This window comes from Oncorhynchus mykiss, chromosome 25, assembly GCF_057628025.1.
Source record: "Oncorhynchus mykiss isolate SJ-2025 chromosome 25, ASM5762802v1, whole genome shotgun sequence".
Classification (NCBI taxonomy): domain Eukaryota; kingdom Metazoa; phylum Chordata; class Actinopteri; order Salmoniformes; family Salmonidae; genus Oncorhynchus; species Oncorhynchus mykiss.
In genome coordinates, this window is record NC_143046.1 from 41,195,176 (window position 1) to 41,456,339 (window position 261,164).

Consider the following 261,164-nt stretch of genomic DNA (forward strand, 5'->3'; position numbering starts at 1 on the left):
TGATACAAGGCAGCCCTTAACAAATCCTGTTTGATCCCCTTGCATTAGTTTGTAAAATACTTTTTAATCTGAATTAATAAGCAACATATTACAATAACTAGAACATAACACAGGAGTTGTATCCTTTTTCAATAACAGTGAAAGATGTGAGCTGTGTTTACAGATATTCTGAAGGAACCCTTTTGAATCGAAGTATTGATCATGTTCATCAGCAGAGGGCCCACTTCTTTCCAGAAAAACAAATAAGGACTCCATCTGGCCCTGGTAAAAAAAAAAATAATGTATATTTTACAGCTTCCCATAATTCATTGAAATTTAGGCCAAAATAATGGAAACGCTTAAGTAAATGAGGAATACAAAGTACAGTCATGGCCAAACGTTTTGAGAATGACACAATTCTGCTGCCTCAGTTTGTATGATGGCAATTTGCATATACTCCAGAATGTTATGAAGAGTGATCAGATTAATGTAAATTAATTGCAAAGTCCCTCTTTGCCATGCAAATGAACTGGATAAGGCTGGAGATCACTCGGTCATGCTGATTGAGTTTGAATAAGAGACTGGAAGCTTCAAAAGGAGGGAGGTGCTTGGAATCATTGTCCTTCCTCTGTCAACCATGGTTACCTGCAAGGAAACACGTGCCATCATCATTGCTTTGCACAAAAGGGCTTCACAGGCAAGCATATTGCTGCCAGTTAGATTGCACCTAAATCAACCATTTATCGGATCATCAAGAACTTGTTGCGGCGTAAGAATTGTGCTCCAGTTCTTGAGGTCTTAGTTTGATGCTGGCATGGCTGCATCCACACTTAAGGTATGCAGCCATTTCAGCATGTCATAATGAAGAGCGAGATAGTCTGCTTGGCAGTTACCCGCTCATGGCAAGGTTTTATTTAGGGCAGGGGTGGGCAGCACCAATCAGTCCTCGAGGGCCTGATTGGTGTCAAACTTTTTCTCTATCCATAGCAAACACAGCTAATTAATCAAATTGCATTCTTAACTGAAGATCATGATTAGGTGATTATTGGAGTCAGGTGTGTTAGCTGGAGCTGGGGCAAAACTGTGACACCAATCAGGCCCTCGAGGACTGGAATTGCCCACCCCTGCTTTAGGGAGTCCATCGATTTCACCCCTCAATAGCCCCATCAGTTCCCAAATGGGATTTGGATCTGGTTATTGGAGTACTATCCAGACCTCTCTTTGAACCGTTAGACGCTAAGACAGCGTTTCTGGTGGCCATTGCCTCTACGAAGAAGGTTGGCGAGCTCCATGCTCTGTCTGTTAGTGATAAGTGTTATCGGCTAGGCCCGGGTTAGGCCAGTGTTACTCTGCGGCCTAATCCTGCCTTCCTACTAAAGGCCCTGCCCCTAGGTCACGTGAACAGGGAAATGGTGTTAAGAGCCTCATCCACCTCTATGCCTCCTGGGGCTCATGATGATGATGTACGCACTCTGTGTCCTGTGAGATCCCTAAGCGCATATGTGGAAAGGACTCGGTCGATCCGTCGCTCTGATCAGCTGTTTGCGTGCTTGAGAAATACAGGGTAAACCTCTCTCAAAAGAACTGTTTGTCACATTGGATTGTAGACACTATCCTGCAAACATATAGCCTAGCTGGCCTCCCAGCACCATCCTCTGTGGTGGCGCACTTCACCAGGGGAGTCGCCACCTACTGGGCGCTGATTAAGGCAATCCCCTTCTCTAATATGTGTGGTTGCAAGCTGGGCTTCCCCCAGTCCCTTTGCAAGGTTTTACTGAGTGAATGTGTCTTTCCCTCACAGTGTCTCACGTTTTTCTCACACTCTTTACCCTTTGTGGTGTGTGAAACTACACAATGTCTTGTGGGAACCTGGACAATGTTATAACAATACATTATTTTGATACATTTAAAAAACAAAATCTGTATTTTCCCCCACTCTAACCCAGCCAGGTGCAAATTGGGGAGGGACACAACAAATATATATCAAATCTAACTTTATTTACAACAAGTGTAGACCTTACCGTGAAATTCTTACTTACAGCCCCTTAACCAACAGTGCAGTTCAAGAAGAGTTAAGAAAATATTTACCAAAGAAACTAAAGTAACACAATAACGAGGCTATATACAGGGGGTACCGGTACCGAGTCAGTGTGCAGGGGTACAGGTTAGTTGAGGTAATTTGTACATGTAGGTAGGGGTGAAGTGACTATGCATAGAAAACAAACAGCGAGTAGCAGCAGTGTACAAAACAAATGGAGGGGGAGGGGGGTGTCAAAGTAAATAGTCCGGTGGCCATTTGATTAATTGTTCAGTCTTATGGCTTGGGGGTAGAAGCTGTTTTGGTCCTAGACTTGGCGCTCCGACACCGCTTGCCGTGCAGTAGCAGAGAAAACAGTCTAAGACTTGGGTGACTGGAGTCTCTGACAATTTTACGGGCTTTCCTCTGACACCGCCTATTATATAGGCCCTGGATGGCAGGAAGCTTGGTCCAGTGATGTACTGGGTCGTACGCACTACCCTCTGTAGAGCCTTACGGTCAGAAGCCGAGCAGTTCTCATACCAGGATGTGATGCAACCGGTCAGGATGCTCTCGGCATTGCAGTTGTAGGACTTTTTGATGATTTGGGGACCCATGCCAAATCTTTTCAGTCTCCTGAGGGGGAAAAGGTTTGTTGTGCACTCTTCACAATGCTAATGGGGGACTGTTCGGCCACCTTTTCCTGTAGTCCATGATCAGCTCCTTTGTCTTGCTCACATTGAGGGAAAGGTTGTTGTCCTGGCTCCACACTGTCAGTTCTCTGACCACCTCCTTATAGGCTGACTCATCGTTGTCCGTGATCAGGCCTACCACTGTTGTGTCGTCAGCAAACTTATTGATGGTTTTGGAGTCAGGTTTGGCCACACAGTCGTGGGTGAAAAGGGATTATAGGATGGGACTAAGTACACACCCCTGAGGAGCCCCAGTGTTGAGGATCAGCATGGCAGACGTGTTGTTGCCTACCCTTAACACCTGGGGGGCGGCCCGTATGGAAGTCCAGGATCTAGTTACAGAGGGAGGTGTTAAGTCCCAGGGTCCTTAGCTTAGTGATGAGCTTCGTGGACACTATGGTGTTGAACGCTGAGCTGTAGTCAATGAACAGCATTCTCACATAGGTGTTCCTTTTGTCCAGGTGGGGAAAGGTTAGTCTGAAGTGTGAATGAGATCACGTCATCTGTGGATCTATTAGGGCAGTATGTAAATTGGAGTGGTTCTAGGGTATCCGGGAGGATGCTGTTGATGTGAGCCATGACCAGCCTTTCAAAGCACTTCATAGCTACCGACGTGAGTGCTACGGGACAGTAATAATTTAGGCAGGTTACCTTTGCTTCTTTGGGCACAGGGACTATGTTGGTCTGGTTGAAACTTGTAGATATTACAGACTCGGTCAGGGAGAGGTTGAAAATGTCAGTAAAGAAAATGTCAGTAAAGACACTTGCCAGTTCGTCCGTGCATGCTTTGAGTACATGTCCTGGTTATGGTTATCCGTCTGGCCCCACAGCTTTGTGAATGTTGACCTACTTAAAGGTCTTGCTCACATCATCTACCGAGAGCGCTATCACACAGTCATCCAGAACAGCTGGTGCTCTCGTGCATGCTTCAGTGTTTCTTGCCTCGAAGCGAGCATAAAAGGCATTTAGCTCGTCTGGTAGGCTCGCGTCACTGGGAAACTCTTGTCTGGGTTTCCCTTTGTAGTCCGTAGTAGTTTTTCAGCACTGCCACATTCGACAAGCGTCAGAGGCAGTGTAGTAGGATTCAATCTTAGTCCTGTATTGACACTTTGCCTGTTTGATGGTTCGTTCCTTCCAATTTGTTCAGTTTTATCAACAAAAAAACAAATACCGCTTTCATTGATAAATGTGATCTAGCAGAGGAAAATGGCAAATATTAACCATGTATGCTGTCTATATTGCTTGTAATTGATATAAGTCAACGTCTAAGTATTAAGTATTTTTACGTAAATTGTTATGGCTGTATTGTATTAAAAACCCAATAATGTTGTGGGTCCATCAGACCCGCGAACATTGGGTGAATAACAAAAACATGAACACCACACAAGGATTAAATTACACAACAAATATTAAACTACCATTTATCAATTGCTCATTCAATAGCTAAACCAAGCATGCTGAAAAGTAAATAGACCGGCAGCCTTGACGGTATGTAGCCTAGCCTATTTAAATTCAGAGTCTATGCCAAGGCAAGAGAAAGAAACACAATAACATATTGCTAAACACAATACTGAACAACAATTAATATTTTGAATAGAATGGTTGGCTGTAGAGTTTACTTTTAAATTGTTTGAAAGGGCAGTCGATCTTGCAGAATGCGCTGGCAGTGTTTGGCAATCGCTAAGCTGCATGCATTTTTAGTTTGGAAAAGTCACTGAAACATTTTGCCCACACTTCTACAGAAATGTGATCACATTTGCCAATGAGCTTTCTTTTAGGAACTACCATGGTCCAGTTCCAACATCATCAAATCATACAGCAAATGACTGTGTTTTTGTTACCTTAAAAGTTGAATGGAAGGCGTTTTCCAGGCGTGGTTGTAACGCTTGTTCAAGACCGCACAAATATAATATGGCTCAGATTTATATGTCGCGTGCATGTATATGTTGCATGCGACCGATAAATCCCAATCATTTGTGGGGCACGCAAATCCTAGAATCTCCATTTACGGCAGAATTTTTGTACGAAATTTAAACAGGGTTGATAAATGAGGCCCCTGGTCTGAAATTAATCAACCATGCTGCAAGGTCAATCAAGATGCAAAGTTAAATGATCTCGTCCCGTTTAGGGGGCTCACGTACTAATGGCGGAATCAAGATCACTAGCTAACAGGGAAGAAATCTAAGGGGGAGCAAAGAGCGTGACTGGGTCAAGCTAGAAGAGCTTAGGAAGTAGGCTTAGAGCCGTTCGCAATCCACACGACCAACTTCAAACTGACAGCCATTCGCTGTCTGATGTGGTGCCGTGTCTTCTCAACCTTGAGGCACACTTGCAGTCAACTACTGTTGCAAAACAGTTGGTACGGGTCCTCCTGAAGCTGCTGCGTGAGCGCTTCGCATGCATACGGAATCCTCTGGCAGTCATCTTTGATGCAACACCTACAGCAGTTTGCCATCAGTAAATACAAATAAAATTGTTAACTAACGAGCATAGTTGGTTTTATCACAGAAAAAAAGGCAGGAACCTTCCCACGAGCCATTATTTGGCTGAGATAATGGATGAGCTGAACATGCCGGGAGATGAATTTGGATTGGTCTGCCATGTAGCATGCTTGTCTATAACGTGAGTTGGTCAGAATGTGTTGATGATAATCCTTTCTACCGCAGATTTAAAAATATATATATATTGTTAACCATGGAGAATTGCAAAAGTTTTGCTACTTTTCTCAACAACATTGATGCCCTGAATTTAGCAGGGGCGATCAACAGATCAGTTGGAAAAAGTTGTGATGGGCTACTTTCTGCACATGCCACTGTAAGTGTGAACCGGAGTGACTTGACACAATGCTGGCCAAACAAGATGTACACAACTGGTCCAAAAGTTTTAGAACACCTACTCATTCAAGGGTTTTTCTTTATTTGTACTATTTTCTACATCGTAGAATAATAGTGAAGACATAAACTATGAAATAACACATATTGAATATGTAGTAAGCAACATTTTTTTTAACAAAACAAAATATATTTGAGATTCTTCAAATAGCCACCCTTTGCCTTGATGACAGCTTTGAACACTCTTGGCATTCTCTCAACCAGCTTCACCTGGAATGCTTTTCCAATAGTCTTGAAGAAGTTCCCACATTTGGTGAACACTTGTTGGCTGCTTTTCCTTCACTCAGCGATCTGACTCATTCCAAACCATCTCAATTTGGTTGAGGTCGGGGGATTCTGGAGGCCAGGTCATTTGATGCAGCATCACTCTCCTTGGTAAAATATCCCTTACACAGCCTGGAGGTGTGTTGGGTCATTGTCCTGTTGAAAAACAAATGATAGTCCCACTAAGCCCAAACCAGATGGGATGGCGTATCGCTGCAGAATGCTGTGGTAGTCATGCTGGTTAAGTGCACCAGTCACATTTGGAGTTATTTATATATAATTTAAACCTAACCAAACCTAGACTATATATGCAAAAGTATGTGGATACCCCTTTAAATGAGTGGATTTGGCAATTTTAGCCACACCCATTGCTGACAGGTGTATAAAATCGAGCACACAGCCATACAATCTCCATAGACACATTCACAGTAGAATAGTATCACTGAAGAGCTCAGTGACTTTCAATGTGGCACCGTCATGGGATGCCATCTTCTCAACAATCAGTTCGGCAAATTTCTGCCCTGCTAGAGCTGCCCCAGTCAACTGTAGGTGCTGTTATTGTAAAGTGGAAACGTCTAGGGGCAGCAACGGCTCAGCCCTGTAGCACGTAAAAATAGCCTGACCTCAACCCCATCGAACACAAAACTGTAATAACCTTGGGTGGAATCTTAAACCCAGGGGTGTGTACAGTTAAACTTCTGTATGTTACAGATAGTTGTGTTTATATAGTGTGTAATTGGGTAAAAGTAAATGGTTCCATTTTTCAGTGAGTAGATTGAAATTCCTGGTTGTCCTTTTCTGGCCATTTGTTTGACAAAGAGTTGCCATTCATGACAACTAAGCTTTGTATTAATTTGACTTTGCATGTATGGATAATGCCCTGAAGACAAATCTACCATGACTAGTTCACCTCTCTTATGAGGTATGATATAGTTTTTCTGCCAACAGGAAGTCTCATCAAAGCCTTGTTGCTGTTATACAACACCCCCCGATATTAATACATGAATTCAAATACAGGGAGAATTAGTAGCAACTACCAAGGAAGTAGTGGCACATTATTGGACAAACCTTTTTCAGTACTACATTCCCACCCCAGTGAGTACTGTATAAGGCTTATTAGGGGTTTCTGTACACAGTTATGTAATACAAGTTTGTGAATCACTGCTAGATCCCTATAGCTGAGTACAAAAGTGCTGAATTGTTATTGTCTACTTGGGGAGAGCTTGTGGGGCTTTGTGCCTGGCTGGCTGCCTTGTGTCCTGATGGTCTTATTGCACATCAGACCTGGCAGCCCCTGCTAGTTGGATGTACAATAAGTCTTGACTCTTTGTCAGCCATGATAGACGCAACACTGATGCAGGAGAGGAGATGAAAGCAGCAGAGCAGCACTTATAAAGCAAGGTGGAGGAAACAGACAGATGGAACAATAGCACATTTTCCCTCAAGGACTGGGGTGGACCATATTATTAGGGGTTCTTAAAGAATGTTTTTCTTGACATGGTCAAATAACTCAAGCATACATTGGTAACTTTTTTTCTAATTTGGCACACAGAAACTAAAGGCCATGAGTAACTTGGTCTAAAAGAATGGCACCAATTGGCCTATTGGTGGAACTGTTATAAGCAGTCTCACTTAAACACTCAAATCCTTCCCCCATTTGACCTAGAGACTTGAAACGATGTGTCTTTCGTCAAGCTGAACCCATTTGCCTAAAGGACCCATAAGGTCTATCAGGACAGCTTTTTCTCCATCTTTACATTTTGAAAAACCTTTTGAAAAACTACTTCTCATGAACCATAAGTCCAAATAACACCACCGTTCAGTATGTATGCACATGGTACATCTCATCTCTTAAAAGATAAGGGATTGGTTAATAAGAGATGGCTGAGGGACTGATGAATCAGGAAATCAGATGCTGTGTCTCCATGTATAAATCCACTCCAGAATGGGCTATCAACTTGAAACTTTTTAAGGCCATCAAAGACATTACCATGATGATCCATGCTAGTTTGGCATTAATATCTTAAAAAAGTAAGGACACTATTAACCATGCACTTTTCTTAGAATAATTATTCTCAACATGCTGGGTTATCGCTAAGTCATTCATATCCGTCGGGTGATTGGTTGAGGCTTCTTGGGTGTATGATGTCTCTCCGAGCCGTTACCAAAACATGGCAGTAGTCTCTCGCCTCAGATCTAAAACCAGTATTTGCCACCAACTTCAAGTACCAGTATCACTGCCATCATTATTGATATTGTTCTTGTACATATTATATATTATTGTGTTCTTTCTGTACTAGCATTGATACTTTTAGATTTACAAATTTTCTATTTTTGATATTTTTGTGGCAATGTATTTCACTGAGCCGTTTACACTTGCTGTATCCTGTGCATGTGAAAAATAAACGTTTATCAGATTTTATTTGGTTTGATGTAGTGTGTGTTTACCAGAGACAATAATTTGAAGACGAACATGACCTGCACCAAAGTCAGGTTAGGCCGCAGGGGTGGACAACTCCAGTCCTCGAGGGCCTGATTGGTCTTACACTTTTTCTCCATCCCTAGCAAACACAGCTGATTAATCAGATGTCATTCTAAACTGAAGATCATGATTAGGTGATTATTGGAGTCAGGTGTGTTCGCTGGGGCTGGGGCAAAACTGTGACACCAATCAGGCCCTCGAGGACTGGAATTGGCCACCCCTGCTTAGGGTATAAGCCAAGGACTAGGTAAAGTGTATTTTTACCTGGAGTTATTCCTTATTGTAGGCTGCTTTCACCCTCACTCGGTTTAGCACAAGGCCATAGACAGACATGTGTCCGCATGTGACTCCTTAAAGAGGTGGGTGGGACTAAGGCCTAAAAGGGTGTGAATGGTGCTGAATGGGCGTAAAGAAAAAAAGAGCTCTCTGGCAAGGGTTAAAAACGTTTCCTCAAAACTGGGTTTTCAAGGTTATAAATTGTTAAAGCAGCATAGCTTTCTCCAACTGTAGGCCCTGAGTGTATTTGTTTGACTTCTTCTTCTTTTTTTAAAGCAAATCACTACATTTGGCATAAGCCCCCATAGAGAAATTCAGACATATGTTCAACTCATAGCTAGTTTATGACTGAAAAGTAGCTAGACTCGGGAGCTCATGGGCACACAGGCTACATTAGTAATATGGTTAGACATCATTACACCACGTTCAACAATAATTGGCGACTAGTTAATTTTCAGATACTAATCATCCTCTGACCACCATATTTAGACTCATTACCTCAGTCTTTAATGGTAGAGTTTTTTTGTTGTTGCTGCATTCAAATATGGCCGCACTGTACCTTTGTCACCATTCATTGCTACTCGCAGATATATTTATTATATCGCTTTTTCTACATGAGATGTTCAGCCAACCGCAATTTAGGATTTTTTTTAATGATCTCTGCAACCTACAGTTCTCTACACTAGAGGTTTTCACAAAATGAATACAAACAAAATATATATTTCTTGCTTATTAACTATTGCAAATGTAACTTAGTTCAGTTAGTGCAACAAGTCAATCAGTCACTCAACTTGAATGGCCACCATGCACAATAATAATGATTCAGAAGAGATTTCTCAATAAACACGTCCGTCTCTGTGTGGTCCTTCAATAAACTGTCAAACTGAACATTAAATATATTTTGCTGTATTCCTTATGTCTAGCAACAGCAATAGAGAACCGTATTAAACTTCCGTAGAAACAAGTTTGTTGTGCTGTGCTCTGGCCAATAAGAACGAAGCTAAGAGGCTCCTTCTGTGGCTTTTAACAAAGACTGCAAGGACATACACTGTTATTGTCTTTCATGAACGTTATTATATTTAACCTTTATTAAACTAGGCAAGTCAGTTAAGGACAAATTCTTATTTACAATGACGGCCTATCAAAAGGCAAAAGGCCTCCTGCGGGGACAGGGGCAGGGATTAAAAATAAAAAAACGAAATAAAAATGTAGGACAAAACACACATCAGGACGAGAGACACCACAACACTACATAAAGAGAGACCTAAGACAACATATCATGGCATCAACACATGACAACACAGCATGACAACAACATGGTAGCAACACAACATGGTAGCAACACATGGCAGCAGCACATGGTAGCAGCACAAAACACGGTTCAAAGATTATTGGGCAAAGACAACAGCACAAAGGGCAGGAAGGTAGAAACAACAATACATCAGGCAAAGCAGCCACAACTGTCAGTAAGAGTGTCCATGATTTAGTCTTTGAATGAAGAGATGGAGATAAAACTGGCCAGTTTGAGTGTATTTTGCAGCTCGTTCCAGTCGCTAGCTGCAGTAAACCGAAAAGAGGAGTGACCCAGGGATGTGTGTGCTTTGGGGACCATTAACAGAATGTGACTGGCAGAACAGGTGTTGTATGTGGAGTATGAGGGCTGTATCTCAGATAGGGAGGAGTGAGGCCTAAGAGGGTTTTATAAATAAGCATCAACCAGTGGGTCTTTTTTTAACCTTTATTTAACTAGGCAAGTCAGTTAAGAACAAATTCTTATTTTCAATGACGGCCTAGGAACAGTGGGTTAACTTGATTTGTACCTTGTCAGCTCTGGTGTTTTGAACTTGCAACCTTCCGGTCCAACACTCTAACCACTAGGCTACCCTGACTCCCCATCTTGTGACAGGTATACAGAGATGACCGGTTTACAGAGGAGTATAGAATGCAGTGATGTGCCCTATAAGGAGCATTGGTGGCAAATCTGATGGCCAAATTGTAAAGAACATCTAGCCGCTTGAGAGCATACTTACCTGCTGATCTATAAATTATGTCACCGTAATCTAGCATGGGTAGGATGGTCATCTGAATCAGGGTTAGTTTGGCAGTTGGGGTGAAATAGGAGCGATTACCATAGAGGAAACCAAGTCTAGATTTAACCTTATCCTGCAGCTTTGATATGTGGTGAGAGAAGGATAGTGTACCGTCTAGCCATACTCCCAAGGACCTGTATGATTTTTTTTGTTGTTGTTATTTAGCTAGGCATGTCAATTAAGAACAAATTATTATTTACAATGACGTTCTACCCCGGTCAAACCCTAACCCGGACGACGCTGGGCCAATTGTACACCTCCCTATGGGCCTCCCAATCACAGCCGGTTGTGATACAGCCTTTAATCGAACCAGGATCTGTAGTGACGCCTCTAGCACTGAGATGCAGTGCCTTAGATTGCTGTGCCACTCTGGAGCCCTTGAGGTGACTACCTCAAGCTCTAAACCCTCACAGGTAGTAATCACACCGGTGGGGAGAGGGGTATTCTTCTAACCAAACCACATGACCTTTGTTTTGGAGGTGTTCAGAACAAGGCAGAGAAAGCTTGTTGGACACTAAGAAAGCTTTGTTGCAGAGCGTTTAACACAACATCCGGGGAGGGGCCAGCTAAGTATAAGAATGTATCATCTGCATACTGTATAAATGGATGAGAGAGCTTCTTACTGCCTGAGCTATGTTGTTGATGTATATTGAGAAGGGCGCGGGGCCTAGGATAGAGCCTTGGGGTGCTCCCTTGGTGACAGGGAGGGGCTGATACATCAGATGTTCTGACTTTATACACTGCACTCTGTGAGAAAGGTAGTTATCAAACCAGACACACCAATACTCCTTCACCGGTGCACAAGAATGGAATGGTCTACCATATCAAAAGCTTTGGCCAAGTCAATAAAAATAGCAGCACAACATTGCTTAGAATCAAGGGAAATGGTGACATCATTTAGGACCATAAAGGTTGCAGTGACGCATTCATAACCTGAGCGGAAACCAGATTGCATACCAGAGAGAATACTATAGAAAGCCAGTCAGTTGATTATTGACAAGTTTTTCCAACACTTTTGATAAACAGGGCAACATTGAAATTGGCCTATAACAATTACGATCAGCTTAATCTGCACATTTCCATATCATCAGCAGTAACACAATCAAGGCACGGCAGAGGACAGGGGGAGCTCTATTATTACAGTTAAATTGTGTATTAGATGGCAACAAGATAATGTACAGCAATTTCATCAGGCAACATGAATACAAAGCCGGCGAGAGGTGGTTAGAATAGGATGGGAGAACAAGAGTCCGAGTAACCGATAGAGTCAGAGTTCCAGGTGTGGGAACAAACATAGTCTGTCCCAATGTTGGGTAAACAAGCAAGTTCATGGTCAACAAAGCCTGTAGGAGTGATGAGGCATAAAGCACAAGAAAACAATATAAATGCTTGGGACTAGCCATTGTAAGTTTAGAGTCACTTTCACTCACTGCTGGAGGTGAGTGAAAGCTCGGGAGAGAGGGGGGAGTGTGGTGGGAGTTCCTGTACCATACAGGGGGAGACAGGCCAGAAAGTGAACAGATCGCCAGGTGGAATCCAAGCAGCAGTAAAGCAGGCAACGGAAGTAGGTGTCACACCCACTTGGGAGAAGCTTTTTTTCGGGAGGCAGATTCCTTTTAGAAAATCCCAGCTAGCCAGCAGGTCTCTGTCCATTGTCTTTTTCCACGTGGAAAAAGCTATAGCTACATCTCTTCAGTTTCGGCAAATGGTCCTTTACAACGTCCAAACAAAGTTGTCCTGTGGCTTGTATTTTGGAGATTGCGAGGAGGATATATTCTGTGATCAAGTCAACAATAGTGTTTCTTATTGCGGTAATTTACAATTGAAGTGTCCTGGCGGTATACCAGTTCAAAATAGAGATGAATCCAGGGGGTACTGTATTGTAATGGCCTCTGCACAGATCCAGAGGATTTTAAAGGCTCCTGCCATTGTTGGGCTCGGGGGCTTTGACACCTCTCACTTCGCACCTTATAAAGTATAATATATATCATTGTGATTTATTTTTAAAAGTAACTTCAGACTAAACATTACTCACTCAGTTCCAGGTTGGATGGTGTTTTCAGGTTTCTTGTGCCTCTTTTGCTGGTCGTTGGTTTGCCAGAGCATTTGCTGTATAGACCTTGAAAATAAAAATCTTTGGTAGTAGGAATCCTTCCAGGTAAATTTCCAAAATCAGGTTGGTAGGTCTAAAGTTTTGATTTGGAGTGAAGTTTATGTCGTGGAGGGTAGTATCCTGTATATGTCCTGTAAAAATCTAAGTTTATCTAACTCTAAAACTATATTTTTGTAAAAACATGCTGAAAAATGCGGGAGCCCATTTGCTCTCGCATATATATATATATATATATATATATATATATATATATATATATATATATATATATATATATATATATATGACCTATCAACTTAGCCAAGTGTGTCTGGGTAAGCCTGCAGCCTGGTGTTGTTGTCACCAAGGAGTGTTCAGACTCAGAGACAGATTTCAGTTGCTGCGCAATGCTGACGTCCTTCCTCCAAGAGATGGCCTGCCTGTACAAACATCATCCGGACTGGACACAGCTCGACAAACATATACTTTTGAGAAGATCAGGGTGTTTTTGGATGAAGAGGCCAAGGACATCACATGCCCTGCATCAAAGTCGAGGGCAGGACAGAAACAGGCTCTCAGAATGTAGATTCCCTTGTTGATGAATGATGCAGACGACCCAGTCCATCACCACAGTAAGACTGCTGAACAGCTAATCAATGGCTGTCTACCTGCACCCTCAGACTATCTGCACTGATTATGCAGACTCACATGACTCTTATTATAAATGTATCCTCCTGCTCAGACACTCCAACCCTGATTATATGCATATACTATAACTACCTCATCTATCACCAGTATCACTGCCATCATTATTGATATTGTTCTTGTACATAGTATATATTATTGTGTTCTTTCTGTACTAGCATTGATACTTTTAAATTTACAAATTTTCTATTTTTGATATTTTTGTGGCAAAGTATTTCACTGAGCCGTTTACACTTGCTGTATCCTCTGCATGTGAAAAATAAACTTTTATCAGATTTTATTTGGGTTGATATAGTGTGTGTTTACCAGAGACAATAATTTGAAGACGAACATGACCTGCACCAAAGTCAGGTTAGGCCGCAGGGGTGGACAACTCCAGTCCTCGAGGGCCTGATTGGTCTTACACTTTTTCTCCATCCCTAGCAAACACAGCTGATTAATCAGATGTCATTCTAAACTGAAGATCATGATTAGGTGATTATTGGAGTCAGGTGTGTTCGCTGGGGCTGGGGCAAAACTGTGACACCAATCAGGCCCTCGAGGACTGGAATTGGCCACCCCTGCTTAGGGTATAAGCCAAGGACTAGGTAAAGTGTATTTTTACCTGGAGTTATTCCTTATTGTAGGCTGCTTTCACCCTCACTCGGTTTAGCACAAGGCCATAGACAGACATGTGTCCGCATGTGACTCCTTAAAGAGGTGGGTGGGACTAAGGCCTAAAAGGGTGTGAATGGTGCTGAATGGGCGTAAAGAAAAAGGAGCTCTCTGGCAAGGGTTAAAAACTTTTCCTCAAAACTGGGTTTTCAAGGTTATAAATTGTTAAAGCAGCATAGCTTTCTCCAACTGTAGGCCCTGAGTGTATTTGTTTGACTTCTTCTTCTTTTTTTAAAGCAAATCACTACATTTGGCATAAGCCCCCATAGAGAAATTCAGACATATGTTCAACTCATAGCTAGTTTATGACTGAAAAGTAGCTAGACTCGGGAGCTCATGGGCACACAGGCTACATTAGTAATATGGTTAGACATCATTACACCACGTTCAACAATAATTGGCAACTAGTTAATTTTCAGATACTAATCATCCTCTGACCACCATATTTAGACTCATTACCTCAGTCTTTAATGGTAGAGTTTTTTTGTTGTTGCTGCATTCAAATATGGCCGCACTGTACCTTTGTCACCATTCATTGCTACTCGCAGATATATTTATTATATCGCTTTTTCTACATGAGATGTTCAGCCAACCACAATTTAGGATTTTTTTAATGATCTCTGCAACCTACAGTTCTCTACACTAGAGGTTTTCACAAAATGAATACAAACAAAATATATATTTCTTGCTTATTAACTATTGCAAATGAAACTTAGTTCAGTTAGTGCAACAAGTCAATCAGTCACTCAACTTGAATGGCCACCATGCACAATAATAATGATTCAGAAGAGATTTCTCAATAAACACGTCCGTCTCTGTGTGGTCCTTCAATAAACTGTCAAACTGAACATTAAATATATTTTGCTGTATTCCTTATGTCTAGCAACAGCAATAGAGAACCGTATTAAACTTCCGTAGAAACAAGTTTGTTGTGCTGTGCTCTGGCCAATAAGAACGAAGCTAAGAGGCTCCTTCTGTGGCTTTTAACAAAGACTGCAAGGACATACACTGTTATTGTCTTTCATGAACGATTCAATATTTTATGATATTTCTGGCAGCGCTAGTATTGTCCCACATGAAACAGAACTTTGTCTGTTCTGTAATTGTAAATTCCTCCTAGCACTATATAAGCAAACAAACAAACAAACAAGAACAGCCAGTCTACATCCGCCCCATGTTTCCAATGGTTTGTTCCTCACTGTCTATGACGTGTTTTCATGAGTCTGAAACAGTGTCCCAAATGGCACCCTATTCCCTATATAGTGTACTACTTTTGACCAGAGCCCTATTGGTTCTGTACAGTGAACAGAATTGTGTACAGCATTGTATACATACTGCTAATCTTAAGATAGCGATGCAATGACAGTTCAGGAGGTGGCTAGAATGCAATGTGGATTGTTTGGTAAGGACATAAATGATGTCATTTCAATTATATTCCCACAAAGCATTGGAATGTTTCACAACACACATCTGTTGCCTGGTCCTAATTTAATACTTATGTTAGGTCTTATGGTGCCTTGAATTGTTGCTTGGAAGAAGGAAATGCGAGCTTCCGACTAGATACCTTTTACGACCCTCCAATGTGGGATTTGGATATGATACCCGAGTTGAAAATTCAAAAGCACTTGAACACAATCATGTTGGATGACTACATAATTGAAATAATTCCCAGTTCCTATGAGCAAGTGAATGCAGCATAGTTTGAGGACATTCTCTGCCATCTGAATTGTGTCTCCTCTGTCACTCAAAATAACTGCAGATGCAGAAATGATGGTTAGATTAGTTAGCTATATCGCCATATGCCAGAGGTATCTAACGCCATAAACTTTCTTTGATGGTCTTCACACACACCGTTCTGATTTCTTATTCATCCTGGGACATGGGCATTCAAACAAAAGTTTATTTTAATGAGACTGAAGGGAAAGTTTTCAATTACATTTGCCAGTTTAATTACTGTGGACATTCTGTGGAGGCCATTCAGCTGGGGAAGGATAAAAGGGTTGTTTACTCCTGGCTGATCCATATAACACAGCTTCAGCCACATGCATGAAATGTACCTGTCCAGAGATCCAGCAGGCAATATGATAGGTTGACGGGTAAGGTCAAAGTGGTTGCTTGCTTGGAGAATCAACATGGTCTCATTAGAATGTCAAAACAAGAACCACATTAGAAGTGTTTTTAGAAGTGTTTTTATCGCTTTAATAGGTCCTCCTCTAGGGATATATGTACTTTTATATAGTTTTTAACTGTACAAATTGTTTGCCCAAAAATCTATCAAAAAAACATTGTATACCAAACAAAACTATAAAATGCAACAATTTCAAAGATTTTACTGAGTTACAGTTCATATAAGGAAATCGGTCAATTGAAATACATTAATTAGACGCTAATCTATTGATTTCACATGACTGGGAATACAGATATGCATCTGTTGGTCACAGATACATATAAAAAAAGTAGGGGTGTGGATCAGAAAACCAGTCAGTGTCTGGTGTGACCACCATTTGCCTCATGCAGTGTGACACATCTCCTTCGCATAGAGTTGATCAGGCTGTTGATTGTGGCCTGTGGAATGTTTTCCCACTCCTGTTCAATGGCTGTGCCAAGTTGTTGGATATTGGTGGGAACTGGAACACACTGTCTTACACGTCCATCCACAGCATCCCAAACATGCTCAATGGGTGACATGTCTGGTGAGTATGTAGGCCATGGAAAAACTGGGGCAGTTTCAGCTTCCAGGAATTGTGTGCAGATCCTTGCGACATGGAGCCGTGCATTATCATGCTGAAACATGAGGTGATGGCGCCGGATGAATGGCACACCAATGGGCCTCAGGATCTCATCACGGTATCTCTGTGCATTCAAATTACCATCGATAAAATGTAATTGTGTTCATTGTCCGGAGCTTATGCCTGCCCATAACATAACCCAACCACCACCATGGGGCACTCTGTTCACAACGCTGACATCAGCAAACCACTTGCCCACACAATGCCATATACGTGGTCTGCGGTGGTGAGGCCAGTTTGATGTACTGCCAAATTCTCTAAAACGACGTTGGAGGTGTCTTATGATAGAGAAATTAATACTCTGGCAACAGCTCTGGTGGACATTCTGCAGTCAGCATGCCAATTGTAGACTCCCTGAAAATTTGAGACATCTGTGGAATTGTGTTGTGTGACAAAACATTTTGGCCTTTTAAGGTCCCCAGCACAAGGTGCGCCTGCGTAATGATCATGCTGTTTAATCAGCATTTTGATATGCCACACCTGTCAGGTGGATGGATTATCTTGGCAAAGTAGAAACGCTCACTAACAGGGATGTAAACACATTTGTCCACACAATTTGAAAGAAAGAAAGTTTTTGTGCTTATGGTTTTTGTGCATACAGTATAACCTCATGATACATGGGACGAACACTTTACATGTTGCGTTTATACTTTTGTTAAGTGTAGTTATGCAGTTTGTCACCCAAACTAACTTAATTAACAATCATGTTAAAATTTGAAATGAGAAAGTTGAAGAATGTGGCATATTGTTTCGAGATATGTTGGTCAGTTCGTAGTGGCTCAAAACATTTAGCCATCTAATAACATCCATCGTGATAAAGTTGTATATAATCGTTAGCATAAATTAGTATGCTGTCAGTGTGGGCTAAAGGGAAGCAGGTATCCTGGTGTGCCCTCGAAATAAAAGATCTGAACCGGTCAGGCGTCAGTGAAATCCTCCAATATGTCGAGTCAGCTGAATAGCGTGTAGTGGGAACGTCTCAGATTCAATTAGGAAGGATAATTGAAAAGGCAGACATTAGCAGTCTTTTTGGGGCGGCAGGTAGCCTAGAGGTTAGAGCGTTGGGCTAGTAACCAAAAGGTTGCTAGATTGAATCCCTGAGCTGACAAGGTATAAATCTGTCGTTTTGCCCCTGAACATGGCAGTTAACTCACTGTTTCTAGGCCATCATTGTAAATATGAATTTGTTCTTAATGGACTTGCCTTGTTAAAACATTTTTTTTGCAAGTCTCCGGTCAGGAAAGCAGTATTTCTAATGAGCTTAAGATTGAGGTTGTGTTCCTCTGCTCAGACCTATCTGACCCTTATAGATCGTACAACGCCTGGATAGGTATTTTACATATCAGCAAACCATATCATATTTTATAGCAATCTGGTGCCCAGGGGCTCAGTCGAGGACGTGGCACGCAAACATTGGTTGATGCTTGCAATGTCTGAGCAGAGGAATGCAACCTGAGTGAAGAGCTCTGGCACAGGTGAATGAGTTATCGACTGCCTCTTGAGGCCATTTTGGAGTGATTTGTTTGTTTACTGTACCCTGAATTGTACTCATATCAAATTGGGAGAAAACACTAGCATCTTTTCATAACAAGTACTCTATGGTATGTTCGCTACTGTTTAGTATTCTAATCCTGGGTTGAAATACTATTTGAAATCGTTAAACTACATTGAGTATTTGCTCTGTACTGCCAGATGGGCAGGGTTTGAGGTTGTTAATAAAAATATTTGAACCTAAATCTGGCAGGGTGTGAACTGAAGCCATGTGTGGCATATTTGGAGAGAAAAAAATCCTGAAGCAGCAGCACATTGTACACAATAACCCTCTCAGCTGCCATCCAAACAGCATGGTTTCTGTTTGCTACGTTTTCTAATGTATTCCACGTTTCTATCCCCCTGGATTTGTGTTTTACCTCTCGATATAGTCACATTTGTGAATGCAGGTGAATGAACACAGGTAATCAGAAAAGCTGAGGGGATATTTAGTAAATGAACAAAGAACCTTGACATACACCATATTGTGCTGTTGATACATTATCTGCATATTTCCCAGTGTGCCTTTGAGTTTAAAGGCCCAGTGCAGTCAAAATATTTTTTCTGTGTTTTATCATATTGTACAACAGCTGATGAAATGAACACTTGTTACGAACCAGCTTGTAGACCGTAACGAAAAAGGGGACAACGCAGAGATAAAGAAATAACAAACATTTATTAAATAAAGTAAACTGTATCCAAGTAGCAATGGTGTGTGTAGTCAGTAGTGTCAGTGAGTGAGTAGACACGCTCATCGACGTGATAATGAGGGGTGCCAAAACAAATGAACACAAAGAAGCCCCAAACTGCCACAACCAAAAACAACAGTGTGTCCACGTGAAGAGAGTCTCCTCGATATATGGGGGGAAAGGTGTATTTATCCCCAGGACACACCCGAGCCAAGGTGTGTCTCATTTCGCTTACGACCCACCCAGCTCCGCCCACCGACAGCCTATTAGGGAAAACAAGAGCAAAGAGAATGAATTCGGCAGACAGAGTGGGAGGGTCGTCACACACTGTAAAAGTGTTAAAACATTTGATCGGTGTTATTTCCTGATAGTTGCTGGTTGAAAATACAATCTACACAGGACCTTCTAAAATCAGTAGGGCGGGAGTGGGTGGGAGTTTATGCTTCCATGATGACATCACCATGCAGTAAATTGTTTAATAAACCAATAATAAATAGTCCCATACCTCTCTGCCAATAACAGCTAGTTTTCCATTTCCCCCTCTCCTCACTCAACCCACTCCCAGACAGTCCTAGCAAAATTCTTGCTTGAGAAATCGTTTTTTCCCCTAAAGCTATAGTTTCCCATTTTAATGGAAATATGTTAAAGATTTAAAAAAAATAAAGAAATTATTTCATGTTGATATAAAAATGGCTGCCTTTAACGTTAGAGTTTACCTCCCATGACTGAGACAGTTGGTTGTACTCTTCCTTTGACAACATTTGTGCCACCAGAACAGCTTCATTGTGCCTTGGCATAGATTGTCCAAGTGTCTGGAACTATTGGAGGGGTATGACACCATTCTTCTACGAGAATTTGGTGTTTTGTTGATGGTGGTGGAAAACATTGTCTCTGGCGCCGCTCCAGAATCTCCCATAAGTGTGCAGTTGGGTTGAGATCTGGTGGCCATGGCATATCGTGAAACATCAGCAAGTTGAGTAGTCTTCTTCACTGAATATCCTGCCAAACGTGCCCCAACAATCACCCCTCTTTCAAAGTCACTAAGATCTCTAGCCATGGCAGCCAAAATAATGGGCAGCTGGGCCTGCCCAGAATTTTTCTACATAACCCCAAAGACGATGGGATGTTAATTCCACACCTTTGTGGAAGCACCTGCTTTCAATATACATTACATGACCAAAGGTATGTGGACACTTCTTCGAAAATCTAATTGGGGCCTCTAGCCCCAACCTTGAAAAACAACCCCAGACCATTATTCCTCCACCACCAAACTTTACTGTTGGCACTATGCATTGGGGCAGGGAGCGTGAGAGCCGGAGTTCTTACTGGTTGGTAGGTGATCAGATGCTTATGTCATGCAATAAAATGCAAATGAATTACTTAAAAACCATACAATGTGATTTTCTGGATTTTTGTTTTAGATTCCGTCTCTCACAGTTGAAGTGTACCCATGATAAAAATTACAGACCTCTACATGCTTTGTAAGTAGGTAAACCTGCAAAATCGGCAGTGTATCAAATACTTGTTCGCACTAAGCAAAGAACAACCAGGGACCCTCACTGGATAAAAACCACCACAAACATTTCATCCTTACATTGTTTGTCTTGTAATAGCCTTGCTATGCTTACAGTGCATTTGGAAAGTCTTCAGACCCCTTGACTTTTTTCACATTTTGTTACGTTACAGCCTTATTCTAAAATGGATTAAATTAAAATTTTCCCCTCAATCTACACAAAATAACCCATGATGACAAAGCAAAAACAGGTTGCAAATGTATTAAAAATATAAAACAAATACATTACTTTCAATTTAGAATAAGGCTGTAACATAACAACATGTTGGGAAAAAAATCAAGGGGTCTGAATACTTTCCGAATGCACTGTATATGATTATGGCCAGCACTTCTGTGTCTGTTTTGGCTTTGATGTATGACTCCTGCAGCTTCTGAAGACTGTAAGAGAGTGAGGGGGCTTTTATTGAAGCCAGACTGCTTTAATCCCCTGGCAAAACAATGGCTCAGTAAAAACTGATAAAAGTGGACAGGTGAACATGGAGGTCTTGAGATAGTATCAAATATAGATTCGTAGAGCTTAGAGGTAGCTGCAGGGTGTAATATCAGGGCACCCTCTAACGTTCACATTTTATTTAAAGACACATTTACATAGGTGGTAGGAGTCTTGCTTTCAAGTCGTTTTCAAGACCAACCCAAGCACAATTACATATCAAATCTAAATTGCCTATATCATAAGAATCTATGAAAACAAAAATTTGCTTTTTGGTCTTAATTTAAGGTTAGAGTTAGGCATAAGGGTTAGCAGTGAAGTTAGGGTTATGGTTAGGTTTAAAATCAGATTTTATGACTTTATGGCTGTGCCAGCTAGTGACCATTTTGCAGAGCTGCCTCCAGGGCAAGATTTATGACAATAAATGCCAACCTGCTCTGGTATAAAGGGGGAGTAAAAAGCAGTAGTGTTACATTTAACAATGTAATTCAATGCAAGATGGTGGCTGGTAAGTGGATTGCGAGATGCAGACAGAACGTCTCTGTGTGTCATCGCAGCTTGTGTCCCCTGTGACCTCTGGGCGTTTCCCGGTGGCGATGACAGAGGCTGAATGATTTTATGGACGACATCCCCCCCCTCCCTCCTACGCCACCCTGCTTCCTGGCCATCTGACCATGACTAACTGTGGAGAAACTCTTAGGAGCCCTTTCACCTTCAGTAAAAGAAGGTTCACGATGGTAGCTGAATTCCCTTCATTGATATTTATTGCTGGCATGTTTCGGACCAAGCACCTTTGTCAACACACTTTTGCAACACAAAAAAACGATCATTTTGAAAAAAATCCCATTATTATTCTAGAGAGCAAAAACGACCGTTATGGATGTTACATCCTCCGTTATGGATGTTACAGAGTCTGAATAGACATTCAAATCGTGGCGATGTCTTGATCAAAATCTAGCATAACGCGTTTGTTATAGTTAGGAATGTTTTTAAAATGTCAACAGAAGGCATAGTAGCCTGAATAGTATACACGGAAGAAGCATTGCCTGATGTGAACCATGCCTCGAACAAAAAAGATCTCAGAAGAACTAAGATTAAGAAATGTTGACTTGCATGAAGCTGGAAAGGGTTACAAAAGTATCTCTAAAAGCCTTGATGTTCATCAGTCCACGGTAAGACACATGGTCTATAAATGGAGAAAGTTCAGCACTGTTGCTATTCCCCCTAGGAGTGGCCGTCCTGCAAAGATGACTGCAAGAGCACAGCGTAAAATGTTCAATGAGGTTAAGAATCCTACAGAGTCCGCTAAAGACTTACAGAAATCTCTGGAACATACTAACATCTCTGTCGACGAGTCTATGATACGTAAAACCCTAAACAAGAATGGTGTTCATGGGAGGACACCACGGAAGAAGCCACTGCTGTCCAAAAAAAACATTGCTGCATGTCTGAAGTTTGCAAAAGTGCACCTTGATGTTCCACAGCGCTACTGGCAAAATATTCTGTGGACAGATGAAACTAGAGTTGAGATGTTTGGAAGGAACACACAACACTATGTGTGGAGAAAATGGCACAGCACACCAATATCAAAATCTCATCCCAACTGTAAAGTATGGTGGAAGGAGCATCATGGTTTGGGGCTGCTTCGCTGCCTCAGGGCCTGGACAGCTTGCTATCATCGACGGAAGAATAAATTCCCAAGTTTATCAAGACATTTAGCCTAACATTCTCCTGCTATCTGTCTGCCAATTGAAGCTCAACAGAAGTTGGGTGATGCACAGGACAACGACCCAAAATACAGAAGTAAATCAAGAACAGAATGGCTTCAACAGAAGAAAATACGCCTTCTGGAGTTGCCCAGTCAGAGTCCTGACCTCTACCCAATTGAGATGCTGTGTCATGACTTCAAGAGAGCAGTTCACACCAGACATCCCAAGAATATTACTGAACTGAAATAGTTTTGTAAAGAGGAATGGTCCAAAATACCTCTTGACCATTGTGAAGGTCTGATCCGCAACTACAGAAAACATTTGTTTGAGGTTATTGCTGCCAAAGGAGGGTCAACCAGTTATTCAATCCAAGGGTTCACATACTGCACTGAATGTTTAGACGGTGTGTTCAATAAAGACATGAAAACGTATAATTGTTTATTTGTTTAAGCAGACTGTTTGTCTATTGTTGTGACCTAGATGAAGATCAGATCTAATTTTATGACCAATTCATGCAGAAATCCCGGTATTTCCAAAGGGTTCACATACTTTCTCTTGCCACTGTATATACACTACTGTTCAAAAGTTTGGGGTCACTTAGAAATGTCCTTGTTTTTGAAAGAAAGCAAATTTTTTGTCCATTAAAATAACATCAAATTGATCATAAATACAGTGTAGACATTGTTAATGTTGTAAATGACTATTGTAGCTGGAAACGGCAGTTTTTTTAATGGAATATCTACATTGGTGTACAGAGGCCCATTATCAGCAACCATTACTCCTGTGTTCCAATGGCACGTTGCATTAGCTAATCCAAGTTTATCATTTTAAAAGGCTAATTGATCATTAGAAAACCCTTTTGCAATTATGTTACCACAGCTGAAAACTGTTGCACTGATTAAAGAAGCAATAAAACTGGCCTTCATCAGACTAGTTGAGTATCTGGAGCATCAGCGGGTTCGATTACAGGCTCAAAATGGCCAGAAACAAATAACTTTCTTCTGAAACTTGTCATTCTATTCTTCTTCTGAGAAATGAAGGCTATTCCATGCAAGAAATTGCCAAGAAACTGAAGATCTGGTACAATGCTGTGCACTACTCCTGTCACGCCCTGATCTGTTTCACCTGTCTTTGTGATTGTCTCCACCCACCTCCAGGTGTCAACTGTTTTCCTCATTAGTCCCTGGGTACTTATTCCTGTGTTCCCTGTTTGTCTGTTGCCAATTCATCTTGTTTTATCAAGTCAACCAGCCTGTTTTTCCGTGCGCCTGCTTTTGCCTTGTTTCTGCTAGTCCCCCCGGTTTTGATCCTTGCCTGCCTTGACTCTGACCCCGCCTGCCTGACCATACTGTCTGCCCTGACCTCGAGCCTGCCTGCCACCCTGTACCTCCTGGACTCTGACCTTGTTATGATATTTTGCCTGTCCACGACCATTCTCCTGCCTGCCCCTTGGATTATAATAAATATCAGAGACTCAAACCATCTGCCTCTCGTGTCTGCATCTGGGTCTCGCTCTGTGCCCAGATAACTCCCTTCACAGAACAGCGCAAACGGTCTCTAAGCAGAACAGAACGAGTGGGAGGTCCCGGTGCACAACTGAGCAAGAGGACAAGTACATTCGAGTGTCTAGTTTGAGAAACAGATGCCTCACAAGTCTTCAACTGGCAGCTTCATTAAATAGTACCCACATAGTATCCAGTTTGCACAGTGCAGCTTAGCTCTCAGTAATGTATAACAAAGAAGAAGCACAAAATACTAGTGTACTCTCCGGCCTCTAGGTCATCAGGCTGCTCGTTATGGCGCGCACCTGGCACCTACGTCATCAGACTCACCTGGACTCCATCACCTCCCTGATTACCTTCCCTATACATGTCACTCCCTTTGGTTCCTTCCCCAGGTGTTACTGTTTCTGTTCCAGTGTCATGTCTGTGTGTTGTTTGTATTTCTTATTACGTTTATTTATTAAAACACTCACTCCCTGAACTTGCTTCCTGACTCTCAGTGCACTCGTTACAGTGTATTGTATTTTTGGTCAAATCTTTTCTTTTGTCCAGCTGTCTAGTTAAGAAATGTGCCATGGGACACATTAGCATTGTCCAGCAGCATTGTTGATGACGGGAATGAACATATTGACCCATCCAACTAATCTTTTAACATCCTCTGCAATGTTATTCACTCCAAAACCAGCCTCCCTTGGGCAGCCACTTGAGACAAATTCACATTAGAATTCACAAATAATAATAATCTCCCACAACTCTTATCACGTTTTGCAGAGAGTTTCAGATGGATACACTACATTACTCAACACCAAGAGAGTGAATGCATGGATAGAGAGGGTGAGGTTTGCAATCTTTCCCTGCCTTCCTTCCAATATAGTTCCTAGCTCATAAATATGCCGGGCATTAGTGAGGAGAGGAAGCTGTCTGACCATCCACTATTAGTATTCTCTCCCTCACTCGACTCTCCCACCACACCCTGCTACTTCCCATTTCCCCATGAGAACAACCTCCTGTTCCTCTAAAATTGGGGCAATGATGAGGAACCTGAAAACCAGTGGGTCATAGTGGTGGATTTTGTGATGGTGTGAAAATTGGGTGTCAGAGATTTGTTAGAAGTTGTAATTGCCAACAATAAAGGCATGAGAATGGAGGAGTTGATAAGCTGATCTTGTGTGTCAGTTCATTTAAATATTAAACAGACCCAGTACGGAGTTGCTCCCTGGAAAGCAAACAGTCTCCCAATGAGCGCGCTGGGACTGGGAGTCAGGCCTAAAATGATCAATTTTCAGGCCTAAAATGATCAATTTGTCTTTCGTTCCTTCCTACTGTGTAAATGTTGTACGGGCTCTTGAGTCATATCTCATCCCTTTTGAAATATAGACCCCTTTCCCCCCTTCCCTTTCTCATCTGTATGTGAGTGACTAGAGAAGAGAGGCCCGGCCAGTGATTGGTCTTTGCCCTGCTGTGTGTTTTATCTCCAGTGCTTCATCCTGGCAGTAAATTTGAGAGTTTTGTGGGATGAGGTTGAGCGGAGGAGAGGTTGGATATAAAAGGCTAATATAATTTAGAGCTCTGGAAAGCTTTGTGCTAGATAGTCAGTGTGAGTGCATGCTGCAGTGTGTGTGTGTGTGTTTTGAAGATTTAATGATCACAATACATCAACGTCTGTATTACAAATTGAAAAATATGCGCTCCACTGTTGTCGGTAGCTCTAATTATGTCCTGTTACGAAACCGGTTAGCAGCCCCATCTAACCTCCTACTCTTGCTCAATCTTTGGAAGCTCGGATAAGCTAAACCCTGTAACTTCTGAGTGGTTGCACTTAACATGAGAAGTCAGGTAAGGGATTGGGGTGTTGTATTTTATATGGGCAAGGATACAGCTGGCTTACTCACCAGGGCCCAGGACTAGCTACATGTAGTCTGAGACACTGTATTCGGCCCACGCAAGCAGGTCAGATTGGTGATGCAAATAATAATATACAAAAGGCATGCCAAATGAACGGGATTCAAACCAAAACTGGGAAAAGTATGCCAGGTATGGAGGCTACTCTCCAGCAAGTTCTCAGATCCACAACAAAATATTTTGCAAGTTAGTCTAGACAGCTATCTAAACTTGTAGAAAGTCATGGCCGAAAACTGACGTGGGCATGCAGGGCATGTGCCCATGGGCCCTGGCATTTTTTTTATTTTGTTAGTCACTCTCCCTCAGATATCATATTAACATGCTAAGTCATGGCAATATGTGTAGAATTGCAGGAAATTTGCTTTAAAACTGCAAACATGTTTATCCAACCCATGGCAAAATGAGTAGAATTGCATGAAATAAAATGTCAACATTTTCTCTAAGCCCCATGGCAAAATGTGTAGAATTGAACTTCAAGAGGTAAATGTTTTTCTCCACCTTCAAGACAAGAGGGGACCCAAAATGTACACACGACCAAATCTCGCTTAGGTCCCTGCCTGAAGGTTCAGTCTGGCCCTGCCTGTGAGCAATCACTCCATTATCAAGCTTTCCAGTACACCAAGCATCTCGCCATGGAAGCTGATGCCCCTTGTGGATGGAATGTGTATAGAGAAAATAGACTGAGGCCAAACCACTAAACTATCTCAAAACCTAACACTGTAGGCTATATTGAATTTAAGGACAAATCTATGATTGATGATAAAGCCCAAACTGCACCTGCTCCAAATATATTCTCTTCAAATCTAATAGACTTTATTCCGTTCTCGATTTTTTTTTCAGAATGGCTTGATAAATGCCTGTGGTCATTTAATCACTATAATCTTGCCTTAATTGGGTCCATCTTTAGCAGCCAGAGCAGGAGTTTGCTGACTGTAGACAGTTAGGTCTCTGATCTTGTAATTATGAGTCATCTAATGAATATTAATGAAGAGAAGCGTTTCTCCTTGCACAAAAATGACCTTCTATGTCCAAGGAGATCTCCAGAATGTAGGTTATATTCTCTCATCTTTCTTGACTCCTGATAACATTTATGAAGATGAACATAATTTCTTCATAGGATAGATAGATACTAGTGTTCAGCCATGTGTATATACTGTACAGCTGAACATATACACACACACATACATAGACAAACACACACACAGTTGAAGTCGGAAGTTTACATATACCTTAGCCAACTACCTTTAAACTCAGTTTTTCACAATTCCTGACATTTAATCAGAGTAAAAATTCCTTGTCTTAGGTCAGTTAGGATCACCACTTTATTTTAAGAATGTGAAATGTCAGAATAATAGTAGAGAGAATGATTTAATACAGCTTTTATTTCTTTCATCACAATTCCAGTGGATCAGAAGTCTACATACACTCAATTAGTATTTGGTAGCATTGCCTTTAAATTGTTTAAATTGGGTCAAGCGTTTCAGGTAGCCTTCCACAAGCTTCCCACAATAAGTTGGGTGAATTTTGGCCCATTCCTCATGACTCGTGTGACTGAGTCAGGTTTGTAGGCCTCCTTGCTCGCACACGCTTTCTCAGTTCTGTCCACACATAATTCTATAGGATTGAGGTCAGGGCTTTGTGATGGCCACTCCAATACCATGACTTTGTGGTCCTAAAGCCATTTTGCCACAACTTTGGAAGTATGCTTGGGGTCATTGTCCATTTGGAAGACCTATTTGCGACCAAGCTTCAACTGATACCTTGAGATGTTGCTTCAATGTATTCACATAATTTTCCTGCCTCATGATGGCATCTATTTTGTGAAGTGCACTAGTCCCTCCTGCAGCAAAGCACCCCCACAACATGATGCTGCCACCCCCATGCTTCACGGTTGGGATGGTGTTCTTCAGCTTGCAAGCCTCCCCTTTTTCCTCCAAACATGACGATGGTCATTATGGCCAAACAGTTCTATTTTTGTTTCATCAGACTAGAGGACATTTCTCCAAAAAGTTCGATCTTTGTCCCCATGTGCAGTTGCAAACAATAGTGTGGCTTTTTATGGTGGGTTTGGAGCAGTGGCTTCTTCCTTGTGAGCGGCCTTTCAGGTTGTGTCGATATAGGACTCGTTTTACTGTGGATATGGATACTTTTGTGCCTGTTTCCTCCAGCATTTTCACAAGGTCCTTTGCTGTTGTTCTGTGATTGATTTGTACTTTTAGCACCAAAGTACGTTCACCTTTAGGAGACAGAACACTTCTCATTCCTGAGCGGTATGACGGCTGCGTGGTCCCATGGTGTTTATACTTGTGTATATTGTTTGTACAGATGAACGTGGTACCTTCAGGAGTTTGGAAATTGCTCCCAAGGATGAACCAGACTTGTGGAGGTCTACAATTGTTTTCTGAGGTCTTGGCTGATTTCTTTTGATTTTCCCATGATGTCAAGCAAAGAGGCACTGAGTTTGAAGGTAGGCCTTGAAATACATCCACAAGTACACCTCCAATTGACTCAAATGATGTCAATTAGCCTATCAGAAGCTTCTAAAGCCATGACATCATTTTCTGGAATTTCCCAAGCTGTTTAAGGCACAGTCAACTTAGTGTATGTCAATTCTGACCCAATAGAATTGTGATACAGTGAATTATAAGTGAAATAATCTGTCTGTAAACAATTGTTGGATAAATTACTTGTGTCATGCACAAAGTAGACGTCCTAACCGACTTGCCAAAACTAGTTTGCTAACAAGAAATTTGTGGAGTGGTTGAAAAACGAGTTTTAACGAATCCAAATTAATTGTATGTACCAGATTCTTCAAAGTAGCCACCCGCATTGATGACAGCTTTGCACACTCTCATTCAGCTTCATGAGGTAGTCACCTGGAATGCATTTCAATTAACAGGTGTGCCTTGTTAAAAGTTCATTTGTGGAATGTCTATCAGTTTTGTTGTGATAAGGTAGGGGTGGTATTCAGAAGAGAGTCCTATTTGGTAGAAGACCAAGTCCATATTCAGGCAAGAACAGCTCAAATAAGAAAAAAGAAACGACAGTTCATCATTACTTTAAGACATGAAGGTCAGTCAATACGGAACATTTCAAGAACTTTGAAAGTTTCTTCAGGTGCAGTCACAAAAACCATCAAGCGCTATGATGAAACTGGCTTTCATGAGGACCACCAGAGGAGAGGAAGACCCAAAGTTACCTCTGCTGCAGAGGATACGTTCATTAGAGTTACCAGTCTCACAAATTGCAGCCCAAATAAATGCTTCACAGAGTTCAAGTAACAGACACATCTCAACTGTTCAGAGGAGACTGCGTGAATCAGACCTTCATGGTTGAATTGCTGCAAAGAAACCACTACTAAAGGACACCAATAATAAGAAGAGATTTGCTTGGGCCAAGAAACATGAGCAATGGACATTAGACTGGTAGAAATCTGTTCTTTGGTCTAATGAGTCCAAATGTGCAATTTTTGGTTCCAACCGCCGTGTCTCAACATCCTCACAGCATGATGTTGCCGCCAGCATGCTTCACCGTAGGGATGGTGCCAGGTTTCCTCCCTGACCAAGGCCCTTCTACTCCGATTGCTCAGTTTGCTGGGCGGCCAGCTCTAGGAAGAGTCTTGGTGGTTACAAAATTCTTCCATTTAAGAATGATGGAGGCCACTGTTTTCTTGGGGGCCTTCAATACGGTATCCATTTTTTGGTACCCTTCTCGAGATCAGTGCCTCGACACAATCCTGTCTCAGCGCTTTACGGACAATTCCTTCGACCTTATGACTTGGTGTAGATGGGATGAAAAAGGCTTTAGAAAAGGCTGTAAATTAACAAAATATGGAAAAAGTCAAGGGGTCTGAATACTTTCCGAAGTAAATGTATGTGTGAGGCCGGGTTGGACGTACTGTCAAATTCTCCAAAACGGCGTTGGTAGAGAAATTAACATTCAATTCTCTGGCAACAGACAATACATTTTAGAGTATTTTTTATAGATATTTTTTTAAATATATAATTTCGTTTTTGGAACTCAGATGGCGTCTCAATTTATTGTTAGTCTAACCAGCTATCATACTATCATACTATCATACTAACCGGGCACACAGGGCACGTGCCCAGGGGGCCCCCATTGATTTTGTTAGTCACTCTCACTCAGATATCATATGAACATGACATGAGTCATGGCATTAGCTTGTGTAATCTGTAAACATTCCTCCCCACCACATGGCAAAATGTGTAGAATTGCAGGAAATTAGCTATATAACGGCACACAACAAAAATCTGTAAAGCAAACACATTTGTTTACTTTTTTGTTAATAAAATAGTTTATTTCCTACACTGATCACTCTGTACGTATCAAGTTATTGTTTTTGATCTCAGGGCTAAATGAATGTGAGTTCATGTGTAGCGGCTAATTGTATATAGCTAATAGGCAATGTGTTTGTCGATCGACTGAGGTTAATGAAGCTATAGCTACCAATGTGATAATGACTGGGGTCATTTTACCTTGGTTTTGCTGTTCTCCAAATATCATTTTAGGTCCGTCCGGACCTCACTAAAACTCAGATCCTGGTCACGACCCTGACAGGGTCCACGAACACACTCCCCTTCTCTTTCCCTCACAGCCTAGTCAGCAGCGTCAAGGCCACCAGTCCAAATCCCACAAGGTCTCCCTCTCTCTTGCCTCACAGCGGTGGGATATCGCTCATCAGCATTGACATGTGTTGGCAGACAGACTGCTGGCAAGAGACCCAGATGACAGAAGGAGAAGGGGGGGAGGGGTGGAGAGATTATTGGACTTGTGACAGGACAGGTTTATTGGACAGCAGAGGTGGGTGACAACCTTCCACCCTGTCCCACACAGACCGGCCAAGCGGGAGATCTGCAGCCACCATGGCCTCATCTCCAGCCTTTAATAAAAATGTCAAGAATTCATTATTTCATGTTCATATCTATGCTGTCCTCTGTTATTAGGGTTTATCTTAGCTGTATGCATGCATATGCCCACTTCTCTAAACATTTTAAGCCTATTCAGATGGATCGAGCTACTCACAAACGTAAACCGTTTTGACCACCTGTTTTGTAAAAATGTTCATTGTATTTCAATGGTGCTTATGTGGTGGATACCCAGAATGTCAACCATTAGAGCAGGGTTTCCCCAAACTTGGTCCTGGGGTCCGTTTTGGGTTTTGTCCGAGCACAGCTGATTCAAATAACAGGCTCATCATCAAGAAATTGTAAGGGGACAAATCATTCCATATTTGTTATTGAATAGACCAACAACTTTTGAAAGGTTAGTTCACAGTCTCATCGGTTACTGGAAGCCATGTCCCAAATGACCCATTCACTTAGTATAAATATTGTGTGTGTGTGTGTATAGACAGTATCAGTGCAGTTTGTGTCCACTTATCTGTTTCTTGCTGTCTGTATTGCAGGGCATAGAGGGATGCCATTGAATTTCAACTAGATTTCTAACCGTCGTGACATAACTGCAGTCTACGTACACGGACTCAGTTGTAAATAACATTTAAAAAAAATAATGGTTGTCAAAAATGGCTGTTGTAGAACACAGTTCGTGTGGACAACTTTTCTGCACTGATCCAGCACTAACACAGGCATAGGTTGCATCCCAAGTGGCTCCCTATTCCCTATGGAGCCTAGTGAAAAGTCGTGCACTATAGGGAATAAGGCACCATTTGAGACAACCATTATTTTCCATTTTATTTTTCAGCTCCAACTAAGTTATCATCATGCAGTTTGGTTGTGGCAAGGATTCTCACACTCGAGCTCATAGCCGCCATCCAGAAATAGCAACCTTTCATCAGCTAAATCAGCATTTCTTACACAGGAGGCTGCTGAGGGGAGAATGGCTCATCATAAATGGCCGGAACGGTGCAAATGGAATGGCATCAAACACCTAGAAACCATGTAATTGCTGTATTTGATGCCATTCTACTGATTCCGCTCCAGCCATTACCACGAGCCCGTCCTCCCCAATTAAGGTGCAACCAACCTCCTGTGATTTCTTATGCCGTTTTTATACTGGGTAATTACAGTATCGATCACTTGATAACATCAAGCAGTACATTATTTCCATAAAATCATCAAATAATATAGATGAAGCTCTTTAAAACAGGCTTGAGGGCTGGTTGTCTGGAAGGTAAGTAGATATTGTTTTTTTAAATTGTGCTGTTTTCCTAGTGAAAAGCTGAAGCGTTTCAACAGAGCTCTTTTTCAAAGCTTGTGAAACACCTTCTAGTGTGGGAGCACAATGCCTGCATTCACTGGGTGAGCAGTATCAGGGATGTGTTCATTAGCCACCAAACAGAAGAAAACTGACTGCAACATGGAGGTACTACTTTGACTCATTTTTGTTTTCCGTTGCAAAACATTTTGCTACAGTGTGCCCTAATGAACACGACCCAGGTGTGCATCTGCGTAACAAAAAATAGTGCAGAGGGAGTAGACCACAGGAGGTTGGTGGCACCTTAATTGGAGAGGACAGGCTCGTGGTACTGGCTGGAGCGGTGTTAGTGGAATGGTATCAAATACAGCAAACATGGTTTCCAGGTATTTGATGCCATTCCATTTGTTCCGTTCCGGACATTATAAGCCGTCCTTCCCTCAGCAGCCTCCTGTGGCGTAAACACAGGGCTGTCATCTGAAATTGACAGGACAAGCACACAAGTTGACAAGTCAATTGTCAAAATCTGACTGAATAACAAAAATAATTGGACAGGCCCTGAACTGAGTAAGCCACAGAGATAATATAAACCTTTTCACTTTGCCATAAGTATAAAAGCACTCTAGAGACATCTAGTGGCCAAAGTGAAGCATGTTTCCAGAAGTCATTGAACGAATGCCAAAGATGTAGGACGGAGAACCAATTTCTCTCAGCTCTTTGGTTTGTCAATACACACAATAAAGTATGAATTTTGACATATATTGCTACGTTGTGATCTTTAGCTAATTACTATCAACATAGATGTCATAAAACACTGCCTGAAGATAGTCAGTTCTAGAGATAAGAAACAGAAAAGAGAGAGCGTTATGATCGGGTCCACGTTCACTTTTGCAATGCGTTAAAAAAATGCAGTGAGCTTCATGAGATGCTACGTTACTCATTCATGTATTAATCGTTCCGAGATTCATGTATTCATGTATTAATCGGCCCATAAATCAACGCAAGTATTTTTGAAAGCATACGAACAAAAGTCATAGCGCCATTTTTGTTGTCAAATATTTTCTGCAAGAAATACACTGAGTATACAAAACATTAAGAACATCTGCTCTTTCCATGACATAGACTGACCTGGTGAATTCATGTGAAAGCTATGATCCCTTATTGATAGGCACTTGTTAAATCCACTTCAATCAGTGTATATCAATGGGAGGAGACAGGTTAAGCAAGGATTTTTAAACCTTGAGACAATTGAGACATGGACTGTGTATGTGTGCCATTCAGAGGGTGAATGGGCAAGACAACTGGGTATGGTAGTAGGTGGCAGGTGCATCAGTTTGTGTCAAGAATGGCAACGCTGCTGGATTTTTGACACTCAACAGTTTCCTGTGTGTATCAAGAATGGTCCACCACTCAAAGGACATCCAGCCAACTTGACCCAACTGTAGGAAGCATTGGAGTCAACATGGGCCAGCATCCTTGTGGAATATTCATGAAGGTGTTCCTAATGTTTGGTATACTCTGTGTATAGCCTATTACTTTTGTCTCAGTGATCTATGTTGTTTTTGTCACGCCTGCTCCCGGGCGCCAGGCTCCCCAGTATCACACACTCCTGCCACCATCATTACGCACACCTGCCTTCCCCCGTCATGCGCATCAGCAACTTTTGGACTCACCTCAATCACCTGTGTCATTACCTCCCCTATATCTGTCTGTTCCCCAGCTCTGTTCCCCGCTTCAGGATGAATTGTCGTATGTCGTTGTGTTACCCGTGTGCTGACACTGTCTCGTTCTATGTCTGTTCCTTATTAAACGTTGACTCCCCAGTTTTCCTTCATTGGGTCCTGGTTTTTGTCTTTTTGATCATAGACCCCAGTGAGCTCTGTAGCATTGTTTGTTAGATACAGTTGTGCATGTGCTGAATGCTAAATATGGATTCTATGCACAAAGGCACAAATGAAGATTAGCTGGGTGCTGTTTGACAAATCCAGATTACCATCTCACACAGAGATACTAATTTCAGATTACATGCATACAGTATGTTATTTCAGTACAATTCTGCCACCTACTATAAAAATGATTAACCAAAACACATCTGTAGGCCTACACATAATACAGCCTGGTCTCAAAGACTAGACCTAACATAGTAAATGTAAATCTGAAACACTCAAATGAGTATGATATGTTACGTTTGGTATAGTTAGAGAGCCACAACACATTGTAATTTGTAACATATCATACAAAATGGATGATGGACATCCACGATTAAGACATACCATACGAAACATAAAATATAATTCTAATTTGAGTGTTTTATGTACATTTAATATGTGATGTCTACCCCTGAGTCCATGTTGCATAATAACATAACAATGTGCACAATCAATTCAAAATAACATCATAGCTCCTAATTCATATAGCCCATCGCCCTCCTGTAGTCTAAATCTTAGAAGATCTATAGATTTAAGAAATGTAATTGAGTCACAATACCTTCTGATCGGTTGGATGGAATTGTTTTGACATATTGGTAAGATGTAAGTTGAGGAGAGACTGCTGACCAAAACGCAATGATTTATCTTCGTTTCCAGACGGAGAGATCGCCATTTGCAGACAGAATCAATCCGCCCATTGAGTTCAATTTGATCATAATTGACCTACATTACAGAACTGACTAGCCAGCCTACTGATGAACCTAATTTCACTGTCTGTGGGTCCTAGTTAGGCCTGTCCGTTTTTAGCATGAAAGTAAGAGTCAGCGGACCGGTATGCCTACATGTACTGTAGGCTAATTCAGAGACAGAGTAGGCCTCCTTAATGGGGTCCAACTTGAGCGCTGTTCTGACTCCTGTGTCGCCAAGCCCAAGCAAGTTAGATTATGTTCAGTTGATGGTGACAAATAATATTATACCAATATGAATACACAAATAGGCATGCCAAAGGAAAGGGTTCAAATGGACACGGGCCAACCCCAGGCATGTCAAGAGGCTAGGCTACTCAATCCATCTCTCACTCTCATTTAACTGATTTCCCACCAATCCCCCACACTTGAGTAATCTGGCACCTGGCACCCAGCTTCTGCTGCCCATAGGGATGGGATACTTTAAAGACTTTAAAACCTTCCTGTAACACATACAATGCATTAAGAATTATTACATGCAATGTTAACCAGCATATAAACCCACCAGTCTTCCAACTGCAGTTCAGTGAGGCTATCCTGAGCTTCCCTGTGATGTTACCATCAGAGAACCAGGACTTAGTCACATGAAACTCAAACCTGAAAGAAAATCCTAACATTTTAAGATAATTTAGACAAGAAATGTGTATGTTAAATTGTTTTTTTTTCTTCTGGGTCCTGAATTGTTATAATTATGTCTAACCACTAGAGGGAGCCACCTGACAAGGCCACACAAGCGCTAGACACTTTTAGACATAGTTGCCTCCCACAGGTCAAAATTGGAAACGCACGTCATCAGATTCCAGCCTCACACCCACACACATGGGAAAATCTCAATTGTTTTTGATCGCCTTCTGCCTCCTCTCCTCCGTCCTCTCGAGGAGAGGCGGCAAGGAGAGGGGAAAGGAGAAACAAATGCGCTTTTATAAAGAATTATTCTCCACTACTGCTGCATCAGGCAAATTACATTTATAGGGGTGGAATCCCAAAATAAATGTGTAAATTGATCAAAACGAATGTAACTAGGTGTGGCAGACATTTGATAGATACAAGGATAAGTAGTGTATCGCTTTTAAATGTGTGCATGCTTTTCTCCTTTGAGAAAACAACAGCTAAGTGGGTGTGGTGGATGTTAAAACACTTATGCGCTAGGCGCCGGGAGGATGCTCTTGTGCATCCTGTGGTGAAGTAGGTAATAGAGAAGAGGAGGACACTCCTCTTGTTCGCCTACTCACGAATTTACACTCTCCTCAACAACTTGACCACTTATCGGCTTTAGGGTCACGGAGGAAAGGAGGACGTAGGAGTCGAGGAGAGGACCGATTTTTCCCCATTTAAGAATCTCCCATAGTTAAAGACAGTACAATGGTACATCCAAGGGTGAAAAGGTTCTACCTGGAACCAAAAGGGGTTCTCCTACAGGGACAGCCGAAGAACCATTATGGTTCTTGGTAGCCTAGAGTGTAGCCTATGGTGACATCATTGTCGTTACAGAGGTCTACCCAATTAAATGGATATGTTGGCATCCTATGTGAGGTAACATCTTCAACAGACAGGTTAAGGGGTATATAAATAACCAACAGTATCATTGATATGTCCCAGGAAATTGAGTTGAGTTGTTTTATGTAAATTGTAGTTCAGTAATCAGACACAAAATTATTGAACGTACAAAGAATATGCACTGAGTGTACAAAACATTAGGAACACCGTACTAATGTTTAATGGCACCCCCTTATGCACTCAGGACAGCTTCATTCAATTCGTCGGGGCGTGGACTCTACAAAGTGTTGAAAGCGTTCCACAGGGATGCTGGCCCATGTTGACTCCAATGCTTCCCATAGTTGTGTGAAGTTGGCTGGATGTCGTTTCGGGCCGTTCTTGATACACACGGGAAGCTGTTGAGCGTTAAAAACCCAGCAGCGTTGCAGTTTTTGACACACTCAAACCGGTGTGCCTGGCACCTACTACCCCATTCAAAGGCACTTACATCCGCCCTCTGAATGGCACACATACACAATCCATGTGTCAGTTGTCTCAAGGCTTAAAAATCCTTCTTTAGCTTGTCTCCTCCCCTTCATCTACACCAGGTATTCCCAAACCAGGGGTACGTGCAATGCCGTCGGGGGTACGGCAAATAAAAATGTGATTCGCTAGAAGCGTCATATATGGTGAGCTACTGAGTGGCTAGGACAGGAAAGCCCCATACTATTGTGGAGGACTTAATTATTCCTGCTGCCACGGATATGGCTGGGACAATGTTGGGGGAAAAGGCCCAAAAAACTATACAGACAATGACTTCATCAAACACTGTTTCACGAAGCATCAGTGACATGGCAGGAGATGTCTTGAAACAATTACTGCTTGCATACAAGCCAGTGAATTCTATGCGTTACAGCTGGATGAGTCAACAGACGTGGCGGGCCTGGCACAGCTCCTGGTATATGTCCATTACGTTTATGGGGGGTCAATTAAGGAAGACATCCTCTTCTGCAAACCAGGGCAACATGAGAGGATATTTTTTAAGTACTGGACAGCTTTGTGACATCAAATGGACTTTGGTGGTCAAGATGTGTTGGTATCTGTACTGATGGCGCAAAAGCCATGACAGGGAGACATAGTGGAGTGGTAAATCGTGTGCTAGCAGTTGCTCCCGACACCACTTGGGTACACTGCAGCATCCACCGAGAGGCTCTTTCTGCCAAAGGAAGACAGTCCAAAATGGACAGTACAGTGAAAATGGTTAACTTTGTTAAAGCAAGGCCCCTTGAACTCTCGTGTATTTTCTGCATTATGCAATGATATGGGCAGAGACCATGTAACGCTTTTACAACATACAGAAGTGCACTGGTTATCAAGGGGCAAAGTATTGACACGTTTTTTTTTCATTGAGAGACGAGCTTAAAGTTTTCTTTACTGACCATAATTTTCACTTATCTGATCACTTGCATGATGACGAGTTTCTCACACGACTGGCCTATCTGGGTGATGTTTTTTCTCGCCTGAATGATCTGAATCTAGGATTACAGGGACTCTACGCAACTATATTTGATGTGCGGAAAAAAATTGAGGCTATGATTAAGTTGGAGCTCTTTTCTGGACAATGCACAGGTCTTTCCATCATTGTATGATTTTTTTGTGTGCAAATGAACTCAAGCTTACGGACAATGCCAAATGTGATATAGCGAAGCACCTGAGTGAGCTGGGTGCGCAATTACGCAGTTATTTTCCCAAAACGGATGACACAAACAACTGCATTTGTTATCCCTTTCATGCCCTGCCTCCTGTCCACTTACCGATATCTAAACAAGCGGTTCTGTGAAAATGGAATTTAAACAGAAGCCACTGACAAATTTCTGGATATGGTTGCTCTCAGAGTACCTTGCCTTGGCAAATTGCGCTGTTAAGATGCCCTTTGCAACCACGTACCTATGTGAGAGTGGATTCTCGGCCCTCACTAGCATGAAACCTAAATACAGGCACAGACTGTGTGTGGAAAATGATTTAAGACCGAGACTCTCTCCAATACAACCCAACATTGCAGAGGTATGAGCATCCTTTCAAGCACACCCTTCTTATTAACCTGTGGTGAGTTATTTACAATTTTTTTATGAACAAATAAGGTTTTATGTGTAAGATGGCTAAATAAAGAGCGAAGTTATTGATTATTATATTATTATTTGTGCCCTGGTCCAATAAGAGCTCTTTGTCACTTCCCACGAGCCGGGTTGTGACAAAACCTCACACTCATTCTTATGTTTAACAATTGTATTGTATAATGTGTGTGTGGCAGGCTTACAATGATGGCAAAAAACAACTTTGAGAGTGCGCTGACCCTAGTGCTAGATGGGGGTACGCAGCTGGAGGTTGAATGTTTGAAGGGGTGCGGGACTATAAAAAGTTTGGGAACCTCTGGTCTACACTGATTGAAGTGAATGTAACAGGTGACATACACACAGGATCATAGCTTTCACCTGGATTCACCTGGTCAGCCTATCTCATGGAAAGAGCAGATGTTCCTAATGTTTTGTACACTCAGTGAATGTGGCATAACCTATTCCAGAGTACGTTATGTGTATATATTCATGCCTCTTTTCACCACACTGTTTGGAGAGGGTAAAACAAAAGCGACAGATTATGAATCATGTGTATGATGATATCGTAGTAAACATTTAACCTGAGTTGTATACCGCTCATCCATGGCATCCTCTGACAAGTCATATATTACCCATGATCCTCTTGTGTGGATTGAAATAGACAGATTCCTGGTGGTGATGGTGGAGACAGAGAGGTTCTGGTTCTACTTGTTTACTACCTCCGGAGGAAGGGGGTGGGGGGGGTCTGCCCAACCCCCTCCCTCCCATCTCTTCCTCTACTTCCTTTACAACCCTCTCATCCTCACTGGTGTTGCTCCTGATGCTCTTTAAGCATGCATTATGTCCTGCACAGTGGATCTCCGGAAGTGCTGCAAGGATTTCCTCATTGGCCCAACTTGTGAAAATGGGGACTTTAAACCAATGCTGATCAATAATAATTTTCCCCTAATTTTTGACCTTTGATACTATGTTTCCATTGACTAATTGTACTGTAAAGGATATAGATGTTCTACCTATTATATTATGTTCATGTGTAGGGCTAACACATGTGTGCTTTGCTCTCTATGGAGAATATATATTACAGTCAAAATTGCCTGAAATTGTTTTTTTTTCAATGATTGACAATGATAAAAGATACTCTAGTCTAGAAAATAAACTAGATAACAGAATAGAACACATTAGAAAACGATAGAATGGAGTGGAGTATAATACAATAGAATAGAAAATAATAGATTATTTCTGGAAGACAAAACTTGCTAATAATTTGTGTCTGGGAATATTTCCATCATTACTTAATTCGAACATTAAGGATGTTTTAACGCTATACCGTAGCCTAACGCCAATGTTTCAGGGCACTCACGCTCCTTTGTTCCTTTCTATTTCACTGTACATGTACTGCCCCTTTAAGAGAAAACATTTCAGTCTAGGCGTGTTCTCTGCTCCCATTGATTAAGTACGAGCCAAACTCGCGTCCTGCGGTAAAGCACAGCGAACACACCTTCTTTTTAGGCTACGATTATTTATATGCTATTTCAGATAGGCCTGTTGTGGTTATTTATTTTTTGATTAATAGTGAGACTTATTGAATAGCAACCGTCATAAACCAAACCTGTGTGGTGTGCGCGTATGATCAGTATTATCGAGATGGTATGAACGTCACTCGGTCAAGGTCCACTCCCGATGCGAGTACCAAGATTGGATTGCTTTCCTAAGGGCCGAGAAAATCTGCCTCCAGAATTTTGATCAAATTCAAACAAATTCCATTATTAAAGGGATAATTTGGGAACCTGATTAGTGTTCTATTCTACAATGGAAGCCCTCTGGCACTGGAAGGTGGCCACACTGAAAAGAGAACTTTCATTGCCGAAAATATGGATGCATGGATTTTGTGCAAATGTATGAAACAAACGACAAGTGATTCATAATCATCTCTCATTTCGGAGCAATTAACGCGGATTGCCGAAAAAAGAAATTCGTCGCATCAGACTGCATGGACTGTAGGTTTATTGATGGCGCTTGACTAGGCTACCAGATTTAAATCAACAAAAGTTTATTTTTATCATAGACATATTTGTCGCCCGTTTCAGATGTAATTTTTTTTTTACCATCTCGCTCGCGGATGTTGTGATTCTGCCTGTTTACAAGGCAATTGACTTTACCGTATCATTGTCGTTTTGAAAGGCAAGGAAATATTGTCATTTGGGCTACATACTGTGGCCTTTACACATCACATGTCACTATACTGAGTTGAACGTAATCTGTCAGTATGTCGGCGGTAATGATTGCAAGGAAGGTACGAAAATGGGAAAAGCTCCCGGGGAAAAACTCTTTCTGCTGCGACGGACGCGTAATGATGGCCCGGCAGAAAGGCGTCTTCTATCTAACCGTATTTCTCATCGTCGGCACCTGCTCCCTGTTCTTCGCATTCGAGTAAGTATAGTTTCATCTCCAATATTCATTTGGGCGATGATCAAACAATATGTACATAATTAGGGCGTGCTTTCTCAAGAAATCCTGACCATGCACCATCAGTGCAAGTGTCATAAAAGGTTTTCTAGGATGAGGTGCAGGGCCTGCTCTAGCCGTTTAGGGGCCCTAAACTACATTTGGTTGACCCCCCCCCCCCCCCCCCAAAAAAAAAATATATCCTTCAAAAGTGCATTTCCTGCAATTCTACACATTTTTCCATGGGGAGGGAAGCAATATTTGCAATTTTATTACACTTTTTTAAAAATCAGTTACACAGTTACTTCCCTGCAATTCTACCCATTTTGCCATTATTAATGCCATGTCAATGATATCTGATTGAGAGTGACTGGCAAAATCAATAGAGGCCCCATGGAGTTCAGGGCCTGGTCTGTATTTGTCCATGATTACTATAAATTTAGATAACTGGCTTGGCTAATTTAGGGACTGTCAGTGACTGACATAACAAATTGCTGATGCACAACCAAATTTCCGACTTGCACCTTGTGTATTCTACAATTCTTATTCTCAACAGTAAGTTGAGACCCCGACTGAGTAAAGGGGGGGAAAAAGACAGTTTATGCCTGGAGCCTAGATGAGGCGCTTTTCCTATAGGCCGGAAAGTCAGATGCAAATAATAACCTGTAGTAGGCCTAAAATGTAGGTTATATTTACGCTGTACCAAGTTATGGTTGAATAATACATGATTATTATAATAATTTTATTTGGTGCTTATTTGTCCTCTTTCACACATGTACAAGTGTGTATTAATATGCGTCTGTGAAATTGATTTGAGAAAATGTGCATATCCCAACTCCACCCTCAGTGAGTCGGGTCACGGCCAGGGCCTGACATTATCAATGGAGACGCTGAAGCAATTAGGATTCAAACTAGCGACATTTAGGTTACTGGCCCAACGCTTGCTTAAAGCAGACTGTTGCCATGGTTAGCCCATGGATATTCAGTCTGAAAGAAGTTTGTTGTTTTGCATTCTCGCTGAAACCACAATACATTTTCCTCCATGAAATGTATGGCATGAAATGTATGACCGCGCACCTTGTGGATTGATACCATTCTCTTTTACGTTTAACTTTGTGGAAAGAAGCTGTTATGGGACTGTTTGATTTACTATAACGCAAACTATGCCGGCCCACTGAATGAATGACGAATTGGCGATAATTGTGCAAGTTACTTCACAATTGAATTTTAAATTGGGCCTAACTGAATGATGATGGTGAAGAGGTTGATTTTTAATTTAGAACAACAATAGTGTAATGATGAGTTTGTTATGTCTATTTGTCAGCGTTGGTGCTCATGTTAATAATTTGACCTTGCGCCCAAGTTGATACCATTCTCTTTAACTTTGTAAAAAGCAGCTGTTACAAGACTGTTTTATCGACTGTAACTCTATTACTAATAAAAATGTATTGTAAGGGAAACGAAAACATGCTATGTGTTGCCGTAGGCCTTTAAGATAATGCAAAATATACCTTTGACTCTAACCATGATGATGAGCGGGGGAACAAACGATGCCAGTCAGCTTGCACAGCCGGCCCATAGAAACTATACCGAAACTAATTTCACACGAATTAGCCCATAGACACGATTACATTGGCAATCTGATGAGTGACAATATTAGCCCTATCAGTTGTCAAATTATACATGAAGAGTTGGGTGCATCTTGTAATTGACAGATGCAAGGAAAGGAGTGTCACTTTATCAGATCCTCCTTCAGAGTCACATGCAGGTAAAACATTTAGATTTCTAATAAAGTATCAGAAATGGCATATTCTGCAGTGTCCATGACACCTTTTGTAAAAAAAAACCAAAACAACAATATAATATAAAAACACCTCGAGGTGCAGCTCTATTTCCACATTTCGAGAATATCTGTGCTTCCATGCATTCAGCACATGACCAGATCGATCCTCCTTCAGAGGAGGCAGCATTTCTCTGGCTACTAAGCAAAAACTAGTAACATAATACACTTAAAATTCAAATATTTTGTTCTGGCTGAATGTGCGATTTAGAAACTGATAATGGTGCATGTGACTTCAAAGAACTGAATGATGAAGAGGGTGATTTGAATTTGATTGATCTGAATGATGAGGGTGAAAAGGATGATTGAATTTAGAACAATAGTGTAATGATGATGAATTTTGGGTGTTTTTTGTGGTCTATTTTATTATGAAAGACTGGAAATGGTATAATTTCGGAGAGTCAAATCAGACACGGAGTACAACCATAACATGTGTGTAGTTCACAATGGCAAGCCTAGAGACCCTGCCACGCGACGGCTTGAGCGAGACCCTGCCACGCGACGGCTTGAGCGAGACCCTGCCACGCGACGGCTTGAGCGAGACCCTGCCACGCGACGGCTTGAGCGAGACCCTGCCACGCGACGGCTTGAGCGAGACCCTGCCACGCGACGGCTTGAGCGAGACCCTGCCACGCGACGGCTTGAGCGAGACCCTGCCACGCGACGGCTTGAGCGAGACCCTGCCACGCGACGGCTTGAGCGAGACCCTGCCACGCGACGGCTTGAGCGAGACCCTGCCACGCGACGGCTTGAGCGAGACCCTGCCACGCGACGGCTTGAGCGAGACCCTGCCACGCGACGGCTTGAGCGAGACCCTGCCACGCGACGGCTTGAGCGAGACCCTGCCACGCGACGGCTTGAGCGAGACCCTGCCACGCGACGGCTTGAGCGAGACCCTGCCACGCGACGGCTTGAGCGAGACCCTGCCACGCGACGGCTTGAGCGAGACCCTGCCACGCGACGGCTTGAGCGAGACCCTGCCACGCGACGGCTTGAGCGAGACCCTGCCACGCGACGGCTTGAGCGAGACCCTGCCACGCGACGGCTTGAGCGAGACCCTGCCACGCGACGGCTTGAGCGAGACCCTGCCACGCGACGGCTTGAGCGAGACCCTGCCACGCGACGGCTTGAGCGAGACCCTGCCACGCGACGGCTTGAGCGAGACCCTGCCACGCGACGGCTTGAGCGAGACCCTGCCACGCGACGGCTTGAGCGAGACCCTGCCACGCGACGGCTTGAGCGAGACCCTGCCACGCGACGGCTTGAGCGAGACCCTGCCACGCGACGGCTTGAGCGAGACCCTGCCACGCGACGGCTTGAGCGAGACCCTGCCACGCGACGGCTTGAGCGAGACCCTGCCACGCGACGGCTTGAGCGAGACCCTGCCACGCGACGGCTTGAGCGAGACCCTGCCACGCGACGGCTTGAGCGAGACCCTGCCACGCGACGGCTTGAGCGAGACCCTGCCACGCGACGGCTTGAGCGAGACCCTGCCACGCGACGGCTTGAGCGAGACCCTGCCACGCGACGGCTTGAGCGAGACCCTGCCACGCGACGGCTTGAGCGAGACCCTGCCACGCGACGGCTTGAGCGAGACCCTGCCACGCGACGGCTTGAGCGAGACCCTGCCACGCGACGGCTTGAGCGAGACCCTGCCACGCGACGGCTTGAGCGAGACCCTGCCACGCGACGGCTTGAGCGAGACCCTGCCACGCGACGGCTTGAGCGAGACCCTGCCACGCGACGGCTTGAGCGAGACCCTGCCACGCGACGGCTTGAGCGAGACCCTGCCACGCGACGGCTTGAGCGAGACCCTGCCACGCGACGGCTTGAGCGAGACCCTGCCACGCGACGGCTTGAGCGAGACCCTGCCACGCGACGGCTTGAGCGAGACCCTGCCACGCGACGGCTTGAGCGAGACCCTGCCACGCGACGGCTTGAGCGAGACCCTGCCACGCGACGGCTTGAGCGAGACCCTGCCACGCGACGGCTTGAGCGAGACCCTGCCACGCGACGGCTTGAGCGAGACCCTGCCACGCGACGGCTTGAGCGAGACCCTGCCACGCGACGGCTTGAGCGAGACCCTGCCACGCGACGGCTTGAGCGAGACCCTGCCACGCGACGGCTTGAGCGAGACCCTGCCACGCGACGGCTTGAGCGAGACCCTGCCACGCGACGGCTTGAGCGAGACCCTGCCACGCGACGGCTTGAGCGAGACCCTGCCACGCGACGGCTTGAGCGAGACCCTGCCACGCGACGGCTTGAGGAGAGACCCTGCCACGCGACGGCTTGAGGAGAGACCCTGCCACGCGACGGCTTGAGCGAGACCCTGCCACGCGACGGCTTGAGCGAGACCCTGCCACGCGACGGCTTGAGCGAGACCCTGCCACGCGACGGCTTGAGCGAGACCCTGCCACGCGACGGCTTGAGCGAGACCCTGCCACGCGACGGCTTGAGCGAGACCCTGCCACGCGACGGCTTGAGCGAGACCCTGCCACGCGACGGCTTGAGCGAGACCCTGCCACGCGACGGCTTGAGGGAGACCCTGCCACGCGACGGCTTGAGGGAGACCCTGCCACGCGACGGCTTGAGGGAGACCCTGCCACGCGACGGCTTGAGGGAGACCCTGCCACGCGACGGCTTGAGGGAGACCCTGCCACGCGACGGCTTGAGGGAGACGACGACGCCACGCAAGAGCATGAAGACAATATTGATTAATGCGTATAAGGGCACAAAACAGTGTCCGACACAATCAACAATTGACTGTTTTTATATCTTGTAATTCATTTTTCCCACATCTTATTTATGCAATTCATCCTTTTGTAGTTCATGCACTGGTGCTTTTAATTTCACTTGTGCACTTACATTTATATATTTCCACTTTCTTCATGCAATTTATCCTTTACAATAGCAATATTTATCAAGAGTTGGTGCTCATGTTTGTGCACCTTGTGGGTTGATATGCATCTGATGCATATGCTAAATAGAGGGGACTTCCGGCAATGTTCTCTAGCAGGTACTTATAGGCTGAAAGGCCAGGCGGTTCTAGTGTTAACAGCTAATGCTAAGAAAGTATTGAGTTTTTGCTAGCCTGAGTTAGAATACCTCATGATAAGCTGCCGACCATAATATTTACCAAGATACTTTATCACGATGCTGTAGATAGAAAGGGGGCAAAAAGTAATTTGCACATTTTTGGTATTGAATGTTATCAGATCTTCATCCAAAACCTAATATTAAAGGTTGTTGCATATTCACTTTACCCCTACCTATATTAGGGCCAGGACGATACCAGTATCAAGGTACTCGTTAGTATCGTGGCAAAGAAAGAGAACACGAAGCGGAATTAACTGCTTTAGGAAAACAGCCCTTACTGTTGGAAACAAAAATCGTAATGTTGTCATCGAGTCACATTTATTTTCCAAGCTATAACACACTATGTTACATAAAGCAGGTTTTTAAAGGACCAAAGAGTTTGTTCTGATTCACGTTTTTATTTTTGCCATGAAAAAAATATTGCGATATGTGACCGACCAGCTCAAATAGGTCTTATGTAGCAAAATTCTAAATTTAGTTTTTTTTACACTGGATAGAATTAGAGACTCAGAGCTACAAAATGGTATATCATACACTACAGATTTGCTACATTTTGCTTTTAAAGTTGATAAACTTACTTTTGAGAAAATGGCCTTTGAATGTTTTGGTACTACTACTGGAGAGTATGATAGACAAAGTATGTATTCCCCTTATTTGTTGGACATGTAACAGTTATTTATGTAACAAACAGGAAGAAATTTCTGTCCTGCTAATGCTGTGTTTTATGGTCTCCACTCTAGCGCCCTGCAGCTAATCTGGGTGTATGGTTTACTAGACATAGCTTGAGCTGACAACGACTTGGTGATACAAACCTAAAAGCTGGCATTCCATAGACAAGATGTGGTGTGTGTGACCCGAGAGAGAGAGAGAGCCTGGAAGAGTTTAGAACAATGCCTCGTCTCATCTTCCTGGCATCTGGGAAACTTAGCCGGGTTGGGGGTAAAACACCAATCTGTGTAGATAACCAAGGTGGCTTATGGGAGATGGAACCATTGTGACTAAGCATTTTTAGGTCTTATATAATATCAGTTTTTTTCAGTTACTCTCAGTCCAGCTGTCAAGACTGTTGGGCTGACAGTTTCATTATTGCAATAATTATTCAATATTAAATATAGATGATTGTTTGAAGAAATTACCAAGTCTCTCTCACTACTGCATTTCCACGACAAGAGCCCTTTGTCTACATCCATTCAGTGTCGTTCACTCCCGTATACGCTTTAGCCCCATCTATTTAACGGTCGACCCGAGCGTTCTGTACTAACAGCAGTCAAGCACCCCTCTAAAGACCTTTTATTATACACAGATCCAAAATAGCCATTGATAGCAAATGTGTATTTTGAGGTTGTAACCGAGATTCTTGACCATTTATTTTGGGACTGTTCTTATGTCAGAAGATTTGGAGTGAGTTAGATTTTATTTTAAAATAAACTACTATTAATGTTAATTTGAAAGACTCTGATATTATGTTTTATTTTGATCCACATTATATGGACCTTATATGAACCTTACATTGTTTATTTTTCATGGCAGATTCTTTATCAATAAAATAAAGTGGGCGGAGAACAAACCCCTCTGAATTGTTTGAGAGAATTTAAATATTATTTAGAAATTATCAGTAAGTGTAAAAACAAAAAAGCAATACGTACCATAACTTTTTGACAATTTGAAAATATATCTCTATGTAATACCCTTGTCTGTTAGGTTCATTTATAGGTTTAACATTTAAAAAAGCAGTCAGGCACCTAAGCAAACTTGCTAGCTCCTTCCAGCCCCAAATGAAAGAACAGCTCACTGAACATTACTCGCCCTAGCAGAGCTGGTTGGGTTATGTTATCCAGAGCGTTGGTGACAGATTGTTCGTAAATTCAGAGCGTTTCGCTCTCAAAGCGTTCAAGTGTACAGGTTGATCTGAGCATTCTGACCTCACAACGGCAGTCAAGCACCCAAGCTAATTGGCTAGTTTGCTAGCTACTTCCGGACACATAATGAGACAACACCCCACTGACCATTTTACTCACCCTAGCAGAGCTGGTTAAGCTGTTATGTTAGAGTTGGTGACTAACTGTGCTGCTGGCAACAATTTAATTTTATGATTTTTTTTGTTGACGTTTACTGACACCGGCCATATTCAATGGGTGTTGAGCGTTCGTAAATTCATCAGTTATTCTGCGCTCTAGCACACTCAGACGAGAGTCTTTTGTTAAGACATATGTAGCTAGGGCCTCCCGGGTGGCGCAGGGGTCTAGGGCACTGCATCGCAGTGTTAGCTGTGCCACCAGAGACTCTTACTCCCTGTAAGAGTTTGTAATACCAACATGTTTCAAGCAGACCACCATAATCCCTGTGCCCAAGAACACAAAGGTAACCTCCCTAAATGACTACTGACTCATAGCACTGACTTCTGTAGCCATGAAGTGCTTTGAAAGGTTGGTCATGGCTCATATCAACACCAATATCCCAGAAACCCTAGACCCACTCCAATTTGCATACTGCCCCAACAAATCCACAGATGATGCAATCTCTATTGCACTCCACACTGCCCTTTCACACCTGGACAAAAGGAACACGTGTGAGAATGCTATTCATTGACTACAGCTCAGCGTTCAACACCATAGTGCCCTCAAAGCTCATTACTAAGCTAAGGACCCTGGGACTAAACACCTCCCCTGCAACTGGATCCTGGACATCTTGATGGGCTACCCCTAGGTGTTAAAGGTAGCCACGCTGATCCTCACGCTGATCCTCAACATGGGACCCCTCAAGTGTGTGCTCAGCCCCCTCATGTACTCCCTGTTCACTCATGACTGCACAGGCAGGCACGACTCCCAACACCATCATTAAGTTTGCCAATGACAACAGTGGTAGGCCAGATCACCAACAATGTTGGCAGCCTATAGGGAGGTCAGAGACATGACCATTGGAGGACAACAACCTCTCCCTCAACATGATCAAGACAAAGGAGATGATTGTGGACTACAGGAAAAGGAGGACGGAGCATGTCTATATTCTCATCGACGGAACTGTAGTGGAGCAGGTTGAGAGCTTCAAGTTCCTTGGCGTCCACATGACCAACAAACTACCATGGTCCAAGCACACCAAGACAGTCGTGAAGAGGGCACGACATAACCTATTCCCCCTCAGGAGACTGAAAAGATTTGGCATACCTCCAAAAGTTATACAGCTCGAGAGCATCCTGACGGGTTGCATCACTGCCTGGTATGGCAACTGCTCGGCCTCCGAATGTAAGGCACTACAGAGGGTAGTGCGAACAGCCCAGTACATCACCGGGCCAAGCTTCCTGCCATCCAGGACCATTATACTAGGCGGTGTCAGAGGAAGGCCCTAAAAATTGTCTGACACCAGCCACCCTAGTCATAGACTGTTCTCTCTGCTACCGCACGGCAAGCGGTACATGAGGGCCAAGTCTAGATCCAAGAGGCTTCTAAACAGCTTCTACCACCAAGCCATAAGACTCCTGAACATCTAATCAAACCCAGACTGTTTGCATTCCCCCCCTTCTACACTACTGCTACTCTTTTATCTATGCATAGTCACTTCAACTGTAAATGTAGGTAGAGTTTAAGGCGGAATTTGCAGACACCTTAGCCAAATACATTTAAACTTTTTCACAATTTTCACAATTCCTGACATTTTATCCTAGTAACAATATCCTTTCGTCAGTTAGGATCAGCACTTTTTTTAAGAATGTGAAATGTCAGAATAATAGTAGATTGATTTCAGCTTTTATTTCTTTCATCACATTCCCAGTGGGTCGGAATTTTACATACACTCAATTAGTATTTGGTAGCATTGCCTTTTTTTAAATTATTTAACTTGGCTCAAGCGTTTCGGGTAGCCTTCCACAAGCTTACCACAATAAGTTGGGTGAATCTTGGCCCATTGCTCCTGACAGAGCTGGTGTAACTGAGACAGATTTGTAGGCCTCCTTGCTATGATTGAGGTCAGAGTGTTGTGATGGCCACTCCCATACCTTGACTTTGATGTCCTAAAGCCATTTTGCCACAACTTTGGAAGTTGTTAGAGGTCATTGTCCATTTGGAAGACCCATTTGTGACCAAGCTTTAACTTCCTGACTGTCTTGAGATGTTGCTTCAATATATCCACATAATTGTCCCTACTCATGATGCCATCTATTTTGTGAAGTGCACCAGTCCCTCCCGCTGCAAAGCACCCCCACAACATGATGTTTCCACCCCCGTGCTTCACGGTTGGGATAGTGTTCTTCGGCTTGCAAGCCTCCCCTTTTTTCCTCCAAACGTAACGATGGTCATTATGGTCCAAACAGTTCTATTTTTGTTTCATCAGACCAGAAGACATTTCTCCAAAAAGTATGATCTTTGACCCCATGTACAGTTGCAAACCGTAGTTTGGCTTTTTTATTGCGGTTTAGGAGCAGTGGATTCTTCCTTGCTGAGCGGCCTTTCAGGTTATGTTGATATAGGATTCGTTTTACTGTGGATATAGATACTTGTGTACCTGTTTCCTCCAGCATCTTCACAAGATCCTTTGCTGTTCTGGGTTTGATTTGCACTTTTCGCACCAAAGTATGTTCATCTCTAGGAGACTAAATGTGTCTCCGTCCTGAGCGGTATGACGGCTGCGTGGTCCCATGGTGTTTATACTTGCGTGCTATTGTTTGTACAGATGAACGTGGTACCTTCAGGCGTTTGGAAATTGCTCCCAAGGATGAACCAGACTTGTGGAGGTCTACAATTGTTTTCATGAGGTCTTTTGATTTTCCCATGTCAACAAAGAGGCACTGAGTTTGAAGGTAGGCCTCGAAATACATCCACAGGTACACCTCCAATTGACTCAAATGATGTCAATTAGCCTAACAGAAGCTTCTAAAGCCATGACATCACATTTTCTGGAATTTTCCAAGCTGTTTAACAGCACAGTCAACTTTAGTGTATGTAAACATCTGACCCACTGCAATTGTGATACAGTTAATTGTAAGTGAAATCTGTCTGTAAACAATTGTTTGATAAATTACTTGTGTCATGCACACAGATGTCCTAACCAACTTGCCAAAACTATAGTTTGTTAACAAGAAATTTGTGGAGTGGTTGTAAAACAAGTTTTTAATGACTCCAACCTAAGTGTGTGTAATCTTCCGACTTCAACTGTACATATTACCTCGGGGCGGCAGGGTAGCCTAGTGGTTAGAGCGTTGGACTAGTAACCGGAAGGTTGCAAGTTCAGAACCCCCAAGCTGACAAGGTACAAATCTGTCGTTCTGCCTCTGAACGGGCAGTTAACTGTTAACTGTTCCTAGGCCGTCATTGAAAATAAGAATTTGTTCTTAACTGACTTGCCTAGTTAAATAAAGGTAAAATAAAACAATTACCTCAAACACCGGTGCCTCCGCACATTGACTCTGTACTGGTACGTATGTTCACTTGTTGCCTCACTTGTTGCTGCTCCTTAATTATTTATTACTTTTATCTCTTTTTGGGGGTATTTTCTTAACTGCATTGTTGGTGAAGTGCTTGTGAGTAAGCATTACGGCGCATGTGACAAATACAATTTGATTTTGATTATTCTAAAATTGTTTAAAGAATTGTTTTTACTCCGCAGTCTACACATAATACCCCATAACGACTAAGCGAAAACAGGTAAAAAAAAACATACCTTATTTACGTAAGTATTCAGACCCTTTGCTATGAGACTCGAAATTGAGCTCAGTTGCATCCTGTTTCCATTAAGCATCATTGATGTTTCTACAACTTGACTGGAGTCCACCTGTGGTAAATTGATTAGACATGATTTGAAATGGCGCACACCTGTGTCAGAGCTACGGTGAAGCATGGTGGTGGCAGTATCATGCTGTGGGGATGTTTTTCAGTGTCAGGTACTAAGAGACTAGCCGGGATCGAGGCAAAGATGAACGTAACAAAGTACAGTGAGATCCTTGATGAAAACCTGCTCAGGACTTCCGACTGGGGCGACGGTTTTAGAATAAGGCTGTAACGTAACAAATTGTGGAAAAAGTCTAGGTCTGAATACTGTACGTATGCACTGTACATATCTACCTCAATTTCCTCGTACCCCTGCACAGCGACTCTGTACTGGTACCCCGTGTATATAGCCAAGTTATCGTTACTCATTGTGTATTTATTCCTCGTTATTCTTCTTCTCTCTGCATTGTTGGGAAGTGCCTGTAAGTAAGCATTTCACTGTTAGTCTACGCCTGTTTACGAAGAAAGGGACAAATAACTTTTGGGATTTTGATGATATTCTAGCTGATGGACTCAAGTTTCACTATGTAATTCCACTAGACGGGGACCATTACTGCTAAGCTACTAGACCTAATGTAATCATCTAGTGGACTGCTGAGGAGCTACGGTAGTGGCTGCAGACTGCAGCTTCCTGTAGCCTCTGGGCCTACTGTGAGTGCCAAGCCCTTTCCATCTCTGTGTGCACTCACTGGGAGTTTGGGTTGTGTTAATTAGGCACCGCATGGAAGAAAACGGACTGAAACTGGGAGGGACTTTCTGGACTCCAATCAATAATCTATTTTACGTTGCAAAGCGTTGTAAAACATTTTGCCCTAATGAACATACCAAGTTCTCAGCTGAGTCCCCACAGAGGGAACTGTTGTCCGCCCCCAGGGCCGGAGTTGAGACTGATACCAATTCCACTAGGTTAGTGCCTGAGGTTGGACCAGGCCCAACAATGACTAATGGCGAGAGGGTTGTTAGCGTTTAGCACGCTACTTTCATATTACAATTGTCCCTCATGGGGGGGGACGCCTGAATATTAACATGGATATTGCGCTGGGGAACAGGGGCTGTAATTCAAAACTCCATTACGGAGCAATTTGAGACGTATCTAATCTAGCCCTGTGATGGGCTAATGGAAATTTGCTGATGAGAGAGGCACAGTGGTTTTGATGCTTTTCAAGAGTCATGTTTGATAGATTTGCTTACTACCACGAACCAACAGCTACAGGCACTCTATTAGAAACTGAGAAGTGATACCTGGGATTTTTCACTTGCACTATACTATATATTTTAAGAGATTAAGAGATGTCTGACATGGATGTCTAAATCTTTTAAAATGGCATCGATCATGGGTCCAAAAAAAGTCCATCTTCACCTAAAGAGATGTCTCTACTTAGATTCCCATGGATCTAGTGTTGTCCCATGTGCTGTATGTGCATGACAATAGCGGAGTTGGCGACAGCACATTGTGGAGCAAGTCTGCCATGGATTATCTGTGGGATAGATTCTTCAGCTGGAAACAGGGTGCGTCTCTGTGATTCTGGTTGGTGTCTGGCGAAGGTTTGACATTCCTCATTTAGCAAGAATGTTACTAAACTAGTCTAACGGGAGTAGAGTGTTCACGGAAACTGCTTTTGGTGGCTGTGCTTTTATGGTTTTTCACCAATAAGAGACTGGTCAGTATAATCATCATTGGGGCGGCAGGGTAGCCGAGTGTTTATAGAGCGTTGGACTAGTAACCGGAAGGTTGCAAGTTCAAATCCCCAAGCTGACAAGGTACAAATCTGTCGTTCTGCCCCTGAACAGGCAGTTAATCCACTGTTCCGAGGCTGTCATTAAAAATAAGATTTTGTTCTTAGTAGTAGTCCTAATGAACTTGCCTGACCGCTCATCCTGAATTTAATTCCTCTGCTCTATCGATCACGCCATTGTCTGAAATTGCCATCCTAGAAGTTGTTTGCGCAGACCTCCCAAAATGAGCGGCAATATTCAAAACAAATGAATCAGCGATTTGGAGAGTCTCTAAACAGTCTAACCATTTCAGAATATCAAAGTTCTGTTTCGAGGACCAATCAGAACGGTCGATTTGTGTTTTGCATTCTAGAAAATGTCAGGGAGGAAAGCCAGACTCATCGTGGAGAAGAAAACGCTAGTTTGGCTGGAGCAATGTGGATGGGTAGTTAAGTTACTAATAAACACAAACTACTTCTGACAGCTCAAGGCCAACAACTTCAGTGGAATTCTATGATTGCATTACTCTCTGACCTCCCATCTTCGTTCTCCACCCACTAACTTTCCTTCCCTTGGGAATGAATTCACTGCTTTAAGGCCCTTCCTTTTTAATGTGGATTTAGGATTAGAAAGAAGCAACAAGGCATAGATAGGGGAACAGAGGAGCAGTGTCCTCGCGAGCGGGCTGGACCCAGTCCAACAACAACAACAACCAACCAACCGGTAGCCCTCTTATTACTAATCTCCAACCATCAGCAGTCCGGCGAGAGAGGCGCTCCCCTTGAAGAGTAGCTGTGCTAAATTGCGGAAATGAGCAACAAGTACACAACAGATGAGCCAAATTGGTAGAAACCATTGGTAGGATGAAGCAGTCTTTTCCCAGCGTTGATTCATATAATAGGATTCACAGCTTGTGTGGTCTTTGTACGTGGGCTTACTATTTCCTCAGTGCCCCTGCTCAGTAACATTTCACCATTTTGTTTATAATAGAATTTCAGACATCAAATCAAATGTATTTATATAGCCCTTCGTACATCAGCTGATATCTCAAAGTGCTGTACAGAAACACAGCCCAAAACCCCAAACAGCAAGCAATGCAGGTGTAGAAGCACGGTGGCTAGGAAAAACTCCCTAGAAAGGCCAAAACCTAGGAAGAAACCTAGAGAGGAACCAGGCTATGTGGGGTGGCCAGTCCTCTTCTGGCTGTGCCGGGTGGAGATTGTAACAGAACATGGCCAAGATGCTCAAATGTTCATAAATTACCAGCATGGTCAAATAATAATAATCACAGGCAGAACAGTTGAAACTGGAGCAGCAGCACGGCCAGGTGGACTGGGGACAGCAAGGAGTCATCATGTCAGATAGTCCTATGATCCTAGGCCTCAGGTCCTCCGAGAGAGAGAAAGAAAGAGAATTAGAGAGAGCATACTTAAACTCACACGGGACACCGGATAGGACAGAAGTACTCCAGATATAACAAACTGACCCTAGCCCCCCGACACATAAACTACTGCAGCATAAATACTGGAGGCTGAGACAGGAGGGGTCAGGAGACACTGTGGCCCCATCCGATGACACCCCCGGACAGAGCCAAACAGGAAGGATATAACCCCACCCACTTTGCCAAAGCACAGCCCCCACACCACTAGAGGGATATCTTCAACCAAAAACGTACCATCCTGAGACGAGGCCGAGTATAGCCCACAAAGATCTCCGCCACGGCACAACCCAAGGGGGGGGGCGCCAACCCAGACATGCATTTCAGTGGCGTTTGTGCTTTGAATGGGAGCTTACCTCTGTGGCAGAGAGCAGGGTTGTGTTTTTTAGGGCATGTTTTAAAACAGAAAATGGAAATGAACGTTTCTTATTGGACTAGGTTCCTCAGTTTGTCTGTTTTCTTCCATTTGGTACCAAATGAACAGGCTCAGGCTTTGATAGCAGTAGTGATGTGTGAGTAAATTCACTGGGGGAAGCCAATCCAGGCAAAAAAAAAGCCATATTACAACCTATGTGTTGTGATGATAATTGAGTTGTTTGCTCTATAATCTGTTAGTACATATGTCTTGACACCGTGATGCACGACATGACTATATTTCTGTATCGACCTCGCTTTGTGCACGAGGGCATTGCCATGCAGAAACAGGAAAGGGCCTTCCCCAAACTGTTGCCACAAAGTTGGAAGCACAGAATCATCTAGAATGTTCTATGCTATAGCGTTAAGATTTCCCTTCACTGGAACTAAGGGGCCTAGCCCGAACCACGAAAAAACAGCCCCAGACCTATATTCCTCCTTAACCAAACTTCACAGTTGGCACTTTGCATTATGGCAGATAGCGTTCTCCTGGCATCCGCCAAACACAGATTCGTCCGTCGGACTGCCAGATGAAGCATTATTCATCCCTCCAGAGAACGTTTCCACTGCTCCAGACTCCAATGGCGGCAGGCATTTACACCACTCCTGCCGACGCTTGGCATCGCACATGGTGGTCTTAGGCTTGTGTACGGCTGCTCGGCCATGGAAACCCGTTTCATGAAGCTCCCGACTAACAGTTATTGTGCTGAAGTTGCCTCCAAATGCAGTTTGGAATGAGATGTTTGACTTTTTGGTGCATTTTTTGGGTAAGCCTGGCTTCCCTTGGCATCCATGAATACACTGCAGTTTTTTAGTCATTTAGCTCTCTGAACTGAAGGGCCTGGCTGTGTGTATCCTCATGGACCTGCTTACTGTGCCTGTGATGTTCCACGGCTCAGCTCTCCAGAGGGGGGGTGTATGTGTGAGTGATGAAGTAGGAGCATGGCACACACGGGCAGTGTATCATCTGTGTTTGCCCATGTAACTGAGAGCGAGAGCGTGTGTGTGTGTCCTGTGTAGGGGGGGGTGTATGGCGTCCGGGGTGTGTACCTAGCCTAGCAGAGCGGTGCTTGTCAGCTCCCTCATATATTTTGTGTGTGTGACGAGGAAGGAGGGTGAGAGAGAAGCGCACTGCCAAGTGCTGACCTTGCAGTCTGACTCTGGCCAGAGGATCTAGTAACAGGCCCCAAGGTCTCCCAGGCATCCATTTCTTTCTTTCTCTCTCTTTCTCCTGCCTGCGTGCTTGCTCATATATGCTTGCTTGTTTTAACATCCTTGTGGGGACCAAAACATTTATTCCCGTTCAAAAACTTTTTTTCCCCCCCTTAAGCCCTAAAACTAAATCTAACCTCATTGTAACACTCTCCCTAATTGTTACCCTTCTGGATTTTCCCTCCGTTTGGCTGTTTTCATTCATTTGTCTGTTTCCCTGCCTAATAAACACGAGCCATGCAGTAAAATCCCTAATTTATATTCAGCTTCTTGGAAACCATTCTGTATCTAGCTCCCATAACAATGAGCACGGTTGTGTTCAGTAGGGCACAATGTCACACCATTTCTAAAACGGGAAATGAAAATGATTCGTCAAGGTTTTTGTGCCCAATGAACATAACCCAGTCAATGCGCTTATTTATTTATTTTATTCAGCTGGGAAAACCTACTGTATCTACTTCCAATAACAATGGAGTCTTTGTTGACTAAAAGCTTGCTTGTTAAAGATTGTGTTTTTATGTGAATTTAAGTGAAATGATCCTGTTCGTATCTGTACTTCAATACAAGCAGGCGAGCTAGGGACGCACACTTAATACATATTTGCCTCCTCATCAAAGTGCTGTGTAATGGATGACAGCTGCCACTATTCTCCCAAGAGATGTCTTCTGTCTGATGTCAAATTTTAAAGGCCTGGACTCAGGTGCGCGTACCGCCTCGTAGCCACTTTGGCAGCATTTTGGGTCTTACGGTTTCAGTCCCTTCCCAATTTGCAGATCAATGTGTATTACATCCCAAATGGTCAGAAGTAGTGCACTGTCGGGGATAGGGTGCTATTTGGGACACAACCAATGTATTGCAGTTGCTTGTTGGGCCCTTTTAGTATTGTGGAAAATCTGTTCCTTTTTCCTCTCTCTGTCGGAGGTCACTGGTGTAGTATTTCATGTTTCTGGAATCAAATTGTTATTACCTGATTAATTCAACACTTTGTTCTGCTCCACTGTGTTACAACTTTTTGTTGCTGATTCAACTTTTTTCTGACTAAGATCAGACCGTTTTCAATTCCAAACGCACATAAATTAAGATTGTCCTTAAGTTTACTAAACAATTGTGGTGTCTTAAGTTCATTATTCAGCTTTAATGTAATTTCATGCCACTAAAATGCACCTTTTACTGTAGGTTGGGATTATTTCTTATTGTTTTAAAGGGGTGTTTCCAGCCAGCACTTTGTCTTGTGGCCATAGCTGAAAGTCTCAAGCAAATATGTCAGGAGGATAACTGGGCACACGCATTGTGGAAAGTTCATGTAGAAATATACTATCTAGAACAAACATCTAGAACAAACATGAAGGAATCGTGTACTACTGAACGTGTTGAGATGACTGAATGAGATCACTGGGGCCTCTATTATGGAACTATTTCCTGTGGGCATCTGAAAGAGAGAAGCAGCTAATGTAATTTGTGGGCTCTCTGTTTCTCGCCAGTGCCCAAGAAAGAGTGAGTGAGACAGAGGGAGAAAGTTGTGGGCAGACATCCTTACAAAATATGTCAGTTTCACAGCTGTCCCACTGCAGATCTGCTAGCGCAGCATTACGGTACACAATTCAATGGTATTGTGATTTCACTTCCGCTCTCCGACGGACGGCTAACGCCGACGTAAAGTTAAGACTGGGTAGGAAGTACTTAGGCATGACATATCCCTCTGATGCTCAGGCACGGTGGTGTTGCTCAGCATGAGGACTACTAATATTTGAAGTCTGCAACATCTCTACTTTAGAGAGAGTTCCACTTGCGAAGTACATGATGGACCAGTTTCCCAGACACAGATTTAGCCTAGTCCTGGGTTAAAATGCATGCCCAATGGAGATAAATAGTTGTTTTGTCCAGGAGTGGGTGTAATCTATGTTCAGGAAATGGGGCAGATACAGTTGGAAGTTTACATACACTTAGGTTGGAGTCATTAAAATTAGTCTTTCAACCACTCCACAAATGTCTTGTTAACAAACTATGGTTTGGCAAGTCGGTTAGGACATCTACTTTGTTGCATGACACAAGTAATTTATCAAACAATTGTTTACAGACAGATTATTTCACTTATAATTCACTGTATTACAATTCCAGTGGGTCAGAAGTTTACATACACTAAATTGACTGTGCCTTTTTAAATAGCTTGGAAAATTCCAGAAAATGTGATGTCATGGCTTTAGAAGCTTCTGATAGGCTAATTTACATAATTTGAGTCAATTGGTGTACCTGTGGATGTATTTCAAGGTCTACCTTCAAACTCAGTGCCTCTTCGCTTTAAATCATGGGAAAATCAAAAGAAATCAGCCAAGACCTCAGAAAAACAATTGTAGACCTCCAAGTCTGGTTCATCCTTGGGAGCAATTTCCAAAAGCCTAAAGGTACCACGTTCGTCTGTACAAACAAGAGTACACATCTATAAACACCATGGGACCACGCAGCCGTCATACTGCTCAGGAAGGACACTCGTTCTGTCTCCTAGAGATGAATGTACTTTGGTGCGAAAAGTGCAAATCAAACCCAAAACAACAGCAAAGGACCTTGTGAAGATGCTGGAGGAAACGAGTACATAAGTATCTATATCCACAGTAAAACTAGTCCTATATCGACATAACCTGAAACCATAACCTCCAAAACCGCCATTAAAAAAAGCCAGACTACGGTTTGCAACTGCACATGGGGACAAAGATCGTAATTTTTGGAGAAATGTCCTGATCTGATCTGGTCTGATGAAACAAAAATAGAACTGTTTGGCCATAATGACCATCATTATGTTTCGAGGACAAAGAGGGAGGCTTGCAAGTCGAACACTATCCCAAACGTGAAGCACGGGGGTGGCAGCATCATGTTGTGGGGGTGCTTTGCTGCAGGGAGGGACTGGTTCACTTCACAAAATACATGGCATCATAAGGTAGGAAAATGATGTGGATATATTGAAGCAACATCTCAAGACATCAGTCAGGAAGTTAAAGCTTGGTCGCAAATGGGTCTTCCAAGTGGACAATGACCCCAGGCATACTTCCAAATTTGTGGCAAAATGGCTTAAGAACAACAAACGTCAAGCTATTAGTGGCCATCACAAAGCCCTGCTCTCAATCCCGTAGAACATTTATGGGAAGAACTGAAAAAGTGTGTGCGAGAAAGGAGGCCTACAAACCTGACTCAGTCACACCAGCTCTGTCATGAGGAATGGGCCAAAAATCACCAACTTATTGTGGGAACCTTGTGGAAGGCTACCCGAAACGTTTGACAAGTTAAGCAATTTAAAGGCAATTCTACCAAATACTAATTGAGTGTATGTAAACTTCTGACCCACTTTGAATGTGATGAAAGAAATAAAGCTGAAATGAATAATTCTCTCTACTATTATTCTGACATTTCACATTCTTTAAAATAAAGTAGTGATCCTAACTGACCTAAGACAGGGAATTTTTACTAGGATTAAATGTCAGGAAATGTATTTGGCTAAGGCGTATGTAAACGTCCAACTTTGATAATTGAGCCCGTTTCATCGACACCTCAACACGAAGGGAACAGTTCTTGTTACTTAACGAGTCCTGTACATATCCTCTCCCGTGTGTGTGTGTGTGTGTGTGTGTGAAGTTCAATGGTTCAAAGTCTAGATTAGAGAGCCCTCATGCAAATGTCCCTTCCCCTCCAGTAGTTAAGTTGGAAGTGAACTTCTCACTCTGCATCAGTTAGCTATTCTAATTGGTACCAGGTAAGGGTGGTGCCTTTGCATTGCAAACATTTCCAGGGGTGATATGTTATCTCTGCTTCCAAGAATTGGCTGTTACAAGCTCAGCCTCATGTGTTAGGAAAGTGTGCGATACCTTTTACAGGGTCCATAGCATGCATGATGGGCTCTTGGTCCAATTCTAAAGGGATAGAGCAGCGAAATTACAGATTTAGATACCGGTATCTTAAATGAATTGTGTTGCTCAATGACTCGATTCATTCAAATGTATGTATTAGAGGCATTTGGAACGTCGCACTATCGCAAGAATCAAGGATTTTAGATATTTTTGGGGTCCCAGTGAGGGAGAGAACAAACAAAAAAATGTATTAAGAGAATATATTAAGAATTACATTAAATAATCTTGAGATATTTCCCAGAGGCAAATAATACTGAACTCCAAATCTGATCATGAGTGTTGAGTCTGAACGTGAGTTGACTACGCTGTTGACGTAATAAATATACATGGCCATGCTTAAATTTGACTGGTTTATCGCATCGTTTAAAAAAAAAACTAGGAAAAATAACCACTAGAGCCCGGCCGATATGGGATTTTTGGATCTGGTTTTTAGAGTGGAAATATTTACCGATGACCGTTATATCTGTCGATTTTATTATTCTAGCTGGAATGGGGGAACTATGGATTGTGCTTAAAACAGCCGTACAAAGATAAGCAGACATGAGGAAAGAACATTTTAATGTAAGCACCACAAAACACATTCGGAGCGCCAGAAATATTTTTTTCTTTTTTGAAAAACTGTTACTCCAGTGAAAGGAGGATAAACCGCATCGATTCCAGCAACAACAAAAAAAAGATGCTTGGGCTCTGAAGACTGAGCTGCCTCATGCTAGCCAGCTGGAAAAACAACAACAACGGGACACATTTTCAATGTTTTGGTGTTTTAATCAATAGTAGGGCTGTAGCCACTGAATTAGTTCACTCTCTTCTCCGACTCGTGTAGTTATGTTGGGGGGTTATGTCCGGTCTTTTTTTTTTTTTTTTGCTTTTCTCCACATTTTATATCTGTCCTTTTCGGTGGATTAAACGTTGATACAAATATTATCGGTTTATATCGGTCAACCGATAAGAGCCACCCAAAGCCAAATGTATGGCTCTGGTACCACCCTGGTTTTGGCTACTGGTAATGTCCAGGAATTCCAAGTGATGACAGTGTGACTAGAATGCTCAACCAGTCATCAGTGCTGGAATTATACATAATTGACACTGCGAGAGGGCTGAGACCAAGCTTCCTTTTCCTGCCTCCCTCTCCGTTCTCTTAATTCACTTCCTGTCTGACTCTGCAGTAATTGAGCAAGCTCTAGGCAACTGTCTCAGGGCTTGAACCAGTGGAAATCTATATTGATTGTATGGATCTCTCCCTTATAATTTTTTTCCATTTAGTGTAGAAAAGGTAGCCTGATCCCAGATCTGTTTGTGCAGTCTTGTCAACTCATATGGTCGTTGTCAAGGCAAAGGAGTTGAACACACCGCAAAAACAGATCTGGAACCAGGTACTGGGGGAAACTTATCGGACCTGTCCTGCAAGTATGGCACCAGTTTGCAAACGTACCCGTCTAATCTACATAGTGCCTTTTGCTCTACTAAGAGTTAAAAGGAATACGTCCTGAAATCAAGTCAATTTGCATAATGTGAAAGGAACTGAAAGGAACATTGTTACCCTGTATTTTGTTGGCTCACTCTTGTACACTGTCCCCTTAACCTCTTCCTCCCTCTTACAGTATGTTTCCACTGTGGTGTAGGACAGTGTTTGAGTCAGCATAAAATGGCACCCAAACAAAAAGAGGAAATTGAACATTTTAAATGGGAACTGGAAATGACAGTCGGTGTCTTGGGGCTTACATCACAACAGCATTTGTACCAGACTGAGTTGGGAGAATGTTTGTTTTTGAACTAGAAAGAATCTTCTTGGATTGATAGTGTTTGGGGATTTTGTCAGGAGATCCAGTCTTTATACATCTGGATGCACTAGAAATCTGGTGTTTTGAAAAAATTATTTCCTTTATACATACCTCTTGCATAATCAAACCTATATCCTGTTACACCAGGGTTTCGCAAACTCGGTCCTCCCAACCTCAAGGTGTGCACATTTTTGTTTTTTGCTCTACCACTACACAGCTGATTTTTCAACTAATCATCAAGTAGTGCAAATATTATCGGTTTATATCGGTCAACCGATAAGAGCCACCCAAAGCCAAATGTATGGCTCTGGTACCACCCTGGTTTTGGCTACTGGTAATGTCCAGGAATTCCAAGTGATGACAGTGTGACTAGAATGCTCAACCAGTCATCAGTGCTGGAATTATACATAATTGACACTGCGAGAGGGCTGAGACCAAGCTTCCTTTTCCTGCCTCCCTCTCCGTTCTCTTAATTCACTTCCTGTCTGACTCTGCAGTAATTGAGCAAGCTCTAGGCAACTGTCTCAGGGCTTGAACCAGTGGAAATCTATATTGATTGTATGGATCTCTCCCTTATAATTTTTTTCCATTTAGTGTAGAAAAGGTAGCCTGATCCCAGATCTGTTTGTGCAGTCTTGTCAACTCATATGGTCGTTGTCAAGGCAAAGGAGTTGAACACACCGCAAAAACAGATCTGGAACCAGGTACTGGGGGAAACTTATCGGACCTGTCCTGCAAGTATGGCACCAGTTTGCAAACGTACCCGTCTAATCTACATAGTGCCTTTTGCTCTACTAAGAGTTAAAAGGAATACGTCCTGAAATCAAGTCAATTTGCATAATGTGAAAGGAACTGAAAGGAACATTGTTACCCTGTATTTTGTTGGCTCACTCTTGTACACTGTCCCCTTAACCTCTTCCTCCCTCTTACAGTATGTTTCCACTGTGGTGTAGGACAGTGTTTGAGTCAGCATAAAATGGCACCCAAACAAAAAGAGGAAATTGAACATTTTAAATGGGAACTGGAAATGACAGTCGGTGTCTTGGGGCTTACATCACAACAGCATTTGTACCAGACTGAGTTGGGAGAATGTTTGTTTTTGAACTAGAAAGAATCTTCTTGGATTGATAGTGTTTGGGGATTTTGTCAGGAGATCCAGTCTTTATACATCTGGATCCACTAGAAATCTGGTGTTTTGAAATTGCATAATCAAACCTATATCCTGTTACACCAGGGTTTCGCAAACTCGGTCCTCCCAACCTCAAGGTGTGCACATTTTTGTTTTTTGCTCTACCACTACACAGCTGATTTTTCAACTAATCATCAAGTAGTGTTATGGCAAAGAAACATAACGTGCCCTTTGGGGATCCCGAGGACCGAGTTTGGGAAACTCTGCATTACACCATTTTGCTCACGGGCACTGTGAAAAACACTCATGATGACTCATCACCCATGCGCTGTCTAACATGCAATACTCAGGATTTCTGCCCTGTCTGACCCCCTCTTCTTTCCAATGCTCCCTTCACAATGAATTCCATGTGGCATGTATAGCTCACAGGGTATTATACATGTGCTGCTAATTCATTATGAAGAGGGAAATGTTACCATAATATATTACCCTTACATTATGGATGTGTGATCTCTTCGCATGGGGAAGGAGGAGAGAAGTGCAGCTTTTCTATTAATAGCTCAATGCAGTGGCCTGCGGCGCTTACCAAACTGCCGCAGCACTTTACAGACCACCTTCGCCCCCGTGAAGGGGAAAAAGGGCCTTTTTTAGAAGGGCATCCTGACTGCAGAATGGTATCCCTACTCTATTGTAAGTTTACGGGTGCCAACTGGTTTTATGTTAATGCAGCACCCCCTCCCCTTACAGTGTGTGAGCATTCGGAAGAGTAAACACGGTCTCCGGGCTGTTGTTGATTCTTGAGCCGTAGCTGCAATGCGCGCGCGTGTGTGGCCCTAAGGGAAGGGTTGCAGACCAGACGGCCCTAACAGCACAGTTGCAACAGTGACCTTCTGAGCACGGCTCTACAAGAATGTGTACAGGCTTGTTTCTCAGTGCCGACTGTGCAGCGCTTTTGTTGACAATGATTGGACGCTAATACCCTCTCGTGTATAAGCAGAGGGATTCTTCCACCCCCGATGAAGTTGTTATCTTCGCAGCCATATTGTTGTGCTGCCATAAAGGGAAAAATAGATTAGCTCCTGGGTCATGTAAATACATATTTTATATCAGATGAGGAGCATTAGTTTTGGTATGAAATTGTAATTTTCCACTAAATTCATGAGAATTTTGCATCAACATAACTAAACAGAATTATCACCATGGCATGAACTATCCTGCTTTAGCTTAATGTTTTATGGGTCAATCGCATTTAATCACTCAGTAAGGAGTATTATTAAGAGACAACATTGTGTGGTACATTGTTTGCTTGAATATTGCTATTAACCTATGGTCCTCTTATCACATCTGCAGATGCCCATACCTGGCAACCCACCTGTCCCCTGCCATCCCGGTCTTCGCTATTGTCCTCTTCCTCTTTGTCATGGCCATGCTGCTAAGGACCAGCTTCAGTGACCCGGGGGTGTTGCCGCGCGCCCTCCCCGAGGAGGCCACCTTCATTGAGATGGAAATTGGTGAGTAGTTGACCCATACCTGTGTCATCATAATAATAATTCACACCCATGCCTCCCTCATTCTTCCATAAGCCCTGTCTAGAAAATAAACCTTAGGTGAGGCTGAATTTGAACGGCGGGAGATTTTATTTATTTTTATTTATTGCAAAAACACTAGCAAATCAGTTCCAAGTGGTTGTCATTTTGGGAATCTGTCCCAAAGTATCCTTCCGCGTAATAGAGAGACATGTGATCGTATACGTAAGCAAGGTTTGACATGATTATGTTTTGGTCAAATATAATATCTGTTTGGGCTTCTTGCAATCAAATTGCAGTCTACAAAATATTCACAACTATGTTATTCTTCTGAATCTGGTTGATCAAATCAAAGTTTATTTGTCACGTGCGCCGAATACAACAGGTGTAGTAGACCTTACAGTAAAATGCTTACTTACAGGCTCTAACCAAAAGTGCAAAAAAAGGTATTAGGTGAACAATAGGTAGGTAAAGAAATAAAACAAAAGTACAAAGACTGGAAAATAACAGTAGCGAGGCTATAAAAGTAGCGAGGCTATAAAAGTAGCGATGCTATAAAAGTAGCGAGGCTACATACAGACACTGGTTAGTCAGGCTGATGATCCCTGCCCTAGTCCAACCCCCCTAAATGTTTATATTCGAAACCTAAACTGGATCAACGTAGTGTGACACTTCTGTAGTTCTGAAAGAGTTCCATCTAGCTATCTAGCTAATCGGAGAACAAGGTGGAGCTACTATCATGCTGCCCATTCCGATCTAATCCTTTGTTGTACATGAAATGCCTAAGGGTTAAAGGCTAGTGAGGTCACTTCCGGATATGGAACAAATGTCACCGGGTGGCCGGGGGAGGACTGTGAATTAGGAATCAAGCGAGGTCTAAAGCCTTCTAGGTGCATGAATAAAGTGTGTGTGTCAAGCAGCAGTGTGTGTCAAGCAGCAATGTGGAGACTAGAGGTCGATCGATTAATCGGAATGGCCGATTAATTAGTGGCGATTAAATAGTGCCGATTTCAAGTTTTCACAACAATAGGTAATCTGCATTTTTGGACATCGATTGTGACCGATTACATTGCACTCCATGAGGAGACTGTGTGGCAGGCTGACTACCTGTTATGCGAGTGCAGCAAGGAGCCAAGGTAAGTTGCTAGCTAGCATTAAATGTTATCTTGTAAAAAACAATCAATCTTAACATGATCACTAGTTAACTACACATGGTTGATGATATTACTAGTTTATCTAGCTTGTGCATGTTCATTTGTCATTGAATCACAGCCTACGGGTGATTTTAACAAGCGCATTTGTGAAAAAAGCACCGTCTTGCACCAATGTGTACCAAACCATAAACATCAATGCCTTTCTTAAAGTCAAAACACAAGTATATATTTTTAAACCTGCATATTTAGTTAATATTGCCTGCTGACATTAATTATTTTTAATGAGGGAAATTGTCACTTCTTGCTTTCTGTGCAAGCGGAGTCAGGGTATATGCAGCAGTTTGGGCCGCCTGGCTCGTTGCGAACTGTTTGAAGGCCATTTTTTCCTAACAAAGACCGTAATTCATTTCCCAGAATTGTACATAATTATGACATAACATTGAAGTTTGTGCAATGTAACAGCAATATTTAGATTTATGGATGCCACCCATTAGATAAAATACGGAATGGTTCCGTATTTTACTGAACGAATACGAATTCCTGAACGAATTGACCATATTAATGACCTTAGGCTCGTATTTCTGTGTGTTATATTATAATTAAGTATATGATTTGATAGAGCAGTCTGACTGTGCGGTGGTAGGCAGCAGTAGATTTGTAAGCATTCATTCAAACAGCACTTTCGTGCATTTGCCAGCAGCTCTTCGCTGTGCTTCAAGCATTGCGCCGTTTATGACTTCAAGCCTATCAACTCCCGAGATTAGGCTGGCAATACTAAAGTACCTATTAGAACATCCAATAGTCAAGGGTATATGAAATACAAATGGTATAGAGAAATAGTCCTATATTAACTACAACCTAAAACTTCTTACCTGGGAATATTGACGATTCATGTTAAAAGGAACCACCAGCTTTCATATGTTCTGAGCAAGGAACTTAAACATTAGCTTTTTTACATGGCACATATTGCACTTTTACTTTCTTCTCCAACACTTTGTTTTTGCATTATTTAAACCAAATTGAACATGTTTCATTATTTATTTGAGACTAAATTGATTTTATTGATATATTAAGTTAAAATACGTGTTCATTCAGTATTGTTGTAATTGTCGTCATTATATATAAATCGACCGATTTTAATCGGTATCGTCTTTTTTTTTGTCCTCCAATAATCGGTATCGGCGTTGAAAAATCAGTCGGTCGACATCTAGTAGAGACCAGAGCTTCAGCCTGTTGTTTTAATTCGTGTTTGTTATGCTTTATATCGCTAAAGGTTCATCATCCATGCTGTTCTGAGCTCATCCCCTAGTCAGATTTCTTTTCTCCAATCTGAAGTGTACTGTTTCAAGCCTTGACGTAGTTTGAATTCATTGGTTTGGCCCTAGAGCGAAGCATTGTGACGTTCTCATTATCTAAACAACATTAGCATAGGCACTAATTATGAAGGCACAACCAAATAGGAATATTTTGCAGACAATCTTCCTATGTTACTTTGTATAACCTAGCCAGATGTGGGTCTGAATGAACTTGCTGCACATGCCAGTAATGGCTTTTGTTTTGATTACCTGACCACTCCCTAGTGGACTATCCACAATTTTTTCCATTATTTCAGCCAGCTTCTCTTTTCTATCTCTTGGGGAAAAAGCCTGTCTGCTCTGCAATAGCCATGCCACAGCCCAACCCTCCCTCCCTCTCTAGCTGTTCAGTGTGCAGCCTCTCTGTCTGGGCGGTGAAGATTCACATTGCCCTCCATGTGTCCCTATTCTCTCTCGTTACGGTCTAGAGGCGTGGGTGGGGGGGACTGGTAAGAGGTCCTCTCCAGATGACAGAACAAGGCTGTAAATGATTGCCGCTGCTGCAGGTTGTCCACTGGAAGTGCCTGGGCTGGCAGCACTCCCTTTGTCACGGCTTTGACTCGAGCGTTCCAGAAAACACTGAGATGCATGCTAACAGCTTTTGGGCAAACATGCTATTGCCTATTGGGACGATATGCTCCCTTTGTGACTGCTCTGACACAGGCCTTCCAGTCTGACTCCATAGAGATACATGCTAATGGTTTTTTAGCTAACATGTTAGCCCAACTTACTGTTGGGCTAACATGCTATTTACTGTTGGGCTAACATGCTAATGAATTTGGGATAACGTTCTCATGTTTGGGCTAACAATGGCCGCAATGGCACTACTTAGAACAGCACGGCCGTTCAGTTTGTGACATTACCTTGTTTAGCAGATGGAGTATGTTGAGGCACAGATTGCTTTGTTGGTGTGCATCGATCCTTCCCTGATAACAGATTTTTCTCTCCTCCCAAACGCGTCTTCCTCAGTGTAAACTAGCACAGAGCCCACACGCATACCACACCTTCGCATAAAATGACAAATGCCAAATGCCAAAAATAAGTCACATCCTCATCAAGCTGTTCAAACGTGTTTGTACGAGAAAAAGAAACCATCAACTTCAATTCAGCTTGCCTTTTTAATTAACAAATCAAATCTTATTTGTCACATGCGCCGAATACAACAGGTGTAGACTTCACCATGAAATGCTTACTTACGAACACCTTTCCCAACAATGCGGAGTTATAAATTAGAAAGATTTTGGACACAATAAAATGAGGCTATGTTTTCATGCACACTAATAATAATATTAAACGGATTATGGCAGTAGGCAGAGAAAGGAAATCGTCATGTAAAACCCTTACCCTGTTTATCTTAAAATTGAAGTAAGCATACGCTGATTTAAAACACCTGGTTTTCTGAGCAATCTTTTGAATTATTAGGACATGTAAACAGCTTAATCACCGTTCCAGTCGTATATTTGATCTGCACGTGTGCCAGCAGTGGTAGCCTCTATCTTATGTGCGAGTGAAGTGGGTTCAGAAAAACTGAAAGAATGCATCTTGGAAATAGTTTTCACATCCAAAATGTACAGTGCCTTGCGAAAGTATTCGGCCCCCTTGAACTTTGCGACCTTTTGCCACGTTTCAGGCTTCAAACATAAAGATATAAAGCTGTATTTTTTTGTGAAGAATCAACAACAAGTGGGACACAATCATGAAGTGGAACAACATTTATTGGATATTTCAAACTTTTTAAACATTTAAAAACTGAAAAATTGGGCGTGCAAAATTATTCAGCCCCTTTACTTTCAGTGCAGCAAACTCTCTCCAGAAGTTCAGTGAGGATCTCTGAATGATCCAATGTTGACCTAAATGACTAATGATGATAAATACAATCCACCTGTGTGTAATCAAGTCTCTGTATAAATGCACCTGCACTGTGATAGTCTAAATCTGGCCTTTATGGAAGAGTGGCAAGAAGAAAGCCATTTCTTAAAGATATCCATAAAAAGTGTCGTTTAAAGTTTGCCACAAGCCACCTGGGAGACACACCAAACATGTGGAAGAAGGTGCTCTGGTCAGATGAAACCAAAATTCAACTTTTTGGCAACAATGCAAAACGTTATGTTTGGCGTAAAAGCAACACAGCTCATCACCCTGAACACACCATCCCCACTGTCAAACATGGTGGTGGCAGCATCATGGTTTGGGCCTGCTTTTCTTCAGCAGGGACAGGGAAGATGGTTAAAATTGATGGGAAGATGTATGGAGCCAAATACAGGACCATTCTGGAAGAAAACCTGATGGAGTCTGCAAAAGACCTGAGACTGGGACGGAGATTTGTCTTCCAACAAGACAATGATCCAAAACATAAAGCAACATCTACAATGGAATGGTCCATAATAAACATATCCAGGTGTTAGAATGGCCAAGTCAAAGTCCAGACCTGAATCCAATCGAGAATCTGTGGAAAGAACTGAAAACTGCTGTTCACAAATGCTCTCCATCCAACCTCACTGAGCTCGAGCTGTTTTGCAAGGAGGAATGGGAAAAAATGTCAGTCTCTCGATGTGCAAAACTGATAGACATACCCCAAGCGACTTACAGCTGTAATCGCAGCAAAAGGTGGCACTACAAAGTATTAACTTAAGGGGGCTGAATAATTTTGCACGCCCAATTTTTCAGTTTTTGATTTGTTAAAAAAGTTTGAAATATCCAATAAATGTCGTTCCACTTCATGATTGTGTCCCACTTGTTGTTGATTCTTCACAAAAAAATACAGTTTTATATCTTTATGTTTCAAGCCTGAAATGTGGCAAAAGGTCGCAAAGTTCAAGGGGGCCGAATACTTTCGCAAGACACTGTACATGTCCGAACTCCGAGTCAAATAACTTGGCAATAATATGGTCACTGTAGTAGAACGTTTATTTTCTTCTGTGATTTTCTGCATTTATCAAAAGTCCCGTCAAGTTGTCTGATTTTGATGTGTCCATGTAAACAGGATTATTAGGGGAAATTGTTCATCTTCCAAAGCATGTAAATATTTTAAACTATTGCGTTAATCTGACTATCCACCATAATCGTATTATTGTGTGCATGTAACTGTGCTCACTGGGTGTACAAAACATTAGGAACGCCTTCCTAATATTGAGTTGCACCCCCTTTTACCCTCAGAAAAGCCTCAATTTGTTGAGGCATGGCCTCTACAAGCTTTTCGAAAGCATTCCACAGGGACGCTGGCCCATGTTGACTCCAATGCTTCCCATAGTTGTCAAGTTGGCTGGATGTCCTTTGACCATTATTGTGACACACTGTTGAGCGTGAAAAACCTGGCAGTATTGCAGTTCTTGACACACTCAAACCGGTGTCCCTGGCACATACTACCATAGCCCGTTCAAAGGCGCTTAAATATTTTGTCATGCCCATTCACCCTCTGAATGGCACAAATATACACAATCGATGTCTCCTCCCCTTCATCTACACTGATATGAAGTGGATTTAACAGGTGACATCAATAAGGGATCATAGCTTTCAACTGGATTCACATGGTCAGTCTGTCATGGAAAGAACAGGTGTTCCTAATGTTTTGTACACTCAGTGTACAAGGATTACTGGTACCGGATACGAGGTAGTTGAGGAAATATGTACATGTAGGTAGGGGTAAAAGTGACTAGTCAATCAGGATGGATAACAGAGTAGCAGCAGTTTGTATGTGGTGTCAATATACGTGTGTGGTGTCAATATACGTGTGTGTTGGAGTGTGTGGGCAGAATCCAGTGAGTGTGCATAAAAAGGGGGTCAATGCTTGCGCTCCAGTACCACTGTAGCAGAGTGGCTTGGGTGGCTGTAGTCTTTGACAATTTTTAGGGCCTTCCTCTGACACTGTCTAGTATTGAGGTCCTGGATGTCAGGGACTGTCCCCAGTGATGTACTGGGCTGTACAGTTGGATGCCAAGCAGTTTCCATACCAAGCGGTGATGCAGATAGGCAAGATGCTCTCAATGGTGCAGCTGTAGAACTTGAAGAGGATCTGAGGGCCCATGCCAAATCTCTTCAGCCTCTTTAGGGGGAAAGAGCCCTCTGCCCTTCTTTTCCTGTAGTCCACGATCCGCTCCTTTGTCTTGCTCATGTTGTGAGAGAGGTTGTTGTCCTGGTGCCACACTGCCAGATCTCTGACCTCCCTATAGGCGGTCTCGTCGTTGTCGGTGATCAGGCCTACCATCGTGTCATCGGCAAGCTTTTTTTATAATGATGGCGTTAGAGTCGTGCGCGACAACGCTGTCGTGGATGAACAGGGACTATGCACACACCCCTGAGGGGCCCACGTGTTGAGGGTCAGCGTGGCGGGTGTGTTGTTGCCTACCCTCACCACCTAGGAGCAGTCCATGAGGAAGTATAGGGTCCAGTTGCAGAGGGAGGTGTTCAGTCCCAGGGTCCTTAGTTTAATGATGAGCTTGGAAATCACTGTGGTGTTGAACACTGAGCTTTAGTCCATGAACAGCATTCTCACAAAGGTGTTCCTTTTGTCCAGGTGGGAAAGGTCAGTGTGGAGTGCAATAGAGATTGCGTCACCCCCCCCCCCCCAGAATGTGTGCGGTTTTAATGTGCCATCTTTCGCTAGTGTGGCAGGTGGTGGCATTTGTGATGGAACGTGGGGGTGTGTTAGTGGGAGGCAGATGGGCACGGATGTTTTGAGCCCAACGACGTGTATAAAACCCTGTATGACTGACAGGTGGCGCTGTAAGATGACTACACCCCACTGTGTAGCCATCTTGGTGGTACTCCTCCATTGTAAAATAAAAAATTGATTTTGGAAGCTGTCAATGCATTTTTATGTCTACATTTGTTTTTGTTTTTCTCATGTTTATTCTATTACAGACACCTTAATGTATACTTCTAAATTAAATTATGTGAGCAAAAATAAATACAAATGTGCCTTTATAAACTATTCACACCCTGTGAGTTTTTCCACATTTTGTTGTTAAAGTGGGATTCAAATTATTTTGACATTTTTTGTCAACGATCTACACAAAATACTCTAATATCAAAGTGGAGGAAAATGTTGTACATTTGTAAAAATATTATGTTAAATAAACCACTAATATACAGTATTTAGGCTTGCCATAACAAAGGGGTTGAATACTTATTGACTCGAGACATTTCATATTTTTATTTGAAATACATTTTTAGAAATGTATAAAAACATTGACATTGTGGGTATTATATGTAGGCCAATGACAAAAAAGTATATTAAATCCATTTTAAATTTAGGCTGTAACACCAAAAAATGTGGTTGTGAATACAGTGAAGGCACTGTTTATATACAATACATTTTTGGAGAGTACTAATGTTACTGTCCCCACTACAACAATAAAATACTTAAAGACATGTAATTTTGTCCTTGAAACATTTAATTGAAATACTGTAGAATTCCATAGAGGACTGTGCCATGTGGCGCAGCAGTCTAAGGCACCGCATCTCAGTGCTACAGGTCACTACAGACCCTGGTTCGATTCCGGGTTGTATCACAACCGGCCGTGATTGGGAGTCCTATAGGGCAGCACACAGCTGCGGTGCTGTCACTTGGCCCATTTAGTGGCTAGTTCCTAGAGGAATGATTACAGTATAAGATCCTCCTGAAATACTTAATGAAATTGGGCCGATGAAGACCGGCTTTTCCCAAGGGACTGCTGGTGTAACCGATGTGAAATGGCTAGCTAGTTAGCGGGGTGCACGCTAATAGCATTTCAATCGGTGAGACCTTGAAGTAGTTGTGCCCCGGGCCACGGCTTTTGTTGAGCGCTGGGTAACGATGCTTCGAGAGTGGCAGTTGTCGGTTTGTGCAGAGTTCGAGCCCTGGTAGGGGCGAGGAGAGGGACGGAAGCTATACCGTTACACTAGCTAGCTACATTAATCCACAAAGCAATGGTTTAAGTAGAAAGTGGTTTTGATTCACATGTGATTCGATTTATTAAAAGCCTGGTGTTTCTTTAAGTGTTTGTTCACTAAGTGAAGAAGACATTTGACCTGCCATCTTGTGTGTTGTACACTATTGATTTGGCCTGTTCAGTGTTGACTTTTTTTTCATCAATGGCGGTAGCAAAATCCTTAATATATCCTGCTTTAACCATGCAAAGACTGTTATGAGGTGGTATGGCCTCAATGCTTTCGAACTGTAAATGTTCGATTTTGGGTCAAGTTGTGCTGTCTTCACCTGTCCTAGCAGGTATTCCTACTGGCAGTATTCAGTCATGTTATTCCCTTTATTCAAATGAACCATACAGGAAAGGTTCAACCATTTTGAATGTTTTATAATGTTATATTTTCTGATTTGATCTATCGATTCCCTGGATCATTTCATGTTTTCATGTGTATCTGAGTGGACGTAGCAACGTGATAAAGTCGCTCAGACTGGATGTTAACAGGAATACGACTTTTAGATCGGAAACGTCTATTAAATGTCAGATTTCAGTACTGGCCCGATTTTTCATAACTCTGGAGGATGTCTTCTCTCGAATGAGCAATTTATCATATTTTTGTGATATTCTTACCTCGATACATTTTTTTATTTAACGTAGGGTATAGAATATTTTTCCTATTTTTCTCTTTTAGTCTAGTGACTTGCATGGTGCCTTTGCCCAGAGATATTATAGAAAGGAGATGGGAATCCAATGAACAGAGGAAGGTGTTACACCCCACCAGGCATGACTGACAAATCGCGTTCCCGTTGTCATGCTGCGTCTCGCAAGTTCATTATTTCACATCGCACATCTGTTTTATACTTATTGTTGACAAAATTCATGTTAATGTTGGGGTTTTGAGCTAGCGCCTAATAGACTCACATTGAAGGGGGAGAGCTCCTTGTCCCAGAATCGTCCAGAATGCACCAAACGGCCCATTGACGTAGCATGACAACGTTTTCCCATCTCCTCAAAAGTATATAAATTATGCCGTTGAGCATGTTCGACTCCACTCTGAGGCACATCGATATTCAGGTTGAACACGGTGAGATTGTCGACTCCTAAATTGATTAGTCCAGTTTGTTTAGGCGATGTTAGTTAACCAGCCATGTTACATGCGGATATTGTCTTTGGTGTTATTGGCTAGCCAGCCAGCCCATAGAGAGAGCATTGCAACAGATTCCCACAGCTATTTCCCATGTTGCTACCAACGTCATAACCCCACAATGAAACATTTGTTCACAAAAAACAAGTGGTATTTAACACTGTAAATTCTAAAGGAAGAAGTGGATTTTTCCTTTTAAGCGATTCATGTTACTGTAAACAGGACTACATACCCTGGCACAACAAGACCCATCGTCCCAAGTCCAGGTTAATACGTTTAAAAAAAAAAATAACAGTCCTGCTATGCTTAAACATCATGGTAAATAACTGACTGGTGTGTGTGTGTGGAACCTTGGGCTGAAGCGACATTCTCAAGGTTCGACGATTCACATTTGTGTGTGCTTCCAAAAGCCCTTCATTTTTAACCGCCGTTGTGGCTCTAAACTCACGGCCTCACTGTGTAGATATTAAACCCGATTGGAAGCTCGATTTCCACCAGCTTTGAATACAATACTTTGAAGTGTGGCGATGGAGCTAGCAACAGGCAATGCAATAGAATTGATGCTCTACTATATGATTATGTGTGTGGTAGAGGCACTCTGGGTCAATTGTTTGAATTCTGGTTAAGTCTGGTATATTAAGTTGACTTAAGGTAATTTGCCTGTGGTCGATCTATGACTTCTAACTTGTAAAATGCGGATTATCATCCATGATTAAGACATGTCTGAAGCCAAATTATAATTATTCTTGATTTAAAGGCAATTTAGGCTTAACCTGCGTGTGAACTTGCCCTACACAGTATGAACATGAATAGATATGACTCCATTTGTTAACTGAGTATAATCCCAAATGGCCACCTTTTTTGTTGTCTCAGAGGCGGCTAATGGGAACGTCCCGGCTGGGCAGCGGCCTCCACCTCGGATCCGCAACGTCCAAATCAACGGGCAGATCGTCAAACTGAAGTATTGCCACACCTGCAAGATCTTCCGACCGCCTCGCGCCTCACACTGCAGTATCTGTGACAACTGTGTGGGTAAGAGAGAGCACTCTTCTCCCTTCAGTCAATTCATCTTGTTCTTATCATGAAAGAAGACTCAGTCTGAAAATAACATTTTCAATTCATTCAGAGACTGGGTATTGTGTGAAAACTAGCTGCTTTTTTTTTATCAGCGTGTGAAGGACACATTCTGCTGATGCAAGTTTTTATTTGTTTGCCCAAGCCTTGAACTTACCTACATTTATTTGTCAGTGTTTTAGAACATTTTTATTGGAAATAGTTTGAATCTAAAGCTCTATTGATAATTTCCATATCCGGAGATGGGACATTCTATAGCTGAATGGGTTTCCAGTGGGGATTTGGAATGCTGGCATGGAATGCTGGCATATTCATTCTCCCCAGATCTCTACAAAACACTCTTTGGAATGTTTCTTGAGGATAGTTTTTCATGTGTGTGCATGAACATATCAAGCTTTGCAGAATAACAGTATTTTGGCTAGTCTTGATTGAACCATGCATTTGGTCTTTAAACATCAGTTATTGTGTATGACCCCCCCCAAATCCGTGTGCTGTGTCATGCTGGTCACACACAACCAGCATGACACAGCAGCCTGGGACAGCCAGCCAGCCTCCTTATGGCTCAGGACCCTTCACTCTGCAGTAAGGGATCAATATGATCAATGAATCAATAAAGGCTGTGGGTTTAATGATCATCTGTCTTTGCACAGGAGTTGGACAAAACAAAAGACGTGACCTTTCTTCAATGCAATCAAGTCTGTTGCGGTATTGTAGTGATTAAAATCATAGATTTTTCACACATTTGAGTAAAACTAGTGGGTGTGGTTAATAGCTGGAAGGAAGGTGTTTTCCATGAACCTGTCGTACAATATTTAGTAGTTGATTATACACACTGGGCTCCTTTCTATATGCAGTACATCAACAAATCATATTTATGGTTTTTCCTCATTCCAGATATGCTTCAATGCAGAAGTGCCCCACCTGCATGCTGCCATCATATATGTTTTAATGTGTACGTGTTGTCTGCCACAGGGAGAAAAGTGTAAAGCTGTCTGACCCTGGATAGCTTCACTCTGGCTCTGGTCCTAGTGTAATGAAGAAACAGGGGTCACTATATTTAGATCAGAGAAAAAGGCATTATAGGGAAATGGCTCTTATTTCCTGTCAACTGCGTGCTTGTGTTTGAGGGATTGGGACCTATTGTAAGCAGAGGACATTGGCAAATAGCTACTTTACCTTTGTTGAACTTGGTTGTTATTGTCAGAATGAGTTTTCAATGACTACCCAGCTAAATCATTTTTTAATTTAATTTATTCTCATTTTTGTTCAACCTTTAACCAGCAGAACTTTCGGGGTCTATCCAACGCACTCATTGACACCTCCACAAGTTAAATTGAACTTAGTTTATTTTTGTGTGTGTGTTGAACTGTACATTTTGATCCTGTGGCCACAGAACCTCTTCCCTCTCCTCTCCATCTTTGACCGCCTCCCGCTCCTCTTTTCCACAGATCGTTTTGACCATCACTGCCCCTGGGTGGGCAACTGTGTGGGCAAGAGGAACTACCGCTACTTCTACCTGTTCACTCTGTCCCTGTCCCTGCTTACCATCTACATCTTCACCTTCGCCATCGTACACGTGGTGATGCGTGAGTGCTGTTGTTCCTTCATAGTTTCGCTACATAGGTGTCAGTCGAGACCAGAGCAGAATAGAATAACAAAAGCAAATGTAGATTCAGGTCAGTTTCAGACCATGGCAGTACTTTAAGGCTGTGTTTACAGATTTGGGCGATTCACAGGTGTGCGGGGGAAACCGTGACTCTTGACAGTTGAGAGAGTGTATTCGATCGGGAAGGGTCAGTGAGAGAGTGAGGGATGCGGACTAAATATGATGAAAAAGAGACCTAGTGTCATGTATTGTCATGTTGTGTCTTGTTTCTGTCCTTTCCCTTCACCCTGTCTCCCTCTGCTGGTCGTTATTAGGTTACCTTTTCTCCCCCTCTTTCCCCCAGCTGTTCCTTGTCTCCTCCTAACTACCTCGTCACCCCTTTTCCCACCTGTTCCCTTTTTCCCTCTGATTAGTCCTCTATATCTCTCTCTGTTTTTGCTCCTGTCTTTGTCGGATTCTTGTTTGTGTTATTCATGCCTGAACCAGACTATCGTCATGTTTGCTGCAACCTTGTCCTGTCCTGTCGGAATCTGCCGGTCCATCTGAGCCTACCTATGTTTTGTCATTAAAGAAGCTCTGTTTACGTTAATTCGCTTTTGGGTCCTCATTCACGCACCGTAACAGAAGAATCCGACCAAGAATGGACCCAGCGACTTCGGATCCTCTCCACTCAGCCGTCGAGATCCAGGGAGCGATGCTAGGCAGACACGAGCAGGAATTGTCTGCTGCTCGACATGCCGTTGAGACCCTGGCCACCCAAGTCTCCAACCTCACAGAACAGGTTCACCATCTCCGCCTCGATCCACCGGCCACTTCCAGGGCTTTCGAATCTCCGGAGCCCAGAATCAATAACCCGCCGTGTTACTCTGGGGAGCCCACTGAATGCCGCTCGTTCCTCACCCAGTGTGATATTGTGTTTTCTCTCCAGCCCAACACTTACTCCAGGAGCACTGCTCGTGTCGCCTACGTCATATCTCTCCTTACTGGACGGGCTCGTGAGTGGGGCACGGCAATCTGGGAGGCAAGGGCTGAGTGTACTAACCAGTATCAGGACTTTAAGGAGGAGATGATACGGGTTTTTGATCGATCTGTTTTTGGGGAGGAGGCTTCCAGGGCCCTGTCTTCCCTATGTCAAGGTAATCGATCCATAACAGACTACTCTATTGAGTTTCGCACTCTTGCTGCCTCCAGTGGCTGGAACGAGCCGGCTTTGCTCGCTCGTTTTCTGGAGGGTCTCCGCGCAGAGGTAAAGGATGAGATTCTCTCCCGGGAGGTTCCTTCCAGCGTGGATTCCTTGATTGAACTCGCTATTCGCATTGAGCGACGGGTTGATCTTCGTCACCGAGCTCGTGGAAAGGAGCTCGCGTTCTCCGTTGCCCCCCTCTCCGCATCACTACCATCTTCCTCTGCCGGCTCGGGTGCTGAGCCTATGCAGCTGGGAGGTATCCGCATCTCGACTAAGGAGAGGGAACGGAGAATCACCAACCGCCTCTGTCTCTATTGCGGTTCTGCTGGTCATTTTGTCACTTCATGTCCAGTAAAAGCCAGAGCTCATCAGTAAGCGGAGGGCTACTGGTGAGCGCTACTACTCCTGTCTCTCCTTCAAGATCCTGCACTACCTTGTCGGTCCATCTACGCTGGACCGGTTCGTCAGCTTCCTGCAGTGCCTTAATAGACTCTGGGGCGGAGGGCTGTTTTATGGACGAGACCTGGGCTCGGGAACATGACATTCCTCTCAGACAGTTAAGGGAGTCCACGGCCTTGTTCGCCCTGGATGGTAGTCCTCTCCCCAGGATTCAGCGTGAGACGCTACCTTTAACCCTCACTGTTTCTGGTAATCATAGCGAAACCATTTCTTTTTTAATTTTTCGTTCACCTTTTACACCTGTTGTTTTGGGCCATCCCTGGCTAGTTTGTCATAATCCTTCCATTAATTGGTCTAGTAATTCTATCCTCTCCTGGAACGTCTCTTGTCATGTGAAATGTTTAATGTCTGCTATCCCTCCTGTTTCCTCTGTCTCTTCTTCACAGGAGGAGCCTGGTGATTTGACAGGGGTGCCGGAGGAATATCACGATCTGCGCACGGTGTTCAGTCGGTCCAGGGCCACCTCTCTTCCTCCACACCGGTCGTATGATTGTAGTATTGATCTCCTTCCGGGAACCACTCCCCCCCCGGGGTAGACTATACTCTCTGTCGGCTCCCGAACGTAAGGCTCTCGAAGATTATTTGTCTGTAGCTCTTGCCGCCGGTACCATAGTCCCCTCCTCCTCTCCCGCCGGAGCGGGGTTTTTTTTTGTTAAGAAGAAGGACGGGTCCCTGCGCCCCTGCATAGATTATCGAGGGCTGAATGACATAACAGTGAAGAATCGTTATCCGCTTCCTCTTATGTCTTCAGCCTTCGAGATCCTGCAGGGAGCCAGGTTTTTCACTAAGTTGGACCTTCGTAACGCTTACCATCTCGTGCGCATCAGGGAGGGGGACGAGTGGAAGACGGCGTTTAACACTCCGTTAGGGCACTTTGAATACCGGGTTCTTCCTTTCGGCCTCGCTAACGCTCCAGCTGTCTTTCAGGCATTAGTCAATGATGTCCTGAGAGACATGCTGAACATCTTTGTTTTCGTTTACCTTGACGATATCCTGATTTTTTCACCGTCACTCCAGATTCATGTTCAGCACGTTCGACGTGTCCTCCAGCGCCTTTTAGAGAATTGTCTTTTTGTGAAGGCTGAGAAGTGCTCTTTTCATGCCTCCTCCGTCACATTTCTCGGTTCTGTTATTTCCGCTGAAGGCATTAAGATGGATCCCGCTAAGGTCCAAGCTGTCATTGATTGGCCCGTCCCTAAGTCACGCGTCGAGCTGCAGCGCTTTCTCGGCTTCGCGAACTTCTATCGTCATTTCATCCGTAATTTCGGTCAGGTGGCAGCTCCTCTCACAGCCCTTACTTCTGTCAAGACGTGCTTTAAGTGGTCCGTTTCCGCCCAGGGAGCTTTTGATCTCCTCAAGAATCGTTTTACATCCGCACCTATCCTTGTTACACCTGACGTCACTAGACAGTTCGTTGTCGAGGTTGACGCGTCAGAGGTGGGCGTGGGAGCCATTCTTTCTCAGCGCTCCCTCTCTGACGACAAGGTCCACCCTTGCGCGTATTTTTCTCATCGCCTGTCGCCGTCGGAACGTAACTATGATGTGGGAAACCGCGAACTGCTCGCCATCCGCTTAGCCCTAGGCGAATGGCGACAGTGGTTGGAGGGGGCGACCGTTCCTTTTGTCGTTTGGACTGACCATAGGAACCTTGAGTACATCCGTTCTGCCAAACGACTTAATGCGCGTCAGGCGCGCTGGGCGCTGTTTTTCGCTCGTTTCGAGTTCGTGATTTCTTATCGTCCGTGCTCTAAGAACACCAAGCCTGATGCTTTATCTCGTCTCTTCAGTTCTTCAGTAGCCTCCACTGACCCCGAGGGGATTCTCCCTGAGGGGCGTGTTGTCGGGTTGACTGTCTGGGGAATTGAGAGGCAGGTAAAGCAAGCACTCACTCAAACTCCGTCGCCGCGCGCTTGTCCTAGGAACCTTCTTTTCGTTCCCGTTCCTACTCGTCTGGCCATTCTTCAGTGGGCTCACTCTGCCAAGTTAGCCGGCCACCCTGGCGTTCGGGGTACGCTTGCTTCCATTCGCCAGCGTTTTTGGTGGCCCACCCGGGAGCATGACACGCGTCGCTTCGTGGCTGCTTGTTCGGTCTGCGCGCAGACTAAGTCCGGTAACTCCCCTCCTGCCGGCCGTCTCAGGCCGCTTCCCATTCCCTCTCGACCGTGGTCTCACATCGCCTTAGATTTTGTCACCGGACTGCCTTCGTCAGCGGGGAAGACTGTTATTCTTACGGTTGTCGACAGGTTCTCTAAGGCGGCTCATTTTATTCCCCTTGCTAAGCTTCCTTCTGCTAAAGAGACGGCACAAATCATCATCGAGAATGTTTTCAGAATTCATGGCCTTCCGTCAGACGTCGTTTCGGACAGAGGTCCGCAATTCACGTCTCAATTTTGGAGGGAGTTTTGCCGTTTGATTGGGGCTTCCGTCAGTCTCTCTTCCGGCTTTCACCCCCAGTCTAACGGTCAAGCAGAACGGGCCAATCAGACTATTGGTCGCATCTTACGCAGTCTTTCTTTTCGCAACCCTGCGTCTTGGTCAGAACAGCTCCCCTGGGCAGAATACGCCCACAACTCGCTTCCTTCGTCTGCGACCGGGCTATCTCCTTTTCAGAGTAGCCTCGGGTACCAGCCTCCGCTGTTCTCATCTCAGTTCGCCGAGTCCAGCGTCCCCTCCGCTCAGGCTTTTGTCCAACGTTGCGAGCGCACCTGGAAGAGGGTCAGGTCTGCACTTTGCCGTTATAGGGCGCAGACTGTGAGAGCTGCTAATAAGCGTAGAACTAAGAGTCCTAGATATTGTCGCGGTCAGAGAGTTTGGCTCTCCACTCAGAACCTTCCCCTTAAGACCGCTTCTCGCAAGTTGACCCCGCGGTTCATTGGTCCGTTCCGTATTTCTCAGATCATTAATCCTGTCGCAGTTCGACTTCTTCTTCCGCGATATCTTCGTCGCGTCCACCCGGTCTTCCATGTCTCCTGTATCAAGCCCGTTCTTCGCGCCCCCGCTCGTCTTCCCCCCCCCCCCCATCCTTGTCGAGGGCGCACCCATCTACAGGGTCCGTAGGATTTTGGACATGCGTCCTCGGGGCCGTGGTCATCAGTACCTAGTAGATTGGGAGGGGTACGGTCCTGAGGAGAGGAGTTGGGTTCCCTCTCGGGACGTGCTGGACCGTGCGCTGATCGAGGATTTCCTCCGTTGCCGCCAGGTTTCCTCCTCGAGTGCGCCAGGAGGCGCTCGGTGAGTGGGGGGGTACTGTCATGTATTGTCATGTTGTGTCTTGTTTCTGTCCTTTCCCTTCTCCTTGTCTCCCTCTGCTGGTCGTTATTAGGTTACCTTTTCTCCCCCTCTTTCCCCCAGCTGTTCCTTGTCTCCTCCTAACTACCTCGTCACCCCTTTTCCCACCTGTTCCCTTTTTCCCTCTGATTAGTCCTCTATATCTCTCTCTGTTTTTGCTCCTGTCTTTGTCGGATTCTTGTTTGTGTTATTCATGCCTGAACCAGACTATCGTCATGTTTGCTGCAACCTTGTCCTGTCCTGTCGGAATCTGCCGGTCCATCTGAGCCTACCTATGTTTTGTCATTACGTTAATTCGCTTTTGGGTCCTCATTCACGCACCGTAACACCTAGTTCAGCTGAGGCTTGACTGGAGCGTGAAGTGACATGCAACAGTAACTGCCTGGATGACCCACTCACTCACACACTTCCCTTTGATCTGTTCCTATACGTGGGACTTTACAGGACAGCGAGATGGCAGGGAAAAGCAGAGGGCATTTACAGTCAGGATAATTGGCTCCAGGCTTGTGATCTTAATTCAAGCCACAGCCTGCGCACTGTCAATGTTATCCCTAATTTGAATGAATAGTTTTGTTTTTTTAATGGTCGCGTGAGTGAGGGGAATATGTAAGTGTACGTCTTGGCACTTATTAGGTGTGTGTGTGTGTTTCACCGTGCCTTTTGGAAAGTATTCAGACCCCTTGACTTTTTCACATTTTGTTTCGTTATTCTAAAATGAAATAAATAAAAAATAAATCCTAAGCAATATTACACTCAATACCCCATAATGACAAAGCAAAAACAGGTTTTTTAGACATTTTTGCTAATTTATAAAAAATGAAAAAATCCTTTTCATAACTATTCAGACCCTTTGCTATGAGACTTGAAATTGAGCTTCGGTCCATCCGGTTTTCAATGATCATCCTTGAGATGTTTCTACAACTTGTTTTGGAGTCCAACTGTGGTAAATTCAATTGATTGGACATGATGTGGAAAGGCACACACCTGTCTATATAAGGTCCCACATTTGACAGTGCATGTCAGAGAACAGATCTTGGGAAGGGTATCAAAATGTTTCTGCAGCATTGAAGGTCCCCAAGAACGCAATGGCCTCCATTCTTAAATTGAAGAAAATCGGAACCATCAAGACTCTTCCTAGAGCTGGCCGCCCGGCCAAACTGACCAATCGGGGGAGAAGGACCTTGGTCAGGGAGGTGATCAAGAAATCAATGGTAACTCTGCCAGAGCTCCGGAGTTCCACTGTGGAGATGGGAGAACCTTCCAGAAGCACAACGATCTCTGCAGGTTTCCACCAATTAGGCCTTTATGGTAAAGTGGCCAGACGGAAGACACTCCTCAGTGAAAGGCACATGACAGCAGACTTGGAGTTTGGCAAAAGGCACCTAAAGATTCTCAGACCATGAGAAACAAGATGCTCTGGTCTGATGAAACCAAGATTGAACTCTTTGGCCTGATTACCAAGCGTCACGTCAGGAGGAAACCTGTCACCATCCCTACTGTGCAGCATGTTGGTGGCAGCATCATGCTGTGTGGATGTTTTTCAGCGGCAGGTACTGGGAGACTAGTCAGGATCGAGGCAAAGATGAAAGGAGTAAAGTACATAGAGATCCTTGATGAAAACCGTCTCCAGAGCACTCAGGACCTCAGACTGGGGAGAAGGTTTACCTTCCAACAGGACAACGACCCTAAGCACTCACCCTAAGCACTCAGCTAAGAACAAATCCCTGAATGTCTGAGTGGCCCTGCCAGAGACTTGAACCTGATCGAATATCTCTGGAGAGACCTGAAAATAGCTGTGCAGCGACGCTCCCCATCGAGCCTGACAGAGCTTGAGAGGATCTGCAGAGAAGATTGGGAGAAACTCCCCAAATACAGGTGTGCCAAGCTTGTAATCTCAGACCCAAAAGACTTGAGGCTGTAATCGCTGCAAAAGGTGCTTCAAAAAGTACTGAGTAAAATGTCTAATTTTAATAAATTTGCAAAAATGCCTAAACAGATTTTTGTCATTATGGAGTATTGTGTGTAGATTTATGGGGGGGAAAAAACTAACAATTTTAATCAATTTGAAAATAAGGCTAACTATCACAGTGGAAAAAGTCAAGGGTCTGAATACTTTCCGAATGCACTGTATATGCTCCACAGAACATTCTTTAACTATGTGCTCCTCTCTACAGGCTCGGTGGACTCTGGGTTTGTGAAGACACTACAAGACACACCTGGAACATATCCTTTCAGTTCCACATAAATCTACAGTTCACAATACCATCTGGTTATTGACCCATAGGGCCACTGTGGTTTACTTTTTAAACCTAAAAGAATAAGACATTCATAATAATCGTAAGATAGACAAGTTTGAGTCAAATCATGTTATATGAAGTTATAAAATGAATCATCCCTGGGGCATTTAACATAAAATTATCTAAATCAGTAGTGATTGCAGTAACCGCATGTTCGACAAAGACCTATCCTTGACCTGTGGACTTAGCGCTTGTAGTACTGTTACTGTTTCTGTCCTGTTTCTTTAACCCCTTTCTACTGTGCTGGAAGTGTTGGTGTGCTTCTTCACCTTGTGGTCAGTAGTGGGACTGACAGGCTTCCATTCTTATCTTATCTCCCTCAACCAGACCACCAATGAGGATGTGAGTATATCTATTCTCTACCATTCACTACTCCTATTACAGGGGCTGTGTCTCAACAGTTTAAACTGTCTGCCTCTCCTCTTTTTATCCAGCACGGGTGATTATGGAGATGAGGAAGGAAGGATGTTTTAGATTATTGACACAGCTGGTAGTCTCAGAAATCATGAGGGATTCTCTTGGTAACTTCGAAAAGGGAAAAATAAATCCAGGAAGGGTCCTCCTCAGACAACTCTCCCAACAAATCATGAGATTTGGTAGGCGGGGCTTAAAATGCAGACAGGAATTGTGCATATGAAAAAGTCTTACCATAGCTTGTAGGCAGACATGACAGAACGTTGCAATTTGAAGCCAAAGTTTGCAGGCCAAACCTTTGCAGTAGTTTTTATTCAAGGTTGACACAAACTAGCCACTTGCGAAATGCACTTATTCAAAATATTCTAGATGCTATTTTGTGTCTGAGGGGTGTTTACACTAGGGCAACAAGCGGATTAGGCAGTGACGTAAGAAAGCCGGACGTCCCACCTTTCCTCTATGCTAAACTGATGTTGTCTAAGTACAGGCGTGCCTGCTGGAACATTGGCACGTTGTAGGAGGCAACTCGTCTAATGTAGCGACTACACAGTCGGGACTCGAGTTAAAGTTTTTACATTACCACAGATCTGGGATCAGATTAACGCTATCCCTAATCCTAACCATAACCATAATGCAATAAGACCTGACCCTGTGTCAGTTGATAGGAGCTGCTTCACTCCAGGGTTCTGTTTTAAATGCTCAAAGTGGAGTGCTAACATGGCATGGCTGGAAAGATAAATATACACTCAGGGTGGGTGATGTAAACACTCAAGTTCTCCAGTCAGCTATCACCTTGGCAACCACACACCCTTTTTTTTTCTTTGTAGCCTTGGTGAGGGGGGGGGGGGGGGGGGCTAGAATTCAATCAAATAGACCATGGCAATATTTACTCTGCCTTTGTTTTCAAATGCAGGCAAAGACTTCTTATTCTGATGAATGCAAGGCTTGTGAGGGAAGTCTACCTTTACTGGTCGTAGGTTTTTATACAGTACCCAAGACCGGTGTGATTTCATGACCATGGTGGGGACAAAGCTTTACTGCCTGACTATGGCAATGCAGAAGTGATTTAATTCTAATTTCAAGTTTGATTAATAACTACATAGCAGTCTTAGACACTCACATCCATTGGCATTACATAAACAATAAATCATCAACAAGTTTACAAAAGCCTATTGAATAGTGAGGACAATTCCATGGTAACATAATGACAAAACCATGAAACAAAAGTTTAACAAACCGTACAAGTCTATATGCAGAACGACTACTTTCAACCATTTCCAATGAAAATGGTACAAAAACACATTTTACTTGAACAACTGTGCAGATGTACATTTCTGTAACAGAATGATGGTAAAAAAAAAAAACATTTTAAAAGCCCTTCATTTGTGACCAAGTTTTCGAAAAAAAACTCAGTTAACTATCTCTCATCTGAATTCAATTTCAAACATGTCTGCAAAAATAATGGCTATGATATGACACCTTGAGTTTGGTAAGTGAAGTGGATTAACACCTGATAACAGAATGACTGTAGCCGAATAGGTCCTGATTTGTACTACACAGAAATGCATCGTGATGGATATGTGATGCGTTCGTTGATGTGTCCTGTATAGGTACACAAAGGTCGAAAAATGTCATTTCCTCCTTTGCATGTTTGGGTATATTTCCACACATTAGTTATTGAAGGTAATTGTATCGTTTTGTACAGTCAGTGTATATCTGAGGTCTAACCTCCTGAAAGAACCGGTCTAGTATATTTCTGAACACCCTGTGGAATTTCTGTTTCCATTACATTCACCAGCAGGTAGGGTTTCAAAGGGACGGTATATTACTGGAAACCTCCTAAGTTTACCAGTAAACAACCAGAATTTTGGTAACTTATGTGTTTTGAGGGAATTTTATCAATGACATCTAGTGGCCTTTTTGGGTACTTCAGGTTATCACAGCAGTCTGTAATTATCTCTGTCCCCCTGTGTGGCCTTATCACCTGTAAAATATATAAAATAAGAGGACTTTAAAATAAAAATATATATATAACAAAGCTGTAAAACATCATCCTAAATATAAACCGTAAACATAGTAAAAACTATTGATGTCTAATATGAGGGTTTCAGCATGAAATCTTCTTTTTTTTTTTACACACATTTATTTTATTTTGTCAATAGGCCATGTTGAAAAATGTTTTGGTGCCAATCTGGTTGCAGTTGTGAAAAAATTCAATAGCTAGAAGAGTTGCAGAGTTCATTGAAATGAATGCAATTGTTGATTAGATGCTTTTTGTCATTAATTACGCAATTTTCTCTTGAACCATATGGTCTGTCCACTAGAAACTCCTGGACAATATGTGCGCTACATGACCAAAAGTATGTGGACACCGCCTCCACTTTCTGGGAAGGCTTTCCGCTAGATGTTGGAAAATTGCTGTGGGGACTTGATCTTACGCTTACTGACAATGTTTGTCTATGGAGATTGCATGGCGATGTGCTCAATTTTATAAAACTGTCAGAAACGGTGTGGCTGAAATAGCCGAATCCACTCATTTTGAAAGGGTGTCTACATACTTTTGTATGTATTTTGTGTGCGTTTGTCTTGTTTTTGTTCAAGTATAAATTACTAAATTACTGATTACCTGTTAATTACCGAAGATTCCGCTAACTTTGGTACATTTTGGGTAGCTTTGCAACCCTACCAGCTGGATACTTCATGCATTGATAACTCTTTGTGTGAAGAATTATTTGCATTTTGGAGAAATATATCCTAGTGTCACTACCCGTCAACACAGAATTGTGTTAAAGAATTTGGTCATTTTAATGACAATATGCCCTGTATACATGCATATTAACATACCTATCTTATACTTTGATCAGGAATTTATTAAATCCCTCACCAGATATTTTTTGTAGGCCAAGTGTAACCCTGTGGGATTACAATCTAAAAATGGAACTGTACATTTGAATAAGGTATAACTAAAGGGAAATTATTTTAGTAATTTTTTAAAATGGTAACCGGACAGGCAGTGTCAGATCTATCTGTAAGGGTGTTTGCTTTTGGCAGAAGTAGGGTTGGGGTCTATTCCATTCCAATTCAGTCAATTACAGAACTGAAATTACAATATACCTAATTGAAAAGAAATGAATGGACTTGGATTTCAGTTCACCGAATTGAAATGGAATTTACCCTGTGTGGAAGAGATGGCACGAGAAATATATTCCTTGCTACAGTGCCTTCAGAAAGTATTCACACCCTTTGCCTTTTTCCACATTTTGTTAAAGCCTGAATTTAAAATGGATTACATTTAGATTTTGTGCCACTGATCTACACACAATGTCAAAGTGTCATTTTGTTTTTAGACATTTTTACAAATTAATTTTAAAAAATGAATCTGAAATGTCTTGAGTCAAGGATGCAACCCCTTTTATGGCATGCCTAAATACGTTCAGGAGTAAAAATGTGCTTAACAAGTCTCATAATAACTTGCATGGACTCAACATAAATTGCTATTAACCCATCTCTGTACCCTACACATAATTGTGTCTGTAAGGTCCACCACTAGAGCAGTGCATTTAGAGCACAAAGACCAGGGAGGTTTTCCAATGCCTCACAAAGAACGGTACTTTATTTTAATTTTTATTTCACCTTTATTTAACCAGGTAGGCTAGTTGAAAACAAGTTCTCATTTACAACTGCGACCTGGCCAAGATAAAGCAAAGCAGTGCGACACAACACAGTTACACATGAAATAAACAAGTGTACAGTCAATAACACAATAGAAAAAAGTATATATACAGTGTGGGCAAATGGCGTGAGGAGGTAAGGCAATAAATAGGCCATAGTAGCGAAGTAATTACAATTTAGCAAATTAACACGAGTGATAGATGAGCAGATGATGTGCAAGTAGAAATACTGGTGAGCAAAAGAGCAGAAAAAGTAAATAAAAACAATATTGGGATGAGGTAGGTAGATTGGATGGACTATTTACAGATGTGCTAGGTACAGCTGCAGCGACGTAGTTACAGTGCCTTGCGAAAGTATTCGGCCCCCTTGAACTTTGCGACCTTTTGCCACATTTCAGGCTTCAAACATAAAGATATAAAACTGTATTTTTTTTGTGAAGAATCAACAACAAGTGGGACACAATCATGAAGTGGAACAACATTTCTTGGATATTTCAAACTTTTTTAACAAATCAAAAACTGAAAAATTGGGCGTGCAAAATTATTCAGCCCCCTTAAGTTAATACTTTGTAGCGCCACCTTTTGCTGCGATTACAGCTGTAAGTCGCTTGGGGTATGTCTCTATCAGTGTTGCACATCGAGAGACTGACATTTTTTCCCATTCCTCCTTGCAAAACAGCTCGAGCTCAGTGAGGTTGGATGGAGAGCATTTGTGAACAGCAGTTTTCAGTTCTTTCCACAGATTCTCGATTGGATTCAGGTCTGGACTTTGACTTGGCCATTCTAACACCTGGATATGTTTATTTTTGAACCATTCCATTGTAGATTTTGCTTTATGTTTTGGATCATTGTCTTGTAGGAAGACAAATCTCCGTCCCAGTCTCAGGTCTTTTGCAGACTCCATCAGGTTTTCTTCCAGAATGGTCCTGTATTTGGCTCCATCCATCTTCCCATCAATTTTAACCATCTTCCCTGTCCCTGCTGAAGAAAAGCAGGCCCAAACCATGATGCTGCCACCACCATGTTTGACAGTGGGGATGGTGTGTTCAGCTGTGTTGCTTTTACGCCAAACATAACGTTTTGCATTGTTGCCAAAAAGTTAAATTTTGGTTTCCTCTGACCAGAGCACCTTCTTCCACATGTTTGGTGTGTCTCCCAGGTGGCTTGTGGCAAACTTTAAACTACACTTTTTATGGATATCTTTAAGAAATGGCTTTCTTCTTGCCACTCTTCCATAAAGGCCAGATTTGTGCAATATACGACTGATTGTTGTCCTATGGACAGAGTCTCCCACCTCAGCTGTAGATCTCTGCAGTTCATCCAGAATGATCATGGGCCTCTTGGCTGCATCTCTGATCAGTCTTCTCCTTGTATGAGCTGAAAGTTTAGAGGGACGGCCAGGTCTTGGTAGATTTGCAGTGGTCTGATACTCCTTCCATTTCAATATTATCGCTTGCACAGTGCTCCTTGGGATGTTTAAAGCTTGGAAAATATTTTTGTATCCAAATCCGGCTTTAAACTTCTTCACAACAGTATCTCGGACCTGCCTGGTGTGTTCCTTGTTCTTCATGATGCTCTCTGCGCTTTTAACGGACCTCTGAGACTACCACAGTGCAGGTGCATTTATACGGAGACTTGATTACACACAGGTGGATTGTATTTATCATCATTAGTCATTTAGGTCAACATTGGATCATTCAGAGATCCTCACTGAACTTCTGGAGAGAGTTTGCTGCACTGAAAGTAAAGGGGCTGAATAATTTTGCACGCCCAATTTTTCAGTTTTTGATTTGTTAAAAAAGTTTGAAATATCCAATAAATGTCGTTCCACGTCATGATTGTGTCCCACTTGTTGTTGATTCTTCACAAAAAAATACAGTTTTATATCTTTATGTTTGAAGCCTGAAATGTGGCAAAAGGTCGCAAAGTTCAAGGGGGCCGAATACTTTCGCAAGGCACTGTAGCTGCTCAGATAGCTGATGATTAAAGTTAGTGAGGGAAATAAGTCTTCAGCTTCAGCGACTTTTTTTACAATTTGTGTCAGTCATTGGCAGCAGAGAACTGGAAGGAAAGGCGGCCAAATGAGGTGTTGGCATTGGGGATGACCAGTGAGATATACCTGCTGGAGCGCGTGCTACGAGTGGGTGTTATCGTGACCAGTGAGCTGAGATAAGGCGGAGCTTTACCTAGCATAGACTTATAGATGACCTGGAGCCAGTGAGTCTGGAGATGAATATGTAGCGAGGGCCAGCCGACTAGAGCATACAGGTCGCAGTGGTGGTTGGTATATGGGGCTTTTGTGACAAAACAGATGCCACTGTGATAGACTGCATCCAGTTTGCTGAGTAGAGTGTTGGAGACTATTTTGTAAATGAAGTCGCCGAAGTCGATCGGTAGGATAGTCAGTTTTACGAGGGTATGTTTGGTGGCATGAGTGAAGGAGGCTTTGTTGCGAAATAGGAAGCCGATTCTAGATTTCATTTTGGATTGGAGATGTTTAATATGAGTCTGGAAGGAGAGTATACAGTCTAGCCAGACACCTAGGTATTTGTAGTCCACATATTCTAAGTCCGAACCGTCCAGAGTAGTGAGGCTAGTCGGGCAGGCGGGTGTGGGCTGCGAACAGTTGAAGAGCATGCATTTAGTTTTACTAGCGTTTAAGAGCAGTTGGAGGCCACGAAGGAGTGTTGTAATGGCATTGAAGCTTGTTTGGAGGTTTGTTAACACATTGTCCAAAGAAGACACCATTATGTATACATCTGGCCCGTCTGAGTAGAGGTGGAATAGGGAATCACCCTCAACAAGAGCGACATCGTTGACATATACAGAGAAAAGAGTCATTCCGAGAATTGAACCCTGTGGCACCCCCATAGAGACTGCCAGAGGTCCGGACAACAGGCCCTCCGATTTGACACACTGAACTCAATTGGTAAAGGAGACACTGAACATCCCATTGAGCATGGTGAAGCTATTCATTAATCTTTGGATGGTGTATCAATTCACCCAATCAATACAAAGATACAGGTGTCCTTTCTAACTCAGTTGCCAGAGAGGAAGGAAACCTCTCAGGGATTTTAAAACATAGTTTAATGGCTGTGATAGGAGACAAATGAGGAGTGAAAAGGACGTTTGTACGTTTTGTATAAAAAAATATTCCAAAACATGCATCATGTTTGCAATAAGGCACTAAAGTGTTACTGCAAAGCAATTCAATTTTGTCCTGAATATGGCAAGAATGGCAGTCTAGTAATTATCAACAATCAACTTGACAGAGCTTGAAGAGTTTAAAAATAATAATGTGTAAATGTTGTACAATCCAGGAGTGCAAAGCTCCTTGGAAACTTACCCAGAAAGACTCTCAGCTGTAATCACTGCCAAAGGGGATTGACTCAGGGGTTTCAGTACTGATCTAATCAAGATATATTAGTTTTTTTTTTACGGGTGGCTGTATTTTGTGTTTTACAGATCAAAGGCTCATGGTCGGGAAAGAACCGTCTGCAAAACCCCTACAGCCACAAGAACATTGTCAAGAACTGCTGTGAAGTGTTATGTGGGCCTGCATACCCCAGGTACTGTACAGAAGGAGCACTATCTGTGCTCATAGGATTAACTAGTGTAGAAAATACTCTGCTGGTGTGGTTTTCATTGTTTTACCCTCTCATGGTCTCTTTCTCTCTTGCTTCTTTCTTTATCTTCCTCTTGCTAACTTCCCTCTACTATTCTTCTTCTCTATAGCCACCCTCTGGTCCTCCCGCCCTTTCCGACCCTGCCTCCCTCCCTCATCTCACTCTCACTACTTTCTTGTTTGCTTAGTCTCTAATATTATTCCTCTCTCTCATCCTATAGCCTCCCTTACCTCCCTCCTTTGTCTTTCTCTCATTTCTCTCTCGCTCTCTCATTTCTGTTCAGGGGTGAATAGGGTGTTGTTGATAACTGTTTGTCTCCCCTTGGCAGTGTCTTGGACAGAAGAGGGCTGACGCAGGATGATTTGCCTGTTCCTGCGTCCACTGCCGCCCAGAGCAATCCAGTGCCACAGACCACAGTAAGCCCACGCACGCACATACGCACGCACACAAATTTACTGTCTGGCACTTAAATGATTTCTGCTTGCCAGACACGAAGCATTAGTACAGTGAACGTGCATACAATATAGCCTAAATCAATTGCATAGAGGGAGGAGAGCAAAGGGGGTGAACAATGTACTGTAGAGCAGAAACCATTTTCCTTTTTTTTTATAAAGATACTATTAATGTACTCGGCAGCTCACAGTTCTGTAGACATTTTGTGTCTGTACAGATGCCATTTTGTACTGGTGTCTAGTCTATCCTACTATAGCCATTTTGTACATTGCAATGTCTACAGTTGCCATCTACTGTAGCCATTTTGTGCCTCACTTTGTCCGTATTTTTTTACTGGTGCAATATCTTGCATTTTCACATCCCCTGAATTCAAATACAGGGCAGCTATCAATAGTTTACAGTCTTTGGCTACTATTAGTATCCTTATTGTTTCATGTTCCCTCTGTAGAAAACTACAGCTCCACTCATCCCCAACGAGCACACCCCTGACGACGCCAAGTCCAGCATCGCAGACTCGGCCATCTCCCACGCAGAGAAAGGAAGCCCCTCCCCCAAGAAGGAGAAGCCGCCCACTCCCGCCAAAGTCCCGCCCCTGGCCTCACCTGAAACTGACGTGGAGGCCTCCATCATTATCGCCAAGGAGAAGGCGCTCTAGCTGCGTGGTGGGGGTGGAGACTCCTTCCTTGCCCCGCCCAAAGTCAGTTTATCACTAAAACGCTCTGTCTGGACCTGTGAGGAGACACTTTATTCAACCTCTATATGAGTGAAAAGCATCTATCTGCCTGTAATGAGTGGGAAATGACTGCAGGGCTCTGACTCCCTGCTCATTCCACCTGATATGTAGAGTTGGTGCCCAACACCAAACCCAGCCTCTCCCCTAACTCAGTGACTGCAGGACTGCTTGATAGACATTCACACTTCAGAAAGGTGGGGTTGGGTATTAGAGGCTGGTGGCTCAGCACCTTTCTCGTTCCCCTGAACATTGCGTGGATAAACACAGAGAATGGTGAAACTGGGACGAACTGCGATATCACTGGATGCAGAGGACTATATTCCCCGGGTAGTGTGAGGCTGAGGGTGTCCTAAAATGTGCACCCGTACCCAGGCGCCTCTGGCTTATGGCTACCTGTGGACTCGCTCTGATTTTGTTAATTCTACTTTTTCTGTCTTTTTTTGTTTGTTTTATAGCCGTGATGATGACTTTTTAAAATGTGAAAAGGCCAGTTCCAACATACTAGCTTTTGTGTTGTAAACCCTCTTAACATATACACACTATTAGACCGTTCTCATCTTCTCGACTGAACCACACGAACAGCCCCCTATGCAAATTAATGGGAAAGTTGGCCGTTTGGATAATGAGAATATAAGGCCTGACAACTTGTTTTAGGGTGTGTTTTAACTGGCAAAAAGAAACACTTACCATGGGAGGCAATATCTCAGCCACCATGTTGTCTCTTCCGGGAACTCAAACAACAGTACCTGATTTCCACTGATATTGCTGCGTCGAGTTCTATCCTAATTAGCATCTCTGACTAGATTTGTTGAGATGAAGGTGCCGCCTCGGGCTACCGTCCTTCCATTTTTATACTGTTATAGCAAAAGGTCCAGTTATTCTGGAATAGTTAAACATCCACATTTGCGCTGACCGTTTGCAAGGGGTACGCTCAGAGTTCCTGTATCTAGCATTAGAAATGGACACTTTGCCACTGTCCCCGGAGTGTGTCTGGGTAGGCGTGTGTGTCAGTGTTGGGGGCATTTCAATTCAGTCAATTCAAGAAAGTAAAATGAAATAAATGTTCCAAGAAACAAACAAACAAAAAAGTTTACCCTCTGAATTGACTGCATTTGTATTGTAAACCCCAACCTGTGTGTGTGTGTGTGTGTGTGTGTGTGTGTGTGTGTGACAGAGAAGGCCTGATTGCTGCTGACAGTAGACACTAGTTACAGTGCCTTATCGAGAAGCTGCGCTATCACATGCGACTATAACTGTAAGGTTGTCTATCTACAGAGAAGACCCTCAGACTCCAGTTCACGACTCGGCACTCCAAATCGTACACGCAAGACTGTCCAACGAGAAACAACGTCGCTTTTTATAGTTTCCAATGAGACTGCAAAAAAAAAAAATGAAGTAAAGCCATTGTTTAAATGTACATACCCGTATGTAGGTGTTAAAAAAAAACTAAAAAAAACTAACTTGGATCTATTTCTGATGAAAAGAGAAGTGACCCAGGTTGTGTCTGTTTTTGGAAAGTGCATGTGTCCAGTGTTAGATATTTGCCTGTGTATGAAGGCCTGCCCTGCTTCTTGCAAGTCATGCAACTCCTGAATTGGTCCTCCTAGCGTTCACTGTCAACTTGGTGTCCTTGCTCCATGTCATGATCCATTGATGAGGAAAGCTTTTATTGTTTCCACTCCTCCATGCCTCACTCTTTCGCCTCCTTTCTTCCACTCCATCTTTCCCAGGTAAGATATTCAGTTCCCCAGGCAACAGAGTCACGGCCAAAGCCATCCGTGACGGGCTCATTATCAGACCGAAAAAAATCAAGATTGAAGCTGCTTTCTCTCTCTTTCTCCTGTCAACACATTCTGTTAATTTCACACCAAATGGAGCAAAGGATTATGGGGGTTTGTGAGAGGTGGGGCAAGGAGGTTGAGAATTGCAGGTGCTTCAGTTCAAGACAACTCGAAGGGACAGGATTCACAAAGGGATAAGTCGGTGAGACTGGCTTGCCTGACTGTTGGGTGATGTGTTAATCTGATAGTGGTTGGAGAGAGTTTGTATTACGCTTTGTGTTGTATGCAAGGCAGAGTAGTTGTGATGTATACTTGTATAGAAACAGTATAACCACATTGACAGTGTCGTTCAGCCTTTTCATATGCCCAAGATAATTGTACCCCACGATGAAGAGGGGACTGTAGATCTGTGTCCGTCCTTTCATTCATACGTTAGTCAGACGCAATATCTCAGACTGCCACTGGCCCTGAATTGATGAAACTTGGGTGAATGATGTATCTTGCATAGAAGATCCAGTATTTACTAAATTATACTGATTGGCCCAAAGCGAAAATGTGTTTAGTCACACGCATTATCTCAATTGGCCCAAATGAGGGCAGTGCATCATGTTTACTATTGCCTTATTTATATATGAACAGAATGATACTGAAATAATCAGATGTAATGAATGGAAAGGATTGCAGAGCTACTGTATAGGGCCAAACAGTGTGTTTTATACTTTTGTTGATTTCATTTCACAAAGAGTCTCTTTTCCGGTGAAAATGTGTATTTGTATTGGAAATGTGAGTAGGGGAGTTACTAGTTGTTTCCATCTAGGCCCTTGCAGTGTTTTTCTCACTTAGTCTACTCCAGATGTAAAAAACGATCAAACAATCCGGTGAAGGTCATGGAAGGGATTACTTTAGGGAAGGAAAGATGAAAGCCAAATCCATATTCACTTGCGTAGTCTACAGATTCTGGAAGGATACTTGTGCTGTTGCCCCTAGACGCCGGTCAGGGTCAGTTTAGAATTTTTCCCACCAATGGTCTCTGCGTCCAGTATGAACGAAGTTGGAGGTAGTTTCGCTAGGAAATGTTAATTCGAGTTAGCAACTTCCTTCAAACTGCACGCAGAGCCACACAAATGCTATCCTTGAGTTCATCTGACTCTGGGGAAGTAGATAAAAGTTCCCATTGACAAAATCCCAAAGTATCCCTTTAAGGTTAGGATTGGGGGAGGGGAAGCCGATCCTACTATAGATTTGTACCTAGGGGAAGTTTTACCCCAGAACTGCTGAGAATGTAGGCTGCCTTCTGAAATGGACAACAAATGGATGTTTTAATCAAATAGTGGTGTACAGTATGTCCTGAATGTGTGTGTATTGAGAAGGCCTTTCAGGAAATGTATAAAAAAAAAAAAATGTTGATCTATTTTCGTCTTTCGGAGCAGTTATTAGGTCTACCCTCAAACCAATCCTATCAATTTAAGTTGATTCGTTTTTTTCCCCCCTCTGAATACTATTCTGTTCTAGCCAGTTGTAAAAATTCTCTCTCCGTAGATAACTGTGCTGCTGCATTGCTGTCAATGGAAAGTGTGACCGTATTGCTGATTGTGATTTAACAAATGAAAAAGGGAATGTTCATGTTAAAGTTTAAGCTGGTTGAAAGATAATTGAAGGAATTGGACCCTTGTACTATTAATGTTATCGTTATGGGCATATAGTAATTGTCGATACAATGACTTGGGAAGTTTGGACTTTTTTCTCTCAATGTTTGGATGTATGATTTTTGTTTTATAATGTGAAAAGTATGTGACGAGGGTCTCCGATCTGAATGCTCTGATCTACATAACACCGTACATAATGCAGTAGATACAATACCACGGATGGACTAATATTTATGTTCACATTGTTTAGTAATAACATTGTGACTACGTATATTTCATGATATTTCTCACTTCTTTTTACATGATTGATTGACATGTCTGGTAATTGAATGATGTTGTCATTATTATTAATCATCTTGTCTCTGAATTATTGCATGGAAAGGATTTTGACCGCTGGCTGCCAAATAATATCTGTCAAATAATTTGCATACATGGAGGGACCAGGAAATCTGGTCACAATACACACAGTGGAAGGATAAGAGACATTTAAAAAACCATGAGTAGACACAGAACCTTGAACAGATTGAATTGGATCATCTTGATCAGATCGTGAAAACCACATGTTAATGCAAGGTGCAACCAGGGCTATAAATAGACATTCTTTGACATCAGGACATCAGCGAGATTGACCCTCTGGTCCCCATCTCAGTGACTATTCACCCGCTATTTGTTTGGAGTGGATATCTCAGAAATGAAGGTGTAGCGAAGGTATGGCTACAGCTACGCCATATTCTGACCTGGACTTAATTCCCTTATAATTCCACCACCTTTATGCGTGAGAGAACCAGGAATATGGGGCTCTATTCAATGCGCATTGCAAAAGTTCAGCTTTACAGCGAGACTGAAATTTTATGGCAATGTTCCTGCTTTAGCAGAGACTGCATTCACGGTAAATGCTGCATATGTCGGCTCAATCGGAAATTCACTTTACATTTCTATCGTGGAATCTGTAAGCAGCTTTACAGATTGAATAGAGCCCAAGGTCGAGCGAACCTGACGGCTCCAAGTGGACAAAGCATCTACTTTTATATTTTCTGATCGAATATCCATGAACTGTAATTTATAAATTGATAAGCGCTAGGTAAATGAGCAATCCTTTTGGAGAAGGGGATTGTAAATAAACATAGCAATTGTTTTCAATGATTTTTCCTTATGATCCTGGGAGAAGAATGCAAAAACCAGTCATGGAAGGAAGCAAACTGAAAATCATAACAGGACACGTATTGTGGCCCTTTTTCCACAGTGAAGTAGGCTATACATCAGTGGTGACTGGTGGGAGGATTTATAGCAGGACGGGATGGTTGGAATGGAATGGATAGAACGGAGTCAAAAATGGTTTCTATATGTTTGTTTGATACTTCCATTTATTCCGTTCCAGCCATTACAATGAGCCCGTCCTCCTATTCATGGGTTGCATGTTTGGTCACAATATTGTTTTGAACGTTCTGTCGTGGAAATTCTTCCATATGGGACACTTGAAGTCAATCTTAAATTCTACATTAACAGTTAACTGGAGCGGTTCCAACAAACTTGATGCACCATTGTGAACGTCTGTCAGAAGCTCTACTGGGGCAGTCCCTTTAGTTCCTGTCCCTATTCTGCAGACATGTTATATTTGTATGATTTAACTTATTCATCATTTATGATTCATTCATCATTAACGTTTGCGTCATTCATGTGACCGACCAATACTAGTTCATGCATGTGACAGACCAATACCACACGAGGCTTCGTCTCCCTAAGCTGAGCCCTTGAAACAGGTCTTTCGTTCTCAAAACAAGGGTCTGGGCGTACTGCCAAAATGAACGAATCCACACCATCAATATCTGCAATCAGAAACTTGCATGAGCACAGAAATTGGTTATTAGAAAAGCACAAACATTTTAAAAAATGTATCACTCAATCTCTGATAATTATCATTACATTTTCATTTGAACATTAGATTATAGCTTCTATCAAAAGGTTCTGTACTCCTATTAAAGTAAGGGAAATCGACACAAAACCAGACACTTCATTGTTTCAAACCCTTCATTCTGGGTTCTTCAATCCTTGTAAAACCATGGCTTTAGACCTTTGCTTCATACAGTTACACATACGTTTCATTACACAATTTCATTTATGGATTCTGGCAATGACATTTCAGCTGGAGCTTTTGTCGCGAGTGGCATGTTAATGAAAGATCGGTATCTCAATGTATTTCTAGTTGAAAGTAATATACATTTCGCAGTGTGCAGACCTCCACAATTAACCTGATACCTCAAATGAACAATTTTGGATAAGCCTAAATTAATTACGGGCATGGTTGACCACCCTCCTCCCTCCCAGCATTCATTCTTCTGGCGTTTCAGTTCGTCCTCCCAGTGGCACATGTTCAAAGTGGATGGCCCTTGATAATGTCTCGATTTCTCTCGCCTGAGCCACAACTGTTTTACAGTCCATTATGTATTTTCCTACCAGTACACCTGCAGCATGAGAGAAGTTTGGATGGGATCTCTCTCCATGCTCACTCCAGATGGACCCATGTCGCACTCCTGAGAGAAAAGGCAGTTGATAGCTTCGACTGGATGCCGTGTACAGATTGCTGGCTCGGATTCAGATCTCACGGTAGAAGTGTAGAAGGACCATAGTGAACGCCATTGTCGCCATTACTTCAGACGGTTAGAGGGGATGAGGTTTACACTGTTCTCAGTCAAATTATCCCTTCCATGCATCTAGATACCATCTATGGTCACCTTCGCCATAACCTTGAGAGAGGATAGATCAGAACAACAGTTTAGGGCATTTCTGATTTCAGGAAATCCAGACAATTTATTTATGACAAATTATTCACTGTATGACAAATTAGTACTACTGCCAATATTCTTAATACAAATGTCAAAGAGAATAATACACAGTTGAAACCATTTTTTCCCCCCCCAAATTGGCTTATACTCCCCTATCATCTTGGCGATCTCACCACAGAGTTACAGGGTCGGGGAGTCGGAGGGCTAATTCTTAGGGAGAAATCCCGGCCATCCAGCAAACCCAATCTGATGAGATTTGTATTGAAGCAAGACAAAAACAAAACGACAGCAATGCACTTCATTATATATCACTCGAGGTGGGGAAAACTTCAATAAATTTGGAGTAACTGTCAATCATTAACAACATACCTTTTTTCCTTTTACAGGGAGGCATGGGAAGAAAATATATTTGTATATTTAGCAAAGATCTCCAGGGAATTGGTAATTCCCCCTTTTGGACACGACTCACATAGTGATTCATGCACCCCCCAAAAAACAACACTGCCTGTTAATTAAAATAACAAATAAAATTAGAATTGCAACCCTTGATGACTCTATCTTAACTTAACTCTCTCCCAAAAGGTAATGGTAGAGTAGACGAGACAGGTGTCCCTCATTCAGGGTCAGCGCTCTCTCTCTCTCTCCGTCTTGTGTTTCAAATTACACATAGGACTGTTGATGATTAAATTATAAACTTCTTCCTAATTACTAGTGTTTACATAACCCATTAAATCTCACCCAATGTCTATAGTCTTTCTAGTGATATTGATCAGGCCTCACCAGAAAGTCAGAACAGATGTCAAAGGTCATTCATCCCCATTGAGTGTTTATTTCCCTGTACCTCACATTATTTAACGATATTTCAAACATAGTGTATCAGGTTTAGATTGGGTTGTTCAGTACATTTCTTATCAAGAGAATTGACATGTGTGCAAACAAAACTCTGACAATAGATACTTCAGAAAAATTCATTTGTGTGCCCTTTAAGGTGCATCCTTTCTAACCTGTGAAAAACCCACAAAAATAAAAAGACCCCACGCAATAAATAAGTATCAACACCACTAACAAATATAAACTAAACAAACAAAATGACCTTACTTTATTTGGGGCTCCTTTACCAGCCGGATTCAGTTACCTTCATACTAACTCCAAGGCACCAAAAACTTGGTAGAGGACATTCCATGAGCCCTTGAAGAAAGAAAATAAGCATGTAGTTAGTTTTCACTATGCTACAGTTTAATCAGTCCTAAACCTTCTTAATCATTAATCGAGTTTACTGCATCTTGGGCAGGAAGTCTTGATAAAACCATGCGTATACAGATTTAAACTTCAGACACATCAGCTGATATGATGTCCCGTAAAGATGAATAGGTACCTTCTTTTTTAACTGTTGCGTTGACATACAGTCCTGTGCTAACTGTCCCTGGGACATAAACTAGTCAAAATATGAAACCTGTTCTTTAACAAATCTGCTAAGATCTTCAAAAAGTCAGTAGTTGGTACTAAAAACATTTACTTGAGTATACTACTTGAGTATTCAATAATAATAATAATACTTGAGTATTCAATTCGGGACACAGTTCCACGTAATGTTTGTAGATGATATTTCCTTCATACTTATATAAGTTGTGCTACCCAACTATAGAATTTTAGTAATAATAATTGTAACTTGTCAAATACGTGTCTTTATCAATTATTCATACCTCAATCTCAAATGTCCCACTATAACCTTGTTTGAGTTCAGTGAGTACTGGCGGCTGGCTATCTATTGTTCCACAGGAAACTTATCTCTAACCCAAACACCAGATGGCGGCCTCTAATTTAATATCAGTCCCAATGTTCCATCCCTCTGTTCATCATGTGACCCTTTCTATAATGAAACAATTACAAAGATTTTGCATTATTAGAGTGCTATCTGAAAGCCACTAATATTACCATTCACTTTGTTGCTTTCACTAGTCTTTATGTTTCCTTCAACTAGGACTACCTTCTTTCCCAATAGGAAGCCCTTCTCAATCTCTACTGCGAATACACTAATTTCACTCTCAAACAATGTTCTGCTTTTCCCCCTATTGCAAGGTTTAAAAACGTAACTTTGTCAGTCTTGGAAGCCATTGTTTTTCATTTTAGTCTACCTTAACAATGTTACTCTATATAATTATTTCTGTAGTGCATTAACTTTCTGCTTCACATTTATTACATGTCTATTATGTATGTAATGTAATGCGCTGAATTTTTATAAAATACTGACATTTCAGAGGGGAAGAGAAACTTTGGAGGGAGCGTCCTTTTTAAAATTTGCTCTCGAGACTAGTCTCTTTCTAGGATCAACTTTCACTATAATTGTGCTGGCACTGTAGATCAGTCCCCTATATATGGCGTGCTCTGTCCATACTAAGTCTCTACCTAGCAAGTTAACCTCCAGTAACCCATTATACATTCATGCATTGTTACTTTATCAAATCTAGTATCCTATTAATTTATCGTAATACATTTTACACCACTTACGTACGTCTACGTGTGGGTGTGCAAGTTGTGACCGGCTCAAATCGGTCTTATGGAGCAAAATATGTAATTGTGTTTTTTACATTGGATAAAAGTAGAGACTCTGAGCTAGAAAACAGTATTTCATACACTACAGTTGAGGAACAATGGGAAAGTCATTCTGCTTTGAAAGTTGATAAACTTGTTACCTCACTTTTGAGAAAATGGCCTTTGAATGTTTTGGTACACCCACTGGAGAGCTCTTCTTTGTCTACACCCATTCAGCATTGTTCACACCCTCTAAAGCCTTAGCCCCACCCATCTCTTTAAGGATTCACATGTGAGGCCATGTTATAAACAACCAAGGATTTAAAGACTAACACGGAACCCAAACCGGCTGCGCGCGTGCGGCATCGTGCATACATGTATTTTGTCCCCACACCAAACGCGATCACGACACACAGGTTAAAATATTAAAACAAACTCAGAACCAATTACATTCATTTGGGAACAGGTCGAAAAGCATTAAACATTTGTGGCAATTTAGCTAGCTAACTTGCACTTGCTAGCTAATTTGTCCTATTTAGCTATTTTGCTGTTGCTAGCTAATTTGTCCTGGGATATAAACATTGAGTTTTATTTATATTATAACTGAAATGCACAAGGTCCTCTACTCCGACAATTAATCCACACATAAAGCGGTCAACTGAATAGTTTAGTCATCTCTCCTCTTTCCAGGCTTTTTCTTCTTTTAACTTATATTGTGATTGGCATCTAAACATTCATAGTATTACCACGATGACCGACAACACCATTCGTCTTTCAATCACCCACGAGGGTATAACCAATGAGGAGATGGCACGTGGGTATCTGCTTCTATAAACCAATGAGGAGATGGGAGAGGCAGGACTTGCAGCATGATCTGCGTCACAAATGAAACTCACTTCTAATTTAGCCCTTGGCAACTCACACATTCGTTGACATGCGCAAGCAGTGTGGGTGCAATAATTGAACAATATAGATTTCTACATTTATTTTGCAATGCACGTGCACGTTACGCGAGCGGTGTAGTCAGGGTGTTAAGGCTGGTTTATACTACAGGTGTGTTCGTAAATTTAATCTGGAGTGCTCAGAGTGTATGTTGATGGAGGGGAAGAGGTGACTGGTTTTCCCTTCGCCTTAATTTTACCAAGCCCAAGTTTTTAAAAAACGATAGAATAGCACAGTTGGGTCAGAGCTTGTAAAACGGCAGCCATCCAGTACGGCGCAATCTATACTGTGCAGTCGTGTTTTTTTTTTTTACTGTTGAGATTACAGAAAAGTCTTACAGTCAAGGGCATTTTTTAATATTTTCATAATTAATTGGCTGACAGAATATTTCACCACCATGTGTTTCCATCTCCTCTATTCCTTTCTCAAACGTGCAGAGGGGCTGTCAACAGTTTAATTCCACGTTTTGTTGTGAAAATGTTACTATCACTTGGTTTCCCAAATTAAGCACTGGGAAGCTACAGGAACAGGGTTGGAGAGCCAATGGCATACAGAGTTTGGGCAGAAAATCATCTGTCGCGCAGATGATATGGGTTGATGGGTGGAGAGAAATAACTGGAGTATCCTACCTGGCATGATTGAAAAACGAACTGGTGGTAGATGACTTGAAGATTGATGACATGTATTTTTACCCCTGCCCTTGTTCCTGACTGGCTGATGTCATGATCGCCATAGCCTATCCAACCAATCAAGTCCTCCTTTCGGAGGTGGTCAGGAAGATATGGTCACAATCAGTTCTTTTAATAATCTAAACTGGTATAAAAACATTTTTATTTCAAATTGAATACAGAAAAGTCAACCTAACAACTTTGACAGACATACAGTTGTTAACTTTGATCAACACAACAAAAAGGTAAAAGCAAATATACAGTAACTCTGAACACATGAGATGTGACTTTGGTGCTGTCAAATGTCTAAAACGCTATATACAGTCCACATACTATAGAAACATTCATTCAAAGGTCATATTCAAGAATTGGTTGTCTATTTCCAAAATAACGGTTGAAAATTACAAAAAACATTCAAGCAAAAGCATAACACATTGAAAACATTTTCAAAAGTAATAGATTGAAGATGACAGAATAAAGGATTAAAAAAAAGACACCGGAAAGTAATTTCTTAACTGTCCATTGATGGAATAGGAATTACGTGACTATATCAAGTCTGAAACGCACAGAAGAATATTACCATTTTTAGTATATATAAAATCCACTCAGAACTGCTCAAATGCCGTGGTATCATGGAAAAGGATAACACTTGTATTTACATCCTGGCCACACCAAGCTTTCAACAAAAAAATAGATGATTTCAAAGGTCTTGCATTCTTCCAAAACATTTTCAATAGTTACTGGTGGAGCGCATGCTACGGTTGCAGTCCCTGTGGCTCTTTGTTACAAAAGTATGGGGGCAACAAATGAAAAGACACTCCCTTGCAGTATATATGGCTTAATCCTGATTATCACTATTCTGATGGTTTGAATAAATCAACCAATTGTCGTGGGCTTTTGAATAATGTCCATTAGTAAAGTCAACCAACCAAGGTTCTCTTCAATTCCAGAGCTTCGATTCTCTTCAGTTCTCAGGAGATCTCCTCATCCACCGTAAACTCTTGCAGTTGCTCCTCAACAGAACTCAGCTGATCCTCCTCGCTCTGTTGCTGCTCTGGCTCCTGGTTAGACTTCTGCTTCATACCAGGCTCTCCCTCTGGTTCATGGCGCCCGTTCTCCATGTTCTCTGTGCTCTCGAAGCAGCCAGAGTCCCTGGGTACGTCACCCTTCTCCTCAGTGCTACTTCCCTCCTCCTCCTCTGGCTCAGACTCGTCATCCGCTGAGGGGGACAAAGACCAAAACAATCATCAGCATCAATATAGCGTAGAGAACTATCCCATCAATTTCAGTTTTGGTCCAAATGCATTATTTCAGTATGCATGTGCCTCTAACGCCAGGGAAATTGCCTTTGAAGTCAAGTGCAGTGCGACATCAGCGCAGTGTGGTTTGTTTGAATCCCAGTCGTGATGTACGTAATTTAAAACAGGGAAGCGCGTTGAAGCCTGAGGGGGCTAGCAGCCAACCAAGCAGTTATGTTCAGAACAGAGGAAACAGCCATAATGATATGGATCATAACTGGTCGGAAACAGGTGTTTTTAAATGAGGGCTAATTATCTGACTCGAGGGAAGAGAGCTCCCATATCAAAGTGTTTATGAGGGCCAAATGGGGTTTCCTACAGGCCAATGCAGTAACTTGTGAGCGGAATGTTGTACCTTTTTACTGTACAGTTTGGCTCATGAAATTAAGCTAATTAGGTAGCAGTTTCCCAAGAAAGGAGGGAAAGCTGAAGATGGCACTGTACAGAGAACAGTTATACACTTATTAGGCTTTGCTGAAAATGTCCTGCATTACATTACATCTTGAAGTACCACATAGGAGGCTATGCTCCCATGTAAATGAGAAATGAATACATACAATGGGGTGATCGCTTACAGGTACATTATGGCATCATCTCCCTGTAGTAAAGCATTGCATCTGTGTGCTTAGTCTTTCTGTGATTTATTTTGTGATCATGAGCCCCCTATAGTGCTTCTTGTGTGATCTAGTATGTTATTATATGGAATTGAGTGTGGACCTACAGTCACGCAGCAGCTCAGTAGCAGTCAGAATCTTGGTACGTTGCTCAGCATCTGTGATGTTAAGTTCGTTGAGGTGGGACTCCTTCAGGCCGCCAAAGTCCTCCAGGCTCTGGAAGCCGTGCATAGACAACAAAGAGCCCAGCTCCTGAACAACAGAGAGAATCATCACATTAGCATTAGTTTTTCACAATAATCCAAAAATAAATGTTAATAATTTGACAGGGATTTCTGAGAGCTTCGAATGCAATGCAATTATATGAGATGCGTTGTCAGATACTTATCCAGTTTCACTGTCTTTATACATCACTTTATACATCACCTTTTCCAAATCTGAACTGATCTAAGTTAATAATGATTGCTCTTTGATTGCGTTCTCTAAGCCAATTGTCTATTTGAATCTGTATGAGATTAAGAGGATATGACTGTCTTACGGTGAGACCGATCCTCTCCAGAACTTCCTCCAGGGTCTGGGGCTTGTTTTTGGCCTTGGAGAAGCGGTTCTTGCTGGAGCACATTTTCCTCATGGGCGGCGTGACCTCATCCGGTAAGATGTTGACATAGATGAACTTGAAGGTGCCCACCTTGTTGTTGAGCTTCCCTGTCCATGTGCCCACCGGGTCCTTCTCAATGATCTGGATGATGTCACCTTTCTGCGGGAGAAACAGTGGATGATGAATACCTCGATTCAAACTAGATCCAATCTGCTTCCCAGTTATATAATACAATGTGACCACGTACAGTGCCTTCAGAAAGTATTCATACCCTTTGACTTATTCCACATTTTGTTATGTTACAGCCTGAATTAAATGGATGACAGATTTTTTTTTCCCTCACCCATCTACACACAACACCACATAATGACGAAGTGAAAACATGTTTAGATTACTTTGCAAATTAGTTGAAAATGAAATTCAAAAATCTAATTTACATAAGTATTCACACCCCTGAATCAATACTTTGTAGAAGCGCCTTTGAGGGTGATTATAGTCATCTTTGGTATGACTGTGTCAGCTTTACACATCTGGATTTGGGGATTTTCTCCCTTTTCTTCCATGCAGATATTCTCAAGCTGTCAACTCTGCCATTTCCTGGTTGCTAAAATGCTAATAGTATAGCTAATTTCAGTTTATATGACATAACAAGCAAGTATGGTGTAGAGAAACATTGTACCATCATAACCGCAGTGAAATATATTTTCCATATGCTGGTGTACAAAACCAGTAAGTAAAAGATGCAAAAATGAAACTTAAGAACGGGAAACATAGAAATAGCGCACATAGAACAGATCTACTGCTTCTTAGACTTGCTTTCAATGAGAATGACAGATCTATAACTGGTCAGTTCACCCAAAAAGTTACATATTGCAGCTTTAAATTATATGGGGAGCGGCGTTGAATAGCAATCTTCAAGTCTTTCCAATGGGATTCAAGTATGGTCTTTGGCTGGGCCACTCGGACTTTCACATTCTTGTTCTAGCATTGCTTTGGCTGTATACTTGGGGTCATTGTCATGTTGGAACGTAAATATTCTCCCCTGTCTAAGGTAATTTTCACCCGGAAGAAAGGTCTCAAGGATTTGTCTGCATTTAGCTCCATTCATTGTTCCCTCTAACCTTACCAGTCTCACAGTCCCTGCAACTGACAAGAATCCCCATAGCATGATGCTGCCACCACAATGCTTCATGGTAGGGATGGTGTTAGACGGGTGATGAGCTGTCCTGGTTTTCTTCAGACCACAGAATCTCTCACGTGCCATCATGTGCCTTTTTCTCAGGAGTGTCTGGCCACTCTCCCATAAAGGACATTGGTTAATTGGTGTAGAGACTTGTCCTTCTGGCAGGTCCTCCCATCTCAGCCAAGTTCTGTCAGAATGGTCACCTCCCTGACCAAGGTCCTTCTTGCCCGGTAGCTCAGTTAGGTTGTACGGCCAGCTCTAGGCTGATTAGTTCAATATTCGTTTCAATTTCCCAATGAGGAAGACCACTGTGCTCTTGGAAACTTTCAACACTCTAGAAATTATTTTATACCCTTCCCCAGATACAGTATCTTCCTCATCACAATTCTGTCGGAGATCTACAGACAGTTCCTTGTACTTCATGGTATAGTTTCTGCTCTGACATGCAATGTCAACTGTGGGACCTTTTATATAGACAGGTGTATATGTTTCTAAATTCTGTCCAAACAATTGGCCACAGGTGGACTATGTGTCATTTCATTTAATACATTTTCAGAAATTACAAAAAATGTTTTTACTTTGTCATTATAGGGTATTGTGAGTAGATGGATGAGAGAAAAACATATATATGATCCGTTTTGAATTCAGGCTGCACCAACAAAATGTGGAATAAGTCAAAGGGTATGAATACTTTCTGAAGGCACTGTACATTTTGTAGTACTATGTGAAGTGGTTCGTTCTGTCACCTTTCTGCAGGAGAAACAGTGGATGACTACCTCGATCCAAGCATTATCTGCATTCCAGTTAAGTAGTATATGATCACATACATTTTGTGGTATACAGTATGTGAAGTCGGTCTGTAATTCTATACTTCACTGAGCTACTCTAATAATGGCTGCATGTCTAATCTGGTCAGCGCTCAGTACAATTGGCCTCTATATAGATTCAGCCATGGATGATGACTAAGGAACCATTATTTTATTTCACAATCTGTTCACAATCTGTTAACAAGTTCTTTCAGGAGGGCCTTACTGGTTAAACCAGTCAATGCGGCTAGGGGGCAGTATTCGGAAGTTTGGATGATTGACATGCCCAATGTAAACTGCCTGTTACTCAGGCCCAGAAGCTAGGATATGCATATAATTGGTAGTATTGGATAGAAAACACTAGCGTTCCCAAAACTGTTAACAGAATGTCTGTGAGTATAACAGAACTTATATAGCAGGCGAAAACCTGAGGAGAATCCATCCAGATTTTTTTGTCTATGGGAATGTGAATGGAATACCTCACAGATTGCAGTTCCTAGGGCTTCCAGTAGATGTCAACAGTCTTTAGAAAGAGTTTCAGGCTTGTTTTTTGAAAAATTAGCTAGAATTTGTAGTTTTTGTAAGTGGCTCCCATTTTGGCTGTAGTGTTGTGGTGCACGTTGGTGAGGGTGCGCACTTTGATATTTATCTCCGGTAATGAACATACTATTCTCCGTCTTTAATTTTAGCATTTATTTACATATCAGGGTACCTGAGGATCCATTAGAAACATTGACTTGTTTGGACGAAGTTTATTGGTAACTTTCGGGATTCATTTGTATGCATTTTGAACGAGGGAAACCGGTGGATTACTGAGTCAAGCGCGCCAACTAAACTTACTTTTTTGGGATATAAAGGAGGAGGAAGATCTTCAAAGGTAAGTGATTTATTTTATCGCCATTTCTGACTTTCGTGATGCCTCTGCTTAGTTGGAAAATGTTTAATGTGTTTGTATGCGGGGCGCTGTCCTCAGATAATTGTATGGTGTGCTTTGGCCGTAAAGCCTTAATGAAATCTGACAAAGCGGCTGGATGAACAAGAAGTTAAGCTTTTAAACGATGAAAGACACTTGTATTTTCATGAACGTTTAATATTATGAATTTTGTATTTTGAATTTCACACTCTGCAATTTTACCGTATGTTGTCGAGGTGTGGCGCTAGCGGCACGCCTAGCCCAAAGAGGCTAAGTGGACCGTCAGTCTGGTTAAACCAGGCTACTTACTTGGAGCTTGAGGGACTCTATGTCGTAGGGGCTGGGGATGAAGTCTGTGTGGACACGAGCACGACCACAGAAGGGGCCTGTGTAGGGAGGACTGGACTCCTCCAGCCTCATGCTGTCTCGCTGGCTGTAGCCACTGTCCAGGCTCTGGCGGTCCCCACCTGTTGTAATACACAACACCCATAGTCAGACAATCACTGGAAATCACTTGGCTTGGTTAGATATTTAATTTAACCTATCTTAACTTACACCCAGAGAGCTGGCGAGAGACGGGGCTGTGGACAGTGTCCTCGGAGCCAATGGAGCACACAGATGTCCTATTGCCTGCTGTCAGGCCTGGCATCCAGTCTGTGGTGGGAGACAGGGAGCCCTCCTCACCACTCTCCCCCTGTATACATAAAGGATATTATTTAGGTGTTATACAACAGACAGAGCCTTCAGGTCAAAATATGCCCTAACCATAGACATATATTTGTTATACAAAAAAAGTGTGTTGTGTATATACATACAGTGGGGAGAACAAGTATTTGATACACTGCCGATTTTGCAGGTTTTCCTACATACAAAGCATGTAGAGGTCTGTAATTGTTATCATAGGTACACTTCAACTGTGAGAGACGGAATCTAAAACAAAAATCCAGAAAATCACATTGTATGATTTTTAAGTAATTAATTTGCATTTTATTGCATGACATAAGTTTGAAACATCAGAAAAGCAGAACTTAATATTTGGTACAGAAACCTTTGTTAGCAATTACAGAGATCATACGTTTCCTGTTGTTCTTGACCAGCTTCTTGACATACTGCAGCAGCGATTTTGGCCCACTCCTCCATACAGACCTTCTCCAGATTCTTCAGGTTTTGGGGCTGTCGCTGGGCAATACAGACATTCAGCTCCCTCCAATGATTTTCTATTGGGTTCAGGTTTGGAGACTGGCTAGGCCACTCCAGGACCTTGAGATGCTTCTACGGAGCCACTCCTTAGTTGCCCTGGCTGTGTGTTTCGGGTCATTGTCATGCTGGAAGACCCAGCCACGACCCATCTTCAATGCTCTTAATGAGGGAAGGAGGTTGTTGGCCAAGATCTCGAGATATATGGCCCCATCCATCCTCCCCTCAATAGGGTGCAGTCGTCCTGTCCCCTTTGCATAAAAGCATCCCCAAAGAATGATGTTTCCACCTCCATGCTTCATGGTTGGGATGGGGTTCTTGGGGTTGTACTCATCCTTCTTCTTCCTCCAAACACAGCGAGTGGAGTTTAGACCAAAACGCTCTATTTTTGTCTCATCAGACAACATGACCTTCTATCATTCCTCCTCTGGATCATCCAGATGGTCATTGTCAGACGGGCCTGGACATGCGCTGGCTTGAGCAGGGGGACCTTGCATGCGCTGCAGGATTTGAATCCATGACGGCGTAGTGTGTTCCTAATGGTTTTCTTTGAGACTGTGGTACCAGCTCTCTTCAGGTCATTGACCAGGTCCTGCCGTGTAGTTCTGGGATGATCCCTCACCTTCCTCATGATCATTGATACCCCACAGGGTGAGATCTTGCATGGAGCCCCAGACCGAGGGTGATTGACTGTCATCTTGAACTTCTTCCATTTTCTAATAATTGCGCCAACAGTTGTTGCCTTCTCACCAAGCTGCTTGCCTATTGTCCCGTAGCCCATCCTAGCCTTGTGCAGGTCTACAATTTAGCCCTGATGTCCTTACACAGCTCTCTGGTCTTGGCCATTGTGGAGAGGTTGGAGTCTGTTTGATTGAGTGTGTGGACAGGTGTCTTTTATACAGGTAACGAGTTCAAACAGGTGCAGTTAATACAGGTAATGAGTGGAGAACAGGAGGACTTCTTAAAGAAAAACTAACAGGTCTGTGAGAGCCAGAATTCTTACTGGTTGGTAGGTGATCAAACACCATTTTCTTGTTCGGAAAGTGAGCCATGGGCACACTCCAACACTCAGATGTCATTTACAAAAGCATTTGTGTTTAGTGAGTCCGCCAGTTCAGAGGCAGTAGGGAAAAATTGTATTGGACAATTTTTCTGTCCGGCTAAGCATAACATTTAACTAGTACTTTTGGGTGTCAGGGAAAATGTATGGAGTAAAAAGTACATTATAATTGTTTTATCTATTTAACTAGGCAATTCAATTAAAAACAAATTCTTATTTACAATGACGGCCTACCCCAGCCAAACCCTAACAACACTGGGCCAATTGTGCGCCGCCTTATGGGAGTCCCAATCACAGCCAGTTGTGATACAGCCTGGAATTGAACCAGGGTCTGTAGTGAAGCCTCTAGCACTGAGATGTAGTGCCTTAGACTGCTGCGCTACTCGGGAACCCCCTTTTATTTCGGAGATACCTTAAAAAACGACTTAAGTAAAAATACTTTAAAGTACTGTGTCCACTAGGGGGAGGCACTATCAACCTTTTGAAGATATTCATAAAAAGAGGTACAGTATTGACACAGGTAACTACCAAAATAATGGAAACACTTGAGTAAATGAGGGATACAATGTAAATTGAAAGCAGGTGCTTCCACACAGGTGTGGTTCCTGAGTTAATTCAGCATTCAACATTCCATCAAGCTTAGGGTCATGTATAAACATTCTGGGCAGGCCATTATTTTGTCTATCATGGCTATGCCCCCATAGGATGACAATGCCCCCATCCACAGATAAAAAGTGGTCACTGAATGATTTGATGAGCATGAAAACGATATGCCATGGCCGTCTCAGCCACCAGATCTCAACCCAATTGAACACTTATGGGAGATTCTGTAGCGGTGCCGGAGACACCGTTTTCCACCACCATCAACAAAACACCAAATTATGGAATTTCTTGTGGAGGAATGGTGTCACATCCCTCCAATAGAGTTCCAGACACTTGTAGAATATATGGCAAGGTGCATTGAAGCTGTTCTGGTGGCTCATGGTGGCCTAACTCCCTACTAAGACACTTTGTTGCCTTTATTTGAGTTGTCATATGATATTCAGGAAATAAAGTGTGTCACTTTCAGGGGTAAACTAAATATCTATGTCCCCCAAAAATGTATCACATATTTGAATCTATATTTGATTTTTGAAATATAAATTATGTTGATGTTTACAATATAAACTCAGCAAAAAAAAGAAACGTCCTCTCACTGCCAACTGCGTTTATTTTCAGCAAATTTAACATGTGTAAATATTTGAATGAACATAACAAGATTCAACAACTGAGACATACACTGAACAAGTTCCACAATGTGTGACTAACAGACATGGAATAATTTGTCCCTGAACAAAGTACTGCAGTCCATCTCCTCCTCATGGACTGCACCAGATTTTCCAGTTCTTGCTGTGAGATGTTACCCCACTCTTCCACCAAGGCAAGTTCCTGGACATTTCTGGGGGGAATGGACCTAGCCCTCACCCTCCGATCCAACAGTTCCCAGGCATGCTCAATGGGATTGAGATCCGGGTTCTTCGCTGGCCATGGCAGAACACTGACATTCCTGTCTTGCAGGAAATCACACACAGAACGAGCAGTATGGCAGGTGGCATTGTCATGCTGGAGTGTCATGTCAGTATGAGCCTGCAGGAAGGGTACCACATGAGGGAGAAGGATGTCTTCCCTATAACACACAGCATGGAGATTGCCTGCAATGACAACAAGCTCAGCCTGTTGATGCTGTAACATACCGCCCCAGACCACGACGAACCCTCCACCTCCAAATCGATCCCACTCTAGAGTACAGGACTCATGTAACACTCATTCCTTCGACGAAAAACGCGAATCCGACCAGAACCCCTGGTGAGACAACTGTGACTCTTCAGCGAAGAGCACTTTTTGCCAGTCCTGTCTGATCCAGCGACGGTGTTGTTGCCGGTGATGTCTGGTGAGGACCTGCCTTACAGCAGGCCTACAAGGCCTCAGTCCAGCCTCTCTGTCTATTGCGGACAGTCTGAGCACTGATGGAGGGATTGTGCATTCCTGGTGTAACTCGGGCAGTTGTTGTTGCCATCCTGTACCTGTCCAGCAAGTGTGATGTTCAGATGTACCGATCCTGTGCAGGTGTTGTTACATGTGGTCTGACTATCAGCTGTCCATCCTGTATCCCTGTAGCGCTGTCTTAGGCATCTCACGGTATGGACATTGCAATTTATTGCCCTGGCCACATCTGCAGTCCTCATGCTTCCTTGCAGCATGCCTAAGGCACGTTCACGCAGATCAGCAGGGACCCTGGGCATCTTTCTTTTGATGTTTTTCAGGGTCAGTAGAAAGGCCTCTTTAGTGTCCTAAGTTTTCATAACTTTGACCTTAATTGCCTACCGTAAGCTGTTAGTGTCTTAACGACCGTTCCACAGGTGCATGTTCGTTAATTGTTTTTGGTTCATTGAACAAGCATCGGAAACCGTGTAAACGCTTTACAATGAAAATCTGGGTTATTATTTGGATTTGTTGGGTCCTGCTGAGTTTAATTGCCATTTCATTAGACAACCTGTCAGTTATGATGATTTATTGGTAAGAAGACAGACATCACGTTGTAAGCTTTGGAACCATCTTTGTTAAGACCAAACCATATAGTGTTATGGGCACTGTAGTATATCACGCTACACTTACCCCCTCCTCTGCCAGGGCCTTCTGTACCGTCTTGGAGGTTTTGCGGGTCATGGTGCGTGAGATGACTTTACGCCACGACTTCTTCCCCTGCTTACTGCCACTCTTCAATGCATCCTCCACAGGCATATCCTCTGGCACCTAAAAGGTTCATTTTGGTTACCATTTCAACATTCACATAAGTCTGTCTTTGCAAGATGTGGGTGTTGTGTGCTGTTTTTAATCTATGTGGATCACAAATTAAGTGCACAGGGTCACCTAACTAGGGCTGGTGCGGTCATTAAATTATGTCAGCCGGTGATTGTCAAGCAAATAGCTGCCGGTCTCACGGTAATTGACTGTTAATTAACATAAACAGGTGTAGCATCACCTGTCTTCCATGCATAGCCCACAAGCCACTGATGCAGACCTTTGGAACATCTAGCATACGTTTTAAAAGTCTAATAAATCCTATTAAAGTAGCCTACACCATCACAACAAATCCATTCATTATTTCAGACAAGTCTAAATAAACATGACATGAAGAAAATGTAGTCTATTTCAGAATAACAGATTAGCATACTCCGAGATGCCCTTTTATAAAAGGCCCTGATCTGGCTATACCATATTGTGAGCTACACTAGTTCATTTAGAAGACCAGATTTGCTGAGAATTCTGTGGCATTATTTTATATTTTATAGTATGAAGAATACAATTGAATACATTCTAAGGTTCTAAGGCATGATTCTACTTTAATGGCGATTTGAAAAAAGTTGCATGCAAAGCTCCGCTTTGTTTCTTGTGCAGGCTACACACACTTCATCAGTCTCTCATTCACAATTTGACAAGCACTTGATAATATTCTCACCAGGCCTCGAATTTCCTGGCGGCATCCCCCTTGTGTGGCCGTAACGCCCTCTAAAAAAAACTCAGTTGTGCTCTTGGACTGAATATAATAACTAGAATTCCCTTCTCCCAGCTGCCAATCATTGTGCTCCAAAGCACCTATCTCACACGGCTCTCTGATATGTCAATTCGTATTATAAACTGGATGGTTTGAGCCCTGTATGCTGATTGGCTGACAGCCGTGGTATATCAGACCACATACCACGGGCATGACAAAACATGTTTGTTTTTTTAACCCCCTTTTCTATCCAATTGTTAGTAGTGACCGCAAATGCAATTATGCATGTAATGCTTTATTATAAAGGTACATTTTTATGGTGTAAATGGACTTGAAACTCACGTGCGGCCTATCTATGCCAGTTAGGCTCAGCTTAATTATTATATATTTATATTTATATATATTTTTCTCCCCAATTTCAATCTTGTCTCATTGCTGCAGAGGCCAAGGTCGAGTCATGCGTCCTCCTAAACATGACCAGCCAAACCGCGCTTCTTAACACCCGCCCACTTAACCCGGAAGCAAGCTGCACCAATGTGTCGGAAGAAACGCCATTCAACTGGATGACAGAGGTCAGCCTGCAGGCACCCTTCCCACCACAGGGAGTTGCTAGAGCGCGATGATCCAAGTAAATAAATATAGTAGGCCTAGCCTATAGAAAGCTGATGGGATTTTTTAAAGAGGCATCTCAACTCTTTTCTCACGCAATTGCATAGCCTATATAAACGTTGCGCAACATGAGTTCATGGGCTCTCGTTAAGTGTTTGATTTGATTTTTGATCACATTTGCATTGACGTCAGAGTGATTAGAAGAACAATAGAGGGCTGAGTACCAGGCAGTTGGCAAGTTTGGTAGGCTACTTATGACCATCAGCATCAAAGCTTAAAGAAGCCTAGTTACCATGACTAAACGGTCACGTGGAATTTGACTGTGATCATGACTCATGACCACTGGTGTGGCGGTAATACGGTCACCATAACAGCCCTACACCTAACCTTTAATTCACAAAAATGTAAGTGATCAATGTAACTTGTGTGATGATGTGCTCTAGAGTGGTTCATGCGCACGCTTCACACACACACAAACGGATTGCAGTGTGTGACGTGAATCAGTGATTGGGATGCTGTGTCGGGGAGAGTGCTTCCAGTGAGGCTTGGCTGTGATGACAGTTTGCGTGTGTCACCGGCAGAAGGCCCAGAGAGAGAGAGAAGAGCAGAGCATGGCGCAGTGAGTCATACTAGCTCCTCCCCACAGGGCTACAGTGTTGTGTCAGTATGGCTTTATGGTGAACGTGGAAGCCTACAACCCCATCTTCAGCACAACAGACCACATCACCACAAGTACTGTAAACACATACTGCAGATTTATCATATACATACAGAGCAAAACTTGAAAATAAATGCAGAGACACATACAAAAGCATGGATGCACGCACGAACATTGCTAAGGCTGATATCTCTATTTAATCATCTCCGGAGGTGGAATAGTTGTCGTGAATGGGATCTGGCTGAGAAGCAGCAGACTGTCTGGAAGACACAGCAGCCAGCGGTTCTCTGCTTGACTGGCTTTCACAGAGGACATCCTGCTCTGGTATTTCTGTCCTTCTGTCTCTCAATGTGGTTTGATTTGCCCGCAGCTCTAAGCTTCATCCTCTGAACTTCCTCTCATTGTTGAAAACCTCTTCTAAACTTCTACCTCTGTCTAACTTCCAGTCATACTGTTTGTAAAATACAGTAGAGAAATAAATGCTATCCATTCAAGTTTGATTATATTGTCATCAACGTGAAACTGAGGAAGTCCAGACCTCGGCTATTGTTGGTGTCAGTTGTCGACAGTTCTTTGTTTTTTTTGCCATTTTTGGGAAGCACGAACTGCAAACTTCCATTTATCGTTAAAGATTCAAACACTGATGTCAGTTTTCCCTTTGTGTTCAATAGACAATTTAGTGTGAATGTAGGTATGGTTGAAACTCAGTTGTTTGCATGAACGTTAACCAGTATGTCCTCCGTCGAGGAACAAGTACTTTTAGAATTTCAGTCAACTAAGAGATTGAATTTGAAACCATCCCTGTATTTATTCAATCCATTGTTGCTATTAAACTGCAACCTGATGGGATTATGTGAATACATATGGCTGCCAATGGAAGACAGCAGATGCTTTTGTTTTTAATAGAGGTAGTTCGATGAACCATGCTCATGTGGAGAGTAACCTTCCCCAAAGGCCTGAAGAATTGCTTTAGCTTCCCAAGCTAATGCCTAGGCTTTAGCTCAGAAGGCTAACACAGCAGACTGGAGACCCGGGTTCAAGGCCAATCAGTCTCACTGTAAACTTACTGTGTAGTCCAAGTTGAACTCCTTGTCCACCACTACTGGGGACTTGGGCTTCATGAAGTCCTTGAAGCTGCTGGACCTCTGCAGGGTGAGCTGTGGAGACAGAGGGAGGACACAGATAATTAATGTAGGGGAGACGTAGAGAAATACACATATGAGTCATAAAAAATATAATCTCGACATTTCAAGTCATGTGGTCTTAAAAACGTTTTGTCAAAGATATTTTTGCACCCAGAGAGTTCTTCTAGTAAAATACGCAGACAGTTGTAATAGAGACAATGAGCCAGGAGGAGATAGAACCTTGGCATGATATCTAAAATACAGTAGAGAACACATGGTAGCATTTATCATTTTGGCAACTTCTTCTAAAGATTTCTTTTTAGATTTGAGGAAGAAGAAACTATCAGATACAGCTGAGAAGAGGAGCCAAAATGCCACTGTGGCCACTCTTTGGGGGTTTAAGCCTGGTTATGGTTCAGGCCTCTTGTTGAGCACTTACAGTAATGAATCATCAAGTTTATTAAAATGAGAACTTAACAAAACCAATTCCTCTTATTTCATGAAGCGCCTACATTCAACTAAATGTACCTGATAGACATTTCTCAGAACATTAGAAACAGCTGTGTGCAGAGTTTATATTTTTAGTGTTGTTGGTTGAAATCACTCCTGAGATGGTACTTTACACACTGATGTTTCACTATACGTGGTATCACGTCCTTATCAGTCGAGATTCACAGAATAAATCTATATCAGACAGGCTTAGTCATGACGCTAGCTCAGCAGGTCGTCATGGGATATTTAGTCATATATTATGTGATATGTATCCTTACAGTATATCCTGATCAATATCTGACTACAGGTCAAAAGGACACTGCTGCTCCCAAAGCTGCCTGCACAGATGGTGACTGTATTAAAAAGTGCATTTTGTACCTTTCCTGGGTCACAAATCAATACAGTGGGCTGATCCCAACCAGGCTATACCAGCATGCAGCATGAGACACGGCTTACCCAGATCGACAAGGCTTAGACGCAATCAATAACATTATAGAATACTGTTCCCAAAATATGGCAAAGATAAAAGCTGAAGTCACATCTGCTGTTTTTATAGACTAGTGTGCTTCTATTTGCTCTATGCCTCCATCTCTAGTCTCTCCAATGCATTTCAATAAACCCCTTAATTAGCCTTTGCGTCTGTTCTCATCTCTGATTATACACTTCAGCTATGAATCAAAGATATTCCCCATCTGTGATTACACATATGATCGAGTCTCAATTTGATACTGCACTGAGAATCAATACAGAAATCGTTGATGCGGTCAAACAGTTTCCACTTGGAGTTCTCTATAGCGATAGGGCAGAGTGGGGTAAGTTGAGAATATATGTGTTTTTGATATTCGGCATCACTCCGTCAAGGGAATTATTGTATTCTTTCTAACAAAGCTATCTCCATAACATTTCAGGATGTTGTGTATCCCTGGAAATAAGAATTAATGTAAAACATTACAGTTTTGAGAACAGAACTGAATCCAAAAAAGGTGGTCTCTTGGCACAACTTATCCTGAGTATATGGGGCAAGTTGAGCCATGGGACAGGTTAAGTTAAGCCGCCTACAAATTGCTGTACTGAATTAAATATTGCCACTACTTTTTCAAAACCATGTCTATATTTAGTTTTCAAACACCCATTCAACGCAATCACGCCCCCTTTTTCTCCCCTATTTCGATGTTGTCTCATCGCTGCTACTCCCCAACGGGCTTGGGAGGCGAAGGTCGAGTCATGTGTTCTCCGAAACATTACCAGCCAAACCACGCTTCTTAACACCTGCCCACTTAACCCGGAAACCAGCCGCACCAATGTGTCGGAGGAAACGCCATTCAACTGGACGACAGAGGTCAGCTTGCAGGCGCTCGGCCTGCCACAAGGAGTCACTAGAGCGCGATGAGCCAAGTAAAGCCCTCCGACCAAACCCTCCCCTAACCCGGGCGACGCTGGACCAACTGTGTGCCGCCCTATGGGACTCCCGATCACGGACGGTTGTGATACAGCCCGAGATTGAATCCTGGTCTGTAGTGACGCCTCTAACACTGCAAAGCAGTGCCTTAGACCGCTGCGCCACTCGGGAGCCCCATTTAGTATTTTATTCATTTTAAGAATCTTTTAACACAGGCTTAACACCAAACAAACACTTACTACTTTTTAAAAACACTTTTAACATAGTACAGGCCCTTTTTTTTTTTTTACTTCATGGGATCAGAAATAATGCCTTGCTATTAGCTCAACTTACCCCAAGGCAAACATTTGGACTATATTAGCCCACACAGCTACAGTACAAGGATGGACTTTCATGCTAGCTTTAGGACCTCATATTGAAGCTTTTAGAGACCCCCAACTGATGTATAGAAACATTTTAAAATATCTACTTTGGTTTAGAAACAAGCATCATGAAACCTTTAACTGTTTTTTGGACCTAACTTGCTTACCCCTTTTTCATGTTTTGTTCTTCACAGACTCCATGAAATTATTAAACATTTTGTGTATAGTTTCCTAGAAACAATGGCGTCTCAACTTACCCCACTCTCCCCTAAGCAGCCATTACTTTCCATATGACACCATGGCCTATGTTCATATCCACCTCTCCTTCTTGCCTAAAGAATCCTAAAAATCATTATAAAAATCCACAGAATGTGGGTACATGTTGGGCAACTGTCAGCATCCAATTGCTGCAGGTGTCTAGACAGCCTTGGTGGCAATAGTGGTCTATGTCGTCTCTTCCTGATGCCACTGAGTTAGAGGGAACAACTTCTCAGAGAAGATAGCGTTTGTGTAGTTTATCGTGTTAGGCATTAGTATCATCTAATATCCATTAGGTGATCTTGCTGAGGAGCAAATCATTTGCCTTGTCTAGCATCAAAACCCACTGAAGTGTCATGGTGGTGAGGAGCAGTGAGGTGATGAGATGTGTAATGATGAAACTTGGATAGAAGCGTAGAATATGCATGCAGATGGAAAACAAGGGCACTGGTGTTAAACATAGGAGAATAGCTGTTACCCAACCAGAGCTTTAGAGCGAGAAGCCACAAAACGCCTAAGTATGACTCAAACTGAACTTAGCTGCTACGTCCATGGCCAATAGTAAAATGAATCATACAGCAATATTAGAGGAACTAAGGTTTAGTGCCAAGAGAAGCAATACTTTGTCTTTTTAACCCTGACAACCAAGGCTCCCATCTATTTCAGTTCCAAGAGTCAGAAGTTGTTTTTTTCAGGTCACCACAAAGGTTTCTTCAAGCCTTTGTAGCAAAACCTGTCCATGTTGGCTGTACATACAGACAATGGGCTAATGTGCCTCTCACCGTCATCAGTGTTTGAGTTTGTACAAGGGAATGAGCCAGAGAAAGTAGCACTCTAAATTACTGTTCATCATGTGTTCATTCATCAATAAGATGAACATGTTGTGTTGCTCTCGTTTTAGCAAAAAACTTTGTTTTTCACTTGATCACTGCTCATTTTGAGAAGAAAAAAAATTGCAGTCCAAAGCCCTTTTTGCGGTGTTCAGACAGCTCTTCTCCTCTTGTCTTTGCACTTTGTATCAGCATGACTCACAGACACAATCCTCCCATCCAAACACAGACAACCCGAACCTCCTCACCTTCTTCTTCTGCACCTTCTCCTGCACCTGCTCCTTCTCTGAGGCGTTGGAAGGTTTTCGCCGTAACATTGTTCCTCTACGGTTCCTCCTGCTATTCTTTTTTGGTCAAACAGTGTAGAGACGGGCACCAACACAGACTTCAGCAGCTCCTGTCACTCTGATGTCACTTCTAGAGAGCTCTGACAAAAAGAAGTGACTTCCTGTTTGACAGAGAGGAGCAGAGACTGAGAGGAAGACACGTGACCACACAGGAAGTGGAGAAGCAAACGTCTGTAGGCGCTTTGGTTTGGGTTTGACAGAAAAACTCAACATTGCTTGTATTTTATTTTCTTCCTTTTCATTATCTTAATAACCTTGGGTGCCAGGCTTTTTTCGACATACATTGCTGGTGAAAGTGCCGATTCATCTCTTAAGTTCACAATACTAATGGCTGATATCAGTGGATGCTGGTGAGAGGCGCTATAGGAGGATGGGCTCATTGTAATGGCTGGAATGGAATAAATGGAACAGAGTCAAACATCTAGTTCGACACCGTTTGATACCGTTCCATTTATACCACTCCAGCCATTACAAGGAGACTGTCCACTTATAGCTCCTCCCACCAGCCTCCACTGGTTGATACAGTCAGAAAAAGTAATGGTTCTAATCCAATTTGTCTAAAATAGGGGATGGCTAACATAAAATAGGGGTTAAGCCACGGAACAAGAGTAGCCAGCAGTTAAAGATGACAATTTTCTGTGTCGGTAGGCCTACTCTGTCTGGGGTGGAAAGGTAGGCTTTCGAACTTTCGAAAGTACCATGCTCAGATTCCTGATGATGTCTCAGATTTAATTATTTGCAAACAGGGACAGTTTTGTATCAAACAACACACACTGATTTGGCATTGGAGAAATCTGATAAGATGAACACATAGGGTTACGCAACCCTGCTGCCCTATATACATAGACTTGGACTCACTGGCCACTTTAATGGCCAGAAGCGGCAGGTATCCTAGTGATTAGAGCATTGGGCCAGTAACCAGAAGGTTGGTGGATCGAATCCCCGAACTGACAAGGTAAAAATGTGTCGTTCTGCCCCTGAACAAGGCATTTAACCCACTGTTCCTAGGCCATCATTGTAAATAAGAATTTCTTCTTAACTGACTTGCCTAGGGCTAGGGTCAGTTTGTTATATCTGGAGTACTTCTCCTGTCCTATTCGGTGTCCTGTGTGAATTTAAGTATGCTCTCTCTAATTCTCTCATTCTTTCTCTCTCTCAGAGGACCTGAGCCCTAGGACCATGCCTCAGGACTACCTGACATGATGACTCCTTGCTGTCCCCAGTCCACCTGGCCGTGCTGCTGCTCCAGTTTCAACTGTTCTGCCTGTGGTTATTATTATTGGACCATGCTGGTCATTTATGAACATTTGAACATCTTGGCCATGTTCTGTTATAATCTCCACCCGGCACAGCCAGAAGAGGACTGGCCACCCCACATAGCCTGGTTCCTCTCTAGGTTTCTTCCTAGGTTTGGGCCTTTCTGGGGAGTTTTTCCTAGCCACCGTGCTTCTAGACCTGCATTGCTTGCTGTTTGGGGTTTTGGGCTGGGTTTCTGTACAGCACTTTGAGATATCAGCTGATGTACGAAGGGCTATATAAATACATTTGATTTGATTTAGTTAAATATACATTTATGGAACACTAGTCACTTTAATAATGTTTACACACTGATTTACTCATCTCATATTTATATACTGTATCCTATTCTACTATATTTTAGTCAATGCCACTCTGACATTGCTCTATCTAATATGTATATATTTCTTAATTCCATTATTTTACTTTTACATGTGTGTATTATTGTGAATCGTTTTTAGATACTAGTGCACTGTTAGATTCTACTGCACTGTTGGATATAGGAACACAAGCGTTTTGCTACACCCACAATAACATCTGCTAACTATGTCTATGTGACCAATAACATTTAATTTGATAGGGCTATCTGTGTCCATTCTTAGCCTGTAATTTCTGTAATTTGTGTGGTATTAATTGTATGAAATGTTTATAAAAGGCAATTTTTCTCAAACCTGCAATTACGATGATAGATTCATGTAATAATTTTACTATAAAGGAGAGAGATTCTTGCAAATGCTTTTACTATAAAAGAGATTGTTCCATCCCTACTCTTGTCCACGGTGGTCTGTGAACCCACAACCTTCTGGCCCGCAGCCCTGAACAACATTTCTGCAATGCCACGTAGCCCACTACACAGGACCAGGAACAGTTTCTAAAACTGACTCTGGCCTGTCCAAGAATTAAGGCTAAACGGTAGACAAGTTCTCTGCTATGCATTTTGTTTTAATTATTGTTTTGCATATAGGGGAGGGTCTCTCTTTTTTTCTCAAGCATTCAGGGTGGATTTAGGTCAAATATATTTTGCTGAAGGGAGGGCCATTCATTTTAATTTCATACAGGTCTGATTTTCTCCATGTATCCCTTATTATAAAAACAAGTTCAATCCCTAAAGGTGTGTAGTAATTTAACCATTTATTTTCTGAAAATTATTTCTCACATATATAAAAGATGTTTCCAAAATATTACCGCAAGTGATGCGTTTTAACGTTCAGAACAAGCATCGGGGCTCTTCACAAAACTCCCCAGAATACACTCAAAAGGCACCGACGGGCAGTAGTGTCTATGAATGGGTTAAACAAGTTCATTCCTCCCTCATTCTGTCTATATTTACCTCTTGCGAAAAAGAAGGCAGATCCACCAGAGTGCGAGAAATGAATCATATTTTGCATGTAAAAGGAGTAGTGGAGGTATTCTTCCTCTTAACCCTAACATACTGAAAAATAGTACTGGGCGGGAGTAAAACCCAACCCTGGCTTGAAAGCTGCCATCCCTTTTGGCATTCACTCCTCCACATCCTATCTGCTATGAGTGCTCATCATTCGAGTTTTCAAAGTGCTATTCACTTGTTGTTGTTGGGCACTGTTACTAGTCATGCCAGTCATACGAACTGCTGGCCAGAAGAAGATGAGTTCCACCTTTTATAGTGATTTCTGTCTGATAGAGGTGCTAGTTAAGGTTGTGTCTGATAGAGGTGCTCGTTGAGGTTGTCTGATAGAGGTGCTAGTTGAGGTTGTGTCTGATAGAGGTGCTAGTTGAGGTTGTGTCTGATAGAGATGCTAGTGGAGGTTGTGTCTGATAGAGGTGCTAGTTGAGGTTGTGTCTGATAGAGGTGCTAGTTGAGGTTGTGTCTGATAGAGGTGCTAGTTGAGGTTGTGTCTGATAGAGATGCTAGTTGAGGTTGTGTCTGATAGAGATGCTAGTTGAGGTTGTGTCTGATAGAGATGCTAGTTGAGGATTCGAGCACTGAGCCAGCTTTACAAAAATACCCAAAGTATTTATATCAGAGCAGACCTGAACCCTGGAAGTGAAAGCGAACAAGAGATGACACATTTAGAAACTGTAGCTGATGTGCAGGTGTAAATCCCTGTCACAGGAGAAACGCACAGCCTGCCCGACCAGAAACACATCCATGTTGATCCTCGTTAAGGTATACAGAGTGGTCTGTCAAATCACGCATTTCCCTGTGGATTCTTAGTTCTAGTATTTTCTTTACTGTCCATCGGTTGATTTTCTTGGTTGTTATTGGCTCAAGGTAGAAGTTGTCCTTGATTTAGGACCAGGTTACCCTGCCCCTCAATCCTAACTTTAACCATTAGGGGGATAGAACATACCTGCTTCAGTGGTTAGGGACATCTCCCTGACCCTGCAACTCAAGGGCAACTTTTACTTTGAGCCAATAACAACCAATAAAAACAACTAATGGATGATAAAGAAAATACTAGAAATAGAATCCACAGGAAAATGCGTATACATTTTACCTTTTGTATTTTGGACAAAACAAGCATTAGTAGGCCTATGCGGAAATGGACATAAAAGGAAGTAGATATGTGTTAAATGTAGCCTATTATTTTGGAGGGTTGGCAAACGACATGACTAGAGGATGCCCTAGTTTAGTTTCCGAAGGTTGGCAACAAGTTTGAGGTTTTGCGTGTTTGTACAAACGTTTGAGGGACAAAAGCATAAATTAACAATATTCAGCATAAGACATACTGGTTTCATTGAAAGAATAAACAGTAGCAATCCAAGAGGATGTACAGTATACACAACAGTATACACTTCATTTCAGGACAATGTGAAAGTTAAGATATAGTACATTTACTAGAACTGTGTTCAGGTCCTAGGGAAATATTTGCCTTACACAGAGGCAATGAGCTCATATTTTCAACATCAATTAATAATGGCATTGTTCCTCTTTTTCCAGTGGCCATAGCCACAGACCCAACCATTTCAAACACACAGAGTTAAATGGACAGTGTCATCTAACCAACAACAATACAGCACAGCCAAGCCATCTTTCTCTTCTTACGAAAACTTGTTTTCCTATGCGGGAGGGATGCAAGTCGAATAAAAGCATGCAGCAGGGCGGACGTCTTCGTAAAAGCCACATTCACACCTTCTTGCAGCTCTTGATAGGTCTGTTGCCAAGCAACAGCCCCCATCTCGCTGGCACCAGTTCTTCACATGTGGTAAAGCTAGACAAACCTCAAGAGCTGTTCAGATGGTTGGATGGGGGGGGGGGGGGGGGTTGGGGGTGAGACTCATATCAGACAGTGACAATGGCTGCTTTTAGAGACACTGATTAACACAGCATGTGATGATGACCCCAATTATCTGTCCCTCACAAAGTGCTAACAGGCACAGATTACAATACAACACTCACCCTGTCATCGTGGCCCTCTTGTAATGTAGTGTTTTATATTGAGTTTGTTTTGGTTAAACTTTTTCTTCAGGGAAAAGTACAGTATGCTTGATATGCATTCAAATCATTCTACACATAAAGTAAGTAGTGAACAACAGGTCAGTTAGCAAAATGGTACTCAAACTTTCAAATAATCCTCTTTTAATAAATTACAAATCAATTTACACTGTCTACAGCCAAGACACCCTTTTGGGATGCAAATTAAAAAACTGATTCGAAACACACAAAACAAACCAGCTGAACATATTCACCAAATAATGAAATAAACAAATTGAAATAAACTAAAAGGTACTAATCAAACATGAATTGAAATCAAACATTGAACGACAACAATACATTTACTATGCACAGGCACTGCATAGGCTGACAGCTAAGACAATAATACTAGTCATAAAAGATGCGATGAGAGTGCAATGAGATGAAGGGAGAGAAGGACTGAGAGATGGCGGGAGAAGTGGAGTGAGGGATGGAGGCTCCTCAGAGGAGGATGTGGAGGAGGGTGGTGGCCAAGGCGCTGAGGGTCAGGCTGAGGGAGGAGACGGCAGCAGAAGCAGTGGCACTCTGGAAAGGCACTGTGTGCTTCAGCATCCATGTCTTCTCCTCTGTCAGGCCCTGCCTGTCCAGCTCAGCCCCCATTAGCTCACGTATGGTCAGGTAATAATTATCCAGCCACTGCAGCTGAAGGGGAGAACAATGGAGACTGGGTCATTGGGGCACAGACACAAATGAGCAGCAACCCAGTGCCACACACCACAGTAAGCTGGCACGGACACACATGCACTCACACATGCCACATGCACGAGTGAAGGCTCCTCAGAGGAGGACGGACCATCCTTCTCAGTGAATTTCATAAAAATACTGAAACATTAAAAAAGTTATCCCTTTTAGATAAAACTATACTAAATATATTCACGTCACCAAATAATTAATTAAAACACACTGTTTTGTAATGAAGGTCTGCAGTGGCTTCAACAGTACTCTGTAGGGTAGCACCATGGTGTAACCAGAGGACAGCTCGATTCCGTCATCTTCTGGGTGCATTGACTTCAATACAAAACCTAGGAGGCTCATGGCTCTCTCCCCCTTCCATAGACTTACACAGTAATTATGGCAACTTTCGGAGGATGTCCTCCAACCTATCAGAGCTCTTGCAGCATGAACTGACATGTCGTCCACCCAATCAAAGGATCAGAGAATGAATCTAGTACTGAAAACATAAGCTACAGCTAGCTAGCACTGCAGTGCATACAATCTAGAGAGTAGTTGACTCAAAGAGAGAGAAAGACAATAGAGGAACAGTTTTGAACAAATTCATTTCTTTAAAAATAAAGGAGAAGCAAAAGAGATATTTAATTATATTTTTGTTTTACTTTCACTTAGCTAACAAATGCAACTAGCTAGTTTATCCTACTCAAACACCCGGCTCAAACAAAGAGGGATGCTATTGCTATGGCTATGGTTATCCAACACTGGAACTCTTCCAAGTCAAGGTAAGCTTTTGGTTTTATAACTGTATTGCCAGAGTGCATAGATGCAAGAAGGAATTCTACAATGAGCAAATGTCCACGCTGTTTGTACAGTATGTGGCTCCTATGAAAGCTAACTGTGTTTGCATGTGATCAGGGGTGTATTCATTCCACCGATTCTGTTGAAAAATGTTTCTTAAATGGAAGCAAATGGAAAGAAATGGGGATAAACATACCTGAATTTGTCCAATAGAAACTCTCATTTAGAACTGCTGGACTAATGATTACACCCTAGATCAGCTAGATGCAGGCAAGAGTGTGCAAAGCAGTATTAAATGTGTCACTGTCTGTCACCTCGATTACTAAAATGTTTCTCTCGACCAATGCACCTACGTTGTAAACTTTTTAGTTTGTAGTAACCTCATGATGGGTACAGGGAAAATGAGAGTATCAGGTAGTAGCCTAAACCTATTGATGTTACATTGAGCTGGGTGAATGGAATATGAATGACAGTCATTCAATATGCTGTAGTAGAAATAAGGCCATGCTCATAAAAAAATAATCGTTCTCCCTCATCTTAAACGTCACCTACAGCCACTGACATGCCAACTGACACTGACAATCAATGTATGTGTGTAAATATATACAGTATATATATATTTATCTTGCTTGATTTGCTCTTTTCCATGTCTATCCCTGATAAGTTATCCAGGAAAGTGCTGAAAATAGCCCATATTAATATAAGTAGCCTTAGAATTAAGGTTAGTGAAATCAATAACTTGCTAACATAAGATAAAATTCATATATTAGCCATTTCTAGGACTCACTAGATAATTCATTTGATGACAGAGCAGTAGCAATACAAGGATAACACCTATAGAAGAGACAGGAATGCTTATGGGTGAGGTGTTGCTGTATACAGTGCCAGTCAAAAGCTTGGACACGCCTACTCATTCAAGGGTTTTTCTTTATTTTTTACTATTTCCTACATTGTATAATAATAGTGAAGACATCAAAACTATGAAACAACACATATGGAATCATGTAGTAACCAAAAGAAGTGTTAAACAAATCAAAAAATATTTTATATTTGAGATTACTCAAAGTAGCCACCCTTTGTCTTGATGACAGCTTTAAACACTCTTGGCCTTATCTCAACCAGCTTCATGAGTGTCACGTGTGCACCCTCTCTGGTTTCTAGGTCACTATGCTCGTTATGGCGCACACCTGTCACCATCGTTACCCACATCAGAGCGTCTTCAGGCTTACCTGGACTCCATCACCTCCTTGATTACCTTCCCTATACAGTGGGGCAAAAAAATATTTAGTCAGCCACCAATTGTGCAAGTTCTCCCACTTAAAAAGATGAGAGAGGCCTATAATTTTCATCATAGGTACACTTCAACTATGACAGACAAAATGAGAAAAAAATCCAGAAAATCACATTGTAGGATTTTTTATGAATTTATTTGAAAATTATGGTGGAAAATAAGTATTTGGTCATCTACAAACAAGCAAGATTTCTGGCTCTCACAGACCTGTAACTTATTGTTTAAGAGGCTCCTCTGTCCTCCACTCGTTACCTGTATTAATGGCACCTGTTTGAACTTGTTATCAGTATAAAAGACACCTGTCCACAACCTCAAACAGTCACACTCCAAACTCCACTATGGCCAAGACCAAAGAGCTGTCAAAGGACACCAGAAACAAAATTGTAGACCTGCACCAGGCTGGGAAGACTGAATCTGCAATAGGTAAGCAGCTTGTTTTGAAGAAATCAACTGTGGGAGCAATTAGCAGGAAATGGAAGACATACAAGGCCACTGATAATCTCCCTCGATCTGGGGCTCCACGCAAGATCTCACCCAAAATGATCACAAGAACGGTGAGCAAAAATCCCAGAACCACACGGGGGGACCTAGTGAATGACCTGCAGAGAGCTGGGACCAAAGTAACAAAGCCTACCATCAGCAAGGGCATTAAAGATGAACAGTAGCTGGGTCTTTCAGCATGACAATGATCCCAAAAACATCGCCCGGGCAACGAAGGACTGGCTTCGTAAGAAGCATTTCAAGGTCCTGGAGTGGCCTAGCCAGTCTCCAGATCTCAACCCCATAGAAAATCTTTGGAGGGAGTTGAAAGTCCGTGTTGCCCAGCAACAGCCCCAAAACATCACTGCTCTAGAGGAGATCTGCATGGAGGAATGGGCCAAAATACCAGCAACAGTGTGTGAAAACCTTGTGAAGACTTACAGAAAACGTTTGACCTCTGTCATTGCCAACAAAGGGTATACAACAAAGTATTGAGAAACTTTTGTTATTGAACAAATACTTATTTTCCACCATAATTTGCAAATAAATTCATAAAAAATCCTACAATGTGATTTTCTGGATTTTTTCCCCCTCATTTTGTCTGTCATAGTTGAAGTGTACCTATGATGAAAATTACAGGCCTCTCTCATCTTTTTAAGTGGGAGAACTTGCGCAATTGGTGGCTGACTAAATACTTTTTTGCCCCACTGTATATGTCACTCCCTTTGGTTCCTTCCCCAGGCATTATTATTTATGTGTTATGTCTGTGCGTTGTTCATGTTTCTTATGTTATGTTTATTAAAACACTCACTCCCTGAACTTGCTTCCTGATGCTCAGCGCACATCGTTACAATGAGGTAGTCACCTGGAATGCATTTCAATTAACAGGTGTGCCTTGTTAATAGTTAATTTGTGGAATTTCTTTCCTTCTTCATGCATTTGAGCCAATCAGTTGTGTTGTGACAAGTTAGGGGTGATAGCCCTATTTGGTAAATGACCAAATCCATATTGTGCTCAAATAAGCAAAGAGAAACGACAGTCCATCATTACTTTAAGAGATGAAGGTTAGTCAATTCAGAGACATATCCATGTAATTTATTAACCTTCATTTAACTAGGTGTAACAGTATAACTTCATTTCACATCCGTTACATAGGCAAGTCAGTTAAGAACAAATTCTTATTTTACAATGCCTGCCTACCCCAGCCAAACCTTCCCCTAACCCAAACAACTCTGGGCCAATTGTGCGCCGCTTCATGTGACTCCCGATCCCGGCTGGTTGTGTTACAGCCCGGGATCTAATCAGGGTCTGTAGTGATGCCTCTAGCACTAAGATGTAGTGCCTTAGACCGCTGCACCATTCGGGAGCCCTAAATGCTTAGAGAAGATTTTATGTCAAGTGTTATTGAAGTGTTGAGGTTGCAGGTTCACCTGGCACATCTAAAGTATTTTATTTTGGGGTGTTGCTATAGGACACCATGTGCTAACAGGCAGTATCTAAATAATGTGGGAAATGCTTGATAATGTAGTGTGATGTAAACAGAGGTCTAATTTCTTGGGGACCTGAATATTGACTGGTTTTCATCAAGCTGTCCACTCAAGAAGAAGCTTCTCCCTGTAACCCGTGCCTATAATCTTGTTCAGGTTATTAATCAACCTACCAGGAACAAGATCATCCACATGTATTGATCATATTTTTACTAATACTGTAAAACTTTGTTCTAAAGCTGTATCCGTACCCATTGGATGCAGTGATCACAATAGCTAGCTAACATTAGGCTCTAACTAGCAAAGCAAACGGTCCTGGGATACAAATAATAACGTCATACACGTAATGTTAGCTAGGGAGCTAGCCAGCTAACGTTACTTAGCTAGCTAACAGTACTCTTTAGCTTGAAATGAAACCACTTTCTGTCAAAATTAGAAATGAGTAATATCTGAAAATGTAGACTATGCATCATCATGCATGACGGACATGTTTCCCTGTCACGGATGCCATGCCACGGTTGCCCTTAGTTCGAAGATGTAATCCAGAGACAGTTGTTTTCTCCATCTCTTTAGCTATCATACTCTAATTCCACTGATTTCAAAACTCGATCCTCCAGAAAGTGGAGAGTAACACTTATGCAGCTCCACTACACAATACATTTTTTTTAAAAGCCGTGTTAGTCAGGATTACCAACACGGACTGACCAACTCAAATAGACAAAAGCCTTCTATATGGCAGGCCAATTTCTTTCTAATTTCTTTATTTTTTACTATTTTCTACATTGTAGAATAATATCGAAGACATCAAAACTATTACATAAAACATATGGAATCATGTAGTAAGTAGTAACCAAAAAGTGTTAAACAAATCAAAATATATTTTATATTTTAGTTTCTTCAAAGTAGTCACCCTATGCCTTGATGGCAGTTTTGCACACTCTTGGCATTCTCTCAACCAGCTTCATGAATTAGTCACCTGGAATGCTTTTCTAACAGTTTTCCAACAGAGTTCCCACATACACTAGCGTTCAAAAGTTTGGGGTCACTTAAAAATGTCCCTGTGTTGGAAAGAAAAGCAATTTTTTGACCATTTAAATAACATCAAATTGATCAGAAATACAGAAATACAGAAATACATTGTTCATGTTGTAAATGACTAGCTGGAAATGGCAGATTTTTTAATGGAATATCTACATAGGTGTACAGAGGCCCATTATCAGCAACTGTCACTCTAGTGTTCCAATGGCACATTGTGTCAGCTAATCCAAGTTTATCATTTTAAAAGGCTAATTGATCATTAGAAAACCCTTTTGCAATTATGTTAGCAAAGCTGAAAATTTTTGTTCTGATGAAAGAAGCAATAAAACTGACCTTCTTTAGACTAGTTGAGTATCTGGAGCATCAGCATTTGTGGGTTCGATAACATGCTCAAAATGGCCAGAAACAAATAACTTTCTTCTGAAACTCGTCAGTCTATTCTTGTTCTGAGAAATTAAGGCTATTCCATGCCAGAAATTGCCAAGAATCTGCAGATCTCGTACAACGCTGTGTACTACTCCCTTCACAGGACAACACAAACTGGCTCTAATCAGAATAGAAAGAGGAGAGGGAGGCCCCAGTGCACAACTGAGCAAGAGGACAAGTACATTAGAGTGTCTAGTTTGAGAAACAGACACCTCACAAGTCCTCAACTGGCAGCTTCATTAAATAGTACCTGCAATAGTCCAAATAAAGAAAAACCCTTGAATGAGTAGGTGTGTCCAAACTTTTGACTGGTACTGCAGGTCATATGTGACTCGTTTTGGCTTTTACGGTAGTCCTATGTGTGTGTACAGAAGTAGTGTGAGATTCACTTTGAGCGACAGGTGTACTTTATTCAAACTGCAATAATATATGAGCGCTGCTTCTAAAATGACCAACATACAAGATACAATTTTTTAAAAAGTAGCACGGCTGAACATAAACACGAATAGATTACAGATCAGGCTACATGTACAAAATGAAAGTGCTGGCTTTGTTTTCTCTAAGACCTCGGATAGTTAGTAATTTCACTGCTGATAAACGTCATACGTGGTTTCAAAAAACAAAACAAAACTTGCAGGTCTTGGAAGCTGCCTGTAAACTATGAGGGGGATTTTCAGAGGAAACCCACACTGTCAGCATGAATACACCTCAACCTGTCAGTCGAATGTGTATTTACCTCATGATATCATACTAGATGTCCCAGAGAATTGAACCGTTCAACGTTTTTGAACCTTCAGTCATACTATAATGCAGTCATAATAATGACCTAACGTGCATAACAGAGATCATATCAAAATACACACGTAGTAATTCCAAAAACGCAGTCTCCACTGACCCCTTTTTGTCATTTTACAAAGTGGGATTTTATATAATAAATAACAAATATAATAAAGGAAATTAATGAAGGAAATTAAATTACATTAAATATGTAATTGAATGATGGGCATCATGTCAGTCTTAGTTCAGTTGTTAATTGAGCTGGCACTAGCTGCGATGGCGGTGAGGATGTTTTATCATGACTGCTCATTGTGTGTTTACTCTATGATATCTGCTGTCATTACAGCAAGTAAGGCCTCATGACAGAGCGTACAAGTTAAGTGTCAACACATCGTGTGTTTCTCACCTGTTGAGGGCTCATGAGAGAAGTGTCAATCAGCTTCCTGTCATACGGGACTAATGATACGGTCTCAAAGGTCAAGTAATTATGGCCATACTGCAGGAGAAAAAAATACACAAAGGGCAGAAAGTCGACGATTGTCAGCCTTTGGACACATTCCTAGCGGACTACATTGCAGAAACATGCCAGATGTCACAACTATTGCACTTTGTGATGTAAGTGCCTTAATGTGTTTGGACCCCAGGAAGAGTAGCGGCAGCAGCTAATGGGGATCGCTTATAAATACAAATGTGTTTAACGTATCAGCATTTAATATAGTCATCTGATGTCGGACTGCATGACGTGGCACACAACTATTGGTTGATACAATGCATGAAGTCAGCCTGGAACACAACCTTTGACATCCCTTATTCAAAAACTGAAATATCACATTTACATAAGTATTCAGACCCTTTACTTAGTACTTTGTTGAAGCACCTTTGGCAGCAATTACAGCATCGATTCTTCTTGGGTTTGACTCTACAAGCTTGGCACACCTGTACTTGGGGAGTTTCTCCCATTCTTCTCTGCAGATCCTCTCAAACTCTGTCCCCTGGCTGGGCCACTCAAGGACATTCAGAGACTTGTCCCGAAGCCACATCTGCATTATCTTGGCTATGTGCTTATGGTCGTTTGGAAGGTGAACCTTTGCCCCAGTCTGAGGTCCTGAGTGCTCTGGATCAAGGCTCTCTCTGTACTTTGCTCCATTCATCATTCCCAAGATCCTGACTAGTATCCCAGTCCCTATCACTGAAAAACATCCCCACAGCATGATGCTGCCACTACTATCCTTCACCGTAGGGATGGTGCCAGGTTTCCTCCAGACGTGACGCTTGGCATTCAGGCCAAAGAGTTCAATCTTGGTTTCACCAGACCAGAGCTTCTTGTGTCTCATGGTCTTTAGTTGACTTTTGGCAAACTCCAAGTTGGCTGTCATGTGCTTTTTACTGAGGAGTGGCTTCCGTCTGGCCACTCTACCATAAATGCCTGATCGGTGGAGTGCTACAAAGATGGTTGACCATCTCCACAGAGGAACTCTGGAGCTCTGTCAGAGTGACCATCGGGTTCTTGGTCACCTTCCTGACCAATGCCATTCTCCCCCGATTGCTCAGTTTGGCCGGGCGGCCAGCTCTAGGAAGTGTCTTGGTGATTCCAAACTTCTTCCATGTATGAATGATGGAGGCCACTGTGTTCTTGGGGACCTTCAATGCTGCAGAAATCTTTTGACATAATCCTGTCTCGGAGCTCTACGAACAATTCCTTCGACCTCGTGGCTTAGTTTTTGCTCTGACATGCACTGTCAACTGTGGGACCTTATATAGACAGGTGTGGGCCTTTCCAAATCATGTGCAATCAATTGAATTTACCACAGGTGGACTCCAATAAAGTCATAGAAACATCTCAAGGATGATAAATGGAAACAGGATGCAACTGAGCTCAATTTCGAGTCTCATAGCAAAGGGTCTGAATACTTATGTAAATAAGTTATTTCTGTTTTTAATTTTTAATAAATGTGCAAAAAAAAATGCTTTCGCTTTGTCATTATGGGGTATTGTGTGTAGATTAGGATTTTTTAAAATGTAATCCATTTTAGGCTGTAACTTAACCAAATTTGGAGAAAGTCAAGGGGTTTGAAAACTTTGCAAATGCACCGTAGTTGTCAGACATTTTACATATGACAATTGACGTCATATTATGGATAGCTAGAATCTTTCCACAGCTTTAATACTTCCCCATCATTGTTAAATGTTATTCATATTTACCCACACTTATCTGATATTTCCACATGTTAAATAAAAACGCTGTAGTTCAATAGTTTATCTACCTTTGTGTGAGCTGGCACGATGACGACAACATCTTCAATACGGATCCCAAAGTCATTTTCCTTGTAATATCCTGGTTCTGGAAGAGATACAACCTGCTCATGAAATAAAGGTCTCCATTCTCTTCCTATTCATTCAAGTCAAAAAGGCATCTAAAAAAATCTAAATGAACCTTGTGACAAACCTCAAGATGTTAATTGGAGATAAGGAAACAAATTTGACTTGGTGAGATCTTACCTATAGACGTGAACATGCCTTCCCGGAATGGAATGTTATTGCCCTGAAAGCCAACAGGCCCTGTGACGGAATTGAGATGAGTCAAATCCAAAAATATATGGTTACATACTGTACCAGCTACATTAATTTCCTTCCGTTATTTTCAATAGTGGATTCAAGGATTTCTTTTAGCATTGAGAATAAAAAAATTAAAAAAGAGAAAATAATACAGTGTGATTGCTACAATGAAATTAAAACAACTCTGAATATCAGTATTATAAAACGATACTAAAGATTGAAAATGAACAATAAGTAAAGCAATTGTACATTCATGGACACCAAAGTAGTTTCCCACGCCGTGACCCGTCCCGTGGCCGTAGTTCAGGCCCACTTCCCACAATGCCCGGCGCCCCAGCATCTCCATGTTTACACCTGTTGATAAACAAAAGCGTTAACGTGCCCTGGTGTCAAACATCCTCCAAACCTTTTACAACCACTTCTTGTTGACACACTTTAAAACATGTATTTTTCCTTCCTCTCTTGAAGTAATCACTGATTTAACACAAGCGGGAAAGTAAAGATTCCCTCATCAAATCAAATTGTATTGGTCACATTCACGTGTTTAGCAGATGTTATTGCGGGTGTAGCGAAATGCTTGTAATATACCTTTCAGTCATGTCAGATCAGTGATCTCAAAGAAGGAAAGATGTATTTTCAAACTGTTATTCAAACAGGGCCTCAAACAGACACAATGTACTTTGTGTAAAATAAGCACAAAAATCACCTTGCTAATGGACTAGTGAAAAAATAGTTCCCTCTTGTGGTTGTATAGGACATTGCACGTGTGCTTTTACATGTCCACCAGTAGTAGCCTCTGACAGTGTGACGTGAATGAGCATCTGCTTCTGTGCAGTTGTACACTGCATTGCACTCACCTTTTGTCCCCGAGGGGAAGATGGTCCGAGAGATTTCAATATTTCCCATGAGCACACGAGTGAAGGCCTCCTTTGGAGTGAGAGAACGGTGTAGATCAGAGAATTGGTTTGAAATGATGAGAATAGACGTGAAATAACTATAGTTACATATCAGGTATAAAGGTATATATCTACATATTCATTTGACGGAGGTAGCACAATAGGGCCGGCTCAGACTGCGGGTATGGATGTGGGTACGCAGACCCGCAAGCCACTCCGGCCCCTCGTGATGAGTTCAGATTTTTTGTGGCCCCCACCCCTATCAAAGTTGCCCATCCCTGGTATATATAAAGCTACTTAGCCCCATAGGGCCACCTGTACCTTCTGCATGTCAGTGGGGATCCCCCAGTGAACAGTTCGTGTGATGTCAGTGGTCCCATCTCTATGGTCACAAGAAGAACAAGTCATGGCTCACATTTGAATCAATGTGGATAATAACTGAAGAATAAACTGCAAATATTTACCATGGAGATCCTATTAAATTACTAATCTAATGTGTTATTTGTAATTCTATGGTGATAACTACATTCTCAGCTATAGTGAATACGCTTCTCTACTCACAGATACTGGCCACCAGAGTCCACCAGGTACATCTCATCAACAGTAAGCTTTCTGCTAGTTGCATTAGAAGGGCTATAATACAATGTTTGTGACAAAACAATAGTTAGTGGTACTGTGAGACAGATACTAAGCAAAAACCATTAGGAGACAAGGTGGAAAAGGAAAGCTCTAGATACCTATAGTGGGCCAGAGCAGCATTGGGCCCACTGGCAGATATGGTTTCAAAGCTTGGCCCCCTGCTGTCCTTCTGCTTGCTGTCAAGTGTCAAAGATAGTGTTAGCGATTAAGTGTGTGTGTGCTTAAGTGCTTGCGTTTGTGTGCATACATGCATGTGTGTGTGTGTGTGTGTCTTCTCCCCACCTGCGACACTCATTGACGTAATGTGCTGCTGTCATCTCTGTCTCTTTCCCCTCTGGTACAACTTTTTCCAGCCACATCAGTAGCTGTATGACTGCCACGGCATCCCTCACCTACGGAGAGCAAGGGAGGACAATCAGACCACACGAGGTATTCTCCTATTACAACTGAGAAGTAGGATGACGTTACCCTTGAACTCTGGGGCTGTATGTTTCAAGAGTCTCAAAGTAGGACTGCTGATCTAGGATCAGATTCATGTAATCTTATTAATTGTGATCTAAAAGATAATACTGATTCTAAGTCAGAACTCCTATTCTGAGATATTTGATACATACGGCCCCTGATCTCAGATCAGCATTCCGTTTTTTCCCACAGTGGTTGAGGTTAGGATTTTCAAGCTGGTGGAGGTTAGGATTTGTAATGGTTGAAGTTAGGGTGTGTAATGGTTGAGGTTAGGGTGTGTAATGGTTTAAGTTAGGGTGTGTAATGGTTGAGGTTAGGGTGTGTAATGGTTGAGGTTAGGGTGTGTAATGTTTGAGGCTAGGGTGTGTAATGGTTTAGGTTAGGGTGTGTAATGGTTGAGGTTAGGGTGTGTAATGGTTGAGGTTAGGGTGTGTAATGGTTGAGGTTAGGGTGTGTAATGTTTTAGGTAAGGGTGTGTAAGGGTTGAGGTTAGGGTGTGTAATGTTTGAGGTTAGGGTGTGTAATGGTTGAGGTTAGGGTGTGTAATGGTTGAGGTTAGGGTGTGTAATGGTTGAGGTTAGGGTGTGTAATGTTTTAGGTAAGGGTGTGTAAGGGTTGAGGTTAGGGTGTGTAATGTTTGAGGTTAGGGTGTGTAATGTTTGAGGTTATGGTGTGTAATGGTTGAGGTTAGGGTGTGTAATGGTTGAGGTTAGGGTGTGTAATGGTTGAGGTTAGGGTGTGTAATGTTTTAGGTAAGGGTGTGTAAGGGTTGAGGTTAGGGTCTGTAAGCTGATTACTAGATCTGATTCAAAGGACAACGTCCATCCAGAGTCATAATTCATCCAACCACATTGACATTTTGGCCCATGTTAAATGTGAATGCCATGACAACAGTCTGTCATATCTTACTGCCGCGCTCAGATCTGGATCTTTATCTGGATCCCCATTAGCTGACAGCCATGACGGCAGGAATGGAAGAATTTATAATAACACACCCGTATAAGAACCATACATTTAAGGGCTTTATTGGTGCCAATCATAAAAGCTGACTTTAATGGTGATGGATAGAAGACAGAATCTTAGACAGGATATACCATGAAGGGTATTGAAAGCAATGCTAATGTAATGTAATGCTAATGTATGCAATCTTGCCTCCAATATAACAATCCCAATATGGAAAAGTATGGCTTTGTAACGGTTCTCCTGTGGTGAAGTAGAGGCGGACCAAAATGCAGCGTGGTGTTTAATAACAAAAAAGATAAACACAAACACTACAAAACAACAACCGTGGAAACCCAAAAACAGCCCTATCTGGTGCAAAACACAGAGACAAGAACAATCACCCACAAACACACAGTGAAACCCAGGCTACCTAAATATGGTTCCCAATCAGAGACAATGACTAACACCTGCCTCTGATTGAGAACCATATCAGGCCAGACATAGAAATAGACAAACAAGACATCCAACATAGAATGCCCACTCAGATCACACCCTGACCAACCAAAACATAGAAACATACAAAGCAAACTATGGTCAGGGTGTGACAGGCTTGTCAAGATGAACTGATAACACATCTGAAGAGCTATTGGAGCCACCAGCGTCGCTGTTGTGAGACTTTATGGCTTAACAAGAGCACAACTCAATAAAGAGAGGGAATAGGGTGTCTTGAGTCTCCAGCTCTGTCTGTCTGTCTGTCTGTCTGTCAGTCTGTCTGTCTGTCTGTTCTTCTTCTTCTTCTTCCTTACCAGGACCATAACGTCCTGACAAGGTAGGAAAACAAGAATAGTTTTGAAAAGTCAGGACTTTTTTCATGTCTTGAATTTGTTAAAATGCTATTTTAGGCTTAAGGGTTAGGTTTAGGATTTGTGGTTAAGGTTTTGGGTTAAGGGTTCGGGTTAGGAAAAATAGGATTTTGAATAGTGCGTGTCACATACATGAGCATCTCTCAGGATGCGCTGCTCTGTCTCGTCCTTCACCGCTTTAGTGGTCAGCACCGGAGAGTAGGCACTGGTCAGTAACTTCTCCTAAAACAAAGGGGTAGAGCGATATGGTTTTAATACTCTCAGTTCCTACTCATGTACATGAAATGTGACACAACAACAACTTTCTTCCACAGTTTTTTATTTATTTAAAATTTATTTAACTAGGCAAGTCAGTTAAGAACAAATTCTTATTTTCAATGACAGCCTAGGAACAGTGGGTTAACAGATTTGTACCTTATCAGCTCGGGGATTTGAACTTGAAACCTTTGGGTTACTAGTCCAATGCTCTAACCACTAGGCTACCCTGCCGCCCCAGTAAAGTGTAGGGAGGTGTGCTAAATAAATATACCACACATTCAATGGACCATTCCCAACCAGTGAGGAGTTTAATAATAGGTTAATATCCCGACCCCTGTCCTCACCTCTGGAGTGATGAGCTCGTACAGGGCATAGTTGGTGTACTCTGTTCCAATCCACACCTTCACACCAGATGTGGCCATGTAGTTCTTCAGCATTACCCGCACCTGTTCATATTCTAACAACTGCACACAGTGGGCCAGGGGGAAACAAGTGGAGTTCAGGTATAACTTCAAGTCTTCTGTCACTCTGTCTTTGTGTACAAACAACCTGAGAGGGAGAGAAAAAAATGAATGAGCAACTTTTATGGCGCACAAAGGGGCACGTTTGAGCACTGCAAAGCAGTGCGGACTGGGACTTCAGACTCACCAGATCTCATTCAAGGTCAGCAGTGTATAGGAGTAGAAGAAGGGGTTGTAGGGGACATCACTACCGCGCAGATTAAACAGCCCTGGAACAGAGCAGATAAGAAGACTTCGATGAGGACTTCAAGTAATGAAGTGTTAAGTTAATGGATATGAATGAGTGTCCAGGCGTGGCGTTCTTACAGGCAGTCTCATCAAGAGCAGAGAGCAGGACCGCTGTGGGCTTGTAAGGATTGTCTGTCATCTGAGTCCGTATGTGTTCCACTTTCATCTGCCAGGTCCTCTCTGTCAAACGGGTGTGTGTCGGCGCCAGATGAGAAAACACAATCAGACTCTGGGTCACCATAAAGGGCATTTTGTTTTATGATCCCTCCATTTACTTACTGTCTAACAGTGGAGTGTATTCGTGGATGCCAAGGGAAGCCAGGTTTCCCCAGCAAAGTGACCAATATTTTTTTATCTTTCGTCTCTCTGTGTTTTATGATTTTCCTTCGATTTTGAAGAGGCTGAATCTATCTCAACGGGGAAAGCATCCGAGCTAGTGAAATAGTGCCTCTCTTTTTCTGTATTTGTAGGTCATCTATCTGATTCTGTCTGGTCAAAAAGAGTATGACGTTGTTGCTGCCTGTAGCATTGAATGCACGGGAAGCCAGCGAGCTTTTGGCTTCCTTGATTAAAAAAAGTATAAAAGAATAGCCTATCAGCGTTGAGCTAAAGTAAACTGGCTAGCTAGCTAACTAAAATAGGCCCTTTCCTAAATTAGCAATAGATGGAGATAGGGATTTGGACTTGTGGTTTTACTTACTAAAATACAAACATTTTTAACCTTTAATTCTCCTTACTGGCCAATGATTATAACGGTGATTCTGATCCAACCATATATTCACATAACGTGCCCCTGGAGGATGGAAGTTGAATATGTAGCTCTGGATACGAGTGTCTGCTAAATGGCTAAAATTTAAATGTAGAAGGCTAATGCTAACTAGCTAACGTTGCCCATGAAAGGAAGTTAGGCTAGCGAGCAAGCATTTTAGCCAGATACCCTAGGACAACAAAAAATAAAAGCGTGTACTGTATGACAGAGTGAGAGACCGTTTCGGCAACATGAAAGAGAGGAGGATGGCATTTGCGTTTCTCTACAAGTAGGGTGAGTGAGTCAACATGTTTTTTCTACTTGCACGCAACACACACAGAGAAATCAGAACCATGGACAGCCACATCATATTTAGCTGACGTTGATTGGACTAAATTGTTTTTGGTATATTTTAGTTGTCACTCTATTAGACTAAGCATACGTGATTTGATGATGTTGAAATGTTGAAGTTGAAATGGTGATGTAAAAGTGGAGGCAGCTCCTGTTTTCTTTGTAACTCTCCATGGTTCTAAATCAACAGCTGTTTAGTGGTCCAACAATGTTGGAAACAATAACTTGCTTGACCATGCTGTAGGTCATGTAACTGTCTGTTACATGCAATACGCTTTGTGGACTTCAGACAGACGTTGCTCTCCAGTTTAGTGATGAAACAAAGGTGTGGTTGAATTTATTCTGCCAATGTCTTCTTATTCTCTCAGCCTTAGGCCTATCCAGTATATCACGGTTGCAAGGCATACGAACTACCAGGTTATAGAGCAAACAACGCAATTACCACAACACATAGGTTGTGATATGGCTTTTTCCCCCCCTGGTTTGGCTTCCCCCAGTGATTTTACTCACACATCACTACTGCTGTCTAATCAAGATAATAGAAAACAAGGTAAAAACAGAATTCTCAGCAGTGCATGACTTGGGATGGAATAAGTGCAGTAGCTGTCTTTTTCCAAGTCGGTCCATTAGACTATGATTACCAAAATTCACCGATGACATTATGCTATAAAGCTCTCTGATTATTCACTGTTAATGGTTTAAACACATTTTCCATGACTTCGCCATTTTAACCAAATTTCCATGACTATTATCATAGCCTACATGCAAAAGTAAGCATTATTGACATGGGGAAGCTGCTGTGTCTGATCCAGTGTAGACTTACCACCTCCTGGCATTGTTCCCTTGATAAAGGCACTTAGCCCCCCCACATAGAACTGCACAGTTAGTCACATGATGTCAACATGTGGTCAACCCTCCATCGGGAGAGCACCTGGGTGTGCAGGCTTGGCTTATGATTACAGCCCCGAAACACTCAAGTCTGCATATCAAGGTCCCATTGAGCAGATTATGTTTAGCCTACAATGTGGTTATACCAGGGCTTGAACAAAAGCCTGCACACCCAGGACAGCCTACTGTCACTCTCAGACCCACAGACTAGCGTCAAATAAAGTAGAACAGAGTGGGGATCAGTAAATGAATGCCCACTCCCCTACTCAATGAAGATCTTGTCTTCATTCCAATTTGATCAACATGTTTTGCTTCAGTATGTGAATCTGGGACAGGGATAGGTTACTTTGTTTGAAATAGAGGAGCTGGTACCCAATTCCCCAACAATTAGATTTGCTGGTACACATTCAGGACAGCTCTGAACCAAGTCAGGCACTGACTATAAGTGTTTATTATCAGGGGAAACACACAGAGACAAGACTAATGGAAACAACCCCATTCATTTCCGCCCCTTCCACAGAGTAATAATCGGCAATGATTACCAGCCATAAGCAGTTAAAGGGGATGTTTATGACAGTTTGTGAGCCTATGGCTTTCTGCACTGTTTGCCGGTATTTATCTATTCATCAGCCCAGAGATAAGAGTAACTTACTCGCTCACTCACTCACACACGCACACACTCACACACTCATCACACGCACACACTCACACACACACACACACAAGGATAGACAGTGGCACCCACACACCTACGACTCTGTCGGGCAGGCGGATGAGGTTATCAGGAGGGATGAGGGGTCTGTCTGTCCACACTCTGTCCACCAGGTTGTCAGGGATGGACTTCAGCATTAGCTTGGCTGGAACTAGGTTGTAGCTGTAGGACTCATAGGTTTCTATGGGGTTGGAAAAGACAACCATTATACAATGGTACATCCTGCAGGGATCGCATACACAGCATATACTGTATGCATTTACTGTACTTTGGATCAAAGCATCTGCTAAGTGGCATATATAGTGCCATATATTTCATAGTACATGAATACTTATTTGCTAAACCAAAGTGCCATAGTCTGTCAAGTATGACATGGATCTTTATGGACTGCCTTACGGATAGAGAAGAGGAAGGGGTCAAAGCCAATGTTATCAGTGTCCGAAACCTCCCGAATCAGCCAGTCAGCTATACTGCTGATGGACACTGTGGAGCAGAAGCAACAATGAGACAGACCAAACATTTGCTTGAGTAAACATTGTCACAACAGTCATCTTTCTTGCCGAGACAGTTTCATTTGTTCAGATTACATAAATTCATGTTTGAGATTTGGGGCCTTGACAATGTGTTTGTTTAAGGTTACCTCTATCATAGCTCTATTATAATAATACACTGAACAAAAAAGAACACAACATGCAACAATTTCAAATTTGTTGCTGAGTTACAGTTCATATAAGGAAACAGTCAATTGAAATAAGTTCATTAGGCCATAATCTATGGATTTTGCATGACTGGGCAGGGGCGCAACCAATCATAATTAGTTTTTCCCCCTCCAACAACGTTGGAGGCGACTTATGGTAGAGAAATTCATGTTAAATTATCTGGCAACAGCTCTGGTTTACGTTCCTGCAGTCAGCATGTATATTGCACATTCCCTCACAACTTGAGACATCTGTGGCATTGTGTTGTGACAAAACTGCACATTTTAGAGTGTTTTTTTATTGTCCCCAGCACAAGGTGAACCTGTGTAATGACCATACTGTTAAGTCAGCTTCTTGATATGCCACACCTTTCAGGTGGATGGATTACCTTGACAAAGGACAAAATGCTCCAAAAAAAATGTGAACGACATTTGGGAGAAATAAGCTTTTTGTGTGTATGGAACATTTCTGGGATCTTTTATTTCAGGTCATGAAACACAGGGACCAGCACTTTACATGTTGAATTTATGTTTTTGTTCAGACTTATATTTGACAATACACCGGGTGCCCTTGCGCCACCTTATCCCAGACCTGCTGCCCAACCCCCTCACTTCCTACCTGCTTCTGCTTCCTGCTAACTCCCCTCCTCACCTTTCACTTTGAAACTTTGAATGCTTGTTTATGAAAAGCCAATTAACATTGACTCCTGAGGTGTTGAATTGTTGCACCCCTACAGCCACCATGGTTATTATTTGACCCAGCTGGTCATCTATGAACGTTTGAACGCATTGAAAAAAAAGATCTGGCCTTACAGCATGTACCCATAAATCTCCACCTGGTACAGCCAGAAGAAGACTAGGTTTCTAGGTTTCTCCTAGGTTATTGCGTCCTAGGGAGTTTTTCCTAGACACTGTGCTTCTGCATTTGCATTGCTTGCTCTTTGGGGTTGTAGGCTGAGTACAGTGTCTGTAAAAAACGTTGTGCTGCTGGTGATATAAAAAGGGCTTCATAAGATGAATTTGATTGATTCATTGATGGCTTGCATCACTGTGCACTTTTTTTGTGTATGTGTTTGTGACTGTAATTCCTTTCTCCTTTTGTAGTTTCATCAGATAGAGATGGGCATTTGAAATGAGAGGATCAGGCAGACAGGAAAGCAACACCGTCTGCAGCTCTAGGCTAGTCAACACAGTCTGCAGCTCTAGTCTAGTCAACACAGTCTGCAGCTCTAGTCTAGTCAACACAGTCTGCAGCTCTAGTCTAGTCAACACAGTCTGCAGCTCTAGTCTAGTCAACACCGTGTGCAGCTCTAGTCTAGTCAACACAGTCCGCAGCTCTAGTCTAGTCAACACCGTCTGCAGCTCTAGTCTAGTCAACACCGTCCGCAGCTCTAGTCTAGTCAACACAGTCTGCAGCTCTAGTCTATTCTTTTTGCAATACAGTCTCATGCACACAAATGACACACACAAAGGACATGTTCATGTTTTTAAACGTATGTAAATTGTAAAGACGTTTGTCTGTAATGTATTGTTGGTTATGTGTCCGGACCCCAGTAAGACGAGCTGTCTCCATTGGCATTGGTTAATGAATCACATCAAATCATCTTACCATCTTTCTCCAGCTCCCAATTGCAGTCCATTTGACGTTCAGCCTGGACCCAGTAGCGACTGTCTGTCCAGAGGACCGCCTTGTTCAGGGTCACCACTGCTGTGCCTGGGGAGGGAGGGTTACATTACACATCATGGAGGGTTGTATTCAGTTTCAATGATGTGTGGCCATGTCAGAGTTATGGTACTCTTTTATGCATAGGCAACTTACAGTGCATTCGCAAAGTATTGAGACCCCTTGACTTTTTCAACATTTTGTTAACTTACAGCCTTGTTCTAAAATGGATGAAATATATATTTTTTCTTAACCATCTACACAATACCCCATAATGACAAAGCGAAAACAGGTTTTCAGAAATGTTTGCAAATGTATAAAAAACCAAACGGAAATATCACATTTACATAAGTATTCAGACCCTTTACTCAGTACTTTGTTGAATCACCTTTGGCAGCGATTACAGCCTCGAGTCTTCTTGGATTTGATGCTACAAGCTTGGCACACCTGTATTTGGGGAGTTTCTCCCATTCTTCTCTGCAGATCCTCTCAAGCTCTGTCCCCTGGCTGGGCCACTCAAGGACATTCAGAGACTTGTCCCGAAGCCACTTCTGCATTGTCTTGGCTATGTGCTTATTGTCATTGTCCTGTTGGAAAGTGAAACTTTGCCCCAGTCTGAGGTCCTGAGTGCTCTGGATCAAGGATCTCTCTGTACTTTGCTACGTTCAACTTTCCCTGAATCTTGACTAATCTCCAAGTCCCTATCACACTCCCTATTTTAGAAACGTTTTCAAATTGATTAAATCCTCAAAAACAGAATACCTTACAGTATTTACATAAGTATTCAGACCCTTTGCTATGAACCTCGAAATTGAGCTCAGGTGCATCCTGTTTCCATTTGTCATCCTTGAGATGTTTCTACAACTTGACTGGTGATTCAGTTGATTGGACATGATTTGGAAAGGCACACACCTGTCTATATAAGGTCCCACAGTTGACAGTGCATGTCAGAGCAAAAACCAAGCCATGAGGTCGAAGGAATTGTCTGTAGAGCTCTGAGACTGGATTATGTCAAGGCACAAATCTGGGGAAGGATACTAAAACATTTCTGCAGCATTGAAGGTCCCCAAGAACACAGTGGCCTCCATCATTCTTAAATGGAAGAAGTTTGAAACCACCACTCTACCACTCTCCTCCTAGAGCTAGCCACCCGGACAAACTGAGCAATCGGGGGAGAAGGGCCTTGGGAGGTGACCAAGAACCCGATGGTCAGTCTGACAGAGCTCCAGAGTTCCTCTGTGGAGACGGGAGAACCTTCCAGAAGGACAATAATCTCTGCAGCACCCCACCAATCAGGCCTTTATGGTAGAGTGGCCAGACGGAAGACACTCCTCAGTAAAAGGCACATGACAGCAGGCTTGGAGTTTGGCAAAAGGCACCTAAAGACTCTCAGACCATGAGAAACAAGATTCTCTGGTCTGATGAAACCAAGATTGAACTATTTTGCATGAATGCCAAGCGTCACATCTGGAGGAAACCTGGCACCATCCCTACGGTGAATTATGGTGGTGGCAGCATTATGCTGTGGGATTTTTTTCAGTGGCAGGGACTGGGAGACTAGTCAGGTTCGAGGCCAAGATGAACGAAACAAAGTACAGAGAGATCCTTGATGAAAACCTGCACCAGAGCACTCAGGACATCAGACTGGGGTGAAGCTTCCCCTTCCAACAGGACAACAACCCTAAGCACGCTGCCAAGACAACGCAGGAGTGGTTTCGGGACAAGTTTCTGAATGTCCTTGAGTGGCCCAGCCAGAGCCCGGACTTGAACCCGATCGAACATCTTTGGAGAGACCTGAAAATAGCGGTGCAGCTACACTCCCCCATCCAACTTGACAGAGCTAGAGAGGATCTGCAGAGAAGAATGGGATAAACTACCCAAAGCCAAGCTTGTGCCAAGCTTGTAGTGGCATACCTAAGAAGACTCAATGCTGTAATCAACTGCCAAAGGTGCTTCAACAAAGTACTGAGTACCTAAGAAGACTCAATGCTGTAATCAACTGCCAAAGGTGCTTCAACAAAGTACTGAGTAAAGGGTTTGATTACTTTTTAAATTTTTATTTTTTTAAATATTTTTTTACCCCTTTTTCTCCCCAATTTCGTGGTATCCAATTGTTGTAGTAGCTACTATCTTGTTGTGGCGAAATCTGCACAGAGCCTTCACCGTGCACTGCCACTTTAAGAGCGCATGAGCAGTAAGGAAGAAGAATATAAAGAGAGCTCGTTCAGCTCTTTGGGGAGGGGCTCTTTGGTGGCGCGACAGTTTGATTGTGTGTGCTGTGCTGCAGAAGTTTTGTTTGTTTTCAGCGTGTGTAGTTTATAGAGTATTTAACTCAATCATCGGTGTAATCGCTCTAGGTCGTGGTTGTTTTTGTTTGGGACCACGCCCGTTATGGATCGCATGGATTAGTAGCAACATTGTTGCGAAGCTTTAACATACAAACCATCGGACAGTCAGACAGTACACCTGCACGCCTGAAGACCACAGCTAAGACCTCTCTTGTTCTCTTTCTCTTTTTCTCTTCCCTCTATCGTTCCAGTGCTTTACCCTGAAACAGACTCTCTATTTTTCCAATGCACTTCCCATTGAAGTGCATTAGAGCTGGACTATTATTGCCCTGCCTGAAGTATTTGGACATTTTAGTTAAAAGGGAGGTTGCTTGCCAATTGTGTATTGTTATGTGAACTGTATTGAGATGTACTAATGACATGTGGCCGAGAAGACTGGACATTTTTAAGGCCTTTGTTGTGTCGATGAACACCCCCCACATTCATACCCTCTGCACTCATCTACTAGAAAATAATACAGATTATTGCAAATCCTATGTTGATGACTGGGTTCGTTCTTGTATGAAGTTGCTGTTGAATTGCTCTGCCATTATTAGTATTAGTATTATTGTATGAGGTATTCTTGTTTGGGTTACCCCTGTGCTGTGATGTGGGTTTTATATGGTGTGTATTCTCTTTTCTCTCCACTGGCTATCTGGTAAACAGGCTACACTCTAGGCAGTCTCTTCTGCTGATGTGTGTGGGTCTGGTAGTGGTTCTCTCTATTCTACTCTTTTCCTTTCGGCATGGTTAATACCTGCCTGGCGCCCGAACAAAAGCTTTCTTTACCCCTCTCTAATAAATACCGCTACAGAATTGGCGCCCGAACAGGGACTTGAAGAGAAACACCCATGACACCATCCACACAAGGTTGAATCATGTCTTTTGTTGGAACCCCATACTGTGTCAATGTGGACACACCTGATGGTAATCATGTTCGGGATTCTTTCATTGTGGAAGGACTTAATGAACTAATGGCGTTGGATAGCACTGACCCTAATCCCCAGGTTTCTGGCTCACCTATAACATCTCCACCATTACCCTCCCCTCAAACCCTTCCGGTTACCCTGTCCAGAGAGACTGGGAGAGGTGTCTCTGTGATCCCTGGACAACTGGAACATCAATGAACACACACCAATCATAGTTTGACAATGCAGGAGAATGCCATTCGCAAACTCAGTGAATGTGTGGAGGCTCATCAGACAGATATGCAGAGGAGGTTGGATTACCTTCCCTGTCAAATGGAGGAAAACCAACAACAAATTGTTCAGAGACAAATATTTACAAGATTCTCTGAAGCAGGATATTCAAGGAAAACTGCACCGGTTCAAAACACAAATGGAAACTAACCATCATCAAGTCATACTCTTTCTTGAGGACGAACAAAAACGGAGAGCAGAGGAGTCAGCCTCTGTTGTGAAGGGAGTGTGTTCTTATCTGAAGGAAGTTATGGAGGACATGAAGAACTCTCTCACAGGGGAACTACGATTTTTGATTGAACAGACTCAAAAGGACACCGTTAATGAGATGGAAAAAGCACAGAAGGCCACAGACCTTCAACTGGAAGGGCTGCACCAGGAGGTAATGCAGTGCTTTTCCCTTCTGGACAAATCTTCTGCACTGCCCTCAGGTTTTACCTCTGCCACTGGCTTGGCCAGTAAGGTAATAGGAACAGGTAGTACTACAAAAACCCCTCTGAAGATACTGTTAAACAACAGAACTCCCGTTGCCACTGTCATGCCTCCTCTAGAGCGCTCCCTCCCTATCAAACTACTTTTCCCCACTTTTGGCAGCCCAGAAGATGTTGATCCACTGTTTTTCTTATCTAAGTGTAATGATTTTCTTTCTATCCGGCCCCTTACTGACTTGGAGGTTCTGGCCACCCTCCGCAGTGTTCTCCATGGTACAGCAAGAGACTGGTGGGAGATAGCCCGTGAACATGTGTCAACCTGGGAGGAGTTTCAAAAAATATTCCTCTTAGCCTTCCTCTCAGAGGACTATGGGGATGAACTGGCGGAACGTGTTCGTAACAGAGTCCAGGGTGAAGCAGAGCCAATACGGGACTTTGCCTTCTCCTATCGAGTTCTATGTAGAAGATGGAAGGCTGACATTACTGAGCAGGAGATGGTCAAACTCCTTCTTAAGAACATGGTTCCCCGCCTTGCTAGTCAACTTCGAGAACGTGTGCAAAATGTGGATGATCTGGTGCGTCTTGGGACTCAGTTTGAGAAGGACTGGAAGCACCACCTCCAAACTAAAAACCCGGTTCCCTCATCCCAGTATACCAATAACTCTCCTGGGGCTAAACCGTCTCAGATATTTGTACCCAAGATCCAGGACAAAAGTCCAGTTATGTGTTGGAGGTGTAAAGTCCAACATCCTCCAGATTCTTGCCCGCTCTATGTCCAGCGTCAGGATTCAGGAAAAGGTCAGAAAGGACCGAAGACTGAAAGTCTAGACAGGCGTGGTGGCTTGCATACAATTGGGTCAGCCTTAATGCCCACCATGAAGCCTTTAGACAGCACAGCTAGCGGTCTTATTCCTATTCCGCAACAACTATTGGTTCCTCTGACTGTTAGGAACTGGAGAGGGAAGGCCATAATCGACACAGGGGCATCTTACACCCTGATGCAAGAGGCCCTGTGGCAGAACATGGCATTACCTCATGAGGAGCTACGAACATGGGAGGAGGGACCATTGTACTTGGCCAATGGAGAACCTACCACTCCCTTGGGCTGGATTAGTATAATAATACAACTGCATGGTGAGACTATTAACCTTCCTGTGGCAATTCTTGCAGATTCAAGCCTTGCATTTGCTGTAGTCCTTGGCCTAGACTTCCTGTTCTTCAGTGGACTGACCATCTCGATGTCCGAACCCTCCTATTGGCTGCACTCTGACTATTCTCAGCCTCATCCATTTCAACCTGGTAATGCACTGATTTCAGGTTGGAGCCTGCTACATTATGCAGAGTCCGGACAAGGTCAAGTCAGAGACAGAGAAAATATAAAGAGACAAAGACAAAAACATGTTCCATCAGTGAAGTCTGAGAACCCAACTATCACCCTGATTACCGCCGTACCCCCCCTTCTATCAGAGAGCAAAAGCAAACCTGATGCTGATTTCTACATCAAACAAGCGGTGCAACAGGCATGTCTGTCGGATGATGAAAGGTGGCAGCTATCCCAGATGTGGGACGTGAACAGTGAGGTCTGTACTCTTACACTCGGCCGTACAACCGTCTTCAAACACAAAATCTATACCCGGCATGAGGTCCCTATTAAGCAGCGTCCCTACAGGCTGTCCCCCGCCAAACTGGCCATTCTCAATGAACAGCTCAAAAGCATGTTGGAGAATGGAATTGTGGAACCTTCTTTTTCCGGATGGGCTTCTCCGGTTGTCCTGATTCCTAAGAAAGATGGTGGATATCGATTCTGTGTGGACTACAGGAAGCCGAATGCCATAACAGAAAGTGATGCCTACCCTCTACCAAACATAAATGACATACTGGAATCTCTGGCAGGAGCATCCATCTTTAGTAATCTGGATCTGAACAGTGGCTATTGGCAGGTGTCAATGGATCCCGCTAGTCAGGACAAGACTGCCTTTGTCACCCCTGCTGGTTTGTACTCCTTCAAAGTCATGCCTTTTGGTTTGAAGAATGCTCCAGCAACCTTCCAAAGGTTGATGGAGACTGTCCTGGGAGATCTGAGGGGTAGAAATTGTCTTGTGTATCTGGATGACATCATAATCTACTCCTCCTCTGTCGCGGAACATCTGCAAGACATTCAGTCCGTCTTCGACAGACTAAAGGCTGCAGGTTTGACCTTGAACTTGAAGAAGTGTCGTTTCTGTCTGCCAGAACTCAAGTTCCTTGGTCATGTGGTTAATGCTGAAGGTATCCATGCAGATCCAGCCAAAGTTGCAGCCGTGCAGGAATTCCCAATTCCCACATCCCTCAAGGCTGTTCAGCGGTTTCTGGGTATGGCTGGATGGTACCACAGGTTTGTGCCTGACTTTTCAAAGGTAGCCGAACCCCTCAATCACCTTAAGAAGAAAGGTGTGAAATTCCAATGGACCCCTGCATGCCAAGGTGCATTTGAAGCACTCAAAAACAGTCTAATTACTCCTCCAGTGCTTGGACATCCTAACCTGAATGCTCATTTCATTGTGTACACGGATGCAAGTCAAACAGGACTTGGAGCAGTCTTGGCTCAACAAACAGGACTTGGAACAGAAGAAGTTCTTGCCTATGCAAGTCGCACCCTTAATTCAGCCGAGAGGAATTATTCAACGACTGAAAGGGAATGCCTCGCTGTGGTCTGGGCTTTGGAGAAATGGAGCTACTACTTGGAGGCAAAGAACTTCACCGTTGTCACAGACCACGCTGCTCTGCAGTGGGTTCTGGCATCAGGCAAGACCAACAGCCGTCTTATTCGCTGGTCTATCAGACTGCAGAAGTTTGACTTCATCATTGAGTATCGCAAAGGAAAACTGAACGTTGTACCAGATGCCCTTTCTCGGATTACAGAGACTGCCAATGTTTGTCCTCCCTTGTGCAGTACCTATACTACCGCTAAATGTCTGGATGATTCCTTTCCTCTGGATGATGAGAGTGTATGGAGAGCACAGCAGAAGGATGCTGCCATCATGGCGATCCACAAGAGTCTGTCTGAAGAAGACTCCAAGAGTCGCTTCAATGATAAGTATAGCATAATTCAGGATAAAGTGTATCGAAAAACTCCAAGAGGAGATGGAATACACAGCACCCATTATCGCGTCTTCATTCCCTCTACATTGTGTGACCAGATAATCCAAGCTTATCATGCCAATCCCATGAGTGGCCATCTTGGAGTTAAAACTTATCGAAGACTACAAGATGTGGTTTACTGGCCAGGCATGTGGGTTGATACCCGGAAGTTTGTACAGCAGTGTGAAGTCTGCCAGAAATACAAACCAGACATTGGCAGACCTGCCGGGAAAATGCAGCAGACCGTGGTGAACCATCCAAATGAAATGTTGGGAATTGACCTCATGGGACCTTTTCCTCCCAGCCGGGGGACACGGAATGAATTTTTATTGGTGGTAGTGGACTACTACACACACTGGGTGGAGTTGTTTCCCCTCCGCAAAGCCACTGCATCAGCCATTGCTCTAATTCTGCGAAGGGAGGTTTTTACCAGATTCGGAATTCCGGACCAAATCCTCTCTGACCGAGGTCCGCAGTTCATATCAGGAATATACAAAGAGCTCTGTACCTACTGGGGTGTAATTGCCAAGCTGACCACAGCCTACCATCCTCAGACCAACCTGACCGAGAGGGTAAACCGAACCCTGAAGGGGATGATTGCTTCATTCGTGGGGGATCAGCACACAAGGTGGGATCAGCATCTTCCAGAATTTCGCTTTGCACTGAACTCTGCCGTGCAGGAGACTTCTGGGGTCACTCCCGCCGAACTCCACCTGGGAAGACCACTAAAAGGACCGATGGACAGGGTCTTGCAAAGTTTGAATGTTTCACCTGACTGCCCAGCGTTTGATGCCGTACAACACCACCACACCTTGCTAGCCAGAGTGGAGGCCAGCAAAACCAAAGCCAAACAACGACAGCTGAGAAACTATGACAAACATAGACGAGACGTGTGTTTTCCACCCCAGTCTTGTGTCTGGGTACGTTCACATCATCTGTCAAAGGCATCTAAGAAGTTCACTGCCAAGCTAGCTTCGAGATGGAAAGGTCCATACCGTGTAGTGCAGCAGTTGGGACCAGTGAACTACTTGGTCTGTTTGGAGGACACTGGGGAAGATGTCAGGACAGTGCATGTTGTTGACCTAAAGCCCTGCTACCCTACGGCAGAAGAGCTGGATCGCAGGCAAAAGCAACACCTGCAGGACCTCTTCGTGGAGGACTCTGATGAGGAGGACTTCCCTGGTTTTGTGTAGCAGGAACATGAACCTGTCAAAGCCTGCATCCTCTCTGTTTCTATAGGCATTGTTTTTTCATGGGGGGAGGAGTGTGGCGAAATCTGCACAGAGCCTTCACCGTGCACTGCCACTTTAAGAGCGCATGAGCAGTAAGGAAGAAGAATATAAAGAGAGCTCGTTCAGCTCTTTGGGGAGGGGCTCTTTGGTGGCGCGACAGTTTGATTGTGTGTGCTGTGCTGCAGAAGTTTTGTTTGTTTTCAGCGTGTGTAGTTTATAGAGTATTTAACTCAATCATCGGTGTAATCGCTCTAGGTCGTGGTTGTTTTTGTTTGGGACCACGCCCGTTATGGATCGCATGGATTAGTAGCAACATTGTTGCGAAGCTTTAACATACAAACCATCGGACAGTCAGACAGTACACCTGCACGCCTGAAGACCACAGCTAAGACCTCTCTTGTTCTCTTTCTCTTTTTCTCTTCCCTCTATCGTTCCAGTGCTTTACCCTGAAACAGACTCTCTATTTTTCCAATGCACTTCCCATTGAAGTGCATTAGAGCTGGACTATTATTGCCCTGCCTGAAGTATTTGGACATTTTAGTTAAAAGGGAGGTTGCTTGCCAATTGTGTATTGTTATGTGAACTGTATTGAGATGTACTAATGACATGTGGCCGAGAAGACTGGACATTTTTAAGGCCTTTGTTGTGTCGATGAACACCCCCCACATTCATACCCTCTGCACTCATCTACTAGAAAATAATACAGATTATTGCAAATCCTATGTTGATGACTGGGTTCGTTCTTGTATGAAGTTGCTGTTGAATTGCTCTGCCATTATTAGTATTAGTATTATTGTATGAGGTATTCTTGTTTGGGTTACCCCTGTGCTGTGATGTGGGTTTTATATGGTGTGTATTCTCTTTTCTCTCCACTGGCTATCTGGTAAACAGGCTACACTCTAGGCAGTCTCTTCTGCTGATGTGTGTGGGTCTGGTAGTGGTTCTCTCTATTCTACTCTTTTCCTTTCGGCATGGTTAATACCTGCCTGGCGCCCGAACAAAAGCTTTCTTTACCCCTCTCTAATAAATACCGCTACATTGTCTCATCGCTACAACTCCCGTACGGGCTCGGGAGAGACGAAGGTTGAAAGTCATGCGTCCTCCGATACACAACCCAACCAGCCGCACTGCTTCTTAACACATCCAACCCGGAAGCCAGCCGCACCAATGTGTCGGAGGTTACACCGTGCACCTGGCAACATTGGTTAGCACGCACTGCGCCCGGCCTGCCACAGGAGTCGCTGGTGCGCGATGAGACAAGGACATCCCCACCGACCAAGCCCTCCTTAACCCGGATGACGCTAGGCCAATTGTGCGTCGCCCCACGGACCTCCCGGTCGCGGACGGTTACGACAGAGCCTGGGCACGAACCCAGGAACTCTGATGGTACAGCTGGCGCTGCAGTACAGCGCCCTTGACCACTGCGCCACCAGGGAGGCCAGGGTCTGATTACTTATGTAAATCTAATATTTCAGTTTTTTTAAATGCTTTTTTTTACTGTTTTAGCTTTGTCATTATGGGGTGTTGTTTGTAATTTGATGAGGGGAAAAAAACGATTTAATCAGTTCTAGAATAAGGCTGTAACGTAACGAAATGTGGAAAAAGTCAAGGGGTCTAAATACTTTCCGAAGGCACTGTATATGACAAGTACATACCAGAGGGACGTACAACAGTACAAATGATCACAAACTGTACCAAATTATTCAAAGCATTTTCATAACACAATCATAACAGCTTTGTAATACTGGTGTTGACCTCTATTTATACAGTGGGGCAAAAAAGTATTTAGTCAGCCATAATTTGCAAATAAATTCATTACAAATCCTACAATGTAATTTTCTCGATTTTTTTTCCCTCATTTTGTCTGTCATAGATGAAGTGTATATATGATGAAAATTACAGGCCTCTCTCATCTTTTTAAGTGGGAGAACTTGCACATTTGGTGGCTGACTAAATACTTTTTTGCCCCACTGTATATCGCAATCTGCCAGATTGCCAAAAAAATACTATAAAATACCTTTTCTTATTCACAGGGGAGAAATTTTAACTGTGCTTGGAATGATCTATTCATCTGCCTGAGCTCTAGTACAGAAATGGCATTGATCATCCGTTTATGTCAGTGCAATAGTCCAGGAATAGATCTCCCCATCAATCTGTCCAACCTGGACTCAAGGGTAGACTTAACGTAGTGTACCTAAATCTGTCTCCCTCCATTTAGTATGTTTTGTATTCATCTGTGGATGTCCATCATCCATTTCATTTGATATTTTACAAATTATAATTTGTATGATATGTTATGAATTGCAATTTGTACAATTTGTTACGAATTTGCAATACATATGATATGTTACGAATTCCAAGTTGTCGTTGCTGATGTTTGCTAGGTGGCTAAAGCTAACGTTAGCTAGGTTGCTAATGTTAGTTAGGCTACTGGTTAAGGATAGGGTTAAGGTTAGGAGTTAGGTTAATGGGTTAATGGGTTGAGGTCAGGGAAAGGGTTAGCTAACATGCAATTGTTCAAGTTGTTCTTGATGAGATTTGAACAGACAACCTTTGGTTTCTAGATGTTCACGTTATACCAGCCTCTTTTAATTGTTTTGCCTTACGTAACCTCCTGTCTTATGTAACCATACCAAATGTAACATCTCAAACTAATTTCAGTGTCCCGGATTTGAGTTTACTATGTTACGTCTAGTCTATGAGACCAGGCTGATCGGTCTTTGGAAGCTCCCTGATTCACAGCTCATTTGTCACTCATCGATGGCTCTGAGAGGGTGGGGGAGGGGGCAGGGAGCTGATGGATGTGGGAAGGAGAAGCGGTGAAGATGGAGGAGTGGAACAGAGGGTATCAGGAGAGGAGGGTGGGAGTGAAATGATTGTGGGACTAGGAGGTAGGAGAGGATAAGGAGGAGGAGGAGTGAAGAGGAGGAGGGGGGTGAGAAATGAACTGAGAAGTAGAACGGTGAGATGAATGGGAAGGACTGAAATTGAGACAGGAGGAGAGGAAGGGAGTGTGGTAGTTTAGAACTGAGGGGAGGAGAATTAGGAGCGGAAGGGAGAAAAAGGAAGGGAGGAAAGGACATCTAGGAGATCTACCTGCAGAGCCTGTGAAACCCGTCATGAAAGCCATCCGTGCATCACGTGGGGCGATGTACTCACTCTGTAGGAGAGACACATGTTGTCAGCACCACACACAACACATACACACACGCACACACACACACACACACACACACACACACACACACACACACACACACACACTTGGTCACCATGCGTACACATATGCGTACATACACACACTCCTACCAGGTGAGCGTCTGTCCCAGGGATGATATAGGCAGAGACATTGACAGAACTCATAGCCTCCCTCAAGGCCTGCAGCCGTAGGGTAGTGTTGACCACGGTGGAGGGCAGGTACTGGAACAAACAGTAGAGAGAGTCAGAGGGCTGAATTCCAACCTTAAAATCTGTGTGAATCGCCTACTGACATGAATGCATGATTCACGTGATAGTCAGAGTCACGATGGGTGGATTTCTCAAAATAGAGAGTTTCCTGGAATCCAAAACTCAAGTTCCCCAATATTTGTCCAGACTGAATGAGTGAAGTAAAACAACAGTGGAATTGAGTGATATTTAGTGTAGATTCCTTGGCCCATATTCATAAAGCGTTTCAGAAAAGATGTGCTGATCTAGGATCAGTTTTTCATTTTTTTTAATAATAAATATGAATTCATCAAATCAGGGAGGACCTGATTCTAACCAGAACGCCTGCTCTGAGTCTCTTTTTAAATATGGGTGGAGGCTAATTATGCCAATGAGTGAACCTTAGATTTGTAAAAACAGGGCTGCATACTGTGTGTCTGACCTGATTACATATTGACTGATCTGACACTCATTCACTACACATTTATTTGAGTCCCCAGAAGGGACGTGGTATACAAGGACACATGGTATAACAGCACTAAATCTGGGCTAGATAATCATACCGGAGGGATTGCAGAGCAGTTCCTCTCAGACCCACCGTCTGCACGAATGACATTCCAGCTTCCTGAAATGGGAAAAAAACTAATGAGGAAGAGACCTTGGAAAGTGACAATTAAAGTGCTGTGTAAGCACGTTTCTAGATCAATGTTGTTGTTCAGTTACTGATTTTAATCAGACATTACAGTCTGGGCAGCCAGGGGCAAATGAGGACTAAATGCAATGGTGAGAAAATGACAAATTATAGAATCTCTTGCAAGTAGAGAAAGAAGAGAGCAGCCAGACAAATCGTGTATAATAATACCTTTCATAAAATCCCAGTGCAACACAATAGTTCTCTCAATCAAGAAAATAGAAGCAATCAAAAGATTGACTTCTCAACAGCCAGAATGCATAATCATTGATAAGAGTGTCATTCTCATTAGATTCATTCTCAGGCAAATTACATTCAAAGATATTCCAATGAATTATCCAACAGGCAGGAAACCAACAGCAGATGGCAAATTCTAATGTACCCTATATCAACCAAGAGCCTCTCGCATTTCACACAGAAATCCTACATCAATCATCACAGGAAGTTAGAACTAAACTTTTACCTCCAAGTGCCAGAAGAGTGCCAACCAGGAGCCAGTCAGAAAAGGGCATCTTGGCACAAACTGTCTGCCACCAGCGATTCCACAGAGAGAGTGACGGTAATGCCTGCATGAATGTACTGTATGTGAGACAGGTGCGTGTGTGGGTGTGTCAGTGAGTGTGTTGCCACGTCTCTCTCCTCCCTCTGTCTGTACGATACACCATGCACTATCCCCTCTTCTGACAGAGATCAACCACAACAGCTGGTTGGGTGGAAAGGGTGGAAAGGGTGGAACTTTGGCTGAGGTATGGATCTCTTTTCTCCGTTCCATAAATTCTCTTTGCTCCATGCCATAAAAACCAGTGTGTCATTTTGCCGTTGCCGCTCAGCTCCACTGCTTGTTGCCCTTCTCTCTTAGCAGTCCGAGGCATATAAAACAATATTCCCTTCAGGATGCCCTTTTATTTGTATTTCCTGGTTAGAAATAACATAATTAATCGAAGAACCTGATAACACAGTTTCTATGTAATACAGGTGGTCTCTTGAAATAAAAAATATATTTTGTAATAGAGGTCTGTTCTGCACGAGATACCCAAGCCTTGCTGCATATAATAGTGCAGCACTGTGGTCATCCTGCACAGGGCTCCTGGATGTATGCCTCTCACACACCCAGACATTTTTATCTTGTTTTCACTCCAGCCTCCAGTACACGGCCAACACATGCCATGAAAAACATGGTCTAAGGTGCATAGAATATAATGAGTGTGTATGTGTGTGTCCGTCTTTCTGCAATATGGGTGCAGATTGACAGATACAAGACCACTTCAGGTAATTCCTCCTAGGTCTCAGTGGAAAACAAAGACTACTAGTCAGTGTTCGATTTATACAACCTCTTTGTGTCTACTATGATGTGAGCAGAGGGCATAGGAAAGAGGAGAGGAGTCTCTATTACACTGTGTTCCATTCCATCGCCTGAACAGAACCATTCAGGAGACTCCTCAGCTCCCCGGCCAATTACTGCTTAGCAACAGTGGCACCTCGAAAGCAGACAAGGAAGATCTGCTGTTGATGTTATGGAAATCAGGGGTGTATTCATTAGTACACACCATAGCAAACAGTAGCACAACATTTTTGCGACATCAACGAGAGTTTCTTGTTATTGGGCACGTTAAGATAGTATGCCTTGATGCAGCCGCTTGCTTCCGTTTGGTGCCTAGTGAACATAACCCTGGAGAACCACGAATCTACGGTCCACTTTGAGTGACTAGGTCTACACTGTGGGTGAGGTAGCTAATGGAACACCGTTAGGTTAAAAATAACTTGTGAAGATCAGCTGCACTTCAGCCTTTTATCAAAATAGCCTCTATCAGAGCAGGGAGGCGGAGTTATGAAACGCAGCTGTTAATGTCTGTTGTGTACTCTGGAAGATTTTAATATGTTTTATTTATTTAACCTTTACTTAACTAGACAAATCAGTCAAGAACAAATTCTTATTTACAATGACAGCCTACCCCGGCCAAACCCGGACGACGCTTGGCCAATTGTGAGCCGCCCTATTGTACTCTCAATCCCGGCCGGATGTGATGCACCCTAGATTCAAAACAGGTACTGCGGTGACACCTCTTGCACTGAGTTGCAGTGTCTTAGACCACTGTGCCACTCAGGAGCCAAGATCTTTACTGGCCAATAAAAACACACAGAGAGCACAGAAGTTTTACCATTGCTCAACTGTTAAACACATAATAACATAGGCAGACATCAACCTGCATCATGCAATTTGTGATGAAAACATTGTGATATATTTAAGCAATAAGGCCCAAGGGTCTGTTCTTAAGCACGACGCAACGTGGAGTGCCTGGATACAGTCTTTAGCCGTGGTATATTGCCCATATACCACAAACCCCAGAGGTGCCTTATTGCTATTTTATATACTGGTTACCAACGTAATTAGAGCAGTACAAATAAATGCTTTGTCATACCTGTGGTATACGGTCTGTACTCAACAAATTGGATGCAGTCTATCACAGTGCCATCCGTTTTGTCACCAAAGCTCCATATACTACCCACCACTGCGACCTGTACACTCTCGTTGGCTGGCCCTAGCTTCATCCTCGTCGCCAAACCCACTGCCTCCAGGTCATCTACAAGACCCTGCTAGGTAAAGTCCTGCCTTATCTCAGCTAGCTGGTCACCATAGCAGCACCCACCCACAGTACGCGCTCCAGCAGGTGTATTTCGCTGGTCACCCCCAGGGCCAATTCCTCCTTTGGCCGCCTCTCCTTCCAGTTCTCTGTTGCCAATGACTGGAACGAAGTACAAAAATCTCTGAAACTGGAAACACTTATCTCCCTCACCAGCTTTAAGAACTAGCTGTCAGAACAGCTCACAGATCACTGGACCTGTACATAGCCCATCTATAAATTGCCTAAACAATTACCTCATCCCCTACTGTATTTATTTATTTATTTTGCTCCCTTGCACCCCAGTATTTCTACTTTGCACATTCACCTACTGCAAATCTACAATTACAGTGTTTTTACTTGCTATATTGTATTTACTTCGCCACCGTGGCCTTTTTATTGCCTTTACCTCCCTTATCTCACCTAATTTGCTCACATTGTATATGGACTTGTTTTTGTACTGTATTATTGACTGTATGTTTTGTTAATTCCATGTGTAACTCTGTGTTGTATGTGTCAAACTGCTTGCCTACCTGGTTAAATAAAGGTGAAATAAAAAATGTTTTAAAAAAAATACTGCTGTCAGCCAATCAGTATTCAGGGCTCGAACCACCCAGTTTATAAATATATATAAATGCCTGTGTGTGTGTGTGTGTGTATATATATATATATATATATATATATATATATATATATATATATATATATATATATATATATATATATATATATATATATAATATATATATATATAAAAATATTTGCTAATGACAAGTGTATCAACACACGTCATCCAGGAGGTTACCAGAAGGGGGCACATTTGCTCTGTAAGTGTATCATGCACTTAACGTTTTTTTCTTGTTACTTCGTGAAGTTATGACAAATGCAACTTTATAGCCTATTTAATGTTATGTCGGCATGCTTTTCACTAATTGCCGCCTGGGCTGTCTTTATTTGCAGTGTATTACAGTGAATAGCCTATATGGCTATATAATGTGTGCTGTGACGTGTCCAGCAGTTTCCATGAACTGATAACACATCTGATTGCTCTCAGACAGGGCTATTGGAGCCACCTGTTGTAAGACTTTATGGCTTAATAAGAGCACAACTCAGTGAATTACTCTATAAAGAGGGAATATGGAGCCTTTTGTTTCCATCTGAACAGAGCAGACTACACTCAGGGCCTGTGTGAGTGTTTTATTTATTTATTTAACTAGGCAAGTCAGTTAAGAACAAATTCTTTTTTTCAATGACGGCCTAGGAACAGTGGGTTACCTGCCTGTTCAGGGGCAGAACGACAGATTTGTACCTTGTACCTTGTCAGCTCGGGGATTTGAACTTGCAACCTTCCTGTTACTAGTCCAACGCTCTAACCAATCGGCTACCCTGCCACCCCGTGTGTGTGTGTGTGTGTGTGTGTGTGTGTGTGTGTGTGTGTGTGTGTGTGTGTGTGTGTGTGTGTGTGTGTGTGTGTGTGTGTGTGTGTGTGTGTGTGTGTGTGTGTGTGTGTGTGTGTGTGTGTGTGTGTGTGTGTGTGTGTGTGTGTGTGTGTGTGTGTGTGTGTGTGTGTGTGTGTGTGTGTGTGTGTGTGTGTGTGTGTGTGTGTGTGTGTGTGTGTGTGTGTGTGTGTGACCATCATGGCTGTTCGAAACAAATGTGCATGCATCGATGTGGCTGGAAAGTGTGCATGACATGATTCTGTATGACAAGAAGCTGGCAAGTGGGGAATCGTATGTGGCTCGTTCCAGCTTGTTGTGTTTTGTTATTGACACCATGTCTTGTTTTGAGGTGTTCAAATCGAATGAAATTTTATTTGTCACATGCGCCGAATACAACAGGTATACAGTGAAATGCTCACTTACATGCCTTTGACCAATAATGCAGTTTTAAGAAAAAGAAAGAGATAAGAATAACAAATAATTCAAGAACAGCAGTAAATAACAATAGCTGGGCTATATACAGTGGGTACAGAGTCAATGTGTGTGTGTGGGGGGGGGGGGGGGGGGTCATTGCAAATAGCCTGGGTAGCCATTTGATTTGCTGTTTAGTAGTCTAATGGCTTGGGGGTAGAAGCCGTTTAGAAGCTTTTTGGACTGCTTGCCGTGCGGTAGCAGAGAGAACAGTCTATGACTAGGGTGGCTGGGGTCTTTGACCATTTTTAAGGCCTACAAGCCAAAAAGGTCAAACATACAAAGACATGGTAATGTAGACAATCCTTCTCCCAGAGTTATTACCTGCAGTGATAATCAGCCATAAACAATTGAATAAGACATGTATGGCAGTATTTGTGTTATGCCTATAGCCATTCCATTACCTGACCAGAGGGGGGCACATTTGCACCATACTTATTTCACACATGGCAAGAAACACAGTAAGCATAACAGGTTTCATCCAACTTGCATTATTACATTTGCTGTAATGAATTTGCATTTAACGCAAAGGGAGTAAAAAGTGTAATGGTAATGAGGGCAAAATGCATTTCCACAAACGTCAACCGGTCAGCTCTGCCTCAGCTGTTAGACTCATGTAAACTATGATACAGGTTGAAATGACCAGTCTCTACCTAAAATAAGTAGGGAGTGCTACCTATTAACCTACCTACTTACCTGCCTCTACCTATCAAAACAGTAGGGGGTGCTACCTATCAACCTACCTATCAACCTACCTACCTGCTATTAATAAATGGTAGCCCTGGCAACGTCTCCCCGTGTTAAGTGTGTGAGTTGGAATAGCTAGCTAGTGTAGGCACAGGGGAGGGCAAGGGACTGAGAGGCCACAGGCACCTAGTGCACTGTAAGACCCAGCATGGTCACTTGCCAGCAATGCCAGGGACCCAATTTCATTCTAACGCCACTGAAACCAGCTCAGCCTAAAGGAAACTGCCACTGAAAACCAAACGGGACAGTAAAATCTGTAATCGTCAACCATGCTGCGATCATATCGCTGCTTGTAGCTGTCAACACTAGCTATAACGAGGAGACAGGCCTAGAGTCTAATGTGCACACAGTCCAGATGTAGGAGGCATGGAATAGAGATGTTGGGACGTAATTGTTGTTGTGGTAGAAAAATAAAAATCCTCTATCTCTGCGGGATTGATATTTCAAATATGACCATGTGTTAACATATATCAGAGACAGAGCCACAGACGGTAGACGCCATGGAGCGCCTCTGCTTCTCTTTCTGACCTACAGGAATCAACGACCATTGTAAATCTCTGAAATATAGTATTTAACATGGGTAGAGGGAAAGAGTGGTGTGTGTTTGTGAGAGAGTGAGAGAGTGAGAGTGAGAGTGAGAGTGAGAGTGAGAGTGAGAGTGAGAGTGAGAGTGAGAGTGAGAGAGAGAGAGAGAGAGAGTGAGAGAGAGTGAGAGAGAGAGAGAGAGAGAGAGTGAGAGAGAGAGTGAGAGAGAGAGAGAGAGAGAGAGAGAGAGAGAGAGAGAGAGAGAGAGAGAGAGAGAGAGAGAGAGAGAGAGAGAGAGAGAGAGAGAGAGAGAGAGAGAGAGAGAGAGAGAGAGAGAGAGAGAGAGAGAGAGAGAGAGAGAGAGAGAGAGAGAGAGAGAGAGAGAGAGAGAGAGAGAGAGAGAGAGAGAGAGAGAGAGAGAGAGAGAGAGAGAGAGAGAGAGAGAGAGAGAGAGAGAGAGAGAGAGAGAGAGAGAGAGAGAGAGAGTTATCTCTGCTGCAGAGGATAAGTTCATTAGAGTTAACTGCTCCTCAGATTGCAGCCCAAATAAATGCTTCACAGAGTTCAAGTAACAGAAACATCTCAACATCAACTGTTCAGAGGAGTCTGCGTGAATCAGGCCTTCATGGTCAAATTTCTGCAAGGAAACCACTACTAAAGACCACCAATAAGAAGAAGAGATGTGCTTGGGCCAAGAAACATGAGCAATGGACATTAGACCAGTGGAAATCTGTCCTTTGGTCTGGTGAGTCCAAATTTGAGATTTGTGGTTCCATCCGCCGTGTCTTTGTGAGACGCAGAGTAGGTGAATGGATGATCTTCGTATGTGTGGTTCCCACCGTGAAGCATGGAGGAGGAGGTTTGGGGTTACTTTGCTGGTGACACTGTCTGTGATTTATTTAGAATTCAAGGCACAGTTAACCAGCATGGCTACTACAGCATTCTGCAGCAATACACCATCCCATCTGGTTAGTGCTTAGTTGGATTATCATTTGTTTTTCAACCCAAAACCCAAAACAAACATCCAAAACACACATCCAGGCTGTGTAAGAGCTATTTGACCAAGAAGGAGAGTCATGGTGCTGCATCAGATGACCTGGGCTCCTCAATCAACCGACCTCAACCCAATTGAGATGGTTTGGGATGAGTTGGACCACAGAGTGAAGGAAAAGCAGCTAACAAGTGCTCAGCATGTGTGGGAACTCCTTCAAGACTGTTGGGAAATCATTCGTCATGAAGCTGGTTGAGAGAATGCCAAAAGTGTGCAAATCTGTCAAGACAATATATTTGTTTAACACTTTTTGGTTACTACATGATTCCATATGTGTTATTTCATAGTTTATGTTTTCACTATTATTCTACAATGTAGAAAATAGTAAAAATAAAGAAATAGTCTTGAATGAGTTGGTGTGCCCAAACCTTTGACTGTTATTGTATATGTTGTCCAACCATTATATTCTAGCTGGTCAAGCTGGTCTGACCAGTATCATCTAGCTGTTTATGTTGGCCGACTAGCTGGTCAAGATTGTGGTGCTGGTGACCAGCTCATGCTGGTATGTTGGTGAAGCTGGTATGCTGGGGACCAATCTGGTCCATGCTTTTCTAGCTGGTCAAGCTTGTCTGACCAGCATGGTCTAGCTGGCAAAAACCGCACCAATCATTATCATATTTCCCAGCATGCCCTTTGCAGTTCGATTTTTTTGTATTGTTGGTTTCATTATTTTGTGCTTTGATTAATTAATTAATCTTAGGCTACACAAAGATAAATAACATACATTTCAGTTTAGACGGTGGTAGTCTCATTTAGTAATCTTTCTTGCCCTTAGCAGTCATTCTGTATTCAGGCTGTGGGTGAATATAGGTTCTAACAGATATCCCCACTGGCTGGATTCCTATAGGGTTTAAACATGTTTGCAAGCTAGCGTAATGTGAAAAACTAGGCCTTCGAAGTAAGGTCTTACGATATATGTATTGTCCTAAAGGGGGGCTGGACTTACTGATTTAGCCTGGGTTTCAATCAAACTCATTAGGAAGTGCAACTGAGAATGAGATTCGGGTCTTGGAAGTGTGCTTTGATGTGGGTGTCTCTTGTTTGTGTGTGTTTGTACATACGTGGGAAGCGTTTGTACATTCACTCTGCCAAAACATTACGCAGTTACAGCCACTCACCCTTCTAGATCACTTGAAACAGTCTGACCAGATCTTGTATCTGGAAATAGCCTAGGCTAGCTATATGAATTTCTGCAATTTATAGTTGGTTTGAGGTTTTAATTTTATTTAAATTTGGAGCTAATTGATTTGTTTTATATTGTCCCATGTACTTTGCGTAATTTACTGATGGTCCCTAACTAGCCCCATAGGGATATCAAAAGTCAAACCAAATTTACCATAGTCAGTGTGCAGGGGCCTGATTTATAAACTGTGCGAACCTACAAAATATACCCCAAAATGTGTGTGTGCCAGTTTTCAATCAAAAGTTGGCATTTCTAAAAATGTATATTTAAGTAGCCATGAGAATGTGCTCACCTCCCTGCAGAACATGCATACCACATCTGCTAGCAGTTGAAATATTGTATTGCAAGCTGGCAACTGCAGTAAAATACTGCCAAGTAATGCCAAAAAATAAAGGAAACGTCAACATAAAGCGCCTTAATAGGGAGTTGGACCACCACGAGCAGCTTCAATGCACCTTGTTAGGCTTGGGCGGTATACCATATATACTGTATACCGGGGATATTTGAAAATAGCCATGGGATGGTTTTCATTACCGTTAATACCTTTGAAACTATTTATATGACATTTTTTTTAGAAATGTGAATGTTTGTAGCTACTTTTTAAGGAAATACCTGCAGATTGCATTCTTTATTTCACCTGTCACATTATTTGACATTATGAAACATGAGAGACTGGTGCCTTGTGAGTAACTCACTGCAGAACACACCAGGGGGCCATACTTGCAAACATTTAACTGTAAACAGTTACCAGACGCTCTTATTCAAAGTGACTTTTAGCAGTGAATGCATACATTTTCATACCGATCCCTCATGGGAATCAAACCCACATCGCCTGTGTTGCAAGTGCCATGCTCTACCAACTGAGCCACACTGGACCCATTTCCTCTGGCTCAAAATGTTTATCAGCCAGTTAAAATCATCAATTTACTTGCAGGTGACAAAACACTAAATTGTAGCTCATCCCATCAGATACCATGGCACATGTTAGCCCTATGCTAACCTCAACAGGTGGCAGTGATTATATCCTGGAACTCATTCTTCATCAGATAATTACAAATGTTGACATAGATGGACGTGAACAAACACTTTTCCATAAGAGCGTTTAGCATTCTACAGTACACCTGTCAGTCAACTGATCGACGGAATACTACTGCACGTTGTAGACATTTTAATAAGGTGTTAACACAAGATCAATCAGTGCTTTCAGAGTGTGTACATTGTCATAGTGACAACTTCAAATAATACTTAAGTATTCACACCCCTTGACTTTTTACACATTTTGTAGTGTTACAGCCTGAATTTAAAATGGATTCAATTGAGATTTGGTATCGTTGGCCTAAACACAATGCCCCATAATGTTGAAGTGGAATTATGTTTTTAGAAATGTATACAAACTAATTTAAAAATGTAAGCTTGAAATAAGTATTCAACCTCTTTGTTATGGCAAGCCTATAATAAGTTTGAGTAAACATTTGTTAAACAAGTCACATAATACTGTTTGCAATAAAAACTGTACTATAATAGTGTTGAACATGATTTTTGAATGACTACCTCATCTCTGTACCCCACACATACAATAATCTGTAATATCCCTTAGAGCATACTCCCAGTCACTACAAATATACAGGTGTCCTACCAAACTCAGTTGCCAGAGAGGAAGAAAACCACAGAGGATGGATCAACAACATTGTAGTTACTCCACAATGCTAACCTAAATGACAGACTGAAAAGAAGGATGTCTGTATAGAATAAAAATATTGCAAAACATGCATCCTGTTTGCTGTAAGGCACTATAGTTTATGTCCTGAATAAAAACATTATGTTTGGGGCAATTCAACACAAGAAATCACTGAGTACCACTATTCACATGTTCAAGCATGGTGGTGGCTGCATCATGTTATGGGTATGTTTGTCATCGGCAAGGACTAGGGAGTTTTTTAGGATAAAAATAAACAGTATAGAGCTAATCACAGGCAAAATCCTAGAGGAAAACCTGGTTCAGAGAGAGACTCTGGGAGACCAGATCACCTTTCAGCAGGACAATAACCTGAAACAAATATACCCAGGAGTTTAGCATCACTACTCTGGACGGTTCTGACTTAGAATATGTGGACAACTACAAATACCTAGGTGTCTGGTTAGACTGTAAACTATCTTTCCAGGCTCATATTAAGCATCTCTAATCCAAAATTAGATCTAGAATCGGCTTCCTATTTCGCAACAAAGCATCCTTCACTCATGCTGCCAAACATACCCTCGTAAAACTGTCTATCCTACCGATCCATGACTTCAGCGATGTCATTTACAGAATAGCATCAAACACTCTACTCAGCAAATTGGATGTAGTCTATCACAGTGCCATCCGTTTTGTCACCAAAGCCCCATATACGGCCCACCACTGCAACCTGTATGCTCTTGTTGACTGGCCCTCACTTCATATTCATCCCCAAACCCACTGGCTCCAGGTCATCTATAAGTCTCTGCCAGGTAAAGCCCCGCCTTATCTCAGCTCACTGGTCACCATAGCAGCACCCACCTGTAGCACACGCTCCAACAGGTATATTTCACTGGACACCCCCACAGCCAACTCCTCCTTTGGCTGCCTTTCCTTCCAGTTCTCTGCTGCCAATGACAAAAATCACTGAAAATGGAGACATACTTTAAGCATCAGCTGTCAGAGCAGCTTACCGATCATTGCACCTGTACATAGCCCATCTGTAAATAGCCCAGTATCTCTACTTTAACATTAATCTTCTGCATCTATCACTCGTGTTTAATTGCTAAATTGTAATTATTTCGCCACTCTGGCCTATTTATTGCCTTACCACCTTAATCTTACTACATTTGCGCACGCTGTATGTAGACTTTTATATTGTGTTATTGACTGTACATTTTTTTATCCCATGTGTAAGTCTGTGTTCTTTGTGATGCACTGCTTTGCTTTATCTTGGCCAGGTCGCAGTTGTAAATGAGAACTTGTTATCAACTGGCCTACCTGGTTAAATAAAGGTGAAATAAAAAATAAAATAAAACCTCTAAGACAGCACCTAAAGGGCTTGAATTTTTTAGCTCTCCCTGTAGTTTTTTTGCGGTGATGTAGTTTCTCCATGAATGACAGAACACTGAGCCAATCACGGCACAACTAGAGAACATTACGAACCCCTAAGCTTCATATTTTCTGCTGGCTGCCCGACCACCACAGAAAACACTGAGCTAGGCTGAAACACCTGCATTTTGGATCTGCCTTACTCAATAAAGCAAAAAAGAGACCATGTATGTATGCAGCTTTATTAAGTCAATTACTTTTTTTATACATTGTTTGCAAACTGATATGTGAAACGTATTATGTCTAAAAATGTTGAATTACCCACAATCCTCTAAAAACACAGCCACGTATCAAGATAGGAAATGCAAGGTGATTAAAACTAAAGACTTCCAATGAATTCAATTACCAAATTTTCTCTGTTTTTGGTTACTCTCATGAGAAATACTTATATTTTTTAGCAAAATATTAAGTTGGTGCATTAACACTAGAAAATGGGCTCTGCCCGACTGGCATTCCTTTTTATTAAGTATATGTTGGTGTTTCTTTTGTCCATTTAAATTTACCCCAGAATAATTTCTTACAGTGTGGCTGTGTGGTAAAATTACAACGAATGTAACATCTTCCCTTCCTGTTTCTAACATCTAAGTAAAGCATGACAAATGTGGTGGAATTCCACAAAAGCTCTTCTCCAAAGGCCCTTATCAATCAATATTTAGTCTATGAACCTTTTTTAATTTCTAAACCATTGATTGTATAAAAAAAACACAGTTTTGATGATGCGGTTTACATGCACTGAAACCCCAAAAAGTGTTTGAGCAATTAGTATTTTCTTAACACCACTATTCAGGTTGAAGAACTACTTGTTCATTTCTGTTTTAAAACACATTATGTGCTTCTAAACACTTACATTGGGTTTATATTTCAACACCCTCCAAACACCAGATCTCAGCTTAGGTGCACTACTTTTCATGGTTTCATCACACAATCATGGTACTTTGAGACCATGCAAACCCATATTTGCGAAACAACCTAAATCACTCACTTCCACAAAGCTTGTCACATAGGCTATGTGTTATTTGACTCAAGGACCAACAGTGGAGAGAATTTTTCGTCAAATAAAAGCCTTGCCCTGAATGGGATTCGAACCAGCTGCTACAATTCCTTGTCATCTCTGTGCTTGCCAGTTTAGTGGATTACTCCACCAATTACTAATAGCAGTGAAGGTAAGCGTTGTCATTTTTTTTTACAACGTACAAATACAAATGTACATGTTGTATCTTTATTACTGTGAACGCACACAACTGTGACTGATCACCAACGACGATAAGGCAGCCTTTAGACGGGTTGATTGTTTAGCAACAAAACCAACATGTGTGTAACTATGTGGCAAACAAATGGGGTTGACTTATAGTTTACATGACAACATGTAAACTATATTCAATCTCCAATGTTTATTGAAAACATAAATACATTTGCACAATGAGAACTTGCTGTATCTCAAATACATTGTTACAGTTGTTGGTTATCTCAGTGGTTCTCAAACTTCTCCTCTGTTCTATGTATTTGAACTATTCCAGAGCTAGCACACCTGTTTCAACTTGTTAACTAATCATCAATTCCTTTACTACTTGAATCAGGTGAGCTAGCTCAAGGATACAACAAAACTGTGAAACGTCTGGGGTTCCTCAAGGAGAGGTTTGAGAACCACTGGGTTAGCTAGCTAGTGAATGTTTGCCATATTAGCATAGACGTGACATCAGTCAAAACACCTAAAAACAAGACCTAGTATCAAGAACAAGGTAAAACTAGCTGAAACAAGCCATCTACAATTCCCCACATGACAGCTTATTGTCATTATTGCTAGCTAAATGGCCATTGTGAATCACAACAACACATGGCCTTCTGCCCCACTGAAGTGTGCGCATAGCTTTCGTGACATTGTCAGCTAACCTGTCAATTGGGAGTGTGGTGCCAGGACAACAACCTCTACCTCAACATCAGCAAGACAAAGGAGCTGATCGTGGACTACAGGAAACGGAAACAATCCACATTGATGGGGCTGTAGTGGAGCAGGTCAAGATCTTCAAGTTCCTTGGTGTCCTCATCACTAAGAAATGAACGTGGTTTACACACACCCACATAGTTGTGAAGAGGACATGACAGCACCTCTTCCCCCTCAGTAGGCTAAAAAGATTTGGCATGGGCCCTCAGAATCTCAAAACGTTCAACAGCACCATTGAGAGCATCTTGACTGGCGGCATCACCTCTTGGTCCGGCAACTGCACCCGGCGGTAAGGCACTACAGAGGGTGGTGAGTAAGGCCTAGTACATCACTGGGGCCAAGCTCCCTGCCATCCAGGACCTCTATACCAGACGGTGTTAGAGAAAGCCCCCAAAAATGGTCAAAGTATCCAGCTATCCAAGCCATAGACTGGTCTCAGTGCTACCACATGCAAAGCAGTACCAGGCCACCAAGTCTGGAACCAACAGCTTCTAACCCCAAGCCTTAAGATTGCTAAACAAGGCTGCTGTATAGCTAATCAATTGGCTACCTCCAATGACCCTTTTTTGAACCAGCTCTCTTGCACTAACTCTATGCACAGACACTGGACTAACCTCACACACTGAAACACACACACAAATACACACACACACACACACACACACACACACACACACACACACACACACACACACACACACACACACACACACACACACACACACACACACACACACACACACACATAACATGCACCCACATGCATACTGATGCCACACACACACTTTCACACTCAACACATACACTGCTGCCTCAGCTCAGTCTATTATCTGTACCGTTGCCTATTCACTTTACCCCTACTTATACTGTATCTACATAGCTACCTCCATTACCTCGTACCCCTGCACATCGACTCGGTACTGGTACTCCCTGTATATAGTCATGTTATATTTACTCGTCACTGTTATTCGTCATTCACTGTGCGTTTATTCCTAGTGTCACTATTTATTTCTTTTTTTATTTTATTTTTTAAAATGTTTTTTTATACTTTGTTTTTATTGTAGCAAAACAAAGAAAGTACAAATAAAGTAAAATAAAAGAACAACAAAGATCTGGCAGTTACAGTGCACGTCATACCTTCATCATCATATTAGTTACATTGGCATCTTTGAATTAGACCTTTTCCAAGTACGAAACCCATTTTCCACAGTATTCTTGACCTCTCTCCTCTTGTGTTCTTAAAGCAAAGGTCAAATGCTCCATGTGGTGTATTTCTTCTACAAATATCCATCGTGCCACTGTGGGAGGTTTTTTTTGTAGCCATTTCCTAGTGATAGCCTTTTTACTGGCTGCCAGTAGGACCTTCAAGAGGTACTTTTCTCTATTGTGTAAGTTCAGGTATTTCACCCATGTACAAAGAAATGAATTTTGTTCTATGTCAAATCCCATTATTTTTCCAATGTTAGATCTTATTTCTCCCCAGTAAGTTTTGATTGCGGGGTAAGTCCAAAAGATATGAGAGTGGTCCGCCCTCAATAGACCGCATTCTCTCCAACAAGGGTGTAGTGAGACAGTCTGTTTTGATTTCAGTTTAGGTGTTATGAAGAAACGTATGACATTCTTCCAACAGAATTCTCTCCATGACCTTGAGTTGGTGGAGCTTAGTTGAGTCTCTAATAAGTTCAACCATGTTTCATCAGTTATTTCAATGTTAAGTTCCTCCTCCCATTTCTTTTTAATATAGTTTGTAGAATGTTTCTTTGAGGATTGAATACCCAAGTAGAGATTTGAAAAAAGTTTTTTTGTTATTCCTCCAGTTGTATGCGTTAGTGAATACTTGGATTAATTTTGGAGGTGCTCGAGGGTCAGTCACTTTTATCTCCCTTAAGAAATAGTGTCGAACTTGTAGGTATCTGTAAAAATCTTGTTTATCCAAGCCATGTTTTTTACTTCGGTCCTGGAAGTTCCCAGTCCTTATAATTGTACTAAATGATGTGATGCCTTTCTGCGTCCATTGTTTAAATCTGCTGTCCTGAGTTGCAGGGATGAAGAGTATCACTATTTCTATATTTTTTTTATCTTTAATTCTGCATTGTTGGAAAAGGACCCCTAATTAAGCATTTCACTGTTAGTCAACACCTGTTTTTTACGAAGAATGTGATAAATACAATTTAATTTGAAACAGATAAGCAAAGAAATAGTTTTTTGTCATAAACTCATCCCTTTTTCAGGACCCTGTCTTTCAAAGATAATTCGTAGAAATCAAAATAACTTCAAAGATCTTCATTGTAAAGGGTTTAAACATGGTTTCCCATGCTTGTTCAATGAACCATAAACATTTAATGAACATCCACCTGTGGAACGGTCATTAAGACAGTAACAGCTTACAGACGGTAGGCAATTAAGGTCACAGTTATGAAAACTTAGGACCCTAAAGAGGCCTTTCTACTGACTCTGAAAAACACCAAAAGAAAGATGCCCAGGGTCCCTGCTCATCTGGGTGAATGTGCCTTAGGCATGCTGCAAGGAGGCATGAGGACTGCAGATGTGGCCAGGGCAATAAATTGCAATGTCCGTACTGTGAGAAGCCTAAGACAGCGCTACAGGGAGACAGGACGGACAGCTGATCGTGGCAGTCCACGTGTAACAACACCTGTGTAGGATCAGTGAATTCGAACATCACACCTGCAGGACAGGTACAGGATGGCAACAACTGCCTGAGTTACATCAGGAACGCACAATCCCTCCATCAGACTGTCCGCAATAGGCTGAGAGAGGCTGGACTGAGGGCTTGTAGGTCTGTTGTAAGGCAGGTCCACACTAGACATCACCAGCAACAACGTCGACTATGGGCACACACCCACCGTCGCTGGATCAGACAGGACTGGCAAAAAGTGCTCTTCACTGACGAGTCGCGGTTTTGTCTCACCAGGAGTGATGGTCGGATTCACGTTTATCGTCGAAGGAATGAGCGTTACCTTGAGGCCTGTTCTCTAGAGCGGGATTAATTTGGAGGTGGAGGGTCCATCATGGTCTGGTGCAGTGTGTCACAGCATCATCGGACTGAGCTTTTTGTCATTGGATAAATCTCAACGCTGTGCAATACAGGGAAGACATCCTCCTCTCTCATGTGGTACCCTTCCTGCAGGCTCATCCTGACATGACACTCCAGCATGACAATGCCACCTGCCATACTGCTTGCTCTGTGCGTGATTTCCTGCAAGACAGGAATGTCAGTGTTCTGCCATGGCCAGCAAAGAGTCCGGATCTCAATCCCATTGAGCATGTCTGGGACCTGTTGGATCGGAGGATGAGGGCTAGGGCCATTCCCCCCCAGAAGTGTCCGGGAACTTGCAGGTGCCTTGGTGGAAGAGTGGGGTAACATCTCACAGCAAGAACTGACAAATCTGGTGCAGTCCATGAGGAGGAGATGGACTGCAGTACTTAATGCAGCTGGTGATACTGACTGTTACTTTTGATTTTGACCTCCCTTTGTTCAGGTACACATTATTCAATTTCTGTTAGTAGCATGTCTGTGGAACTTGTTCAGTTTATGTCTCAGTTGTTGAATCTTGTTATGTTCATACAAATATTTACACATGTTAAGTTTGCTGACAATAAACGTAGTTGACAGTGAGAGGACATTTCTTTTTTTGCTGAGATTATATGCGAAAATGTGAACATTTTGTCTAACATTCATACTAATAGCTAGTAGTCTATTCAAGGGTGAGATTTTAATATATGATTTTAATTGGCCCCCAGGTGATGAGGTTATAGTATAGAATTCTCAACTAAATGTTTGCCAGCTAGATATCTTAAACTATTAAGTTAACTGTTCTAAATGTGTTACATTTTCTTTATGCATTTGGTTTGCTAACTTAGTTGCTAGTTATCAAGCTAAGTGGTGAATTTCTTACAATTAAGCTCCTCTTGGTAACAGCTGAAAAAATACTTTTTTGGGGTGTGCAGCAAACTGTGAGTATTATTTTTGAGTTACTTCTATAACTTTATGAGCAGGGATGTCATAGTTGATGTTAGAGACAAAAAGCAGCAGACCATAATCTGTGTTATTGCTTTACATCCTCTGCAATATCTTGGATTGAGAGTTGCCTGTCTAACAGAACACAGAGCCTATTCTTTAACACAGAGGGTGTCTACTCCAACATAATCCAGGTAGTCGGGCATACCCCAGGACAGCTGTCTAGGCTCTTTACTTTTATTTTATTTTTACTAATGACCTGCCACTGGCACTGAGTTAAGCCTGTGTGTCCATGTATGCTCGTGACTCTACATTATACACATCAGCTACCACAGAATACGAAATCACTGCAACACTTAACAATGAGCTGCAGTCAGTTTTAGAATGGGTGGCAAGTTATAAGCCAGTCCTAAATATTTAAAAAACGAAAAGCATTGTATTTGGGACAAAACATTCACTAAACCCTAAACCTAAACTAAATATTTTAATGAATAATGTGGAAATTGAGAGAGATGAGGAGATCCTGGATTGTAAACTGTCATGGTCCAAACCAGTGGTTGGAAGCAATTTTTTCTTCTCCAATTGTTTCATTCTGAACAGTACCATTAATTTTTTGGGTTCCGTTCCACTGTTACCAACCAGCTAAATAAAGTTCTGAGCCGGTTCGAACCCCACAAAAAGTAACAGTTTATATCGTTCCATTCTGTTACTTTTTAAACCACTGAAGTTGTTTAGTTACTTCACCAATGTCTAGAGCAGCTTGCTATTTAGCTGGCAAGCTATGCACATGCATTGGACTGACGTGTAGAGTAAGGTGCAACATGCGACTGAAAGGAGGAGTGGCTTCTATGAAGAGTGAAAGACAGTCTCCTAAAAGGAAGAACCTTTTGGGGGCAATTTTCAGTGCCAAGAGGCTTAACTTTGAGGATCTCAGAAGAACCTTTGTTGAACCCCAATATTTTTGAGTGTAGGTGACTTGCCAGCCCAGATAAAATGACTGATGAGCCTATCCTATTTGGTAACAAAACAAGTCCTACAGAACCTAGTTTTATCACACCTGGACTACTGCCCAGTTATATGGTCAAGTGCCACAAAAAGGGACATAGGCAAATGACAGTTGGCTCAGAACAGAGCAGCACGCCTGACCCTTAAATGTATATGGAGAGCTATCATCAATAAAATGCATGTCAATCACTCCTGGTTAAAAGTAGAGATTGACTGCATCATTACTGGTCTTTGTGAGAAGTATTGGCATTTTGAAAGCACCGAGCTCTCTGTTTTAAACAACTAGCACACAGCTCAGACACTCATGCATACCCCACAAGGGGTCTCTTCAGTTCCCAAGTCCAGAATAGACCTTCGGAAACCCACAGTACTACATTAGAGCCATGACTACATTGAACTCTATTCCACATCAAGTAAGTCAAGCAAGCAGTGAAATCAGATTTAAAAAACAGATAAAGCAACAGACTGTGAAGAGACACAAAGGCACACCCATATGCACACAAACGCTAACAATCGCACTCTACACACATGGACATTGTAAGGTTGTTATATTTTTTGTATTGTGGTATTATACATTTTGTATTGTATTGTAGTGGTAGAGAAGGGGTGTAATAATTTGTTGTATGATGTTCTGTTTTATTTTTTATTATTTTGTGATGTAATTGCCTTAATCTCATTTGGACCCCGGGAATATTTTTTTTTATAGCAAATGGTGATCCTTAATACAAAATACAAATACAAAAATAATGTATAAAATGTTTGCATGCGTTCGTTAGCATTTAACTAGCATTCTCTATGTGATTTTACATGTACTTGTTAGTATTGCTAACCTTCGGATTGAAAATAGCATCCCTTTTGTTCAGTGCCGGTATTACCAAATATCCTGGGATGGCACAAGGTCGGTATGACGAACTTAATACCGCCCAAGCCTTTACCTTGACATAGATTATGCAAGTGTCTGGAACTCTATTGTAGGCATGTGACACTATTCTTCCATGAGAAATTCCATCAGTTGGTGTTTTGTTGATGGCGGTAGAAAACGCTATCAGGGGCCCCGCTCCAGAATCTCCCATAAGTGTACAAATGGGTTGAGATCTGAGTTGTAGTATACTGCGAAGCAAGCTACTCAGAAGTTGATAAAGCTAGCAACCTTCAATTAGCTTCACATTCCAGGTCAGGCTTAATCCGCACTATGAGGGAGGATATTGCTCGTCCGCCTGCCATTAACTCTAGCAGGCTTGTAACTGTGTGTGCATATCGCAAGTGGCTAGTCGTACGCTGAACTCTTCAGGTTATGGTGTGAAATAGGCTTTTAGAAGTGCCGTCTTTATTTTTATTACTTATCATTAATGCTGTCTTTGGTGTGCTTATCAATGAACAAGCACTGTTTTCCCTTCTATTGCTCCTTCTTCTATCTGTGGAACAGCTTGTTGCGTTGTGGCCATAGACATACCTGAGTGTATAAAACATTAGGAACGCCTTCCTAATATTGAGTTGCACCCCCTTTTGCCCTCAGAACAGCCTCAATTCGTTGGGGCATGGACTCTACAAGGTGTTGAAAGCGTTCCACCGGGATGCTGGACCAATGCTTCCCACAGTTGTATCAAATTGGCTGGATGTCCTTTGGGTGGTGGACCAGTCTTGATACACATGGAAAACTGCCTTGCAGTTCTTGCCGCACTCAAACCGGTGCGCCTGGCACCTACTACCATACCCCATTCAAAGGCACTTACATCTTTTGTCTTGCCCATTCACCTACTGAATGGCTCACATACACAATCCATGTCTCAATTGTCTCAAGGCTTAAAAATCCTTCTTTAACCTGCCTCCTCCACTTCATCTACAATGATTGAAGTGGATTTAACAAGTGACATCATTAAGGGATCATAGCTTTGACCTGGATTCACCTGGTCAGTCCACAGGACTGTATGTCTTGTAAACACAGTGCATGATCCGTAGATGGGTTTTGGAACTTCTAATCCTGGCATTTTGACTGTTAAACTCATGGGTTCACGATCAATAGCTGCCAGTCTTGACTTGAATGGAAACTGCCATATGTCAATGGTTGTTTGCAGCTGTCAGTTTGCATTTCGCAATTTTCTCAAAAATATTGCAGAACCTAAAATAATTAGACAGGAATTGTTCCTATTTATTTGCAGAATCAATTCCTCACCTTTTCTTTCTGTGATGGGTTCATGTTCCTGAAGTAGCCATACAAGAAATGACCATGTACATCTGTCATTTAAATTGGACCGAGTAGCCAAGTTAGTAGCCTAGCAAATAGATAGGTTATATGTATTTCAAGTGTTGCAATCCCATTGGCATCGTGGTTTAAAAATGTACAGTCAAATTTAACATGTGAATGGTTGATCTTTTACGTTGAATTAAGCCTTTGCATGCTACTGTATACTGTAATTGCATTTGTTTTTAGTAGCCTGCCTTCGAAAATATTTCAGAATTCGCGGGCATATTTAGACAGACCTGACGCCAGAACGAATCAGTTGGACGGGCATTTTCACAGGACCTCCTATGTGTGCACATATTTTTTTTAAATTGGTGTAATAGTATAGACCACAGTTAACTCGTGAGTTTCAAGTTTGGAGAAGCTTACAATTTATTCTACCACTTCCACCGATCTGCGTGCCAGTTAGGAATATTTATATATGCACATTTTTTCATTTCAGTAATAACGTTTTTGTTTCTCATAATCATTGTCAAGTGGTTAATCATAAAAATCTGAAGTGAAATTATGAAATCCAAAATGTAAAATTCAACCATGGCAAGAGCACTAGCCTCTGCCATATGGCCACATTGAGACACTGTGATTCATTGGCGGCGAAAGAAATGATAGAATAGTAGGCCTCAACGAAGTAATGTACGTATGCCTAAAGCCGACAAATAAAAAGTAGAAAATATCCTGATGACAATTCCGATTCTTTCAGTCACATTAATCTCTCTTCTCCGCCTGTCCTGCCTTCCTTTCTATCTGTCTTGACTTGAGCTATTGCAAGTGAAGTTCAACGTTGTTTCAAATCATTACAGGGTCCAGTCCGAAGCTTTCGCTAACAAACTAAACTAGCCTATTCCGGGCCCTCAAAGTTTCCTACGCCAGTGAGCTCGGGACAGAAAGCAGTTTTTATGACATTTCCACTGGATATATGGGATCATCAGATTGTGATATTCTGCTCTTTCACACCGAGGCTTGGGGATTATTTAGGACGGGAGTGTTGGAAAGCTTTTTTAAATACTGAGGAACTATCATTCGCAATGGATGTGATAAAACACTGCCAAATGCGCACTTTCCTACATATGCATGCATTCTGGATGTGCACCATATCTTCGCAAACACACGCCTCCCCTTCTTCTTGATGCAACATTTTCAATTATATTCAAGACACATTATCTTCACAAATATCTTCACAAATACTTCTCAAATATTTTCACTGACAGCTGCACCTAAATCAGCTAGACCACACCTGTATTTGAAACAAACCACAGCTATTTCATAAGTCATGCTCCCTCGTGAAGTATTTAGAATCATTTTATTTAGACAGGAGTAATTATATCATTTTGGCTTAACGTCAATTTATTTTAGGGCAATCCAGCATTCTAACAGTGCAGTGTGCACCCGATGACCTTCCTTTGCAATTCGCAAGAGGCTGAAACCAGAGATCTGTATGTAATGAAGAAATGCTCATGTCTCCGCCCTGACAATGGGAGTCTTTTTCCCAAAGGTGGGAAGGCAAGCGACAAGCTTAGGTCGTTGGGCCAGTAACCGAAAGGTTGCTGGATCAACTCCCAGAGCTGACGAGGTAAAAATCTGTCATTCTGCCCCTGTTCCCCTGCAGGCCGTCATTGTAAATAAGAATTTGTTCTTAACTGACTTGCCTATTTAAATAAAGGTTTTAAAAATAAATAGATATGTCTGCATATTATTCCTATAGAGACGCATTGGGCTTATACTGGACAGATTTGGCGAGAGTGAGCCCTCTCGCTTTTCCACTTCCTCTCTGCTGAAGCTTACTGTAAAGCACCGGAGTAAGCATCCGAGCAAGCGAAAAGTGGCCCTCTATATGTAGCCCATGTATTTGATGCTGTTTGGCCAGAAATAGAATCAGGGCAGGAAGAGGAAAAACTGTCAGCATCAGATACATGGTCTACACATTCTGAGACAGAGAGGAGCTTGTTCACTGTCCAGACAGCATCAGATACATGGTCTACACATTCTGAGACAGAGAGGAGCTTGTTCACTGTCCAGACAGCATCAGATACATGGTCTACACATTCTGAGACAGAGAGGAGCTTGTTCACTGTCCAGACGGCATCAGATACATGGTCTACATTCTGAGACAGAGAGGAGCTTGTTCACTGTTCAGACAGCATCAGATACAAGGTTGACACATTCTGAGACAGAGGGGAGCTGTTTCACTGTCCAGACAGCGTCAGATACATGGTCTACCCATTCTGAGACAGAGGGGTGCTGTTTCGCTGTCCAGACAGCATCAGATACATGGTCCACAGATACTGAGACAAACAGGGGGGCTCTGTTTCACTTGTTCAGATGCTTTGACTGAGATTGATGTGTCTTTCTGTCGGTGTGCGTCTCGGTCAAATAAATGATCAATATTTCCATATTTGATTTGTACGGTCAAGGAGGTACGGTAGGGCGGTACAGGCCCCCTAGGCCCGCCCATAACGCCTGCCCTGTATTTAGGTTGTGGGAAAAGTCCATTCAAACGTTCTGCTGACAGGTCCACAACAATTTGCCATTGTTTTCTCTTTCTGAAACTTACACAGTACTTTGCCAGATACAGCATAAATCACTGCAAAATACCTAAACAACTGGATTTAAAGCCAGACTAAGTCAGTGACACAAAATATACATCTCCTTCAAATGTTTATACTTGGTTGCGTTGACAACCAAACACAATTCAATATCACTTTTGCAATACAGTAAATAGTCTATTAACTTGGTCGACAAGTTAAAGCTACAATGTGTATTTTTTGGGGCGACCTGAAGCAAGTTCACATAGAAATGTTTGTTACAGATTGAAAGCAAGTCTAAGAAGCAGTAGATCTGTTATATTTCTATTTCTATGCTTCCTGTTCTTAAGTTTTATTTTTGCATCTTTTACTTTCGGTTTTGTAAATATTTTTCAGAGTGGTTCAGATGGTACATTGATTCTCTACACTATACTTGCTTCTTTTTTTCTTACATAAACTGAAATTAGGCTAACTATTCCAATTTTATCAACCAAGAAATGGTGTACTGATCTGCTTAGTCCATTTTTAACAAATGATGTTGGATTAATTTCTCCAACTAAACAAAACAATTAAATGAAAGAATAGGATTAAGCCAGTGGCTCAAATGAAACTATCCAAGCACTAGCTAGACTACTTCTCTTTTAAATGTTGATATTTGGTTGAGTTGTCAACCAAAGACAATTCAATGTTACTTTTGTAATACAGTAAATAGCCTAAAGTTAAGGCTATTTTACAAACTAATGTAACAGTATTTATTTAACCTAAAATAAGTAACACATCCATGGACACATTTGAGGTTACTATAACTATAAATGTTTTCTAATGTAATAAATAAAATATGTGCATGTTCAAGATTGCGTACAAAAGTTGCAGGTCTGTGTAGATCTTCGCAATGCTATAATAATCTGCACAGCATCTCGAACAGCATTGATCACTTGCGCTATGTACTTTTAAGTAATCTCAACTTCAATCCAGGTCATTTGTGCTATTAGATTAAGCACAGTGATAAAACATTAAGTTGTTGTATAAATACAACGCATCTGTATTCCCATTTGAACTTTGTGCTTTTAAATGTTTGAAAGTGATAAGTGATGACACATTTAGATGCAACTAATCCCAAAATCTGACAATGTTTTTCCATTGGAATTTGGTTCTGCTTTTAGATGGTTGAAGCATAGTGATAACACATTTGAATTCAACAAACGTCTGGCTGTCTTTTTGAGTGGGTGAATAAAGGTTGAAATATTATACATTTCCATGTTGAACTGATTGTGCAGTATACCAGCATGTTGAACTGATTCACCAGCATACCAGCATAAACTGGTCACCAGCAAAACCAGCATTAGTCACCACCATATTCTAGTCTATGCTGGGTTTTTTTCAGCAGGGTTTGGGACCTCAGTCACGTATAGAGGGTACAGTCAGGTCCCCTGCCACCAGTCTCTGACCAGAGTAAACAGCTACTAGCCACTATAGGGTCACTCACTTCCACAAACCCCCCTTTGTTTTCTGATTCCAAATCAAACCGTTTCCCTTCGATTACATCTAACTGTAGCTGGATCTTGGCATTGCTTCTTTAACACAGTTTTTTTTCTCCCCTCAAAATGTTGATAGCCCCCCCAAAAACATCTTAAGTGTTCAAGATAAATGGCAGCATGATTACCTTCCATTTGAAATCAACACACAATGATTTGGTCTGCATTGTAGTACAATTCGGATGTGATTGCATTGTACAGCGATGGAAAAATACAACCTCTTAAAAGCTATTTTTACGTGCGCAATAAAGCGTCCACCCGTTTCCAACATCTTGAAGGCATTACAGATTTCAGCACCGCCTTGGTGAAATAACTCTTTCCTTTCTATACTACACAATACATAATTTGGGGTGCTTCAGATGAGTATGAGGAATATATCTGCCTTTCATTGTGTTGAAAAGGTGCTCTTCAATCTAGCCAGGAACCCATCTGAAAGCAGATTGTGCAGACAGATAGGCGGGGGGGGGGGGGGGGGGGGGGGGGGGGGGGTGATAATGTGTGATAACGTGTGCTGTAAATCAGGCTGAGATCCACAGACAAAGCTAGAGTAACACCTTGTCATAATATAGCTGCATCTCCCACTGGTGCGAAGATAGATCATGTGCCACATAGCATTGACTAGAACGCTTTACATCAATATTTAACTTTTGAATAAATGTCACATAGTTCCCATTGTGGTTTAATCTTAGAATTGAGAAAAAAAAAGAAATTCAAAGTTGTAGGGTGTCGTAGGATGCTGGAGTGTAGACAAACATTGCTTGAGATATGATTAGGCAGTACTTTTCCTATGAAAATACAATAGGGAAGCTGGAATGACCTCACCAGGAAGACACCAACCAATGGCCTGGACACAGGGGGACTGAGAAATTCCCATGACTGGAATGCAGGAAGGATGACACTAGTGTCTGGCCAGGGGTGGATACAGAGGAGTCCAGAGTGCAGTCGTCTATCACTCCATCTGCTGATGGATGAGCAGGCAGGCTTTGAGGCAGGCCAAAGAAATAGAAGGATTAGGAGGAGGTTGGGAGGGGTCAGGCAGGATGTATGCTAGACTCCCCCCCCCCCCCCTCTCAGTTTACATGAACCTTAGTCAAATACATTCAAACTCAATTTTTCACAATTCCTGACATTTAATCCTAGTAAAAATCCCTGTTTAAGGTCAGTTAGGATCACAACTTTATTTTAAGAATGTGAAATGTCAGAATAATAGTAGAGAGAATGATTTATTTCAGTTTTTTTTTCTTTCATCACATTCCCAGTGGGTCAGAAGTTTACATACACTCAATTAATATTTGGTAGCATTGCCTTTAAATTGCTTAACTTGAGTTTGCACTTTTCTCACCAAAGTACGTTCATCTCTAGGAGACAGAAAGCTTCTCCTTCCTGAGCGGTATGACGGCTGCGTGGTCCCGTGGTGTTTAAACTTGCCTACTCTTGTTTGCACAGATGAACGTGGTACCTTTTGGAAATGGCTCCCAAGTATGAAACAGACTTGTGGAGATCTACAATATTTTTTCTTAGGTCTTGGCTGATTTCTTTTGATTTTCCCATGATGTCAAGCAAAGAGGCACTCAGTTTGAAGGTAGGCCTTGAAATACATCCACAGGTACACCTCCAATTGATTCAAATTATGTCAATTAGCCTAACAGAAGCTTCTAAAGCCATTACATAATTTTCTGGAATTTTCCAAGCTGTTTAACGGCACAGTCATCTTAGTGTATGTTAACTTCTGACCATCTGGAATTGTGATACAGTGAATTATGAGGTAAATAATCTGTCTGTAAACAATTGTTGGAAAATGTTCTTGTGTCATGCACAAAGTAGATTTCCTAACCGACTTGCCAAAACTATAGTTTGTTCAATTTGTGGAGTGGTTGAAAAATCAGTTTTAATGACTCCAACCTAAGTGTATGTAAACTTCTGACTTCATCTGTCTATATACACATATTATTATATATATATATATATATAGTACCAGTCAGTATGAGTATAGGTGTGACCCAACTTTTTACTGGTACTGTGTGTATATACTGTACATACCAGTGGCGGTCAGTGCCGTTTAAAATGAGGGAGGACCAATTATTTTTCATGAGCAAGGCCTTATGTCTATTTAAGCATATTGTATGACTCTCATTCATATTCCATTCACCCAGTTCAATGTAACATCGATAGGTTTAGGCTACTACATGATACTCACATTTTCCCTATACCCATCATGAGGTTGCTACAACCTAGCCTATGAATGAAAGTTTACAGCGTATGTGCACACAGGTCGAGAGACAAATTTGAGGTGACAGACAATTGGCACATGTGTAGACAGTGACATTCAATACCGCCTTGCACACTCTTATCTGCATCTAGCTGATATAGGGTGTAATCATTAGTCCAACAGTTGCAAACAAGAGTTTCTATTAGACAAATTCAGGTATGTTTATCCCTGTTTTGATCCGTTTAATAAATGTTTTTCAACAGAATCAGTGGAATGAGTACACCCCTGGTCACGTGTAAACACAGTTCACTTTCATAGAAGCCACATTGTATTTCTTCTCGCATCTATGCACTCTCCTCCTCTCACCTCTTCCCTTCGCTTGTGGACTTCAATGCACAACACATCAACTGTATGTGACCAGGCAAAAAAATGATTCCAAGCTAAACCGCTGCACACAGCCTACATCATTGTCACCATATTAACTAAATGAATGTCATAGTCAGCATAGCTAATATTACAATCATGCAGTAACGTTAGTCACCAAGTAGTTACACCGGCGGGCCCTGATGGCAATAAATTAGTAATACAAAAAGCTTACCTTGACTTGGAAGAGTTCCAGTATCTTGTTGGAAAGTCATAGCCGGCTAGCTACCATAGAATCCCTCTGTTTGAGCAAGAGGTTTCAGTGGGCTTAACTAGCTAACTGCATTTGCTCTCTCTTTATTTCTCTCTTGATTCTCCTTCATTTTGGAAGAAATTAATTTGTTCAAAAACGTTCAACTATTGTCTTTCTCTCTTTGAATCAACTACTCACCACATTTTATACACTGTAATGCTAGCTAGCTGTAGCTTATTCTTTCAGTACTAGATTAATTCTCTGATTCTTTGATTGGGTGGACGACATGTCAGTTCATGCTGCAAGATCTCTGATAGGTTGGAGGACATCCTCCAGAATTTGACATAATTACTGTGTAAGTCTATGGAAGGGGGTGAGAACCATGAGACTCCTAGGTTTTGTATTGAAGTCAATGTACCCAGAGGAGGACGGAAGCTAGCTGTCCTCACGCTACACCATGGTGCTACCCTACAGTGCTGTTGACGCTACTATAGACTTTCTTTGCAAAATATTGTGTTTTAATCAGTTATTTTGTGACGTGATTATATTTAGCATAGTTTTTTCTAAAAGGTAAACTTTTGAAATGTTTTACAATATATAAAAATATGAAAAATTCACTGAGGAGCATAGTCCTCCCCTTCCTCCTCTGAGGAGCCTCCACTGATATGTACACACGCATTCACGCATGCACGCAAGTGCACACACACATGCCGCATGCAGCCGCAGAAATGGAGATCCAACTGGGCTATGTTCCAATCAGCAGAATTAATGAAGAGGTATAATGTTTTACCGTCAAGGGGAGTTTGGGGCCTCAGGGGAAACATATGGGTAGAGACAGATTTCTGAAATCTGTCTTCAATAATGTAGTGGACACCGGGTTACGAGATAGCATAGTTATGGCAATTTGCAGACATTTGTGGCATGTCTGAATTATTTTAGCAGACAAACCCATCACATGTACAGTTAAAGAATCTTAATTTGATCACTCATTTGATGCTGAGAATGAAATGGAGATTTGCTTTTTGATTTACAGAAATTCACTGAAAACCCACAGTTAAATTTAAAGTATTGCACTTTTCATTTAGCTTACTTTTGGCCAGTTAATAGCCTAACCACTGATCAAGCAACATTACGGACTTAACATTTCTTCAGGATTACTTTGCTGTGACAATATAGGTCAAATTAAGATCCTACATCTGTAATGAGTTACAGACTGTATAGACCATACTACTACATCCTCATTAATATTTACTCCATTCAACGTGCAAGGGCGTTGGGATCCATTAGGGGGTATTTGGTGCAGGTGGGTGTGTGTGTTTGTGCGCGTGCATGTACTGTATGATGACGAAGAATCTGTGAGAGGTTTTTGCTATTAACTATTCATGGATAGAAATGTTGCATTTGGAAATTTCTGGCGAGCACACACACCCCATGTCAGCAGCAGCCTAAAATAACCCCAAAGAACCAGGTTTCTACAGCAGGAAAATGATCCTACAGCAAAGGGAAATGTGAATTATTATGTGGAATATAACACATAGCCATTTTTGTAGGGGTTAATGCATTTTTCTTAAGGGAAGTTTTCTTAAACCTCTACACTACACGTAAAAAATGTCCTGCATTGCAGGAAAGTTATCTTGCGGCAGGGTGATCCAATTAAGATCCTACATCCGTAAGATGGCATTGCAACAAAGTCAGACAGTGATAACCCTTTATCAAGGTTAACATGAGTGTTAAGTTGTTGAGGTTAACACCGAGTCTTAGGTTGGCCACAGATTTTAAAAGAAGACTTATAATAAATACCAAAGAGAGTTGTTCACCTCTGACGGAACGTGGAACTATCGGAAGATTAGAAGTAGGGAATTCATGTACTTTGGAATTATCCTGTAAAACAAATCAGAATAGTGTCAGAATGTCGTAAATTCTGCGGAATGAATTTCGAAGGGATTAGGCCTAGACTTGTTGGCAACGACCAGTACTGCAGAGAAAAACCTCTATTTGAAACAGAGCCACCTGTCAGCTGATGTTGTTCTTTCTAACAAGCACTCTCTTTCTGCACTCTCTCTCTCTCTCTCTCGTTAAGACCAAGAGCTGGGACTCACTGTAACCAAGAGGCAGGATTCACAGTTGGAGCTGCTGGCATGTTTTTGCCAGGGCTTTGGGAGATAACATTGTTGACTTGGTGTGGGGTGACAGGGTCTTACTCCACTAGCCCATTGCTATGGACACTCCCAAGGAAGCCTGGTCATGCCTCCCCCACTCTTCCAGAGTGGCATACTCCAAACTGCTGATGGAATAGTAACTGCACTTGTTACAGTTGAGGGGCAAACTGTCTGTACAGTAAGAGAGTGATCGTGTAGGACTGCTACTAGTAAAAAAGGAAGTCACTACTGCATTGTACAGTATATTGATGCATAATAACAATACAGATGTAGGATCATAATATGAGCCAGTTTATTATAGCAGGAAAATAATCCTGCAGCAACAGGAAATGTGAATTATCATAAGGATTATAATTAATGAACATTTTTGTAAGGGTTGATACATTTACAGTAGGGAAAATCAAGTCTGAACTTTTAAAATGGAAATTAGAAACTTTAGAAGCCTTTTTAAAACTGAAATACACTCCAATTTGCATTTCCTGCTGCGCAGGACAATTCTAAGCAGACAAAAGAGTAATCAAATTAAAATCATACATCTGTAGGTTTGCATCTACTAAAGTTAGGTTTGCATATTCAGTAGGGTTGTACATATTACAATACAGCAGGTCAGGAAGATGCAGGTCAGGAAGATGCATACAAACATAGAAACACACAGAGGCTTGCACATCAGGATGAACGACTTGATTTGTCTGCGTGTGTGTGGATGGACTTTACAAGTTGGAAGTCAGATCGAGTCTGGGCAGTTCCACTAGCTCAATACTACGGCCAATTGCACTCCTCTTCCTCGTGTCATCTGTGTTAGTTGATCATGGGTCTGGATGAAAGGACAGCTGGGGAGTCTGTCAGCAAACAAGGACAGGTGTGTGTGTGTGTGTGTGTGTGTGTGTGTGTGTGTGTGTGTGTGTGTGTGTGTGTGTGTGTGTGTGTGTGTGCTTGAGTAGCCTAAATGCTCAGCCAATCTGTAACTCACTTGTTTTAGTTGATGAACATCCCTGTGCAAGATTTCCACTCAGCTCCATTTGTAGAGTGATAAAGCATGTGAAAGCAAATAGTCAACCAAAAGGACCAATCAGTGACCTCGATACTGGCCCTTGAGTGCACTGCATCTGAGCAATCTCACAGCAAAGGGTCACAGGAGTCGTTAAGAGACGGACGACGGGAGGATTCTGTGTCCTCCCCTGACTGATAGCGGAGTGCAGCAGTGCAGAGCAGACAAAGAGTGGACGTGCCCCCCAAAAAAACACTTAAAGAAAAAAATATGTGGTCTGATTCCAGCTGAAAGTGGGCCATTTTGGCGGAGGCTGCCTTGTTTCTTATCATTCATTACCATCTGTAATTCCAATGTTTCGCCATTCATTTCTTTCTGACATCCAAATTAAGCATGACATGTATAACTAACTAGTAGTTTGAATAACATTCCAGCATTTCACAGAGGATGCAAGATAGTTCAGAGGTAGAGACTTACTGAAATGTTAGAATGGCCTTGGAAGTGGCATTGTTTATTTTTCAGGACACGTGGGTGAAAAATCCCTGGTCTTTTTACAGTTTGGATACAGTCAGGGAGGGAGGCGATCAGTGCTCCAGAAATAGCCCTAGCCAAACCAGGGTGGTTTCAAAACAATGCACCCGCAAACAAGACTCCATCAGACATCCCGGATATTCTTAGCCCTTTAATGATGTCCGGACACCCACCACAGGAGGCTATTGACTTTGGGAAGCCAAAGGCAGGGGCGGACTTAGTGATTTGGAGGCCCCAAGCAGATGTGTGGTAAGACAGAGGGGCGCTTTCAGATGCTTTCTCTAGAGAGTTAGTTTCAGCCACTTGCGAAATTGATGGAAAGTTGGTGGGTGCATAGTGCACTGTTCGGATGCTAGAATTATTTTGGATGAAAGTGCAAAGGTAACGTACTTTTTGAAGTTATTGTTTGACAATCAGATGAGAACATCATGACAGGTTGTGTTCATGGCACATTCAGAGGTAATCCGTAGCTATTATAGTAAAGACATGTAATTTAACTTTAAAAATACCTCAAGAGGAGTATGGGGGGAGGGGGCTCAAACGGAGAAATTGAAAATATATATATAGTACCAGTCAAAAGTTTGGACACAACTACTCATCCCAGGGTTTTTCTTTATTTTTTACTAATTTCTACATTGTATAATAATAGTGAAGATATAAAAACTATGAATTAATACATATGGAATCATGTAGTAACCAAAAAAGTGTTTAACAAATCAAAATATATTTAATTTTTGAGATTCTTCAAAGTAGCCACCCTTTGCCTTGATGACAGCTTTGCACACTCTTGGCATTCTCTCAATCAGCTTCTTGAGGTAGTCACCTGGAATGCATTTCAATTAACAGGTGTGCCTTCTTAAAGGTTAATTTGCTGGAATTTCTTTCCTTCTTAATGCGTTTGAGCCAATCAGTTGTGTTGTGACAAGGTAGGGGTGGTATACAGAAGAAAGTCCATATTATGTCAAGAACAGCTCAAATAATGAACATTTGAACATTGAACATAATGAACATTATGAACATTTGAACATCTTGACCATGTTTTGTTATAATCTCCACCCGGCACAGCCAGAAGAGGACTGGCCACCCCACATAGCCTGGTTCCTCTCTAGGTTTCTTCCTAGGTTTTGGCCTTTCTAGGGAGTTTTTCCTAGCCACCGTGCTTCTTCACCTGCATTGCTTGCTGTTTGGGGTTTTAGGCTGGGTTTCTGTACAGCACTTTGAGATATCAGCTGATGTACGAAGGGCTATATAAAATAAATTTGAAATAAGCAAAGAGAAACAACAGTCCATCATTACTTTAAGACATGAAGGTCAGTCAATCTGGGAAAATTTTAAGAACTTTGAAAGTGCAGTTGCAAAAACCAACAAGCGCTAAGATGAAACTGGCTCTCATGAGGACCGCCACAGGAAAGGAAGACCCAGAGTTACCTCTGCTGCAGAGGATGAGTTCATTAGATTTACCAGCCTCAGAAATTGCAGCCCAAATAAATGCTTCACAGAGTTCAAGTAACAGAACCATCTCAACATCAACTGTTCAGAGGAGACTGTGTGAATCAGGCCTTCATGGTCGAATTGCTGCAAAGAAACTACTACTAAAGGACACCAATAAGAATAAGAGACTTGCCAAGAATAAGAGACTTGCCAAGAAACACAAGCAATGGACATTAGACCAGTGGAAATCTGTCCTTTGGTCTGATGAATCCAAATTAGAGATTTTTGGTTCCAATCGCCTTATCTTTGTGAGACGCAGAGCAGGTTAACGGATGATCTCTGCATATATAGTTCCCACCGTGAAACATGGAGGAGGAGGTTTGATGGTGTTGGGGTGCTTTGCTGGTGACACTGTCTGGGTTTTACTTAGAATTCAAGACACACTTAAAGATAATGGCTACCACAGCATTCTGCAGCGATACGCCATCCCATCTGGTTTGCGCTTAGTGGGATTATTATATTTTTTTAAATTCAACAGGTCAAAGACACGACTCCAGGCTGTGTAAAGGCTATTTCACCAAGAAAGAGAGTGATGGAGTGCTGCATCAGATGACCTGGCCTCCACAATCACCCGGCCTCAACCCAATTGAGATGGTTTGGGATGAGTTGGACCGCAGAGTGAAGGAAAATCAGCCAACATGTGCTCAGCATATGTGGGAACTCCTTCAATCCTTCAAGACTGTTGGAAAAGCATTCCAGGTAAAGCTGGTTCAGAGAAAGCCAAGAGTGTGCAAAGCTATCATCAAGGCAAAGGGTGGCTACTTTGAAGAATCTCAAATCTAAAATATATTTTGATTTGTTTAAAAAAATGTTGGTTACTACATGACTCCATATGTGTTATTTCATAGTTTAGATGTCTTTAAAGAAAAATGGAAAACATCCAAACAAGTGAGTCATAAACAGGAAAATACAGGGAGGAAGGGACAGAGGCCCCCAGGTTCAAGTACATCATGGTGCTTTCAGGGACAGGGGGACACACTCCCGCTGTGTTGTTTCCTATCTACCGACTCAGTTTCCTCACTTTGGGGCATCCTGTGTCTTTGTCCAAGTGTGTGTGTGTTGGAGTGAGTGTGTGTGTCACAGTATGTCACTGTTTGTGTCAGCTTGTTTATCTAATGGTCCCCATTATTGGTGCCGTGAAATTGGCGGTTGGAATTTTTCCATGTTAATTGTGCAGGATGTTACATGAAGCTGAGGAATTTAGTCGCGCTCCCGGGCCTCCGTCATTGGCCAACTAACTATTCAAACACAAACACACGTTTCCTCAACCGGTCATCATGTAATGCTGCTCCGATGACCAACTGGACTATTTTTAAATCTCCCTTTTCAGTGAAGCCTAATATTGGATAAGTGGTTTGCCAAAAGGCAGCCCATGTTGCACAACATACAGTGGAGTTCCATCTGGCTACACATGCTTATTGCAGTGGAAATGAAGACAAGCGATCAAAGAGCTTTGCTTAGACTTCAGACCTGCTGCACTGCTCCACTCGTGTCTACTCATCCAGGATCTTATAATAGGCTTGAGAAGGCCTAGCCTGACCCCGTAACCTGGGAGTATAAGACCCTTGAGGCAATCTGCCCTCTGCTAACAGATGGCAGCTAAAGAAAAGGCGCCCACCGCTCAACTGCAGAGGGATTTCTCTCTCTCTCTCTCTCTCTCTCTCTCTCTCTCTCAAATCCATCTGACACATGTCAAGTGCCCCGTTGTGGCAGGCTCTGACCCTGCCACAATAGGGGCCTTCTGGGTGTCAAGGCTGCCACTCAAGTTACCCCATTGTGAGCACTGATTGGGGGGTTAAGACACTGGAGCAGAGAAAGGGGCTGTGTTAAGGGGAGCTGCCTTTTAAATGTAGATATACTGGATTTAGTCAGACATGGGGTAACTAGTCGAAGTCTCAGTTTCAATACCATTTCTATTTGGAAATTTTTACCAAGAGCGTTTTTGTTGATATTTTTCATAGCCATCTGTTTATCACTACAAACCGATGCTGGCCCTAAGACCACACTCAACGAGCTTAGGGCACTTAGGGCACTAAGCTAACAAGAAAATGCTCATCCAGAGGTGGCCCTCTTAGTGGCTGGCGACGTTAATGCAGGAAAACTGAAATCCGTTTTTACCTTATTTCTACCAGAGTGTTACCTGTGCAACTAGAGGTGAACAAACTCTAGATAACCTTCCCTCCACATACAGAGACGCATACAAAACTCTACCTCGCACCCCATTTGGCAAATCTGGATTCAAAGCTTTGAGTTTTTCAATTTAAATTATTATACAAAATTATTACAACCAATAGAATGTTATTATATATATCACATTATGTACACTGCTCAAAAAAATAAAGGGAACACTAAAATAACACATGCTAGATCTGAATGAATGAAATATTCTTATTAAATACTTTTTTCTTTACATAGTTGAATGTGCTGACAACAAAATCACACAAAAATTATCAATGGAAATCAAATGTATCAACCCATGGAGGTCTGGATTTAGAGTCACATTCAAAATGAAAGTGGAAAACCACACTACAGGCTGATCCAACTTTGTTGTAATGTCCTTAAAACAAGCCAAAATGAGGCTCAGTAGTGTGTGTGGCCTCCACGTGCCTGTATGACCTCCCTACAACGCCTGGGCATGCTCCTGATGAGGTGGCGGATGGTCTCCTGAGGGATCTCCTCCCCGACCTGGACTAAAGCATCCACCAACTCCTGGAAAGTCTGTGGTGCAACGTGGCGTTGGTGGATGGAGCGAGACATGATGTCCCAGGTGTGCTCAATTGGATTCAGGTCTGGGGAACGGGCGGGTCAGTCCATAGACTAAATTCCTTCCTCTTGCAGGAACTGCTGACACACTCCAGCCACATGAGGTCTAGCATTGTCTTGCATTAGGAAGAACCCAGGGCCAACCACACCAGCATATGGTCTCACAAGGGGTCTGAGGATCTCATCTCGGTACCTAATGGCAGTCAGGCTACCTCTGGCGAACACATGGAGGGCTGTGCGGCCCCCCAAAGAAATGCCACCCCACACCATGACTGACCCACCGCCAAACCGGTCATGCTGGAGGATGTTGCAGGCAGCAGAATGTTCTCCACGGCGTCTCCAGACTCTGTCACGTCTGTCACATGTGCTCAGCGTGAACCTGCTTTCATCTGTGAAGAGCACAGGGCGCCAGTGGCGAATTTGCTAATCTTGGTGTTCTCTGGCAAATGCCAAAAGTCCTGCACGGTGTTGGGATGTAAGCTCAACACCCACCTGTGGACGTCGGGCCCTCATACCACCCTCATGGAGTCTGTTTCTGACCGTTTGAGCAGACACATGCACATTTGTGGCCTGCTGGAGGTAATTTTGCAGGGCTCTGGCAGTGCTCCTCCTGCTCCTCCTTGCACAAAGGCGGAGGTAGCGGTCCTGCTGCTGGGTTGTTGCCCTCCTACGGCCTCTTCCACTTCTCCTGATGTACTGGCCTGTCTCTTGATAGCGCCTCCATGCACTGGACACTACGCTAACAGACACAGCAAACCTTCTTGCCACAGCTCGCATTGATGTGCCATCCTGGATGAGTTGCACTACCTGATCCACTTGTGTGGGTTGTAGACTCCGTCTCATGCTACCACTAGAGTGAAAGCACCGCCAGCATTCAAAAGTGACCAAAACATCAGCCAGGAAGCATAGGAACTGAGAAGTGGTCTGTGGTCACCACCTGCAGAACCACTCCTTTATTGGGGGTGTCTTGCTAATTGCCTATAATTTCCACCTGTTGTCTATTCCATTTGCACAACAGCATGTGAAATTTATTGTCAATCAGTGTTGCTTCCTAAGTGGACAGTTTGATTTCACAGAAGTGTGATTGACTTGGAGTTACATTTTGTTGTTTAAGTGTTCCCTTTATTTTTTTGAGCAGTGTATAATACACACACTGTTTATATACACTACCATTCAAAAGTTTGGGGTCACTTAGAAATGTCCATGTTTTTTAAAGAAAGGCACATTTTCTGTCCATTAAAATAACATTACATTGACCAGAAATACAGTTTAGACATTGTTTGTGTTTTAAATTACTATTGTTGCTGGAAACGGAAGAATTTTAATGGAATATCTACATAGGCTTACAGAGGCCCATTATCAGCAACCATCACCAGTGGCACATTGTGTTAGCGTATCCATGTTTATCGTTTTAAAAGGCTAATTGATCATTAGAAAACCCTTTTGCAATTATGTTAGCACAGCTGAAAACTGTTGTGCTGATTAGCGAGGCAATAAAACTGGCCTTCTTTGGACTAGTTGAGTATCTGGAGCATCAGCATTTGTGGGTTTGATTACAGGCTCAAAATGGCCAGAATTGGCCACTATAGCCAGAATGGCCGCTGTTCTTGTTCTGAGAAATGAAGGCAATGCTGTGGACTACTTCTTTCACAGAACTGTCTGTAACCAGAATAGAAAGAGGAGTGGGAAGCCCTGGCACAACTGAGCAAGAGGACAAGTACATTAGAGTATGTATTTTGAGAAACTGTGCCTCACACGTTCTCAACTGGCAGTTTCATTAAATAGTACCCGCAAAACACCAGTGTCAATGTCAACAGTGAAGATGCTACTCCGGGATGCTGGCCTTCTAGGCAGAGTTGCAAAGAAAATATATATGGGCAAAAAAACACAGACACTGGACGAGGAGAAAAATTTGAAAAAAGTGTTATAGACAGGCAAATCTAAGTTTGAGGTGTTCGGATCACAAAGAAGAACATTCGTGAGACACAGAAAAAATGAAAAGACACTGGAGGAGTGCTTGACGCCATCTGACAAGCATGGTGAAGGCAGTGTGATGGTCTGGGTGTCACATTCTGACCTCAGTTCCTTTGTTTTGTCTTTGTTTTAGTATGGTCAGGGCGTGAGTTGGGTGGGCAGTCTATGTTCTTTTTTCTATGATTTGGTATTTCTGTGTGGCCTGGTATGGTTCTCAATCAGAGGCAGCTGTCAATCGTTGTCCCTGATTGAGAACCATACTTAGGTAGCCTGTTTTCACCCTTGAGTTGTGGGTGATTGTTTTCTGTTGTGTGTCTTCATCAGAGAGGACTGTTTGGTTGTCGTTTTTGTATTTCAGTGTTCAGTTTGATTCATTAAATATTAACATTATGAACACATACCACGCTGCTCTTTGGTCCTCACCTTCTTCCACCAACAACGGCCGTGATACTGGGGGTGCTTTGGTGGTGGTAAAGTGGGAGATTTGTACAGGGTAAAAGGGATCTTGAAGAAGGAATGGTATCACTCCATTTTGCAACACCATGTCATACCCATACCCTACAACAGGACCCAAAGCACAGCTCCAAACTATGCAACAACTACAGTGCCTTGCGAAAGTTTTCGGCCCCCTTGAACTTTCCGACCTTTTGCCACATTTCAGGCTTCAAACATAACGATATAAAACTGTATTTTTTTGTGAAGAATCAACAACAAGTGATAATAATAATTTTGCACGCCCAATTTCTCCGTTTTTGCTTTGTTAAAAAAGTTTGAAATATCCAATAAATGTCGTTCCACTTCATGATTGTGTCCCACTTGTTGTTGATTCTTCACAAAAAAATACAGTTTTATATCTTTATGTTTGAAGCCTGAAATGTGGCAAAAGGTCGCAAAGTTCAAGGGGGCCGAATACTTTCGCAAGGCACTGTATTTAGGGAAGAAGCAGTCATCTGGTATTCTGTCTCTAATGGAGTGGCCAGCACAGTCACCGGATCTTAACCCTATTGAGCTGTTGTGGGAGCAGCTTGACCGTGTTGGTACGTAAGAAGTGCCCATCAAGCCAATCCAACTCGTGGGAGGTGCTTCAGGAAGCATGGGGTGAAAACTCTTCAGATTACCTCAACAAATTGACAACTAGAATGCCAAAGGTCTGCAAGGCTGTAATTGCTGCAAATGGAGGTTTCTTTGACGGAAGCAAAGTTTGAAGGACACTTATTATTTCAATGAAAAATCATTGTTTATAACCTTGTCAACATGTTGACTATATTTCTTATTCCTTTTGTAACTTATTTCATGTATGTTTTCATGGATAACAAGGACATTTCTAAGAACTGTAGTATATATACAGTGGAAGTCAGAAGTTTACATACACTAAGGTTGGAGTCATGAAAACTCGTTTTTCAACCACTCCACAAATATCTTGTTAACAAACTATAGTTTGGCAAGTCGGTTAGGACATCTACTTTATGCATGACACAAGTCATTTTTTCAACAATTGTTTACAGACAGATTATTTCACTTGTAATTCATTGTATCACAATACCAGTGGGTCAGAAGTTTACATACACTAAGTTGACTGTGCCTTTAAACAGCTTGGAACATTCCAGAAAATGATGTAATGGATTTAGAAGCTTCTGATAGGCTAATTGACATAATTTGAGTCAATTGTACGTGTTACTGTGGATGTATTTCAAGGCCTACCTTCAAACTCAGTGCCTCTTTGCTTGACATCATGGGAAAATCAAAAGAACTCAGAAAAAATATTGTAGACCGCCACAAGTCTGGTTCATCCTTGGGAGCAATTTCCAAACGCCTGAATGTACCACATTCATCTGTACAGACAATAGTACGTAAGTATAAACACCATGGGACCACGCAGCTGTCATACCGCTCAGGAAGGAGACACGTTCTGTCTCCTAGAGATTAACGTACTTTAGTGCGAAAAGTGCAAATCAATCCCAGAACAACAGCAAAGGACCTTATGAAGATGCTGAATGAAACGGGTACAAAAGTATCTGCATCCACAGTAAAACGAGTTCTGTATCGACACAACCTGAAAGTTCGCTCAGCAAGGAAGAAGCCATTGCTCCAAAACCACCATTAAACAGCCAGACTACAGTTTGCAACTGCACATGGGGACAAAGCTCGTACTTTTTGGAGAAATGTCGTCTGGTCTGATGAAACAAAAATAGAACTGTTTGGCAATAATGACCATTGTTATCTTTGGAGGAAAAAGGGGGAGGCTTGCAAGCCGAAGTACACCATCCCAACCGTGAAGTACAGGGGAGGCAGCATCATGTTGTGGGGGTGCTTTGCTGCAGGAGGGACTGGTGCACTTCACAAAATAGATGGCATCATGAGGTAGGACAATTATGTGGATATATAATTATGTACCGTCATTTCCGGTCACAACTTGCAGACTTGTTTACTTGTTGCTGTGCGTTTTGTTGCCAACCTTACATTGCTACCTGCCAACTTTACGGATTTTACTTTTTAATTACTGTTTATATTTTTTTCATTCAACTTTTTCACTCCGGACGCTTTATCTGGACATGGTCCGTCAGGACCTCCAACAGCCGAAGCTAAGTAGTAAGTAGTAACATTAACATGTACTCATGTACTCATAATACACAGGAGAACGATCGCCTTACGGCGAGGATAGCTGTGCTGCGAGCCCGGCTTCAGACGCAATCGTTAGGCAAGGGTAATTTCAGTGTAGGAAAGGATGAAACAGCGTCTGTGCCACCAGTAAGTACAGATAGTAACGTTAGTATAAATCCCCTCGCACGGTCCCCACAGCCTGACAACTTTCTCATGGCTTCTGGAGGGAAATGCTGTAATGCTCAACCGGTGTCGCTCATTCAGCCGACATAAACTTTCAACCGGTTTTCCCCATTAAGCAGCGAGTTGTCTCTACTCCTCCCGTTACGGGGTCTGAGACGCCAAAGCTTCCCACCATTAGCTCTGACAAATTGAAAACCCTAGTCATTGGCAACTCCATTACCCGCAGTATTAGACTTAAAACGAATCATCCAGCGATCATACACTGTTTACCAAGGGGCAGGGCTACCGACGCTAAGGCTAATCTGAAGATGGTGCTGGCTAAAGCTAAAACTGTCTGCCACTGGTACAGTCATGGTAGTCAGCTCAGCTATCCCCATTGAGGCCGTGTCTGTGCTTCGACCTAGGTTGGGCAAAACTAAACATGGCGGTGTTCGCCTTAGCAATCTAACTAGGATAAAGACCTCCTCCATTCCTGCCATTATTGAAAGAGATTGTGATACCTCACCTCTCAAAATAGGGCTACTTAATGTTAGATCCCTCACTTCAAAGGCATTTATAGTCAATGAACTAATCACTGATCATAATCTTGATGTGATTGGCCTGACTGAAACATGGCTTGAGCCTGATTAATTTACTATGTTAAATGAGGCCTCACCTCCTGGTTACACTAGTGACCATATCCCCCCCCCCCCCCCCCCCGTGCATCCAGCAAAGGCGGAGTTGTTGCTAACATTTACGATAGCAAATTTCAATTTACAAAAAAAAGACGTTTTAGTCTTTTGAGCTTCTAGTCATGAAATCTATGCAGCCTACTCAATCATTTGTAATAGCTACTGTTTACAGGCCTCCTGGGCCATATACAGCGTTCCTCACTGAGTTCCCTGAATTCCTATCGGACCTTGTAGTCATAGCAGATAATATTCACATTTTTGGTGATTTTAATATTCACATGGAAAAGTCCACAAACCCACTCCAAAAGGCTTTCGGAGCCATCATCGACTCAGTGGGTTTTGTCCAACATGTCTCTAGACCTACTCACTGTCACTGTCATACTCTGGACCTAGTTTTGTCCCATGGAATAAATGTTGTGGATCTTAATGTTTTTCCTCATAATCCTGGACTATCGGACCACCATTTTATTACTTTTGCAATCGCAACAAATAATCTGCTCAGACCCCAATCAAGGAGCATCAAAAGTCGTGCTAATTCTCAGAATTGATGCCCTTTGCCTACCCAAGGACGTCAGAGGACAAAAATCAGTTAACCACCTAACTGAGGAACTCAATTTAACCTTGCGCAATACCCTAGATGCAGTTGCACCCCTAAAAACTAAAAACATTTGTCATAAGAAACTAGCTCCCTGGTATACAGAAAATACCCGAGCTCTGAAGCAAGCTTCCAGAAAATTGGAACGGAAATGGCGTCACACCAAACTGGAAGTCTTCCGACTAGCTTGGAAAGACAGTACCGTGCAGTATCGAAGAGCCCTCACTGCTGCTTGATCATCCTATTTTTCCAACTTAATTGAGGAAAATAAGGACAATCCAAAATGTATTTTTGATACTGTCGCAAAGCTAACTAAAAAGCAACATTCCCCAAGTGAGGATGGCTTTCACTTCAGCAGTAATACATTCATTCTTTGAGGAAAAGATCATGATCATTAGCAAATTAAAGCAAATTACGGACTCCTCTTTAAATCTGCATATTCCTCCAAAGCTCAGTTGTCCTGAGTCTGCACAACTCTGCCAGGACCTAGGATCAAGAGAGACACTCAAGTGTTTTAGTACTATATCTCTTGACACAATGATGAAAATAATCATGGCCTCTAAACCTTCAAGCTGCATACTGCACCCTATTCAAACTAAACTACTGAAAGAGCTGCTTCCTGTGCTTGGCCCTCCTATGTTGAACATAATAAACGGCTCTCTATCCACCGGATGTGTACCAAACTCACTAAAAGTGGCAGTAATAAAGCCTCTCTTGAAAAAGCCAAACCTTGACCCAGAAAATATAAAAAACTAATAAGCCTATATTGAATATTCCATTCCTCTCAAAAAAATTGAAAAAGCTTTTGCGCAGCAAATCACTGCCTTCCTGAAGACAAACAATGTATACAAAATGCTTCAGTCTGGTTTTAGACCCCATCATAGCACTGAGACTGCACTTGTGAAGGTGGTAAATTACCTTTTTTTTTTTTTTGACTGAAAAGGTGAAAGGTTTTATTACAGTAAATCCATTCAAATCTCAACAGCTTTCAAAACGCAGTTTAAACATACAAAAACACATCTCACTTAACATAGTTATTTTTTATTATTAAATATTTAAAAAGCAGGTCAAGTTATTCACAAATAAAATGCAAACATGCAACATGTTTTGGGGAATGCATAATGAGTGGGACATCAGATTGGAAACCCAAATTGGTCTACACGGACAAGTTCTGGCCTGGTTTAGATCTTATCTGTCGGAAAGATATCAGTTTGTCTCTATGAATGGTTTGTCCTCTGACAAATCAACTGTAAATTTTGGTGTTCCTCAAGGTTCCGTTTTAGGACCACTATTGTTTTCACTATATATTTTACCTCTTGGGGATGTCATTCAAAACCATAATGTTAACTTTCACTGCTATGCAGATGACACACAGCTGTACATTTCAATGAAACATGGTGAAGCCCCAAAATTGCCCTTGCTAGAAGCCTGTGTTCCAGACATAAGGAAGTGGATGTCTGCAAACTTTCTACTTTTAAACTCGGACAAAACAGAGATGCTTGTTCTAGGTCCCAAGAAACAAAGACATCTTCTGTTGAATCTGACAATTAATCTTGATGGTTTTACAGTCGTCTCAAATAAAACTGAAGGACCTCAGCATTACTCTGGATCCTGATCTCTCTTTTGACGAACATATCAAGACTGTTTCAAGGACAGCATTTTTCCATCTACGTAACATTGCAAAAATCTGAAACTTTCTGTCCAAAAATGTCCAAAAATGATGCAGAAAAATGAATCCATGCTTTTGTTACTTCTAGGTTAGACTACAATGCTCTACTTTCCGGCTACCCGGATAAAGCACTAAATAAACCTCAGTTAGTGCTAAATACGGCTGCTAGAATCCTGACTAGAACCAGACAAGTTGATCATATTACTCCAGTGCTAGTGTAACGGATGTGAAATAGCTAGCTAGTTAGCGGTGGTGCGCACTAAAAAGCGTTTCAATCGGTTACGTCACTTGCTCTGAGACCTTGAAGTAGTGGTTCCCCTTGCAGAGGGTCCCTGGTTCGCGCCCGGGTATGGGCGAGGGGACAGTCTAAAGTTATACTGTTATACTAGCCTACCTACACTGACTTCCTGTTAAGGCAAGGGCGGATTTCAAGGTTTTACTGCTAACCTACAAAGCATTACATGGGCTTGCTCCTACCTATCTTTCCGATTTGGTCCTGCCGTACATACCTACACGTACGCTACGGTCACAAGATCAGGCCTCCTAAATGTCCCTAGAATTTCTAAGCAAACAGCTGGAGGCAGGGCTTTCTCCTATAGAGCTCCATTTTTATGGAATGGTCTGCCTACGCATGTGAGAGACGCAAACTCGGTCTCAACCTTTAAGACTTTACTGAAGACTCATCTCTTCAGTGGGTCATATGATTGAGTGTAGTCTGGCCCAGGAGTGTGAAGGTGAACGGAAAGGCTCTGGAGCAACGAACCGCCCTTGCTGTCTCTGCCTGGCTGGTTCCCCTCTCTCCACTGGGATTCTCTGCCTCTAACCCTATTACAGGGTCTGAGTCACTGGCTTACTGGTGCTCTTTCGTGCCGTACCTAGGAGGGGTGCGTCACTTGAGTGGGTTGAGTCACTGACGTGATCTTCCTGTCTGGGTTGGCGCCCCCCCTTGGGTTGTGCCGTGGCGGAGAACTTTGTGGGCTATACTCGGCCTTGTCTCAGGATGGTAAGTTGGTGGTTGAAGATATCCCTCTAGTGGTTTGGGGACTGTGCTTTGGCAAAGTGGGTGGGGTTATATCCTTCATGTTTGGCCCTGTCCGGGGGTATCAACGGATGGGGCCACAGTGTCTCCTGACCCCTCCTGTCTCAGCCTCCAGTATTTATGCTGCAGTAGTTTATGTGGCGGGGGGCTAGGGTCAGTTTGTTATATCTGGAGTACTTCTCCAGTCTTATCCGGTGTCCTGTGTGCATTTAAGTATGCTCTCTCTAATTCTCTCTTTCTCTCCTTTCTCTCTCTCGGAACGCCTGAGCCCTAACACCTGAGCCTCAGGACTACCTGGCATGATGACTCCTTGCTGTCCCCAGTCCACCTGGCCGTGCTGCTGCTCCAGTTTCAACTGTTCTACCTGCGGCTATGGAACCCTGACCTGTTCACCGGACGTGCTACCTGTCTCAGACCTGCTGTTATCAACTCTCTAGAGACAGCAGGAGCGGTAGAGACACTCTTAATTATCGGCCAACTGACATTTACTCCTGGGGTGCTGACTTGCTGCACCCTTGACAACTACTGTGATTATTATTATTTGACCATGCTGGTCATTTATGAACATTTGACCATCTTGGCCATGTTCTGTTATAATCTCCACCCGGCACAGCCAGAAGATAACTACCCACCCCTCATAGCCTGGTTCCTCCCTAGGTTTCTTCCTATGTTTTGGCCTTTCTAGGGAGTTTTTCCTAGCCACCGTGCTTCTACACCTGCATTGCTTGCTGTTTGGGGTTTTAGGCTGGGTTTCTGTACAGCACTTTGAGATATCAGCTGATGTAAGAAGTGCTGTATTAATACATTTGATTTGATTTGATATATTGAAGCAACATCTCAAGACATCAGTTAAAGCTTGGTCGCAAATGGGTCTTCCAAATGGACAATGACCCCAAGCATACTTCCAAAGTTGTGGCAATATGGCTTAAGGACAACAAAGTCAAGGTATTGGAGTGGCCATCACAAAGCCTGGCCTCAATCCTATAGAAAATCTGTGGGCGGAACTGAAATAGCTGTGCGAGCAAGGAAGCCTACAAACCTGACTCACTTACACCAGCTCTGTCAGGAGGAATGGGCCACAATTCACCCACCTTATTGTGGAAGCTTGTGGAAGGCTACCCGAAACGTTTGACCCAAGTTAAGCAATTTAAAGGAAATGCTACCAAATACTAATTTAGTGCATGTAAACGTCTGACCCAATGGGAATGTGATGAAAGAAATAAAAACTGAAATAAACAATTTTCTCTACTATTATTCTGACATTTCGCATTCTTAAAATAAATAAAATACATGAAAGTGGTGATCCTAGTTGACCTAAAACAGGGAATTTTTATTAGGATTAAATGTCAGGAATTGTGAAAAACTGAGTAAAAATGTACTTGGCCAAAGTGTATGTAAACTTCTGACTTCAACTGTATATACACTACAGGTCAAAAGTTTTAGAACACCTACTCATTCCAGGGTTCTTCTTTATTTTTACTATTTTATATATTCCAGAATAATTGTGAAGACATCTATGTCTATAACTATGAATTAACACTGATAGAATCATATAGTAACCAAAAAAGTGTTAATCAAATCAAAATATATTTTAGATTTGAGAATCTTCAAATAGCCGCCCTTTGCCTTGATGACAGCTTTGCACATTCGTGGCATTATCTCCACCAGCTTCATGAGGTAGTCACCTGGAATTTATTTCAATCAACAGGTGTGCCTTCTTGAAAATGTATTTATGTAATTTCCATCTTAATGCATTTGAGCCAATCAGTTGTGTTGTGACACGGTGAGGGGTGGGTTATACAGGAGATAGCCCTAGACCAAGTACATATTATGTCAAGAACAGCTCAAATAAGCAAAGAGAAATAACAGTTCATCATTACTTTAAGACATGACGGTCAGTTAACACAGATAATTTAAAGAACTTTAAAAGTATCCTCAAGTGCAGTCGCAAAAATCATCAAGCGCCAGGATGAAACTGGCTCGCATGAGGTAGATAAATTGGTTCCTAACTTCCCTGAAAAGTTCAATATCATGTGGGCTATTCGATGCTAATGCAGTCAGGTCTGGAGTGAACCAAGGGCTGGCTATATCTGTTCCTTGTTCTACATTTTTTGAACGTGGCATGCTTATTTAAGATGGTGAGGAAAGAACTTCAACAGAATAATCTATCCTGTTGCCTAGTCACTTTATCCTTACCAATATGTACATATCTACCTCAATTACCTCATACCCCCTACACATTGGCTTGCTACTGGTACCCTGTGTTTATAGCCAAGGTAGCTTCATGTTATTATTTTTCCATTTTCTCCCTTTTCTCTCTGCATTTTTTGGGAAGGACGTAAGCACTTCACTTGTTTACAAAGCATGTGACAAATTAAATTTGATTTGAGCTTGTTATGGTGAAATACAGGTAAAAATAGTAAAATTTTAAAAAAGGTACAAATAAGTCGTGAAAGAGAGGAAAGGTATTTTATCAAAGCGTTGTGTGTGTATGAAAAACAATGGCGACTGAGGAGACTAAGGAGAGTCAGGAGACAATCCAGGCACAGACCATGTGCCTTCATCTTATGAAGGAGACGAGGAGGGAAATCCCTGGTCGCATTTCAGTCACCAGTTTTCCTTCAAGTGAAGGAGAAGCGACAGTGTAATCATGCAATGCAAGCTGCTTACCCAGGATGGCGGAGGTGGCTTCCTACAAAAACTCTGCCTTGAACCTCAGGAAGCATGTAGAGAGAGGTAAGATATCTAGTTATGAATGCTAAATAAAATGTCGCTATGGATGGCTTTAGCAGCTAATAGCCTCGTTATTTAGTATGCTAACATTAGCTAGCTATCCTTGCAGCTACAATAAATGAAAGAAGATTTGTAATAGGCAAGATGGTGGAGTACACAGTGTTGATTACTTCATGGAGCAAAAATATATATATTTTAATAATGGAGCATTTCTGTATATACCGTGCATGAGGAAAGTATTCAGACCCCTTTACCTTGTCCACATTTTGATACCTTACAGCCTTATTATAGAATAAATCTTTCCCTCATCAATCGACACAATACCCCATAATGACAAAGCAAAACAGTTTAAGACTTTTTTGCGAATGTATATATTTTCTTTAAACATAAATACCTTATTTACATAAGCATTCAGACCCTTTGCTATGAGAGTTGATTTAGCTCAGGTGGATCCTGTTTCCATTGATCATCCTTGATGTTTCTATAACTTGGAGACCACCTGTGGTAAATTCAATTGATTGGACACGATTTGGAAAGGCACACACCTGTCTATATAAGGTTCCACAGTTGACAGTGCATGTCAGAGCAAAAACCAAGCCATGAGGTCAAAGGAATTGTTTATAGAGCTCTAAGACAGGATTGTGTCGAGGCACAGATCTGGGGAAGAGTACCAAAACTTTTCCGCAGCATTGAAGATCCTGGCCGCCCGGACAAACTGAGCAATCGGGGAGGAAGGGCCTTGGGTGGTGATCAAGAACCTGATGATCATTCTGACAGAGCTCCAGAGTTCCTCTGTGGAGATGGGAGAACCTTCCAGAAGGACAACCATCTCTGCAGCACTCCACCAATCAGTCCTTTATGGTAGAGTGGCCAGATGGAAGCCACTCCTCAGTAAAAGACACATGACAGCCCGCTTGGAGTTTGCCAAAAGACACCTAATGACGCCTGGACGCCTGCCTGGCGTGACGCCTGGAGGAAACCTGGCAACATCCCTACGGTGAAGCATGGTGGTGGCAGCATCAAGCTGTGGGGATGTTTTTCAGTGGCAGGGACTGGGAGACTAGTCAGTATCAAGGGAAAGATGAACAGAGCAAAGTACAGAGAGATCCAGTATGAAAACTTGCTCCAGAGTGCTCAGGACCTCAGACTGGGAAGAAGGTTCACCTTCCAGCAGGACAACAACCCTAAACACACAGCCAAGACAATGCAGGAGTGTTTTTGGGACAAGTCTCTGAATGTCCTTGAGTGGCCCAGCCAGGACCCAGACTTGAACCCAAACATCTCTGGGGAGACCTGAAAATAGCTGTGCAGCGACGCTCCCCATCCTACCTGACAGAGCTTGAGAGGATTTGCAGAGAAGAATGGGAGAAACTCCCAAATACAGGTGTGCCAAGCTTGTATCGTCATACCGAAGAAGACTGTAACCGCTGCCAAAGGTGCTTCAACAAAGTACTGAGTAAAGGGTCTGAGTCTTAATGTAAATGTGATATTTCAGTGCTTTATTTGTTATAAATTTGCAAACATTTCTATAAACCTGTTGTTGCATTAGGGGGTATTGTGTGTAGAATGATGAGGGGGAAAAATGATTTAATCCATTTTAGAATAAGGCTGTAACATAAAAAAAACTGTGGAAAAAGTTTATCAAATGCACTGTGTACTTTTTTATTAATTAAAACGCACCACCTGCAACTGACATTTTATAACAGTACCAAATCGGTAACTCCCAGATACTGAAAATCTTTGGTTAAAACACATTATCTGAAGTGACAATCTGTAGCTACTATAACTGGGGCCTAAACTTTACGTAAGCATTCATAACACATTTATGAAGCCGTGTATGAGTTGTAGTAGGCCTATCAATCATTAGATAAACTTTTATGATTTATGTACTCATTCAACATCAGTGTCTCTCACAAGTATGTCTTACACATCATTTGCATTGTATTGAGTATGTTTGTGTGTATGTGAAGTGAGAGAGAACAATAGATGGCTTGGTTTAAATGAATTCATCTTGCATATAACTGTGTGAGTACACAATAGGTACAGCTGGACATGGTACAACTTTTAAGGTCAGAAAACATCTGACAAACACACATCAGTCTCAGTATCTCAGTATTGCAACATCTATAGCCCCTTTTCTATCGCAAAGGTTTGCTCATTCATTTTGCATTTCTACAAGTTTAGATACTTTTTACTTTTACTTGAGTATTGTTTTACATCAGTAGTTTTACTTTTACTTGAGTAAAATTGCATTATACTTCTAGTTGAGTACTTCTAGTTGAGTAGGATATTTCAGTACTCTTTCCACCCCTGCTTTTTATTCAGTCATCCTCTCACACACGCTTGCAGGTTTCTGACCTGGCCACGATTGTAGACGTTCTACCATCAAGCATGTGGGTTACTGTTGGAATGATAAGAAATGGTCCGTTGCATGTCTGATGATGCTGGAATCCTGCCTGTGTACAGTGTGTGTTTTCTTTTTAAATGCTACATCAATATCGTGACCATAGGGGTTCACAGAACATGCTGGGCGAAAGTAAATTGCAAATGCAAATGAGGCATGGGGAGAGATTAGTATATAGGGCTTCCAGTGTGTTTCTTGGAGAGCCTTCAGAATGCTAATTAAAGATGATTGAACCCTTCATTTGCCCTGGGTCCCCGGCAGACGGTTAGACGGACAGCACGCCCCAGCCTCCACGGTTCTCCGGGCTTAATCATTCCAGGGGTTGGAGAATGTTTACTGCAGAAAGTAGCATCTCGAGTGTGTTTGGCCGCTTCAATCATCTAGAGGGCCCAAACCACTCGACAGAAAGATATTTCCTGTCTCAGGGAATCAAACAAATGGTCAAACCAGATGACCAAGATTTCAAGAGAAGCTCTAAGTGGATATGTGACCTCTAACCCCTCACTGTTGATTTATTATCTCAACCTGCAGTCTTTAAAAGTGAAGCTAAATCAGCACGCACCTTGGCTAAACAAAAGCGATACGCTCTTAAATCGAAGCAGGAGCCTCCTGAGACACTGTAGGCCAGCACCATTGGGTGCCTAGTTGGTTCAGCACCGCATAGGAATGAAAGCAGAACATGGCGGATCAGAAGGGATCCACACACCCACTGGGGTGCGGCGGGCATCATGAAGAATATCCTGATTATGCATTTAATCTTTCAGCACCTCCGCTGATGGCCTTGACGTTTAACCCTGTTCTGCCCAGAGAGGATGATGTGGCCCTTGGTTATGCACATGCTCACTAGTCATACACTGTGGCCGTCACCCTAAGTCCATTTCAAAGAGATTGTATTGAGGAAGAGGTTTGCCTAATGGAGAAACAGAAGAAACTGGCAGTGATTGAAATGTTTGGCACTTCAAATGACCCCTGAACAATAGGTTGAACAAGGGAAGAAAATATGCTCTGTAATCCTCATATGGAGACAAGTTACTTTTCATGGATTAGGAAAGATACAAAATAAATGTAAGAGCTACAACACATAGAATTAACAATGCAGAAAAGTGTTCACAAGGCCCAAAAGCCCTCTCCAAAGAGGTCCTGGATATCCCGAGGTCCATCGAGCCATTTTAGTCCACTGTTACAGGTTTTCAACGCAGAGACACTGAAGGCTTACACAGGCAATGACTCTGATGTGTTTGTCACATAAGTCGACTGTCAGATTTATGGTGATGGTCTTCTTCCACTTCCTCTACATCACGGCAAACTACTCTCTTTGAGGGCCGTTCACCACCCTTTTGTGTGCGTAACCTTAGTCCAGTGGGATAGCATAGGGGCTAGATTCAATGCGTACCTCGGAAGATCCGCGTTATAGCGCAATTGAAATTTAAAGGTAATTTCCGATTGAACCGACATCCACTGAGTGTACAAAACATTAGGAACACCAGCTCTTTCTATGACATAGACTGGCCAGGTGAATCCAGGGGAAAGCTATGATCCCTTAATGATATCACTTGATAAATTCACTTCAATCAGTGCAGATGAAGGGGAGGAGACAGGGTTAAGAAGGATTTTTAAGCCTTGAGATAATTGAGACATGAATTGTGTATGTGTGCCATTCAGAGGGTGAATGGGAAAAACAAAAGTTTGATGTGCCTTTGAACCGGCTATGGTAGTATGTGCCAGGGACAGTGGGTTGAGTGTGTCAAGAACTGCAACGCTGCTGGGTTTTTCACACTCAACAGTTTCCCGTGTGTATCAAGAATGGTCCACCCCCATAGGACATCCAGCCAACTTGACACAACTGTGGGATGCATTGGAGCCAACATGGTCCAGCATCCCTGTGTAATGCTTTTGACACCTTGTAGAGTCCATACCTCAACAAATTGAGTTTGTTCGAGGGCAAAAGGGGGTGCGACTCAATATTAGGAAGGTGTTCCTAATGTTATGTACGCTCAGTGTATGTAGCGCTTACCGTGAATGCAGTATGCAGTCTCTGCGAACGTGAGAACATTGCCTTTAAATTTAAATCATGCTATAGTGTAGATCTTCCATGATCCAGAATGAATCTAGGCCTAGATCAGAAACAATGATGATGAGCAGATTTTTAACAGATGTGATGATGGAATGAGGAGTCGAGCCATTGAACATCAAAGTTGGACACAGGTGGGAATGCTCTGGCACTCCTCATCGCAGATATCTACCCACATCGGACAGTACCAAGGCAGAGTGTTTTAGTGTTTGTGTCAAGACATGAGTGAGGTTTTCAGGAACTCTATATCAGTAGCTAATCAAGCTGCCCTGCAGCCTGAGGGACCTTTCCTCTCCTTACCCCAGACATGCCCATCCGTGGGCATTACATCATTGTCCCCATCAAACACAGGTGCCAGGCTAAATGCCCATGCACTCAGTGACATTATCACACACAGTATGACGTGTTGCTCCAGGAGTTTTTCCTGACCATGAGACCTGACCAGGAAAACCTCTGGGCCGTAGTTATAGCCTATTACCAAGGCCAAGAGTTTTACTGGTCAGTCCACACGGTCAGGCATTTGTTTAGGAAACTATAATCACATCACATGTGGCTACAAAAACACCTTGCATTTTTTCCAGACCTCAACTGTGGTTTATGCATTTATTATTTTTGGGGGGATTTTACCCCTTTTTCTCCCCAATTTCGTGGTATCCTGTCTCATCGCTACAACTCCCGTACGGGCTCGGGAGAGACGAAGGTTGAAATTCATGCGTCCTCTGATACACAACCAACCAAGCCGCACTGCTTCTTAACACAGCGCGCATCCAACCCGGAAGCCAGCCGCACCAATGTGTCGGAGGAAACACTGTGTACCTGGCCACCTTGTTAGCGTGCACTTGTTAGCGTGCACTGCGCCCGGCCCGCCACAGGAGTCGCTGGTGCGCGATGAGACAAGGACACCCCTACTGACCAAGCCCTCCCTAACCTGGACGACGCTAGGCCAATTGTGTGTCGCCCCACGGACCTCCCGGTCGCGGCCGGTTACGACAGAGCCTGGGCAAGAACCCAGGGACTCTGATGGCACAGCTGGCGCTGCAGTACAGCGCCCTTAACCACTGCACCACCCGGGAGGCCCCGGTTTAAGCATGGTTGTGGACTTAGAACATCCAATGTTATTGTTTTTCTGCTAAAGTGTGATTTTGAGAGCGAGTACCTGGAAAAACAAGGGGAAATCCAAAACCTGGAGCAACAAAACCGGGAAAAAATGTGTTTGGGAAAAACTGAATATGAAGAAAAAAGAAATACAGGTTCCCACTTTCTCAGATGGTGAATCAGCATAGGCCATTAGCTCATAATACTGCACATAAAAATGAATGCAAAACCATCTATGAACCAAAAATTCTGGAGCCCTATTTTAAGAAAAGTCTGATTGCAACCCAAACCCAAAATCTATGACAATCCCTGGATTAGGTGATATCTTGAATCATGCATTCCTTCTTGGACATTATATGTAACAATATATTTATTGAATGCCTTCTCAGTAGTCTATTACACTTCTTATTGAGCAGTGTATTGGCCCAGCGTTGTCCGAGGTAAGCAGTCATTGTAAATAAGAATTTGTTCTTAATTAACTGACTTGCCTACTGTAGTTAAATAAAGGTTAAATCTATTGGTGAGGCCGCACATTTTTTGGGGGTGGGGGGGGTTACAACCAAATCATGGGCTGGTGCCACCAATTGAAAAGGTTAGTGGCATTAGGGTAAACCACTAGTCTGGAGCCCTGGGTTGGATCTCCTAAACCTCCTAAATAGACATACACAAAAGTAACTGCTATTCATGTGTAATTACATGATTCTGACATGCCAAAACGTGGTATATTTGGAAAGAAAACATCTGGGAGATTATGACAAAATGATCAGAAGATAGATAGGAGTTACATAGTTCTGAATACATGAGATCAAGCACACATGAAATAACTTTCATCTTTCATTGACAAGCTATAAGTGAATTATTGATGCCCAGAGCTGGAAACCGATGGCTCCAACAACATATGAACAATATTATTAAAAAAATGGGATTGATAGACCTAACAACTAGAAATGGGCAGATGTTTTAGTAAGTGGTGTCAGGTGTGGTCACGGGACGGTTCCAAGTGTCATATGTCTGTACATTTGATAATTCCAGTGCTATTCCATATTTGCGATCCCTGAATGCTATTTGTTCAGTATAAAAACGCAATTTCTAACATATCAACCTCCCTCAAACATTGTGGTGGTGTTATGGGGTATCCAGGATACATTCAAGTGTCCTTTCAATCTCGCCAAAGTGTCCGAAGGCCAACTTGGAGAGTGGGGTTTGATCTTTCGCTTTGGCCTTGTGGACAATTAAACCATTTACTGTAGCAATGTCCACAAAGTGGTGAAATTTTTTTTATATACCACTTCCTGGTCTTGTGGAGGACCTGCTAGTAGTCTATCAGAGTGTCAGACAGGTTGACAATTCCCATGCTGGCATTGTAGTCCTTCACAGAATGGGGACATTCTTCCCTTTTCACCCTCCTTGAGACATGGTCGTTATTGAATGCCTTATGCTGTGTGGGGAAAATGGTTACTTACGGAGTGTCCTTCTATTTCACAAAAAGCAGCTTGTTAGTCCTGATCCAACGAGCCAGGTAGCAATAGTTTGCATTACGCATCAAAGGTTCTAAGCCTTTCTTTGTACCACCCAGGTCAACTGCATATCCCTGGAAAGCTTATCCCCTGCGTAATGGATGCCTACGGCATGTAAGCAGGCAGCATGATCATTTTCATGCGCAAAGATATAGTCACTCGGAAGACATTCAATGTTGCCATTAAGTCATACATCATCAGATAACATGACAATAGGCTAGATTTGGTCCCCCCCCCCCCCCTCATGTAGCTATAGCAGATTGAAGTTTAACGATCTAATGCACTTTTGTACATTGCGCTGTTCCGTACATTTGACCTTATTTTAGCTCCCCAAAAGCGTAATACTTCCAGGTCAACTGTAATATGAATACCATTGTAAAGCACAATTTCTCCCCTTTACAGCAAAATCAATGACGAGACCTTCATGCTGCCAGTCTCTGCACAATTGAAGAAGAATTGGAGCTCCGCCGGGTCTTTTTCAAAATGGCGGGTGAGGAAGCTAAAGCTACTGTGATAGTGAAAGGGGGATGCCTTGTGGGGAAACTTCTTTTTTCACCAGATCTGTCCAACTTCTCACTTCTAAAATGTAAATAAAACACTATAAATAGTTGATATAATGTCTCATTACATAACTATTTGAGTCTTGATGGCTCACAGTGATTATGCAAATAATTAACAATTGATTGAGTTAACTATTGATGAACTTATGAGTAATTAACTTTATAATCACCATTACACTCACCATTGATAATTTTTTGTTTTTAATCTGTGAGAGAAGCGCTACACCTGGTGGAAAGAGGCTGTACGGCACACAATGAGTTTCATAATGCATGCCGTACATTACAGAACGTCGTGACACCTCACAATTTAATGTGCAGCGTCAGAGGGGTCAGTTATTTACATTTTTCTCCAATACTATTGGTCCATTACCATGTCAATCAACACTTGAATAGAAAAATACTTCACACCCCGCATTTTGATGCCAACACAGTCGCTACAGTCCCATTAGTTTTCATTGCAGCCTCGTTTGAATGCTGCGATTGCGCAAATGTGTACGGATCAGGGTTAGTCACAGTTATCTTGTAAGAGGTATGCTGTTTGGTGAAAATGTTGTGTAAAATAAAGCTTTCGACTCTCGGGGCTGGTGATCAATAGCGGTAGGTCACAGGCAAACAAATAAGACACCTTCATGATCTGTGGAGTCCCAGCTTTCGGTGGGTATTGACACATTCCGTTTTTATTTTGATTATGCTTCACAACTCTAACCAGAACGTAGGTAGCAGCCATCTTCAAATGAGGTCATCGGCTTGGACTGCCCTTATAGATTTGCATGCCCATATATGGTAGTACGTCACACCCCTATCTGCTTTTGCAGGGGCTACCGTTCTCATACCAGGCTGAATTTAATTAAAAACGTTTTTTTTTAAACGGTCATTTTGATATCATGGATGGTCAGTCCTTACATCCATAGCTCTGTCTATGAATTTTAGAGTGGGTATATTTCTTCAGCCCCTTCCCTCAGCTTTTTACCAGTGGCAGGGAGTCACAGGCAGCTAGTGGCACCTTCATTTGGGAGGACAGGCTCATAGTAATTGCTGGAAAACAATACATTGAATGGTATCGAACACATCAAACACATGGTTTCCATTCCATTTGCTCCATTCCAGCTGTTACTATGAGCCGTTTTCCCCTCAGCAGCCTCCTGTGTGGGGTATACACTTCGTTACGGTTTCAACTGCTGATTGGCCCTTTAACTATGAGTACCAGTTGCAGTCAGATCAAAAGGTTTGGCAATTGAACTCTACCCACTCTTCTCTACTGAAAAACATTTCTCCCTACAATCATACATTAACCACAACTTCAATGTGTCACACTCCAGTCATCACATCAAGCACCTTATGACCTCGGGGCGCCAGTCAAAACAAGCGTAAAAAACCCCACAAACAATGGGGGATAGAAGGTTTATATTAAGTCTACAGGTGCTCAATATCAGTGATGGATCACATCAGCAGTTGAAACAATGCTTGAATTCTTGGCTGCCTGGGTGGATGTGGAGACGCCGAGCCAATGACCAGGTTGACATTCTTCACCATTTCCTCGACTCACCCTGCGTTACCTTGCAGGTCTCTTAGCGGCCCGCATTTTCCAGGCGACACATCCTTTACGGCCGCCATTAAGGAATTCCAGCAGGCCTGGGCAGCAGGTGCGAGAAGCGAGGCAGACTTTCCAAGGATGTCAAGTCGACGGAAGACTCAATAATGTTGCTCGGCCAACAAAGGGACTAGAATTTAGGAGGATGCCTGCGGACATGCCGCAGATGGAGGAGATAGGCTCTTTCAATAGGCTCCTGAACTGTGGGCCAAGAACTTGTGTATACACTGGGGGGATTTTTTTCAGTCACTTTTAGGTCAGGGATGGGCAACGTTGATGGGGGAGGGGGCCACAAAAAAATCGGAACAATAAGAAGGGCTGCAGTGGCTTGTAGATCTGTGTACCCACATCCATACCAACACATTAAGGATGTTAACGTTTAACCATTACATTGGTTAGCCACTGAAAATACATTTCACTGGTCATTCTTAACCATCTCAAATCAAATAACATTTTTATTAGTCACATGCGCTGAATACAACAGGTAGACCTTACAGTGAAATGCTTACTTAAGGGCCCCTAACCGAAAGTGCAGTTTCAAAAAATATGGATAAGAATAAAAGTAACAGGTAATTAAAGAGGAGAAATGTAAAAAAAAATATATATATATATATACAGGGGGAGTCAGTGTGCAGGGGCATTGGTTAGCTGAGGTGGTATGTACATGTAGGTAGAGTTAATTAAAGTCACTATGCATAGATGACAACAGAGAGTGGCAGTGGTGTGGAGGGGGGGGGGCAATGTGAATAGTCTGGGTAGCCATTTGACTAGATGTTGAGGAGTATTATGGCTTGGGGGTAGAAGCTGTTTAGAAGCATCTTGGACCTAGACTTGGCGCTCCGGTACCGCTTGCCGTGTGGTAGCAAAGAGAACAGTCTATGACTAGGGTGGCTGGAGTCTTTGACAATTTTCAGGGCCCTCCTCTGACACCGCCTGGTATAGAGGTCCTGAATGGCAGGAAGTTTGGCCCCAATGATGTACTGGGCCGTTTGCACTACCCTCTGTAGTGCCTTGCGGTCGGAAGCCAAGCAGTTGCCATACCAGACTGTGACGCAACCAGTCAGGTGCTCTCGATGGTGCAGCTGCAGAACCTTTTGAGGATCTAAGGACCCATGCCAAATCTTTTCAGTCTCCTGAGGGGGAATAGGTTTTGTCGTGCCCGCTTCACGACTGTCATGGTGTGCTTGGGCCATGTTAGTTTGTTGGTGATGTGGACACCAAGGAACTTGAAGCTCTCAACCTGCTCCACTGCAGCGATGAGAATGGGAGCGTGTTCGGTCCTCTTTTTCCTGTAGTCCACAATCATCTCCTTCGTCTTGATCACATCGAGGGAGAGGTTGTTGTCCTGGCACCACACGGCCAGGTCTCTGACCTCCTCCCTATAGGCTGTCTCGTTGTTGTCAGTGATCAGGCCTACAACTGTTGTGTCATCGGCAAATTTAATGATGGTGTTGGAGTCGTGCCTCGCCGGCTGTCATGAGTGAACAGGGAGTACAGGGGGGGGTTGAGCACACACCCCTGAGGGGCCCCTATGTTGAGGGTTGGAAAAAAGCACTTCATGGCTACAGACGTGAGTGCTACGGGTCAGTAGTCATTTAGGCAGGTTACCTTAGTGTTCTTGGGCACAGGCATTATGGTGGTCTGCTTAAAGCATGTTGGGAGAGGTTGAAAATGTCAGTGAAGACACTTGCTAGCTGGTCAGCGCATGTTCGCAGTACACGTCCTGGTAATCCGTCTGGCTCTGCGGCCTTGTGAATGTTGACCTGTCTAAAGGTCTTACTGTCATCGGCTGCAGAGAGCGTGATCACACAGTCTTCTGGTACAGCTGGTGCTCTCACATATGTTTCATTGTTATTTGCCTCGAAGCGAGCATAGAAGTAGTTTAGCTCGTCCGGTAGGCTTGTGTCACTGGGCAGCTCTTGACTGTGCTTCCCTTTGTAGACTGTAATGGTTTGCAGGCCCTGCCACATCCGACGAGCGTCAGAGCCGGTGTAGTACGACTCGATCTTAGTCCTGTATTGATGCTTTGCCTGTTTGACGGTTCGTCGGAGAGCATAGCAGGATTTTTTATAAGCTTCCGGGTTAGAGTCCCGCTCCTTGAAAGCGGCAGCTCTAGCCTTTAGCTCAGTGCGGATGCTGCCTGTAATCCATGGTTTCTGGTTGGGGTATGTACGTTCAGTCAGTGTGGGGACAATATCATCGATGCACTTATTGATGAAGCCAATGACAGACGTGGTGTACTCCTCAATGCCATTGGAGGAATCCCGGAACATATTCCAGTCTGTACTAGCAAAACAGTCCTGTAGTTTAGCATCTGCTTCATCTGACCACTTTTTTGTTGATCTCGTCACTGGTGCTTCCTGCTTTAATTTTTGCTTGTAAGCAGGAATCAGGAGGATAGAATTATGGTCAGATTTGCCAAATGTAGGGCGAGGGAGAGCTTTGTATGCGTCTCTGTGTGTGGAGTATAGGTGGTCCAGAGTTATTTTCCCTCTGGTTGCACATTTAACATGTTGATAGACATTAGGTAAAACTGATTTAAGTTTCCCTGCAATAAAGTTCTTGGCTACTAGGAGCGCCGCCTCTCGGTGAGCATTTTCTTGTTCGCTTATGGCGGAATACAGCTCATTCAATGCTATCTTAGTGCCAGCCTCGGACTGTGGTGGTATGTAAAACAGCTACAAAGAATATAGATGAAAACTCTCTCGGTAGGTAATGTGGTCTGCAGCTTATCATGAGAAACTCTACCTCAAGCGAGCAATTGCTCGAGACTTCCTTAGATATTGTGCACCAGCTGTGTTTACAAAAATACATAGACCGCCACCCCTTGTCTTACCAGACGCCACAGTTCTATCCTGCCGGTACATCGTATAACCAGCCAGCTGTATGTTGATATTGTCGTCGTTCAGCCACGACTCTGTGAAGCATAAGATGTGACAGTTTTTAATGTCCCGTTGGTACTTTAATCATCCCAATAACTCGTCCATTTCATTGTCCAAAGATTGCATGTTTGCGAGCAGAATTGACGGAAGTGGGGGTTTATTCGATCGCCTCCTACTCCTCAGAAGGCAGCCCGCCCTCCAGCCTCTCTTTCTCCGCCTCCACCTCGGGCTCGTAAGAGTCATGAAAGAAGAACAATTCTGCTAGTCCATGGTGAGTAATCGCAGTCCTGATGTCTAGAAGTTATTTTCGGCCATAAGAGAAGGTAGCGGCAACATTATTTACAAAGATAAGTTACAAACAACGCACATAAATGAACAAAAAACACAATCGTCTGGGGGCACGTAAAACATTTGCCTTCTGCTCCAGCAACATTTTTACACATCTATAGGTCATTTGCATAATTTGGTTAAATTAAATTGTTGTGAGTGTATTTTCATTAGTTGTCATGTTTCTTATTTATCACAAGTACACAGCATACAGTGAGGATTGAGGAGTGAAATGGCCTATCTTCTGGTACTGGAGTGAAACGTGCTTTTATAAACCTAGTCATTGCGCAACAAATAACAATTCCAATTGCAATCGAGTGTTCAAAATGGCCACGATTAAAAAGAGCTAGCTACTATTTTTATTTCTTAATCTCAATTTATAATTCAAACACACCTCACATTCACCATTCGAGTGCATAGGCTATAGTCAATGGTAGGCAGGCTATCAGTGCATCACCTACCACTTTGCATATAAACTTTCTTTCATTGTCCAGAAGCCTTTTTGTTGCTATTAGATTCATCCTCTTTCTTAGTTTCTAACATATGGAACCGCTCACATTTGGTGTCCTGTTTAGAACAGTGTTTTCCCAGGAATTGCATTTTGTGAAATATTTGAAAATGACGTTTTGTGAGCCATTTTGTTTATTGACTGGTTAATTAGGGCGGTTAGTCTGCAAAATGTACAATACATACAGTCAGAGCCGGCGATAACACTTTACAATAAGGTGCCATTTAAAGGGTTTATATAGGGTTTGTAATTATGTTATTAACGGTTATTATGTTATTAACGGTTATGTAATCATTTGCAAATGCATTATAAATGGGTTATAGAAAATTGGTCAAAACAGTGTGACAGCCAATCAGTGCTTGCCAAATAGTGAGCCACTATTTACATCCATCTATTAACCGTTTATAAATGCAATTACAAATGTGTATCATATTGAACCCTTATGTATAATCATGCAACCTTATTTCCAATGGTTGCTCAGGTCGCCCCCGCAGAAATCTAATTAACATAACAAACTTTTTTTTATTTTTCCAGGCAAGTCAGTTAAGAACAAATTCTTATTTTCAATGACGGCCTGGGAACAGTGGGTTAACTGCCTGTTCAGGGGCAGAACGACAGATTTGTACCTTGTCAGCTCGGGGGTTTGAACTCGCAACCTTCCGGTTACTAGTCCAACGCTCTAACCACTAGGCTACCCTGCCGCCCCAAACAGTCAGTTTAAGCTAGAGATATCTGTATTTTGCATTGGATGAGTCTCAATCTACAGCATTCGCAAATGTCGCTAGAATCTCACGAACACGTACAGTACATGTTGGTTGTTTTGCTCTGGATGCCCACAGGCCTCACGACTCATCCGAAGGTCTATACTGTATCTGGAGACTGTTTAGTGCCACAAATAAGGGGTTAAATAGATTTTTTTTTTTATATTTAAGAAATGTTTCCTGATCTGTCTTATATCTCTCAGCTATAGGACAGACACTTCAGAGCAAGCTTCCTTTTTTGTAATTGTTTGTATGGGCTAATAGCAGGCCAAATAAAAACGTTCATCAAATATTTTTTGTATATATTTTTTTATACTTCAAGGGTCTTAAAAATCAAAAATCAAATAACAAAATGATCCTTTTTAAAACAATTCCATATAGCTTAGTGGAACCCCCCCACGCCATCACCCTCGTCTTAAACAGGACTTAAACTTGTTAGTGCCAAAAATAAGGGATTAATACATATACATTTTTTTTTACAAAATGGTTCCTGATCTTTCTTATATCTCTCAGATAAAGGACAGAAACTTCAAAACAAACTTCCTTTAGATTCTTTGGGGGGATTATCTGTTGTTCCATGTAGTGAATCTGTCATTCAATGCATTTGCATGGGCTAATAGCATTAAGGCCAAAAACAATTTCCATCAAATAATTGTTGCATATAGTTTTTGGAAACTTTAAGGGGTCTTAAATTCTAAATCAAAATTCTAAATCAAAATTCTAAATCAAAATCACTGGGTGTGACCTTCTTAAAACAATTCCATACAGCTTAGAAAGAGCTTAGACTCTTATGGGTTAAACCAGGCCTGGGTAAAGGCCGGCCCGGGTGCCGTATGCAGCCTGATTCAATACGGCCCGTGGAATCATGCTCAGATTACATAAAGAATTTGCGATAGTAAAGTTTTGTAAAGGTAATTAGTTATTCAAATTAAAAGCCCAATGAATACTCGCCTTTGTGTAATGATTTAACTCCCATCGCTTGTGGGATATTTATTTTGAAGGCACATATAAATAACAACTGCACGAGGACAGACAGTGACTGACAGGTTGACCAACATGTCACAGTGACAATTAGTCGCTGGCTAGAAATTGCGCAAAAATGTATTTTTCAAAGATTTCAAAGAAAATGAAAGTAGACAATGAATGTAGGGTGTTCCAGCAAGAGCGGACATCGAAATATTAATTTGAGGTATCAGGGAAAGCTGTGTGTTTAATGTGCAAAGAGAGAATCGCTGTCTTGAAAGACTACAACTTGTCCCGAGACTTCCAGATGAAGCATCCAGAGAAATACAGGATTATGTCTTCTGAGCAGAGGGCAAGTGCATCAAAAGAGTTGCTTTCTCCGTTGCAAAAGCAGCAAGGACTTTCCACAAAACTGCATTCAGTAAACGACAGAATTGCGAGAGCTACCTTTGTACTCTCCCACAAAATGGTTAAACATAGCAAGCCATTCGCTGAGGGCAAATTCATTAAAGAATGTTTAATTGACTCTGCAGCAATACTTTGCCCTGACAAGAAAGAACTGTTTGAAAATGTTTCCCTGTCAAGACGAACAGCGACACGGCGTGTTGAGGACATCTCAGAGAATATGGAACAACAGTTGAAAGACAAGGTAAAGGATTTAATATTTTCTCCTTGGCCCTGGATGAGAGCAGTGATGCACGTGACACGGCGCAGTTGTTGATATTCTTACGAGGCATAACCCCAGACTTTGAAATTACTGAGGACCTTGCTTCAGTGTAGTCAATGAACAGCACAACCACAGGGAAAGATTTATTGGAGGAGGTTAATAAGTGTGTGGCAATGCTGGGACTGAGTTTTGAAAAGTTATCCAGTGTGACCACTGATGGGTGCCCAAACTTGACAGGAAAAAACAATGGATACAAGATCAAGTAGCTGAGCTGAACCCAGATCAGAAAATAATTTTCCTTCACTGCATTATTCATCAGGAGATGCTCTGTAAGTGTGTTCTGAAAATGAGCCATGTTGTGGATACAGTCACTAAAGTGGTAAACTTTAAGAGCAAAACCAAAACCAAAACCACATGCAGTTTGTCTCACTGTTGGATGAGACAGAGTCGTGTCATGCAGACCTTTCCTACCACACAAACGTCAGATGGCTAAGTTTGGGGAAGTTGCTTTAAAGGGTGAGGGACCTGAAGTCAGAGATTGCAGAGTTTTTACAAATGAAAGGAAAATATATGGATTTCCCTCAACTGCAAGATAAAGAATGGTTGGCTGATCTTGGCTTCACTGTGGACATCATGGCCCTCATGAATGAACTGAATTCCAAACTACAAGGGAAGGGCCTTTTTGCACATCAGATGTACATCCTTGTCAAAGCCTTCAAGGGAAAATTACTCCTCCTGACCCGTCAAGTAGAAGCCAACAATCTCACCCACCTTCCAACACTCCTAGTCTGTGCCCTATCAAATGACCAGCGGAAAAAGTATACATCACTGCTGTATGCTTTGAACTGTGAATTTTCTCATCGTTTTGAGGATTTCAAAGTTTTGGAAAATTACATGCTGTTGGTTTCCTCTCCTTTCACCTTCAATGTGGATAACGTCTGATGCAGTGATTGGATAAATATTCAAAACAATGTCACTGGCGAGGTTCTATGCATCTCTCGAGTAACAAAACTTTCCAGAGATTAGGAGTCATGCTCAGAGGATGTTTGTACTGTTTGTGTCAACTTAAACTCAGCAAAAAAAGAAAAGTCCTCTCACTGTCAACTGCATTTATTTTCAGCAAACTTAACATGTGTAAATATTTGTATGAACATAACAAGATTCAACAACTGAGACATAAACTGAACAAGTTCCACAGACATGTGACTAACAGAAATTGAATAATGTGTCCCTGAACAAAGGGGTGGGGGTCAAAATCAAAAGTAGCAGTCAGTATCTGGTGTGGCCACCAGCTGCATTATGTACTGAAGGACATCTCCTCCTCATGGACTGCACCAGATTTGATAGTTCTTGCAGTGAGATGTTACCCCACTATTCCACCAAGACACCTGCAAGTTCCCGAACATTTCTGGGGGGAATAGCCCTAGCCCACACCCTCCGATCCAACAGGTCCCAGACGTGCTCAATGGGATTGAGATCCGGGCTCTTCGCTGGCCATGGCAGAACACTGACATTCTTGTCTTGCAGGAAATCACGCACAGAAACGAGCAGTACGGCTGGTGGCATTGTTATGCTGGAGGGTCATGTCATGCAGGAAGGGTACCACATGAAGGAGGAGGATGTCTTCCCTGTAAAGCACAGCGTTGAGATTGCCTGCAATGACAACATGCTCAGTCCGATGATGTTGTGACACACCGCCCAAGACCATGAAGGACCCTCTACCTCCAAATTGATCCCGCTCCAGAGTACAGGCCTCGGTGTAACGCTCTTTCCTTCAACAACAAACGTGAATCCGACCATCAACAATGGTGAGGCAAAACCGCGACTCGTCAGTGAAGAGCACTTTTTGCCAGTCCCGTCTGGTCCAGCGACGGTGGGTTTGTGCCCATAGGAGACGTTGTTGCCGTTGTCACTTTACTCCTACCTACATGTACAAATTACCTTGACTAACCTGTACTCCTGATACATTGACATTGTTCCCCCTGCATATAGCCTTGTTATTGTTAATTTATTGCTTCTTTTTTTTTACATTAGTTTATTTAAATATTTTCTTAACTCTATTTTCTTAAAACTGCATTGATGGTTAAGGGCTTGTAAGTAAGCATTTCACGATACCTGTTGTATTCCACACATTTGACAAATACAATTTGATTTGATTTGACACAGACCAAAACATTCAACATTGTGAGAGGATACACCCTCCACTGTTTCACCAAAACAGAGGAGGTATTAAGGTTACTATTTCACACCAGAGTGTTCACCATATATGGACTATCACAGAGAAGTGACAAGTGTGTTGATATAATCTGGTAAGGGGTGGTATGTTAGTGTTGAATGATTGAATATTGTCCTGGATGTACATTTGGCCAGGATATCAGGGTTTCAAAGGTGGGTTAAGTTACATCATGAAAACTAACCTCTTGTGTTCCTGGGACAGAGCACCAATGCATCACACCCAAAAGTTAGAAAATAACTATGGTTCAACTGTGCAATGAAGGTACATAAGGGTTAATCTTATAATCATTTGTAATTGTATTTATAAATGGTTTATAACTGGAGGTAAATATTGGCTCACTATTTGGCATACATTTACCAGTTACTGCACTATTTGGACCAATGCGATTTAACTGTTTATTAACAGCTTATAAGGAATTTACAAATGACTAAATAATCGTTAATAATGTAATTGTTGTTACCAAAAAAGGTAAGCTGACATGGGTTAATTGAGTGACTGTCAGTGCCTGAAAGAACAAGAGAAAAATTGTGTGTGTGTGGGGAGGGGGGGGGGGGCTGCTTTAGGCAAATATCATGACAAGCAACATGCGGTCAAAGTGAGCGACCCCTGATAGAAATATATTTGTGATCCACAACTCATTTACTTGGCAAAGACGCAAGTCAATTCATCAACAAAAATAGGAACGGGATGAATAAACAGTTTGTTGTTTTCTGAAAATCCGACAGCTAAAGAACAGCCAGAGAGTGGTCAGCACGGAGAAAAGAGAACATTTACACTTCTCGTGGCTGCTCCCCGACTTTGATCACATTGTAAATATCACCATGGTGATTGTTGGAGATGGGCTTGAGAGTTGAAAGTGCAAATAATTGCTCTGCCTCAACTTGAGTGAGTTCGCAGAGGGTTTAAAGTACGGGGCTGAACGGACAATAAACTACTATAACAGCAGTGATGGCAGCAAAAAAAAAGCTATTTCTGCTAGCAACACAGTCTGTTCTCGGAAAATGCATCCGCTGGATTTCTGCTTGCTCAAAAGCCTCTGTTCCCACGTCATTTTCTGCCCAGGTGTTTCTGTGTTGACAATATTCACTACACTCCTAGAATAAAAGGTGCCTTCTAGAACTTAAAAGGTTTTTGGTCCTAGCTAGAACACTTTTGGTTCCAGGTAGAACCCTTTTGAGTTGCATGTAGAACCCTTCAAAACAGAGGGTTCTACATGGAACCCAAATTAGTTCTACCTGGACCAAAAATTATTCTCCTATGGGGACAGCCAAAGAACCCTTGTTCGAACTCTTTTTTTCTAAGAGTGTAGTTTTCAAGCGAGTTTTTTTGACGAGCATTCAAGAATGTTGTTTTATCTTTTGGCACTATGCTGTTTGACATGTTTATTTTAGATTTTATCGTTTGGCACTGTGCTGTTTGACATGTCTTTTTTTCAGTACATTTTTGCAGTGAAGTACACAGTGGAGACTAGGGAGCCTACATGGTATCAGGGTCAAATCTGTACCACTTCTCTTGGCTCATTGATATCTGCCCTAATTTTCCACCAAACAACCAAATGGCTTGTAATTCAGATGGACATGCCAGGTTTTTCTCTCTCGCTCAAGCTTGACCTCTGGACATTGTACACTGGAAGGATAAAGCAACCAGCCAAGTGTAAAAGCTCAGTAAACCTAATAATGAGAACGATGTCCATTACAGGAGACTTTGGGCGAATGTATTTCCGCGGCTACTGTCTGCAAGTGAAATGACAACCTTGAGACTGGTCACCATGGCCACTGGAGGAGTGTAGTCTCAGCTGGCTTGTCAAGGTGTTTTAATAGGGACAGTTGATGGATGACTCCATTACAGTAGTGGAGCATGCTGTCACCTCCAGCTGCAGCGGTGCGCCACGGCCAGCCCCGCTCCCTGGAGAGGATATCGCCTAATTGTTTGCATTAGAGGAAACAAATACATTTGCAAAACAAAGATACAGAAATATCTTTCCTCAACACAAAAACTTCCTGACGATAAGAGAGGCACTTGATTACAGAGCGACCGGGAGATGAGACAAGTGTTATTGGCTGTGGTCGCGCAGAGGGACAATTTCCTGTTGGATATGGCTGCCCTGTGTCAGGATCTGTCCCGAGGATACAAATGACCAGACACAAGACCTGACCAGAGTCCAGGGTCAGGGCCTCGAACTTTGTTAAAATGGTGGTATAGAAAAATAAATCTGAGAGCTGTTCTTTCGTTTGCCCCCGAATTGCTGAAGCATTTCACTGATGGGGTTGGGGGGTTGGGGGTGGGCAGGAGGGAAGCAGGTTTAGGCAACGCGGGCAGAGAGGGGAATCAGAGGTAGAGCTGCCACAACAAACAAGGTGCGGCCCAGATCAAGGTGTTCCCCCCCATCATCACGCAGCACGCTATCTGAGTCACATTAGCCATGCCTGACAAGCCTCCTCACCTCCCCATAACACAACTGAAGATGGATGAGTTGAAGAGGGGAGGGGGCCAGTAAAAAGGTCAGACAGAAATACTATAGCACCAGCCAGGACGGATGCAGGTGAAGAAAATAATCGACCGGGACTTGGGGTGGCCGGGCAGGAACAATTTTTTTCTCTTTGTATGGCTACATGTGAATGAACTAATACATCCCAGGTGTTCACAGGTCTGAGAGGTGTTAAATCTTGAGGGGCCCTACTCTGTCTGCCCTCGGGGCAGCTCTGACCTGGTCTGGGGTCAGATCCTGAGGTACACCACCACACAGGATCATGTTAGGCTCATTCTGCTACATGGAGGATCAAAGAATACAGACAATTGTTCTACTGGGAGGTGAAGAAGTCTCTGGTTTGGGTGCTGTGGGGCGCACCACTGCACCCATCTGCTGTGTTTTCCATAAGTACATGGAGTAGCCAGGCAAACAGATAAAATAGGTAGCCAGGGAGTTCCGGGCTGGGTGGGACAGGCTCTATTTTGACAATCTCATACATTCTAATGCCTTGATTCCACCTGAAATACACAGCTAAATTACTGCCAGATTGGGAAATGAGTGGTGGTATTGAGTAGAAAGACATGACTTTACAATTAAAATGACTGAAAAGGTATCACTTCAGTGTGTTAGTTGTTTGGGATTTTGTCTAGGCCTAGGCCTGTGTGATCTACTGTAAGTAAGAGAACCTGGTTTAACAGTAAACCTGTCTTCTCTTGAGATCAAAGTCATATCTACAGTTTTACTGCAATATATGAATTGCCACAATGATGTTTGTTCTTCAAATTATGTATTTAATTGGCTCTGCTGCTATGGACATCAATGTGTCATTTTGTAATTTGGGTGAACTATCCTTTTAATAGTTTGGCCTGTCAATCAATCACTGTGGGTGGGATTGTCAGGGGAGGGGGCAGGATGTTTGTCACAGAGTTGGTAGGGTTTCAGACCTGTCAATCAATCACTGTGGGTGGGACTTTGAGAGAAGGCGGTAGATTATTAATCTGGTCAGAAAAACTAGCCTAGTCTACTCTTTCAATTTAGTTTATTGTGTAAAAAAACTAAGAAAAAAAGGTTGTGCTATGTCAAATAAAATGGAATCCTTGTTGAGAAACAACGTAGAATTGCAGGAAATTGTTTTTGAAATGCAAACATTTTTAGGAGGACCCACAGACCCCCCGCCAGACTGTGCACCCCCACTTTTATACCAAGTCAGGCGCCCATGAATAGAACAGGTATGATTGAAGAATGAAGCAGGTGTTAAACATGGGCTTTGCTACACAGAATTCTGAAGTTGACTACTTAGTGTCAACACTAATCAAATCAGTAGGCCTACATTTCACATGTATAACCTTTTCTATTTTCATATTCTGGACCAGAATGAGGCTCTCTATCCAGTATCTATTGTTCCTTCAGTGAGGATTCAACATCTTCATAGAATGTTTTCAGAATTTATCTGCAGATAAATCCCCAAAAGCAGTAGTAGCTTCCCAGTACGCAAATTAGGGAGCCAAATGAACGGTTCGCCGATGTGATTCGGTTCTGTTCACCTAAAAGAACAGCTCTAAAAGAACCGTTTGCAAACAACCCATCACTAGGCTACAATGACGAGTCACTTTAGCGGGCTTCAAATCCTAGGAAAATGCGAACAAGATCCTTGGTTGATTTGGGATTCATGACTAGCAAAGGAATATAGGAGATTCAGTCTGTTCGACACCTTTTATAAACTAGTCAACACTTGCTGTTGAGTCAATCAAAGCACAGTAAATAGCCTATGCTCCCCAACTCCGTGGCTGGCTATAGGCCTATGAAACACACTAAAGAAAATAAACGAATGTGCCACAAAACAATAATGGCATGGATTTCAACTCATCGTTACAACTTACATTACATGGGAAATGTACATTCACTCACAGGAGATGATGCTCATGCTATTCCTCCTCTGTTAAAAGGAATTTGACTGCAGCCGACCAGAGCGCATAACAATAACACAGGTGGGACAAACAGCAGACTGACAAATCAGCAGTGTGTCCCTGTCATCGCTCGCTTTGTGACTGACCGGCTTCTGTCCTGTCAATAGAGCCCGGGCGTATCTTTCATTTTAGCGGGAGAAGGCTGTACAGACTTTTCTGAGGAGCAAATGAAAACGTTTAAATGAAAAGACAAGTTAATTAATGAGGTGGAAAAATTAGCCGGCTATTAAATGAGGCTGTTATCAGCTATTTAGCCGACAGCCAGTGTTTATGGAAAACACTGCATCGTTGGTACATGAGACACCGGACTCTGCAGATCTGTTTAACCCTTGGGGGGGGTGGGGGTGTCACTCTCCGAATGTGCGTGTGTCTGAGGGGACAGGTTGTGAGGATGTTAAGGGCCGTTCACTCTAGTACAGCTTACAGCAGACCACCAGGGGTCCACTGAAACAGAGTGGACATGTTTCACAGACAACATGGCACTATTCCAGTTAGTCAGGTAAACCAGAGGATAAAATGCATTAAGGATAAGACAAGATTTATGAAACCTAAAAAAACAAAAGTATGCAGTGCTTTTAATTAGCATTATGCATGCTTTGTTGGATGTCGTATCCTGCCAAATGATTCCGAACATGTGAAATGTTCATTAGGTTTTGGTCTACACTTAATTGATATACAGCATGCAAGGTATACGACCTGTAGCCTTGCATGTACGGCCAATTTTCATTGAATGAGTTGAACAGAGTATGACTGGAGGTTGAAAATGTCATTTAGGATCCTGATTAAATCTGCACTAAACCAAAGTGTGAGTCAGGAGACTCACAAATGACCTATCTGCTTTATATTGTGGTTTATAATGATGTACTAATAATTCATCCCTTCAGGCTTCTTCAGCTTCATAAACACGTGAATTGAGATGGGAGTTCCAATTTCCTTTTTGATGACTTTTAGTTTTTCATTTTATTTCCCTTTTAATACGCTTGACAATGCATCGACTTGGCATGTCTCGAACACAAATCAAACTGAAATCAATCCTATCCGGCCAGGCATCTAAAATCAAGGTGACTGTGCATACGCTAGAGCTGTAGCGGTCTCCACCCTCCCTCAGAACAATTTAAATGCTGAAACAAATGGAATTTGTCGCAGAATTTCCTTTACATTAACAATTTGTTAGAAGTCGGTGAGAAACATGGAAAATGCAGCGTCGGGGCGTTAATCGAGGATGGGGATATTTGTCGCAGGCAGAAACATGAGAAACTAAGCCCTACTGAACTCAGCTGAACCCTCTTGAGATCCCCGGGCACCTGTTTTCTGTAAACACCCCAGTAAGCATCTGCGCCTACACCCCCCCCCCCCCCCCTCACCCTCCCTACCACCACACAAATTCCTGTTCCCAAGGGATTCCGACTCTTATCACAATTACATGGATCCTCTTCCCGGGATTATTCCCATCCTGCGCAGTGGCTGGGGCTGGTGGGTGCCAACAGGCCGCGGCGTCCGACACAGATGGGAGCACAGCCCTGTGATGGCTTCCATATGTCACATCGCTCTCGTGAGTCGGCTCTGTTTTCTTCTGCGTTTTTCTTTCCCATCTCTCATCTTTCCCTCTGTTTTTCTCTTTAAATGGACTGACCAGGGAGGGAGAAGTGAGAACACCTTAATATGGAGGAGGCAGACCATGATGGCAATTCACTGCATTGTAAGCTCAAGATGGAGAATTTCATCATTTTCAACTCAGCATAGGGGTGAATGTTAATTTCGAAGCACAAGCAACAGCACGTTTTATGGCCAAAAAAAGCAGACGTGAGATGATTTGTACGTTTGGGTTGGATGCCCTATGTCATCAGAGCCTCGGAAATGGACTCAGGAAGCCTTTTCCCACAATTACTCCTTACCGTCGTTACCTGTCACATCTCTGAGACAGCTTTAAACCACCTTGGGGAGGCTACAACATGATGTTGTATGGTAAATATGAACTGATCTGAAGCCGAAAAGCCATATTCCGTCTCACTCCGACACCGCGGCCTTGGGAGGTTTTCCCTGGTGTCCCTCATCCAAGGCTGACACAAGAGAAGGCTAATATCCCCCCCCCCCCTCCCCTCTGATTGTAATCCCTGAAGTGGACCTCATTAGCCAGACATTCGCATTGAACCCTGGCGGAACAGGGGCAGCGAGCTGGGCTGTCAATCAACACCAATAGCCTTTAAACAAAGGGCATCAGGAGAGATAATCCACTTCTGCCTGTGGAGCATGAAACCAGCAGCTATCGGGATTTACTCCACTCACCCACCACACAGCTTTGCTCGCAAGAGGTGTTGAGATATTAAGGCACACAATCGAATAAAATGGTTTTATGGTCACGCATGCATAACATATGCGTTAAATATATTTTAAAAAACACACGATTACAAGTCTCCTGAGTGGTAACCCAACCGATTTACTCAGAATTAGGTAATTATTTTCAATAGGCTACATAGCTATGGGGACCTAAAAATGTGGCCCAGATCTTTTTTTTTTGCAAAGGATCCAAACCCAAACTCTCATCGCCTTCACTCTTAAGCTCTCCCCTGAGCCCCGCGAGACAAAGTAATTCATTGTACACACAAGTATACACGTTAATGCGAGTTAGCACATACACGTTCAAGCTCGCATCATCATAACAAGCAATAAACCCTCCACTTTCCGTTCTAGGGAAATTAAGGGGAGTTCATTCTCCGGACAGAGGTTGACTTGAGGTTCAGGTTCTCCAGTTAGCTTGGGCCTTTGACAGCTTTTCCAAGATGATGTTTCTTGAAAGACACTTCTTCAGGCAAACTGCACCAGTATCAAAAGCATTTGTGATTTCAGGAACCCACTCTCAGCTCCATGGGGTGAAATAACAACCAATAAAGTGACACTGGCTATAGGCAGTCTACAGCTTCAAAACACTGTCCTGCCAATGTGATTAACGATGCACTCACTTTTCCTCAGGGTGACAGGCGAGATAGTGAGAGTGAGAGAGAGAGAGAGAGAGAGAGAGAGAGCAAACAGAGAGAGAAAGAGCTAGGGCTTTTGTGAGGTCCTCTCATAAAGGTTGAGTGATGAGACCCCATTGCTCCCATAACATTCCTGCGATGTTTGGGTAACACACTCAAACAGAATATGATACTGACCATGTGACCATTTCACCCAACACTGCTCCACCTCCAGTCCTGTGCTTATCCCCATAAGAGAGAGAAAGAGAGAGTGGGAGACAGGAAGAGCCAGGACCCAAAATGGCACTTCATGGGAAAGTCACATGGACCAGTAACCTCTGGCAAAGACGCGGAAGAAAACAAACAGTTGCACTTATTCGCTAATCTCCCCTCTACGTATTTTCTGTCTGCATTCTGTAACTTTATAGCTCAATAATGTGAAGCTCAATGAGAGGAAATCATCCCACTGCCAAGCTTTTTCCCCCCTGTTGGGTTGACACAGTGCCACGAGCATGGGACAGACAGAAAGACAGACAGGCAGACAGACAGACCAACAGACAGGAGGTACAGGCTAGGTGGGATCATTCCTGGTTCTTTGGCAGGAAGAGGTGGCTGGACCTGATGCATTTCACCTCAACAATGAGGTGTGGGATGGGGCATACTGTCTGAGTGGTAACGCATGGTGTACTGTACGCCATTCCCTTCTCCCTGCCCACGGAGCCCCGTAGGTTCAATAGCACTGCTGGACTGCCACCTGGGAAGCAGATGGTAGGGAATAACACTGTCCCCCCAACTCACCACACACAGACCCCGAATGCTAACGTCGCGGGACAGTTTTTTTGCCTGCCTTTGCACATCAGTGTCTGTCTGTCTGTCTGTCTGACTGACTGACTGACTGACTGACGAAATCCCCCCATTATCCCTGAGAGTGCTCACAGATTAGGAGATATACACTGAATGTTAAAAACATTAGGAACACCTGCTCTTTCCATGACATAGACTTACCAGGTGAATCCAGTTGAAAGCTATGATCCCTTATTCGTGTCAACTCTTATATCCACTTCAACCAGTGTAGATGAATCAAATCAAATCAGTTTATTTGTCACGTGTGCCGAATACAATACAATACAATCTTACAGTGAAATGCTTACTTACAGGCTCTAACCAATAAAGGTATTAGGTGAAAAATAGGTAGGTAAAGAAATAAAACAACAGTTAAAAAAAGACAGGCTAGAAAAGTAGCGAGGCTACATGAAGACACAGGTTAGGCTGATTGAGGTAGTATGTACATGTAGATATGGTTAAAGTGACTATGTGTATATGATGAACAGAGAGTAGCAGTAGCGTAAAAGAGAGGTTGGCGGGTGGTGGGACACAATGCAGATAGCCCGTTTAGCCAATGTGCGGTAGCACTGGTTGGTCGGCCCAATTGAGACAGTATGTACATTGAGTGTATAGTTATTGTGACTATGCATATATGATAAACAGAGAGTAGCAGCAGCGTAAAAATGGGTTGCAGGGGGGGGGGGGGATCACAATGCAAATAGTACGGGTAGCTATTTGATTACCTGTTCAGGAGTCTTATGGCTTGGGGGTAAAAACTGTCGAGATGCCTTTTTGTCCTAGACTTGGCACTCCGGTACCGCTTGCAATGTGGTAGTAGAGAGAACAGTCTATGACTGGGGTGGCTGGGGTCTTTGACAATTTTTAGGGCCTTCCTGTGACACCGCCTGGTGTAGAGGTTCTGGATGGCAGGCAGCTTAGCCCCAGTGGTGTACTGGGCCGTACACACTACCCTTTGTAGTGCCTTGCAGTTAGAGGCCGAGAAATTGCCGTACCAGGCAGTGATGCAACCATGCTCTCGATGTTGCAGCTGTAGAACCTTTTGAGGATCTCAGGACCCATGCCAAATCTTTTTAGTTTCCTGAGGGGAAATAGGTTTTGTCGTGCCCTCTTCACGACTGTCTTGGTGTGTTTGGACCATTCTAGTTTGTTGTTGATGGACACCAAGGAACTTGAAGCTGTCAACCTGCTCCACTACAGCCCCATCGATGAGAATGGGGGTGTGCTCGGTCCTCCTTTTCTTGTAGTCCACAATCATCTCCGTAGTCTTGGTTACGTTGAAGGATAGGTTGTTATTCTGGCACCACCCGGCCAGGTCTGTGACCTCCTCCCTTTGAGGGTAGCATAGCATTCTCACATAAGTGTTCCTTTTGTCCAAGTGGGAAAGGGCAGTTTGGAGTGCAATAGAGATTGCATCTGTGGATCTGTTTGGGCGGTATGCAAATTGTAGTGGGTCTAGGGTTTCTGGGATAATGGTGTTGATGTGAGCCATTACCAACCTTTCAGAGCACTTCATGGCCACGGCTGTGAGTGCTGCGGGTCTGTAGTCATTTAGGTAGGTTGCCTTTGTGTTCTTGGGCACAGGGTCTATGGTGGTCTGCTTGAAACATGTTGGTATTACAGACTCGGACAGGGACAGGTTGAAAATGTCCGTGAAGACACCTGCCAGTTGGTTAGCACACGTCCTAGTAGTCCGTCTGGCCCTTGTGTATGTTGACCTGTTTAAAGGTCTTACTCACGTCGGCTACAAAGAGCGTGATCACACAGTCGTCCGGAGCAGCTGATGCTCTCATGCATGATTCAGTGTTGCTTGCCTCGAAGCGAGCATAAAAGTGATTTAGCTCCTCTGGTAGGCTCATGTAACTGGGCAGCTCACGGCTGTGCTTCCCTTTGTAATCTGTAATAGTTTGCAAGCCCTGCCACATAAGACGAGCGTCGGAGCCGGTGTAGTATGATTCAATCTTAGTCCTGTATTGACGCTTTGCCTGTTTAATGGTTCGTCGAAATGAGTGGACCAAGGTGCAGCGTGATAGGCATCCATATTACTTTATTAAATTAACACCGAAACAAAAACAACAAAATACCAAACGAAACGTGAAGCTACTGGTGTGCACACAGGCAACTATCAGTAGACAAGATCCCACAAATCATAATGGGGAAAATGGCTACCTAAATATGATCCCCCATTCAGAGACAACGATAAACAGCTGTTTGTGATTGGGAACCATACCAGGCCAACATTTTGTACACTCAGTGTATAGTATGTGAGTGAAACTGACTAGGCAGCTGAGCGTCATTTGCACAACATACGCTTCCATTTTGACAATGGGGATATGGTCTGGATACCTTTGGTTATGAAGCAGGGACATTGGGATAGAAAAACGGATACAAACCAACCAACAGACAGACCAACAAACAGATCGGCCAACCTACTTGGCTAGCCCTGAGCACCTGATTCTTTTAAGACAGAATGGGAGGCCCAGAGGCCTGATGATACAGTGACCAGATTTACAGAATTAGACAATTAGCCATTGTAAGAGGGATCAATGGAACACGTGATTATCAAGGAGAATTTGCACTGTTGAAATACATTAGATTAGAAATAGATTACAAAGGGCACATAATGTGCTCCAATCGGATTAAAAGAGGAATCAGTCGTCTTGCACACAATGCATAGCCTCAGTTTATACACTTTGGCATAAGCACAATCCAGGACAAGGAAAAAGCACCTTAAAGATGCACCTTGCTGTGCACACTACTCAGTCGACACAGAAAAATAACATGCTATCATTACAGGGTACAATCATGGGGGGGGAAATTGCCAGAGGTGTTCTTGGCCTCTCTTGGAATAATTTTCCAGAACAGGAACATCCGTCTTGAGTCTCTGTACTCTCCCTGCTCGCCATGTTCAAAGAGCGCTTGTCAACAGCGGGACGGCATTTTAATATAGGCCTGCAAGCCACTCTGTACCCCCCACCAGCACCCCTAATCTGGTCGGGGAGGAGGGGATTTGATCTCAGTAGAAAAGCAGGGGCATCTTTAAATCGAAAAGTTTGGGAACATAAAGGAAAAGCCCTGTCGGTTTGACTTTGAGTTGTTCTGATGTTGGAGGGACACTCTCCTGAGGCTGAGATGGTCACAGCATTCTGTCAGACACCTGGGTACCGAGGATCTCTTGTGGCAGCTAGCAAACCCTCTCATCTCCCCCTTCTGAGTGATGCCTATCAGTGGCCATAGAAATGGTCGCCCAACAGGGCCATTTCTCTTGGAATAAAATAAATACAGTAAATGGATCACAATGTTAAAGACAGAATGCGAGGGCTGTTAAAGTATGGAATGTAAGAGGATTTAGAATGGGACACATTGTATTTACAGTGACACCAATGCAACTTCTGTTCGGAGAAGGTGGCTCTCTTTTCAACAGCAAAATCTCTACGAGGTACAGTATATGTTACGTTCATTTGAGAGGAATGCTGTGTATATCCCAATTGTGATTCAAAGGGGATTACCAAACTGTGCTAAGAACGTGTCTCAACCTTGAACTTCCAGGGAGAAAGAGCATACTCAGTGTGTCATTGGGTTCAGCACAGGTGACTAATATGCATATCTGTCTGATTCTGTATTTAGAAGGTGTTCGACCCTTTCCATGCAGGTTCCTATTGCACTCTGTTCAATGTCAGGGCACCTCATGCGCTCCCATGTGTCTTTTCTCTCCCAGACCCTGACTGCGGTCCCTGCGGTGTTTCCGTCATCCGCTCTGATTGTATTTGAAGTGTCGCCCCCATGGGTGTAGCTGCACCTCGCGCTCACCACCAGGGTTGCCCTTGGATGCCGTCTCAGGTTCCACTGCTCCTGAGACTGGGGGACACAAGGATCATGTTCATTAGGGCACATAATAAACATTTACAATTTACACATAAAAAACATTTACAATTATAAATCCAGTTAGTCCCTCCTTGTTTTAGACTGATTTCTCTAGTTTGATGCCTAATGGACACAGGGCTCCTCTGGAAACCAGGAAACACGTTCTCTCTGCTCTCTGGCAGGTGGCCAGGGCCCCCTTTTTCCACAGGCAGGCAAGCTTCACATCTGGAGGCTCCGGCTGCAGCTGGGATGGCCTGGATGGAAAGGGCAGATGGAAAGGGGCTTTGTGGCCTGGTGGAAGTCCTCATTGTCCTCTGTCCAGCCATTACTCAAAGGTTCTTATTGGAGGTCAATAATCCTCTGGCCATCTCCAGGGTTTCGTGTCACTTCTGGTCAGACGTGCTCACATGCGTGCATGCACATATGAAAGCACGCACAAAAGGTTATTATAGTTTTGTGTTTTTATATTGGTTTTTATTTCTATCCGTTTTAAGATTTTATTTGAAATGAAGTTCAGTTTCAGTTAGTTTTCAGATCCACTTTAAGTTTAAGTTTTCTAAACACATTTCTATTTTGATTTCATATTATAGATATTGAACAAAAACACAAAATGTAAGATCCCAGAAGTGTTCCAAATGCACAAAAGGCTTATTTCTCAAAAATGCTGTGGACACATTTGTTGACATCCCTGTTAGTGAGCATTTCTCCTTTGCCAAGATAACCCATCCACCTGACAGGTGTGGCATATCAAGAAGCTGATTAAACAGCATGATCATTGCACTGGTGCACTGTGTGCTGGGGACAATAAAAGGCCACTCTAAAATGTGCAGTTTTGTCACACAACACAATGCCCCAGATGTCACAAGTTTTGAGGGAGCGTACAATTGGAATGCTGACTGCAGGAATGTCCAACAGAGCTGTTTCAAGAGAATTGAATGTTCATTTCTCTTCCATAAGCCGCCTCCAACGTCGGTTTAGAGAATTTGTTAGTACGTCCAGCCGGCCTCACAACCGCAGACCACGTGCCCAGGACCTCCACATCCAGCTTTTTCACCTGCAGGTTTGTATGATGGAGTGTGTATTTCTATCTGCAATAAAGACCTTTTGTGAGGAAAAAGTCATTCTGATTGGCTGGGCCTGGCTCCCCAGTGGGTGGACTTCACTACCAAGTGGGTGGGCCCATACCCTCTCGTGGCTGCTCCCCTGCCCTGTCATGTGAAATCCATAGATTAGGACCTAATGAATGCATTTCAATTGATTGATTTCCTTATGAACTGTAACTCAGTACAATATTGAAATTGTTGCATGTTGCATTTCTATTTTTGATCAGTATGATTTCAGTTTTAGTGTTAGTGTTTAAGGACAGAACGTTGCCTATGGGAAGATCTCAATTGAATGCTCCTTGTGTCCTCATCTTCTTCTCAAAACCCATTAGATGAGAAAACCAGAGGTCCCTCCACTTTGACCTCCTCCTTTAAGTTTTGAGAAGGCTACGGAGAGAGGACTGGAGAAGTATGCAGTTGAGATTTTCCCTTAGGCTACTTTCTGGCCATAACACAAACAATAAAACTGATGTCTGGGATACTAGGAGACATTTATGTTTAGTTTTGATGTTTTTGGGGATGTTACTTCTTGCCACTGTGGGACAGTAATGCATAAGGTGTTGGGTCAGGTTATAGGTTAGGTTGGGTTTAAAGGTAGACTAAGTGAGATGACGGGAAATGTCGTAGATGCAAGAAGTAAACCGTGGTAGTGGGTCCATTTCCGTAATAACCAGCCGCGTTGAAGCGCAAGGCTAAACTTCTCTGCTGTTTTGGTCCTGTAGCTACCACGCTGTGGCAGCATGAGGCGCACCTGTGCACATGCACAGAGGCTCTGTGTGACTGTGGGCGCAGTCGACATTGCAGCTGACATTTAAAGGAAGGTTGAGACTGACTGATCGACAAGTCACCTTGCACCATTAAAGACTACTCAAGGTTATTTGCAGATCAGTCAGTCAAAATTGTATCATGGTTTTGATGCTATCGAACATGGCCTGCGTGAGAGCAAAATCTTGCATCGTGCTCATCTCAATGGGCGTGTTCGAGTAGATCACTCTTGTCAAGACGGTGACCGTTGTTGGTCATCGCCTTTCAAAGTGTGCCGCATTCTGGGGATAAAAATATCCTGACATGTCAACTGCATGAACTTCATTCGGTCATTAAGGTCATTAAGTTTTGACTGCAAGTTTCTGCGGTTGCTTTTCGCCAACTTCATCATACAGCCATCGCCTGCATTGTGGGAGGGTCTATTGTCATCCAATCATTAGGGTGTTTTTGTTTGCGAATATGAACAAAGACATGACTGAATCAGCAACCAATTTGCAGAGATGTATGTGTTCAATGGACATATATAAATAAATGTGATATTTGTGGCTCTCTCGCTAATTGATAGTACAATGTACACGTCATGGTTCCACCTATCACTAGAGGGTGGCAGAGACCGTCCTAGACACATTAACGACACTCAGGTGTGTCCAATTTACTCATTATGATGTCCCCGTTAAAAGAGGCATGTTTTCTGTTGTGCTTTGCAGAAGCTTGAATTGTTTACCGGGTGTGGTTGTTTCCTGAGTGAGTTGTTGAGACGACGACGACGACGACGACAGTAGTAGTTTCAAGTGTACTGTGATCCTGCGGCTTCTGGTTCTCAGTAAAGTAAAAGTATTATGTTTATCCTTAATCACGGATTCCTCGTCTGGTCTCTTCTCTGCACCTGGGTCCAACCTTACCACATAACAACAACACACAAGATTATATTAAGATTTTAGTTTGTGAGTGTGTGTGGGATATGGGCTTCAGATACATGTTTATTTTGATATTATAAGGAAAACCATTTATAAACAATGGCAACACTAGTATGTTGATCTGAGCCTATGTTGATCAGAACTTCCGGCTGTCACAGATGCACATCCCCCGACTTCACTCCTCGACTTTCTGTTAGTCTGTCGCGTTAGCCTTACCACTCAAATGCGCCCAATATCTGAGGTGCTGCTCCTGGCGACGTTATCTTGCTGAGTCTCCCTTTAAATGATAAAGTCAATCTCAATGTGACCTGACAGAATCAGAAGATTGAAAACCCATTTAAATCTCCCCCAAGATAAATAGTTTCAGTATAGTTTTTCAAACAGTTTTGTTGATTTTATTTCAGTTTACTAAATCCTTTTTCATTATTATTTTTAGTTTTATTTTCAGTTTTAGTTTACTATAATAACCTTGGCACGCACGTACGCGCACACACACACAATCTTTCTATCTCTGCTGGTTCTGTGGAGACAGAGAGGTGTTGTGGTGGGACAGAGGCAGCCATGCATCAGTGGTCCACTGGATGTTTTCACTACTGGCACCAAGAGAGTCAGTGAGTCAGTGAGTAGTAACCGCACCAGCTCAATCACACTGAATGACTAACACTGTGTCCGTGTAATTCATCTGTTATGTCTTCATCATGTACATGGGATGTTCTGTAATTTCTGCAAAAACATTTTTAAAGATAAAAAAAAGGCAGGATAACGTGAGAAACAATTTTATTTATGAGTAGGAAAAAAACAGATCTAGTTAGCTAACAGTACACTTGAAATGAAACCACTTTCTGTCAAAATTAGAAACGTGTAATATCTGAAAATGTAGACTATCTAGCTATGACGTTACTACCCTGCATGAAGAGCATACACATAATGTTAGCTAGCGAGTGAGCCAGCCAGCTAACATTACCTAGCTAACAGTACACTTTAACTTGACATTAGGTGTATGCAATTTTACTACGTGATACATTAAAAAAAGCAGCGTTTAACACAATTACCTACACATCCTAGGTAAATCAAATAAATAAACTTGCATATCTTTTACTCCAGTGTTAATGCTAAATTGTAATAATTTCGCCTTCATGGCCTATTTATTGACTTACCTCCAAACTCTTCTACATTTACACACTGTACATAGATTTTTCTATTGTGTTATTGACTATGTTTATTTGTGTAACTCTGTGTTGTTTTTTTGTTGCACTGCTTTGCTTTATCTTGGCCAGGTCGCAGTTGTAAATGAGAACTTGTCCTCAACTGGCCCATCTGGTTAAATAAAGGTGAAATAAAATTAAAATAAAAAAACTGACCAGCTCCAATAGACAGACAGCATGCTATATGGCAGACCAATCCAAATTCATCTATCGGCATATCCAACCCAGTCATTATCTCAGCCAATCATGGATAGCGGGAAGGTTGCTCACTAAACAATAATCGTAATTTAACAATTTTATTCGTATTTACAAGGCACATGAATGAATGTTCGAGAAGTCATTGCTGCCCAAAAAAACGCATTTTGATTAAAAAAAAACTATTTTTACATTCAAACAGCTCTCCTGTGAATTCGTGACTTGCGATACATGCCTAGTTTCCTGAATCGGGTCACATATTTGTATTGGCTGATATCTATTGTACGGTATTTGTATTCCCTAACACCTCATAAAAATAAATGCTAAATAGGAACTTTCTGGGAATGCAGGTTATCATGGTTACCCAGAGGTAGACCCAACTCTATCTAATGTACTCCTTTCCACAGTAGACAAACCAAAAATCTGTTAAAAAAAATCTATGTAGCCCTTTCCTGTAGTCAAATGATCAAATGAATAAATATTATATTTTTTTTAACACCGAAAATGTGTTGTTTCTATGTCAAACGATTTTGTTATATGTCAGTTTTCTGCGATGTATAAAGTGTATATAAAGTGTAATATTGGGATGCAACCTCAAAATTGAATACATTTCAAATCTATACAGTATATAATATGCTACTGGTGTCTTCTTTTATTTAAGGCCATAACCATATGTGTGAGGCGTATACTTTTGTTTCAAAGTAGATTTGTTTAAGATTACCAAGAAACACTCTGTGTGATCCTGATTTAGCCCGCTGCAGTAAAAGAGCATAGCATAATACAGTAAGATGATGAAAGATTCATCAAAATGTCACTGAAACTACTGTATAGCTCTGGGATAAATGTGGAACAAGCTAAAATGAGGTACAGTATTCCGAGAATCCAGTCTGAACAAGAGCAACTATGTCATGCTGCTTCCCACAAATAGGTCTCTCTGTGTTTTAGCGGAGATAGTATTAGCCTAAGTGCTCTACTAAATACCAGCAATAAGAGCCGATCAGGTGGAATGGAAATGTAAAATCTGGAACTTTTGGCTAATGGCATATTGAACACATTTGTGATAATCCAAGCACTTTTTAGGATGACGCAGTTAAATAATTTCATTTTGCAATTGCGAGGCCTAATCAATATCCAACAACACAGGTGCCTGAATGAACGAACTGGCTTTTTAAATAGCATTTTATTTTCCATATTTTTACAGTGCATCAGGCCGAACAAATGGATTCCTCTGTAGTCCTCTGGTTCTACAGGAGATGCAGATACTCTCAAGGGAGCTTGGTCCTAGCCGCCGAAAAGTGATGACTCCAACAGCTGTCCTTCGTATGCTTCTAAAAACTATTCTAAAAACCCTCGTCCTGTATGAGTGCACACACGCACGACAGCCTCTCATCCTGCCTTCCTGCTCCCCGCTTGTTTTAGGTCTGTCTGCTTCAGGAAGAACACTGTAATCTTGCCTCAATGTCAAATGTGGCACATCCACTCTCCCTTGTCCCCCAGAGAACATGCTCCTTGTCTTTGGGAATCATGTATCAAGTCAAAACAGCGGGGGAACTCAAAATAACATATGGGTTGAAAGTGCCTGGGACCCTTTGAAAAAGCAGATTGACACACACAAAAAAGATGACGGCCGCCCCCTCTGGTCTACAAAAAACCATAGCCGCTCTGTGGCCCATGAACCCTGAGATAATTGGTCTGGTTTGCAGGGGCTAGAATCCTACTTTAATACCAAATGTTCATCATCACATGTGCGGGTAATGCCTCACTACCTCCTCACGTGTCAGTATTCAGAAGGGAAAACCTTATCTTAAACTAGTCTCCTCAATTGGCTCGACACTACACCATGCACATGACTGCACGTACTGTGTATTACTGTATTGCGTCAAAGCTTTATGGCCTGCTGACTTTACTATTACTTCTAACCAGAACTGCTGGTAGTTGATGGAATCGTACAGGTGTGTTAGCTCCTGTAGGGCACATTGCAGGCTTACTTAATGTTGACTCATGTGTGCCCTCCAACAAAGTCAGTGACAGTATATTATTGTCAGTTGTTATTCTCCCCCCCCCCCCCCTCTCTTTGGTTTGGTTGTAGGAACAGATTATGTTCAGGAAGTTTAGTCAACACTTTAATGCCAGCCATAAATCAGCCACTCGGTGGATTATTGAACAGAATCCTATGGCGCGGGCTGTTGGTGCTGTTCCAACTCCCACGAACAAAGGTGTTCCTCTCTTCTAGCTTCTGCCAAACGCGTCGCACTTGTTGATCTTGGCTTGAGGGTGGTCTTCTTTGGGTTTTCTGTGTTTAGAGCTGCAACTACACGTTTGGCTCTCTGCATTTAAAAAAATGATTTTCCTTCCTCTCGTCTCGCCTCTTATCCTCTTTTCTAATTTGTTGGTCCCCGTTAGAAATCATCCACCTGAGACTTGTCAGTAACTGAAGTCTCTGCCGTGCCTCCGCTGCACTGCAGCGCACAGAGCAACACTTGTTGACAGCCGGCCTGAAATAGACCCTGAAAAACACCTCCTCGCTCCCAAGAACAGGGAAATAATGAGACGAGTGTCCTTAGCATGTTAGATTTCAGTCTTGCCAAGGACGAGGACGAGATGAGAAGAGAAACTGGGAATGGGCTACTCGCTATAGACAAATTGCATCAGGGTGAGGGTGAATAAACTCACAGTCAGTCAAGTTGCCGGCTGACACCAATTTAAGTCCGGAATGTGGCCATAATCCAATTTGGAGCCATCAACATACTTCTCTGACATCCTCTGCTGTACTGAAATATTGACTGAGCTGCACTTGAGTAATAAAGGGCATTAAATGGTGATGCTCCTTCCCCTTTGAGGATTATGTGCTTACTTGATAGCCTACTGGGCACCAGAGTGAGTGCAGGAAAAAAAAGTGTTAATTGCAAAAATGTATTCTCTGCCAACTCAGCAGTGCAGCAAGTCCCCCCACTTCTCCACTAAGGTCCCGCCCCTCGGCTAACAAAGAAGCGAGCAGTCGGCAAGGTTTCGTGGGGAAGAAAGGATAAAAAAAGAATTTCCCTCAAACAGCTTTTCCAACATATATATTGTTCCGCCTCCTAAGATTTGTCCCAATCTCTGGAAAGTGTAATGCGCTGCGTCGACTAGGCAAACGAAAACCAGATCCCACTAGTGCAGTTCCGTCTCTCTGGAGTGTGAGTATACATTCTGACCTGAAGCCGAGCTTCTGGAGCCGAGAGCGTATACATTATGATATCCAGACCCACACTGCTAAAGTGGATCAGAGCCAGTTGCGATCATTTCCTGATCGGGAGCCAAAAAACGCTGGCCCCCCTCTCACACCTGGCAATGCACGCTGGGATCCTGACGGGCAGGCGCACGGTGACAGTGATGAATGACTGGGTGATGGAACACAGAGGCTGGGTGACCTCCCCCCCCCCATCCACTCCAAACAGTACCGCCGACCCCTAAGAGGAGAGAATATATTACATTCAGAGCCTATGGCCTTGGAAAAATGTCAATATGATGAAGCAAGATTTGAGAGGGAGATGTTGGGCCTCACTCAGTTTGCCACAGTGGACAGATTTCCTCTCATTATCAAGGGAGCCTGAATATGATACTGTATCCCCTCAGCAAGCCAAACAAAAACTATACTTCTCGCAAAATTCTAGGCATATTAGGTCCCAGTGTGGCCCAAGCTGCAATGAACTCACACAGTTCCTTGTCTGTAATCATTGGTGGGGAAGGAAGCTGATGACGTGATTGTCCTGTCGAAAGGGCCAGCTCTTCCTAATTAAAACAGGAAGAGTGACGACTCGGTTCATCCTTGGTGAGTTATCGCTCTCCAGGCCTCTCCGCTGCTCGGTGACTCAGCTCTCTACATCTTCCTCCAAGATAGCAGAGCCAGGGCAGCAGGCTTCGTGACAAGTAGCAGTTTCACGGTGTCACACCACCCTATACGAACCACTGTCGACTACAGCTTGTTATGAAACAACCATTATCCAATGTTCAAAACCAAGGCAAACATAGGGGCTGGAACAAAAAACTCCCCTGTAGATAATAGATTTAGTCTTCAATCAAGGACTCGAAGCAGGCTGAGGGAGTGAGTGACACTGATTTTTGAGGTGCTTTGGGGAACGTGCCTTAAGAGCCCAAATGGCCATAATTCAGGGCTATTTGAGGGTTCCCCTTGGCCTAATCTTTAATGAGTCTGTGTATATTTAAACAAGAGGTTCAGCCAAGTCACTCAAATGCAAGTCCACTGCTGCAGCACTGACATTAATCCTGAGGGTAATGTGGCCCTTCCTGTGGCTATTGAAATCTAAAGCCTAATGACACTCCCTAACAGATTTTGAATTTTAAGCAACCATAGCCATTGGGAGCATATTCATATTTCACCCAAAGCTGTCTCCATTCATTCACTTCATTCTTCACCTGATCCCTTCTCATCGCATGTTTGGGTCTGATCATTTAGATTGCTGCTGCCTCCTGTTAGCCTGCTACTATGATGAATCCATAGGTGAGGACGTTTGCTAGCAAGCTATCAATTTGCATCATGTCTAAGAAGCGACCTGAGAGTAGGAAAAGAAGAAGAAAGACTAATGTGCATTCTGACTGACTGACAGTCAACTTATTTGCCCGCTGCAAGTTTTGAGGACAGGACACAGACACAGTCACACACACCTCCGTGCATTGCTCCAAATCTGATCTATAAACCTGCAGGGAGATAGGTACATTTCCAACATCTACTTAGGCATAATGAAACTGTCAATTTACGGATACATATAGAAGAATAGCCAGATTTACCTAGGTTGTCACACCCCTGATAACAACACAGTAGATGAATCTGATACGTTGGCTAAAGGGGACACCCAACAGCGTGTACTTTAGCACTTAGAGGTTCTAGTGTTAGTTGCCTAAATCTTGCACTATCCCTTTAAGGCTTCTTGTAGTCACTGACCGATGTAATGTAATAGATACCCCTAATTTAACATGAAACCAGCAAAAATGGGATTTGACAAGTTATCAAACAATGCACCATTACCAGATCCCACATTGGCCTACACTGTCTCCCACATAGGCCTACACTGTCTCCCACATAGGCCTACACTGTCTCCCACATAGGCCTACACTGTCTCCCACATAGGTCTTGCAATATTTCCAGCCTTTTATTTGTAATGATACAGGACATGACTGATTTCTCTACACCTGAAATGCATTGTCGTTCAATTATTCCATCCAAATGAGATATACCCAGATGTATTTATTAATGTTACCAATTCTTATTTTTTTTTTAAATAAGCAAGTCACTTAAGAACAAATTGTTATTTACAATGACGGCCTACACCGGCCAAACCTGGGCCAATTGTGCGCCGCCCTTACATTGTGTAATTTATTGAAGGCCACTAACTATCCCCGGAGATAGGCTATCCAAAGTCAAATTAATTGAAAAAAAAATTGGATCTCACACCAGCTGGCTGAATCTAACTGCCAAAATTATTTGGCCAACTCTTCCCACCTGCAAACACACACACGAGACATCCACATCAAAACACACCCCGAAACCAACTCACGTTTGAATTCAGTCACGGCCGCTAGCATTTCTAAATTAACCAAATCTAAGCGAGGCAAAATCAGAAGGTGCAGTCGTCCTTTAATGTTACATTTCCTGGCCTCACGAGTGGCGCGGTGGTCTAAGGCACTGTATCGCAGTGCTAGCTCTGCCACTAGAGATTCTCGGTTTGAGTCCAGGCTCTATCACAACCGGCCGTGACCAGGAGACCCATGGGGCGGTGCACAATTGGCCCAGCGTCGTCCGGGTTAGGGGAGGGTTTGGCCGGCAGGCATGTCCTTGACCCATCGTGCACTAGCGACTCCTGTGGCGGGCCCGGCACAGTGCACATTGACACGGTCGCCAGGTGTACAGTGTTTCCTCTGACACATTTGTGCGGCTGGCTTCCAGGTTAAGTGGGCATTGTGTCAAGAAGCAGTGCGGCTTGGTTGGGTTGTGTTTCAGAGGACGCACGGCTCTCAACCTTTGCCTCTCCTGAGTCTGTATGGGAGTTGCAGCGATGAGACAAGACTGTAACTACCAATTGGATACCATGAAAAATGTATACAAAAAAGTTTAATAAAAATGACATTTCCTGTTTGCAATTTGGCACCTTTTCTTCATCAACAAGTAGATGAAGGTACTACAGAATATGGGAAAGCTATGGAATACAGTTAATTATGTGCAAAACATAACCTTCATCAAGTATAAATTATGGTATTTTCTTATCTGGTCCCAACTTCCATTTCACTTTACATATAACACTAAAAGGGTACAATATACTACCTAGTATAAAATGAATATAAAGAATATACCATTCTTTAAAAACATCTTACATAAATCGCCTTGAGCATGATACAGGGGGAGAATCATGCCGTTTTAGAAGTCATACTGACAGAGCTAACTTGATAAGAAACCATGGCAACAAATAATGACAGGACCAGTCGTTTATGCAAGGGAAGCAATCATTGTTCTCCCCACATTTAACATCATTTTGACGATAACGGCGCTCTAACAGAAAGGCATGTTGCTTTGAGATTCAGGATATAAATCAGGATATTAAGATCAATGTTTAGTTTACGTGTAATCCGTTATGTTACCAGCAAGAGTATTGAAATCCGATTACAGATACTTTTTAAAAACTAGATGATTACTTCTATGATTACCTTAAAATTCAGAAAGTATGTTTGAAAAAAAATCTTTCTGTTTCCTCAATGACATTCAAATCAGCATTGAAAAAAGGCACAGGTTTAAAGGAAAACTACACCCAAAAACGATCTCAAGATATATACAGTGCCTTGCGAAAGTATTCGGCCCCCTTGAACTTTGCGACCTTTTGCCACGTTTCAGGCTTCAAACATAAAGATATAAAACTGTATTTTTTTGTGAAGAATCAACAACAAGTGGGACACAATCATGAAGTGGAACGACATTTATTGGATATTTCAAACTTTTTTAACATATCAAAAACTGAAAAATTGGGCGTGCAAAATTATTCAGCCCCTTTACTTTCAGTGCAGCAAACTCTCTCCAGAAGTTCAGTGAGGATCTCTGAATGATCCAATGTTGACCAAAATGACTAATGATGATAAATACAATCCACCTGTGTGTAATCAAGTCTCCGTATAAATGCACCTGCACTGTGATAGTCTCAGAGGTCCGTTAAAAGCGCAGAGAGCATCATGAAGAACAAGGAACACACCAGGCAGGTCCGAGATACTGTTGTGAAGAAGTTTAAAGCCGGATTTGGATACAAAAAGATTTCCCAAGCTTTAAACATCCCAAGGAGCACTGTGCAAGCGATAATATTGAAATGGAAGGAGTATCAGACCACTGCAAATCTACCAAGACCTGGCCGTCCCTCTAAACTTTCAGCTCATACAAAGAGAAGACTGATCAGAGATGCAGCCAAGAGGCCTATGATCACTCTGGATGAACTGCAGAGATCTACAGCTGAGGTGGGAGACTCTGTCCATAGGACAACAATCAGTCGTATATTGCACAAATCTGGCCTTTATGGAAGAGTGGCAAGAAGACAGCCATTTCTTAAAGATATCCATAAAAAGTGTTGTTTAAAGTTTGCCACAAGCCACCTGGGAGACACACCAAACATGTGGAAGAAGGTGCTCTGGTCAGATGAAACCAAAATTGAACTTTTTGGCAACAATGCAAAACGTTATGTTTGGCGTAAAAGCAACACAGCTGAACACACCATCCCCACTGTCAAACATGGTGGTGGCAGCATCATGGTTTGGGCCTGCTTTTCTTCAGCAGGGACAGGGAAGATGGTTAAAATTGATGGGAAGATGGATGGAGCCAAATACAGGACCATTCTGGAAGAAAACCTGATGGAGTCTGCAAAAGACCTGAGACTGGGACGGAGATTTGTCTTCCAACAAGACAATGATCCAAAACATAAAGCAAAATCTACAATGGAATGGTTCAAAAATAAACATATCCAGGTGTTAGAATGGCCAAGTCAAAGTCCAGACCTGAATCCAATCAAGAAACTGTGGAAAGAACTGAAAACTGCTGTTCACAAATGCTCTCCATCCAACCTCACTGAGCTCGAGCTGTTTTGCAAGGAGGAATGAGAAAAAATGTCAGTCTCTCGATGTGCAAAACTGATAGAGACATACCCCAAGCGACTTACAGCTGTAATCACAGCAAAAGGTGGCGCTACAAAGTATTAACTTAAGGGGGCTGAATAATTTTGCATGCCCAATTTTTCAGTTTTTGATTTGTTAAAAAAGTTTGAAATATCCAATAAATGTCGTTCCACTTCATGATTGTGTCCCACTTGTTGTTGATTCTTCACAAAAAAATACAGTTTTATATCTTTATGTTTGAAGCCTGAAATGTGGCAAAAGGTCGCAAAGTTCAAGGGGGCCGAATACTTTCGCAAGGCACTGTAACTTTCCCAATACAGAAATACAGCTGGTATGATGCATTTTGCGTCATATGTGTAAATGAAACCTTTAAGACAGTTAAACTTCTATTTGATATGCATCTACAGACAAGACCACCACCCCCCCAATATTAGAGAAAGGGCAATTTGACCTCCTCAATAATATACCATGATGAATTTGATAGATTCGAAATTATTTTCCCACTGTATCTTCTGGCACTCTGTGGCTTTACTGTACACAATACTACTCAATTCCTTATTTTACGATTGGATCTCCCGGCCGCGAATTATGCTTTGGTTTGGCCAGATCCTCAAAGGCCTGCACAAGACTTGTAAAGGAGAACAATGTAATAGCTCCTAAAAAAGTACAGTCACATTTGACATGGTATATTCATAAGAAAGAATAAGAATTATATAGGGTATTTTTCAAATGGAGAAAGTTTCTCGTGATGAGATCTTGCATGTGAGCGCTCCCACTGGGCAAAAATTGGTTGAATCAGCATTGTTGACATGATATGGTATGTTGTTAGGCTAGGGGACATAGTATTTTAATGATGTCACCATCATTTTATTTTCATACATTTTGGAGTATAAAAGTCACCAGGGCTGCATTCAATATGAAAAAAAAACATAATGCAACATTCAATTAAACGGAAACGGTGCTGTTCTGAACGACCAGTTGAAAAACGGGCAGGGGTTGGGTTGTGGGTTGAAAACGCACCGCTGCCCTTCAAATATGTCACTCATTGCTTCAAGCCACACCCACCAAATGGAGAAAAGGTAGACTACCTCAAAGTCTGTTCAAGAACATTGAAGAACGTTTTGGGGAAACGTGTCGTTCAGTACAAGCCATTACACAAACGTAGCAAACGTTCATTTGAACTGAACCTTCACCAGAACTGACTTTCTCACATTTGATCGACAAAACAATTGCCAAGCATTGTTACTTTCTGAACTGTTTGAAGTTAGACCAACAGTTTAAAGTAATACAGAAATGATTGGTAATTTCAGGTGTGGTTGGGATACATTGACCAAACTATCAGGAAAGTGTGGGATGTAATTTTACCTTCGGAATTCAACAGAAACAACCATTTCACAGCTATTTTTTTTTTTTTTTTTAATTGCCCACCTAGAAGGGTGTTGACCCCTCCAATATGCAATATTATGGTGCATCCATTTAGTTATATTTTGCTACCTTTGAAAAAAAATATTGGTTGCACTGTGGCGAGCTGCACATTCTACCCGGACACCTCAATCAAAACGTCCTATTTGTTAGGCGGATAAAATCATGAAACAGGAAAGTGCATTATCCTCATGATCGCCGCTGTGCCTGCCTGTTTCGCTGAGGCCAGCTGCTGTAATGATAAGAGCCTCAGACAATCTCTCTCCACCCTCAACATTTCAAAATGTAATTGTGCGTAACAAACACAACTAGTTGTCCGTATTAAAAGAGAAGATGTTCTCAGCATTCTGCAGGTATAATTTTTTTCCCTCAACTGTCATTATTGAGCTTAGAGCACACGGTTTTACAATCAAGATATCTGATATGGCTTTAAAATACGAAGTGAGCAAAATACGCATCGGCCAATCTCGAGTGCACTAGGCTTCATTGCAAAGTTATTGGACTGGATATTACGTTCACTGTTAGATTAATACATGGCTACTAGCAGTTGTGGGTATATTTAGAGTTAGCAAACTAGCTAATGTGTTTTGAGTTTCCACTTCCTCAGGTGGTGAATGAGCACCAACTGAATTAGGCCTTTATATGTTATTAATGCACATAGAGATGAAGGCAATTTCATCTCTGTTGACCTAAAAAAAACTTCTGGAACTTCTGAAATTCTGGAGCTCTGTTTTCAAGGTAAAACTGAACAAAAATATCCCAAGTGTCAACCCAAAATTCATAACAATCACATTTTGAATCATGCATTCCCGCTTGGACTTGTTGGATGTAACAACATTGTAACAACGTATTGAATGCCATCTCAGTAGCCTATTACACTTCTTAGTTAAGCATTGTGAAAGACTTTATAAAGGACTTTATGAGATGATTACTCAAAATGCTTCTATTGCGTGACACTGCAAAGGTTTTTTGGGGGAGGTGCCGTGCCACCAAATCATGGGCTGGTGCCATCAACTGAAAAAGTTAGTGGCTCACCAGTGCTACCAGGGCAATGTGTTAGTCTGAAGCCCTGATCTGCAGTATGAATCTGTAGGCCTATATTTGCATATCTGTATCCTACATCACTGTAGTGTTGTACAGTACATCTGTAGGCCTATACCTGTAACCTACATCACTGTAGTGTTGTACAGTACATCTGTAGGCCTATACCTGTATCCTACATCACTGTAGTGTTGTACAGTGCATCTGTAGGCCTAAATCTGTATCCTACATCACTGTAGTGTTGTACAGTACATCTGTAGGCCTATACCTGTATCCTACATCACTGTAGTGTTGTATAGTACATCTGTAGGCCTATATCTGTATCCTACATCACTGTAGTGTTGCACAGTACATCTGTAGGCCTATATCTGTATCCTACATCACTGTAGTGTTGTACAGTACATCTGTAGGCCTATACCTGTATCCTACATCACTGTAGTGTTGTACAGTACATCTGTAGGCCTATACCTGTATCCTACATCACTGTAGTGTTGTACAGTACATCTGTAGGCCTATATCTGTATCCTACATCACTGTAGTGTTGTACAGTACAGGCATTGGATTCAACGAATACGATCACAGTACAGTGGCTAAAAGTGTTACAGTGCCTAGTAAAAGTCTACACACTCCTTGCACAGTTGTCCAATTCGGCTGCCTTAACTCGGGTTTGAAGACATACACAATGAAGACATTGTGTTTTTATTTTTTACTTTATATTAATTTAGAAAATGGTCAATTGCTTTTCTTTCACTTTGAAAGTCTGGAGAAGGTTGCCTCGATCAGTAGGAAAAACATGTAACGGAATCCCTTTTTTAGGCACTGTAAATAGTCATACAACACAATGGCTGTTCCAAGTTTGGACTTGTGTAATATCTAACTATAGGCAAATTCTAGAAATTCTACACCAACAAGAAAGACATTCTCTGTCACAGTTAGGTTGTCTGAGCTCGGCATTATCAGCGGCAAATGTAGCATTGCTAATTTGTCATGCTACTACAAATGCCCGGGATTCAGAGAGCTAATAGTGACAGAGAATTTTGACTTGCGCACCTGATGGTTAGGATGTCTGACAGCCCCCTCTTTGCTGTGTTAACTATCGCGGTAATAAAGAGACGTTGACTCATCAATTCTCAAACGATAATAAGGACATATGGCAAAGGATACGTGTGGGGAGATTGATCTTATTGTAATGTAAACATACAGTACATGCCTGTAATTCAATACATACCAAATTACAACTCCAGCTATGTTGTTGACATATTCTACATTGACGCCTCCATGTTCTTCCCATGTGTATACATTCTTTCCTCTAGTTAGAGGCCTCCAGAAAAAGGGGTAAAACATATTTTCTCCTCAAATTGCCAAAGATGTCATATTTCACACCAAGAGAAATTATGATGAGAATACCAGAGACCAATAAATGAGCAGCCTGCTGAAATATACACCCAAAAGCGTCACCAAATGCATACAGAAGCACATTCATAGCAGATTTTTGGTTTTCTTTACAGTATAATTATCTTGTATTGTCTTGCCTGTTTTCGAGTTGTCAAGCATACAGCTATTTACAACTGTGGTGCAACCAGCCAAACTTCTCCTGAAGATAGTCAAGCTTGTCATAGCTGGGTATAAACATGAAATTTGAACCCACATCATTGCAGATACGCAGTAGTTTATCCAAGTATGTAATGTTGTGTGCAATCTTCCACGGCCAAGTAAATCAGTCCATTTACCAACAGCAAAACCACAGAAGGAGGTTTCTCTCGGAGATTTCCTACGCTGTGCCATGGTGAATAAACATCTGTTGAGGAGCACTCAAGCCTATTTCTTTCATCTACAACAAACAAACCATTCCAGCAAACCACCGAGGCACAGGCTGCAGCTGTCAGCCGAGGGAGATTAAGTGTGAAAATGGACAAGACAAGCAAAGCAACAGCATCAGAAAAAAAAGAGAAAGAAGATAATACAGTTTTTTCACATACACTCCGGGAAAGAATATCTGAAGGGAGCGCTTTCGAGAAAACTGTGAGTGATGGTCGAGGAAGAGAGCCTCCCTTTTTGATGGGAAAGGGTACTTCTCAATACGAACAAAATCTGTGCGTATTTTAAAGTAACACTTATGGAAAGCATTCAAGGCTTATCTGAACTACACCCTCCCACAGTACGAAGTAGTGTCCTGACAGTGAACAAGCCTTGCAGGGCCAGATACTTCACTACCTAAACCTGCTCACTCAACTATGTTGACAGTAGTCAGAGTGATGACCCACTACCTAAACCTGCTCACTCAACTATGTCGGCAGTAGCTAGACTGATGACCCACTACCTATACCTGCTCACTCAACTACTGTATGTTGGAGATAGCCAGAGTGAGGGATAAGGAATGTGCTACCATGCTGGAGCCCTTGCCAGGCACACACGGGGCTGCATTCCCAGCAAATACAGCTGTTTCCGTGGATAGACTTCAACACAGTTTGCATCCTGGGGGATAACGTCATCCTCCCACCCTCTTCGACACCCTTCTGGAACAGGCAAGGGCTGTCAGGAGGCTGGGGTGGTGAGACAGATCTGGAACACTCTTCTCAGTGAGAGACCCCAGGGCCAAGGGATCCACACCCAATGACACAGAATACAGTATGAGCCACATGACCATGGGGGAACACGTCCACCCATGGGGCTGCCGTCTCACCCAATCATGCGCCGTTCTGCAGCCCCAGCCCTTGAGTTACAGTCAAGAGTCAGTTACATTTTTCTTGACCTAGGCTACATAATGACTGTCCATGTATTTTCTCAATTCATCAGTTGTAAACTGTAATTCAAGGTATAGTGAATTTGGGGGGGACACCCTACACACTCCAGCCATGTTCCTCTTCAATGGTTTGTAACCAGCGGCTTATGCCACATGGGCAGGGTAAGGTTCTGAGCCACAGAACATCCCGAATGCCACTGCCTCATGTTACAGCTATCGGGTTCATGTTTCATTTCAGTTTTGGGTGGTGAGAGGTTGTGCGTTGTGTTGGCACGAGTGAAATAAAACATGAAACCGATAGCTGTAACATGAGGCAGTGGCATTCGGGATGCGCTGTGAGCCCAGATCCAAAACACCCTGGGCTTTAAGTGACAGCCTTGTCATTAGTTTCACTCTCACAACAACTGAGTGGTCCTCTAACGTCAGTGGTTAAGGAGATAGGCTGCCGTCTCATGTGTGTCAACATGGTCTTGGATTGTAAGTGTCTCGGAATGTCGCCCTCTCAAGGAATTGACTTATCAACATTAGTTTTCAGTTCCCCATAGTTTTCCGGATCGGCCTCATACTCTGATGAAATTGCTGAAATTGAAATTGCTAGCCTCCAGTTTGTGCTCATTCGATTTTAGATCCTTGTACTTTTTCTCCTCCAAGGATGAGTTTTTGGCTTTCTGTCAAAAAAACGTAGGACATTTAGCGAGCAGGCATTTCCGCATACCTCACAGCAAAACGACTCCACACAGAGTCTCTCAAGCTGGAAGTCGGTGATTGCATAATCTATTGGGAGGCTGGAATTCCCAGTACAGTAACCATAAATGTTTTTCTCATAATTGCTTTGGATGGTGGCCTGGAGCCTTTGAATTGAAGTATATTTTATAATAACATTTATGCACTTCAAATCAGATTTTGGGTGGTTGATTTCACTAAACATCAACAAATATCTGAATAATTGACCACTGTTCAATGTCCCAAATGTGTTAATATTGTCCACTTTTATCATGAGATCAGAACAGTCAAGTCTGAGGGGTCGGTGGGAAACGTTGTGTTATTAGATATTGCTACTAGTGCTGACATGGGGTTCAAGAAACTGTGAACACATGCCCACTTAGATTTATGATATGTGTTCGCTAATAGACAAAAATGATGTGAAACACAATTCCTGCCGAAAGTCTAGTTGCCACGTAACTGAGAAGGGTCATACACGCTGTTCTTTCACCAGAGAAGTCCATTTATCAAGTGCCACCGACGTGCCGAGCACACAAAGGACAACACATCCTTCGCTGGCTACGTTTCCCTGTTTCTGTCTCTTTCTCTGCTATTTAAAACTCTTTTGAACTCCACCGCAAAGGTTTCTATAAAACCTTAACAACTACTCACAAAAACAAAGAAACAACCCTATTCCTTCTTTGTGAGAAGGACGTGGACTTTATTAGAGAACTGATATGCGTCTTTAACTCTGAGGGAATAAGTCATTTAGGTCTAGCGTTTTCCTTTCTCTAGGGGCCCTTATCCTCCCTTTTCGACCAAACCCGAACACGCTTTTTCAACAGCTAGACTACAGTTCTTCAACAAATGCAGCTGCTTTATTTTTTATATTGAATTTAACTGCCATGCGGAAAATGCTCAGGTTTTTCCATCTGTGTTTCGTTGAGGTACAAAGTCAACTTTTCTTAATGGGTCCATGAGCCCGTGTTGAGAAATGCCTTGAAACTATGCTGCCCGGAGGCAGGTGAAGACCAGAGTGGCACAACGGCAAAAAATAAATGATTCATGATTGGGATATCTGAAGTCCCATGTTGGCCATGAAACATAGGTCATCAATGGAGTTGCCTTTATCATGCCCGTTTCTCTTTCAGTTGATAACAATACACAGCTGGGGGGGGGGGGGGGGGGAAGTGTCACAAGACCTCTTGGCTTTGACTTTATATGTGACAGAATATAAATGACTTTTATTGCACGCCATTATAGCAGAGAAAATGGTTCATTATGAATTGTGACTTGGGATATTATTCTTCCCAAATGTGAGCAAAGATCCTTATTTGAAGAAAAAGTGATAGCACATCAAGGACACATTTCACAAAGGCAATGAGAGGCAGAAAACGTTGGGTTCAAAACACTGCCCGGTCTGCTGTGGCAGAGACTTTTTTTATGTAGAGCCTGTTTATTTTCCACTGACTCAAGTCGAAGAGGAAAAGTTTCCCATTTCATCCTACTGCTCCTTCTACCTCACGCCAAACTCAGACGAGAATCTCTGACCATGACACAGGGGGCACTCAAAGAAGCACAATGGCAAACCATCAACGAGCGTCCAAGAGGAGGGCGGTTTCAGCAGAAAGGAGGTAGGAGGAAAAAAAGGGGACCTCTTTTTAAGTCGGCATGCCCCGTAAACAGCAGTCGCTAAACCCTTCTCTTTATTGACATTTCTCCCTCTCTCGGCTTTTGTTCACCTTGGCCTGATTGCATCAGCACAATGGCTGCAGTTTTCCCATGAAAGTCTCTCTGCATTTGCAAAGCATAGAAAAGAGAACTAATGATGAAATTTACAACACGACTCATTACAGCGGTAATGAGGACAGGAAAAGGATCATTTTAAAAAAAAGGGCCAAATCAGCTCACAATAACATGCTGGTTTTTATAATTACTTTTTGAGTGATTTTAAGGCTGCCCACTGAGCGTAAACTGGTTGAATCCACGTTGTTTCCATGCCATTTCAACAACAATAATGTACTGTGATGACGAATCAACATGGAAATGGATTGGATTTACAAAAAGTCATAAAGCCATTCGGGAATTGTTGTCTTTTTTTCACTCAACTTTTAATCTAAATTTACATTTACATCTAATTTTTTTTGCTGATTTCCCCTTCGAATTGACGTTAGTTGACAACTCAGGGTTGAACTGAAATCTGTGCCCAGTGGGTGCTGTTCAACAGGTAATTCTGCCAGCCTTAGATTACCATCTTCTGGGACATGCTAGCCGAGTTTTATGCTCAGAACTGCGTTTATCCTTGAACTTCTCCGAACTTGTATCAGAAAGGAAGAAAAAAATGTAAACAGGAAAAACTTCCAATGAAAGGTTGAGTGTGTCGAGAGCGTAGAGAGACAGCAATCTTCAAGCTCTTATTAACTGATGGAGGCTTTGTGCACTTTCAAAAACCCATTCAGCAACACCTTACGCCTGTCTGCCTAGTCTTTCCTCCCCCATTCCTCTTATCTCTCATCTGTCAAGTCGCATCTCTCTGTCTCTCAATGTGTCAGAGAGACCAAGCCAGAGCACGCTCGGTCCCCCTCCCTCCAAACCCCCAGCACTTTAAATCCCGGGATCCATAAGAAACAAGCAGTCCGTTTCCAAACTGCGTGCCACTGCGCTCAACTGATAGAAATCCCGATAAGCACAACAATATTGGAGGGGGAAGAGAGCACTATCCGCTTTGGCTACTTCACACCAACCGTTTAATTTGTTTTGACTCCATTTGATCTCCTGCTACAATAAAGGAACTGTGGATGATCAACATATCTTCTCTCCAGAAAGAGACAGAAAATCCTCTAAGCATGAAGTGCACTTGAAGTGCATGGAGGCAGGTGAAAAGCTGGCAGCCTTTCACACTCCACGAGGACATACACCCATACCCACAAGTACAGCAAAGTCAGGAGTGAGGATCAAACTCTAAGCTTTAGATGATTTCTCTGGCACCCTGATCACTTCCACAGGGCATTCAACACTGCCACTGAGACACACAGTGCCGTAGGTGACGTCAGGAGCAGTGCTCCTCTTACCTTTAACCTGGAGAGAGAGAAAAGCTCAGAAGATCTAAGGTTTGATTAGAGGCAATGCGAAATCATTCAAAAGCCAGCCTTTGTTTGTTCTTTTAAGATATCTACAGAGAATCTCCATCTGACAGGCTCATGAGGGCGTGGAGCAGTTCTTATACATTCCCTTAGGGTTTGATCATGCCCCAGCTGCAGGATAGAGCAACACACGCACAGTACACGCATGCTCGTCGTCCAATGCTTACAGTGTGCTTCTATGGTGTAAGTGCATAGGTAAAAGAGACTATTTCTGCAGGTGCAACATCACAGGAGACGAACTCTGGTCCCTTTACCACAAATCAGCAGAGGCGGAAGTCACCGAGCATAAATATTATGATTTATTAAACTACCTGAACGGCTCATAGCGCGGCCCTAAACTGTCAATTCCCATATCGGACACTCAATTACTGCTCTGGGACTGGATAGCCTAGATTATGGAGACAGCAGCTGTGGAGTCACGCAACACTGGAGCAAATGGTCATAGGGGATAATTGTCCCAGGGCGGCTGAAAGTGTGTGTTCGAAATTGGGTAGTGAGGGGATATGTGAAACAAGCCCCATGTTACACCTCATGCGTGATGGGATGATTGGCAAATATTCCCATCTGTCAGTAGAAAAGCAAGAGTGTCCATTCATTATTTGGATGTTGGAAAAGAAGGCCATTATCTTGTGACATTTGCACCCGTCTGCTTCCTACGTCAACACTACTGAGGATGTTGTATGAATTTGTTACAATGGGAAGGGGAAGAGGAGGAAAAGGAAGACGAAAAAGATACGGATGGAGAGATGATATGTATTGTTGGGATTGCGGAATTGGTGAGAATACAGAAACGTTTGGGGACACGTTGAGTAACTGTGTGCGTGAAGTGTCTGTGATTACTCTTAAGGGCTTTGTATGTATTTGTTCATGACCCCCCCAGACTTACAAGATAAAACCCAGACATCTTGCCATATAGAGACAAAAACAGAGCATCTCACCCATTTTTCATTCCGTTCGCACAGCAGACTTAACCATTTCAAGACCCCTCTGCCTGTTGCCTGTTGTTCCAAGAAACCCTTCATACTACTGCAGCAGTGCTACTGTATACTGAGGGTGACCTTATGGAAGAAATGGTACTGGGATTGTTCAGAGGCGAGGTGACTGAGTGAGAATCAAAGACAGGGCAGCAATTTTCTGCCAATCTTCCATCCAGGGCCTCGGGGAGCAGAGCACATTTCTCAGTTGAATTTCAGAGCCACCGATAAAGTTACGATTAAAGGCAGAGAAGTTAATCCACCGGCCCTGTGATTCTTGACATTTGCGATATGAAGCACTGGGCCTGCCTGAGGGGAGTATCGCGCTTGTTTAAAGCATCTGTGAAGAAGTGGAGAGCGCTGGCTCGTCTCCCTCAGATCCCTTTCGTACGACACAGACTTAAACAAGTCTTAATGAAGATGTCACAGTTCCCCCTTCTCATTACTGATGATTACACAAGAGAACCACATCTTACTTACTGTCTTACTAACAACTTTCATACAGTAGCAGGCTTTGTGACTATGGTTGGTGAATGAGGCTCCACCTTACTCCGTCTCGATCTGTTCTCCATTTTACAGTAGGCTGATTATGACAGAGGCCTGGGGAGTAGTGCCGGATGGTCAGGTATTCTCACCTCTGCACAACAACAATAACAAAAACAACAACAATCCTCCGCTTCTGCTCATTCAATCATCGGGACAATTAAAACAAACATCCGCCCACTTAAGGTCAGACATCGTTTCGAGACAGGAGGTCTGCCATGGGCATATTCAGACTTTCAGATTCTTAATTTAGAGTCAGATCGTAAACAGGAAACACAATCTTGAATCAAGAAAATAATGCCGGAATTATTCCACATGGATCCGGGACCTAGTTGTAGCTGTACAATAAAGGGAACCTGTTGATTTTTCCACAGTAATGATGGATAGGAATGGGAAAACATGCTTTGGAGAGAAGCACCTATTTCCTCCACTCCTTCCGATTACACACGTCACTGGAATTATGGAATACAAGTATAACTATTAATAATACAAGTTAACAATCAGGAAAGCCTTGTCATTTACAGACCACAAGGGCATCACCAGTGTCGTCATTGCTGACCAAATCCAGGCATAGATGGAATTCTTTTTATCAGACGGGTTTCCTGTTAACTTCCAAGTGCTTCCTGTGTCAGGGCAGATGTGGTTGTGTTGCGGTTCTGTGACTCCACTGATCCCCACTGGTCCATCAGGAAGACCTCCACTGGCCCATTAGGAAGACCGTTACTGGCCTACACTCACGTCGCCACAACAGACCGCGTCCTAAGACTGCATGTTCGACATTATAAGCTTTTCTTTAACGCAAACATAATTAGAGATAATACGATGCAAATGTTTTTGATCTTTATTGGCAAGTTTGTGTCGACTCATACGTTCCTATCTTAATAACTCGGGGCGTTTTTAACGGTTTGTAAATCCACAAGCAGTCAATTTCCGCAGCCAGATGCACCTGGAACCCCGCAAGTATACACCAGCTCACTCAATATAAACAGACAAATCCCTACTGATATTCGATAGTAATTTTTTTTTTTTAAAAAGCCTCTTAATACAGTCATCCCAAAAGGCATAGAAATGAGTCCTAAAACACGGAACATGTAAAAAAAAATTGGAGTATGATGGAATGTGGGAATTATACGCCCAACCCCAGACTGAGCAGGGACTATGCTATTTCCCAAAATGTCAGTCATTGTGCAACTTCTGGGACACAGGGGCTTCAAGAGACAAAGGCTGGGCTATGTGAGGTTTAGGGTGGGGCCTTGGGGGGCCGTTCTCAGGTCTCTACAGCAGTAAAGTCCCTTTTTTTGTGACAGCACATAGAAAAGGTATCGGGGTTGTGACCAAGGGAACACCATCCATCATGTGTCACTGTTCCCCTTTAGTGACTCTCTAGCGCTGTAGGCCAGCCTCAGTTAGCTTACGAGAACCACCATATATCAACTTACATATTATGGCAAACACGGTTTGTGTTTGAAGGATTAAAAGGTAAAATAATGAGCTACGGTTTCCAATTTATGAAATCTTTTCTGTGTAGTGTGAACCATTTCCCTGTTCGAACGCTAACATTTATTGTTCAGTCATATTTTGACTGCAGCGTCTGTATTCTGGGTGGACCTAAGCAAACCTGCAAAACCAATGTGAAGGGTTGGGTAAGGGTGAAATTCTGTAGATATTTCTGATCAGAACAAATACGTTTTTACCCCAAAAAAACATCCATATCCTTTTTGGAAATAAACCAGCTGTATTTGTATTTATTATGGATCCTCATTAGCTGGTGCCAAGGAGGCAGGTACTGTTCCTGGGTTCCAGCAAAATGAAGGCAATTATACAATTTAAAAAACATTACAATAAAATCACAACAGATTTCACAACACATTACGTGAGTGACCTCAGGCCCCTAATCTACTACCACATATTGTATCTATAACACAAATCCACGTGTACGTGTGTGTATAGTGCGTATGTTATCGTGTGTGTATGTCAAGAGTGGCAGGCAAGCCTGGAGGAGTCGGCCGATTCCAGGACCGAGGAGTGGACAGTGTCAGGAACAAACATCCAGTTATCTGGGCCCCCCCGTGGGTTCGGCTGGGAACGCTACTCCTCACGGACCAACTTCCCTATTCCACAGCTGAGTGCTATTGCTAGGCACGGGGTGGGAAGGATGGTCTCGGGGCCCGAGGGTGTAGCCGCGGGGCTATAGCGGTGTGACAGCGCATCCGGCTTGATATTCTTGGATCCCGGTCGGTAGGAGAGGGAGAAGTTAAACTGGGTGAAAAGCAGGGCCCACCTAGGTTTCCTGGAATTGAGACACTTGTCAGGTGCGCAGATATTCCAGGTTCTTGTGATCCGTCCACACAATGAACGAATGTTCCGCCCCCTCCAACCAGTGTCTCCACTCCTCCAACTCCGTTCTTCACCGCGAGAAGATCACGATTTCCCACATCGGAATTCCTCTCTGTGGCGTTCAGGCGATGAGAGAAGAAGGCGCAGGGATGTAACTTGAGGTCCAGGGCAAAACGGGATGGGACAGCCGCCACTCTGAGGGCTGGCAGTCTTCCACACGTACCTCTTCCATATCTGCACCAGGTGGTAAGCTTTCCACAGGTCCAATTTGGAGAAAACGGTGGCCCCCTGGAGCGGCTCGAAGGCCGAGGCGATGAGTGGTAGCAGGTAGCGGTTCTTCACTGTAATGTCATTGAGGTCCGGTAATCGATGCACAGGCACAGTTTTGTCCTTCTTCTCCACAAAGAAGAACCCTGCGCCGGCAGGGGAGGCAGAAGGACAGATACACCCTGCAGTCAAGGCTCAGGAGAAGACCCAGATGCAGGCCGTTTCGAAGTAACAAAAGTTTATTTCCAAAACAGCGGAGCAGGCAAAGAACAGGTAAAGGGCAGGCAGAGGTCAGTAGTCCAGAGCAGAGTCTGAAAGGTACAGAACGTCAGGCAGGCTCAGGGTCAGGCAGAGTTCAGTAGTCCAGAGCAGAGTCCGAAAGGTACAGAACGTCAGGCAGGCTCAGGGTCAGGCAGAGTTCAGTAGTCCAGAGCAGAGTCCGAAAGGTACAGAACGTCAGGCAGGCTCAGGGTCAGGCAGAGGTCAGTAGTCCAGAGCAGAGTCTGAAAGGTACAGAACGGCAGGCAGGCTCAGGGTCAGGCAAAGGTCAGTAGCCCAGAGCAGAGTCCGAAAGGTACAGGACGGCAGGCAGGCTCAGGGTCAAGGCAGGCAGAGGTCAGTAATCCAGGGTGGTGTGACAAGGGACAGAACGACAGGCAGGGTCATGGCAGGCAGAATGGTCAAAAACCAGGTAAGCTCGAAAACAGGAACTAGAGACAGAAAGGAGCACGGGGGGAAAAAACGCTGTTAGGCTACAAAACAAAATGAACTGGCAACAAACAAACAGAGAACACAGGTATAAATACACTTGGTATAATGAGGAAGATGGGTGACCCCTGGAGGGGGGGTGGAGACAAGCACAAAGGCAGGTGAATACAGATCATGGTGTGACAGTGTATGCATGTGTCTGTGCCTATGTTTGTGTTGCTTCACAGTCCCCATAGTTCCTTAAGGTGCATTGTTATTATTTTTTGTAATTTTTTTTTATCTAATTTTACTGCTTGCATGAGTTACTTGATGTGGGAAAAGAAGTTCCATGTAGTCATGGCTCCATGTAGTACTGTGTGCCTCCCATAGTCTGTCCTGGACTTGGGGACTGTGAAGAGACCTCTGGTGGCATGTCTTGTGGGGTACTTATTGCTCCAATGGCGATAGTGAAACAGGTTGCATTCAACATGATGTGACAAACTATTCCTCTTATCTATGGACAAAGCTGATAAGACTACTTGTTACAGTTGTCGTGGTCGCCCGGATAGTTCTCACAATTCGGTACCAGAAATGCAACCTTTCCTCTTTACACGTCTAATAAACAAATGGGGGAGAAAAAAACAAGTGCATTTATTTCAGAGCCTTTACAGGGAGGGTAGCTTTCTGACTGCTTTGTTCACCAAAGAATGAAACATTGGAAACGAAACCAGACAAATTACTCAGAGTCAGTGAAACAAACAACTCGGGAGATTGGATCAAGCCAATGAGTCTGCTAAGTTTTTCCTAAGGGTACTCCTCCCAATGTCGCGGACACTGACTTGAAATAACACAAAACATTTCAATGCCATGCCCTTAGTCTCTAAGGACTGGAGTTTTAGACAGAGAATAGTAGAAGGGAGCTACATTCAAAGACTACTTTATCATCAAGAGCATGTGGTTGGTTATTATGATAAACCTTGACACCCCCCACCACTCCTCCTTCCCTACCCCCGCCTGCCTTTCCTTCCCTCTCTGTCTTTAGTGGGAGGGTCGATGTGTATGTGTGTGGGGGGCACCATTGTGGGTGGGGTGGCCCCCTTCTCCAGGATCCACAGAGTCAATGATACATAAGCCACATGACCGACTGGGCTCCTGTTATCCAAGGCAAACAGAGGACTTGCACAC

The 261,164-nt window shown here is 42.7% G+C and overlaps 3 protein-coding genes, 1 long non-coding RNA gene and 1 pseudogene across 6 annotated transcripts; 2 read left to right on the forward strand and 3 right to left on the reverse strand.

Moving 5' to 3' along the window:
• Nucleotides 1-40,109: 40,109 nt before the first annotated feature.
• LOC110505160 (zinc finger DHHC-type palmitoyltransferase 9) lies at nt 40,110-97,097 on the forward strand. The gene is made up of 9 exons (XM_090219908.1): nt 40,110-41,134; nt 64,781-64,941; nt 75,386-75,544; nt 77,035-77,172; nt 84,300-84,346; nt 84,660-84,764; nt 91,973-92,076; nt 92,462-92,549; nt 93,035-97,097. Exons 1-9 carry the CDS (start codon nt 40,971-40,973, stop codon nt 93,239-93,241), a joined length of 1,173 nt encoding a protein of 390 aa, XP_090076034.1. The 5' UTR covers nt 40,110-40,970; the 3' UTR covers nt 93,242-97,097.
• A 985-nt stretch (nt 97,098-98,082) lies between these two features.
• Nucleotides 98,083-100,741, reverse strand: LOC149971996 (uncharacterized). 2 transcript variants are annotated; one of them, XR_016491716.1, is made up of 4 exons: nt 100,628-100,741; nt 99,899-100,034; nt 99,703-99,775; nt 98,083-99,490 (listed from the first exon to the last, which is right to left on the reverse strand). It is a non-coding gene; the product is annotated as an uncharacterized LOC149971996 (long non-coding RNA). The 2 variants fall into 2 exon arrangements; XR_016491717.1 differs by lacking the exon at nt 99,899-100,034 and having other exon boundaries at nt 98,628-99,490; nt 100,628-100,733.
• Nucleotides 100,742-103,817: 3,076 nt separating this feature from the next.
• On the reverse strand, nt 103,818-121,081 carry sash3 (SAM and SH3 domain containing 3). The gene is made up of 8 exons (XM_021584185.3): nt 120,856-121,081; nt 117,210-117,299; nt 113,996-114,133; nt 109,639-109,777; nt 109,393-109,550; nt 106,122-106,340; nt 105,691-105,835; nt 103,818-104,890 (listed from the first exon to the last, which is right to left on the reverse strand). The coding sequence occupies exons 1-8, from the start codon at nt 120,922-120,924 to the stop codon at nt 104,643-104,645; spliced, it is 1,206 nt and encodes a 401-aa protein (XP_021439860.1). The 5' UTR covers nt 120,925-121,081; the 3' UTR covers nt 103,818-104,642.
• A 4,711-nt stretch (nt 121,082-125,792) lies between these two features.
• xpnpep2 (X-prolyl aminopeptidase (aminopeptidase P) 2, membrane-bound) lies at nt 125,793-158,590 on the reverse strand. 2 transcript variants are annotated; one of them, XM_021584186.3, is made up of 21 exons: nt 157,987-158,590; nt 157,396-157,457; nt 156,716-156,826; nt 156,503-156,566; nt 145,044-145,148; nt 143,134-143,220; nt 142,775-142,918; nt 140,117-140,218; nt 139,938-140,019; nt 139,634-139,838; nt 139,164-139,253; nt 137,047-137,156; nt 136,863-136,940; nt 136,687-136,758; nt 136,447-136,507; nt 136,087-136,156; nt 135,479-135,583; nt 135,173-135,232; nt 134,938-135,014; nt 133,080-133,169; nt 125,793-126,346 (listed from the first exon to the last, which is right to left on the reverse strand). In XM_021584186.3, the coding sequence occupies exons 1-21, from the start codon at nt 158,093-158,095 to the stop codon at nt 126,146-126,148; spliced, it is 2,085 nt and encodes a 694-aa protein (XP_021439861.2). In that variant the 5' UTR covers nt 158,096-158,590; the 3' UTR covers nt 125,793-126,145. The 2 variants fall into 2 exon arrangements, with proteins under 2 accessions (XP_021439861.2, XP_090076035.1); XM_090219909.1 differs by lacking the exons at nt 125,793-126,346; nt 133,080-133,169; nt 134,938-135,014; ... (5 more) ...; nt 136,863-136,940; nt 137,047-137,156 and adding an exon at nt 138,452-138,989 and having other exon boundaries at nt 157,987-158,208.
• Nucleotides 158,591-170,805: 12,215 nt separating this feature from the next.
• Nucleotides 170,806-233,654, forward strand: LOC149971997 (general transcription factor II-I repeat domain-containing protein 2A-like; annotated as a pseudogene).
• The last annotated feature ends 27,510 nt before the right edge of the window (nt 233,655-261,164 follow it).

Bases quoted from the DNA above. Each gene is read 5' to 3' on its own strand.
- LOC110505160 (XM_090219908.1), top strand. From the start codon at position 40,971: ATGTCGGCGGTAATGATTGCAAGGAAGGTACGAAAATGGGAAAAGCTC. The intron at 64,942-75,385 runs GTGAGTAGTTGA...TTGTTGTCTCAG, and splicing joins CTTCATTGAGATGGAAATTG to AGGCGGCTAATGGGAACGTC. The intron at 77,173-84,299 runs GTGAGTGCTGTT...TCCTCTCTACAG, and splicing joins CATCGTACACGTGGTGATGC to GCTCGGTGGACTCTGGGTTT.
- xpnpep2 (XM_021584186.3), bottom strand. From the start codon at position 158,095: ATGCAGGCATTACCGTCACTCTCTCTGTGGAATCGCTGGTGGCAGACA. The intron at 140,020-140,116 runs GTAAGAACGCCA...GCTCTGTTCCAG, and splicing joins TGCTCTTGATGAGACTGCCT to GGCTGTTTAATCTGCGCGGT. The intron at 136,508-136,686 runs GTGAGTAGAGAA...TTGTGACCATAG, and splicing joins GACTCTGGTGGCCAGTATCT to AGATGGGACCACTGACATCA.
- sash3 (XM_021584185.3), bottom strand. From the start codon at position 120,924: ATGTTACGGCGAAAACCTTCCAACGCCTCAGAGAAGGAGCAGGTGCAG. The intron at 109,551-109,638 runs GTAAGTTAAGAT...GTATTACAACAG, and splicing joins CTCTCGCCAGCTCTCTGGGT to GTGGGGACCGCCAGAGCCTG. The intron at 105,836-106,121 runs GTAAGACAGTCA...TCTGTTGTTCAG, and splicing joins TGGAGAGGATCGGTCTCACC to GAGCTGGGCTCTTTGTTGTC.